The sequence below is a fragment of the Ranitomeya variabilis genome, chromosome 6 (genome assembly GCF_051348905.1).
Source record: "Ranitomeya variabilis isolate aRanVar5 chromosome 6, aRanVar5.hap1, whole genome shotgun sequence".
NCBI classification, from domain to species: Eukaryota; Metazoa; Chordata; class Amphibia; order Anura; family Dendrobatidae; genus Ranitomeya; species Ranitomeya variabilis.
Window position 1 is genome coordinate 378,173,179 of NC_135237.1, and position 273,319 is coordinate 378,446,497.

At 42.7% G+C, this 273,319-nt stretch overlaps 2 protein-coding genes across 3 annotated transcripts; one reads left to right on the forward strand and one right to left on the reverse strand.

The window, feature by feature from the left end:
* Positions 1–20,198: 20,198 nt before the first annotated feature.
* Positions 20,199–233,335, forward strand: MBP (myelin basic protein). 2 transcript variants are annotated; one of them, XM_077270068.1, is made up of 9 exons: positions 20,199–20,421; positions 74,018–74,093; positions 130,938–131,025; positions 193,665–194,092; positions 216,793–216,930; positions 217,150–217,185; positions 219,453–219,482; positions 223,159–223,287; positions 231,925–233,335. In XM_077270068.1, the coding sequence occupies exons 2-9, from the start codon at positions 74,043–74,045 to the stop codon at positions 231,970–231,972; spliced, it is 948 nt and encodes a 315-aa protein (XP_077126183.1). In that variant the 5' UTR covers positions 20,199–20,421; positions 74,018–74,042; the 3' UTR covers positions 231,973–233,335. The 2 variants fall into 2 exon arrangements, with proteins under 2 accessions (XP_077126183.1, XP_077126184.1); XM_077270069.1 differs by having other exon boundaries at positions 193,668–194,092.
* LOC143782536 (uncharacterized) lies at positions 31,218–34,213 on the reverse strand. The gene is made up of 3 exons (XM_077270067.1): positions 33,380–34,213; positions 32,615–32,754; positions 31,218–31,996 (listed from the first exon to the last, which is right to left on the reverse strand). Exons 1-3 carry the CDS (start codon positions 34,060–34,062, stop codon positions 31,545–31,547), a joined length of 1,275 nt encoding a protein of 424 aa, XP_077126182.1. The 5' UTR covers positions 34,063–34,213; the 3' UTR covers positions 31,218–31,544.
* Positions 233,336–273,319: the final 39,984 nt, after the last annotated feature.

Sequence of the window (273,319 nt, forward strand, 5' to 3'; positions counted from 1 at the left end):
ATTAGCAGACGTCACCCTGTGGATGGGATATGTATGCCCCATTATTAGCAGACGTCACCCTGTGGCTGGGATATGTATGCCCCAGTATTAGCAGACGTCACCCTGTGGCTGGGATATGTATGCCCCATTATTAGCAGACGTCACCCTGTGGATGGGATATGTATGCCCCATTATTAGCAGACATCACCCTGTGGATGGGATATGTATGCCCCATTATTAGCAGACATCACCCTGTGGTTGGGATATGTATGCCCCATTATTAGCAGACATCACCCTGTGGTTGGGATATGTATGCCCCATTATTAGCAGACATCACCCTGTGGTTGGGATATGTATGCCCCATTATTAGCAGACATCACCCTGTGGTTGGGATATGTATGCCCCATTATTAGCAGACATCACCCTCTGGATGGGATATGGATGCCCCATTATTAGCAGACATCACCCTGTGGCTGGGATATGGATGCCCCATTATTAGCAGACGTCACCCTGTGGTTGGAATATGGATGCCCCATTATTAGCAGACGTCACCCTGTGGTTGGGATATGTATGCCCCATTATTAGCAGACGTCACCCTGTGGCTGGGATATGTATGCCCCATTATTAGCAGACGTCACCCTGTGGTTGGAATATGGATGCCCCATTATTAGCAGACGTCACCCTTTGGTTGGGATATGTATGCCCCATTATTAGCAGACGTCACCCTGTGGCTGGGATATGTATGCTCCATTATTAGCAGACGTCACCCTGTGGCTGGGATATGTGTGCCCCATTATTAGCAGACGTCACCCTGTGGATGGGATATGTATGCCCCATTATTAGCAGACGTCACCCTGTGGCTGGGATATGTATGCCCCAGTATTAGCAGACGTCACCCTGTGGCTGGGATATGTATGCCCCATTATTAGCAGACGTCACCCTGTGGATGGGATATGTATGCCCCATTATTAGCAGACATCACCCTGTAGATGGGATATGTATGCCCCATTATTAGCAGACATCACCCTGTGGTTGGGATATGTATGCCCCATTATTAGCAGACATCACCCTGTGGTTGGGATATGTATGCCCCATTATTAGCAGACATCACCCTGTGGTTGGGATATGTATGCCCCATTATTAGCAGACATCACCCTGTGGTTGGGATATGTATGCCCCATTATTAGCAGACATCACCCTGTGGTTGGGATATGGATGCCCCATTATTAGCAGACGTCACCCTGTGGTTGGGATATGTATGCCCCATTATTAGCAGACATCACACTGTGGCTGGGATATGTATGCCCCATTATTAGCAGACGTCACCCTGTGGATGGGATATGGATGCCCCATTATTAGCAGACATCACCCTGTGGATGGGATATGGATGCCCCATTATTAGCAGACATCACCCTGTGGCTGGGATATGTATGCCCCATTATTAGCAGACGTAACCCTGTGGTTGGGATATGGATGCCCCATTATTAGCAGACGTCACCCTGTGGTTGGGATATGTATGCCCCATTATTAGCAGACATCACCCTGTGGCTGAGATATGTATGCCCCATTATTAGCAGACGTCACCCTGTGGTTGGGATATGTATGCCCCATTATTAGCAGACGTCACCCTGTATTTGGGATATGTATGCCCCATTATTAGCAGACGTCACCCTGTGGTTGGGATATGTATGCCCCATTATTAGCAGACGTCACCCTGTGGTTGGGATATGTATGCCCCATTATTAGCAGACATCACACTGTGGCTGGGATATGGATGCCCCATTATGAGCAGACATCACCCTGTGGTTGGGATATGTATGCCCCTTTATTAGCAGACATCACCCTGTGGCTGAGATATATATGCCCCATTATTAGCAGACGTCACCCTGTGGTTGGGATATGTATGCCCCATTATTAGCAGACATCACACTGTGGCTGGGATATGTATGCCCCATTATGAGCAGACAGCACCCTGTGGCTGGGATATGGATGCCCCATTATTAGCAGATATCACACTGTGGCTGGGATATGTATGCCCCATTATTAGCAGACATCACCCTGTGGCTGGGATATGTATGCCCCATTATTAGCAGACGTCACCCTGTGGCTGGGATATGTATGCCCCATTATTAGCAGACGTCACCCTGTGGTTGGGATATGTATGCCCCATTATTAGCAGACGTCACCCTGTGGCTGGGATATGTATGCCCCATTATTAGCAGACGTCACCCTGTGGTTGGGATATGTATGCCCCATTATTAGCAGACGTCACCCTGTGGTTGGGATATGGATGCCCCATTATTAGCAGACGTCACCCTGTGGTTGGGATATGTATGCCCCATTATTAGCAGACGTCACCCTGTGGTTGGGATATGTATGCCCCATTATTAGCAGACGTCACCCTGTGGTTGGGATATGTATGCCCCATTATTAGCAGACATCACACTGTGGCTGGGATATGGATGCCCCATTATGAGCAGACATCACCCTGTGGTTGGGATATGTATGCCCCTTTATTAGCAGACATCACCCTGTGGCTGAGATATGTATGCCCCATTATTACCAGACGTCACCCTGTGGTTGGGATATGTATGCCCCATTATTAGCAGACATCACCCTGTGGCTGAGATATGTATGCCCCATTATTACCAGACGTCACACTGTGGCTGTGATATGTATGCCCCATTATGAGCAGACAGCACCCTGTGGCTGGGATATGGATGCCCCATTATTAGCAGACATCACACTGTGGCTGGGATATGTATGCCCCATTATGAGCAGACAGCACCCTGTGGCTGGGATATGGATGCCCCATTATTAGCAGACGTCACCCTGTGGTTGGGATATGTATGCTGTTGTGAATTTGCTTTTTGCTCCCTCTAGTGGTTACTAGTTTTTTGACTCTGGTTTTTCTGTCATTCCTTTTATCCGCACCTGGGTCGTTAGTTAGGGGTGTTGCTATATAAGCTCCCTAGACCTTCAGTTCAATGCCTGGCAACGTAGTTATCAGAGCTAGTCTGCTGTGCTCTTGTCTACTGATCCTGGTTCCAGTTATATCAGCTAAGTCTGCCTTTTGCTTTTTGCTATTTGTTTTGGTTTTGTATTTTTGTCCAGCTTGTTCCAAATCTATATCCTGACCTTTGCTGGAAGCTCTAGGGGGCTGGTGTTCTCCCCCCGGACCGTTAGACGGTTCGGGGGTTCTTGAATTTCCAGTGTGGATTTTGATAGGGTTTTTGTTGACCATATAAGTTACCTTTCTTTATTCTGCTATCAGTAAGCGGGCCTCTCTGTGCTAAACCTGGTTCATTTCTGTGTTTGTCATTTCCTCTTACCTCACCGTTATTATTTGTGGGGGGCTTCTATCCAGCTTTGGGGTCCCCTTCTCTGGAGGCAAGAAAGGTCTTTTGTTTTCCTCTACTAGGGGTAGCTAGATTCTCCGGCTGGAGCGTGTCATCTAGAATCAACGTAGGAATGATCCCCGGCTACTTCTAGTGTTGGCGTTAGGAGTAGATATATGGTCAACCCAGTTACCACTGCCCTATGAGCTGGATTTTTGTATTCTGCAGACTTCCACGTACCTCTGAGACCCTCGCCATTGGGGTCATAACAGTTTGCCAGGCCAGTATTAAATGTTTAATGCGTTGCAGAAGAGGGATTATAAGAAAGAAGATTCTGAGTTTTTTTTTTTTTTTTCTTTCTTCTTCCCCTTTACCTCAGAGTGGCTATGCTTGCTGCAGACATGAATGTCCAGACCTTGATTACAAGTGTGGACCAGCTGGCTACTCGTGTGCAGGGCATACAAGACTATGTTATCAGAAATCCTAGTTCAGAACCTAAAATACCGATTCCTGAACTGTTTTCCGGAGACAGGTTTAAGTTTAGGAATTTTGTGAATAATTGTAAATTGTTTTTGTCCCTGAGACCCTGTTCATCTGGAGACTCTGCTCAGCAAGTAAAAATAGTTATTTCGTTCTTACGGGGCGACCCTCAGGATTGGGCTTTTTCGCTGGCGCCAGGAGATCCGGCATTGGCTGATATTGATGCGTTTTTTCTGGCGCTCGGTTTACTTTATGAGGAACCCAATCTTGAGATTCAGGCAGAAAAGGCCTTGCTGGCTATGTCTCAGGGGCAGGACGAGGCTGAAGTGTATTGCCAAAAATTTCGGAAATGGTCCGTGCTGACACATTGGAACGAGTGTGCACTGGCCGCTAATTTTAGAAATGGCCTATCTGAAGCCATTAAGAATGTTATGGTGGGTTTTCCCATTCCCACAGGTCTCAATGATACTATGGCACTGGCTATTCAAATTGACCGGCGGTTGCGGGAGCGCAAAACCGCAAATTCCCTCATGGTGTTGTCTGAACAGACACCTAATTCGGTGCAATGTGATAGAAAAACCGCAAATTCCCTCATGGTGTTGTCTGAACAGACACCTGATTTAATGCAATGTGATAGAATCCTGACTAGAAATGAGCGGAAAATTCATAGACGCCGGAATGGCTTGTGCTACTACTGTGGTGATTCTACACATGTTATCTCAGCATGCTCTAAACGTATAGCTAAGGTTGTTAGTCCTGTCACCGTTGGTAATTTGCAACCTAAATTTATTCTGTCTGTAACTTTGATTTGCTCACTGTCGTCTTATCCTGTCATGGCGTTTGTAGATTCAGGTGCTGCCCTGAGTCTTATGGATCTGTCATTTGCTAAGCACTGTGGTTTTACTCTTGAACCATTAGAAAATCCTATTCCTCTTAGGGGTATTGATGCTACGCCATTGGCAGCAAATAAACCGCAGTATTGGACACAGGTTATCATGTGCATGACTCCTGAACACCGCGAGGTGATACGTTTCCTGGTTTTACATAAAATGCATGATTTGGTTGTTTTAGGGCTGCCATGGTTACAGACCCATAATCCAGTCCTGGACTGGAAGGCTATGTCAGTCTCAAGTTGGGGCTGTCGTGGTATTCATGGGGATTCCCTGCCTGTGTCTATTGCTTCTTCTACGCCTTCGGAAGTTCCGGAGTATTTGTCTGATTATCAGGATGTCTTCAGTGAGTCTGAGTCCAGTGCACTGCCTCCTCATAGGGACTGTGACTGTGCTATAGATTTGATCCCAGGCAGTAAGTTTCCTAAGGGAAGACTGTTTAATCTGTCGGTACCTGAACATACCGCTATGCGTTCATATATCAAGGAGTCTCTGGAGAAAGGACATATTCGTCCGTCTTCTTCCCCCCTTGGTGCGGGATTCTTTTTTGTGGCAAAAAAGGACGGATCTTTGAGACCTTGTATTGATTATCGGCTTTTAAATAAGATCACTGTCAAATTTCAGTATCCTTTACCGCTGTTGTCTGACTTGTTTGCCCGGATTAAAGGTGCCAAGTGGTTCACCAAGATAGACCTTCGTGGTGCGTACAACCTTGTGCGCATTAAGCAAGGTGATGAATGGAAAACCGCATTCAATACGCCCGAAGGTCATTTTGAGTACTTGGTGATGCCTTTTGGGCTCTCCAATGCGCCTTCAGTTTTTCAGTCCTTTATGCATGACATTTTCCGGAAGTATCTGGATAAATTTTTGATTGTTTATCTGGATGATATTTTGGTTTTTTCTGATGATTGGGATTCGCATGTGGAGCAGGTCAGGTTGGTCTTTAAAATTTTGCGTGAAAATTCTTTGTTTGTCAAGGGCTCAAAGTGTCTCTTTGGTGTACAGAAGGTTCCCTTTTTGGGGTTCATTTTTTCCCCTTCTGCTGTGGAGATGGACCCAGTCAAGGTCCGAGCTATTCTTGATTGGACTCAGCCCTCGTCGGTTAAGAGTCTTCAGAAGTTCTTGGGTTTCGCTAACTTCTACCGTCGTTTTATCGCTAATTTTTCTAGCATTGTGAAACCGTTGACGGATATGACCAAGAAGGGCTCCGATGTAGCTAACTGGGCTCCTGCTGCCGTGGAGGCTTTCCAGGAGTTGAAGCGCCGGTTTACTTCGGCGCCTGTTTTGTGCCAGCCCGATGTCTCACTTCCCTTTCAGGTTGAGGTGGATGCTTCAGAGATTGGAGCAGGGGCCGTTTTGTCGCAGAGAGGCCCTGGTTGCTCTGTTATGAAACCTTGTGCCTTTTTCTCCAGGAAGTTTTCGCCTGCCGAGCGAAATTATGATGTGGGCAATCGGGAGTTGTTGGCCATGAAATGGGCATTTGAGGAGTGGCGTCATTGGCTCGAGGGTGCTAAGCATCGTGTGGTGGTCTTGACTGATCACAAAAATCTGATGTATCTCGAGTCTGCTAAACGCCTTAATCCGAGACAGGCCCGCTGGTCATTGTTTTTCTCCCGCTTTGATTTTGTTGTCTCGTATTTACCAGGTTCAAAGAATGTGAAGGCCGATGCTCTTTCTAGGAGCTTTGTGCCTGATGCTCCTGGAGTCGCTGATCCTGTTGGTATTCTTAAAGATGCAGTTATCTTGTCAGCTATTTCTCCGGATCTGCGACGTGTGTTGCAGAGATTTCAGGCTGATAGGCCTGAGTCTTGTCCACCTGACAGACTGTTTGTCCCGGATAAATGGACCAGCAGAGTCATTTCCGAGGTTCATTCCTCGGTGTTGGCAGGTCACCCGGGAATTTTTGGCACCAGAGATCTGGTGGCCAGGTCCTTTTGGTGGCCTTCCTTGTCAAGGGATGTGCGGTCATTTGTGCAGTCCTGTGGGACTTGTGCTCGAGCTAAGCCTTGCTGTTCTCGTGCCAGCGGTTTGCTCTTGCCCTTGCCTGTCCCGAAGAGACCTTGGACACATATCTCCATGGATTTCATTTCTGATCTTCCGCTATCTCAGGGCATGTCCGTTATCTGGGTGATATGTGATCGCTTCTCCAAGATGGTCCATTTGGTTCCTTTGCCTAAGCTGCCTTCCTCTTCCGATCTGGTTCCTGTGTTTTTCCAGAACGTGGTTCGTTTGCACGGCATCCCTGAGAATATTGTGTCAGACAGAGGATCCCAGTTCGTTTCTAGGTTCTGGCGATCCTTTTGTAGTAGGATGGGCATTGATTTGTCGTTTTCGTCTGCTTTCCATCCTCAGACTAATGGACAGACGGAGCGAACCAATCAGACTTTGGAGGCTTATTTGAGGTGTTTTGTCTCTGCTGATCAGGACGATTGGGTGACATTCTTGCCGTTGGCTGAGTTTGCCCTTAATAATCGGGCTAGTTCCGCCACCTTGGTTTCGCCTTTTTTCTGCAACTCTGGTTTCCATCCTCGCTTTTCTTCGGGTCATGTGGAGCCTTCTGACTGTCCTGGGGTGGATTCTGTGGTAGATAGGTTGCAGCGGATCTGGAATCATGTGGTGGACAACTTGAAGTTGTCACAGGAGAGGGCTCAGCGCTTTGCCAACCGCCGCCGCGGTGTGGGTCCCCGACTACGCGTTGGGGATTTGGTATGGCTTTCTTCCCGCTTTGTTCCTATGAAGGTCTCCTCTCCCAAATTTAAACCTCGTTTTATTGGGCCTTACAAGATATTGGAAATCCTTAATCCTGTATCTTTTCGTCTGGATCTTCCTGTGTCGTTTGCTATTCACAATGTATTTCATAGGTCCTTGTTGCGGCGGTACATTGTGCCTGTAGTTCCTTCTGCTGAGCCTCCTGCTCCGGTGTTGGTTGAGGGCGAGTTGGAGTACGTGGTGGAGAAGATCTTGGATTCTCGCCTCTCCAGGCGGAGGCTTCAGTACCTGGTCAAGTGGAAGGGCTATGGTCAGGAGGATAATTCCTGGGTGGTCGCCTCTGATGTTCATGCGGCCGATTTAGTTCGTGCCTTTCATGCCGCTCATCCTGATCGCCCTGGTGGTCGTGGTGAGGGTTCGGTGACCCCTCACTAAGGGGGGGGTACTGTTGTGAATTTGCTTTTTGCTCCCTCTAGTGGTTACTAGTTTTTTGACTCTGGTTTTTCTGTCATTCCTTTTATCCGCACCTGGGTCGTTAGTTAGGGGTGTTGCTATATAAGCTCCCTAGACCTTCAGTTCAATGCCTGGCAACGTAGTTATCAGAGCTAGTCTGCTGTGCTCTTGTCTACTGATCCTGGTTCCAGTTATATCAGCTAAGTCTGCCTTTTGCTTTTTGCTATTTGTTTTGGTTTTGTATTTTTGTCCAGCTTGTTCCAAATCTATATCCTGACCTTTGCTGGAAGCTCTAGGGGGCTGGTGTTCTCCCCCCGGACCGTTAGACGGTTCGGGGGTTCTTGAATTTCCAGTGTGGATTTTGATAGGGTTTTTGTTGACCATATAAGTTACCTTTCTTTATTCTGCTATCAGTAAGCGGGCCTCTCTGTGCTAAACCTGGTTCATTTCTGTGTTTGTCATTTCCTCTTACCTCACCGTTATTATTTGTGGGGGGCTTCTATCCAGCTTTGGGGTCCCCTTCTCTGGAGGCAAGAAAGGTCTTTTGTTTTCCTCTACTAGGGGTAGCTAGATTCTCCGGCTGGAGCGTGTCATCTAGAATCAACGTAGGAATGATCCCCGGCTACTTCTAGTGTTGGCGTTAGGAGTAGATATATGGTCAACCCAGTTACCACTGCCCTATGAGCTGGATTTTTGTATTCTGCAGACTTCCACGTACCTCTGAGACCCTCGCCATTGGGGTCATAACAGTTTGCCAGGCCAGTATTAAATGTTTAATGCGTTGCAGAAGAGGGATTATAAGAAAGAAGATTCTGAGTTTTTTTTTTTTTTTTCTTTCTTCTTCCCCTTTACCTCAGAGTGGCTATGCTTGCTGCAGACATGAATGTCCAGACCTTGATTACAAGTGTGGACCAGCTGGCTACTCGTGTGCAGGGCATACAAGACTATGTTATCAGAAATCCTAGTTCAGAACCTAAAATACCGATTCCTGAACTGTTTTCCGGAGACAGGTTTAAGTTTAGGAATTTTGTGAATAATTGTAAATTGTTTTTGTCCCTGAGACCCTGTTCATCTGGAGACTCTGCTCAGCAAGTAAAAATAGTTATTTCGTTCTTACGGGGCGACCCTCAGGATTGGGCTTTTTCGCTGGCGCCAGGAGATCCGGCATTGGCTGATATTGATGCGTTTTTTCTGGCGCTCGGTTTACTTTATGAGGAACCCAATCTTGAGATTCAGGCAGAAAAGGCCTTGCTGGCTATGTCTCAGGGGCAGGACGAGGCTGAAGTGTATTGCCAAAAATTTCGGAAATGGTCCGTGCTGACACATTGGAACGAGTGTGCACTGGCCGCTAATTTTAGAAATGGCCTATCTGAAGCCATTAAGAATGTTATGGTGGGTTTTCCCATTCCCACAGGTCTCAATGATACTATGGCACTGGCTATTCAAATTGACCGGCGGTTGCGGGAGCGCAAAACCGCAAATTCCCTCATGGTGTTGTCTGAACAGACACCTAATTCGGTGCAATGTGATAGAAAAACCGCAAATTCCCTCATGGTGTTGTCTGAACAGACACCTGATTTAATGCAATGTGATAGAATCCTGACTAGAAATGAGCGGAAAATTCATAGACGCCGGAATGGCTTGTGCTACTACTGTGGTGATTCTACACATGTTATCTCAGCATGCTCTAAACGTATAGCTAAGGTTGTTAGTCCTGTCACCGTTGGTAATTTGCAACCTAAATTTATTCTGTCTGTAACTTTGATTTGCTCACTGTCGTCTTATCCTGTCATGGCGTTTGTAGATTCAGGTGCTGCCCTGAGTCTTATGGATCTGTCATTTGCTAAGCACTGTGGTTTTACTCTTGAACCATTAGAAAATCCTATTCCTCTTAGGGGTATTGATGCTACGCCATTGGCAGCAAATAAACCGCAGTATTGGACACAGGTTATCATGTGCATGACTCCTGAACACCGCGAGGTGATACGTTTCCTGGTTTTACATAAAATGCATGATTTGGTTGTTTTAGGGCTGCCATGGTTACAGACCCATAATCCAGTCCTGGACTGGAAGGCTATGTCAGTCTCAAGTTGGGGCTGTCGTGGTATTCATGGGGATTCCCTGCCTGTGTCTATTGCTTCTTCTACGCCTTCGGAAGTTCCGGAGTATTTGTCTGATTATCAGGATGTCTTCAGTGAGTCTGAGTCCAGTGCACTGCCTCCTCATAGGGACTGTGACTGTGCTATAGATTTGATCCCAGGCAGTAAGTTTCCTAAGGGAAGACTGTTTAATCTGTCGGTACCTGAACATACCGCTATGCGTTCATATATCAAGGAGTCTCTGGAGAAAGGACATATTCGTCCGTCTTCTTCCCCCCTTGGTGCGGGATTCTTTTTTGTGGCAAAAAAGGACGGATCTTTGAGACCTTGTATTGATTATCGGCTTTTAAATAAGATCACTGTCAAATTTCAGTATCCTTTACCGCTGTTGTCTGACTTGTTTGCCCGGATTAAAGGTGCCAAGTGGTTCACCAAGATAGACCTTCGTGGTGCGTACAACCTTGTGCGCATTAAGCAAGGTGATGAATGGAAAACCGCATTCAATACGCCCGAAGGTCATTTTGAGTACTTGGTGATGCCTTTTGGGCTCTCCAATGCGCCTTCAGTTTTTCAGTCCTTTATGCATGACATTTTCCGGAAGTATCTGGATAAATTTTTGATTGTTTATCTGGATGATATTTTGGTTTTTTCTGATGATTGGGATTCGCATGTGGAGCAGGTCAGGTTGGTCTTTAAAATTTTGCGTGAAAATTCTTTGTTTGTCAAGGGCTCAAAGTGTCTCTTTGGTGTACAGAAGGTTCCCTTTTTGGGGTTCATTTTTTCCCCTTCTGCTGTGGAGATGGACCCAGTCAAGGTCCGAGCTATTCTTGATTGGACTCAGCCCTCGTCGGTTAAGAGTCTTCAGAAGTTCTTGGGTTTCGCTAACTTCTACCGTCGTTTTATCGCTAATTTTTCTAGCATTGTGAAACCGTTGACGGATATGACCAAGAAGGGCTCCGATGTAGCTAACTGGGCTCCTGCTGCCGTGGAGGCTTTCCAGGAGTTGAAGCGCCGGTTTACTTCGGCGCCTGTTTTGTGCCAGCCCGATGTCTCACTTCCCTTTCAGGTTGAGGTGGATGCTTCAGAGATTGGAGCAGGGGCCGTTTTGTCGCAGAGAGGCCCTGGTTGCTCTGTTATGAAACCTTGTGCCTTTTTCTCCAGGAAGTTTTCGCCTGCCGAGCGAAATTATGATGTGGGCAATCGGGAGTTGTTGGCCATGAAATGGGCATTTGAGGAGTGGCGTCATTGGCTCGAGGGTGCTAAGCATCGTGTGGTGGTCTTGACTGATCACAAAAATCTGATGTATCTCGAGTCTGCTAAACGCCTTAATCCGAGACAGGCCCGCTGGTCATTGTTTTTCTCCCGCTTTGATTTTGTTGTCTCGTATTTACCAGGTTCAAAGAATGTGAAGGCCGATGCTCTTTCTAGGAGCTTTGTGCCTGATGCTCCTGGAGTCGCTGATCCTGTTGGTATTCTTAAAGATGGAGTTATCTTGTCAGCTATTTCTCCGGATCTGCGACGTGTGTTGCAGAGATTTCAGGCTGATAGGCCTGAGTCTTGTCCACCTGACAGACTGTTTGTCCCGGATAAATGGACCAGCAGAGTCATTTCCGAGGTTCATTCCTCGGTGTTGGCAGGTCACCCGGGAATTTTTGGCACCAGAGATCTGGTGGCCAGGTCCTTTTGGTGGCCTTCCTTGTCAAGGGATGTGCGGTCATTTGTGCAGTCCTGTGGGACTTGTGCTCGAGCTAAGCCTTGCTGTTCTCGTGCCAGCGGTTTGCTCTTGCCCTTGCCTGTCCCGAAGAGACCTTGGACACATATCTCCATGGATTTCATTTCTGATCTTCCGCTATCTCAGGGCATGTCCGTTATCTGGGTGATATGTGATCGCTTCTCCAAGATGGTCCATTTGGTTCCTTTGCCTAAGCTGCCTTCCTCTTCCGATCTGGTTCCTGTGTTTTTCCAGAACGTGGTTCGTTTGCACGGCATCCCTGAGAATATTGTGTCAGACAGAGGATCCCAGTTCGTTTCTAGGTTCTGGCGATCCTTTTGTAGTAGGATGGGCATTGATTTGTCGTTTTCGTCTGCTTTCCATCCTCAGACTAATGGACAGACGGAGCGAACCAATCAGACTTTGGAGGCTTATTTGAGGTGTTTTGTCTCTGCTGATCAGGACGATTGGGTGACATTCTTGCCGTTGGCTGAGTTTGCCCTTAATAATCGGGCTAGTTCCGCCACCTTGGTTTCGCCTTTTTTCTGCAACTCTGGTTTCCATCCTCGCTTTTCTTCGGGTCATGTGGAGCCTTCTGACTGTCCTGGGGTGGATTCTGTGGTAGATAGGTTGCAGCGGATCTGGAATCATGTGGTGGACAACTTGAAGTTGTCACAGGAGAGGGCTCAGCGCTTTGCCAACCGCCGCCGCGGTGTGGGTCCCCGACTACGCGTTGGGGATTTGGTATGGCTTTCTTCCCGCTTTGTTCCTATGAAGGTCTCCTCTCCCAAATTTAAACCTCGTTTTATTGGGCCTTACAAGATATTGGAAATCCTTAATCCTGTATCTTTTCGTCTGGATCTTCCTGTGTCGTTTGCTATTCACAATGTATTTCATAGGTCCTTGTTGCGGCGGTACATTGTGCCTGTAGTTCCTTCTGCTGAGCCTCCTGCTCCGGTGTTGGTTGAGGGCGAGTTGGAGTACGTGGTGGAGAAGATCTTGGATTCTCGCCTCTCCAGGCGGAGGCTTCAGTACCTGGTCAAGTGGAAGGGCTATGGTCAGGAGGATAATTCCTGGGTGGTCGCCTCTGATGTTCATGCGGCCGATTTAGTTCGTGCCTTTCATGCCGCTCATCCTGATCGCCCTGGTGGTCGTGGTGAGGGTTCGGTGACCCCTCACTAAGGGGGGGGTACTGTTGTGAATTTGCTTTTTGCTCCCTCTAGTGGTTACTAGTTTTTTGACTCTGGTTTTTCTGTCATTCCTTTTATCCGCACCTGGGTCGTTAGTTAGGGGTGTTGCTATATAAGCTCCCTAGACCTTCAGTTCAATGCCTGGCAACGTAGTTATCAGAGCTAGTCTGCTGTGCTCTTGTCTACTGATCCTGGTTCCAGTTATATCAGCTAAGTCTGCCTTTTGCTTTTTGCTATTTGTTTTGGTTTTGTATTTTTGTCCAGCTTGTTCCAAATCTATATCCTGACCTTTGCTGGAAGCTCTAGGGGGCTGGTGTTCTCCCCCCGGACCGTTAGACGGTTCGGGGGTTCTTGAATTTCCAGTGTGGATTTTGATAGGGTTTTTGTTGACCATATAAGTTACCTTTCTTTATTCTGCTATCAGTAAGCGGGCCTCTCTGTGCTAAACCTGGTTCATTTCTGTGTTTGTCATTTCCTCTTACCTCACCGTTATTATTTGTGGGGGGCTTCTATCCAGCTTTGGGGTCCCCTTCTCTGGAGGCAAGAAAGGTCTTTTGTTTTCCTCTACTAGGGGTAGCTAGATTCTCCGGCTGGAGCGTGTCATCTAGAATCAACGTAGGAATGATCCCCGGCTACTTCTAGTGTTGGCGTTAGGAGTAGATATATGGTCAACCCAGTTACCACTGCCCTATGAGCTGGATTTTTGTATTCTGCAGACTTCCACGTACCTCTGAGACCCTCGCCATTGGGGTCATAACAGTATGCCCCATTATTAGCAGACATCACCCTGTGGCTGAGATATGTATGCCCCATTATTAGCAGACGTCACCCTGTGGTTGGGATATGTATGCCCCATTATTAGCAGACGTCACCCTGTGGTTGGGATATGTATGCCCCATTATTAGCAGACATCACCCTGTGGTTGGAATATGTATGCCCCATTATTAGCAGACATCACACTGTGGCTGGGATATGTATGCCCCATTATGAGCAGACAGCACCCTGTGGCTGGGATATGGATGCCCCATTATTAGCAGACGTCACCCTGTGGTTGGAATATGTATGCCCCATTATTAGCAGACATCACACTGTGGCTGGGATACGTATGCCCCATTATTAGCAGACAGCACCCTGTGGCTGGTAAATGGATGCCCCATTATTAGCAGACGTCACCCTGTGGTTGGGATATGTATGCCCCATTATGAGCAGACAGCACCCTGTGGCTGGGATATGGATGCCCCATTATTAGCAGACGTCACCCTGTGGCTGGGATATGGATGCCCCATTATTAGCAGACATCACCCTGTGGTTGGGATATGTATGCCCCATTATTAGCAGATATCACTCTGTGGCTGGGATATGTATGCCCCATTATTAGCAGACATCACCCTGTGGCTGGGATATGTATGTCCCATTATTAGCAGATGTCACCCTGTGGTTGGGATATGTATGCCCCATTATTAGCAGACAGCACCCTGTGGCTGGGATATGGATGCCCCATTAGCAGACGTCACCTTGTGGTTGGGATATGTATGCCCCATTATTAGCAGACATCACACTGTGGCTGGGATATGTATGCCCCATTATTAGCAGACAGCACCCTGTGGCTGGGATATGGATGCCCCATTATTAGCAGACGTCACCCTGTGGCTGGGATATGTATGCCCCATTATTAGCAGACATCACCCTGTGGATGGGATATGGATGCCCCATTATTAGCAGACATCACCCTGTGGCTGGGATATGTATGCCCCATTATTAGCAGACATCACCCTGTGGCTGGGATATGTATGCCCCATTATTAGCAGACATCACCCTGTGGCTGAGATATGTATGCCCCATTATTAGCAGACATCACCCTGTGGCTGAGATATGTATGCCCCATTATTAGCAGACGTCACCCTGTGGTTGGGATATGTATGCCCCATTATTAGCAGACGTCACCCTGTGGATGGGATATGTATGCCCCATTATTAGCAGACATCACCCTGTGGATGGGATATGTATGCCCCATTATTAGCAGACATCACCCTGTGGTTGGGATATGTATGCCCCATTATTAGCAGACATCACCCTGTGGTTGGGATATGTATGCCCCATTATTAGCAGACATCACCCTGTGGTTGGGATATGTATGCCCCATTATTAGCAGACATCACCCTGTGGTTGGGATATGGATGCCCCATTATTAGCAGATGTCACCCTGTGGTTGGGATATGTATGCCCCATTATTAGCAGACATCACACTGTGGCTGGGATATGTATGCCCCATTATTAGCAGACGTCACCCTGTGGATGGGATATGGATGCCCCATTATTAGCAGACATCACCCTGTGGATGGGATATGGATGCCCCATTATTAGCAGACATCACCCTGTGGTTGGGATATGTATGCCCCATTATTAGCAGACATCACCCTGTGGCTGGGATATGTATGCCCCATTATTAGCAGACATCACCCTGTGGCTGGGATATGTATGCCCCATTATTAGCAGACATCACCCTGTGGCTGGGATATGTATGCCCCATTATTAGCAGACATCACCCTGTGGCTGAGATATGTATGCCCCATTATTACCAGACGTCACACTGTGGCTGGGATATGTATGCCCCATTATGAGCAGACAGCACCCTGTGGCTGGGATATGGATGCCCCATTATTAGCAGACGTCACCCTGTGGTTGGGATATGTATTCCCCATTATTAGCAGACGTCACCCTGTGGCTGGGATATGTATGCCCCATTATTAGCAGACATCACCATGTGGCTGGGATATGTATGCCCCATTATGAGCAGACAGCACCCTGTGGCTGGGATATGGATGCCCCATTATTAGCAGACATCACCCTGTGGCTGGGATATGGATGCCCCATTATTAGCAGACATCACCCTGTGGTTGGGATATGTATGCCCCATTATTAGCAGACATCACCCTGTGGCTGGGATATGGATGCCCCATTATTAGCAGACGTCACCCTGTGGTTGGGATATGTATGCCCCATTATTAGCAGACGTCACCCTGTGGTTGGTATATGTATGCCCCATTATTAGCAGACGTCACCCTGTGGTTGGGATATGTATGCCCCATTATTAGCAGACATCACCCTGTGGTTGGAATATGTATGCCCCATTATTAGCAGACATCACACTGTGGCTGGGATATGTATGCCCCATTATTAGCAGACAGCACCCTGTGGCTGGGATATGGATGCCCCATTATTAGCAGACGTCACCCTGTGGTTGGAATATGTATGCCCCATTATTAGCAGACATCACACTGTGGCTGGGATACGTATGCCCCATTATTAGCAGACAGCACCCTGTGGCTGGTATATGGATGCCCCATTATTAGCAGACGTCACCCTGTGGTTGGGATATGTATGCCCCATTATGAGCAGACGTCACCCTGTGGCTGGGATATGGATGCCCCATTATTAGCAGACGTCACCCTGTGGCTGGGATATGTATGCCCCATTATTAGCAGACATCACCCTGTGGCTGGGATATGTATGTCCCATTATTAGCAGACGTCACCCTGTGGTTGGGATATGTATGCCCCATTATTAGCAGACAGCACCCTGTGGCTGGGATATGGATGCCCCATTAGCAGACGTCACCCTGTGGTTGGGATATGTATGCTGCCCCATTATTAGCAGACATCACACTGTGGCTGGGATATGTATGCCCCATTATTAGCAGACAGCACCCTGTGGCTGGGATATGTATGCCCCATTATTAGCAGACATCACCCTGTGGATGGGATATGGATGCCCCATTATTAGCAGACATCACCCTGTGGCTGGGATATGTATGCCCCATTATTAGCAGACAGCACCCTGTGGCTGGGATATGTATGCCCCATTATTAGCAGACATCACCCTGTGGATGGGATATGGATGCCCCATTATTAGCAGACATCACCCTGTGGCTGGGATATGTATGCCCCATTATTAGCAGACATCACCCTGTGGCTGGGATATGTATGCCCCATTATTAGCAGACATCACCCTGTGGCTGAGATATGTATGCCCCATTATTAGCAGACGTCACCCTGTGGTTGGGATGTGTATGCCCCATTATTAGCAGACATCACCCTGTGGTTGGGATATGGATGCCCCATTATTAGCAGACATCACTCTGTGGCTGGGATATGTATGCCCCATTATTAGCAGATATCACTCTGTGACTGGGATATGGATGCCCCATTATTAGCAGACGTCACTCTGTGGTTGGGATATGTATGCCCCATTATTAGCAGACATCACCCTGTGGCTGGGATATGGATGCCCCATTATTAGCAGACATCACCCTGTGGCTGGGATATGGATGCCCCATTATTAGCAGACGTCACCCTGTGGTTGGAATATGGATGCCCCATTATTAGCAGACGTCACCCTGTGGTTGGGATATGTATGCCCCATTATTAGCAGATATCACTCTGTGGCTGGGATATGGATGCCCCATTATTAGCAGACGTCACTCTGTGGTTGGGATATGTATGCCCCATTATTAGCAGACATCACCCTGTGGCTGGGATATGGATGCCCCATTATTAGCAGACATCACCCTGTGGATGGGATATGGATGCCCCATTATTAGCAGACATCACCCTGTGGCTGGGATATGGATGCCCCATTATTAGCAGACGTCACCCTGTGGTTGGAATATGGATGCCCCATTATTAGCAGACGTCACCCTGTGGTTGGGATATGTATGCCCCATTATTAGCAGACCTCACCCTGTGGCTGGGATATGTATGCCCCATTATTAGCAGACGTCACCCTGTGGTTGGAATATGGATGCCCCATTATTAGCAGACGTCACCCTGTGGTTGGGATATGTATGCCCCATTATTAGCAGACGTCACCCTGTGGCTGGGATATGTATGCCCCATTATTAGCAGACATCACCCTGTGGATGGGATATGTATGCCCCATTATTAGCAGACGTCACCCTGTGGCTGGGATATGTATGCCCCAGTATTAGCAGACGTCACCCTGTGGCTGGGATATGTATGCCCCATTATTAGCAGACGTCACCCTGTGGCTGGGATATGTATGCCCCAGTATTAGCAGACGTCACCCTGTGGCTGGGATATGTATGCCCCATTATTAGCAGACATCACCCTGTGGATGGGATATGTATGCCCCAGTATTAGCAGACGTCACCCTGTGGCTGGGATATGTATGCCCCATTATTAGCAGACCTCACCCTGTGGCTGGGATATGTATGCCCCATTATTAGCAGACGTCACCCTGTGGTTGGAATATGGATGCCCCATTATTAGCAGACGTCACCCTGTGGTTGGGATATGTATGCCCCATTATTAGCAGACGTCACCCTGTGGCTGGGATATGTATGCCCCATTATTAGCAGACATCACCCTGTGGATGGGATATGTATGCCCCATTATTAGCAGACGTCACCCTGTGGCTGGGATATGTATGCCCCAGTATTAGCAGACGTCACCCTGTGGCTGGGATATGTATGCCCCATTATTAGCAGACGTCACCCTGTGGCTGGGATATGTATGCCCCAGTATTAGCAGACGTCACCCTGTGGCTGGGATATGTATGCCCCATTATTAGCAGACATCACCCTGTGGATGGGATATGTATGCCCCAGTATTAGCAGACATCACCCTGTGGCTGGGATATGTATGCCCCATTATTAGCAGACGTCACCCTGTGGCTGGGATATGTATGCCCCAGTATTAGCAGACGTCACCCTGTGGCTGGGATATGTATGCCCCATTATTAGCAGACATCACACTGTGGCTGGGATATGGATGCCCCATTATTAGCAGACGTCACCCTGTGGCTGGGATATGGATGCCCCATTATTAGCAGACGTCACCCTGTGGCTGGGATATGGATGCCCCATTATTAGCAGACGTCACCCTGTGGCTGGGATATGGATGCCCCATTATTAGCAGACATCACCCTGTGGCTGGGATATGTATGCCCCATTATTAGCAGACATCACACTGTGGCTGGGATATGTATGGCCCATTATTAGCAGACATCACCCTGTGGCTGGGATATGGATGCCCCAGTATTAGCAGACGTCACCCTGTGGCTGGGATATGTATGCCCCATTATTAGCAGACATCACCCTGTGGTTGGGATATGTATGCCCCATTATTAGCAGACGTCACCCTGTGGCTGGGATATGTATGCCCCATTATTAGCAGACATCACCCTGTGGTTGGGATATGTATGCCCCATTATTAGCAGACATCACCCTGTGGTTGGGATATGTATGCCCCATTATTAGCAGACATCACCCTGTGGTTGGGATATGTATGCCCCATTATTAGCAGACGTCACCCTGTGGCTGGGATATGGATGCCCCATTATTAGCAGACATCACCCTGTGGTTGGGATATGGATGCCCCATTATTAGCAGACGTCACCCTGTGGCTGGGATATGGATGCCCCATTATTAGCAGACGTCACCCTGTGGATGGGATATGTATGCCCCATTATTAGCAGACATCACCCTGTGGTTGGGATATGTATGCCCCATTATTAGCAGACATCACCCTGTGGTTGGGATATGGATGCCCCATTATTAGCAGACATCACCCTGTGGTTGGGATATGGATGCCCCATTATTAGCAGACGTCACCCTGTGGCTGGGATATGGATGCCCCATTATTAGCAGACGTCACCCTGTGGATGGGATATGTATGCCCCATTATTAGCAGACATCACCCTGTGGTTGGGATATGTATGCCCCATTATTAGCAGACATCACCCTGTGGTTGGGATATGGATGCCCCATTATTAGCAGACATCACCCTGTGGTTGGGATATGGATGCCCCATTATTAGCAGACATCACCCTGTGGTTGGGATATGTATGCCCCATTATTAGCAGACATCACCCTGTGGCTGGGATATGGATGCCCCATTATTAGCAGACATCACCCTGTGGCTGGGATATGTATGCCCCATTATGAGCAGACATCACCCTGTGGCTGGGATATGGATGCCCCATTATTAGCAGATATCACCCTGTGGTTGGGATATGTATGCCCCATTATTAGCAGACATCACCCTGTGGTTGGGATATGGATGCCCCATTATTAGCAGACATCACCCTGTGGTTGGGATATGTATGCCCCATTATTAGCAGACATCACCCTGTGGCTGGGATATGGATGCCCCATTATTAGCAGACATCACCCTGTGGCTGGCACAGTAACTCTCTGACCGATCACCTCAGGGAGGGCGAGGATGTGACTTATGTAACCCTATTGATGGAAATTGCTGTGCGCAGACTTTCCCTGCAGGACAGCGCCAGTTCCGAGCAGCTCCAGCAGATGGCGCTTCTAATCCCCAGACGCTGAGACGGAAGGAAAGCTGCACCTCTCCTGTGCAGGAAGGAGCCTGCTCTAACCTGGGCGCACATCTGGAGGAGGAGCAGCCGGTGCTGGGGGCGGAGGCGGATCCGGGCAGGAACATTTGATCACCTGGCAGCTGGAGAATTTCCTTAACCTGTTATCTGCTGTGACCTCTACCCCTCCCTGCAGAGCTGGACCCCAGGAGGCGCCTATATGTACACACGGTGGGTGCATCTGTATGTGTGGGGGTGGTGGCTGTCAGGTGGGCACGTCAGGCTGGCTGCACTATGTACCTGGACCCCACAGTGCAGGGATAGGTGGGCGGCATATGGTATGGAGACAGCCGTGCTCATCCTGTGCGTTATATGGCTAGAGCCCTCCAGTCCTATGTCGCTGACGCAGGCAGCATGGAGCCCTATGACATGGTGCATGCGCTGCAGTCAGCAGTGGCATTAACCCCCGCCGTGCTGGGAGCTGGCTCTGTGCAGTCAGCAGTGGCATTAACCCCCGCCGTGCTGGGAGCTGGCTCTGTGCAGTCAGCAGTGGCGTTAACCCCCGCAGTGCTGGCTCTGTGCAGGCAGCATCTGCTCGCAGGGTGTCACTTGCTGCTGTACCCCGTGTGTCGGGCATGTGGGGCCAGGCTGTTGCTGAGGCTTCCGCCTTGACATTCTGGCGTGGTTACTGGTTAGTGCTACTGGGTTAAAAAAAAAAAAAAAAGCAGAATTAAACAACCAAGTTATGTGTTTCCTCCGCCCAGGAAGCTGCAGCCAAGTCTTCTGCTTCTGTGTCTTCTTTTTCCACATTAACATCTGCTGTGGAATGGAAGGTGTTAAGCGACACGCTGCGTGGGGCCGGGTCTGCACGTTATATGGCATTAGCCGGAGGCACGGCGCTGTCACATCAGACGTTTGCTGGCATGCGCCATGTCACCCAGTGGAGAAGGCGCAGCTACCAAACTCACCCGGTGTAAGTCCTCCGCCACTCTGCAGAGTGATAAAGTGGTGCAAAGTCTGTGTAATTCGTCGCCCCGCCGACATATTGTGTAACACATAGAATAACTATATTTCTGGAAACCTGGCAGGAGCTTGATACATGAGGCAGGCAGTACAAATGCCATTCACTGTAGTTCCACCTGATAGTGATAAGCGAACGTCCCAAGCCACTCGGTGGGCACAGGAGCTCGCTCGCTCATCACTACGCCTGATCAGTGAGCCTAGCTCCCTGCCTTGGTCGGTGGATGGTGTTGGCGGGCTTGGGTTAGGCTGACATTAGATTAGGCTGAGGCCGGGGTCACAAGCCATGTACAAATAATTTCTAAGAAAACAGCAGAAAAGCCTTGTATGTTTATAAAGTGGCGACTCCACAGACAGCCCCACAATGCTGGCTGCTAGATGAGACCCCAGCCTAAAAGCTTGGTTCCATCTCTTAGGGGTATAGCAATATTTCTGTATATCTCACCCCTTGCATTTAGAAGTGTTTATTCTGCTGTTCCATAAATGAGATGCTGTGGATATGAAATCTACAGTGTCGATCAATTTACGCAGTTCTAGGAGATTTCAGTAAATTTCATTCACAATGCAGCAGATTTTTCCATATTGCCGCTGCTTATGCGTCACGTGGAGCATTCCCTTAGTAAGCCATACACATTAAGGCAAAGACAGCAAAGCATACTGATTTCAGGGGGACCATCCTACTCTTTGTGGTGGCACCCTGACTCTCCACCTGCAGATAATGCTAAAATCCACCACACATTAGATGGGCGTCAACCAAATAATTTTCTATCTTTGCTGTTCCACACACAGGAGCATCTCGGCCCGCTCTCCCACACGCGGGGCAGCTTCGTCTCGTCCCGCTCTCCCACACACAGGAGCATCTCGGCCCGCTCTCCCACACGCGGGGCAGCTTCGTCTCGGCCCACTCTCCCACACATGGGGGAGCGCCGTCTCGTCCCGCTCTCCCACACGTGGTGGAGCGCCGTCTCGTCCCGCTCTCCCACACGTGGTGGAGCGCCGTCTCGTCCCGCTCTCCCACACGTGGGGGAGCGCCGTCTCGTCCCGCTCTCCCACACGTGGGGGAGCGCCATCTCGTCCCGCTCTCCCACACGCGGGGGAGCGCCGTCTCGTCCCGCTCTCCCACACGCGGGGGAGCGCCGTCTCGTCCCGCTCTCCCACACGCGGGGGAGTTCCGTCTCGTCCCGCTCTCCCACACGCGGGGGAGTTCCGTCTCGTCCCGCTCTCCCACACGCGGGGGAGTTCCGTCTCGTCCCGCTCTCCCACACGCGGGGGAGCGCCGTCTCGTCCCGCTCTCCCACACGCGGGGGAGCGCCGTCTCGTCCCGCTCTCCCACACGCGGGGGAGCGCCGTCTCGTCCCGCTCTCCCACACGCGGGGGAGCGCCGTCTCGCTAATCAGTACTCTACAGCTACATATTTTTACCCATTTCCAAGTGTAAAATCTGGTGCTAAAACAACATTTTTGTGATGATAAATGTAATTATTTTTTCTTCACTGCAAAATGGTATACAATTTTGTGACACACCTGTGGTTTCAATATGACCACTGTACACCTAGATTAATTCATTGAGAGTTTTAGATCGTAAAATGGGGTCACTTATGGGGGTCTGCTGTTCTGGCACCTCAGGGACTCTCCCAGTGGGTCATGGCACCAGAAAACCATAACAGTATAATCGCACAAAGTAGTTTATTGCATAAGCTTTCTCACATGTCTACTTTACATCAGCATATTTTTTGAAACATAATTTTTTTTGTTAGGAAGTTATAAGGGTTAAAAGTTAAGTCTAATTTTTTTTTCAACAAAATTTACAAAACCATTTTTTTTTAGGGACCACATTCCATCTGGAGTGACTTTGAGGGGTCAATATGGCAGAAGATAAACAAAAGTGATGCAATTCTAAAAACTGCACCTCTCTAGTTGTTCAAAACCATATTAAAGAAGTGCTACACGGGAATTTATGGAATGGGAAACGAAAAAATATACATTTTCACAAAAATGTTGCTTTCGACACAATTTTTTTATTTTCACAAGGGTAACAGGAAAAAATGGACCCCAAAATTTGTTGTGCAATTTCTTCTGAGCATGTCAATACCCCCATATGTTGGGGAAAACCTCTGTTTGGTTGCATGGTAGGGATCGGAAGGGAAGGAGTGCCATTTGACTTTTTGAATGCAAAATTTGCTGGAATAATTAGCGGACACAAAGTTGCATTTAGAGAGCCCCTGATATGCCTAAACAGTGGAAACCCCTCACAAGTGACACCACTTTGGAAACTAGAGCTCTCAGGGAACTCGTGTAGATGTGTGGTGAGCATCTTGAACCCCTAGGTGCTTCTCAGAAGTTGATAAAATTGAACCGTGAAAAAAAAAAAAAATCAAATTTTTCCCCCACACATTTTAATTTAGTCCCCAATTTTTTATTTTTACAAGGTAACATGAGATAATAGACTTCAAAATTTGTTTTGTGATTTCTCCTGAATACGCAGATACCCCATATGTGGTTGAAAACTACTTTTGAGGCACAGTGCAAAGCTCAGAAGGGAAGAAGCGCCATATTGGATTTTAGATTTTGCTGGACTGGTTAGAAGGTGCCATGTCACATTGACAGAGCCCTTGAGGTGCTAGAACAGCAGACCCCCCCCCTTCATTAGAGGCCCCATTTTACAAATTACACCTCTCAATGAATTGATCTAGGTATGCAGTGATCATATTGACACCACAGGTGGGTCACAGAATTGTATTCACTTGGGCTGTGAAGAAAAAATTAATTAGATTTTTACCACCAAAATTTAGTTTTATCCCCAGATCTTACATTTTCACGCTGGGAAATGGGTAAAAATGGCACCAAAATCTGTCCCACAATTTCTGCTGAATGTAGAAATAACCCCATATGTGGCTGATTTTTCTGGTTCTAGTTTGCGGACTCCATATACAGAGCCCCTAAGTACTAGAAGAGCAGAATTCCTTTTCAAGTGACCCGGTTTTGGAAATTCTACCCCTTTGGGAATTTATCTACAGATGTAGTGACTATTTTGACTTCATGTGTGTTTTCCAGAAACAAGCAAGCAGTAGTGGATGTTGCTGGGTGAAAATTGCAAACTGCTGTTGTAGTGACTAGTACATTGTAGTGACCGGTACGTTATGCCCAGCTCGTGCTTCTCGAGACATGCAACAGTAAATTAGGTGGGCTCTTATCACTACAGAAATGGCAAACATGTTCACTTTAAAAGTGGTTTAGGCACACTGTGAGGCTCAGAAGGAAGGGGGACATTTTAGATTTGGGAGCCCGGAATTTGCTGCATTTCTTTTAGGGGACGAGGAGCCATTTTGCTTTTCCAGATCCTTAGTACTGCCAGTAACTTGGAAGTCCCCTATATTACCATTGACAGATGACGGATCTAAGAGGGGACTTACTTTTTTGTGGATTAATTTGAAGCTTTTTTAGGAATATTTTAGATAATGTTTGGGATCACTTTTATCTGGCGCTCTATGCTGAGCACTTACGTTGGGGCTTCAATCTAATCTAAAGCTATAACTTTATTTTTCCAGTGATTGAGCTGCCTTTTTTTTCTCTTTTTAACATCCCTCTATGGGGCTTTCACTATGTGCATTCTGATCGTAGTTCTTATGCATTCTAATGCACCAGCATTTCAATGCATTAGAACTGTCAGCGCTGCATGCAGAAGTTAGGCCTGAGTCACACTACCGTATAAAACGGCCGAGTGCTATGTGATAAAACATAGCATAGCACTTGGCCCAATGTTATACTATGGAGCATCTTGGATCTACGATTATTTTCTCATGCTATACGCTAGTGTCACTCCGGCCTTAGTTAAATCATGCACAGTGCCTGGTGACCTGGATGTTGTCATCGGGGGCGCCGATCGGAGTGCAGATGGGGCTCCCTCCCTCTGCATGCCTGCTAAATGCTGCAATCGCTAGTGATAGCAGTATTTAGGGGCTTGAAGTGCTGGGAGCATTGTAGTGCCGGGTGTCAGCTGTCAGAATCAGCTCACATGCAGTGACGATCGTGCTCGCACAGTCTCTGTGTGCGCAAAATCTCCATGATATATCCATACATCCAAGTTCGGTAAGTACCAGGTGACCTGGACGTATGAATGTCCAATGGTCCGGAATGGGCTAAAGAAGCACTCCTCCCTTTAGCATTAGTTTTTATCCTCTTAATATATTGCAATCATATTATATGACAGTGTACTTACAATTGCTCATTTTGCCTTTCTACACAGCTAATTCATTTCTCTGCTGTATGTAGAAACATGATTTACCGTATTTTGCGGATTATAAGATGCACCATATTATAAGACGCACCCCAAATTTTGAGGAGAAAAATGGGGAAAAAACTTGTTTTTAATAAAATGGTGGTGTTTCTTATAATCTATGTGTCTTATTGCTTATCGGAGGTGGTGGCTGCGGTGAAGCGGAGTCCCAGAGTCGCTGCTGGAGGAGGCAAGAGTGGATCGTTGCTGCAGACTGGGATGAGGGGGGGTTCAGATGTGCGCCGGTGGTGCGGGGGATCAGCTGACATTTTGTGAAAGCCCACAAAGTGCGGGGGCACTTACATGGTTTACTATGCGGTGGACTCCGTGAAAATGGCTCCCGGGGGCGGCGCATGCGCAGATGTTGATCTCTGCACCAAGATCTCGGGAGATGCCTCCCCCAGCAGTGACCCTGGGACCCTGCTCCACTGTGGCTGGTAGGGTACTGTATATCCACGTTATAAGACTCCTCCCCATTTTCCCCCCAAATTTGAGTGAAAAAAAAAAGTGCTTCTTATAATCGGAAAAATATGGTATCTTGTGCCTGCATTTATCTTTCCCCTCTTCAACTACTGACCCAGCTGCTGCCTCCCAGGACCAGTATTAGAAAAAGTGGGGCCCTGGGCAAAAGTTTAAAGTGGGGCCCCAAATGCTAACATTGCACCATCACACAGAAGCATTTAGGTTACATTACATGAGCAGGATGCGGATACAGCTGGCGGAGGGGCCTGGAGCCAGTGCTGGCACTGTGGCCCCTGTATTGAGGGGCCTCATAATGGCCAAGTGGTCTGCCACTATTAGCAATACGCAGGGGTGTTGCTAGGGTCAGAAAAGATTGGGGGCACAAGCCCCAAGACAAAAAGGTGCCCCCCAACCCCCTTCTATTTTTTTTTTTTTTTTTAATACTGCAGATAACACAGTCATAACTGAGTACAGATAATGTAGTAGATGTCACCTGCAGTTCTATGTAACGCTACAGATAACCCTTTGATAACTGTATACAGATAATGCAGTAGATGTAACCTGCAGTCCTATGTAACACAATGGACACCATCATCAATGTCACATGTCTAGACAACTTCTCTTAGCATTTATAAAGGGAACCTGACATGAGATTCCTGCTATCCACATCACAGGCTCCATGGATCAGACACTGGCTGCGTTATTGCAGTCATATAGTTATAGGGAGACACCTGTCAGTCTAGGTGAGCAGATTTCGGGACAGCCTGCCTCGAACTGGCCTTGGACTAATCAGCAAGACACAGACACATTGATGACTTAGGGACTGTGCCTTGATTCTGATGTAAAACACTTTTAATAAGTTACAACATTTTTGCATACTTTGCAATTTACATTAAAATTGTGCAACTTTTGGTGTTTTCACACAAGGTCTGCCCACCTCTGCCAAAATGGGCTGAGTCATGAAAAGTTACTCCAGTTTTTACTTCAGTCCCTGACTGGAGTAACGTTTCTGGAAGCATAGCCCTCATTAAAGGGAACCTGTAATGTCCTAAAAGACTATGAACCAACAGGGTTAATCTGCAGGTTTATAGCGATCTAAAGCCATGCAGCTTCCATACTTAAAAGTGTGGTTAATGTGAGGAAATTAACTTTATTCCTTCTGGCAGCCTCCAGCTTTCAGTCCTATAGGAACAGTTGTAGTCACTGCTCAGTACATAGTGAGTGGTGTCTTTAACCGTACCTCGGTGCTGACTGACAGCCAGCGCTGCACGGATATGCTGCAGGCACAACTATCAGTCACTCACTGTATAAAATTGCTTTTAAGACTGGCATGTACAATGCCAGTCATAATGAATTGCCCCCTTAGTTCCTGGTCAGTTTTTTATACTATGTTTTCTCTGAAAAGCCAGTGAGAGTATGTTCTCATGCAGCGTTTTTTTCAGTAGACAAAACCTGTTCTATTGTCAGTAAAAATATTGCATTCAAAACGCCCATCTTTCAGCTTTTTTTGTGGTGTTCTTTACACTTTTTCGCAGCTTTTTTTTATGTATTTTTTTCTTGGAGTGCGGATGTTTGCTTTGTCTAAAGTATGTTTAAGGCCACGTTCACATGTTCAGTATTTGGTCAGTATTTTACCTCTGTATTTGTAAGTGAAAACCAGGAGTGGGTGTTAAACACAGAAGTGGTGACATGTTTCTATTATACTTTTCCTCTGATTGTTCCACTGCTGTTTCTGCATTACAAATACTGATTTGAAATACTGACCAAATACTGAACGTGTGAACGAGACCTGCGGAGACTGACATGCGACTCATCTTTCCAGACCACAGCATGCCTATCTTGCATATACGCTCAGTCTCCACAAGATAAATCTCACCCATAGAATGTATTAGACGCGGTGAATCAGCACGGGTCAATGAGCACATGCGGATTCACCTGCATTTAATAGCAGGCAGCGCTTTGGATGCAGCGGACATGTGCTGCGTCCAAAGCGCTGTCACTTCTGGATGCACATACCCTAAAAAACGGGTGTTTTGAAAGCAGTGCTTTTACTGCCAAGAGAGCAGGTTTTGGCTGCAGAAAAAAAAGAATGCACCAATAAAGCTGATTCATATGCAGACTTTTATTACGTATGCAGACTTTTATTACGTATGTGTATAGTCTATCCTTATTATTTCACATGGGAATTCATTTATTTCTCCATAATGAATAACCCTGGTCAGCAGACAATATTCCTTCTTGTGTCATCCAGGCAGTAGTGACAGGTGGTCGCCCTGTCAGCAATTACAAGCAGTGATTTAGTGACTGTGGTCAGAGCCGATGCTGATCGCTGCTGTATGTGGCTGTGAATCCTGCCCTGCAGCGATCAGCACGGAGCTCCGGGACCACAGTGAGTAAATCATTACTCTCTGACCTGATACTGCTGGTCTGGGAAATAAAACAATTTCTGGCCGGGGCTCACCTGCTCTTGGGAGTGCGGAGTCAGGGAGAAGCTGCAGGAGGCTGACAGATGGTGGAACTCAGGCACTAGCGTGTGCTGACCTCCATCTGCAAGGGTTGAAAACGGGCAGAGAGTGGGAAGCTGTCCTGGCCGGGAGGAGGAGCTAAGCAGACAGGAAGTGTGTACATATGGACACTGGAGGGGAGATATGGGGCAGTGCACTTTGATCCGGGCCTCGGTCCCGAATCAAATGATGCCCCTGGCAGTACACCACTGGATGGGGTCCCTTGAGGGAGTGGGGACCCTAGGCATTTGACTAGTTTGCCTACCCTTACATCGGCCCTGCTGCCTCCTCTTAACAAACAGGCTCTCCATGCATATGTCGTGACTGTCACACAGCAGCGACACATGCAGCTGCGGAGCCAAACAGCTGATCAGCCGGCTCGATCCAGGAAACCTGAACAAATTCGCTCAACACTAGAGATGAGCAGTGTTTGAGTCGAACTGTTCGCCAATTTCAAATTCGAGCTGTTTTGGGCGGTGTTCGAGTCGTTCGACGAACCCGAACAATTTGCTTAAAATTCGGCTGTTCGAGTTTCTGTTCGATAACTGTTCGTTCACCAAAAGCCTAGCTTGATTTGCACATTAAAACTGTTTATCATTGTTAATGGACTGTTTCAGTGTATAGTGGGCGGGGGATAGATCTGTGCTGAAATAACGCCGATCTCCATTTTTTTTTCTTTCCTGCATTTACAGAGGGGCGGTGCAGTCTCTCAGCCTATCAGCAGTGCGCACACACACAGCAATGTGCATGTGATGCAGACAAGCAAGGGCATGTGTCATTGGCTGTGTATGTCACATGTCACTCCTTGCCCAATGAGAACCAGCCATTTGCCCCGTCGTGACCATTTCCTCACTGCTGCAGCTTAGTGTTAGACGGCACCGCTGCTGCTGTGGGCGCTATACAGACTAAGAGCTCGATTCTATAAAGTTCGAAAATGGGAAACTCGCCTGTTTTTAGCGTTAAAATGTAATTCTCGCTCTGAAAACAATGTAGGTGCGATCCTATACAGTCATTCTCGATTTTGCCGAGTTTTTGCGAAAAAAACTCGCAAGTGCGAGTGCAAACTCGCAAAAAAACTCGCATGCGAGAAAAACTCACAATGGCTATGCGAATTCGAGAAATTCTAGTGCGATCCTATAACCAAACTCCCCTCTCTCTGGCGAGCAAATCTCGACAGTTATGTGGGAGAAAATTACAGTTGGTTGTTTGTGGAGAGAACTAGTTACCTCAGGAGCATCATGGAGCCTTTTCTAGCTGTTTGTGTGGATTTTGAGCGCATTCTGGCTGAAAATGCCAGAACACGGCCGGTACCCCGACCCAGAATATATCGGGATAGGTTGGACATCGCTAATTTATCGGAGAGGAGCATATATGAGCTGACCCGACTCAACCGCAGTGCCCTCACCTACCTATATGGCCTTCTCCAACAGGACCTGGAGCCAATCACCGCTCGTAATCATGCCTTACCTGGGATGCTTAAGATGGTGGCAAGCATTCAGTTTTTGGCCAATGGGTCGTTCCAGCGGCTGGGAGCATTGTGCATGGGCATGTCACAGCCGGCAATGTGTCGGGCATTGGACGACTTTCTGAAGGGGATGCGACGCATTCTGCCCACAGTTGTGTACTTCCCCACATCTGAGCAAGAGGTTAGCCACATGAAAACTAAGTGGTATAAAATCGCACAAATGCCCAATGTCCTCGGGGCAATAGACTGTACGCACGTCAATTTTATTCCACCAGTGGAGGAGGAACACATCTACCGTAACAGGAAGATGGGCCATTCGATGAACATTCAAATGGTCGCTGGGCCTGATCTGCAGATCATGAGCCTAGTGGCAGGGTTCCCAGGATCCTGTCACGACAGCCACATTCTGCGGAACTCTGGCCTATATACCAAGTTTGAGGATGGCAATCTCCCTGAAGGATGGCTGCTTGGTAAGTTATTCATGTGGTGTTCTCCGATTGTGCTAAACAATGTTGCTAACAACCTGATATGTTTCTAGGTGATTCTGGTTATCCCTGCTTACCGTGGCTGATGACGCCAATGCTGCGTGAGGACACGGCAGCGCAAACCACATATAACAGGGCCCACAAGAAGACCAGAGCAGTGGTGGAACGGGCTTTTGGACTACTAAAAATACGGTTCCGGTGCCTTGATAAGTCCGGTGGCTATTTACAATACAGACCTCCCAAGGTAGTTGACATTGTAGGAGCCTGTGTGGTGCTGCACAATCTGGCAATTAAGCACAGGGTTCAGGACTACATTGCTGAGGAAGAGGGCATGGTGGAGAACATCCATGCCTTGCAGTATGATGGACCAGCCAATGACCAGGGAAATTCTGTAAGAGCACAACTGATCAATCGGTTCTTTGCTTATTAAGTATCTTTTTTTTGTATAAAAACGGCCCCAAAAATTAATTCTTATGCCTTGTTTATCCCTGAGCAAAGTATCCGATCACATTGGCCAATGGTGATCCACTTCTAAACATGTACATGTGTCAGTTAAAGATAAATAACAGTGTTAATGCTCTGCACATCAGAATTACAGCCCACCTTCCAAACGTTTATGTGCTGCAGCAGTGTTTTTTTTTTTTGTTTTTTCAAAAATAAGCAACTGCAGTTGAAAAAAAAAAGTGTAATGTCTGTTTAACAACTTCCTAGTGTTTAATCTTGGTCAGCAATTTAGGAACAATGTGGATGTCAGATGTGTGGACAGAGTTACTGCCCACACTATTTGCACGTTACCATTTGTAATTTGAAGTATGACCAGGGGTGCACCGGGCCATGCTGCTGCCTGAGTTGGGGATTAGAAAGACCAGACCATTACAGGATTTAATATGGACCTCACAGAGATACTTTAATGTTTTAAGGCATAACTACCCCAAGTTGAGGTTCACAACATTGTGAAATGGCATTTTGTGCGCAAACAATTACTTGAAAAAAATGCATGTTTTAAACACAAAACAGAGACATGCATGAATCATAACACAAACAATTAAACAAGACGTCCAAGACACCAAAAGCACAGTATGCAGCAGCAGTTAACATAATTATCTTTAGAAAAAAGTAGGGGTAACCAGTTCCAAGCTGCACTTACTGCTGGCCAGAACGGCTTGCTTGATCGGCCAAAAAAAGGCCAATCAAACTGTTCAAGGTTCCAAAATGCTCGTTCAATTGGGTTAGCTGCAGGTTCGTAGCGATCTGTTGTTGCCGGATACCGTTAAGCTGCCGCTGCAACATTTTGCGGTGCTGCTGTTGCATCCTGTAGAAACGACAGCTCGACTGCATTTGCAAACTAGGTGGGGGGCCAGCACTACGGTCAGCTCGGTTTCTGCCAACCGCACCCCTACGTGTGTTACTTACAGGGGTGGATGTGGTGGGTGCAGCAATAGGTTCTTCATTCAGACGCTGCACCTCACATTGGTCCCCATCTATGAACTCCACGGGCAGAATAATTTCCCGTTCGTCCTGCTGGGACGACAGTTCTGGTGGAATGTCCAACTCTGAAGGCGTGTTACTGTCCTGTACATGTTCCTGCACCGGACCTATGCAAAAAAAACGACAACGGTTAAAAAGAATGCTGTCATCCAGCACCAGCAGCATACAGGGCAGTAGAGGCAGCGTCTGTGGCAGTGCCCCAACTTTCTCGCCCTGCCGCCATGGCTGCAAGCACAGAGACCACTTTCCCGCCGCCAGAGTATGCGCTGGGCGGCGCCTCTGCCAGTGGGTTCCTCTAACGTAATACAATGACATCTGAGTAGAGGGACAGCCTAGGAGGTATTCCCCCACCCAGGCCCTCCCTCTAGTCTGTCGTGCGCATGGTACGCCACGGGAAAACACTTGTGATGTTGCCAAGCGGCGTAGACTCGCTCACCAGGTAAGTGGTGCATTGTCTGCTGTGCTTGCATCTGCTGCGGACTTGAGAATATTTGCAAGTGCCTCTACTGCAGGGGCAGGTTATGGGTGTCAAGGTTGCGCCCATGTGGAACGAACAGTCCACTGTGTGAAAGGAGAGCTAAAGTGGCCAAGCGCCATGGTAAAAAAGCCATACTCTGGCCGAGTAGCAGCCTGTCTTACATCATCAGAAATGTATCATGTTCCTGCATATGGATAACTGCAATGGCATAATTGATTAAAAGGATGATCAGTGGGGCACAGCATACCTGCAACTGCAACATCAGGACCATCGGTGTCTATGGTGTGCGGAAGACCAATCAAGGTCGCCGGATTTATTAGGCCCTCAATGAGCTTCTCTGCGTCGGTCAAAAGCAACCGCCGAGGGCAACCTCCACCAGTGCCGGTGCTGTAATGCAAAGGTAAGAATATAGAACAGCATGTACGCTCGCATTTAGAACGTGGAGCAGCCAGCACCAGTTATGACAGTTGGTGACAGATATATCTGCACGTGTGTGTGTGTGCCATGGTCGCAGGCAGGGCTGCCATTAGGAATTATGGGGCCCATGACAGCCTCTAAGCCTGGGCTTCCCCCCCCGGAAAAAAAATTGGACACCTTCCTTTTCCTTGCCACTGGCATCTGCAAGGCACGGTGCACCCCTGCAGCCAGCATTTTTAGTGCAACAACTGTGGTAGCGTAAAAATTTAGAAAAATGAATAACCAAACAGCAGGAAGGAATAACCATGATCATTGCAGCGGAAGATCCACCCAAAAATCCAAAATAAAAAACCCACCCCTGCCGCAGGGTATCCCCTTTTGGGATGCCCCACGGCCCTAAGCCCCCGGGGCCTATGCTCCAAGTGCAGCATCCCCTGGTGACGTCACCTCACAGGAGTCTATGGACGTTCTGCGTCCATATACTCCTGCACAATGACCCCTTAAGGGGATGCCCCGCAGCTGGGGGAGGGGAACCGAGTATTTGGTTTGTTGGCCGGAACATCCGCATTAAGCAACTGAAGTGAACTTTGCTCACCTGTACTTCCGTAGATCTGAGACCTTTTTACGGACCTGTGTTTTTAGATCTTGGTATCTCTTTTTACATTTCGCAACACTCCTTCTTTGCCTCCCAACGGAATTTACGGCATCGACAACATCACCCCAGAGGTTTGCTTTCACGGACATTTCAGTCCGGTTTGACAGCCTTCCCATTAATTTATCGAAATGCTCCGTAATTTTTTGTGCCAAAACAAGATTCTCGATCTGAGAAAAACGGGTGTATTTTTGAATAGAACCACTTCGCTCTTCAGCTGAACGAACCTCCATGCTTTCCTCTGGGGAATTGGAACCTAGCTCCTCAGACTGATGGCTTGCAGGTGATGAGTGGCTCAAAGGAGTGGAAGCGCAGGATTCTGGCCTCATGACAGGTCTGTCAGTATGCAGTGTTTGATCTCCAGCAGCCTGCACTTCACCACTGGCCTGACTAGAGGAATGCTGTACCCTGCTGGTGCTTGCCCTGCTTGTGGAGGGCCTAGGACTGTGGCTCCGTGAGCTTGAGTTGCTAGGCAAACTGACATGTGACTCCTGTCTCCTGCTACTTCCACTGTGTCTTATATGCCTGGAGATACTACGGCGGCGTGAACTGCCGTGCCCATGCTGAGTCTGTCTCCCTGCAGCATGTGAGCGCTCTCTGTGTGTATTATGTCTGTGGGAAGACATGCCAAAAGGTGACTGATTGCTGCAGCTAATACACAGGCAACAGCTGCGGGCAGGAGCACTATAAACCTAACCTCACTCCCCTATCTCTCTCCTATCACTCCTACCTATCTCTATCTCTATCTCCTACCTATCTCTCTCTCTCTCCTATCAAACCAGATGTGTGATGCGCATGCACAAGTGTAAAGCTGTTCCCGCAGGGGCGCACTTCCTGTCCACACACGAGACTCCAGCAGCTTCCTGCACAGAAAAATACGCAAGTTTGTGACGTAAATCCGCATCGGAACTCGCAAACTCGCATGAAAAGCACCGATTTCCGCAAGCGAGTTTCAAAATCTCGCAACGACTTCCGCAACCATTCGAACAAGGGAATTAAACTCGCAAGCTTCTAAGAATCACGCGAGCAAGCGAGAACAGCTCGCATGCGAGATGAAACTCGCATGCGGAAAAAAAAGAAACGAACTTTATAGAATCGAGCCCTAAGAGTCTTTTTTTGCCAGCAAATTTTCTGAGAGATAGGTTTAGGGAGTCGTGAGTTGGGACTAGTTGTAATATCAGCCCTTTTCAGGGTAGGTTACAGCAGTTCATAGCACTGTTTGCCAGGCAGGTCTGAGCCAGTGCTGTGCAAGTGTTAGTCACAGCATTTGGTGTAATCTAGCTCAGCCAATCCTTTTGGGCTAGTAGCATTGTCTGATAGTCATCTGAGTAGCCCGCCTGTGAAGCTAGCTACACCGCCTGTGTATCTCAATTTTTACGGCATCTAACCCAGTAAATCGTTTTGGGGTTTTGGGCTTAGTAGCAGTGTCTGCACTTCAGCAGAGTAGCCCTCCTGTGAAACTAACTACACCGCCTGGGTATCTCTATTTTCACTGCATCTAATCCAGTTGATAGTTTTGGGCCTAGTAGCATTGTCTGCACGTCAGCAGAGTAGCCCGCCTGTGAAGCTAGCTACACCGCCTGTGTATCTCAATTTTTACGGCATCTAACCCAGTAAATCATTTTGGGCTTAGTAGCAGTGTCTGCACGTCAGCAGAGTAGCCCGCCTGTGAAACAAACTATACCGCCTGTGTATCTCTATTTTCACTGCATCTAATCCAGTTGATAGTTTTGGGCCTAGTACCACAGTTTGGCCACTCAGTTCTGCTCGGTTTTGATCCATCCATTGTTGTGCCAACAACTTCAGATACAGAGTTGCCAATTAACCACTAAAATGAGTGGCAAAAGGCCTGCTGCTGGTGGAAAGGGGAATAGGCGTGTTGGAAAGGGAAAAAAAGGTTGTGTACGTGGGGTAGGTGGTAAAGCAACAGTAACATCTGCAGAAGAAAGACAATCTTCCAGCCAAAGTAAGATGTCTACTTCTTTTCGTGGACAATCTGATATGATCCCTTTCTTACGACCATCGCTACAAGCATCGCCAAAAATTCCAGATGAGGCACAAAAACAGCAGGTGCTTGAACGGATATCAAGTGCTCGTTCAAGTGGGCTCTCCTCCATGTCAACTTCAACATCACAACTACTCCAGTCCTCAGAGTTGTCACCCCAAACGCACTTGCTTCCTCACAGCTCCCAAGTCTCCAGCTGCCCGTCTGAGCATGGGGTAGCACACATGGTTGAGTCTGTAGAGCTGTTTACGCATACTATAGCCTTGGAATCAGAGGTCTGCTCCAGAGCTTCTGTGAATCCAGACGAGGAAATGATCTGCACTGATGCCCAGAATCTTTGTGAGTCGGATCCAGGCCCAGATGAAGAAGGTTCTGAGTATAATGTAGATCCTCGTTCCCAAACTGTAACTCCAGTTGGTGGAGACAATAAGGAAGATGATGATGAGACTGAGATACCTGATTGGAACGAAAACTTGACTTTTCGGTCGGGGCAGGAAGAGGTTGGCTCTGAGGACGATGGGTGTGAGAACACACAGGATGATGATGATGACGAGGTTGTAGACCCCACTTACTGTCAACCCCCAGTCCGCCAGTCCATGAGGTCAGCAGAGGAGGTGGAGGAGGATGCTAGTGACGAGTCTGACGACGAGGTAACGGTGCGCCTTTCTGGACAGAGAAGGAGTACTGGAAGCACGTCAACAACTGCATCCTCAACCCCAATTGTGCCTCAGATCAGAAGTCGTGGTGGCTCTTCAGGTCGCACGGGCTCTCAGCCTTGCATAGCCTGGGCATTTTTTGACATCGCAAAGGATGACCCAACTCATGTTGTCTGTAAGATTTGTCAACAAAATCTCAGTAGAGGCCAAAAAATCACTAGCTTGAGTACTTCATGCATGAACCGTCACATGGATATGAGGCATAAGTTGCCGTGGGAAGCTCACTGTGCTACAATGCGGCCTAGTGGGCCGGGTCAACCACCGTCTGCCCCATCAAGTGCATCCGTGTCCTCTTCATCCTCTGTGACTGTGGGGACAGCAGTCCCACATGGTTTTGGAAGCAGACCTTCCACCGCTTTACCCGCAACAGCCAGTGTGATTGGCAGGTCGTCAGGACATTTGCAAGTGGAAATACCTGCTGGTGTTGAGCGCCCTCTGACATCGACACCACATTTTGATCAAGGCAACATAACATCTCCGCCTGCACCTTCCTCACAGACCAGCAGTTTGCCGGGGACACCCTACTCAACTCCGTCTAAGCACGGCAGCCAGCCCTCAGATGTGGACAAGTAAAAGACCATTTCCTCCTAGCCATGACAAAGCTAAGAGGTTGAATTTCTCCATCTGCAAGCTGTTGGCTACAGAAATGCTGCCTTTCCGCCTGGTGGACACAGAGGATTTTCGAGACCTTATGTCCGTCACAGTGCCCCAGTACCAGATGCCCAGTCGCCACTACTTCTCAAAGAAAGCTGTGCCTGCGCTACACCAGCATGTTGCACACAACATCACCGCTTCCTTGAGAAACTCTGTGTGTGACAGGGTACATTTCACCACAGACACTTGGACGAGTAGACCTGGACAGGGGCGTTACATGTCGGTGACTGGGTAACTACGGCGACATCAGGAGAAGGGGCTGCTGTCCAAGTCTTGCCGTCCCCACGAGTTGCTCGTTGATCCTCTGAATCTAGAAGTTCCTCCACTGCTTCTGCCTCCTCAACCTCCTCTCGGTCCTGCACCCATAGCCTGTCTGGTAATGCCATGTAACTGCGCAGAAGGAATCCTGCACACCTCCTCACTATGCTGTCACCAGGGCTCAAGGGCATCAGGCAGTGTTTACATTGAAATGTCTGGGAAATGTGAGTCACACAGCTGAGGAGTTGTGGTCAGCTCTGGAGACCGAGTTCTATCAATGGTTGTCTCCACTCAACCTGCAGCCAGGGAAGGCCGTGTGCGACAATGCTGCAAACCTGGGTGCGGCCCTTCGCCGGGGCAATGTCACACACGTGCCTTGTATGGCTCACTTTTTGAACCTGGTTGTCCAGCAATTTTTATCCCACTATCTATATGGGCTTCTGCAGAGGGCACGGTCGCTGTGTGCTCACTTCCGCCGTTTGCATCCCGCAGCTCGACGACTTGCATCTCTACAGAAATCGTTGGGCCTGCCAGTTCACCGGCTGAAATGCGATGTGCCCACATGGTGGAATTCAACTCTGCAAATGTTGCAGCGACTGTGGCAGCACCGACGAGCCCTGGTGCAATACGTTATGACGTATAGCCTGGGCCAACGAGATCAAGAGGTGGGGCAAATCACGCTGCAGGAGTGGTCTCAGATCAGGGATCTATGCACCCTTCTGCACAGTTTTGAAATAGCAACGAAGATGTTTAGTGCTGACGATGCCATTATCAGCATGACCATTCCGGTGATTTACATGCTGGAGCACACCTTACACAGTGTTCGGAGTCAGGTGGTGGAACAAGAGGAGGAGGAGGAACAGGAGTCGTCGTATGCGGAGGGGATCATATCTCCAAGGTCAAGAAGGTTGGCAGCACCAAGGCGGCTGGCATTGGAGGCTGGGGGAAAGGGATTACCGAGGGCGCATGGTAGCAGCCAAACCGTTGAGGAAGGTGCAGGAGGCAAGGAAGAAGTGGAGGACGAACTGGCGCTGGGCATGGAAGACTCATCAGATGAGGGAGACCTTGATCAAATTTCTGTTGTGCGAGGTGGGGGGAGAGGGTAGACGATGGAAGCATGATTCTCACCTCGCCACCACCAAGACAACAAAGACTTGGTCCTCCTGGATGCGCAAGACACATGAGTGCCTTCTTGCTGCACTACCTGCAACATCACCCTCGGATTGTCAGAATCCGAAGTAATGCCGACTACTGGGTTGCCACACTCTTAGATCCCCGGTACAAAAGCAAATTTGGCGAAATAATTCCTGCCATAGAAAGGGATTCACGCATGCAGGAGTATCGGCAGAGACTGTTACAGAATCTAACATCTCTTTTTCCACAAAACACCAGTGGTGCACGTAGTCAATCTGAGTTTTAACGGACTATCGAGTCATCACTCTAACCGTAACAGTAACATCGTATCTGGTGGTAACAGCAATTTTTTCCAATCGTTTCAAGATTTTTTTTAGACCATCCTTTGCAAGGCCACAGGAGACAAGAACTCTAACGCACAGCCAATGCCTAGAGAGGATGGTACAAGAGTGTCTCCAAGTTAACATCGATGCCATGACTGTGGAACTGGACCCTTGCTCATTTTGGGCTTCCAATCTTGAAAAATGGCCTGAGCTCGCCACTCACGCCTTGGAGATCTTGTCGTGCCCCGCAGCCAGCGTTCTCTCTGAACGTGTGTTCAGCGCTGCTGGTGGTGTGCTGACAGATAAGCGCACGCGGCTGTCCAGTGACAATGTAGACAGACTAACGTTCATCAAGATGAACAAATCCTGGATCCGCAAGGACTTTTCTACCCCTGTGTCATCTTGGGGAGACTAAAAGCTTGATGATTTTTGAAAATCACCTCACCAACTGTTTTAAAAAAACTCTGGCGAAATTGATGCCACTTAAGTGGTGTCTGTGGCTGAATTTTTGGAAAAAATGGAGACTCTCTGATTTAGTCTCCTTGCTGAGTTTTACATGACGTTGCCATCGTCAATTCCAGGTGGGTGGGGTCGTCTGCAGAGTTGTTTACTCATACTATGGCCTGGGATTCAGAGGTCTGCTCCAAAGCTTCAGTGTCTGCTAGTCAGCAGAGTAGCCCAGCCACCCACCGCCTGTTTACCTAAGTACTATTTTTAACAGCATCTGGCCCAGGAAATCCTTTGGGGCCTAGTAGAATTTGGTGCTACTCAGCAGCGTACCCCACCCATGAAGCAAGGTACACCGCCTGTTTACCTAACTACTATTTTGTAACGGCATCTAGCCCAGGAAATCCTTTTGGGCCTAGTAGAATTTAGTGCTACTCAGCAGCGTACCCCACCCATGAAGCAAGCTACATCGCCTGTTGATCTAATTACTAATTTTTAACTGATCTAGCCCAGGAAATCATTTTGTACCTAATAGCATTTTGTGCTACTCAGCAGAGTACCCCACCTATGAAGCAAGCTACACCCCCTGTTTACCTAACTACTATTTTTTAATGGCATTTGGCCAAGGAAATCCTTTTGGGCCTAGTAGCAATTTCTGCTACTCAGCAGAGTACCCCACCCATGAAGCAAGCTACACCGCCTTCTTTCTTTCTCAATCTAACCCCTCGGCTCTGGAGTGTCCACTCTCCCTCCAGCTCTCTCCTTCTCACAGGTGGACTACCGCATGTTTTCACACTGTGGTGAATCTTTGGGGCCCAGGCATTAGAAGTCGTTGAGGTAATGGATAATATGTGCCGCCTTAAAAACGTCCATGACGACACATTCGAGGAAGCAACTGAACGCCTCAAATAGTGAGCAGGATATGGAGCACCCCTTGGGCAAACAGCGATCTATGTAGTATGCTCCTTCACAGAAGCAGCCCAATGGGAGGACACTATTCGGAGGCACAGGTAGTAACCGGAACGCCCCCTCAATGTCTGTTTTGGCCATTAGGGTGCCCCTTCCCAACTTCTTGACCCACCTGATTGCCTCGTCAAAGGAGGTTCCACGTCGATGTTGTCGTTTACTGACCTGCCCCTTGGATATGACAAATGGTGGATTAGTCTGAATGTATTGAGTTCACTTTTTGGCACAACTCCCAACGGGGGTACCACTACGTCTTCTAAGGAAAGTGTTCTGTATGGACCCGCCGCCATTCTACCTAAAGATATTATTTATTTTTATTTTTTTTTGTCAAGACGTCTGGGTGTTGGTACAGTGAGTTTAGATTTTTACTCCAGCCTTTCTTAACTTTAGAAGGGCATGACATGCCTATATCTGTGTCTCCTCCTCCTTTTACTCCTCCACCTCTTTTCTTTTCGCATGACTATATGTAGTTTTGACTTTTCCATGTGTTTGTTGTGTCTTCCAGGGCCGGACTGGCCATTTGGCAATTCTGGCAAATGCCAGAAGGGCCTGTCTGGTCATGGGCTGCCTTGTCTGCTGCATTGTTAACAGAATCGGTGTTCTCAAGACACCCATACTGTTAAGAGTTGTGACTGAGTACAAAGTTGCTGACTCTGTCACTTACCCCAGCAGGCCACAGATATCATTAGAAATATTGGTCTTGTATAAAATCTTCCTTTCCTCCATCCAGGGTAATATTAGTAATATATCCCCTCTGGTTCATGGGGATGGGGACAACATGGGCCTGTGTGATTTTAAATGCCAGGGCTGAATTTCAGCCCCAGTCCGTACCTGGTGTCTTCTGAGCAGTTTGTCAGCTTTTGGACACCTTTTAAAGTGTTTTCTATGTGTTTTCCATGTGTTTATATGTGTTTGTGTTTGCCTGCCATTGGTTTCAATGGGGTTCGACGGTGTTCGACGAACAGTTCGGCGAACATCTCCCTATTCGACGAACCGAACACTAGGGAGGTGGCTCATCTCTACTTAACTCTATTAGAGAACACACAAACACACAGCCAAGCCTATGTATGGGGGAAATGGTAGAGGTAATGGTCAGCCATTCGATCGTTTAGCCATCAGCTATCTAATGTGTATGGAGGCCTTTAGTGTGTACATATATGTGGAAAGCACAGAGAGACTTATCCAAAGCGACTTGCAGCTGTAATTGCCACAAAAGGAGGCTCTGCAAAGTACTGACTTTAGGGGAGTGAATAGTTATGCACACTGAAGTTTTCATTTATTTTTCCTAATTGTTGTTTGCTTCACAAAAAAAAAGAAAATTAACATTTTCAAAATTGTAGGAATGTTCTTAACATGAGCTGATGCAAACCTTCACAAAAACCTGTGAAATTTCCGTTTGGGGGTAACAAAACACGAAAAAATTCTAAGGGGGTGAATAGTTTTGCAAGCTGCTATGTATGTAGGTTTAGCCAGATGATCTAATCAGAACCTGTAGAGCTAGGATGTAACCCTAGCCTACCTGGCTTTGCAAGCACCTTTTCCTGGGTAAAAGTGTAGCAAAAGCTGTAGCAAAGTTATTACTGTTGTTTTCTATTGATGTAAGGCTGGGTTCACATTGCGTTATGGCAGTACGTTAGACAGACTGTGTTACACAGCGGCATAACGTCTGTTAACACTGCCATTAATCCCTATTATCAGGCGCATCGCCAATGCATGCCATAATCGGCATGAGCTAGCGATGTGCCGTCATTCAGTGACGGAGCCTCGGACGCGGGCTGCAGCTTCTGAGGCTCCGTCACGGCTAGCACAGATTAATTCTCTGCGCTAGCGGTATAGCATAACGCGATGACGTGTATGCTGTAGCGTTAACGCAGCCCGTCAATGCTACGCGTTGAACGGGCTGCTTTAACGCAATGTGAACCTGGCCTTAGTGGAAATACTTATAGCTTGGTACTAAAGTAATCAAAATGCCTGACCCCTCACCGAGTTTGTTTTCCAGTCTACATTAAAAGGGTACTCTGTTGTAAAGCTACAAGTCTGCAGTCTCTCTATGTGACTGCAGACTAGTGAATTTTCACATTGTTCTGTGCAGTGTAAGGATTCTAATGTGTGCAGGGGGGCGGAAGACGTGACTGAAAGTATGGGATATGCATACTCCCGGCCAAATTCTGATTAGATGGGCGCGACCTACCTCAATGCAAGTGTATTGAGCAAGGCTGCAAACAGTCTAGTTGGAATGTGGTCGGGACTATGCATCAGAGATTCCTCACAGCTCATAGTTGACTTTCGACCGGACACCACCTTTAACGTATCCACCTCTCAGTTGATTGGATGATGTCCTTTTGCTTTGAAAGTATTGCTAGTAAGCTATGTGGGCTAAAGTCATCCAGTTTCTGTATCCAGTAGTAAACCATCCGATACGGCCTTTAGTTTCTGAGCATTGAATTCTGTTTTTACTACACTGCACTATATGCTAATATTATGGTACTAGCTGTTTCCAGCCAGCTAACGCTCGGCACGCTCATTGCTATCTAATTAATGCTGCTGGTGATTAAACTAAAGTAAATAATGACAACATTCAATAGCACTTACACAGGTGGTAATGTAACTAAAAATGAAGTTAATAACAATAATAATAATTAAAAATCTGAATAATACTAAAAATTTCATTCACAGTGTAAAATCAAAAACAAACTGGATTCAGTAAGATGTGCGTTTTTTATTCATTCCATCATCTAAACAAATTTCATAACGAAACATAAATTAAGCAAAAATTTCTCTGTTAACACAATTAAATGTATAGTCATTTTCGTCATTTTCAAAGATCTTTCCTTGACTTCTACCAGGTACAATTTAATGTGTGGGGACGGGATTGTGTGTCATAATGTGGTGGGGGGGTGGGATTATGTGTGGTAATGTGGGGGGGCGGGATTGTGTGCGGTAATGTGGGGGGGCGGGATTGTGTGCGGTAATGTGGTGGGGCGGGATTATGTGCGGTAATGTGGGAGGCGGGATTATGTGGTAATGTGGTGGGAGGCGGGATTATGTGGTAATGTGGTGGGAGGGTGGGATTATGTGCGGTAATGTGGGGGGCGGGATTATGTGTGGTAATGTGAGGGGCGAGATTGTGTGGTAATGTGGTGGGGGGTGGGATTATCTGTGGTGGTGGGGGGTGGGATTATCTGTGGTGATGTGGTGGGGGGCGGGATTATATGTGGTGGGGGGCGGGGTTATGTGTGGTGATGTGGTGGGGGCGGGATTATGTGTGGTGATGTGGTGGGGGGCGGGATTATGTGTGGTGATGTGGTGGGGGGGCGGGATTATGTGTGGTGATGTGGTGGGGGGGCGGGATTATGTGCGGTGATGTGGGGGGTGGGATTGTGTGCGGTAATGGGTTGGGGGGGCGGGATTGTGTGGTAATGTGGTGGGGGCAAGATTGTGTGCGGTGATGTGTTGGGGTTCGGGATTGTGTGCGGTGATGGGTTGGGGGGCGTGATTGTGTGCGGTGATGGGTTGGGGGGCGAGATTGTGTGCGGTGATGTGTTGGGGGGCGGGATTGTGTGCTGTGATGTGGGGGGCGGGATTGTGTGCGGTAATGAGGTGGGAGGCGGAGCTACTGTGCAGGGGGCGGGATTAGCGAGTAATCACGATGCCTCTTTTATATAGATAGATAGATAGATATTTGTAATGGATCCTTGGATGAAATTTCCAGGTGTCACAATGTCACTGATTTGCAGTATGACATTGCCTCCATCTTCCTTTTAAGAAAAGTATCCAGGGCTCTAAAATAAAGAGATTGATATCAGCTCCCAATTCCACACACTTGACTCTACTAAAGTGTGACTTATGGTGACATGATACAGATTATTAAGCCACTCATTGTTGGATGTTCTTGTTAACTTGTATTGATGGAGCGTCAGAAGAAGCCTGCTGTTTTAGTCTTCTAAGTTAATGGAGAATTACGATGACATGCTGCATGATTCACAAAATCCAGAGCCCGGTGTTAGCAATGCACTTGTAACATTTCAGGCTGATTTATTCCTCATAAATATGGAAGCTGGTGGAAATGTGGCAGATTTCAGAGTCTATGTACTGGTATCTGTTTTTCATAGCAATTACTATTTATAAAACTTTCTAAATTATCAGCCAAATTGTGAAATAATTCAATGGAATATGACGTTGGTAAGGGCTCCTTGTCAGGTGTCGCCTGTACAGAATATTGTTTGGCTGCTTATACAGCCGGGCCCTGTGATCATAGATAAGGATTTCAATGGGAGCTTTGTCCTACAGTCATTATACCGTAAGGGCTCCTGTATAGAAAAAGATACTTTGTGTACGAAAGTGAAGTCAGACTGCTAATATTAAGGCAAGACGATAATTACTAACTTAGTTTCATGGGGTAAATAATATTATGGAGCCTTTGGTTTGTTAGAACTGGTGTAAGAGCAGAATTTATCATACAGATGTTTAGTAAACCAGAGGAAATGGTAATAACGGGAACTGAAATGGGTTTGGGAACATTTTATTTTTCCATTTCTCACACCACAAGCTCAGTACGGGACTTCAGGTATACTTTGGACACACAGACATTTTCCTTATTGTATGCATGAATGATGTCCGTTTCAGACTGGGTCTATATTTAGGATTTTATCTTTGAATGGATTTGTCTCAAGTGCATAGATTGGTAAAACAAAGCAAAGAGTTTGTCAAAAAAACAACAAACAAGCAACTTTGAAATATACCACTAATCGACAACCCTTTTTTAAATCTCTTTGTTTTCTTCTTGCAAAATAATAAGGGTATGCGCCCGTGATCCAGAGTTGCTGCAGGTTTGACGCCGCGTATTTATGCATCCACAGACTCCCGCAGATCCCCCGCAGAGACTGACCTGCAGTGCCTCTTTCCAGACTGCAGCATGTCAATCTCTATCGAAGAGACATTGATCTCTGCAAGATAAATTTCACCAATAGAATGTATAGGACACTGTGAATCCACACGGTCAGTGAACACATGTGGATTCACCTGTGTTCAATAGAAGGCAGCGCTTTGAACGCAGTGAATATGCACTGCGTCCAGAGCGGTGCTGGTTCCGGATCATGGGCACCCGGCCTAACACTTATACTCCCCTTCAATGATGGCGCTGTTCCAGTGATTCCTGCACTGGATCTGCTGGGGATCTCGTGACATTATGTGGCTGTCCCTGTGGCTACTCATCACTGGCTTCACTCTCCCCACTGGACAAATCGCATACATCCGGAGGAAGTGAGAGTACCAGTGTATTCAGTCACCTAGGTAAGGCGTTCACAGTTCAAACTGGCCCTATTCTTTATAGCAGGAATACCACTGTGCTTCTCCCATACGGCAGGGGCCTGGAAAAACTCTATTCTTGCTAGCAGCGCGACTATGCTACAAGTCCAAACTGTTATTCTTCAAGAGGGCACAGTCCTCGGTGAGGCAGTTTAGGAGCGGTGCGCTCCTGAGGATTCCACTTGAGAAACCCCTTTAAAAGATATTCCAGTTAATATTTGGGGAAAATTGGGGTCCAACAGTTTAGAGACTCCCATTTGCTAAAACGGGACCAGTTTTTTCTATATTTCCTGCTAGCATAAGTAGGATTGTATATTGTGGCAGTCAAGCAGCGTCCAATCCGCAGTGGCTAGATGTTACAGCATAGTGGAGGGGATTTTCTGAAGTCCCATCTCCACTATGCATTCAAAGACGCAGGTGGCAGACCTGCGTATACACACATGCGGCTCATCTGTATAGACCACAGCATGTCTATTTATATTGTGTAGATGCTCGGTCTCTGCAAGATAAATAGCATCGTCATATGTATAGGATGAGGTGATTCCGCCTGTGTTCAATGAACACAGGTGGAATCGCCACGTGTACAAAAGCCGGCAGTCCTTTGGACGGTGCGGGTATCTGCTGCCTTTACGGAATGTGGAAACATACCCTAATAATGCTACTCAGCCCAAGGAGAAGAGTGCTGCGGACTGCCAAATGTATTGGTGTCTTGAAACGTTGATATAATGATTGTCAGCCAATGTATCATTTAATGCCAGGTATGTTCTCTCTAAAGTATATTCACAAACTAATGATCTTCAGCCTAAGTTGAGCCGAGTGTTGAAATTATTGAACTAGTCATGTCCGCGAATTCTCTCGTGGAATACTGAAAAGCTGTAGCTGATTAGTGGAGGGACAAAGTGCCAATGTTGAGGGAATCATACCGGTCTAGGAGGTAAGTTTGAAGTGGTTTTGTTTGAAGATGGGGCAGTAAAGTAGTTAAGAAGTAGTGGACACCACCTTACAGTGGCCCTGATTAATCTTGCAGGAGTCAGATGCTCCTCCTGATTCTTTAAGAGGCTCACACCTGTAAATGAATTGGGAACATCTTAAAACTGGAGCAGGATTTGTAATGTGAGGAACGCTGGCGCTTGTCATGAAGGGTTGCCAAACCCCCGTCCCGCCCCAGCTCTGCTTTGTTGGAGGTAGGCAAGGATGACGTGAGAACACGAAACGTTGAAAAATTTTAGTGGAGGCTTGTGTTGCACCAAAATGTAGCGACTTTTCAAAGATTTTCATGCTATAATTGTGGTGCAAAAACTTTGATGAATTGGACCCTCTGATTTTTTTTTTTTTTTTTTTTTTAATAATGTTTTTGTCACTGATTCCTTTCCCAAATCTGCATTAAAAAAATCATATTAATGAGAATATGAACCTTTAGTGCATATATGCACGCTTTTGTCATAGCGTTTCATGCTTTATGGTAAGGTTTCTGTTGTTATATGCATTTCTATAACATATCTATTGCTACACATCATTTTATAATTAAAAATGTATAAAAAAATGACTCTGATTTTGATACTGCTTATGCTGTGTTTTTTTTTTTTTTAAGAAGCTTTTAGATGTGGATTTTTCAGCCATAAAAATCCATGTCAATATTTCCATGTGAACATACCAGACGATCCGAAGGACATATTTTGTGGTCCGTATGTAGACTTGTCATGGTCTCTTGACTCGAACTTACAGCTTCATAAACACATATGAGGCTGAAAGTTTGGGGTGCGGAGACTCTAGGCCCAGGCATTGCAGTTTGTATACGGCAGGGGTGGGGAAGCTCAGGCGCGCAGGCTGTAAACCTCAATGACCTTTTATCTGGCCCTCAGGGCAGATTGCCGGGGACCGTAGTGCTTGTGATAACTCGCTAACGCGGCTACATTTTTCAAGTAGCCTGATTTTAGACATTCGTCTTAAAATTTTTAGACTTTTCAGGGAAAAAAAAATTAAATCTTAGACATCGTGGCGTAATTCTGTGAGAAAGTCAAATACATGAGTTCTTAAAATATCTGTAAGAAAAAGGAAGTTTGTGTGCACAATCAAATTTAATATATTACAGGTTGGAAGGAAGAGGTATAAAAGTCTGTAAAGCGGGGAAATTCCCTATAGATTTTTACAGTCACAATTGAGTCATATATTGAGCAGACAGAGTGTGGGCGACTGCTTGCGGATTCTGATATTATGGTCACTTTTCATGTTTGACTTTTCACTCTTATATATCTGAAAACCCCCCAACATGTGAAGATCAAACGATGTGACATTTTATATTTAAAGTTATAGGGCTATAATTTTTTTTTACATTGTTTTGCTTTTGACTTTTTTTTTTTCTTACAATTTTTGATCATTTTTTTTTTTCTTAACACCACAGTAAAATATTTTACTGTACATCTTACTGCTATATCACCGATTTTTATGAAGCAACATACAGAAATATCTGTATTTACTGTCAATAAATGCTGGATGTCCTATAGTCAAAGCTTTTTTTTTTTTTTTCTTCCCAGAAGCATAGCAGACCTCATGACTTTATAGTATTGATCGCTGAGTACTCTTAATGTCATTTTACAGTTTGACGGGATATGGATCACTTTTCGATCACTGGAGGTCCAACCACCGTGGCCCCAGCGGATCCTGAGAACCATGGTTCTAAAGAACCCCAATTGAATGGAGTGGAGGTTGCTCATGCACACTACCGCTCTATTCATTCTTATTGGGCGGGCGGGAGATTGCAGAATGCAGAGCTCGGCTGATCTTCGGCGCACCTGTTGAAATGAATGCAGTGTGCATGATCGCCCTCCTCTTCATCCTGCTCTTTGCTCTTCAGAACCACAGTTTCCAGGATCATCGGAAGCCACGGCAGTAAGACCCCCAGATATTGGAAAGATGTCCCCAATCCTTTGAATAAGTGATAACTTTCAATCTTGAGAACCTTTAATTGTACAGTCAGGCAGAACGGCAATGGTTCGGGATAGAGCTCCATTATTATCTCGGCATTACAAAACCGCATGTCCGTATTCACTATTTTGCATTAGTTTTTGTGTAAATATCCCCGAAGAAGGTAGATGCCTACTTCAGTGCATACTGGCATACATTAGTGCCTTGCTGTTGCAGTCCAGGTGTGTCACAGAAATTAAGGTGTGATCCTTGAGTCAGGAAATGATGGAAATCAAGTCCCATTATTTGCTTTTCTTTATTTACTTAGCAGTTCACACTGTCTTTATATGGAAAAGTTAAGCCAGATCCACAAGTCCCACATTCATTAGATGTGTGAAACTGGTGTAAACCTGCAACACTGATGGGTCTTTATTGTACTTGAGAACATTGAGTTTTCGGCAGTATCCTGATACTCTATCGGATTACTCTTGGAAGGAGCAAGTTGGATAAGAATACAATCACATACTATCTTTATTGTGATTTGCTGTAAAGACTTAAGGTACCGTTACACTAAGCGACGCTCCAGCGATATAGACAACGATCCGACCTAAACTAGATCGCTGGAGCGTCGCTGTTAGGTCGCTGTAGAGACGTCAAACACAGCAGCTCCAGAACGATGCAGGAGCGATCCAGTGACGTAACGGCGACTCACTTATCGTTCACGCTCCATGTAAAAACATTGCTGACATCGTTGCTTTTGCTGTCAAACATGACGATACACGCCGATCTAGCGACCAAATAAAGTTCCAGACTTCTAGCTCCGACCAGCAATATAACAGCGGGATCCAGATCGCTGCTGCGTGTCAAACTCAATGAGATCGCTATCCAGGACGCTGCAACATCACGGATCGTTGTCGTTCTCGTTGGAAAGTTGTTTAGTGTGAAGGTACCTTTAGGTCAGCCATGGTAGTGGACAAGTAGTTTTAGCATTGTTTTGATAAAAAAAAATAATAATAATTCCAAGGGTGGAAAATGCAAGTATTAGCAATATATTATTATTGCTTCAGTACTGCTGCTTACTGCTATTCAAATACTGTGATATGTGATCATACAGAACCTAGGATAAAAACAAAATGAGCAAATACCCTGCAGTAAGTCAACAAATAAAGAGTACATGTAAGTAACATGGAGTTATTATTTCACACTATTTTGATCAAAAGGGCGTAGGTCATCTCACCATCATCTCACCAGGACAAGGTGTACCCAGTCGGGATGGACCCTAACTTTTGTAGTTCACCTCTCTGTCAGCAGACCTCAAAATAGTTAAAGGCAGAACAGGGCCCAGACCTGACTGTTAGACACCTGCTTAGGGAAATATACCATATATACTCGAGTATAAGTCGACCTGAGTATAAGCCGAGACCCCTAATTTTGCCACAAAAACTGTGAAAACGTAATGACTCGAGTATAAGCCTAGGGTGGGAAATGCAGCAGCTACCGGTAAATTTCAAAAGTAAAAATAGATACCAATAAAAGTAAAATGAATTGAGACATCAGTAGGTTAAGTGTTTTTGAATATCCATATTGAATCAGGAGCCCCAAGATGCTCCATACAAAATGCGCCCCATATAATGCTGCACAAAGGTAAGATGGCCCCATAAGATGCCCCATATAATGCTGCACAAAGGTTAATAATGGCCCCATAAGATGCTCCATAGAATAATATGCCCCATAAAGGTTGATGGTCCCATAAGATGCTCCATAGAATAATATGCCCCATAAAGGTTGATAGCCCCATAAGATGCTCCATAGAACAATATGCCCCATATGCTGCTGCTGCGATTTAAAAAAAAAAAAATGACATACTCGCCTTTCGTCGCTGGGCGCCAGGTGCAGGAGTCGCCCCTGGCACATGCGATATTCACCTGTCCCCGTTCCACCGCTGAGCGCTGCTAACCACGTCATCGCGCCCTCTGACCTGAACATCACAGCCAGAGGACGTGGAAGACGGAGCACGGGGGTGGAAAGGGGACAGGTGAATATCGCATGGCTCACCCTCCCCTGTCATACTCACCCTCCTGGTGTGGTCTGCAAGTCCCTGCTTCGCCTATGGTCTCTGGCGCACGCCGGCAGCTTGTTCCTGTGTTCAGCGGTTACATGGTACCGCTCATTAAAGTAATGAATATGCGCTCTGCCTATGGGAGTGGAGGCGCATCCATATTCATTACTGTAATGAGCGGTACCACGTGACCGCTGAACACAGGAAGAGCTGCGGGCGCTAGAGACCATCGGAGAAGCAAGTGCAGAGACCGTGCAGGGAGCAGGCAAGTATGATGTGACAGTCGCCACTCCGCCGACCGCCTGGGACAATGACTCGAGTATAAGCCAAGAGGGGCACTTTCAACCTAAAAAAATGGTTGAAAATTTCAGCTTATACTCGAGTATATACAATTAGATCCAGAAATATTTGGACAGGGACACAGGTTGTGGGATTTTAGCTACGGTATTTACCAAAACATATTAAATATACAGTTATATAATCAATGTGGGCTTTAAAGTGCATACTCTCGGCTTTATTTTGAGGATATTCACATCCTAATTGGAGTAAAGGTTTAGGAATTACAGCTCTTTCAAATGTAGCTCTTTTTCAATCGCTCAATAATTGGAAATTATCTCAAAAGCTCTTTATTGGTCTGCATGGGCTATTCCCTCATTAATTCATCATCAATTAAGCAGGTAAAAGGTCTGCAACTGATTCCAGATGTGGCATTTGCGTTTAGAAACTGTTCCTGTGAACCTACGACATGCAGTCAATGGGAAAGTAACAGACCATCATTAGGTTGAAAAAAAAAGAAAAAATCCATCAGAGAAAGAGAGCAGAAATGTTATGAGTGGCCAAATCAACAGTTTGGTACATTCTGCAAAACAAAACGTGTTGAGCCTAGGAACTCAGAAAGGCCCGGATGTCCACGGAAGACAACAGTGGTGGAGGACTGTAGAATGCTTTTCATGGTGAAGAAATCCCCGTTCACAACATCCACCCAAGGGAAGATCACCCTATAGGAAGTAGGTGTTTCCATGTCTAAGTCTACCATAAAAAAGCAAATACAGAGGGTTCACCACAAAGTGCAAACCATTAATCAGCCTTAAAAATAGGCCAGATTTGCAAAAATAAAAAACCTAAAGATGCCAGTCCAGTTTTGGAAAAGCATTCGTTGGACAGATAAAACTAAGATCAACCTGTACTAGAATGATGGGAAGAAGAAAGTATGGGGAATGATTGGAACAGCTCATGATCCAAAGTGCAATACAGCCTCTGTAAAACATGGTGGAGGCATTGTGATGGCATGCATGGCTTCCAATGGTGCTGGCTCACTAGTGTTTATTGACAATGTGACTGAAAAGAGAAGCAGTCAAATGAATTCTGAAATGTGCAGAGAAATACTTTTTGCTGAGATTGAACCAAATGGAGCAAAATTGATTGGACAGCGCTTCACAGTACAGCTGCACAATGAGCCAAAAAATACTGCAAACCAACCCAGGAGTTTTTTTTAAAGGGAATCTCTTATCCCCTGGGATATTTTAAAATATTAATGTGGGCATACAGGTGATAGAATTGTTTAAACAGTCATACCTTATGCCTCCTTAGCTGCGGTCTTGTTGTTGAGAAATAATTTTTAATCCTTTTTGTTAATGAGTTCTTCCAGGCTCTGGGGCGTGCTGTGCCTGGAAGAAAACTTCTGCCTCTGGTGTTCATTTGCCTACCAACCCCCACCCATCAGCATCCCAGTGCCTGTGACGTGTACTGGTGGCCCTGAAATCCCGCACCTGCGCCCTGCAATAACATGATTAGACCTTTTCCGCCCTTCTATGGGCACTGGCTTCATTGTTCTTCTGCGCAGGAGCTGCTGAGTCACTGCTGCTTCAGAACCTGAATATCCAGGGGAGCAGAAGGAATAAAATAAGATTGTCGGTAGGATCAACCCTCCTAATCAACCTATATGGGCATGCAGGTCCTAGGAAGTTGAATAAAATGATCTTGCGGTCTGATGTCTTATTACAGAGATATTTGTTTTTCTAGTATGTAAATGAGGTGTTAAGTACTATTGGGGGCACACTGATCTGCATAAGAATCTGCCTGCAGAGCTTATTTTAAATAAAATGGGGTGGTACCAGTGTGATATGTAATGGCCATTCCCTGATCTCCCTGCAGAGCTGTGTGTGATTATACCTGACACATCTGCAGGTTCTTATCAGCTTCCATCTCACAGGCAGACAGGGTTGTAATATTGTTGCAATGCAGCAGAGCTGTGAGAGCTGCAGCTGCTAACATGCTTGTTATGAATGATACAAAGTTCAGTTCTACTGTTCTGTGATCGTTACATGTCTCACACTGGTAACGCCTGGTAAAACAAGGTCTGGTGGCTGATTCTTTTTCAGATCAATGTCCGGCTCATAGTCCTGAACAGTTTACATATAGGAATAACATGGATTACTCTGGAATAAGGTAATTGGATCGCAGATATCAAGGTATCATTTTGTTCTGCTTCCTATGACCTACATGCCCATGTAGATAGCTTAGGAAAGGTGGTCTTACTGACAGATTCCCTTTAAGGGTTACTTGCATGTCATCTTATTTATGGCTGATATGAGAATATCTGTTTCTCTGCCATCGGAGGCCAGGGTTATGAAAGCAGTCTTTTCTGTAGTCCCTATAGAAGTGAATGGGAGTTAAAGAAACCACATATCACAGCAATCTACGCTCTTTTTGTAATTCTTGTTACTTCCCTAACTCTCCTAAAACTATTGCTTTGTACTATGGCATGTGATGGAACATGCTATTTTTTTAACAATGTGTTTTATCTTTGTACAAAAACAAAGGTCATATCCCTCATTATGATGAGGGGTATAAGGAAGTATAGTAAGTAGTGATGAGTGTGCTCGGATAAGGTGTCCTATTCGCTATTGCATGTCTCTCGGCTGATCAACGGGCTATCCCTTCGTGTGTTGCGGCTGTTGAACAGCTGCAAGACATGCAGTCGCGGAGACTTAGGGTATGTACACACGTCGAATGGTCCTCTGTGGATTTTTCCGAAGCGGATTTGATAAATCCGCAGGGCAAAAACGCAGAGTTTTTCCTGCGGATTTAGGGTATGTGCACACGTTGCGGATTCTCTGCGGATCCGCAGCATTTTTTGCGGTGCAGAAACGCTACAGATCCGCAATTGATTTACAGTACAATGTAAATCAATGAGGAAAAAAAAAAAATGCTGTGCACACTTTGCGGAAAATCCGCTGCGGTTTAAAAGAAATAGCATGTCACTTCTTTTTTGTGAATCTGCAGCGGTTTTGTACCCATTACATTATAGAAAACCGCAGGGGTAAAAAACGCAGCAAATCTGCAAGAAAACCGCAGCAAAAACACACGAAAAACGCTGCGGAACCGCACAAAAAGCGCGACAAATCCGCAGGTGCGTTTTCTGCCAGGAGAGGCAGAATCCGCACCAGAAATTCCTAAGCCTAATCCGCAACGTGTGCACATAGCCTTATAGCGGATTTACCGCGGTTTTTGTGCGGATTCCTCTGCGGTTTTCCATTATGGAGCAGGTGTAAAACTGCTGCGGATTCCGCACAAAGAATTGACATGGTGCGGAATGTAAATCGCTGCGTTTCCGCACGTTTTTTTTCCGCAGCATGGGCACAGTGTTTTCGGTTTCCCATAGGTTTACATTGTACTGTAAACTCATGGGAAACTGCTGCGGACCCGCATCAAAATCTGCATCGTGTGCACAGAGCCTTTAAACATTTTTTCAAGCATGCCGAAGCTGCTTGATTAGGATACGATTGTGATCAGATAACACCTCATCCAAGCACGCTCTCTCATCACTAATAGTAAGGCACCATGCTTCTCTATGGATGCCCTATTATGACTTGGTAAAGGTTGAGAAGTTGAAGTATATGTCTGTATTTGTTAGGCCGATAATATTCATTCTTTTATTAAAACAGCATATACTTTCTGCCATAAAGCAGTTTGTTTGAAAATAAAATCTCTGATTGTTGTGTATGGCTTTGGTGTAACCAGTAGTAGCCTTCGAGGCAGGCAGAAGTTGAAAACCCAGTAGAGTCATTTCTGTTTATGACCTTACAGCAAAGATTCTCCAAAACGTGAATTATAAAAATGTACTTTTGACTCAAAGCAATCTGAAATGAAAGATGAGCATGGAGTTAGAAAATAGAATTTTTGGTTACAACACAGAAATGCGGGGCCATAGAGAACCATTGAAATTCAAGCAACCACTGCGGGCGAAACTAACATTTTTGTCATGTTGATTTTGTGCAAAAGAAGAGCCTTGTGGCTAATTTATAATGAATGTAAAAAGCAAACTGAAAAGAACTCCGAGATATAGCTATAAATTTCCAAAATTCTAAGGTGGCGTGGACATCGTGTACCTGATTCATCATTTGCTGTTTTTTTTTGGTTTGTTTTTTAAAGTCACTTTTCATTTTATATAGTTGCGTCAAATTAATCAAAATGGCACATACAAGCCATTAATTTTATAAACGTAGGAAACTATATGTGATCATGTACATTTTTTTTTTTTTTTTTTTTTAGTGTAGATATATGAAAACTGATCGCACTCGGACATAAAAAACGGACACACAGATGAAAACCTGATGAAAATTAGCAAAAAATCTTCCAGGTTTTCTGGATGAAACTCGGACAATTCCTCATACGCTTGTCTGTAGGGGCCCTAGAAAAACTAAAAGCCACATTGACGTAAACTGGAAAAAGGTGCAACTAATTGGATTTTTCGCTTATCAATGAGTCACTACTTGAGAGATATTCACGCCCAAAAACTGGCGGAAATGCAATGATGAATTGAGCCCTGTACAGAATATCTTTTGAAACAGGCAGAAGGCCATTGAAATAAACCTGATAAAGGTGGAGAACTATGACACATTTAGGGTACGCTTAGGGTAAGGCCTGGCATGACATTTGCATCGGGGCTGTGATGTGGGTACAACACGGCCCGTGAACCGCTTGGGTTTTCAAAATGCCTAATTCTTTTATTTCGCAGAAAAACATTGTTTTTTTTTATAACCAGGCAGTTTTGGGTGAAACTGCTGATCCCCCTTCAAAATCAACGAATTGTTTAATAGATAATATAAAAACCCCAATAAAACCTGTGTGCTGCGGTTCTCAACCGTGATGTGAGAACAGCCTCCCCTTTAGTCATGCGCCATGACTGAGCGTTTCAAACTAGGTGACATTTCTCTTTTATGTGAAAATATCACTTTACTCGTTGTAATACAAATTAAGAAGCACTCCCATGATTTTTTTTTTTTAAATTAAATCTGTGTATATGTGCATGTACTGCAGCGTGAGTTTATTAACCCCTTCATTAGTTTTTCCTTTTTTCCTCCCACTTCTTCCTAGAACCATAACTTTTTTCTATTTTTCAGCCCACATAACTATGAGTGCTTGTTTTTTGATGGACATGTTGTACTTTTGAATTACCACATTTATTTTATCATATGATGCACTGGAAAGCCAGGGAAAAAATTCCAACTGCGTTGAAATTGGGGAAAAAAAATTCCACAATTTGTTTTTTGGGTGTTGCATTTACCATATTCATTATACAGTAATACTGACCAGGAGATAGGATTCTCCAGGTCAGTGCGATTACACAGATACCAAACATGTATAGTCTTTATTTAAATGGTGAAGAAAAATTCTGAAAATTTTTATTCTTTCAAATATATGGATTTTGTAACCATTTTCCGAGACACGTAAGGTTTTCAACTTTCGGGATATGGGACTGTGAGGGCTTATTTTCTGTGCCTTTTGAGTTGATGTTTTTATTGTCGGGTAGATACGATGTTTTGATTGCCTCTGCATTTTATTGCATTGTTACAGTGAGTAAAAAAGCGTAATTTTGGAGTTTCTATTTTTTTTTTCTCATAATGATATTTACAGATTGGGTTAATCTATTTTATCTTTTTGATAAATCAGCTTTTTTCGAACTCAACGATACCAAATGCGTTTTTTTTTTGTTTTTTTTTTATAGGGGACAAAGAGGGTGATTTGAACTTTTGTTTTTTTTTTTCCATATTTTTAAAAACCTTTTTTTTTTTTTTTTTACTTACTGTATTTAATTGAAGCTTTGATTGTCTAATCGCTTGTGCTATACGTAGCGGGGCCTCAGCATTGCTATGTATAGCTAAAATTACGATATCCTATGAATGCTAGCTGAACGCTGACTTTCCCAGGAGTATCGTAATAAGTCATGGGGGTCTTCGGCAGATCAGCAGACCCCTGCCGTCATGGCAACCAATTGGTGCCCCACACCTCACAGGTGCTCCAATGGGCACCTGAAGTAACTACTCAACCCCCACCCCCACCCCACCCCATCCTGCGTGTTAAATGCCGCTGTCAAAGAATATGCCCACGGCTTTCAAGTTGACAGCAGGGAAGGGAAGCAACATATGATGTAAGTGAACATGAAGAGGAAGGGATCCCTAGCAGCCCAGACTTCCTCTTCGTGTTTGTTTGGTTTTTTTTTTTCTGAAGGCAGGGACAGTAATGACAGCGCTGATTGGGCACCGGAGTCATGTGTCACAAACCACACGAGAGCCCCGGAGAGAGCAAGTGCCAACACATAGAACGGTGCCGACACAGGAGGGGAATATAGGCTTTATTTTAATGGGTATGAGAAGACGTTGTCCAAGAAAATTTGACACAATGGTCATAAAAAATCCTTTTCAGATTTCATCCACACTGCAGAAATACCGTAATCCGCAGCTGAATCAGTCATGGACAGATGTCAATTTAAGTTTCTGATTTTTAGAGGACTTTTCCCATTTATGTCAATCATGAAGACCTCATTCACAGCAAGTTTCATTTTTTGCTGTGGATGAATGGCCTAACTAGTTCTAATGACCTGAACCAACAACTATTGGGATGCATGATGTGGATGTTATCAAGTTAATAGACCCACAGTGAGGCAAGGGCTCGTGGCCTTAATATGGCCATAAAAGTGTGCGTGTAATACACTTGTATAAAACAGACCTCCTATCCTCTCACCGGTCTTCTATTTAGTTGGCTGTAGCGATGATATCATGTATACCCAGTGCGCTGTTTTGTCCTGTGTACTACTGTGGTAAATGACACAAAACATCTGTGGCCTGTGTTTGTCACATTGCAGTAAAGACCTCCTGCATCCACAGTCAGCTAAACAGGAGATCAGCCAGCCTCCCATCTTCTTGTGATATTTTATTGGCTTTGCACATTTCTTTTTGGTTTTCATAACTTGGAAAATTATTTTACAATATGATCTGATCATCAGACTTTGGACTATATATTTCATGACTTTTTTTCCCACTGTATCACCTTTATGTTAAAGCGGTTGTGCACTACTATCCTTAGGATATCATCAATGTCTGGTCAGTCATGGTCCGACACCCCCTGTGATCAGCTGTCATCAGTGGCTGTTGGATGGATGTACTCACTTGCTGAGCTGCTCCATCTACTCTTAGTGGCCACCACAGGGTACTACACATCTGCCTCCTATTGATTTGAATAGGAGATGGATGTGCAGCATTCAACCTGGCCACTACAAGTAGATGGAGCAAGTGACTACTTCCCGCAGGTGGCACACCAATAACAGCTGATCGATGGGGGCGCCGAGTCTGAACCATGGCTGATCAGACATTGATGATATCCTAAGGATAGGTCATCAATGTAAAAGTAGTGGACAACCTCTTTAGTATGTAAAAGGTCCCAATCAGCAAATGCATTGACATGGCTTCTTTCCATGATCTTCACAAAGGCAGAATGATCGGATTTCACAGCAACTTTCCAACAATCAGATTTTAGCTTTTCTAGTACTTGTGGAAACCTTCGGAGCGTTTCACACGCCGTGATTTTACTTCGCTCAAGTAAACAGCTGTTGGTTTTTTTCTCGGGACACAAATACGTATTTTTACTTGTCAACCTTCAGCTCTCCCCAAATCTCTCTGGCTCTGTGTCAGGGTAACTGCCCACATGGTCTCTCTGAGGAGCGTCTGAAAGATCTGCTTGTTACTGGAGCATGGGCAAATCGGGACTGACAAACCATTTGTGGTGCAAAGTGGTTTCTGCAGCTTGCCCACCGGGGATGTAACCTCAATGCAGTGTCCATAGCAACAGTCGATATAGATTGATCTGACCATGCTTCTATGGAAACGGCCTGCTTTGTCCTGAGACCCCAGGGACGTGTGTCACTTGTGCTTTGTGAACGGACCTTTGATTTTCCCGTATTGTCATGGAGCAGTGTTCTGATGATTCCGGACTTGTTTACTGAGCACTTTACTCTTGTCCCAGTTGTGCTTCGTAGACTGTCTTTTTTATTTGGCAGGGTACATGGATAATGGATCTATTTAGCTGTGGGCTTTGCATAGTGTATTGACAACTTCATCTAAGCGATGAAGCGTGATAAAAGCCACCGTAGGTTCGCTTCGATGCTTGGTGCGACAGTACAGGCGCCGCACTCCGCTGTGAGTTCGTGCTGCATCTTTTTCTGCAGCATCTTTTCGCCGGCAAAAATCGCAGCGTACAGTTTCAGCAAAGTATGTGGAATATCTATAAGTCTCAGGCCCGCTGCCTTTTGTTTGTTTTTATACAGCATAAACTAACCTGCAATGCGTTTTTGAAATCTACAATGTTAAATTTCTCTTGCTGTAAATATGGCTTTTATATGTGGATTTTCAGTAAAAGACTCGAATGAGAGAAGGAAAATCCACAGATAAAAATGTCATATGCTATATTATTTCATTTTTGCAACCGAAACACAATAAGTTATATCACAGCTAAGTAACGGGAAGCTTCCAATACAAAGAGGTTTTATTTAAACCATGATATACCTAAGAGACAAAAGCCGCAGCTGTAAAAAAAAAGTTTAATAAAACCGCCAGAGACATAATGTGGCAAATGCTCATGTAACCTTAAATACCTTTTAAAGGGGTTTTCCACTACTATAACAACCCCTTCTTATACTTCACGCTTGGCCCTATAATTAGAGATCCTAAGCTCCCCTCCCATGTCGGCCTCGCTCTCCCCGGGGGTCTTGTATAGTTGCTATGACACGTGACTCTGGTGCCCAATCAGCTCTGGCGTCGCTGTCCCTGTCTTCAGACAAATTGAACATGAAGAGGATATTCAAATAATTTTTTAATCTTTTTTTGTGTGTTAAATGGGGCTTCATTTTTCTCTCTTTTGACATTTTTGTTTTTTTCTTCCCCCATTCCTTTGCTGATGTCAAGTGATATCCATGAGTAAATAGAGGAAACACTTTTTATGTCTGTTTTTCCCATTTTTTTGTCGGGGGCCAAAAAGACCACCAAAATATGTAACATTTGTTGTTATAGACAACTGGAATATACATCACCAGGGCCGGACTGGCCGTCGGGCATTTCTGGCAAATGCCAGAAGGGCCGGTGGCAGTAGTGGGCCGCTCGCCAGCGCCGACTCTCCCCCAGTGCCTTCTCACCCCCCGCCAGCGCCGCCGCATTCCACTATACCGGCGTCTGACGCCGGTACAGTTGAATGCAATGATGGAGGAGAGAGTGTCTGCTGTCGCTCCCTCTCCCATCATTCCCCGCTCTGCCTCTGACACTGCGGGTGCGCGATGACGTTATATCATCGCGCACCTGCTGTGTGTCGGGCGGGCAGACTGCGGCCGCTGAGACTGGAGCCGGGAGCAGCGCGGGCACGAGGAGAGTGTTGTTTGTTTTTTTTAAATATATCAATGAGTGATAACTGGATTGTGGGGCTATTGGGGGGGCTGTATTACATTCTATGGGGGGGATTTATTACATTCTATGGGGGCTGGCTGCATTACATTCTATGGGGGGCTGTATTACATTCTATGGGGGCTACATTATAATCTATGGGGGCTGTATTACATTCTATGGGGGGCTGTATTATATTCTATGGGGGGCTGCATTATGCTCTATGAGGGGGCTACCATATATTATATATGCAGGGTCTGCATTATACTATATGAGGGGGCTGCATTATATTCTCTGGGGAGTTACATTATACTCGGGGCTGCAATATACTATATGTGGGCTGCATTATACTGTATCGAGGACTATGGGGAATACATTATACTATATGAAGAACTATGGGGTGCATTATACTATAGGAAGTGAATTGTACTACATGGATGACAGTGGCGGGGCATTATACTATATGGAGCACTATGAGGAATGTATTATACTATTTGGAGGACTGAGGAGTGTATTATACTATATGGAGGACTGTGGCAGTACATTATACTGAATGGAGGACTGAGGAATGTATTATACTACACTATGTTCCAAATTATTATGCAAATGACGTTTTTCTCAGATTTTCCTAAATGGTCGGTGTAAATGACAGTCAGTCTAATAAAAGTCATCACCCGTTAGATTATACATCGAATTTTATTGAAGAAACCTCCCAATTATAACCGTATAATCTCCAAAATGAATAAAAACTCAAAATGCACTGTTCCAAATTATTAGGCACAGTAGAATTTCTAAACATTTGATATGTTTTAAAGAAATTAAAATGCTCATTTGTTGAATTTGCAGCATTAGGCGGTCACATTCACTGAACAAAAAAGCTATTTAACTCCAAAACATCCTAACAGGCCAAGTCACATGTTACCATAGGAACCCTTCTTTGATATCACCTTCACAATTCTCGCCTCCATTGGACTTGTGAGTTTTTGGAGAGTTTCTGCTTGTATTTCTTTGCATGAAGTCAGAATAGCCTCCCAGAGCTGCTGTTTTGATGTGAACTGCCGCCCACCCTCATAGATCTTTTGCTTGATGATCCTCCAAAGGTTCTCTATAGGGTTGAGGTCAGGGGAAGATGGTAGCCACACCATGAGTTTATCTCCTTTTATGTCCATAGCAGCCAATGACTCAGAGGTTTTCTTCGCCGCATGAGATGGTGCATTGTCATGCATGAAGATGATTTTGCTCCTGAAGGCACGCTTCTGCTTTTTATACCATGGAAGAAAGTTGTCAGTCAGAAGCTATATACTTTGCAGAGGTCATTTTCACACTTTCAGGAACCTTAAAAGGCCCTACCAGCTGTTTCCCCATGATTCTGGCCCAAGACATGACTCCTCCACCTCCTTGCTGACGTCGCAGCCTTGTTAGGACATGGTGGCCATCCACCAACCATCCACGACTCCATCCATCTGGACCATCCAGGGTTGCTCGACACTCATCAGTAAACAAGACTGTTTGAAAATTAGTCTTCATGTATGTCTGGGCCCACTGCAACCGTTTCTGCTTGTGGACACTGTTTAGGGGTGGCCAAATAGTAGGTTTATGCACCACAGCAAGCCTTTGAAGGATCCTACACCTTGAGATTTGAGGGACTCCAGAGGCACCAGCAGCTTCAAATAACTGTTTGCTGCTTTGTAATGGTATTTTGGCAGCTGCTGTCTTAATCCAATTAATTTGTCTGGCAGAAAACTTCCTCATTATGCCTTTATCTGCATAAACTCTGTCTTCGCTCTGTTTCAGTCACAAATCTCTTCACAGTATGATGATCACTCTTAAGTTTTTGTGAAATAGCTAATGTTTTCATGCCTTGTCCAAGACCTTGCACTATTGAACACTTTTCAGCAGCAGAAAGATTATTTTTATTTTCCATATTGCTTGAAACCTGTGACCTGCTTAATAATGTGGAACATCATTTTTAAGTAGTTTTCCTTTAATTTGAATAACCTGGAAAAATAATTATCACATGTGTTTAAAATTGATTTCAGTGATCCATTGAGCCCTGAGACACAATACCATCCACAAGTTTATTTGAAAAGCGAAACAATTAAATTGTGATTGTTCTGTTCCCTGTTCCATTCATTCTTTCTCAGTTGGTGTAAAGAGGCCGGGAAACAAACGAATGACTTCAGTATTGTCGATCTCACTCGATTAGTGGCCTAAGATCAGCGCATGTAAATACAGCAGAAATGCTTCGCAGGGAGACCAGGCAAGGATGATGACAGTTGTAGTTAGCACCCGGCGCCTTGGAATAGCGCTAACTCTACTGCTTTTCCCAGCCGCCAGAGCATTTAATTCTGGTATGTGTAATGATTTTTAGGGTTGATGTCAGCTGCGTAATGTTAGCTGCTATCAATCCCTGGTGTAAGTAATGGAGAGGTGTCTATCAGACACTCCCACTACTAGCCCAGACCTGGCGAGACCCAGCGACTCTGAAGAGCGGTGACGGTAGTAACAATACCGCTCTTCACAGTCGCCGAGCTCAGCGCAAGACCCGGAATATCTGAAGAGCGGTGACGTTACTGAAATACTGATGTCACCGCTCTTCAGAGTCACTGGGTCTCGTTCGTGCTGCGCAGCAGAACCAAAAGTGGCTGTAGGCAACGTTTATAGAGCATCAGAATGAGGTTCAATAGCTTTTGGTCGTCTCATCCCTTCATTATCTACGAGATCCAGTTATGTAGGTAAAGTAGCGGTTTTTCTTGGTACTGCAACTAAAAGCAATAAATAGGACTGAGCTGTAATGCTGGATACAGCTGTGATTATATGTTATATAGTCGTGTTACACTCCCCTCACTTCTTGTAACCTACAAGTGTACAAAGATATTATACAGTCACCATGTGACAAGTGGGCCTGTGTAACTTCAAATGCCAGGGCTGAATTTTAGTCCCAGTCTGGCCCTGTACATCACTCTATATGAAGATCTGGTGCCTGGATAGGATACCATTCCATGAATCAAAATAAGTAAAGAATCCGGCAATCTTGAAGTTGCAAGAAATTTTATTTTTAATGCGAGTCGCAATTAAAAACACAAAATTAGTGACATTTCAGTCAGCAAGGCCTTCAGACTGATTGCAGTCCATGTCCTGGTTAACCTGGGCATCACATCCCTTCACCATATGGCGCTATTCCATACAGTATTCTGACTGAAATGCTTGTTAGGCCACGTTCAGTATTTGGGCAGTATTTTACTTCAGTATGTGTAAGCCAAAATCAGGAGTGGGTGATAAATACAGAAGTGGTGCATATGTTTCTATTATACGTTTCCACTGATTGTTAGGCTACTTTCACACTAGCGTAGTTTTGAATACGTCGCAATGCGTCGTTTAGGTGAAAAAACGCATCCAGCAAAGTTGTCTGCAGGATGCGTTTTTTCCCCATAGACTTACATTAGCAACGCATTGCGACGTATTGCCACACGTCGCAACCGTCGTGCGACGGTTGCGTCGTGTTTTGGCGGACCGTCGGCACAAAAAAATGTTACATGTAACGGTTTTTTTGCGCGTCGTGTCTGCCATTTTCGACCGTGCATGCGCGGCCGAAACTCCACCCCCTCCTCCACGTACATTACAATGGGGCAGCGGAAGCGTCGTAAGACTGCTTCCGCTGCCCACGTCGGGCATCACTTTCACAACACACGTCGGGCCGACGCATAGCAACGGCCCCGTGTCGACGCTAGTGTGAAAGAAGCCTTACACTTCTGATTTTGGCTTATAAATACTGATTTAAAATACTGACCAAATACTGAATGTGTGAATGTGGCCTTATAGATTGAAGAACAAATTTTAAAATATATCGGATATGATTTTTATGGGGCGGGACTGGTAACAACTAATAGGATTGGTAGCAGGTTTTTTTTTCTATCTGATTTTACTTATTTTCTATGCATTTTATCTTTCATGTATTTCGCATTGTGCTCCCATAAGGTTTTTCAACATTAAAATAATTTTATTTCTTAATTAACGGATCCTGTTCTCTTCCTAGATCCATAGATCACATGACTGCTCTATAAGGAGGAGTTAGCACCATTAGCACTTCCCATATACTGTCTATACAGCAGTCGGGAAGGCAGAAACGGTAATAAACCATCCCTGCCTATTCTGTGGGGAGCTCTACTGTGTTTTGCCGCTGGCTCACTGCTCCCACAGCTGCTCTACAATCCAGGGACATTACACAACGTGGCCCACCCAGATGTTTGCAGACTGGAAGTGGTTAATCGCACAAAGTCACAGGTGCATGCTGTACTGTTGTCAGTAGTGACCTGAAAGGTTACTAATCAAAAGCTGATTTGCCTACTGAAAATCATTACCCTCAATACTATAATTTTCAAAAAATTCTTCATGTGTGATAGGGAAAATCAGGAACCAAAAATGACTGCTTTACTCCTTAGAAGCTTGATTTTGACACTCTTCAACAGAGAATGTAACCTGTAAGTAACCTTTATTAGGTTCCTGTTTTTCAAAATCCATGTGACATGAATCCCACATATGGCCTTGTTCATCAAGCTTTAGGGGTTCTGCACAAAATTCCAGAAGTGCTTACAGCATAATATCTTAGGACAGGGTTGTTGAAGGCCACGTGTAGAGGAAATGATGAAAGCAGAATCCAGCGCATACTGGGAAACTGTCATATCACCAGCGTGCTCAATATGTTGTGATGATGCAGCTTTCAAAATAAAGGATGATTTTGAAGGTAAATCTATTGCAAAATCCGCATGTTAGGATATGGTTCAATAAAGGAAGTTGAGAAGTGCCTCCTAGCAAAATGAAATAAATGACGTGTGCAGCTTGCTGTGACTGGATTTCTATACCATACTTAAAGGGGTTTTCCACCTTCACGAAACTGGACCCCAAATGTTGGAAAATGCCTAGAATAACAAACACTGCAGGTAATCATCCTCCCTGGATCCAGCGATGCTCCTCGCTGCTGTTTAAGTCTCAGTGTTTTGGCTGAAGTAGTGATGTGACTTTGCGCATGCATCACGGCTGTAACAGTTGACTAATCTCAGTGGCTCTGCTGAGGTAGATGTCATGACCTGCTGAGCTCAGTGATTGCCTGCAGCGGTGACTAGCACAGGATGTCACCACTGCAGCGAAAACATGCAGAACATAGCAGCAGGGAGCAGCGTTGGACCCAGTGAGGGGCAAATGCTGACTGTGATTACGGTACTTTAGTTTTTTGTTTCAGTATCTTCAAGAGATCCATCCTGTGTTTGTTACGTGCTCTAGACCAGCCATGATTAATAACTCGATTGGAATAACCTCTCTGTAGAAAGCGTTGCTCCAATTCAGAGGATTGTGTACAAAAGGAGGATTCACTAGTGCAGATTCTCAGGAACTGGCCATATGGGATGCTGTTTTTTAAGGGTTTTAGCTGAGAAGAGGTTGCATGTAAAATTGAGTTGACCGCTGTTTGTTTTCTGAAAACCTCAGCGTGTAGGAAACCATCCTCGCCTGTATAGATTCTGGTATCCAAAAAATCACTACTAGTTTGGTGGTATTTACACGTAAGTTTGATATTCAAAATGTTGTCATTTATGTGTTGAGTAAAGGTCACCAGATCCGTCTCAGAGCCCTGCCAAATAACTAGGATGTTGTCTATGAAGCACATCCATGCAGAGACCCCACCAATCAGCGGGGCGGCATTAGTCAAAAATATGGTTCACTTGATTATTTATCATATGGTTGCTCGAACGTCACTCTGCTTTAGGTTCTCTGCCCCTGGTGTATTATCATTTCTCTTCAAGAACTTTGTTTTTATTTGATTTATATCAATAAAATTTTCACATTTTACCTTGGGTTTTGTATATACATGTAGCATGCAAATGGACAACTGCAACCACAATCTGAGCTCCGTAAGATATTTGCAAACCTATATGAATTTAAGAAGGCATTCCTGCTATATAACCTATACTAAAAAAAAATATGAGGGACTTGGCACAGCTTGATCAAATTGTTTGAGCCCATCTGCCAGTGGCAGACAACCTCCTCAGACGGGAACCTACACTATCACACTGATCACTCCTGTTAGGACTGTGTTAATTTATACGATTATGTTAACATTTTTTTTTTTTTTTTTATTTCAAACATTGTGATTGGTATATATGACAACATAGATTTGTGTTCCATGAATTGCCAAAAATCATTGCAAAATAAAAAACACACTTGAAAAACAATCCCCATTGTAACCAGTAGAAATCTATCATGCCATTCATATGAATTGTCATCTACTAAAGCAGATTACAGCCCCAAGAACCTACTTCAGGTATCATGTGGATTAGCTCCATTGAATGCGATGAATCCTGTGCAGAGCATCAGTTCAAGTTGTAAATCCACTTCTAAAACCCAAGGTTCTGCCTCAGATATCATTGCAAATACAAAGCAGTCATTTTTATATGGAGTTGACACTTTAATTTTGTGCAAAATGTTCAGTAAAATATCTCCTATGTCTGGTCTCGGGTTCAAGATACAATCACTTTTTTTGTGTGTTTTATGCAGTATGTTGTGTTTTGGGACCCAAAACTGCCAAGTTCTGTAGGTATCGTAATAGCGTATGGTTTCAGGTTTTCAATCGGTTTAGAGGAGTTTCAGATAAAGACAAAAGCATAATGCAAAAAGTGTGAATCAGTGATGATTAAGCAAAAGGTAAAGAAGAGCAGCTCATCTATAAAAACAATACCTTGACAATGTAGGGTGTGAAATTGTATGGATGGATGGTAGCCCTGATTCAAAACGGTCTTTCTGAGTCGACCATGCCAAGCCATCAAATACAATCTTATATGTTCCAACCCTATGGATAGGGATGAACACCTTGGTCACCTCAGAAAGACCTTTTTGAATCAGGGCTACCATCCAAGAACAATTCAAAACCAAATTACAAGAGCAACTAGAATTTCAAGGAATCACCTGCTACATTACAAAGCTAAAGAAGAAAATAATCGGGTCCCTGTAGTAGTCACCTACAATCCAAATCTGGAGGTGCTAAGGGGAGCTGCACGGAAATTACAACCTTTACTACAAAAAGATGCCCGCTTACAATCCATTTTTCCAGACCCCCCACTACTGTGTTTTAGGCAGCCCCCAAATCTAAGAACCATAATTGTCAGAAGCTCCCTGTCCTCTCCAACAGCTGCAGGAACCTTTCCTTGCAACCAGAAAAAATGTAAAACCTGTCCATTTATAATGACCACGGACAAGATAAAGATCCCCAACTCACATCAGGACTACAAGATCCCAGGAACTTTCAGCTGCATCACATCTAATGTGGTGTACTAAATGTCCAACTGGGGATCTGTATGTAGGGGAGACAGGGCACAAACTGAGAACAAGGATGAACTCTCATCACCATACAATGAGAGAAAAAAGAATGGATGTACCTGTGGCAATACATTTTTGTCTCCCTGATCATAGCATTATGGATATGAAATTACTTGTATTTAAAGGTAACTTCAAATCTCCGAGAGACAGAAGAGTCTGGGAATATAAGCTCATGATGATCTTTGACACACTCAGTGCAGGAATGAATGTGTCGCATGGATTTACGTCTTTTTACATCAATTAAGGAATTTGCTCCTCAGACCGTGTGGGGTCATCATAACATAGAACCAGACCCCAATCAGAGGAAAATAAAACATTCACACTCCTTATCTATGAACTGTTCCAATATTTATGGACATATCTGTTTATCGCTCACATAATGGTAATTCTGCCTCACGTCACCGGTCTTATCTATGGGATTTTTCTGTGCTGTGTTGTGCATAAATATGTAATTCTTCAGAATTTCTGTTAGTCTATGCCTGATGAAGGGATCGGAGTAGTCTCGAAAGCTTGTAATTTGTTACTATCTCTTCAGTTAGCCATTAAAAGGTATCACCACTGAGGACTCTCCATTCTAAATATTATTCTAGTCAAAAGAGGGCATGGTTTTTGCAGCGTCACAAATTAAAATTACCCATACATGTCTATGTGATTAACAGTACAATGAATAGGAAACACTTTTCAAGTTTATTTATTTTTTTATTGATGGGAAAAACTGAAACTCTTAAGTTTCATGGGCGTTTTTCACGCAATTGCCATCAGACTGTTTTTTGCATTTTTTTTAAAATCACTGGCATCTGAATGAGGCCTAAGCTAGATCCGTAGCAGGGTCATTCCATGGTAACTTACGTACAGTGGCGTAACTACAAAGTTATGGGCCCCGGTGCGAACTTCCAAATGGGGCCCCCCCCGCAGCCCTGCCATACAACTCAAGGTAACCCCCATAGAATACAACGCAGCCCCCCTCATAGTGCTCCATACCGTTGATTATTGCCCCATAGATGCTCCATATAAAGCTGCCCCATATATAATGCTCTGCACCGTTCATTATGGCCCCATAGATGCTCCATAGAAAGCTGTGCCATATATAATGCTCTGCACCGTTCATTATGGCCCCATAGATGCTCCATAGAAAGCTGTGCCATATATAATGCTCTGCACCGTTCATTATGGCCCCATAGATGCTCCATAGAAAGCTGTGCCATATATAATGCTCTGCACCGTTCATTATGGCCCCATAGATGCTCCATAGAAAGCTGTGCCATATATAATGCTCTGCACCGTTCATTATGGCCCCATAGATGCTCCATAGAAAGCTGTGCCATATATAATGCTCAGCACCGTTCATTATGGCCCCATAAGATGCTCCGCACAGCCACTTGCCCCTTATAGTGCTGCACAAGCGTTATGGCCCCATAAGAAGCTCCGCACAGCCACTGCCCCTTATAGTGCTGCACAAGTGTTATGGCCCCATAAGATGCTCCGCACAGTCACTGCCCCTTATAGTGCTGCACAAGTGTTATGGCCCCATAAGATGCTCCGTCCAGCCACTGCCCCTTATAGTGCTGCACAAGAGTTATGGCCCCATAAGAAGCTCCGCACAGCCACTGCCCCTTATAGTGCTGCACAAGTGTTATGGCCCCATAAGATGCTCCACACAGCCACTGCCGACTGCCCCTTATAGTGCTGCACAAGAGTTATGGCCCCATAAGATGCTCCGTACAGCCACTGTCCCTTATAGTGCTGCACAAGAGTTATGGCCCCATAAGATGCTCCGCACAGCCACTGCCCCTTATAGTGCTGCACAAGAGTTATGGCCCCATAAGATGCTCCGCACAGCCACTGCCCCTTATAATGCTGCACAAGAGTTATGGCCCCATAAGATGCTCCGTACAGTCACTGCCCCATATAGTGCTGCACAAGAGTTATGGCCCCATAAGATGCTCCGCACAGCCACTGCCCCTTATAGTGCTGGCGCTGCACAAGCGTTATGGCCCCACAAGTTGCTCCGTATAGCCACTTGCCCCTTATGCTTTTGCTGCCATAAAAAAAAAAAAAAAATCACATACTCACCTCACCTCTCTCTCTTCGCTCAGGACCCGGGCACTATCAATATTTACCTGGCTGCTCCTCGTGCGGCTCCGTCTTCGGCACTGACGTTCAGCAGATGAACGTCACTGCCAGAGGACGCTGATGACAGAGCCGCACCGGAACGAGGAGAGGTAAATATCGCCCAGCGCTGTATACTCACCACCAGTCACCTGCAGGCTGCTCCTGGCGCTGCGTCCCTGCTTCTTCCACCGCTGCATCTTCTTCCTGTATTGAGCGGTCACATGACCCGGTCATTACAGAAATGAATATGAGGCTCCGCCTCTATGGGAGGTGGAGCCGCCTATTCATTTCTGTAATGAGCGGGACCATGTGACCGCTCAGTGCAGGAAGAATCTGCAGCGCTGGAAGAATCAGGGACTTCCAGGGACCGCGCCGGGAGTAGGTAAGTATAATTAGAGAGCGGTGACGGCTCCCTGCTGCGGGTCACTCACAAATGGTGCAATCATGGGTCATTTCATTCTCCGGCTTACTGTCCATGGGGCCCCCTAAGTAGTCTGGGCCCCGTCGCAACTGCGACCGCTGCGACCGCGGTAGTTACGCCCCTGCTTACGTAACATTCACAAGGCAAAAACTGGCTACAGACTGTTCTTTGAAGTCAAGCGCAAAAAGGAGTGAATGTATATTGTACATTAAACTATTCTCAATAGATTTCAACACAGTTTGATTTTTCAACAATAAAATTAAATACAAAATACAGTGTTATTAATTGGTAACTTACGATACAAAAAAAGGAAAGGCAATTGTCCTTCACGAGTCTGCCAAAGTTTCTGTTCTGGTAAACAGGGGAGAAGCACGATTCTTATTGTATTAAAACACCATAGTCCCAGCAAGTTTAAAAAATTTATTTTAACCTCTCAAGTTAAAAGCAGCAGTTTTTATTACAAGAAATATAGATAACTTGCGTCACCGCACAGTATAGTAACTTTCGTTACTAAGCTGATGGTAACTTACGTTACAATATGTTACCACACTCTGGATTAAACTTATTGTAAGGTAAGTTACCATTATCTTTGTAAGGCTACGTTCACATTTGCGGTCCTCGCCGCAGCGTCGGGCGCCGCAGCGGCGCCGCATGCGTCATGCGCCCCTATATTTAACATGGGGGCGCATGGACATGCGGCGCACTTGCGTTTTGCGCCGCATGCGTCGCTGCGGCGCCCGCGTCCGGGCGCAGAGGACGCAGCAAGTTGCATTTTTGCTGCGTCCAAATTCAATGAAAAAAACGACGCATGCGGCGCAAAACGCAGCGTTGTGCATGCGTTTTGCTGCGTTTTTATTTGCGTTGTGCGTTGCGGCGCCGACGCTGCGGCGCACAACGCAAATGTGAACGTAGCCTAACGTAAGTTACTATATTGTGTTGTAACATAAGCTACCATGGAATGACCCAGCAGTATGTGCCTAAGTATTGGTGTTTAATAATGGGGTGAATGTAAACCATCAAGCAGCCAACATCTGCTGTAGTTAGAACCAAAAAAATGTTATTACTTCAGACATGGGAAAGCTGCTGACATCAATTGAAACTCATACGGAGAGCTTAGGAAACACAATCCCAAAGTAGAATCATGTGAAGAATTACTGAAGCCAACCAGCATTTGACCTTGAACGAGTTATCATGCCCCGAGCATCTAGAGTACAGCCCAAAAGCTCCTTAAGGCAACGGCTTGCTTGTAATGTCTTATACTGTTCTACTGCAGTGAAACTTTAGTTTAAGTGTTGATTGTCACTAAATCCACGATTTACAGGCAGGGCTCAATTTCTTAAGATAATAAATCTGAGGTTTCATGGGGTCTTGAAATATCTCATTATTTTCTTCGATGAAGGTAGTAAATTTGACTTCAAGTTTAACTGAGAAGAGTCTCATAATCTGCCCTAAAGTATAAAATGTCTATGAGCTCCGAAATTTAATCCGATTTCCATGGAAATATTACAGCAGAACTAAGACATCCCAATTGTTTAAAGGCAACCAGGGCTCTCCTAGGTTAATGATCATTCTTAATATCTCACCAATTGAAGTTGGCCAATAACTGTTAGTCATAGCCCCCAATTCATCAAGACTGGAGTTTTTAAAGGAGCATGCTGGAGTCAGACGCTCCTGATTCATTGAGAGGAGCATTCTTCTAAAAGAAGCACTCCTCCCTTCAAAGTTTTTATCCTCTTAATATATTGCAATCATCATGTTTTATAGCACTATATAGCTACAAATGCTCAATTTGCCTTACTACCCAATAAATTATTTGCTTTTCTCTGCTCTGTGTCGAAACAGGAAGTCTCTTCTCCGTGCATGAGTCATCCTTAAACGCCTGACCCAGCTGCACCACTCTTCCCACTCCCTGTCAGTGACTTTTGCATTGATGACTTATGCAGGGAAGATAGACTTCCTGTTTCTACATAGAGCTTAGAAGGATTCATCTAGTCTAGTATAATCACATGATGTCATAGACCTAATAGAAAAGAAAATAATTTAACTGGGTAGAAAGGCAAAATGAGGAATTGTGATACATAATACACAGTGATATGTAATGTGATTAGTGATGAGCGAATATACTTGTTACTCAAGATTTCTCGAGCATGCTTGCGTGACCTCCGAGTATTTGTTAGTGTTCGGAGATTTAGTTTTCATTGCCGCAGCTGAGTGATTTACATCTGTTAGCCAGCATAAGTACATGTGGGGGTTGCCTGGTTGCTAGAGAATCCCCACATGTAATCAAGCTGGCTAAGAGATGTAAATCATTCAGCTGAGGTGAGGAAAACCTAATCACCGAGCACTAAAAAATACTCGGAGGTCACCCGAGCGTGCTCGGGAAATCTCGAGTAACGAGTATATTCGCTCATCACTAAATGTGATGACTGCAAAATATTAATAGTACAAAAATTTTGATGAGAGTGCTCCTTTAATGAATCGGCAACATCTGAAAAATGGCACACACCAGATATCTAACTCAAATCTGGGATTGACATAAGATTTGTTTAATAAGGAACGCTGACGCTTATCTTGAATTTGAGCTGGGGTTGCCACATCCCGACCCAGCTTACCCCATTTTGTCGGATAAGGACAAAAGTAGTGTGAGGATGACAGAAGTTGCTAAATTTTAGTGCAGCCTCGAGTTGCTCCAAAATTTTGCAACTTTTCAAAGTTACACTGCACCATCCTGGAGTACATTGCTTTACTCAGCCCCACCATATGCAGCTCTGTCCTGCAGTACATTGTTCTTCTCAGCTTCTCTATGTAGAGCTCCATCCTGCACAGTACATTGTTCGTTTCAGTCTCTCTATATTGAGCCCAATCCTTCAGTACATCACTTCTTTCAGCCAGACAATATACAGCTCCATCCAGCAGTACATCGTTTCAACCTTGCTATATACGAGTACAGCTCCATCCTGCAGTACAAGTGTCCTCTCAGCTCCTCTATATACAGCTCCATCCTGCAGTACATTGTTCCTCTCAGCTCCTATACATTTAGCCCCTCCTGCAGTACATTGTTCCTCTCAGCTCCTATACATTTAGCCCCCCTGCTGTTCCTCTTAGTTCCCATATAATTAGCCCCTTCTGGGGTACATTGTTCCTCTTAGTTCCCATATAATTAGCCCCTTCTGGGGTACATTGTTCCTCTTAGTTGCCATACATTTAGCCTCCTCCTGCAGTAGATTACTTCTCTCAGCCCTCTCTATATACATCCTCCTCCTGCAGTACATTGCTTCTCTCAGCCCCTCCTGTAGTACATTGTTCCTCTCAGTTCCTATACATTTAGCCCCTTCTGGGGTACATTGTTCCTCTTAGTTCCCATGCATTTAGCCCCTCCTGGGGTATATTGCTTCTCTCGTTGCCCTCTACATACAGCCTCCTTCTGCAGTATATTGCTTCAATCAGACTCTGCACCATATCACCTCCAATCTGATTCTGGGATGTAAAGCCCCATGCTGCAGCACATCTCATCCCTTCAGAGTGTGAAGGGCGATCATCACTCTCTCTCCTCGGCACTCTTGATAAGCAGAAATAATCAGGAGTCCTGAGGGCAGCAACAGAGGGTGTGGGGATTTTGCTGCTCATTCATCACATGCGCAATTATAGTTTTTCAACACTGCCCATTTACTAACGACATAATGTATACTGGAAAGCTTAGGCTCAAAACCACAAGGGCTTGTATTCATAACGTCACTGGAGTGACCTCACAGCCCACTGAAGAAGCACATGCTGCATTAGACAGGGACAGAAGTTTTATAGGTGTATTACAAGTCTGTTTTACATTGCTTATGAGCAAATAATCAAATATCTGGGACAATCCCTTTAAGGCAGCAACTGAAGCTTGGGCTGGCCACAGTAATCATTATGAAATGTTACAGGACACTTAAAAGTCAAAAAGTCAGTCAGAAGTCAGAGTAAATCATACGCAAACTAAAAGCTTACCAATTGTCCTTATTAGTTGTTATATAGCTTTGGGTAGCCCAGGCTTCAGATGTGGCCTGTGGTGAATGACTGTTTTGATTTGGTCAGATTCATGAAGGAATCCTAAAATGTAGTTACACTCCATGCGGAAACTGAGAAAGCATACATATCTGGAGGAGTGAAAGACTAATGATGCACTTCTTACTAATAATACAATATTTCTTTTTAATTTAGGATTTGGAGTGCTTGGTACTGAACCATGGGAAACCATGTTGGAAGAAGAGACCACACTGGTGATCATTCAGAGAAGGTACATTTTAAGATCAAGTTGTTTTCAAACGTTATTGTTTTCTTCTTGAAGGTGTTATATCTAGGGATGAGCGAACGTGCTCGATAATATCCAGATATCACTCGAGTATCTGGGTGTTCGGATGCGCTCGTTACTTGGTGAGTAATGGGCGGTGCTCAATGTAAAACTCGAATCCCTGCCCCACATGTTTGCCGCCTGTTACACAGCTAATAAGCGTGTGGGGATTGCCTGTAATGCCGTAGCCATCTTGGTTGTGGCATTACTGTTATTGGTTGACCGTGTGACCTAATCAGGGGTTATAAAAGAACATGCGCCATCCGGCTCGGCACACTGACCAATTTGTACAGCTATGTGGCACTTCGTATTGGAGGGAGAGAGTACCTGTTTAGGCCAGAGTGTGCACAGTATAATGAACGCCCTCCCTTTAACGAATGTAAAGGGGGTCGCATGATAACACAGCCTCGCCTTCCCCATCTTTTTTCTGGGCATTTCTATTTAATAATTGAGATTCAGTGAAACCATATGTTTTTAAAGGGTTAATCTATGGTAAGCTGTGCTATTATTAGTACGAGCAGGTTCTGTCTGGTTTGATCTGGTTTGACTTCCCGCACTTTTCGGTTATTGTGATTGGTTCAAATAATAAGTGCGGGAAGAATTCTCGCTATAAAATCAGCTGTTTTCAACGGACTGTCACCAGTCAGCTGATGAAGATCGAAGATAACAGATGGACCCTCTACTGCAGCAGCTGATTCAGCGGGCGGAGTCGGAGGGCGGCGCGGAGTGGTTGAGGAGTTGCCTTTCTATGGGACCGGCTATAAAACCTACTTCCATTAGTGAGGTCCCGGCTTCTCCTCCTCCTCAGTCGCCGCTTTCCCCTCAACCTCCGGCGGCATCTCCAGCACCTGCGAGATCAAGCCGCAGTTCCAGGCGTAATAGAACAGCGAGAGCAGTGTACTCGCCGGCGCTTCCATCTTCCCGGGTCTCAGAGCGCTCTCAAGATCAGCGCGTCATGAAGCGGAAGTCGACGAGCCGGAAGTCACGGACCTCATCGCGGGAACTCCATCAAGAACAGCTGTTCCCTCAGCTGTTACTGCCGGATGCCGCCGAAGAACCCAGAACGTCAAGGATAGAAGACCCGGAAGCAGTTTCCTCGCCGACCGGGAATTTTGAAGCTCCATCTAACCGCGGCAGCCGTACAAGCGCTGCAGCGGTCATGGGAGCATGGGACGCACCAGCGCTCATCAACGCCAGCACGGCTATCCCTAGCGCTGCATCGGCATCTACGGCAGCCTCCAGATCTTGGATCTCCGCACCTGTGCCTCTCGCCCTGGAGGAGAGGCTCTCGATCAACCGCCCGCATTCGCCTGCTAGATCAGGCTTGAGTGCCTTCAAGCCAGTCGCCGAGGACCCAGGACGTCAAGGATCCGGTGAGACTTTACATGTCCCATTGTCTGTCCACTCACTTTATATTAAGGATCTAGTTAAGGAAGCTTTAGCAGATTTTTTAGGCACAGGGATTTTTCCTGCTGTGCCTAGATCTGCCCCTAGTGATGTTATATCTGGCTGCTCAGGCCCAATTTTAAAACCCGGTTTGCCAGAAGTACTTTTAAAAGAGTCTCTTACATGCGAAATTTCTCCTTTGGGTTTTCATTTGAGCCCAAGTGTTAAGGAACAGATTTGGAGTAGATCTTTTGTTGATATCTTTTCTTTATTACCTTCTGGTAGGGAGCAGCATAGTAGGTATGAGAAAAAAGATGACCCAGATGATAAGAAGAAATCTAATACAGTAAAATCTTTTAATAACTGGGTACAAGCTTTCTCTATCTATTCTGCTGTTCTCGGCGAGAAGTATCCTAATCTCTGCTCTGGACTGTTCCAGCATTTGGATTCTATCTTAGAGGCATACCGTAGTTTTGGGGGTATGGCCTGGTTACTTTACGACGAGGCATTCCGCCAAAAGCTGTCAATGTTTCCCAATCTGTCATGGGGAACGAAGGACGTGGGGTTATGGGTTAACCTAATGCTACCTCAGAGGTTCCCATCATCCCGTCATAACACCGCTCCTTTAGTTAAAAAAGGTGTATGCTTTGCATTCAATGAATCTAATTGTAAATGGGCTAACAATTGTCGTTTTAGGCATGAATGCTCATTTTGTGGGGGCGTTCACCCTATGCACAAATGCTTCAAGAAACAAATGCAAGTTAGCCAACACGGAAACGGTAAAGACACATTTTCAAAAAGCGTTGACTCCAGTGAGCCTGGTAAACATGGCCCCATGGTTAAAAATTTATCCAGATCAGGTGACTAGTTTTCTTCTATTCAGTGGTTTTAGGGATGGATTTTTTGTTCCTCCTTTTTCTGGTGTTGGTTGTCGGTTAGTTGCTAACCTCCCATCCGCTCTTGAATTTCCTGAGATTGTCAATGAGAAAATCATTAAAGAGCTGGAAGCTGGTAGAGTGTCGGGTCCTTTTGATACCCCTCCGTTTGAGAATTTTAGAATCTCTCCTTTAGGTATAGTTCCTAAAAAGGAAGTTGGGTCATATAGACTTATCCATCACCTGTCTTATCCTAGGGGAGCTTCTTTAAATGATGAGGTAGTTGGTTTTAATTGTTCAGTTCAGTACACTTCTTTTGATGTAGCGTTAGATTTGTTGCGTAAATTTGGTCATAATGCCCTTATGGCAAAGTCTGACATAAAATCGGCGTTTAGGCTTTTGCCAGTCAATCCTAATGGATTCAGTTCTCTCGGTTTTTCATTTCAAGGTAAATTTTTCTTTGATAGATGCCTCCCGATGGGTTTCTCTCTTTCATGTTTCTACTTTGAATGTTTTTCTACTTTTCTTCAGTGGGTTGTTGAGCTAGATTTTGTAGGCGGTGGTTTATTGCATTATTTAGACGATTTTTTATTTATTGGTCCGGTAGATTCAGCTGTTTGTTTTTCTTTGCTTAATAAATTTTTGTTAATTTGTGATCATTTTGGCGTTCCCATTGCTAAAGAAAAAACAGTTTTACCTTGTACATCTCTTGAATTTTTAGGTATTTTGATAGATTCTGAAAATATGTCTTGCTGCCTGCCAGAGGATAAATTATTAAAGTTAAAGGTGTCTATTTCCCGTTGTTTGTCTAGGGAGAAAATAACTTTGAAGGAACTTCAGTCTTTACTAGGTCTTTTAAACTTTGCTTTAAGGATTATTCCTATTGGCAGGGTTTTCTCTAGGAGGTTGTATGAAGCCACTGCGGGCTATTCATCTGCTCATTGTCACATACGGCTTGGTAGGGATTTAAAGGATGATTTGAGAGTTTGGTTAAAATTTTTGTCCAGTTTTAATGGGAGAAGTGTTTGGCAGTCATCATTTGTTTCATCAGACGATTTGGCATTATCATTTTGCGCTAATAGTCGGTTTGGTTTTTGCGTAGCTTTTTCTTCCCTTTGGGCTTTTGAGGAATGGCCTTCGTCTTGGCATGAAATTGGAGTCGTGCGTAATCAGACGGTTTTGGAATTATTTTCTTTATTTTTATGCTTTCAATTGTGGGGTAATTTCCTTAGGAACAAGAGGATTCATTTTCTTTCTAGCAATCAAGGTTTAGTGTTTGCGGTAAATACCCTGTCTTCAAAAAACATATGGGCTGCGAAGATCATTAGACATATGGTTTTTATCTGTCTGGATTATAACATCTGGATAAAAGCGTCCTTCTGTTCTAATGAGAGCATTAATAATGCTGCCATTATTTGTCATCGCCAGCTTTCAAGGCATCAGAAAGGATCCCCAGTGGAGGACGGAAACAGGGCATTATGCCCACATTGGATATGGAATATAATTCAGGATTGATTTCGCATTTCATAACTAAGTCTCTAGCTGATAGAACATGGGCTGAATACTCAGCCGCATGGAAGTTATGGTCTAATTTTTGTATAGCTAAGAACCATCCTCATACCAGTTGTAATGTAGGAATGGCGCTGAGTTTCTTGGAACATTTAGCGTTAAAGGGTTTGTCTCATTCAGCAATGTCTAAACATGTTGCGGGTGTTTCCTTTTTTCTTAAATTTTCAGGTGCTACGCCGATGTCGGAGATATTTCACGTCAAGCAATTTTTAAAAGGTTTTAAAAAGACGCATTTTAAGCACGATGAAAGGCGACCTATTTCTTTCCAGCTACTTAAAGATCTTTGTTCATGCCTTCCAGCAGTGTGTGCCAATGACTATGAAGCTTGTCTTTTCTCCACAGCGTTTTCTCTTGCCTTTTTTGCAGCATTAAGAGTCGGCGAGCTTGTATCTCAAAAGAAGGCCGTTCCTTCTGGCCTGTTTTTTCGCTACGTGAAGCTTTTTGATTCTCACGTTATATTATTTATAAAAAGATCAAAAACAGACCAGTTAGGAAGGGGCTCTTCTTTAAAATTAAATGCTATCTCTGATGGCGTTATCTGCCCTGTTTCCAATACGAGGAAATGGTTGTTGTTACGGCCTGAATCTGATAGCTCGTTGTTTATTCACTTGAACGGTGATCCGGCTACGGTCTACCAGTTTAATTTTATTCTCAAAAAATGTTTGCATAAATTGAACTTGCATGATTTAAAAATTTCTTCCCATTCGTTCCGTATTGGAGCTGCAACTGAGGCTGCTAGGTTAGGCCTCCAGGATAATAAGATAAAAAGTATCGGCAGATGGGAATCCAATAGATTCAAGTTATATATTCGACCTGAGTTATACCCATCTTAACTCTTGATTCATTTTACAGGTATTTTATCGATCTGGATCATCGGACATTCTTTTGTGTTTTGGGCCGAAAAACGAGCCAGAATGAGATCGTATACTGAAAATCTTTCATTTAATTCTTCTTTCCTTCAAATATTTTGGTTTAGCAGGCGTGGAATGCAGTGGAAAAATTTGGTTGGTGATTTAAGACGCCTGAAGAAAATATGGCCGAATCCAGATTTAATTATTTTGCATTTAGGTGGTAACGACTTAGGAAAAGTTAGTACTCTCAACTTACTATCCTTTATGAGACGGGATATATCCATTTTGAAAACAGAATTTTTTAATACAGTTTTTGTATTTTCTGAAATTATTCCTAGGTTGTTATGGTTTGGTAATAACATGCTATTTTTGGAGAAGATCCGTAAACGAGTCAATAGGAGTATGGAGAAATTTATGGCATTAACCGAGTGCTTTTCTTTTAGGCATTCAGATTTGGAGGAAGTTATTCCAGGCATGTATAAAAGGGATTTGGTTCATCTATCTGATGTTGGTCTGGATATCCTAAACTTGGATTTCCAGACTATCATTGAAGAGTGGCTCTGGCGTTTTGGGGGGGGGCCTCGCCTTTGAGAGGCCAGGCGTTTGGGAAAATCGCCCGTTGATTTCGGGTGGATTGGTTATCTGATTGGAGTTAAATATGGGAATTTACTATTTGATGGTTTATTATCTACATTTGGTTTAAAAATACATTTATGGTAACTCAAAATAAACGCCACGGCCATTTTTTCCAACCAAAATCCTGTGTCATGTGTTTTTATTGGGGCAATTTTTGGGGGCTTGTGTTACCATGAACGCCCTCCCTTTAACGAATGTAAAGGGGGTCGCATGATAACACAGCCTCGCCTTCCCCATCTTTTTTCTGGGCATTTCTATTTAATAATTGAGATTCAGTGAAACCATATGTTTTTAAAGGGTTAATCTATGGTAAGCTGTGCTATTATTAGTACGAGCAGGTTCTGTCTGGTTTGATCTGGTTTGCCTTCCCGCACTTTTCGGTTATTGTGATTGGTTCAAATAATAAGTGCGGGAAGAATTCTCGCTATAAAATCAGCTGTTTTCAACGGACTGTCACCAGTCAGCTGATGAAGATCGAAGATCCCTCCCTCCCTCCCTGAATTTATGTCTTGTTCATAGCCGTCGTGACGTTTATTTGTGGGAAAATCGCCCGTTGATTTCGGGTGGATTGGTTATCTGATTGGAGTTAAATATGGGAATTTACTATTTGATGGTTTATTATCTACATTTGGTTTAAAAATACATTTATGGTAACTCAAAATAAACGCCACGGCCATTTTTTCCAACCAAAATCCTGTGTCATGTGTTTTTATTGGGGCAATTTTTGGGGGCTTGTGTTACCATGAAGCAGAGGCCTGTAGTGTTGGGGTATGTGCACATGGTCAGGAATGGCTCAGTGGTTGTTCAGGATTTGACACAGGTGAAATCTGCCCCAAATCTGCATTTGAGGTCACTTGCGTTATTGATGTGTTTTATACATGCGTTTTTGATGCATTTTTTTCCGCATGCGTTTTTGGTGCTTTTTTTCATTGCATGAATGTTTGTTTTTTTTTGTTACCTGAAATAAAGCTAATTGAAAGTTGGCTTCTGGGAAGGGAAAAAAAGTGATTTCCTGTTTGTAGATATATTGGGGTATTTTCCCACAGTCAGTAAACACTGGGGGTTGGACGCTGCGTACATCTGCAGCGTCCAACCTGCAGCGTCCAGCTGTTACAGCATAGTGGATGGGATTTCAAGATATCCCATGCCCACTATGCGTCCAGAGATAGCCGCGGCTCACCCGCAGAGACAGACATGCGGTGTGTTTTTCCAGACTGCAGCATGTCAATTTATGTAGCGGAGACGCTCAGTCTCCGCTGCGTAAATTACCTATATACTTTCATTAGATGCGGTAAAACCGCATTATCTTCCTAATCACATGCGTATTAAGTGCAGGAACGCAGCTTATTACCCATGTGTACTAATTTAAATAATGGTGAATCTTGTGACACAGCCAGAAGTACATGACACAGAGAGAGGTGCCCTCCTTTTTTAGTAAATAATTATTTAAAAAAATAGTGTGGGGTCTCCCTATATTTGTTTACCAGCCAGAGTAAAGCAGACTACTGAGACTTGTATTTCAGGCTGGTAAGGATCAAATATCCATGAACCTTACCAGCCTGATAATACCAGGCCACAGCAGTCAGCTTACCTTGGATGGTTAGCAAAATCAGTGGGATCCCCTCCAAAAAAAATAGCGTGGAGCCCCCCTATTTTTGTTAAACAGCCAAGGAAAAAGAAGACAGCTGCAGCCTCATATTCTCAGGCTGGCGAGGCCCATGGATTTTGGCCCTCACCAGCCTAAAAATAGCAGCCTGCAGCCACCCCATAATTGACACATCCAAAGATGCGCCATTTGTGGCACTTTACCCGACTCTTCCCACTTGCCCTGTAGCGGTGTAAGTGGGGTTCATATTTGTGGGGTTGATGTCACCTTTGTATTGTCAGGTGACATCAAGCCCACGGCTTAGTAATGAAATGGCGTCTAGAAGACATCTATCCATTACTAATCCTATAGTTATAGTGGTAAATAAACAGACACCCAGAATAAAGTATTTTAATTGAAATAATGACACAGACACCTTTAATAGATCTTAATTAAACCGTACTTACTGCATCGCCTATTCCACTGATGCCCTTGTCTCCTGGAAGAGAATTAAAATAAAAAAGCAATATTTTTACCTGTCCCCCGAGAAGATATACAGTGCCTACAAGTAGTATTCAACCCCCTGCAGATTTAGCCGGTTTACACATTTGGAATTAACTTGGCATTGTGACATTTGGACTGTAGATCCGCCTGGAAGTGTGAAATGCACTGCAGCAAAAAAGAATGTTATATCTTTGTTTATTTTTATTTTTTTTAATTGTGAAAAGTCTTTTCAGAGGGTCATTTATTATTCAACCCCTCAACCCACCAGAATTCTGTTTGGTTCCCCTAAAGTATTAAGAAGTAGTTCAGGCACAAAGAACAATGAGCTTCACATGTTTGGATTAATTATCTCTTTTTCCAGCCTTTTCTGAATATTTAAGACCCTCCCCAAACTTGTGAACAGCACTCAAACATGGTCAACATGGGAAAGACAAAGGAGCATTCCAAGGCCATCAGAGACAAGATCGTGGAGGGTCACAAGGCTGGCAAGGGGTACAAAACCCTTTCCAAGGAGTTGGGCCTACCTGTCTCCACTGTTGGGAGCATCATCCGGAAGTGGAAGGCTTATGGAACTACTGTTGGCCTTCCACGGCCTGGACAGCCTTTGAAAGTTTCCTCCCGTGCCGAGGCCAGGCTTGTCCGAAGAGTCAAGGCTAACCCAAGGACAACAAAGAGGGAGCTCCGGGAAGATCTCATGGCAGTGGGGACATTGGTTTCAGTCAATACCATAAGTAACATACTCCACCGCAATGGTCTCCGTTCCAGACGAGCCCGTAAGGTACCTTTACTTTCAAAGCGTCATGTCAAGGCTCGTCTACAGTTTGCTCATGATCACTTGGAGGACTCTGAGACTGACTGGTTCAAGGTTCTCTGGTCTGATGAGACCAAGATCGAGATCTTTGGTGCCAACCACACACGTGACGTTTGGAGACTGGATGGCACTGCATACGACCCCAAGAATACCATCCCTACAGTCAAGCATGGTGGTGGCAGCATCATGCTGTGGGGCTGTTTCTCAGCCAAGGGGCCTGGCCATCTGGTCCGCATCCATGGGAAGATGGATAGCACGGCCTACCTGGAGATTTTGGCCAAGAACCTCCGCTCCTCCATCAAGGATCTTAAGATGGGTCGTCATTTCATCTTCCAACAAGACAACGACCCAAAGCACACAGCCAAGAAAACCAAGGCCTGGTTCAAGAGGCAAAAAATCAAGGTGTTGCAGTGGCCTAGTCAGTCTCCTGACATTAACACAATTGAAAACTTGTGGAAGGAGCTCAAGATTAAAGTCCACATGAGACACCCAAAGAACCTAGATAACTTGGAGATCTGCATGGAGGAGTGGGCCAAGATAACTCCAGAGACCTGTGCCGGCCTGATCAGGTCTTATAAAAGACGATTATTAGCTGTAATTGCAAACAAAGGTTATTCCACAAAATATTAAACCTAGGGGTTGAATAATAATTGACCCACACTTTTATGTTAAAAATTTATAAAAATTTAACTGAGCAACAAAACTTTTTGGTTTGTAAGATTTATGCATCTGTTAATAAATCCTGCTCTTGTTTGAAGTTTGAAGGCTCTAACTTATTTGCATCTTATTAAACCTGCTAAATCTGCAGGGGGTTGAATACTACTTTTAGGCACTGTACATGCAGTCCCACGACAAGTCCAGCTCTGCTACATCTGGATGCCTTTAGCTGAACGGTGGTATTATGCCACCATTCAGCCTGATATCCAGAGCACAGCTGAGCTTGATGATGATGATGACCAGAGATAACTTGGTCTCCGGATGGTCACGTGCACTGCAGCTGATCCCGAGAACTGCAGTGTATGTGTACTTCCGGCTAAAACAAGGTACACCTTTATTTAAATTAGTATACATGCATAGTAAGCTGCGTTCCCGCACTTAATACGCATGTGACTAGGAAGATAATGTGGTTTTACCGCATCTAATGAAAGTGTATGGGTAATTTGTGCAGTGGAGACATCTCCGCTACATAAATTGACCTTGTCTGGAAACACTCGCCGCATATCCGTCTCCGCAGGTAAGCCAGAGGCGTCTCAGCACGCATAGTGAAGATGGGATTTCAAGAAATCCCATGCACTATGCTGTAACATCTGGCCACTGTGTGTTGGATGCTGCAGATGTACTCAGCGTCCAACCCACAGCGTTTACTGACCGTGGGAACATACACTTGATGCTGCTGCTGAAGGTGAGTCATCATACTAACAGCCATTTTAATTCTAATTGTTTGCTTTGCTGTTAATATCGCATACATTCTGCATTTAGAATGGCAGAATACAGCCTGTAGACTTAGGGTTGTGCAGTTCCTTGCAAAATATATAGTTGCTGCTTTTTATTTATTTATTTTTTTTGTGAAAAAAATGTAACATATCGTGTGATTAATCAAGTATTACATGCTTTGTGGTACATTTTGGTGTTATATAACACTCTGAAAAAAGTTTTCAATTATTTTTTTCCTGATTAAATTACTCAGCCATTCCTTTGTCTGGGGTACACTTTTGTGGTATATAACACTCCAAAGAAGAAAATTTTTGCTGGGTTAAATTTCTCGGCCATACACTATTCCATGAACTGTGGTAAATTTCTGTGATATCTAACCCTCCAAAAAAAATTCAAAAATGTATCTGTATTATATTGCTCATCCATAGAGTATTACATGTTCTTAGGTACACTTCAGTAGTATATAACCCTCAAAACAAGTTGTCAAATTTTTTTGGTATTATAGTGCTTACCCTTACAGTATTACGTGCTTTCTGTTACATTTTGGTGTTATATAAGAATTTAAAAAAACCTTCCAAAACTTTTTATGGATTCAGTGATTTATCCACACACTGTAACGCAGCTCTTTTTACATTTTGCTGGTATATTAAACTCGCAAAAACCTTTCCAAAACTTTTTACGGATTCAATTAGTCATCCATACACTGTAATGCGGTTCTTGTTATGTAATAGTACGCCGATGTCGGACTCCCTCCCTTTGATGTGAGCTCCTGCGCTGGCACGTCAGCTGTTTAAATCCTGCCCATCGGTGACCTCGTCACGTGATCGTGGGTCACCGATGGGTTGGCATGACAACCAGAGGTCTCCAGCAGATCTCTATGGTTGTCACTGCCGGATAGCAAATGAGCATTTCTGCTATAATCATGTGATCTGATCATCACCTGTATATAGCAGAGCCGATCGGATTATGGCAGCTTCTAGTCTCCCATGGAGACTATTGAAGCATGCCAAAAGTAAAAAAAAAAAAGTTTTTCAAAATATGAAGAAAAAAATTTAGAAATATAAAAGTTCAAATCACCCCCCTTTCACCCCATTCATAATAAAGCAATGAAAAAAAATCAAACATACACATATTTGGTATCGCTGCTTTCAGAATCGCTCGATCTATCAATATAAAAAAATAATTAACTCTATCGCTAAACGGTGTAACGGGAAAAAAAGTCAATACGCGGTAATTAAGGTATTTTTTTCGCCACAACCTTGCATTATAAATCAAAAGCACCAAAATCATTAAAAATATCAGCTCGGCATGCAAAAGATAAGCCCTCACCCAACCTGAGATCACGAAAAATTAAGACGTTACGGGTGTCGGAAAATGGCGCAGTTTTTATTTATTGTTTTCAACAGACTGTGGACATTTTTTTTCACCATTTAAATAAAAAGCAACCTAGACATGTTTGATATCTATGAACTCGGAATGACATGGAGGATCATAGTGGCAGGTCAATTTTAGCATTTAGTGAACATGGTAAAAAAAAAAAAAAAAACAACTGTGGGTTTCCACTTTTGCAATTTCACAGCACTTGGAATTTTTTTCTTGTTTTCGAGTACACAACATGGTAAAACCAATGGTATAGTTCGAAAGTACAACTCGTCCCGCAAAGAATAAGCCCGCACATGGCCATTTTGGCAATAAAAGTTATGGCTCTGGGAAGAAGGGGAGCAAGAAATGAAAATGCAAATACAAAAATACCTCTGGTCGTTAAGGGAACCTGTCAGCAGTTTTGGCCGCTATAAGATGCGGCCACTGCCTTTCAGGGCTTATCTACAGCTTTCTATAATAAGAAAAATAAGTTTTATTATACTGATCCGGAGGGGCGGTCCGGATGGATGGGTGTCGCAGGTCCGGCGGCTCCGATCTTCTTGCGACAACGCTCTCCTGCTTCTTCATCGCTCCCCGAGATCGTGCTCCTGCCCAGGCGTACTTATCTGCCCTGTTGAGGGCAGAGTAAACTACTGCAGTGCACAGGCTCCGGGAAAGGTCAGAGAGGCCCAGCGCTTGCCACAGTGTTGCAGTATTTGTCCCTGTTATGTGATATAATTCGGTCACTCTGTGGTGGTTAAATGTGATCTGGTCATGGTGTGGCAGTGTTTGTCTGCTGTATGTGATATTCGGCCAGTATATGGTGGTAACATCTGGTTTAGTCATGGTGTGGTGGTATTTGCCCCGTTTGTGATATTATTCGGTCACTATGTGGTGGTAATTTGTGGTCTGGTCACCGTGTGGCGGTATTTTTTTCTTTTATTTGGTATTATTTGTCATATATATAGGGGACTGTGTTGTGTATTGAAGTCACTTGTTCTCGCTGATATCAAAAAGGGAAAGATTCTTGATTTCCAATACAGCCAAAATACTTTGAAGTTTTACCCCTCCCTGTCCTGTGACTATTACACAGTAGAAAAGATGCACTTACATTTGTTCTCCTGTGAAAACAAGTAATAACCTATCCTAAAGCCTCGTTCATACGTTCAGTATTGGTCAGTATTATACATTAGGATTTGTAAGCCAAAACCAGGAGGTATGATGAATGCAGAAGTGGTTGTGTTTCTATTATACTTCTCCTCCTCTGATGGATCCACTCCTGACTTTGTCAAATCAAAAACTACTGTCTATCTATGTGATCTGGTGTTTGATGGGAACTGTTAATGTGTGATTGGTGAGGATGTGGAGCAGAATTGGAGTTTTTCCAAGAGTGGGCGATGGGACTGTGGAAGGTTCGAGGGGTGGAGGCGGATCTGGGGTAGAGCCGGGGTGGAGTCTCAAGGGGGCCTGAAAATTTTGACAGTATGGAACCCTCAAATTCCTAGTTGCAGCCCTAGGTGGAGAGGGCAATGATGGGGGTGATGAGGCAGAAGGCAATGATTGGGTTGACGGAGAGGGCAATGATGAGGTGATGGGGCAGAAGGCAATGATTAGGTTGACGGAAAGGGCAGTGATGGGGCAGAAGGCAATGATTGGGTTGACGGAGAGGGCAATGATGGGGGTGATGGGGCAGAAGGCAATGATTGGGTTGACGGAGAGGGCAATGATGGGGGTGATGGGGCAGAAGGCAATGATTGGGTTGACAGAGAGGGCAATGATAGGGGTGGTGGGGGAGAAAGCAATGATGGAGTGGTGGAAAGGGCAATAATGGTGGTGGTGGGGGAGGAGGAAATGATGGAGGTGGTGGAATGGGTAATGATGGGGTGGTGGAGGAGAAGGCAATGATGGTGGCAGTGGAAAAGGACAATGATGGGGGTTGTGGGGAGGAGGCAATGATGGAGGTGGTGGAAGGGCCAATAATGGGGTTGTGGGGAGAAAGCAATGATGGAGGTGGTGAAGAGGGCAATCAAAGGGGTGGGGGAGAGGGCAATAGTTGGATGCGGGGAGGGAGCAGGGCAACGAGGAGTGTGGGGGATTGGGATGGGAGGTTGGTGAATTGAGATAGGAGGAGGGGGATTTATGATGGATTTAGGAGCAGGGGGAGGTGGAGGAAGACATTATCGATTATTATGTCTAAAACAGTCCCTTAGTATAAAATGTACTCACTTATTATGTATAGCACAGTCCCTTAGTATATAATGTACTCGCTTATGTATAGCACAGTCCCTTAGTGTATAGTGTACTCACTTATTATGTATAATACCATCCTTAGTTATAGTTTCCTCTTTTATGTATAACACCGTCCCTTATAACGTACCATCCTCTCTAGTTATATATGATGCCATCCTTTATTATATAGCTTCCTCTGCTGTTATGTGCAGTGCTGTCTTTTACATGGTGTATTCTTGATATTTTTGTTATTCACAGCGACCTCTTTTATTACATAGTCCCCTCTCTTGTTAGATATAAAATGACTACTGATGGAGGAGCCGGTGACCAGACTACCAGTCCATCAGTTCCTACTTTAGAAAAGAAGCTTTCCCATGCTCCATCCGTCATCATTGCATTATACAGCTAACAAGACAGGACGATATGTAATAAAAAAGAGGGCTCTATAAAATCCAATATGTAGGGGACGGTATAATAAGGGACGGCAATATACATAATAAAGGAGACTGTGTGGCTATATATATATATATATATATATATATATATATATATATATATATATATATATATATATATATATATATATATATATGTATATATATATATATGTGTGTGTGTGAGGCAGTGACCCCTGTTACAGCTAGGGGGCGCTGTATGTGCTCTGCAGAATGTGCATGGAAGCGTAGTGAGGCCATGGGGGCGTACTACAGACACAGGTGTGGCTGTAATTAGAATGGTGAAGCAGTGACTGTTTAAAAAGCACTGTAGTAGTGGGGGAGGTGTGTCAGTGTGTTCTTGGAAGCAGACAGAGCAGTTGTCTGCAGAGCTCTCTGTGTGGAGCAGCACAGAGACTAAAGGAACCAGAGAGACTGACACCCTGCGTCTTGGGCTGTCTTACGTGTACCCGGCTGCACTCCAGAGGATAAAGAGTGCAGTGCGCTGAGTATGTACAGAGACTTGTTACCGGCGTGCGGTCACCCAGGGAAACTGGACAGAGGGAAGTTCGGCCTGTGTATTGACTGCGTCATATAGCCATATACATACATACATACATACACACACACACACACACACACACACACACACACACACACACACACACACTCACACACGTTTCCAAAAAAGCAGGCAGCACTCCATTTTCTTAAAGATAGTATGTATGATTTTAATGAACACACATGTCTCTGCGACGTTTCGGCTCTGAATGAGCCTTTCTCAAGCCTGGCTTGAGAAAGGCTCATTCAGAGCCGAAACGTCGCAGAGACGTGGGTTCATTAAAATCCTACATACTATCTTTAAGAAAATGGAGTGCTGCCTGCTTTTTTGGAAACGTATTGACTAGAGACGACCGGGGGACAGGTGGTCTGGGGGCTTTGCACCCGAAGATAAGTAAAGAAGTTGTGCTGTTCCAATTTTTTGCTAATATATATATACGTGTGTGTGTATATGTATATATATAGATATAGATAGATGGATATATATATATATATCAGGACACATTTCCTGCACCGGGGCCACAAGCGGTCTGTGTCTGCCCCTGGTGTGACCACTCATTTATTACCAACGGATTTTTCTGTCATAGAAACCCATGAGTAGCCATGTAATTGGTATTCATATTTCTTCCTAAGGCAGTTAATGATCTTTGTAATTGAGGACTCTTTTTACAAGCTTCAGCATTGAAATGATGAAACCTAATAATTAGAGCAGCACAGCTAATGAAGGAAAACCTCTTTTAAAATTATTTTATTGACTTGGTTTGCAAGTATTCCAAGTTATCATGGATGAAACGCCAAGTAATTACCAATTAAACTTTAAGTATGTTGCATTTTATTTTAATTTTCCAATTTGTTTTATTTATTTTCCTTGTTTTATATAGACATTTATTCCACAGCGTTTTACAGACCTGATCATTGCTGTCCCCATTGGGGCTCACAATATAATTTCCCTATCAGTATGTCTTTGGAGTGTGGGAGAAAAACGGAGAACTCCGTGGAAACCCACGCAAACATGGGGAGAACATACAAACTCCTTGCAGATGTTGTCCTTGGTAGGATAGGCTCGGTGGTGCTTTGTCCAAATTTCAGACAAACTCCGTACGCGAGACTCTGCTCACGTCCTACCTTATTTATTGCTCATGTTGATGGGAGTTTTGCAGGCCGTTTTTAGGCTTGTATGTGGAATTTTATGAAATGGATCCCAAGGCCCTACCACCTTAGCCTGTACAGAAGACATCCAGGTGACTGACTTTTACCGGGTGGATGTTTTTATTTTCCAACCTGTAAGCTATTATTTAACATTTTTCTTTTTTTTTTTTCTTTTTTCACCTGGACTGGATGCTGTTCCTTTTTGCTCTTTTGACTATTTGTTTTTCAGTTGGGTTAATTGGATCTGGAGCGTGCATCCCCATATTGGTGCTGTCGGCTGTTTTCTTTCTTTGCTACACTTGTGATATCACGTCAGGCCAGCTAATCAGAAGAGAAGCCGCGTATATCAGGGAAGCTCTCAGGCTTTCTGTTCAGTGACCACAGTTTAGCAATATGGCCACAGGACCTGTTCTGTCAGATGGATTTGCACCAACTCTAAGCACCATTTCATCCAAGTGTTGCCAGAAGCATGTCTTATAGACCTAATTTTAATATTTGTTTTTTTTCTCTTTTGAGTGATTTTTATATTTCCATTCATATAAGTATTTTATTTCTGCATTCTGTACTGAAGAATAAGTGATAAAGTGTATATTTCATTAGTCCTGTTTTTATATGTAGTGTATGTGCTCGTCTTTCTTGTGCGCTAACCACAATGTGCTCTTTACTTGACTGTGCTTATAAATACAATGTAGGTTGAGCAATGCTAGAACCTGCTGCAGCTCGCTTGTGGTTCACTTCTGCTTTTTATGTGGTGATCCTCCTCTTGTTACACCTTTGTTTACTGAACATGTGACATTTACACTTCCTGAATTACTAATTGCTGAGTTAATCTATCTACTTACTGTATGCTTGTTGGCAGACATTAATACTCAATTATCATGGAAAGAAGCCTATGTGTATCCGGTAGAAAAAAAGCAACAAGCATTGCAGGCCACATAATTGAAGGGGTGTTCTATTCTAAACCAATTATCTGTCTGCTACATAGGTTGTAAGCTTGCGATCAGGGCCCTCATTCCTAATGTAACTGTTTAAACTGTCCTACCTGAATTTATTGTCTGTATATGTCTCTGCTTAATTGTAAAGTGCTGTGGAATATGTTGGCGCTATATCAAATAAAATTCGTGTTAGGTAATAACTAGAGATGAGTAAATGTATTAAAATTCAAGTTCTACAGTTTAATCAAAATTTCCCCAAAAAAATGTGATACAGGAAAAATATTTGTAAAATCTTCAATTACCTTGAAAAGACGTCTATAAACAACTGATTTCTCCTAGGACTGTAACCAAATAACTTTGAACTTTTTAACGCAAGCACAGCTGTGACTCTAGTCACTACTCACAGACAGACATCGAAGCAGAGAAGTCAGATGGTCCTGGGTCAGTACCAAGACAGCATATAGAAAACCAAGGGTAAAGACAAAAAGCGGAAGTCTGGTTTCGGTCCGGGGTCAAAATACCAGGAGATAGTGGATCAAAGCAAAAGGACAAGACAAAGGGATAGACACATCATGGTCCAAGGGTCAGGCAGCGGAAGATCCGAACTACAGAATCAGGCAAACACTCGCCAGAAAGCACAAAACTATGTCTAGCAAGGACCAGAGGCAAACAGCTCAGTAAAATAGTTTGGGCAATCTCCAGAACGGAGAACACCTGGAGGAAGTCCCGTACCTCCCAGTCCCAGATTGGTAGCTCGGCAATCCAATCAAAGCACTGACAGCTCAGTATGCCCACAAGATTGGACAGCAGAGCTGTCAATCAAAACAATGACAACTCGGCATGACCTAGTTTCCGTAAGACATCAAAACAATCACTTACTGAGCATAGAAATTGTGACAACAGCCTTAAACATCCCATGCACTTGCTTGGGCAAGCAACTCTATTAGAGAGCCACTGCCAGACATCTCTGGCTGCAGGATTGGCCGTCCTACATCAGACTTGCCAGATCCTTAACTCTCCTAACAATTATCTGTATGGTCCCACATACACATTAAATTTTCAGCCCAATACATCAATATCTGCGGGTTCGGTCTACGTTGGACTAACATTTATGAGAGGGGCTTTAGAAATACCAAAGTATCCTGAATATATAGGTGCTTCTCACAAAATTACAATATCATCATATAGTTATTTTATTTCAGTTCTTCAATACAAAAAGTCAATCTCAAATATTATATAGAGTCATTACAAACAGAGTGATCTATTTCAAGTGTTTATTTCTGTTAATGTTGATGATTCTGGCTTACAGCCGATAAAAGCCCAAAAGTAATTATCTCAGTAAATTAGAATAGTTAACAAAAAAACACCTGCAAAGGCTTCCTAAGCGATTAAAATGTCCCTTCATCTGTTTCAGTAGGCTCCATAATCATGGGGAACACTGCTGACTTGACAGATGTCCAGAAGGCAGTCATTGACACACTTCACAAGGAGGGTAAGCCACAAAAGGTCATTACTAAAGAAGCTGGCTGTTCAGAGTGCTGTATCCAAGCATATTAATAGAAAGTTGAGTGGAAGGAAAAAGTGTGGTAGAAAAATATGCTCAAGCAACCGGGATAACCGCATCCTTGAAAAAATTAAGAAAAAAGCATTCAAACATTTGGAGGAGATTCACGAGGAGTGGACTTCTGCTGGAGTCATTGCTTCAAGCGCCACCACACACAGACATATCCAGGACAAGTGTCACATTCCTTGTGTCAAGCCACTCATGACCAGTAGACAACGCCAGAAACATCTTGCCTGGGCCAAGGAGAAAAAGAACTGGACTGTTGCTCAGTGGTCCAAGGTGTTGTTTTCAGATAAAAGTAAATTTTGCATTTCATTTGGAAATCGAGGTCCTAGAATCTGGAGGAAGAGTGGAGAGGCACACAATCCAAGCTGCTTGAGGTCTAGTGTGAAGTTTCCACAATCAGTGTTGGTTTGGGGAGCCATGTCATCTGCTGGTGTAGGTCCACTGTGTTTTACCAAGACCAAAGTCAGCACAGCCGTCTATAAGGAAATGTTAGAGCACCTCATGCTTCCCTCTGCCGACAAGCTTTTTGGAGATGGAAATATAATTCTCCAGCAGGAGATGGCACCTACCTGACCACACTGCCAAAACTACCAATACCTGGTTTAAAAACAACAGTATCACTGTGCTTGATTGGCCAGCAAACTCGCCTGCCCTTAACCCCATAGATTCTCTGTTAAGAGGAAGATGAGACACCAGACCCAACAATGCAGAAGTTGAAGGCTGCTATCAAAGGAACCTGGGTTTCCATAACACCTCAGCAGTGCCACAGGCTGATCACCTCCATGCCACGCCGCATTGATGCACTAATTGATGCAAAAGGAGCCCCGACCAAGTATTGAGTGCATTTGCTGAACATACATTTCAGTAGGCCAACATTTCGGATTTTAAAATCACTTTTTCAAGCTGGTGTTTTAAAGTATTCTAATTTACTGAGATAATGACTTTTGGGTTTTCATTGACTGTAAGCCATAATAATCAACACTAATAGAAATAAACACTTGAAATAGATCACTCTGTAACGACTCTATATAGTATATGGGTTTCACTATTTGTATTGAAGAACTGAAATAAATTAACTGTTTGATATTCTAATTTTGTGAGAAGCACCTGTATATGGCCATGGGGAAATGGATGGTAACTGTTCTTTACTGCTGTCTTGTCCTTTTTACTATTGAGTTTTGCCACAAAGTGGCTGTGTTATGTCCTGCCTGGGTTTTTATTCATGCTGTGACAGTCCCACATAATTGGCTGTTCTACACCACATGATGTGACAGCTGCAAGACATCATGTGGAAGCCCACCTTGTCACACCTAAGGTCATGTGAGCCATCTTTTGTCTGATGCAGTATTCATCAAAATGGTAAAATAATGGTGACCATTTTCAACAACTCATATGAATCAAATCGCAAATTGTTTGAATTCGCCAGCTTCAGCAAATTCCTAAAACTTAAAGGGATTCTGTCACCCCCTGGAAGGAATTTATTGCTATGGGCATACAGATAATAGAATGGTTAGACCAGTCTTACCTGTATGCCTATTAGCAGTGGTGTAGATGCTGATAAAAGCAGTTTTATTGTTATACTGTATATTACTGATATCTTCCAGGCTCCGGGCGTGCCTGGAAGAAATCCCTGCCTCCTCTCTTCATTATAATGGTACCACGCTCCCATGCCTGTCACACTGACCTGTAAAGTGCAGTTTTGTCACTGTAATCCAGCCTATGCGCCATGCACTTTTGCGATTATGTGAGCCTTTTCAGCCCTTCTATGGGCAGAATCTTCATCGATCTTCTGCACAGGCGCCGGCGAGTTTCAACAGGGTCCCTGTCTTGCCATGCTTTGATGGGTAGCGACACGAGGGGATTTCAGAAAGGAGAGATGGGAGAGGATAACTGGCAGGTGGGACTGGACTTGCAATACCTTAGGATTTCCCGGTGACATCTGGGGGCAATACAACCTCCGCATGACCCATTCCTGGGTTTTGTCAACACCCAGATGGCCACCCAAGACATGTGAATGGGCCATGTACAAGTCCCTCTTTCTATAGGGTCCTGGTACCAACAATTGCTCCACGATTTCCTCTATGACTTTAGTAACTCAGTACAATAAGTCCCCATTCATCATAAAATAAGGAAAACTGGTCTCCACCCCTGTTACCTGTGCTATGCCATTTATAGCAGTTACCTTTTATTGAATGCTTCTTTTAAAGGTAGGTCCCCAAGTTGGGCACACCTAAAATTTTCTTCCGTCATCTCGATCTCCGGAATGTTGGCCTCGAGATATTACCACCTCCTCTCCCACCATTACGCACAAGGGAAACCCGTCAGGCTCTGGGTTGGTGAGACTTCTTCAGGGCCATCCCCATCTCTTACCCGATCAGTTGAGGTCTCCGTCCCTCCCCCCACAAAGTCCTGCCCTATGATAATTGGGTGCAATAAATCCTGGACCACACCGATCTCCTCGAACTCAGTATCACGGGTTGTCTCAATGAATACTCTGGCCCTCACACTGCTTGGGGCCACTCGCCGACATCCCATGCTGCAGTCAAATTGCTCCGTAGTCAGGGAATTAGAGCATCTATATGACCTGTGCAATAACATTTCCAGCAAATTGCATCCGTTAATGAGATCCTCTGCATGACCTCCCCCGCCTCCTCTGGTGCCCCATCCCCTTTTTAGTGTCCGCCCCTGATGGAACCCCCAGTATGGAGTGAGTTGCCTCCCCAAGGAACCCTCAACCTCCCTTCCCCCTGATACCTTTTGACCAGTCCCACCAAGGAATTCCAGGGATCTCCCTGGGAAATCCAAGTCTGCATCAGGCTTGGAAGTGAGTGCGCAAACCAGTCCATTACAACTCGCTCTACAATCTGTGCTGAAGTAGATGGCTCCGACTGCAAGCACTTTTGAATGAGGTGCAGCAGATCAAACATTTGTGAGTGAGGGGGTTTGTCACAGTGATATGCCCAACGGTGGACCTGTTATGCCCTGACAGACAGCACACCAAAATTTCAATTTGAAATTTCGCATATTCTTTGGCATCCTGTAAGGCTAAATCATAGTAGGCCTTATGTGGCTCTCCCGTTAAAGGGAACTTGTCACCCCAAAATTGAAGATGAGCTAAGCCCACCGGCATCAGGGGCTTATCTACAGCATTCTGTAATGCTGTAGATAAGCCCCCAATGTATCCTGAAAGATGAGAAAAAGAAGTTAGATTATACTCACCCAGGGGCGGTCCCGCTGCGGTCCAGTCCGATGGGCGTCACGGTCCGGTCTGGGGCTCCCCATCTTCTTACGATGATGTCCTCCTCTTGTCTGCAGTGCGCAGGTGCCGGGCCTCTCTGACCTTTCCCTCAACAGGGCAGACAAAGGTACGCCTGCGTCGGAGCCGCAGCATGAAGACAAGAAGAGGACGTCATCCTATGAAGATGGGAGGCCCCGGACCGGACCGCGACGTCCATCGGATCTGACTGCCTGCCCAGGTGAGTATAATCTAACCTCTTTTTCTCATCTTTCAGGATACATCGGGGGCTTATCTACAGCATTACAGAATGCTGTAGATAAGCCCCTGATGCCGGTGGGCTTAGCTCACCTTCGATTTTGGGGGTGACAGGTTCCCTTTAACGATTGCACCAGGACTTCCGCCCACTGGTGTGGCAGAAGTTTCTCCCTTTTCGGTGACCCTTTCAAAAACTGTAAAAAAAAAAATAATAAAAAAATAGAAAGGCTAGTCATCTCCTGGGATAATTTTTTGCAGGGCCCCCCTCACTGCCTTCCAGACAGAAATATCATCAGCTGATCCCAGAGTCGGAACTTCGGAACTGTCGCCGTGCCACGAACCGCCTCTGTAATTTAAGCTGCTGCTGTTGTTGTCGCTGGTGAACTTGTTGCTTGATCTGTTACTAGAGTTCTTGCATAAAAGGCTTATTTGACTCCGGTGGGAAAGCTATTGTTGTTGCTGCAGCAGCTGTTGCTTATGCTGTTGTATAAGCAGCTTACTTGCCCCCTGTTGAACTTGCACGTTGCTCCCTGGCTTATAATTGCCTTCACCCACGAAATGGAGTATTTCTGCAGCAGTCGCACATGTTCCCTGAGAACATTACCCTCACTTGTACCACCAAATGGAGTAATAATACTCACTTTGGAGCAATATGATGTCTCACAGGAACCATTTCTATTTAAAAGTCCAGCTTATTTATTTCAGTTCTCATAATCCACATTAAAGGATACTCAAATACAGCCCTTGTTCTGCACAAAGTAAAACATACAGCAAAAGGTCCATACAATAGTTCTGGTTAGTCTGCCTGGGTTAGAGTCCAGCTTCTTAGTCCTTTAGCAAATGCACTCTATACAGGAGATCTGCACACCTCCATACACACAGACATGTGTAAGACAAACAGGCCTCGTTTTACAAAGTGGCCCATGCCCAGGGGTGGAGATATGGTGAACATCCGTCTAACCCAACTCTTCAGCTGCTCACAATCAACCTGTCATGGCCGATTAACCCCTTTTTAATCTTATGTACTCAAGCATTACTCCTGGTTAATCTCCCATCCACTATGTGTCCAACAGCCACCTTACAACACATTCTAGTTTCACATTTTCGTTACTTCTTTTTTGCATGTGTCCATTTGTGATTTTGTTGCCTCCAATCTGAATGAAGAATGTGCACAATCCAATAAGGAACAAGGAAAACCATTAAATGAATAGTAATGTCTAAACTTAGGACTACTAATGTTCACCATTTGCTTGCTATTTATGTGTTTTGTTTGTTACCAGAGCCAACACAAGGTCCGATAAGAAGAGTCACCATGTGTGTTATTTGCAGTGTATTGTTTTTTTAAAAGCAATTTAATGTTGTCAGTTTTGCGGTCTGCTGATCTATAGTACCCCTAATACTGGAGATCTCTATAAAATCTTATTCACATTCTGTGTTTGCGGGGATTTTTTTTTTTTTGATCCAAGCTTGCACCATTTGTTGATTCTTTATTACCCTTGAACATTAATGGGATTAATATGATATAATAATGATTAATGGCCTGACCAAGAGTGTAGCTGAAGCCCTGGTTCCTGTGATGGTCTTCCTTCCACACCAGTAGTTATAGATGTTACATTGGGACTACAAGTTACGTCTTTACATTTGACCATGTGTGATATTTGTTAAAGGGGAATCCTGATAACAGACCACCTTTGATATCATAGAGAAATATTAGCTGAAACAGTGATTAGGAGGACAAAGGTTTATTATTAGAAGGCGAAGTGGAAAATGATCTAATAAAGCCGTGAATTTGAAGTTACTGTGGATGTGTCATTTCCTGCTGTGTGATAACCAATCATTTTTTTTATAAGCTATTGAGCTGACAATTAAATGTGTGGAAGCATGACTTGATGAGTCTATAATATTCATATGTTCACTGCGTGAGTTAAAGCTGATCTCATTGTGGGGTCAACCCTCTTTCTGAAGGCAAACAGCAGTTTATACATCCACTAGACCTAGCATAGATTGAAATTGAGTATTGAAGCACCACTCCAACGTTTTTTTTTCTTTTTACCATTGGAGTGGAGCCATTAATCTAAGTTCCTTGCCCTTAGTCTCATATTTAGCAGATGCTGTCTTCAGCTCTTCCCAGCATCGCTCCGATCGGTCTCTGGCAATTAATGACCTACAGGATGGCTCCAGTGTTTGCTGGGCAATATTGAAATCAAAACTCCAATGTAAATCTATGAAGGAGTGAATAAGGTGCTCATAGACTTACATTGAGAACCTGTGACTGTCATCTCTGGCTTCCGGTCAGTCAGAAGTTGCAGCACAACATGGTGGTGCGTGACTGGAGCGGAAGAGCTGAAGACATCAGCTGGTAACTAATAGTGCTAGGGTTAGGGACTTACATTAATGGCACCACTCCACCTCTGGAATAAAAACAAAACACTGCAGTGATGCTTTAAGGATACCAGTCACATTGATTTTACAGGAGGAGCAGCAGAGAATAATATCTATATACAATTTTCACTTTACTCATTTGAATCTCTGCCACTGATTAGGACCGCCTACTTGTCTGAAAAGCCTAGAATTTAAAGTGCCAGTTATACTGAATCATATTCCAATAACCTATGTAATGTAATATATCCATCTCCTCAGCTCCTCCTTATTTATAACATGGTGCCTGCACGAGGGACTTCACAATCAATGTGCTAGGTTCGTTTTAAATGGTAGTTCTCAATTTTTCCAGCAGCTCAAAATCATGTTCCATTGTGTATGAACTCTGATTTAAATAGTTACTAACAAGCTGCAGAAAATGTAAAAAAAGAAAAATGAGATGTTACGTGATACATAGATAGGCCGTTCAATTTTTGAGACTGATCCAATGAGCGCTGCCTGGCCTAGATAAACAGCAGGAGTGCTGGTGCTGTATTAATTAAAGGGAACCTGTCACCCCGTTTTTTCAGTATGAGATAAAAATACTGTTAAATAGGGCCTGAGCTGTGCATTACAACAGTGTATTTTGTGGACCCCGATTCCCCACCTATGCTGCCAAAATACAGTTAGGTCCATATATATTTGGACAGAGACAACATTTTTCTCATTTTGGTTATAGACATTACCACAATGAATTTTAAACAAAACAATTCAGATTCAGTTGAAGTTCAGACTTTCAGCTTTCATTTGAGGGTATCCACATTAAAATTGGATAAAGGGTTTAGGAGTTTCAGCTCCTTAACATGTGCCACCCTGTTTTTAAAGGGACCAAAAGTAATTGGACAGATTCAATAATTTTAAATAAAATGTTCATTTCTAGTACTTGGTTGAAAACCCTTTGTTGGCAATGACTGCCTGAAGTCTTGAACTCATGGACATCACCAGACGCTGTGTTTCCTCCTTTTTGATGCTCTGCCAGGCCTTCACTGTGGTGGTTTTCAGTTGCTGTTTGTTTGTGGGCCTTTCTGTCTGAAGTTTAGTCTTTAACAAGTGAAATACATGCTTAATTGGGTTGAGATCAGGTGACTGACTTGGCCATTCAAGAATATTCCACTTCTTTGCTTTAATAGACTCCTGGGTTGCTTTGGCTTCATGTTTTGGGTCATTGTCCATCTGTAGTATGAAACGACGACCAATCAATTTTGCTGCATTTGGCTGGATCTGAGCACACAGTATGTCTCTGAATACCTCAGAATTCATTCGGCTGCTTCTGTCCTGTGTCACATCATCAATAAACACTAGTGACCCAGTGCCACTGGCAGCCATGCATGCCCAAGCCATCACACTGCCTCCGCCGTGTTTTACAGATGATGTGGTATGCTTTGGATCATGAGCTGTACCAAGCCTTCGCCATACTTTTCTCTTTCCATCATTCTGGTAGAGGTTGATCTTGGTTTCATCTGTCCAAAGAATGTTCTTCCTGAACTGTGCTGGCTTTTTTAGATGTTTTTTAGCAAAGTCCAGTCTAGCCTTTTTATTCTTGATGCTTATGAGTGGCTTGCACCGTGCAGTGAACCCTCTGTATTTACTTTCATGCAGTCTTCTCTTTATGGTAGATTTGGATATTGATACGCCGACCTCCTGGAGAGTGTTGGTCACTTGGTTGGCTGTTGTGAAGGGGTTTCTCTTCACCATGGAGATTATTCTGCGATCACCCACCACTGTTGTCTTCCGTGGGCGCCCAGGTCTTTTTGCATTGATGAGATCACCAGTGCTTTCTTTCCTTCTCAGGATGTACCAAACTGTACATTTTGCCACTCCTAATATTGTAGCAATTTCTCGGATGGGTTTTTTCTCTGTTTTCACAGCTTAAGAGCTTAAGAATGGCTTGTTTCACCTTCATGGAGAGCACTTTTGACCGCATGTTTACTTCATAGGAAAACCTTCCAAATGCAAGCACCACACCTCAAATCAACTCCAGGCCTTTTATCTGCTTAGTTGAGAATGACATAATGAAGGGATTGCCCACACCTGTCCATGAAATAGCCTTGGAGTCAATTGTCCAATTACTTTTGGTCCCTTTAAAAAACAGGGTGGCACAGGTTAAGGAGCTGAAACTCCTAAACTCTTCATCCAATTTTAATATGGATACCCTCAAATGAAAGCTAAAAGTCTGAACTTCAACTGCATCTGAATTGTTTTGTTTAAAATTAAATTGTGGTAATGTCTATAACCAAAATGAGAAAAATGTTGACTCTGTCCAAATATATATGGACCTAACTGTACGTTACCAAAGTAGCCGTTTTCGCCTGTCAATCAGGCTGGTCTGGTCAAAAGGGCGTGGTGTCTTCCCCCAGATCTTGCTTAGTTTTCCGTTGGTGGCGTAGTGGTTTGCGCATGCCCAAGGTCCCGAATCCACTGCACAGGGGAGTTAAAAGAGCGCGATGTGCACTATTTCATTGGTGTTCGGTGGGGGCGGCCATCTTCCTTTGGCCGCGCGTGCGCAGAAGCGGCGCTCTGCTGGCCGCGGCTTCAGGAAAATGGCTGCGGGATGCCGCGCGTGCGCAGATGGAGATCGCGGCGGCCATTTTCCTGAAGCAGAGATGCGAACTCTGCTTCAGGAAAATGGCCGCCACGATCTCCATCTGCGCACGCGCAGCTTCCCGCGGCCATTTTCCTGAAGCCGCGGCCAGCAGAGCGCCGCTTTTGCGCACGCGCGGCCAAAGGAAGATGGCCGCCCCCACCGAACACCAATGAAATAGTGCACATCGCACTCTTTTAACTCCCCTGTGCAGTGGATTCGGGACCTTGGGCATGCGCAAACCACTACGCCACCAACGGAAAACTAAGCAAGATCTGGGGGAAGACACCACGCCCTTTTGACCAGACCAGCCTGATTGACAGGCGAAAACGGCTACTTTGGTAACGTATTTTGGCAGCATAGGTGGGGAATCGGGGTCCACAAAATACACTGTTGTAATGCACAGCTCAGGCCCTATTCAACAGTATTTTTATCTCATACGGAAAAAACGGGGTGACAGGTTCCCTTTAAGATATCCTTGCTCCGGCCACAGCTGCGGGAACTGGAGAAAGCTCTGATTTATGGCTGGGGTCAGACTACTATATAAAAAAAATCGATCTGATATTCATCTAGAAAAGTGGGATGATTTTTTTTTCCTCACTTGTCATCTGTGTGCAAATCATGCATGCTTTGATTTTCTAACGTGGAGGTGAATACTTTTCTGCCCAATGATGACAAAAGTATTCTAGGAGTGATACCTTTATTGGCTAATCAGAAAACAATATGTTTGCAAGCATTCAGAGCACAGTGGCTCCTTCTTCAGGCAAGATTACAAATAGATATCACCATCGCATCTCGAACACAGTATTTGAGCTCGCCGAGGATACTTTTATTAGCACGTGAGCATGCTCAGATAACACCTTAACTAAGCATGCTCACTCATCACCAAGTACTAAAATATGGTCACAATTCATATTCTAAAATTAATTTAATTTCCCATTGAAGTGAATAGGAGCTGAGCTGCAATATGCGAGAATGGCCTCCACACAGTGTACAGAGCTTTGCCTCTCTAACTCCGTACACTGCTTTCTTTCAGGCCCCTATTCAATTGTTTAGGTGCACCGCTACACATTGAAAGGAGCCTTCCTGTTTCAGCTCTGTGCATTGTCTGCTTCCAACAGGCATCGAAATTGAAAACAGCAGATTATTGGGGGTGTCAAGCGTCCGGACCCCCATGATCTGATATAGCTGACCTATTCCCTGGAACGTCCTTGTGTGAGCTGCACACATTATCATTCACATTTAATATATTTGTACTGTGGCTGAAGTAATTGTGTTCGATCTATCTGCTTCAGACGGATTCCTGCCTAGAATGGTGACATTTGGTACAGTTTGCTAAGAAACGTAGTGTTCTTCACAGGCAGCTTACTTTGTTTTGATGGCTGGGCAGGTCAACAAGTGTCAAAATACATGGAGCTAATGATTTCATCTTTGCAAAACAATAATATGACATTGTGTTCTTCTTGGAAGTGTCCAGGCAATAAGGTTGTGTTTCCCATACTAAGTGTAAATGATAATTTGTAAAAATATTTGTAAAAGCAGACGCCAGTTTCAAGGATACCTGGCATGTTCTGCAATGTTACGATTCTAATTGTATATTCCGATGGAGTTTAAGCAAAGTACAACGCGTTTCAGTACAGCCTGAGGTCATATCATGGACAATCAAAGTTAGGAGTCTGTATGCTATCAGTCATAATTAAACAGATTGCATTTGTAGTATCTCAGAAGCCAGATATTTCTAATTAAAGGGCTTGTCCTCTTTCAGCAAACTTTTAGCTTTAGAAAAATAAGCTTAGCTTTATTGATTTAAAGGTGGTGTCCATCCCTGAGGAAATTTGTCAAGCCATGCAGCTTCTAATGGTGTGTAATGTGCACATCACTAGGATTCTGTTCTGTGTATTGGATCTAGCGGTCTTCGGAAGACCACAAGTATGCGATTTGCATGTGGTCACATGCTGACTACAGTCACAGGCGCCTCTCTGTAGAATCAATTAAATGAAGCCACCAAGACTCTAGTTGGAATGTTGTAGGAACGTCACAAATCAAACATACTGACAGCCACTGTAACGGTCAAGGAGAGCAGAATCCTAGTGGTGTATACATTACACATCGTTTGTATACGCCAAGTTGCAAGGCTTGTAAAAAAAAAAAAGTTGATGTTCCATAAACTACACTGCAGCTAGCTAATCACGGTGCTCAGAAAGTAATCTTTAAAACGTAAAAACTGGTATAGATAATATATGGTGGAATAACAATACTATTGCAAGAAATCTGATCAGTATAAGGGGCCCTCCTTTGGACAGGATTCAATACGTCATATTTATCTAAACTCTTTAACTGGACCCTTCCTTCAGCTATTTCTTGTCGTTTGAGATTGCATTCCTGACGTCAATGGATATGAGACAAACTCTAAGTAATAGACTTGTATTAGCTTTATTATTTTTACAATAATTTATACTGGGGAGCGGGCACTTAAACGCTCGGATACTTATTACTCGAGTTGAGCAAATCGTAATGCTCGGGCACCCAGAAGTCTGTAGGGGGTCTAAAAAGTTCTGAAAATGATGGAAAACGCACGAAAAGGCATGGGAACCGCATGGGAAAGACCCCTGGAAGCATATCTGAATCCAAGGTTGCTGCTGGGAACAAAGTTGTGAGAGATGTATGCCACTTTTACGAACTGACAATAAAACATACAAAACGCACTTAAAATGGATTTGACTGGAAAAAATGTTAAGAAATATTCTTTCCAGGATAATGAATTGTATATAAGGCAAAATAACGAAGTGAAAAAGAAATGTTCATCCACACCTTGGGCTAATTTCACATGCAGGGTTTTAATACATTGTGGATTATAGCTAGATTACTGATGAAATGTACAGTTGGGGGAGAAAGGTTGAACTTTGATGGACCTAAGTCTTTAATCAACCTACATAACTATATAACTATCTGTGGTGTGTGTGACATGATCAGACACCTTGTTGGAGGGCCAGCATGTGTCTTGTGGACAGAGAGCGCTTTTTGGTGAAGCACATAATTCTACTTTTTACTGAAAATGGAATGAGGTCTACAAATAAAAGAACAGTAGTTACAATCAATTAGTGTGGATGTTCAAAGATAGTTTGGGGTTGTTATGGTGCCTCTAGCCCTGGGTGCCTTGACTGTGCGCAAGGCATCGTGAAATGTGAAGATGCCCAAAGGATTTTGGGTCGCAATGTAGTTCTCGGGATCCAAAAGCTGGGTTTGCATCCTAGGTCATGAATCTTCCAGCAGGATGTGACCCCAAACATACTTCAAGAAATACTCAGAAATAGATGGAAACTCCGGAGAAACTGTGAATATACACGTTAAATCATTTAATTTTGACACATTAAATCACTCCCTATGTGACGACCACCTGACAGCCCACAACAAGACACTGGATCATATACTAATAGAACCCATTTTTTTGGTTTCAAAACATTTTCCCTCAACTAGAAAGTGGATCCACAGAAAAGCATTTTTCCCATTACAAAAGAGTGGGTCTCCTACACTGGCAAAGCGTATCCACTAAGTGCAAGGGATGCCTAAATGACGTAGCAGAGGGCATCAGAAAACATTTTTTTTCCCACTATTAAGAAGTGGGTATCCTAGACTGGCAGTGCCCATACACCTGGGTGTGTGTATGTATGTACTATGAAAATTGTACATTCACACTGAAGGCATCAAAACTATGAACTAACACATGTGGAATTATATACCATATATACTCGAGTATAAGCCGACCCCCCTAATTTTGCCACAAAAAAAACTGGGAAAACTTAATGACTCGAGTATAAGCCTAGGGTGGAAAATGCAGCAGCTACCGGTAAATTTCAAAAGTAAAAATAGATACCAATAAAAGTAAAATTAATTGAGACATCAGTAGGTTGTGTTTTTGAATCCATATTGAATCAGGAGCCCCATATAATGCTCCATAAAGTTTGATGGGCCCCATTAGATGCTCCATATTAAAATATGCCCCATATAATCCTGCATAAAGGGTAATAAGGGCCTCATAAGATGCTCCATAGAGATATTTGCCCTATATAGTGCTGCACAAACGTTATGGCCCCATAAGATGCTCCATAGAGACATTTGCCCTATATAGTGCTGCACAAACGTTATGGCCCCATAAGATCATCCATACAGTCACTTGCCCCATATAGTGCTGCACAATCGTTATGGCCCCATAAGATGCTCCGTACAGACACTGCCCCTTATAATGCTGCACATGTGTTATGGCCCCATAAGATGCTCCGTACAGTCACTTGCCCCATATAATGCTGCACAAGCGTTATGGCCCCATAAGATGCTCCGTACAGTCACTGCCCCTTATAATGCTGCACAAGCGTTATGGCCCCATAAGATCATCCATACAGTCACTTGCCCCATATAGTGCTGCACAAGCATTATGGCCCCATAAGATGCTCCGTACAGTCACTTGCCCCATATAGTGCTGCACAATCGTTATGGCCCCATAAGATGCTCCGTACAGACACTGCCCCTTATAATGCTGCACATGTGTTATGGCCCCATAAGATGCTCCGTACAGTCACTGCCCCTTATAATGCTGCACAAGCGTTATGGCCCCATAAGATGCTCCGTACAGTCACTGCCCCTTATAATGCTGCACAAGCGTTATGGCCCCATAAGATGCTCCGTACAGTCACTGCCCCTTATAATGCTGCACAAGCGTTATGGCCCCATAAGATGCTCCGTACAGTCACTTGCCCCATATAATGCTGCACAAGCGTTATGGCCCCATAAGATGCTCCGTACAGTCACTTGCCCCATATAATGCTGCACAAGCGTTATGGCCCCATAAGATGCTCCGTACAGTCACTGCCCCTTATAATGCTGCACAAGCGTTATGGCCCCATAAGATGCTCCGTACAGTCACTTGCCCCATATAATGCTGCACATGTGTTATGGCCCCATAAGATGCTCCGTACAGTCACTTGCCCCATATAATGCTGCACAAGCGTTATGGCCCCATAAGATGCTCCGTACAGTCACTGCCCCTTATAATGCTGCACAAGCGTTATGGCCCCATAAGATGCTCTGTACAGTCACTGCCCCTTATAATGCTGCACAAGCGTTATGGCCCCATAAGATGCTCCGTACAGTCACTTGCCCCATATAATGCTGCACATGTGTTATGGCCCCATAAGATGCTCTGTACAGTCACTGCCCCTTATAATGCTGCACAAGCGTTATGGCCCCATAAGATGCTCCGTACAGTCACTTGCCCCATATAATGCTGCACATGTGTTATGGCCCCATAAGATGCTCTGTACAGTCACTGCCCCTTATAATGCTGCACAAGCGTTATGGCCCCATAAGATGCTCCGTACAGTCACTTGCCCCATATAATGCTGCACATGTGTTATGGCCCCATAAGATGCTCCGTACAGTCACTTGCCCCATATAATGCTGCACAAGCGTTATGGCCCCATAAGATGCTCCGTACAGTCACTGCCCCTTATAATGCTGCACAAGCGTTATGGCCCCATAAGATGCTCTGTACAGTCACTGCCCCTTATAATGCTGCACAAGCGTTATGGCCCCATAAGATGCTCCGTACAGTCACTTGCCCCATATAATGCTGCACAAGCGTTATGGCCCCATAAGATGCTCCGTACAGTCACTTGCCCCATATAATGCTGCACAAGCGTTATGGCCCCATAAGATGCTCCGTACAGTCACTGCCCCTTATAATGCTGCACAAGCGTTATGGCCCCATAAGATGCTCCGTACAGTCACTGCCCCTTATAATGCTGCACAAGCGTTATGGCCCCATAAGATGCTCCGTACAGTCACTGCCCCTTATAATGCTGCACAAGCGTTATGGCCCCATAAGATGCTCTGTACAGTCACTGCCCCTTATAATGCTGCACAAGCGTTATGGCCCCATAAGATGCTCCGTACAGTCACTTGCCCCATATGCTGCACAAGCGTTATGGCCCCATAAGATGCTCCGTACAGTCACTTGCCCCATATAATGCTGCACAAGCGTTATGGCCCCATAAGATGCTCCGTACAGTCACTGCCCCTTATAATGCTGCACAAGCGTTATGGCCCCATAAGATGCTCCGTACAGTCACTTGCCCCATATAATGCTGCACATGTGTTATGGCCCCATAAGATGCTCCGTACAGTCACTTGCCCCATATAATGCTGCACAAGCGTTATGGCCCCATAAGATGCTCCGTACAGTCACTGCCCCTTATAATGCTGCACAAGCGTTATGGCCCCATAAGATGCTCTGTACAGTCACTGCCCCTTATAATGCTGCACAAGCGTTATGGCCCCATAAGATGCTCCGTACAGTCACTGCCCCTTATAATGCTGCACAAGCGTTATGGCCCCATAAGATGCTCTGTACAGTCACTTGCCCCTTATAATGCTGCACAAGCGTTATGGCCCCATAAGATGCTCCGTACAGTCACTTGCCCCATATAATGCTGCACAAGCGTTATGGCCCCATAAGATGCTCCGTACAGTCACTTGCCCCATATAATGCTGCACAAGCGTTATGGCCCCATAAGATGCTCCGTACAGTCACTGCCCATTATAGTGCTGCACAATCGTTATGGCCCCATAAGATGCTCCGTACAGTCACTGCCCCTTATAGTGCTGCACAAACGTTATGGCCCCATACAGATGCTCCGTACAGTCACTGCCCCTTATAATGCTGCACAATCGTTATGGCCCCATACAGATGATCCGTACAGTCACTGCCCCTTATAATGCTGCACAATCGTTATGGCCCCATACAGATGATCCGTACAGTCACTGCCCCATATGCTTTTGCTGCGATAAAAAAAAAAAAAAAATCACATACTCACCTCTCTTCGCTCAGGACCCCCGGCACTTTCAATATTTACCTGCTCCTCGTTCGGCTCCGTCTCTCTTCAGCACTGACGTTCAGCAGAGGGCGCGCACTGACTACGTCACCGCGCCCTCTGACCTGAGTGTCACAGCCAGAGGACGCTGATGACGGAGCCGCACCGGAACGAGATGCGGTAAATATCACGCAGCACTGCGCAGCGCTGTATACTCACCTACTGCTGGTGCTGTGCAGTCCTTGCTTCCAGCGCTGCATCTTCTTCCTGTATTGAGCGGTCAGTTACCGCTCATTACCAAAATGAATATGCGGCTCCACCTCTATGGGAGGTGGAGGTGCATATTCATTACTGTAATGAGCGGGACCATGTGACCGCTCAGTACAGGAAGAATATGCAGCGCTGGAAGAAGCAGCGACGTGCAGGGACCGCGCCAGCAGTAGGTGAGTATAATTAGATAGCCCCCGCCCCCCTCCCCTGCCGACCCCCGGGTATGACTCGAGTATAAGCTGAGAGGGGGACTTTCAGCCCCAAAAAATGGGCTGAAAATCTCGGCTTATACTCGAGTATATACGGTACTTAACAAATTAACAAAAAAGTGTGAAACAACTGAATTATGTCTTATATTCTAGGTTCTTCAAAGTAGCCACCTTTTGCTTTGATGACTGCTTTGCACACTCTTGGCATTCTCTTGATGAGCTCAAGAGGTAGTCACCGGGAATGGTTTTCACTTCACAGGTGTGCCCTGTCAGGTTTAATAAGTGGGATTTATTGCATTACAAATGGGGTTGGGACCATCAGTTGTGTTGAGCAGAAGTCTGGTGGATACACAGTTGATAGTCCTACTGAATAGACTGTTAGAATTTGTATTATGGCAAGAAAAAAAGCAGCTAAGTAAAAAAAAACGAATGGCCATCATTACTTTAAGAAATGAAGGTCAGTCAGTCCGAAAAATTGGGAAAACTTTGAAAGTGTCCCCAAGTGCAGTGGCAAAAACCATCAAGCGTTACAAAGAAACTGGCTCACATGAGGACCGCCCCAAGAAAGGAAGACCAAGAGTCACCTCTGCTTCTGAGGATAAGTTTATCCGAGTCACCAGCCTCAGAAATCGCAGGTTAACAGCAGCTCAGATTAGAGACCAGGTCAATGCCACACAGAATTCTAGCAGCAGACACATCTCTACATCAACTGTTAAGAGGAGACTTTGTGCAGCAGGCCTTCATGGTAAAATAGCTGCTAGGAAACCCCTACTAAGGACAGGCAACAAGCAGAAGAGACGTGTTGGGCTAAAGAACACAAGGAATGGACATCAGACCAGTGGAAATCTGTGCTTTGGTCTGATGAGTCCAAATTTGAGATCTTTAGTTCCAACCAGCGTGTCTTTGTGCAACGCAGAAAAGGTGAACGGATGGACTCTACATGCCTGGTTCCCACCGTGAAGCATGGAGGAGGAGGTGTGGGGGTGCTTTGCTAGTGACACTGTTGGGGATTTATTTAAAATTGAAGGCATACTGAACCAGCATGGCTACCACAGCATCTTGCAGCGGCATGCTATTCCATCCGGTTTGCGTTTAGTTGGACCATCATTTATTTTTCAACAGGACAATGACCCCAAATACACCTCCAGGCTATGTAAGGGCTATTTGACCAAGAAGGAGAGTGATGGGGTGCTACGCCAGATGATCTGGCCTCCACAGTCACCAGACCTGAATCCAATCGAGATAGTTTGAGGTGAGCTGGACCGCAGAGTGAAAGCAAAAGGGCCAACAAGTGCTAAGCATCTCTGGGAACTCCTTCAAGATTGTTGGAAGACCATTCCTGGTGACTACCTCTTGAAGCTCATCAAGAGAATGCCAAGAGTGTGCAAAGCAGTCATCAAAGCACTGGTCTGCACTATATATATATATATATATATATATATATATATATATATATATATATATATATATATATATATATATATATATATATATATATATATATATATATATGTGAGGCATCGTGATTACTCGCTAATCCCGCCCCCTGCATAGTAGCTCCGCCCCCCACATCACCACACACAAACCCGCCCCCACCCCATTATTACACACAATCCCGCCCCCCACCACATTACCACACATAATCCCGCCCGCCCACCACATTACCACACATAATCCCCCCCACCACATTACCACACACAATCCCGCCCCCACCACATTACAACACATAATGCCGCCCCCCACCATATTACCACACATAATCCCGGCCCCCACCACATTATCACACGTAATCCCGCCCCCCCACCACATTACCACACATAATCCCGCCCCCCACCACATTACCACACAATCCCGCCCCCACCACATTACCACACACAATCCCGCCCCCCACCACATTACCACACATAATCCTGCCCCCTACCATATTACCACACATAATCCCGCCCCCCCACATTACCACACGAGGCTCCGTCCCCCCACATTACCACACGAGGCTCTGTCCCCACACATTACCATACGAGGCTCCGTCCTCACACATTACCACACGAGGCTCCGTCCCCACACATTACCACACGAGGCTCCATCCCCACACATTACCACATGAGGCTCCGTCCTTACACATTACCACACGAGGCTCTGTCCCCACACATTACCACACGAGGCTCCGTCCCCACACATTACCACATGAGGCTCCGTCCCTCCACATTACCACACGAGGCTCCGTCCTCACACATTACCACACGAGGCTCCGTCCTCACACATTACCACACGAGGCTCCGTCCTCACACATTACCACACGAGGCTCCGTCCTCACACATTACCACACGAGGCTCCGTCCTCACACATTACCACACGAGGCTCCGTCCTCACACATTACCACACGAGGCTCCGTCCTCACACATTACCACACGAGGCTCCATCCTCACACATTACCATACGAGACTCCGTCCTCACACATTACCACACGAGGCTCCGTCCCTCCACATTACCACACGAGGCTCCGTCCCTCCACATTACCACACAAGGCTGCGTCCCCACACTTTACCACACGAGGCTGCGTCCCCACACTTTACCACACGAGGCTCTATCCCCACACATTACCACATGAATCCAGTTTGCTTTTGATTTTACACTGTGAATAAAATGTATTAGTATTATTCTGATTTTTAATTATTATTAACTTCTTTTTAAGTTAATTTACCACCTGCGTAAAGGTACCTTCACACGAAACTACATCGCTAGCGATCCGTGACGTTGCAGCGTCCTCGCTAGCGATATCGTTTAGTTTGACACGCAGCAGCGATCAGGATCCTGCTGTGATGTCGCTGGTCGCTGAATAAAGTCCAGATCTTTATTTGGTCGTCCGATCGCTGTGTATCGTTGTGTTTGAAAGCAAAAGCAACGATACCAGCGATGTTTTACACTGGTAACCAGGGTAAACATCGGGTTACCAAGCGCAGGGCCGCGCTTAGTAACCCGATGTTTACCCTGGTTACCAGCGTAAAAGTAAAAAAAACAAACAGTACATGCTCACCTACGCGTCCCCCAGCGTCTGCTTCCTGACCCTTACTGAGCGCCGGCCCTAAAGTGAAAGTGAAAGCACAGCGGTGACGTCACCGCTCTGCTGTTAGGGCCGGAGCTCAGTCAGTGTCAGGAAGCAGACGCTGGGGGACGCGCAGGTGAGCATGTACTGTTTGTTTTTTTTACTTTTACGCTGGTAACCAGGGTAAACATCGGGTTACTAAGCGCGGCCCTGCGCTTAGCAACCCGATGTTTACCCTGGTTACCCGGGGACCTCGGCATCGTTGATCGCTGGAGAGCGGTCTGTGTGACAGCTCCCCAGCGATCAAACAGCGACGCTGCAGCGATCAGCATCGTTGTCGCTATCGCTGCAGCGTCGCTTCGTGTGAAGGTACCTTTAGTGCTATTGAATGTTGTCATTATTTACTTTAGTTTAATCACTAGCAGAGTTAATTAGATAGCAATGAGCATGCCGAGCGTTAGCTGGCTGGAAACAGCTAGTGTGTGTATGTATATATATGTATATATATATATATATATATGTGTGTGTGTGTGTATATATATATATATATATATATATATATATATATATATATATATATATATATATATATATATATATATATATATATATATATCTAAAAAAAATAAAGGGATCACTAAAATCCCACATCCTAGGTATCACTGAATTAAATATTCCAGTTGCAAATTTTTATTCATTACATAGTGGAATGTGTTGAGAAGAATAAAACCTAAAAATGGTCAATGTAAATCAAGATTAATATCCCATGGAGGTCTGACTTTGTAATGATACTCAAAATCAAAGTGGAAAATCAAATTACAGGCTGATCCAACTTCAGTGGAAATGCCTCAAGACAAGGAAATAATGCTCAGTATGGTGTGTGGCCACCAAGTGCCTGTATGACCTCCCTACAACGCCTGGGCATTCTCCTGATGAGGCGGCGGATGGTCTGCTGAGGGATCTCCTCCCAGACCTGGACTAAAGCGTCCGGTGGATGGTGCGAGACATGATGTCCCAGATGTGTTCAATCGGATTCAGGTCTGGGGAACAAGCAGGTCAGTCCATAGCTTCAATGCCTTCATCTTGCAGGAGCTGCTGAGACACTCCAGCCACATCAGGTCTGGCATTGTCCTGCATTAGGAGGAACCCAGGGCCAAACGCACCGGCATATGGTCTCACAAGGGGTCTGAGGATCTCATCTCGGTACCTAATGGCAGTCAGGCTAGATATGGCGAGCACATGGACGGCTGTGCGGCCCTCCAAAGAAATGCCACCCCACACCATTACTGACCCACTGCCAAACCAGTCATGCTGAAGGATGTTGCAGGTAGCAGATCGCTCTCGTCTCCAGACTCTGTCACGTCTGTCACATGTGCTCAGTGTGAACCTTTCATCTGCAAAGAGAACAGGGAGCCAGTGGTGAATTTGCCAATCCTGGTGTTCTGTGGCAAATGCCAAGCGTCCTGCATGGTGTTGGGCTGTGAGCACAACCCCCATCTGTGGACTTTGGGCACTCAGACCATCCTCATGGAGTTGGTTTCTAACCGTTTGTGCAGATCCATGCACATTTGTGGCCTGCTGGAGGTCCTTTTTCAGGGCTCTGGCAGTGCTCATCCTGTTTCTCCTTGCACAAAGGCTGAGGTGGCGATCCTGCTGCTGGGTTGTTGCCTTCCTGCGGCCCCCCTCCACATCTCCTGGTGTACTGGCCTGTCTCCTGGTAGCACCTCTGGACACTACGCTGACACACAGCAAACCTTCTTTTCCACAGCTCGCATTGATGTGCCATCCTGGATGAGCTGCACTACCTGAGCCACTTGTGTGGGTTGTAGAGTCTGTCTCATGCTACCACGAGTGTGAAAGCACAACCAACATTCAAAAGTGACCAAAACATCAGCCAGAAAGCATTGGTATTGAGATGTGGTCTGTGGTCCCCACCTGCAGAACCACTCCTTTATTGAGTGTGTCTTGATAATTGCCAATAATTTCCATCTGCTGTCTATTCCATTTGCACAACAGCATGTGAAATGGATTGTCAAACAGTGTTACTTACTAAGTGGACAGTTTGATTTCACAGAAGTTTGATTTACTTGGAGTTATATTCTGTTGATTTTGTTCCCTTTATTTTTTTTGAGCAGTGTGTATGTATGTGTATGTAAAATCTATGGCGACGGTAGCGTGATCACTCTGTTGATATGGTGGTAGAGTAGGCAGGATGACAAAATCCTGAAGCATATACCCATGTTTGAGTGGGAAGAGGTGCATGAAAATTGACCAGAAAAAAAGCAAAAAACCCCACTAAATTTAAGTTTGTCCCACTGCTGTCATCGAGTGGTGTACAGAAGTCTGTCCCAATCCAGCCCTTGTTCATTTTGATAAATAGTTGTAAGGCAAAGAGGAATATACAGTCGACAAGGTACTCCTTCAGCATCTTCCAAAACTTTTCTTTTCTTGTCAGAATACCCCATACCCCACGCACCAGGGCCTTGATGCTGGGAGGGTCTGAGAAAACTGTCCCAGACCTTTGATAGTGTTCCTCTGCTGCATCTGGTGTGTGTCTCCCTAGTCTCCACTCCTTTGTTGTCCAACGAACTGTGACCTCTTCCCCCAGCGTTGTCAGATGGAAATTTTTTTAATAATTCTTCAACTAGGGCTTTAGCATTTTATTAGACTTCTCCTCCACGGGAAGGAGAGATGTAAAGTTCTCCTTTGTAGCGTGGATCCAGAAGAGTGACCAACCAGTAATTAGTGTTGGCCAAAATGCATACAACGCAAGGGTCACAGGAAAGGCAGCAAAACTTAAATTTGACCATGTGTGTCAGACTACCAACAGCCAAGACTTCCCTGTCACCACAAACAGAGCGACTGTCCATGTTGTCCTCCTCCTCCTCGTCCTCCTTCTCACTCTCTTCCTCGTTTTCAGGCCATCAATACTGAACAGAGAAGATGAAGGTGATGTGGTTCTACCATCTGTAGCGCAGGCAACCAGCTCCTGTTTCGCATTATTATCACTCAATACCCATTGAGAAGGTGAGATGAGGCTGAGCTGTGTAGAATCACCCAGTATAGTTTCTTGCTCCTTCTCAATTTGCTCCGTCTGCAAAACCTCTTTGCAGCGAGCATTTCAATAGGCAGAGAAGGGGGATGATTATGCTGATTATGACATTATTGCCACACCATCTTGGTCGAGTCCTTAAAGTTTTGAAGCACCGAGCAGATGTTAGACATCCATGCCCACTCATCAGCTCTTACTGTATGTGTAGAGGCTGACCGGAATACCGACGTGCACGGTGTAGGTGGTAATTAAACTACTGCCCTCTACTGCTCACAAAGCCTTGCCAACATATGTAACGTTGAGTTCCAAGGTGTGGTGATGTCACACACCAGTCAGTGAGCTGGAAGTTGCAAACGCTGCTGCAGCACTGCCAGGGCGGTGGTAGTTGTAGCCAACTTGCGGAAATGGGGATACATGTAGTGTACTTTCACAAGTAGCTCATGCAGATCTCGGTCAGTTTTGAGAAACCGCTGAACCACAAAGTTGAGCCCATGAGCCAGGCATGGCACATGTGCGAGGTTACCAAGCTTCAAAGTTGCCACCCGGATACGGCCATTGTCACATGCTCTTGAGATACAACCAAGTCTGGCTGTATGCTTTTGATGCACAGGTGCCACAGCAAAAATGATGTATAATAATTCCCTGCTCAGAACAATTTGCAGGATTAAGAGCAAAAAGAATATTCTTAGCCCTGAGAAAGGGTTTTTGTATGAGTTGCAGCATAAAGTATATACAGTTCACCCTATCCAGTCCTACACGATCTCTTCAGCACAATCTCTCCTTAAGTGCTGTTAACAGAACAGATGTTTATAGCCTGGGAAGGGGGTAACACCCATTGAGCTTCCCAGGCTATTAATATCAGCTCACAGCTGTATACTTAGCCTTTACTGGCTATTAAAATGGGGGAGCCACATGTAGCCAAGATGAAATTAAACAACCGGCTAAACAAAGAGAACCAAAATGTCGAATTCAAATTTAAAGTTTATTAATAAATAATTAAAATAAAGGTCACAAGAAATGAATACAGAAATACCCAGAAGGGGAACCACTTAACAAACCTACCCAAAGGTAAGGTGCAAATGCATGTAAATAACCCCAAATCGGGCAAAAATAATTACCATTGGAAAACAGAGCAGAAACTGTACTAATTTAGAGACATTGCTCTTGTAATGAAATAAATAGCTTTGACTTTGGTACAGATAATTAATACTGTGACCAGTGGCATAGGAAGGGGGGGGCGGGCCGCCCCGGGCGGCACAATGCCGGGGGCGGCACAATGCCCGAAGCGGGTCCGACCCAGAGAGGAGGAGGAGGAAGAAAAAAAAAAAAAAGAGAGAGACGCGGGCCCTTTAAATCTTAGGGCGGCGCCGACCGCCTCCACGACCAGGGCCCCCCGACCAGCGCTGGCATTGGGCCCCCATTCTAATACTCACCTCTCCTGGTTCCTGCGGCAGCTGCAGCATCTTCGGCGCCCTCTGACTCTGCGACGTCTCAGGGCAGAGGGTGCGATGACATCATCACTGCGCGCTCAGCCTCTCTGTCCTGAGCGTTGCAGAGCCGGAGAAACGCTGAGTGCACCGGACCTGCGCTGGGAACGGGAGAGGTGAGGATTTTACTTTTTTTTTTGTTTTCTTTATGTCTGACTCAGACACACTGGGGGCAATGCTGGACACACTGGGGCAGATTGCTGGACACACTGGGGGCAATGCTGGACACTGGGGCAGATTGCCGGACACACTGGGGCAATGCTGAACACTGGGGCAGATTGCCGGACACACTGGGGCAATGCTGAACACTGGGGCCGATTGCTGGACACACTGGGGGCAATGCTGGACACTGGGGCAGATTGCTGGACACACTGGGGCAATGCTGGACACTGGGGCAGATTGCTGGACACACTGGGGGTAATGCTGGACACTGGGGCAGATTGCTGGACACACTGGGGGCAATGCTGGACACTGGGGCAGATTGCTGGACACACTTGGGGTAATGCTGGACACTGGGGCAAATTGCTGGACACACTGGGGGCAATGCTGGAGACTGGGGCAGATTGCTGGACACACTTGGGGTAATGCTGGACACTGGGGCAGATTGCTGGACACACTGGGGGCAATGCTGGACACACTGGGGCAATGCTGAACACTGGGGCAGATTGCTGGACACACTGGGGCAATGCTGAACACTGGGGCCGATTGCTGGACACACTGGGGGCAATACTGGACACTGGGGCAGATTGCTGGACACACTGGGGCAATGCTGGACACTGGGGCAGATTGCTGGACACACTGGGGGCAATGCTGGACACTGGGGCAGATTGCTGGACACACTGGGGGTAATTCTGGACACTGGGGCAGATTGCTGGACACACTGGGGGCAATGCTGGACACACTGGGGCAGATTGCTGGACACACTGGGGGCAATGCTGGACACTGCGCCTGTGCGGCCGCCCTGCTTGTGAATCCCAGCCCCGCACTCTGCATAATGCATAACACACTACGGGGCTGGGATTACCAAGGTGGGTGGCCGCACTCGCCGCACAGGCACAGTCTGCAAGCCTGGCTGTGACGTCAGACGGCCAGAGCTCTCTGCGCCTGCACCAAACAGCGATACACAGCGCAGGCGCCGGATTTCATGGGTAAACAGCGCTGAGGGGGCGGTGCCCGGCATTGAGTGACGGCAATGGGGGGGGGCGCCAAACTCGGGAACAGCCCCGGGCGGCAAAAGCTCTAGCTACGCCAGTGACTGTGACAGAGTGCCTAAGGCATCTTCTATAAATACACCCAAATGAAAGCTCAAGATTACACAGAGGTAAGCAGAACTCAATGCAATGTTAAGTATGGTGTAAAAACATATTACCTGAATTATGGAGCTGTAACAGTAAGCACTGCAGAGTAACAGACAATGCGGGTGGTAAAATGATTCCCCTGCACCCCGACGCTCGTTTCGCCCATAGCTTCATTGGTTCCCCTTCTGGGTATTTCTGTATTCATGTCTTGTGACCTTTGTTTTAATTATTTATTAATAAACTTTAGATTTTAATTCGATATTTTGGTTCTCTTCGTTTAGCCGGTTGTTTAATTACATCTTGGCTATATGTGGTTCTACTGTTCTGGAGTGCCATTTTTATAATATGTGTGACCATGTTTTTTATATAATATTAAAGTGGAGGACCATAAAAATGACGTAGGCCCCCCATAATTAATTACCAGCAAAGGCTAGGCAGACAGCTGCGGGCTGATATTAATAGCCTTGTAAGGGGCCATGGATACTGGACCTCCCCTAGGCTAAAAACATTAGCTCTCAGCCGCCCCATAAAAGGTGCATCTATAAGATAAGCCAATTCTGGCCCTTAGCCTCACTGTTCCCACTTGCCATGTAGCAAGTGGGGTGATAGTTGAGGGGGTTGATGTCATCTTTATAATGTCAGGTGACACCAAGCCCTAGGTTAGTAATGGATAGGTGTCAATAAGATGCCCCATTACTAACCCCATAGTCATATTGTATGAAAACACGCACACAGAAAAAAGTACTTTAATTGAAAGAATGACACAGACTCCTTTAATAAATCTTAATTGAACCATACATCAAGACATCACCCATTCCACAGACACCATTGTCTCCTCCAAGAGAATTAAAATAAAAAACAACAGTATTCCGCACTAGTATTCATCAGCTGGCTCCTGTGCATAAATAAATGAAAAAAAAGGCGTGAGTTCCCCTGTATTTTTGATAACCAGCAAGGCAAAACTCACAGCTGAGGGCTGCAACCCTCAGCTGTCAGCTTCAGCAAGGCTGGTTATCAAGAATAGAGGGGTCCCCACGCCATATTTTTTATTTAAATAAATAATTTAAATAACGTTGTGGGTTCCCCCTCTCATTTTTTAAAACAAGCCTTGCTAAAGCTGACAGCTGGAGGCTGATATTCTCAGACTTGTAAGGGGCCTTTGATATTGACCCCCCCAGCCTAAAAATAGCAACCCGCAGCTGCTCAGAAAAGGCACATATATTAGATATGCCAATTCCGGCACTTTGTCAGGCTCTACCCACTTACCCTGTAGCAGTTGCAAGTGATGTTCATGTTTGTGGGGTTGATGTCACCTTTGTATTGTCAGGTGACATCAAGCCCACGGATTAGTAATGGAGCGGCGTCTAAAAGACACCTGTCCATTACTAATCCTATAGTTATTTTTTAAGTAAAGACACAGCCAGAATAAAGTCCTTTAATAGAAATAAAACACCTCTGCCACATCGCAGCAACCCTCATTTTGGAAAAGCTGGGAGAAATTGGCATGGAAATGGCAAAAGTCACAAAATTTAGGCTCCACACCGAATTGCACCTAAATTTTACAACTTTTCAAAGCTTTTGCTCTAAAATTCTGGTGCAAGAGCTTTGACGAATCTGGCCCTCTGTATATGAGTTTTGAAGATGTCAATCTAATGCTCATGACACTACCTGTTTAAATGAATGGGCATCCTTGTAAGTCATGGTTAATGTGATTATTCTACATGCATAGAATGTAATTGAACTTGGTATCACATGTCCAGTTGAAGATGATGATTTTTAAGTTTAAAATCAACTTCACCCAAAGACCAAGTGTTCTCCTGGGAATGCTTGTTGCTGGTTATTGGCCACGTTTCATCTGAATTGTATAGCAGCATACGCACAACCTGAAATAGTCATCCAATGCTTTTTATATCTCTGTGGTTGCTCGTTCCAATTATTCATGCTGCTGTGTAACTGGATCCATACATTGACAATTCAGAATGAGTACTGAATATGAGGTAGAGCATCCTCGGAAATAATTAGAGAGAGAACCGCCTTGTCTGTGCTAGTCATGTTGCGTGGATCTCTTTTGGATTCTGCTCATGTCTTACAGAAACCTGATGGAATGAAAATGCTTTTACAATCCAAACAGAGGGGTCATAATCACGTCTTTTTTGTGACTAAAATACTGATTTGGCATAACGGTCATCATCTGTGCAATTCATTGTATGACTGTCTGTGTAATAAAGAAAGGACGATTACCTTAAAGATGGTGGTATAACACACTTGGGCTACAACATTAGTTACAGGTCTCCAGATCATTCACAATGATCTGCCTGGTCACCTAATAACCACCTCTCTCTCAAACTCCCTTTTGTGCGCCCTTCTACGACACTTTTCTGGTTAACCCCGTGATCCCAATCACCCGGAGATACATGCTTGTTAGTACACACGTTGACAGCTGCTAAACAAGAGTTCAGGTGACTTCTCAGTGGGTACATTACAACAATAGACATATGGCGGATGTCGTGAAGGGGTTAAGCTAAGGCATTTCTTAAAAATCTTACTGATCTGTAGCAAATCTTCTTTAGGCTAGGTTCACATTGCGTTAATGGGTGTCCGCTAGCGGACTCCGTTACATGGGGCAATTGTCGCAATTAACGCTATGTAACGGGTCCGTTGGCGCACCCATTGACCGCAATGTGCTAACTGGTCGCTGACGCATGCCATTTTTGGCATGCGCTAGCGATGTCCCGTTCTTTTCGAACGGACCTCGAACGCTGCTTGCAGCGTCCGAGGTCCGTTCCTCGCTAGCGCAGATCGGGCATAGCGATCCCTTTTGGGACATTGCGTTAGCGCAATCCGCTAGCGTATGCGCTAAATGGATTGCCCTAACGCAATGTGAACCTAGCCTATGGCAGAGTGCTAGATTTATGATACTACCAGTATCATGATAAAAGAGGAAAGATAATAGACAGCTGACAGAGCAGAGTGGACGGACTGGGTTGTCTATGGACATCTGGTGACTCCACCAGCTACAGACTGCTGTTACCAAATATTTGTTGGAAATATGGCACCTTCCAGAGTCCTCTAAAGGGGTCATCTGGGCTAGCTACAGTGTTAAGTGAGGAATTTGATTCTTGATTCTTTCACAATCTGCCATACTCTCCTGCTGTCACCCCAGTGGGTCAAGCACAGGCTGCTCTCTGGTCTGAGCCAGCACGGAAAGTGACACAGACCCTATGATTGGCTGCAGCCAGGTGACATGACCAATGTGTCACTGGATGTTTTTCCAATGATGGGCATGTTCAGGTCAACTAACCTCTTCAGTCAATCACAAGCTGTGATGGGAATGTTGACGCCATAACTTCTGGGCATCTGTGAAGACCAAAGCCCAGCCTCTGCTGGATCCACAGGCATTGCAACCGGTGAGTATGGCTCATGAAGGACGCCGACCGCACCGGACAGTGTCCGTCATGTAATGGATTCATAGAATGGTAGGGTTGGTAGGGACCTCCGGGGTCATCGTGTTCAACCCGCTGCTCAATGCAGGATTCACTAAACCATGTCAGACCGATGTCTGCCTCTGTGTGAAGACTTCCATTGAAGGAGAACTCGCCACCTCTCGTGGCAGCCTGTTGCACTCATTGAAGGAGGCATACTGACCACCACAGTGTCTGACATTTTACAGGAAGAAAAGAATGCAACTTATTGCACTAAATCTGAGATAGACAAGTCTTGAGCACAGTCCAAGTTCTTTTATATCCGGCAAAACATTTTTAACAATGATGTGAATTTTGAACGGAGTTTGTCGCCAACTGACATAATGTTCCCTCTGATGGATCATCCTGTCGGCAAGAAGTACAAGAAGCAAGGGAATGAGAGCTGAGGATGCTTATTGGCTAATCAGTCTTGGTATGCTGTGTAGCCCTCCATGTAGTGCCTTTCATCAGCTACCTCCCATACACTTTCCTTACAAGAACAATCAAATGTCCTTCCAACTGTGTTCTCCCGAAAGAAATCACCGCTGCACGCATCTCAGGCCCATCTTGTCTGACTGTTTTACATTATTCAGCATTCCTGCATTGAAGTTGTGCAGTAATTCAGTAGTAAGCTATTTAACCCCTGCTCCAGATTCCTCTGCAGCGCCTGTCTTGCTGTCATGTCTACATATCTAGGACTAAGCTGGCATCAATAGCATGCAATAATGATGTATTTTATTACATGGTTACATAGTTAAAGGGAATCTTTCACCCCATCAGATAGCCGCACAATATATAGGCGGAGACCCTGAATCCAGTGATGCCACTTACTAAGCTGCTTGCTGTTATTTTGATAACATCACTGTTTTTATCTGCTGAAGATCAGATCTGTCATTCACCTGAATGTTGAGCTCTGTATAACCTCACACACATCACTGATCGGCAGCCTTCTACCCATGTACACAGAAAGCTGTTAATCAGTGATGGGGACAGGGCTATACACAGCTTGTGAAGATGGTTGACTACCTGGGAGCAGGTTTACTTGTCCTCCAATGTTAAAATCACTGTTTTATCAGCAGGAGATTATCAATGGTACATTTCACTGGAATCAGGGTCTCTGTCTCTGTATTATGCTCACAGATTAGGTGTCAAAAATCTGGTGACAGATTCCCTTTAAAATGGTTGAAAAAAAGTTCAACCGAGGGATGGGATATATGTACAACCATGACCCATGTCTAACCCAAAGAGCTAATCTTTCCCTCCTGATCCCAATTGTCGATCCACTGGACCAAACATTCAGAATTAAACACAATTTATTTTATGTTCACTTTAATTTCTATTTTAACCTTTTGAATTAACAGATTGGATTTTTTTTTCCATCTTTTATGTTCTGAAGTGTATTTTTTCATATAGAAACAGGAGTTGAACATTTTTATTGTACAGATATGAGACTGTCCTAGTCATTGTCTTTTCTTTACATATACAAACAACTCTTTTTGAGGATTTCCTAAGCTGGAAAATATGGTAAAAAAAACAATTTTGGTATGTAAATTAGGAAAAACAATATTGCAACCACTTTTTATACAGTAGGTGTAAGACTGCAGCTGATCACATAGATGTAGTATAGCGAATTTTTCTTTTTTTTTTTTTTTTAAGCATACTGACTGTTTACTTGTCCTCTAATCCTGCAAAATATCACAAAAAAACTTGACTGCTTCATTGCTAAACTTCCCTGATGTACCCATATCCCCACTAAGTGCTTTAACACAGACTGCTTCTATATTGTATTATCGCATAGTTTTCGCTCCTGCTCAGGTTGTTGGCTTGTTCAGCTCAGAGGGAGCCTATGTCGATATTAAGGTTGTGTAAGGCTAATCCTTAACACACAGTTGTTCCATTTGTCATTAAATGTATACCAATTACGGTAACCATTAAGCAGCTCGGGAAAAAGGGACAGCGCCTCCTAGTGGTAGCTTTTTCCTAACTATCAAACATTTTTCTTGTGTAGAAAACCAATATAAATATTACTAGATGGTGGCCCGTTTCTAACGTATCGGGTATTCTAGAATATGCATGTCCACGTAGTATATTGCCCAGCCACATAGTATATTGCCCAGTTACATAGTATATTGCCCAGTGACGTAGTATATTGCCCAGCCACGTAGTATATTGCCCAGTTACATAGTATATTGCCCAGTGACGTAGTATACAGCACAGAGCTACGTAGTATATTGCCCAGCCATGTAAAGGGGTAGGACAAAATAATGGAAACACCTGGAAACATCAACAAAAGTTAGTTTACTATGGTGTAGGTCCACCTTTTGCAGAGATTACAGCCTCAACTCTCCGAGGTATGAATTCATACAAGGTGTGAATTGTTTCCAAAGGAATTTTAGCCCATTCTGCAGTTAAAACATCCTCCAGTTCTTTGAGCGACGATGGGGGGCGGAAATCAACGTCTAACTTGAATCTCTAAAATCGACCATAAATGCTCAATAATGTTGAGGTCTGGGGTTTGTGGGGGCCAGATGAGATGCTCAACTTCATTAGAATGTTCCTCGTGCTATGCTTTAACTATTCTAGCTGTATGAATTGGTGCATTATCATCCTGAAAGATGGTGTTCCCCTCCGGGAACAGTGCTTAAACCATTGGATGCACTTAGTCGCCCAAAATGCCTATAAAATATCGGCTGTTAATTCGTCCATGAAGGGATATCATTGGCCCAGCAGATCTCCACGAAATAGCACCCCAGATCATCATCACAGAACCTCCACCATGTTTTACGGTTGGGAGAAGGCAGTCTGGATGGAATGCTTCTTTCGGCTGTCTCCAAACGTACACTCGGCAGGAGGTCAGAAATAGGGTAAACGATGATTAGTCTGAGAATATCACATGTTTCCACTGCTCGAGGGACCAATTCTGGAGCTTTCTACATCACTCTAAACGCTTGGAAGCATTTGTCATTGAGATCAGCGGTTTTCTAATTGCAGCTCTTCCATGGAATCCAGATTTGTGCAGCTCCCGATGAACAGTTTTCATGGAAACTGGGTTCTGTAGATGTTCATTGAGCTCAGCAGTGATTTTCGGAGCCGTGGTCTTGCGATCCTCTCTCACAATTCGCTTTAGAGTCTGACGGTCTCTCTCAGTCAACTTTGACTTTCGGCCGGACCTGTGCTTTGCTGCGGACGTTTTTCCTTCTCTTTCAAACACAGTCATTACTTTGGAGACAGTACCTCTTGACACGCCAAGCATTCAGGCGCTTATTGTTACACTAGCGCCTGCCATACGAGCACCAACAATTTGGCCTCTTTGAAAATCCGAGAAGTCTGCCATTGGTATCAGGTTCTCATCAATGATCTTACAATTATGCAAAACAAACAGTTAATTTACATACACATCATCGAAGATTATGATGGCAAAACGTTAGGTGTTTCCATTATTTTGTCCAACCCCTGTATGTCACAGGTTAAAAAATAAAAAAGAAACATATACTCACCATCCGAGGGCCCTTGTAGTTCTGTCGCCTCCTCGCGCAGGACCTGTGATGACGTTGTGGTCACATGACCGTGATGTCATGGCAGGTCCTTCTCGCAGACCATCCTTGCCACGGAACCTGCCGCTTGCATGGACCGGTCACCGGAGCGTCGCGAGGAGTGGGAAAGGCGGCGGAAGGTGAGTGTATAATGATTTTTTATTTTTTTTATTATTTTTAACATTAGATGTTTTTACTATTGACGCTGCATAGGCAGCCTCAATAGTAAAAACTTGGTCACACAGGGTTAATGGCGGCGGTAACGGAGTGAGTTACCCGCGGCATAACGCGGTCCGTTACCGCTGCCATTAACCCTGTGTGAGCGGTGACTGCAGGGAGTATAGAGCGGGCGCTGGGCAGTGACTGCAGGGGAGTAGGGAGGGACTAATCGGACTGTGGCCGTTGCTGATTGGTCACGGCAGCCATGACAGGCAGCTCGCGAGACCAATCAGTGACTTGGATTCCATGTCAGACAGAAGCCGCGACCAATGAATATCCGTGACAGACAGAAAGACAGACAGACAAATGGAAGTGACCCTTAGACAATTCTATAGTAGATATATAATTAGTGTAACTCAAACGAAAAAAACAAAAACATTCTTATATCCATAATTAGTGTAACCCAAATTAATGGGCATCTTAACGTGTGTATGTGTGTATACGTGTGTGTGTGTGTGTGTGATATATATATATATATATATATATATATATATATATATATATATATAATGTAATATTTTGATTCTACATCCTAATTTTATGAAAATGTGTAGTTTGTGACTTTTTGCAAATCCCGGCCTTACTTGTGTAATCAGATTCAACCATGATCTATTCCTCTGTAATCTCATCCATGTAGTTTGACATGTTGCTGCATTTTACGATCACTCTTCTTCATTCCCGCGTTTACTAAATGCATGTCTTTCTTTGGCATCCATTGATTTCTCGAGATCCTCCTTGGCAGGTTCTCTGGGGCCTCGTAAAGAGTGTTAGGAGAGAATCCGCTCCGGTCAGTGACTTCAGATTGCTCATCTGAAAAGCCTACAGAATACAAAAAAGGCATCGCATGCTCCCAAAAAAATAACAATTGCTGGCAAATAGTATTTAGACTGTTTTCAGCTACTGACCGAGAAGCCGTCGGCTATTCTCTGTATTTTAATCTAGCAATATTTGGCTTTATGTAATCAGTTAACGCACATATTAAGTGTAGGAAATAATGCAGTGATGTCTGTACTCAACACCTGCATAGTAAAAATAACTAATTTATTGGGTTATCGACAGCTACAATGCTAAGGTAACATGGAGGGCGCTCCAATTTAAAGCCCCTGTCCGGTCCGGCACCGTGCTCTCCGTATGATGTTATTGGAGTTTGGGGGCCTGAGCTTGTTGTTTTCTATGATTACCGTCAGTAATCCCATGTACAAATACTGCCAGAAATCCTCCTGCTCCCACAGACACACAGTGTTGATTGATTGCTCTGAATGTATACAAACTCATAGAGAAAAGCTGTCGATTTAGTGTGCGTGGGCGGGAAGCGGGACCCACAACATGTAAACAGCTTTTTAAATGAAATGTTAAGAAAAAGAAGTAGCATAAAGAAAGGAAGAAAACACTGGCCAAACTAATTTGATAGTTCAATGTCAATATTTAAATAAAAAAAATGATTTAAAAACATATTTAAAGTAACTGACTTTAAATAATATTAAAAAAAACATGAGTGTGAGGTGTGAGTGCCCATCAGGGCCGGACTGGCAATTCTGGCAAATGCCTGAAGGGCCTGTTTGCTCGTGGGCTGCCTTGTCTGCTACATTGTTAACAGAATCAGTGTTCTCAAGATACCCATACTGTTAAGAGTTATGACGTTGCGGACTCCATCACTTACTCCAGCAGGCCACAGGTATCATTAGAAATAGTGGTCTTTTAGTAAATGTTGCTTTCCTCCATCCAGGGTAATATATCCCCTCTGGTTAATGGGGATGGGGACAGCATGGGCCTGTGTGATTGTAAATGCCAGGGCTGAATTTCAGCCCCAGTCTGTACCTGGTGCCCATCCCTACAAAAAGTATGACAATGGAAACTGGAATGTCGGAATGATCCACAATGTCAAACATCCGATCCAAGCAGTATAGTATCCTATGCCTCCTTAGTAAGTAACTTAAAATGTGCTTGGTTACCCAATAGATGCCTAAAGTTCTAGTTCACAGGCAACCTATCTTTCAATCATGCTGATACAAGACAAAAACAATCATATGAAGAATGCATTAAAGAGAACCTGTCAATTGCGCAAAAGAATGGAGTTAGAAACCTTTTAAAAATTCCTAAGCTCCCCTGATTCTGCCGCTGTTTTCCCTTTTGCGCTAAGGCACTACATTGCAGAGATATTTGTTTCTTTTGAAGCACATTATGTGAAATCTTTTATAGCAGCCCGACAAGTCAATACGTCAGTCTTCTCTGGGGGTGCGCGTTTTTACATCTCCCTCTCAGACGCTGTCATTTGCAGCTCAGCATCTTAGAGTGCTAGATCAGCCACGTCTGGGAGGGACAGGTGAAAGCGCGCACCCCAAAGAAAAGGCTCAAAAGAAATGCCCTGTTGGGCTTCAAGCAGATATTTCACATGTGAATATCTCTGCAATGGAACAAGCTCAGGGATGTTTACATGGTATAGAAGTACATTTTTTTTGAGAAATTAACTGGACCTCTTCAAATAATGAAGTAGTATTTGCACACCAGTATGAAAAAATGATACCAATAAAATTATAAAGTGTTGAAATGGGAAGGGATGATGTAAGGTACACCAATCTGGGCCATCAGCCAGTGTGCGTAAGTCTGGTGGGTAGGGTGAAAGGACTTATCCCTGTATTGCTTATCTTAGTTGGTGATATGAAAATATTGAATCAACTCATAGAAAACTACAGTATATACAGTCCTGTGCAAAATAAGGCAGTTGTGAAAAATATGCAACAAATTAGTAATACTTTAAAAAATCGAAACAAACTAAAGTGAATGTGCAAAAGCAAAATCCAATCAATATTTAGTGTGAGCGCCCTTTTACCTTCAAAACTGCATCAAACTATCAAACTATCAATTCTTCTAGGTGTGTCTATCTATCTATCTATCTATCTATCTATCTGTCTATCTATCTAATAGTCTAAGGGTCATTTCCGTCTGTTTGTCTGTCACGGAAATCCCTCATCGCTGATTGGTTGCGGCCGGCCGGCACAGTCCCGCCGCAAATTCACCCCTCCCTACTCCCCTCCAGTCAGTGCCCCCTCCCTACTGCCCTCCAGTCAGTGCCCCATAGCGGTTTAGCAGTCCGTTAAACGGACTGCGTTACACCACGGTGTAACGCAGTCCTTTAACGCTGCTATTAACCCTGTGTGACCAACTTTTTACTATTGATGCTGCCTATGCAGCATCAATAGTAAAAAGATCTAATGTTACAAATAATAAAAAAATAAAAAATCATTATATTCTCATCTTCCGGCACCTTTCCCGCTCCTCGTGACACTCCGGTCCCAAGAATGCATTGCAGCAATGACCGGAGATGACGTAGCGGTCTCGCTAGACCACTACATCATCACGTGTTATTGCTGCAATGCATTCTTGGGACCGGAGTGTCACGAGGAGCGGGAAAGGCGCCGGAAGGTGAGAATATAACTATTTTATATTTTAATTCTTTTTTTTTTTTTTAACAGGGATATGGTGCCCACATTGCTATATACTACGTGGGCTGTGTTTATATACTGCGTTGCCTGTGTTATATACTGCATGGCCTGTGTTATATACTACGTCTCTGAGCTATATACTACGTGGGCTGTGCTATATACTACGTGGCTGTGCAATATACTATGTGGGCTGTGTAATATACTGCGTGGGCTGTGTTATATACTGCATGGGCTGTGTTATATACTGTGTGGCCTGTGTTATATACTACGTCTCTGTGCTATATACTACGTGGGCTGTGCAATATACTACGTGGCAGATCCTGGAGGAAGACACATGTGGTGTCGAAACATGTCGTCCATAAGGGATTGAATGTATTCAATATTGTAACTGAAGAAAACTGGAAATTGTTAAGGGAAAAATAAAAGGTATATTTTACTCTACCATTGGACTGATCGCTGGAGAAACAAAAGTTTTTTATATATAATATACATATATATATATATATATATATATATATATATATATATATATATATATATATATATATATATATACATATATATATATATACACTCACCGGCCACTTTATTAGGTACACCATGCTAGTAACGGGTTGGACCCCCTTTTGCCTTCAGAACTGCCTCAATTCTTCGTGGCATAGATTCAACAAGGTGCTGGAAGCATTCCTCAGAGATTTTGGTCCATATTGACATGATGGCATCACACAGTTGCCGCAGATTTGTCGGCTGCACATCCCAAAGATGCTCCATACAAGGCAGGATGGATCCATGCTTTCATGTTGTTTACGCCAAATTCTGACCCTACCATCCGAATGTCGCAGCAGAAATCGAGACTCATCAGACCAAGCAACGTTTTTCCAATCTTCTACTGTCCAATTTCGATGAGCTTGTACAAATTGTAGCCTCAGTTTCCTGTTCTTAGCTGAAAGGAGTGGTACCCGGTGTGGTCTTCTGCTGCTGTAGCCCATCTGCCTCAAAGTTCGACGCACTGTGCATTCAGAGATGCTCTTAGGCCTACCTTGGTTGTAACGGGTGGCGATTTGAGTCACTGTTGCCTTTCTATCAGCTCGAACCAGTCTGCCCATTCTCCTCTGACCTCTGGCATCAACAAGGCATTTCCGCCCACAGAACTGCCGCTCACTGGATTTTTTTTCTTTTTCGGACCATTCTCTGTAAACCCTAGAGATGGTTGTGCGTGAAAATCCCAGTAGATCAGCAGTTTCTGAAATACTCAGACCAGCCCTTCTGGCACCAACAACCATGCCACGTTCAAAGGCACTCAAATCACCTTTCTTCCCCATACTGATGCTCGGTTTGAACTGCAGGAGATTGTCTTGACCATGTCTACATGCCTAAATGCACTGAGTTGCCGCCATGTGATTGGCTGATTAGAAATTAAGTGTTAACAAGAAGTTGGACAGGTGTACCTAATAAAGTGGCCGGTGAGTGTATATGTGTATATATATATATGTATATATATATATATATATATATATATATATATATATAATCTATCAAGTTTTGAAGGAACTCAGCAGGGAGGTTTTTCCAAACATCTTGGAGAACTAAACACATATATTCTGTTAATGTAGGGTTGTGCAAATTTCAGAGCTCTGTGGGTGTTAGAGCATCACTTTCAGGACTCCTTGTTCTTCTTTTACACTGAAGATATTTTTATTGGCATTAACTGTATAATTGTGGTCACTGTTCTGCTTCAAAATAAATATTGAGCCAACCAGATGCCTCCCTGATGGTATTGGGCAATGTTGAAGACCATAGGAAACTTAATGTAGTAGATAAGATGCATCACACATTCACTTAAAAATCGGAAGGTGTCCAGCAGTTCCATCAGTCCAGTTCTGGCAGCAACCAGCGGAACCCAGCTACACCCATTTTCTGTTCAGAGAAGTCTGGACAGAAGTGGTCTTAATGTAAGAATTATGGCCATAAAAAACATCAAAACTGAAGTGCAGAAAAATGGCAGCAGGTGCTATGAGCTGAAGAGTCACAATGTAAAATATTTGGCCGTAACAGAGAAGTCTGTTCACCAAAGGCTGGAGAGCGTTACAATGATTGTCTGCAGACAACCGTAAAGCATGGTGGAGGTCTTTGCAAGTTTGGGGCTGCATTTCAGCATATAGAGTTGTGAATTTGATCAATTTGTATGATTTCCTCAAAGCTGAGAAATACAGATAGATACTTATCCATCAGGCAATATCATCAGGGAGGTGTCTGATTAGCAAAGGGCGGTCACTCCAAGTACTGATTTAAATTACTCTTTTGTTCATTCATTTAGCATTTTATTTATTCTGCAGCAGGAAAAACACCCACATGCTCCAGCATTCCCACAAAATCTTCTCATTTCAATCGGCCAAGGTGTCCTTAAAGTGATGGTCTGATACCCAAAATGTCCTTTCTAAATATCTATTTTTACACATTATGCACCTTTGTATTTAGCTTTATTATTCCGGTAAATGCTCTACACTTCTCCCTATCCTGAGAAACCCTAAATGTGGTTTCTTTACTTCACTTCTTGTGACGTTTTGGTTGAGGGTTAGAGCGAAGATCTTGGTCCTCTTATTATTGGAAAGTAAAGTTCTGGACTTCAGTATAATGTCCTGCTCAATATTCCAGATGCAACAACCCTTAGAAGTCAACGAACAGCATAAAAAGTTTGTTTCCTGGTCCTGTGTGTATATAAGTGGGATGTGGAAGAGGGGAAAGAGCAAGTGACATTCGTAAGACAGGCCACAGCCTGCCACGTTATACTCCCCACTTCACAGACGGGGATACAGGAACTTCTCTTATGATCACCTAATCAATAAAAATAAATAACTAGAAGACGCTACATATTTCAGATGTCACTTGGTCCTTACGAATGATGTATTTCTAAATAGGAGTTTCCATTGATTAGCCGGTTGTAGCTTCTTCTGCTCCTGGATCCTCTGTCAAACATTTTGAAGCATTATTTGCCATCCCACCCAGTGTTGCATATAATAAAGCCACTTTCGAGCTCTGTGTCCCATGATGAATTTTTGACTAAGAAAATTGGAAGTTTTGGATTCCTCTGTGTGCTGTTGTATGGTGGGATTTCTGGGGATTTCGGTTTATCTGACATTGTGTTGGTGATCAATACATACATGTTTTGATGATTGACATTCCTTAAATTAAATTAGAGGTGCACAACCTTTTTTGGTCCAAGTACCAAATTTTGTGATTGTACCACTCCCAAGAGCCGCATAAAAAATTTGAAGGGGTTTTCTGATTTTTAGTATATATTGATAGTACTGTGTATGCCATAATCTAATAAGTGGGGGTTTAATATCTGGGACATTCACTACTGTAGACAATGAGGGTCCTCTGATCCCCTATTTAGCACTCCAGAAAAAAGGAGTTGCGATGACCACCGCAGGCCGCACGTGGCCCCCGGGCCTCAGATTGTTCATCCCTGGTGTAAAGAACCATTTTCTAGTATTTACAAAGTGTTTATATCTGTCTATTTCAGGATGCAGAAGACCGAGTAGTAGAAGAACAGAAGTCTATGAGTGACGTGGCGGAGTCAGTCCAGGAATGTGAAGATAATGACGTGTTTGGTATGTATCTCCCAGAAACAAGAAGGAACTTGTACATTTAGTAGAAGTGTGGCAGTGATGTAAACCTCTGTGGTACTGTGTGAGTCTAGCAAGAGGCATTTTTGTCTAGTGCTCGGGGATTTCCTTATGACTGTATTAAATGTATTACCTGGAAACTTGCGTTTGCATATACAGAGAATGTATGCATTGTGTATGCTTGTGTTTGTTTCCAGAGGATAAATACCTGTCCTCCTCATGTAATGAAGTGTCAGATGCATTGTTCATTACTTTTAGTGGTTGTCCAGTCTAAAAGGAGAAGTCTGCAGTTATACTCTGTGACTGCAGACTTGTGAATCCTCACAGTGCACACACTACGCACTGTGAGGATTCTCCCGGGTCATCACTAGGATCGTCGGTTATGTGACTGCAACTATGCAATACGCATGCTTCCGGACAGAATCCAACTAGACTGTTTCCAGCACGCTCAATGCAAGGCCGGAAACAGGCTGGTCATATTCTGACATACAGTACGCAGTGAGGATTCACAAGTCTGCAGTCACATAGAGTGAATGCAGACTTGTCACTTTTGACCATACAAACCCTTTAAGCTCCCCACACACAATAGATAGCTGTCGAATGTTCAGCCAGTTGTATAATCAACAGTTGTTTCCTCGACTCCTCCACACACAGGAGCATTCATTTCGGCTGACTCCCCCATTCTCTATCAGAGAGCTGCTCACAGACTCCTCTGGAGACATCTTATCGCCCGCACAACAAAGGAATCAGAAATGGGACATGCCAGATCCTTCTCTCCTCCAGCTTCATCTATAGAGGGAGAGTTGGGAGGTTCTCATACACAGGAGACTGATAGCCGACACGGCAGGTTCAGCCGGCATTAGTCTCATGCGTATTTAGGTCATGTTCACACTCTGGAAATTCTGTTGAATTTCCTTTTGAATTGTTAGAATATTACGGTAACAGTAAAGTGACAATTGAGCAAGTCTCATCCAAAGCTGCAGAGAAGGAGCTGCCCATAAATTGGCATCGGGGTGGAGTTTAAATCTGCATTATGTTAACTTTCTGCTGAATTTCACTGCAAATTGGCCCCTTGATATCCGCTGATAGTTTTTACAGGTTTTGTTAAGGATTATCCGATATTGCCAATGATTTGTCATGGAGTTGGAGATGAGATCCACTAGTGACTTTTTTCCTTCCCCTGTGGACATTACTACCTACCCAGTAAATAGCCTAGCTTCTGGTTATCCATCACATGACCAGGACGGATGTTTGTCTCCTGAAATAAAGATTGCTGTTAAACTACAGAAACACGACTGAATTTGCAATGTAAATGTGTAGAACCTTAAAAAGAAAAAAATCTTGTAAACCTGAAAAAATGCTGAAAGTAGTGACTTGCTGCAGTTTTCAAAAACACAAAAGTTTTCCAAATCAGTCAGGAATAAAAACAATGCGTGCGTGAGATTTCTGAAATCTCATGGCTTTTGCTGGTAAAACGTAGCCTTAATTAGCATTAAAAAAATGCAGCGAAAACACAACGTGTGAACATAGCCTTAGGAATGCATAAGGACCTTACTTACCATCAATTTTCATACTTAAATTTTTTTTTTCTCTATGGAATTTGGCAAGCAAAAACACTTTCCGCTCTCCTCAGCACAGAGTCCTACTGTCTAACATGTTTGGGAAACTCTAAACTTTTTCCTGATCACACATGTGGAGATGTGAAGGAAAGGGAATGTTGGATTTCTTTTTACCCAACCCTTGTTTGTTCCTTCTGGAGAGGAGTCTGGCAACGACTTGGTTCCCTCTCAACATACAAAACAGGCGCACATGCAGCCATACACGTTTGTGGAGCAGGTAGGATTAATATATTGGCCATCACTGGATGTCTTTAGCTTCATACCTCCTGGCCAATACTTAGGAACTAAAGGTACCGTCACATTAAGCGACGCTGCAGCGATATAGACAACGATGCTCATCGCTGTTTCGTCGTTGTGTGGTCGCTGGAGAGCTGTCACACAGACAGCTCTCCAGCGACCAACGATGCCGAAGTCCTCCGGTAACCAGGGTAAACATCGGGTTACTAAGCGCAGGGCCGCGCTTAGTAACCCAATGTTTACCCTGGTTACCAGTGTAAATGTAAAAAAAAACAAACACTACATACTTACATTCCGGTGTCTGTCGCGGACGCCGGGGGACGCGACAGACACCGGAATGTAAGTATGTAGTGTTTGTTATTTTTTACATTTACAATGGTAACCAGGGTAAACATTGGGTTACTAAGCGCGGCCCTGCGCTTAGTAGCCCGATGTTTACCCTGGTTACCAGTGAAGACATCGCTGATTCAGCGATGTCAGCGGGTGAGCCAGCGACGAAATAAGGTGCTGGCCTTCTAGCTCCGACCAACGATATCACAGCGGGATCCTGATCGCTGCTGCGTGTCAAACACAACGATATCGCTATCCAGGACGCTGCGACGTCACGGATCGCAATCGTTATCGTTGTTAAGTTGTTCAGTGTGAAGGTACCTTAACAGTGCAACAATTGTTATCTAAAGGTATTGTGTCACCAGAAAATGTTGTGTTATTTGCATAAACTTTTTATGTTTAAACAGGATTTTTTTTTTTTTACTTTTTCATATCTGTATTATAGAAAAATTAAATCCTAATTCTAGCCATTTTCACTTTGGCCGTCTAATATTAGGCTGTTATTCCCAGTTCTGTACAGAACACATTGTGCCGTCATCACATTATCCGCTCTGGCAGCCAAACAATGACCGATAACGCACCCTTCACAGTACCTGATGTTCTAGTTCTTCTCCCATTCCTTATACACAGGGCATGCTTAGACATTTCTCCTATAGAAGTGAGTGAGTCATAACCAGTCTATTGCTGTGTATAGTCTGTGTCTAACGTAAAGCATATCTCAAAGTCATGTTAACAAAGTCTGAGGCAAAATGACAGTGTACTGAATACGAAAGAACCTACAATCATAGAATAAAAACAGAAAGAGTCCAATATCTGGCTTCAATTATTGCAAAATGGTTACATTGATACATTCACTTCAAAGGAAACCTTTCTGGTCCCCAAACCACCACTAAGACTCCATCAGGATGCTTTTCTAGGCATACATAACACTGTAGTTGTGGTTTACTACATTTAGGGATTAGACTGGTTCCCTGTAAGATTCTTCGCTGCTCATCAGAGCCACATTCCTGTCTGTTTATGAATTGTGCATGATTTCCTGTGTCCTTCTTTTACTACTTGACTCCTTTACCATCACACAGCATTTTTGCTTATTTTGACCCCCTTCTCTATATAGGTATCCTATTTTGTTTGCAGGAATGCGTCCTGGGATGTGCAGTCTTGTCCACTTTCTCTGTTTCCTTGTTAGCTGGTGACCTTGAAGCTCGTGCTCGGTTTGGTCAGCGGGTAACTGCTATTGTGACGCTCCCCGATGCCACATGGAGCGGAGCGCAGCGTTTTATGTCCGGGCATATTGCTGGCAGATGTTTGCAGTGTATCCTCCATTCTGCAGTAATCATTTGCTAGTGTGTCATTAAGCCGTATTGGGAAGAGAGGAGAATTCGAGCAACAAATGGTTGTCAGCCATGTGGATGAGGTCTGGTGTGAGCAAATCAGGCAGATTGATTGCGCAGAGCTCTTATTTTTAGCTGTAATGCGGCAGCTGGAATAAGCACTAGCTCCATGTGATCTAAGGATTTGTGAGCCCCCCCGAGCCCCCTTTTATGTATAATGTTTGTTGCTGAGGGGAGAAGGTAATTCATGCAGCGATAAGGTGATGTCATTTATCCTGTCGCCTCGACGTGCGGCCTGTTCTTGGCTTAATGTGTTCGGATTACCCCTTTTTCCTACTTAATTGCACTTCACTTAGCAATCTGCAGACTATTTTAACATACTGACATAAATGATGCCGTCAAAGTAATTTATGCCTTATCCTCCTGTTTCTTCGATACCCACTCTGCTTCTCTGTGGGATTTCTACACAGATAAACTAACTGTACCGTCTCCAAAATGGCCTCCAAATATGAGCCCCAACAAAACGGGTTAATAATGAGTTTTTTTCTCTCCAGGCTTTTGTAATGTTACACTTGGTAAGAGTCTGGCAGTTTTTCTAGCCTTCAGTAGGGGGAGTGCCAGTCTAAAGCTGAGCCCCTGTGACTGAAGGGCCGCGACTTGGCACTGGGGAGACCGACACTCGTGTTTTACAAAGATTCACAACTGCTCATGTTTGTTTCTTAGTTGGCAAAAGAACAGACTTTAATAATATTAAAAAAAAAAAAAAAAAAAGCATTTAAAATGAGGATGGCAATATGGATCAATATAAAATTGGCACCTTTTACACAAAATGATCATTAAATGTTTTTCATCAATGACTATGAATGTGAAGCTCGCCTCCTGTTGCCAAATGCAAGGTATCTGACAGACTAGGAGACTTACCCTAGCCACTCGAATTTGGGAGGAAAGAAAGTGACAGCTTCTTTTATTCATGGAATATGGCGTGTTAATAGTCACATAAGTGCCATGGTCTCAGACTGGTGATGAGTGGACGTGCTCGGATAAGGTGTTATACGAGGACTCTTGGGTGCTAATAGAGTATCTTGAATACTATGTTTGAGTCCTCGGCTGCATGTATTAGGGCTGTTTGTTAGGCAGTCCCGTCATGTGTTGCGGGGTCGAGCGGCCAAAAGACATGCAGCAGCGGGGACTCGAACATAGTATTTAAGCACGCTGAAGATACTCTGTTGGCACTTGTGTGCTCGGATAACACCCCTTTCCGAGAATGCTTCCTCGTTCTGATAAAGCATCAGACTCGCACTCAGACAAATGTTACAGGGCTGTGCATATGTCCGATTTTGTTCATCGTAAAGAATCTGTCTAAAGAAAAAAAAACCTACATTCCCAAGTGAAATCTGATACCCGAATCACATTTTGCCATGCAAGTCATTGAGTTAGTCTAAACCATCAAACTGCACTCGGATGACATCTGAGTGCAGTCCAATTTCCAGGGACCGACAAAATGGAGAACATGGAGACATTTTTCTCTCCATTTTCTCATCCGAGAGTATCAGATCACACTATGCTCTCACTCTGATCAGAGTGTGACTTGCATAATTGGCCTGATTCTCTTGGATGAGAGAACCTACACTCATCTGCACCTGTCCTAAATCTGAGCACTGCAGATATGATTAAAGTTTCTTTTTTGTACTTTATTCTTTCAAAAGCACTGTTTAAAAGCGATAACCTTTATTTAGATATGAAGCCAGGGCCAAAAAAAGCTTATTGTAGCCATCAAATTACATTGTCAACAGCGCATATGCCTAAAGGGGTAGGTCACTTTAGTCTGCTCTTTTTTTCTTGGAAAATAGTAGGATTGTATAAGAAATCTCCGGCTGATTCAACCATTTATGTATAGCAATGGGAAAGTACCAAACCGTGCTTGGTTTGAAGACTTCCATTGGCGTTGCCTCAGGGACTTTATTTTTCTCTTTCGTAAGCAACAGGAAAATGTTATTGTGTGTTAATGAGTATTTATTATTGGAAAAAGTAAGGCTTCATTCCTCCTTTAGAAGGCCACGTTGCAGTTTCCGTCATATTACCAGGAGAAACAGCTCAGCATCATGTAAAATTATAGCCACCATGAAGGATACTCTACAGGCCCCATTCTATTCAGTGGCATCTGTCATATTCCTGGTCTTATCACAGAACCAATAAATGAAATTCCAAACATAGATGTGTAGTCTTGGCTTAGTCTACACTTTGGGACATGTTCCCGGGTTTCCAGAACCACTCCTGCCTTCTTCTGGTCTTTGTAATATCAAAACAGAAAAGCAGGATCACACAGAGGTTTTTGTGTGGACCAGAAGTCGCTTTCTCCATGTAAATCTATGGAGCCTCATTTGAGTCTCATAGACATATACTGTGAAAGTGGCTACCGCTCCACTCGGTAAATGTGTGAAGTGGCGGAACGGTCACATGATGCCGGAGCAGCTATCACACACCATTACAGAGATACTTAGGAAAGGTAACACAATAAAAATGCTGCTGAAACGTTGTCTTTAAGAGAGTTGTCTCATGTTCTTTAATGGGTAAAATTGTAAAGTGCAAGTGACTTCTTTACTGGTCGTACTCGACCAACATTACATTCACGCAGCGTTGGCTACACATGCTCACTGCTTACTAGCGTTTTCCTATAGAGCTTGGTCAGAGCGCATGGTTTGTTCCCACCGGCAAGGTTTCCGCTGCTTAAAGCATTGTAGAACGCACAGTATTGATTAAGATGGTCCAAATTATCCTGCAGGAGCACACTACCCCCCCCCCCCCCCAGCAAGCAGAAAGGTAGTAAACAGGGGAGAAGTTCGTTCATGACAAAGAAAATGATCATGAGAGCAGCCCTTTAAGCGGTGTAAATATTATTTGGAAGTAAACCTCTTCAAAATTGTATGTTTATCCATGCAAAATATATTTTTGAGGGCGGAAAGTGGTAGTGACGGAGATGAAAACGTTTGCAATGATATTAAAGTATAATATTATATACCGTAATTGTCCTTTTCACAAAAAAAGTCCCAAGGTTTGGACCCTCGATTAATCTGTGCCCTGTATAGTATTGTACTCTGAATCGATTACAGGGTTACATTTGACTGCTAGGTTTCTAAGAGCTCTGCCTTGATGTGCACCAGACTTCCCCATTGTTGCCTCTCGTCGCCCATTATTAGATCTCTTGCCCCGCGGGCACACCTTGTTCTCTTTTCTGTGGTTACGATGAATTTTAACGCCACTCAATGCCACCGCTCATCACTTAACGTTTTCAGAATGTCATCTGTGTTCTCTCATATTCTCTTCTGTCATCAGCTCCGGAAAATGGTCAGCTTTTATCACTGATTTTAAAACAGCAAGAAGCAGATAACGGACAATTTGCTGAATTCGTAAGTGATTTCACATCTCCGCTCTTCTTTGGTACGAATTGTTATCTCGGCCATTGGATTGTGGTTGTAAAAGCAGCAATTAAGGAGATGACTGCTCCTGACTGGTAACGCCTCTACCCGTCCGCCATCTCAGACGTGCAGCTGGAGAATGACAATCCAGCCGCAGATATTCCTTGGCTGTATATAAACTACATGGCCCCCAGACCATTTTTTTTCAAGTGACTGTCTTTCCGATTATTTTGACTCTTCACATCGCCAATAAGGGATTGTGTTAGGTAGAGTTCATTGAATGCCTAATTTTAAAGAACCACTGATGGGTTTTCTTTTTGACAGTTCAGTAACCTTGATTCTTGATTATTTTCTTTTATCTTATAATGTAAGGAGGGGAGATTAATATAAAATACAATTTCATCACTTGCGCACAGGAAATAGAAAAATAAAAGTGAGCTGAAGCATTATGTAAAAATCAATACCGTTACATTAGGTATAAATATGAGTCTCCATTCCTCCTGAAATTGGATCAGACTACACCGCTCCTCTCCAAACACATGGGCCACAAGGAGATTAGGACATGTAAAGGCCTCTTATTCTTCTAAAATAAGGATAGTAATGCTGGGTGGAAAACTCTTTACCAAGACCCATGCTGCTTAGGTTCTTTCCATAATTCTCTTTTGTGGTGTCTCCCACGAACATTCTTGGCCCCCTCCATTATCTTGTTTATGCTATTTTCTAAATAGGTTCTTTATGTAAAAATGTATACTTTTTTGTGTCTTCTTTCATACTGTTTGCCCCGTTGTTTTGAACGTTTCATTGCCGTCCTTCTCATTTTCTGCCTCGCACAATAAGGCCAAAGATCCTTGTACGAGGGACTGAAACACGGAACACTGGGTCTAACTTAAGAATCCTATACAATATACGCATTGTATATTCAATCATATACATTTGGTGACCACCTAAGTGTGAATTCACAAGAGGCAGAGTTAACACTTACCCATATTTAACATTAGCACATTGAAGCCCAGTGCTATGAACACCATGAAAACACTCAGCAATGGCCTTCAAAAATCATACTTTGTGGCTGTTTATACAATCAAGAATGTTGGCAAGTATAGAGATTCTTTCAAGCAATGTTTGGCAATTTCCCACCTAAAGTGGCTGTAACCACATGCTCAACTCTGACTGACAGCCGGCTCACTATGTACTAGCAGTGACTGATGTCACGCCGGCCCACCCCTATGACTGAAAGCCCAAGGCTGCTGGGAGGAAAAAAAGTGAATTTACTCCAGACAGCGGGGGTCTCTGGCAGCTTCAGAATTCTATTAACTTGCAGTGTATAACCCCATATCTACAGGTTAATAGCATTTTTTTTTCATATGACCGGTTCCTTTTTATTCATGTTCAACCATGTTAGACAACAGAATTGTAAACTGTAGCACAGTGGTTCTACTAGGAGCGCTTGTATTTTCGTATCTTATTTTCCTACTGAAACCTAACTCCTCTGTCTTCGACTCATGTTTATATGACGATCAGTCTAGACAGATGAAGGAACCATCTCCAAGTCACATCTCCAAGTCATTTTCTATTACCTTCTCTCCCCGTATTTCTTTATTTTGTTGTTAGTTGCACAGAACAGGTTGTTATGTTCTCACCAAGATTCTTTGCCAGGCACTTATGGATTCTTATTCAGGTTCTCTCCATTCTAAATAGGCTTTATAAATAACCCACCGTTGTGAACATTATTCTGAGATTGTAGAACACTCACAAGATGGTTTTTATTTTACTCATTTATATAGCTCTAATAATTCCACAGACCTTATCATCACTGTCCCCGTCGGGGCTCACAATCTAAATTCCTGATCAGTATGTCTTCAGAGTTTGGGAGGAAACCACAGTACCCCACAGAAACCCATACAAGTACAGGGAGAACATACACATTCCTTGCAGATGTTGTCCTTGGTGGGATTTGAAGTCAGGACCCCAGCTCTGCAGTGCTAACCACTGAGCCACCATGCCCACCTTGTTGTCTGTATTATCTATCGCTTCGTTAATTATAATTGTGTGCTTGCATTTTGCTCTCTATACTTTGATGAGAGTTGAAAAAAATAACTTAATTTGTTGCAACTTTTAATTAATAACTGATTTTATAAAAAATAAAAATGTGATTTATGGAAAAGATCATTTTCTAGAGACATATTCCAGTGACTTCTTGTTCAGCACCAATAATCAGGTTACAAAATTCCAAATACTAATTTGTTATGAAGGGATCTAATGAGTGTCAGAATATAATTCTTCATATTACTCCACCAACCTACATCACCCCTTCAGGGCAAGGAGGACTCATGGGTTGATGCGGTTCACCAAATTGTGATCGTGCCATCTGCATGGAGCAGAAAAAATGTTTCAGACAAATCATCCGTCCAGCTTTGATTAGTGACAATGTCATGAGATAATCTGTTTCTGGTGCCCACATTCACGCCGTTGACAAACCATCAAAAGGAAAAAACCGAAGATAAAAACAAAATAAGCATATGCCCCATAGTAAGTAAGTAAACCGTAATAGTCCACGAAAATAGCATAGGGTTCTTAGTTGACACTATTTTGATCGAAAAGGCATAAAAGTCATCCCACCGCGAAAACGTTTTCCCCAATCGGGACAATATCATCCTCTAGAATTAAAAGCTCAACTTGTGTGAGCCAAGGTGCGTGCAGAGAAAGACTGGGGCCCGACTGTGCAAACACCTAGTCATGTGAAGCTATGTAGATGAAATGCCTAGCCATGCCCTTGTTTATACAAAGTACAAGAAGTTACAGCAAAACTAAAGAAATGAGCATAAGTTGGTATACGTGCAGTGTGTAAGAGCACGTTCACACTATGGCCTTTTAACAGATAAATCCTAAGAAATAGATAAACTGTAACTAGAAACCTCGACAATGGAATCTTACGTTGAAATGAAATTCTAGAAATCAACTTTTCAATGATTGTAGGCTGTAATATTAATGGCCTTGTGTCACTTGTTTGGGTAGTCAAATCCAATTTTAGCCCTATGGAATATTTCAGTACTTTGTTTTCTTATCTTGGAAATAGTCAAAAAGGCTAGATACAAGCAGTAGATTTTTAAACACCATGGCAACAAATCCACATACTGCTCCAATCTTCTATCCCCAGCTGTCTGCCTTTTTCTGCTAATATAATCTGAATATTTTCCCGGTACTCATGATGGACGTTTTCTGTGTGAGAGGGAGACAGGAGGCTGCTTCTAAGCTGGAGATACTCTTCTGAAATGACACTGATTAAGGCTCTGTTCTTTAGGTTGCATGACCTATACATGAAAAAGCCTTGGTGTAGTTCAAAGGAATGACACAGCAAGGACCTCATTTATCGGTTATACATGGGTTAGTGCCATCCAGCCTCCTGGTACACGCAGTCATATATGCAGTCGAGGCACATGGACGTATCCCCCTTAGTGCAAATAGGGGATCTGTTTAAGGTATTGTGACTTTGTGACATGAAAAAGCATGTGCTTGGCTTTCTTTTTCCTACATTGAAGAAGCGCTGGAGTGCATTGATTTGCCTTCTATATCCCTTGCTCTTAGGATTCATTTCCAGTGGGAAATATAACAGAAGAATCTGAACATGTTCTTAAAAATCATTTTTTCCGATAGAACCATAAACCCTACATCAGGTTCATTAGAGGCTGCTCTTGTGCTCTAAAAGCATTCTTTTCATGTTTGATTCTAGCGTATACATACTATAAAGCAGCTAATTTTTCCAGTTAAGGACGTGGTATCTTGCTTTTTTCCATGCACTTATAGCCTGGACTGCCACTTATGTGGGATTCTATTAAAACCCAAGACTGAGAAGAGAGAAGTTGTTGCTGCTCTAACATGACCATGCTTCTTCACTTTCCAGCACACAACTGAGGAGATGTACGAAGTTCATTGTGCCACAATTTTTGCCTCCGATTGCACCAAGAAACACCGTACTTGGACTTGCAACACATTTGCACTGTATTTATTATGTGCTTGAAGCACTGTTTGTGCTTCATTCAACAAGTGGGCATGGATTAGTGGGAAAGCACTGTGACTGAAAGTGGCAGCGTGCTCCAAAATTGTCACTAAAATTGATCTAAAACTAACCCAACTAATAGGTGGCGAACAGTTAATCATAAGTTGAGCTAAATTTATAACCCAGCATGGACCATTGTGATAAATTTGGAGCTTTTTTTAGACTATGCAGGCTAAAGGTGGGGTTATCCCACCCTTTTTGTGGTAATGACTACCATTCATCTGATTTGTGTCATTTAATAGCCTGATTAGGCAAGCAGACCTCATTTCATTTGTGCACCAAACAATCAATAATCACAGCTCTACAAAAAAAAAAAATTAAAGTGCCAAGGTTTTCTGAATGCATTTAGGGTATTTTGAGGGTGCTGAATTGATTCTAGTTTTTAAGATACCGTACTTTAAAAAAATAAAAAAAAAAATTTGGAAGGAAAATGGGGGTGCGTCTTTATGGTCTGAATGTACCTTACAGGGGATGGGGGAGTGGGCGGTAGAGCAGGCTCACAGGAAGAAGTGTCAGTGCTGCAAGAAGCCTGTGCCAGCAGCAAGAGTGGGGCGATGCTGCAGGCCCCAGGCTGGGAGAAAGCGTTGTCCTGGTGGTGTGAGACTGCAGGCCCTGGGCTTCAACAAGATGTCAGTGGTGAGGCAGGAGCGGAGTCCCCACTCTGCCCATTGTTTTCACGGCAGTGAGCTTCAGGAAAATGGCCTCTGAAGGCAGCACATGCACAGACTTAGATCTCTACTCTCGTGTATGTGCGTTGCTCATTTCGGCAACGTCATTACACCTCTGTAGTCGGGTGTATGCCTCCTGGCTTCAGAGGCGCACTGCGCATGACCAGAAGTTCAGAAAACTATACAGATTTCCCTGAGTGAGACATGTGATGGCTGAAAAGTCTGTACAGTTGTGTGTGATAACAACTTGTGCAGCACAGAATTGCAAACAACTGTACGGTTCTTCAGTTTCCATCTCATAGCCAGCCAGTGTGAGGGCAAGAGCAGTACAGCAGGGCTGACAGCATTGTGAGAAGAGAACTAAAGCAGCAAATGTGTCTGTAGTTGGAGTTCAACTCTGCTTTACTGTGCAAGTTGTAATCAGACATTTATGCAGCAAAGCTGACATTTCTAAATGAGACAAAGCTCAGCTCTGCTGTGCTGTGTTAGTTATAATCACACACAGCTCTACAGTGAGATCAGGAGAGCAGACTGTCAGCCATTACATATTTCAAAAAACTGACCATCACAGCCAAACATAAACTAGGTCTGAACAGGTGCTTACCTAGTCACCAACTCATATACAATCAAACAAATAAAGCAGCACTCTGTAGTGCCATAACATGCAAATATGAAATATGAAAATTGAATTTCATTACTGCACTAGAAATCTTGAAAAATTGAGAATGCTAGGCACATAAATTGGCCAATTCATGTGTACCTGGAAGCCACGTTAAGGCAATACTCGATTCCAGGGCCTAACTTAATGCCAATCCTCTCTTAGAATAAAGTCTTCATCTGTATGGGAACTTAATGTGAATCCTCTCTTAGACTGAAATCTATATCTCTGTGGAGGGGTAGGGTCCTGCTGTGATTAAAACCGCCTGAGGCTAAAGGGCGGAGTGCTCAGTCAGAAGGCTAATGAACACAAATTTTAAAAAACTGACCGTCACATCCAAACATAAACTAGGTCTGAACAGGTTCTTACCTAGAGTCATCAACTCTTATACAATCAAATAAAGCAGCATTCTGTAGCACCATAGCATGCAAATATGAAATATGAAAATTGAATTGCATTACTGCACTAGAAATATTAAAAATTGAGAATTTAGCGCATAAATTGGCCTATTCATGTGTAACTAGAAGCCACGTTAAGGCGATTCTCGTTTCCAGGACCTAACTTAATGCCAATCCTCTCTTAGAATAAAGTCTTCATCTGTATGGGAACTTAAGGCCGGGATCACACTTGCGAGAAACTTGCATGAGTCTTGCATCTCATTACCCGGCACTGCCGCCGGCACTCGGACAGGAGCACTCAGCTGCATAGAAATACATGCAGCCGCACGCTCCGGTCCTGAGTGCCGGCCGCAGTGCCGCGTATTGAGATGCAAGACTCGTGTGAGTTTCTTGCAAGTGTGATTCCGGCCTGATGTGAATCCTCTATTAGACTGAAATCTATATCTGTGGAGGGGACTCTAGGTAAGCACCTGTTCAGGCCTAGTTTGTTTGGATGTGACTGTCAGTTTTTTGAAATTTGTATTCATTAGCCTTCTGACTGAGCTCTCCGCCCTTTAGCCTCAGGCATTTTTAATCAGAGCAGGACCCTACCCCTCCACAGACATATAGATTTCAGGCTAAGGCTACGGTCACACTATCAGTATTTGGTCAGTATTTTACATCAATATTTGTAAGCCAGAACCAGGTGAGGAACAATCCGAGAAGAAGTATAATAGAATCATATCCAACACTTCTGATTTTTTTCTCCCACTCCTTGTTTTGGCTTTCAAATACTGATGTGAAGTACTGGCCAAATACTGATAGTGTGACTGTAGCCTAAGAGAGGGATTCACATTAAGTTCCCATACAGATGAAGACTTTATTCTAAGAGAGGACTGGCATTAAGTCCTGGAAATGAGAATTGCCTTAATGTGGTTTCCAGGTACACATGAATTGGCCAATTTATGCGCCTAGCATTCTCAATTTTTCATATTTTTAGTGCAGTAATGCAATTCAATTTTCATATCTGATATTTGCATGCTATGGAGCTTCTTTATTTGTTTGATTGTCAGCCATTACATGTCTCACACTAATAATGACTAGAGATGAGCCACCTCCCTAGTGTTCGGGTTCGGTTCGACGAACAGAGACGTGTTCGACGAACTGTTCGACGAACACCGTCGAACCCCATTGAAACCAATGGCAGGCAAAGACAAACACATGGAAAACACATAGAAAACTCCTTAAAAGGTGTCCAAAAGCTGACAAACTGCTCAGAAGACACAACAAACACATGGAAAAGTCACAACTACATATAGTCATGGGAAAAGAAAAGAGGTGGAGGAGTAAAAGGAGGAGGAGACACAGATATAGGCATGTCATGCCCTTCTAAAATCAAGAAAGGCTGGAGTAAAAATCTAAACTCACTCTACCAACACCCAGACGTCTTGACAAAAAAAATAAAAAAATAAATATCTTTAGGTTGAATGGCAGTGGGTCCATTCAGAACACTTTCCTTAGATGATGTAGTGGGTACCCCCGTTGGGAGTTGTGCCAAAAAATGAACCCAATACATTCAGACTAATCCACCATTTGTCATATCCAAGGGGCAGGTCAGTAAACGACAACATCGACGCGGAACCTCCTTTGACGAGGCAATCAGGCGGGTCAAGAAGTTGGTAAGGGGCACCCTAATGGCCAAAACAGACATTGAGGGGGCGTTCCGGTTACTACCTGTGCCTCCGAATAGTGTCCTCCCATTGGGCTGCTTCTGTGAAGGAGCATACTACATAGATCGCTGTTTGGCCATGGGGTGCTCCATATCCTGCTCACTATTTGAGGCGTTTAGTTGCTTCCTCGAATGTGTCGTAATGGACGTTTGTAAGGCGGCACATATTATCGATTACCTCGACGACTTCTTATGCCTGGGCCCAAAAGATTCGCCACAGTGTGAAAACACGCGGTAGTCCACCTGTGAAAAGGAGAGAGCTGGAGGGAGAGTGGACACCCCAGAGCCGAGGGGTTAGATTGAGAAAGAAAGAAAGAAGGCGGTGTAGCTTGCTTCATGAGTGGGGTACTCTGCTGAGTAGCAGAAATTGCTACTAGGCCCAAAAGGATATCCTGGGCCAGATGCCGTTACAAAATAGTAGTTCGGTAAACAGGCGGTGTAGCTTGCTTCATGTGTGGGGTACGCTGCTGAGTAGCACCAAATTCTACTAGGCCCAAAAGGATTTCCTGATCCAGATGCCGTTAAAAATAGTACTTAGGTAAACAGGCGGTGGGTGGCTGGGCTACTCTGCTGACTAGCAGACACTGAAGCTTTGGAGCAGACCTCTGAATCCCAGGCCATAGAATGAGTAAACAACTCTGCAGACGACCCCACCCACCTGGAATTGACGATGGCAACGTCATGTAAAACTCAGCAAGGGGACTAAATAAAAGTCTCCATTTTTTCCCAAAATTCGGCCACAGACACCACTTAAGTGGCATCAATTTCGCCAGAGTTTTTTAAAACGGTTGGTGAGGTGATTTTCAAAAATCATCAAGCTTTTAGTCTCCCCAAGATGACACAGGGGTAGAAAAGTCCTTGCAGATCCAGGATTTGTTCAACTTGATGAACGTTAGTCTGTCTACATTGTCACTGGACAGCCGCGTGCGCTTATCTGTCAGCACACCACCAGCAGCGCTGAACACACGTTCAGAGAGAACGCTGGCTGCGGGGCACGACAAGATCTCCAAGGCGTGAGTGGCGAGCTCAGGCCATTTTTCAAGATTGGAAGCCCAAAATGAGCAAGGGTCCAGTTCCACAGTCATGGCATCGATGTTAACTTGGAGATACTCTTGTACCATCCTCTTTAGGCGTTGGCTGTGCGTCAGACTTCTTGTCTCCTGTGGCCTTGTAAAGGATGGTCTAAGAAAATCTTGAAACGATTGGAAAAAATTGCTGTTACCACCAGATAGGATGTTACTGTTACGGTTAGAGTGATGACTCGATAGTCCCACGGTTGGCAAGTTAGAACTCAGAGATTGACTACGTGCACCACTGGTGTTTTGTGGAAAAGGAGATGTTAGATTCTGTAACAGTCTCTGCTGATACTCCTGCATGCGTGAATCCCTTTCTATGGCAGGAATTATTTCGCCAAATTTGCTTTTGTCCCGTGGGTCTAAGAGTGTGGCAACCCAGTAGTCGGCATTACTTCGGATTCTGACAATCCGAGGGTCATGTTGCAGGTAGTGCAGCAAGAAGGCACTCATGTGTCTTGCGCATCCAGGAGGACCAAGTCCTTGTTGTCTTGGTGGTGGCGAGGTGAGAATCATGCTTCCTTCGTCTGCCCTCTCCCCCCAACCACGCACAACAGAAATTTGATCAAGGTCTCCCTCATCTGATGAGTTTTCCATGCCCAGTTCCAGTTCGTCCTCCACTTCTTCCTCACCTCCTGCACCTTCCTCAACAGTTTGGCTGCTACCATGCGCCCTCTGTAATCCCTTTCCCACAGCCTCCAATGCCAGCTGCCTTGGTGCTGCCAACCTTCTTGACCTTGGAGATATGATCCCTTCCGCATACGACTCCTCCTGTTCCTCCTCCTCTTTTTCCACCACCTGACTCCGAACACTGTGTAAGGTGTGCTCCAGCATGTAAATCACCGGAATGGTCATGCTGATAATGGCATCGTCAGCACTAAACATCTTCGTTGCTATTTCAAAACTGTGCAGAAGGGTGCATTAGGTCCCTGATCTGAGACCACTCCTGCAGCGTGATTTGCCCCACATCTTGAGCTCGTTGGCCCAGGCTATACGTCATAACGTATTGCACCAGGGCTCGTCGGACAGTGCAGACACTGCTCCTAGGCCCAAAACTATTAACTGGATTAGATGCAGCGAAAATTGAGATACACAGGCGGTATGGTTAGTTTCACAGGCGGGCTGCTCTGCTGACGTGCAAACACTGCTACTAAGCCCAAAACCCCAAAACGAGTTACTGGGTTAGATGCAGTAAAAATTGAGATACACAGGCGGTGTAGCTAGCTTCACAGGCGGGCTACTCAGATGACTATCAGGCAATGCTACTAGCCAAAAGGATTGGCTGAGCTAGATTATACCAAATGCTGTGACTAAGGGTACCGTCTCACATAACGATTTACCAACGATCACGACCAGCGATACGACCTGGCCGTGATCGTTGGTAAGTGGTTGTGTGGTCGCTGGGGAGCTGTCACACAGTCAGCTCTCCAGCGACCAACGATGCCGAAGTCCCCGGGTAACCAGGGTAAACATCGGGTTACTAAGCGCAGGGCCGCGCTTAGTAACCCGATGTTTACCGTGGTTACAAGCGAACGCATCGCTGGATCGCTGTCACACACAACGATCCAGCGATGACAGCGGGAGATCCAGCGACGAAAGAAAGTTCCAAACGATCTGCTTAGTAACCCGATGTTTACCGTGGTTACCAGCGTAAAAGTAAAAAAAACCAAACAGTACATACTTACATTCCGGTGTCTGTCCCCCGGCGTTCTGCGTCTCTGCACTGTGTAAGCACAGCGGCCGGAAAGCAGAGCGGTGACGGTGACCGCTGTGCTCGCTTTCCGGCTGGCCGGCGCTCACAGTGCAGAGACGCAGAACGCCGGGGGACAGACACCGGAATGTAAGTATGTACTGTTTGTTTTTTTTTACTTTTACGCTGGTAACCACGGTAAACATCGGGTTACTAAGCGCGGCCCTGCGCTTAGTAACCCGATGTTTACCCTGGTTACAAGCGAACGCATCGCTGGATCGCTGTCACACACAACGATCCAGCGATGACAGCGGGAGATCCAGCGACGAAAGAAAGTTCCAAACGATCTGCTACGACGTACGATTCTCAGCAGGGTCCCTGATCGCTGCTGCGTGTTAGACACAGCGATATCGTATGGATATCGCTGGAACGTCACGGATCGTACCGTCGTAGCGACAAAAGTGCCACTGTGAGACGGTACCCTTACACTTGCACAGCACTGGCTCAGACCTGCCTGGCAAACAGTGCTATGAACTGCTGTAACCTACCTTGAAAAGGGCTGATATTACAACTAGTCCCGACTCCTCCCGACTCCCTAAACCTATCTCTCTGACAATTCGCTCCAAAAAAACACTCTTAGTCTGTATAGCGCCCACAGCAGCAGCGGTGCCGTCTAACACTAAGCTGCAGCAGTGAGGAAATGGTGGCGACGGGGCAAATAGCTGGTTCTTATAGGGCAAGGAGTGACATGTGACATACACAGCCAATGACACATGCCCTTGCTTGTCTGCATCACATGCACATTGCTGTGTGTGTGCACTGCTGATAGGCTGAGAGACTGCACCGCCCCTCTGTAAATGCGGGAAAGAAAGAAAAAATGGAGATCGGCGTTATTTCAGCACAGATCTATCCCCCGCCCACTATACACTGAAACAGTCCATTAACAATGATAAACAGTTTTAATGTGCAAATCAAGCTAGGCTTTTGGTGAACGAACAGTTATCGAACAGAAACTCGAACAGCCGAATTTTAAGCAAATTGTTCGGGTTCGTCGAACGACACTGCTCATCTCTAATAATGACCCCTTTCATTTAAAGTATTCTCTGGAGACAGATTCTCATGCGGATCTGTGTCTGGCCCATAAATCTTAATATCTCATTTATAGATTTAGAAAAACACGAATTTACCCTAAAAATAAGACATCAGATCACAGATATCAAGGTATCATTTTATTCAACTTTCTTTGACCTGTATATAGACGATTAGCAGGATTGATTCTACTGACAGATTCCCTTTAAAACTAATTTCACCTTACAAAGTTCTTTTGTTCTTCATTGGATGCTCATCAGCCTGTTTTAACTACCTGGTTATAGGGAAATAAGCGTTCCTAGCAATCCTCGTTTGTTAACCCACCACAATAAATCCAGATTAAGTTTACACTTGTTAAATATTAATCAACATTAATGTGTCCCAAGATTATTTATTGTACCCATTTATGCCTTGTTGAAGGCTGTAGTTTATCAGGCCAGGCCCTGATGAACCGTTGCTCACTGAAATACCGATTAAACAATTCTACCATTGTATGGTACAAAATACGGTAGTTTTTTAAAAATCTTTTTGACAAGGCTCTTGCATCGATCACCAGAGGGAATTGCTTTAAAGGAAAGAAACCATTTTTTTTACATTTGTATAAAGTTCTTTTTCTAAAAGTTAGGTGAAAGCTGTTGTGTTAGCAATGATTCACTCATTCCCCTAATCCCTAAATACACGTACTCACGGTAATGACCACTATTTTAGTTTTCATCTAACTTCTGAAACAACTTGACAGTTTAGGATATAAACTATTGTAGTTGTGGAAATGGATATTAAACGGATTTTCGTTCCTTAGGTCCAGGATTCGACTCTCCGCACTCCCACCAATCAGCTGATTGAAGGGGTCCGGGGCACAGCTCTGTACATTGTGTAGTGGCCGTGAGTGGTACTGCAATCTCGCATACAACCGAATGGAAGGAAGCTTTCGGTTCCACTCACGGCCACTCCACAATGTACAGAGCTGTGCCATATAAGTTACAGTAATAAGTGCTCAGATCTTAGTGCCACCTCGAGGTTTCGGCTTACAAAATGACAGTGTAAGGAAGCTGTTTTGCCTTTCAAAAATGCTGGTTAACTTTTCAGATTCCAAATGCAAAGACGGCTAGTATTTTCTGCTTCATACTTGCGTCCTGGTAGTGACAAGACTGCTGTTCTTGCAGTCCTTTAAGCAGAGGCTTAAACAATACAAGCCATTATACGAGGAGGCTGGTTAAGCAAGATGAATCCAGCACACTCTCTTTCTTGATTACATGCCCACCTACATTTCATCAGTCTCAAGGGCATTACAATGCCATGTCAGAAATTGTTAGCACAGAACAATTCTCTTACTAGCTTCTCCTATTTTAGTGTCCCACACAAGTGTACATTCAGGAATTCAACTTTTCATTTAGAAAGTTGGAAATCTGTAGTCTATAAGGATTCGAAAGTATTTTTTTGATTTATATTTTTTTGTACAAGTTTGTATTGGAAAATTGATCTTCTTTTCTTTATCTAAATTTTTAATGCTTTAAAAGTACGATAATTCTATAACCTGAAGGTCTCTTTTGGGGTAAATGTAACAATGGGGAAACACATTGCATATTACTAGACTGAGTGACTGCTCACCAATGGTTTGGTCACGTTCTATAAAAGGCTTATCTTCCTGTAGAAGCCTCAGGTTAGTAGTGATTACATATGATCTATTTCCTTTCCGTACCCCAAAGGAATATGTATTAATTTACTTAAGTATTTAATTATATAGTCAGCTACTCTATCAAAGGGAATCTGTGACTAGGTTCTTGCATTCCCATGTGAGCGCAGCATGATCTATAGCAGTGTTTCCCAAGCTCCAGTCCTTACGGGCCCCAAACGCGTCATGTTTTCTTCAGGAATTCTTCGTATTACAGAGGTGAGAGAACCTTGGGCAATCTCTGATGCCTTGATAATAATTCCATCACCTGTGCAGTACTAAGGAAATCCTGAATACATGATGTGTTTGGGACCCGTGAGGACTGCAGTTTGGGAAACGCTTATCTAGAGGCAGAGACCCTGATTCAAGCCATGTATCACTTACTGAGCGGCATACTGTAGCTTTTGTTAAAATCAGTTTGATCTGATGCAGGGCTAGATGTTTTCTGAATACTGAGCTCTCTAACCCTCCCACACCACTGATTGCCAGCGTTATGTGCATAGGCAGACAGTGGTGGGGGGTTACAATAGTAATTAGTATGGAGGACGACATTTCAGGATTGCCAGTTCTCGAGTGATCTCCTGCTACTCAAAAATTGATTTTATCAAAACTACAGCAAGCAGCCCAGTAAGTGACACATCGCTGTAATCTGAGTTTCTTTCACTACATTATGCTGCTCTCAGATTTTTGGCAAAAACCTGGCAACAGATTCTCTTTAAGAGTCAGATAAAGAAAAACACACTTTCCAAACATTTTTTTTTCAACAATTTTCAACAATAAAACCATAGTTGCACACACTGTATATATTTGGACATAAATATACAGTATATCACTAAAGTGAGTACACCCCTCATGTTTTTGTAAGTATTTTATATCTTTTCACGGGACAACACGGAACTTGACACTTTGATACAATGTAAAGTAGTAAGTGTACACCTTGTATAACTGTGCAACTTTGGTGTGCCTTCTAAATAACTCAAAACGCAGCCATTAAGTGACTACATCCCTAAGTGAAAATGCCCAAATTGCACCTAGAGTGTCAATATTTGTGTGGCCACCATTATTTTCAAGCTGTGCCTTAAAGGGAACCTGTCAACCCCAAAATTGACCGTGAGCTAAGCCCCCGATGTAACCTAAAAGATGAGAAAAAGAGGTTAGATTATACTCACCCAGGGGCGGTCCCGCTGCGGTCCGATCCGATGGGCGTCTTGGTCCGGTCCGGGGCCTCCCATCTTCATAAGATGATGTCCCCTTCTTGTCTTCACGCTGCAGCTCCGGTGCATGCGTACTTTGTCTGCCCTGTTGCGGGCAGAGCAAAGTACTGCAGTGCGCAGGCGCCGGAAAAGGTCAGAGAGGCCCAGCGCCTGCGCACTGCAGTACTTTGCTCTGCCCTCAACAGGGCAGACAAAGTACGCCTGCGCCGGAGCCGCAGCGTGAAGACCAGAAGAGGACATCATCTGATGAAGATAAGAGGTGCCGGACCGTGATGCCGACCGGACCGGGAACCGCCCATGGGTGAGTATGATATAACCTCTCTTTCTCATCTTTTAGGATACATCGGGGGCTTATCTACAGCATTCCAGAATGCTGTAGATAAGCCCCTGATGCTGGTGGGCTTACCTTGCCCTCGATTTTGGGGGTGACAGGTTCCCTTTAACTCTCTCGGGCATGAAGTTCAGTAGAGCTTCACAGGATGCCACTGGAATCCTCTTCCACTCCTCCATGTTGACATCACTGGTGGATGTGGCTCCTCCACCTTCCGTTTGCGGATGCCCTAGATGATCAATAGGGTTTAGGTCTGGAGACATGCTTGGCCAGTCCAGCACCTTTATCCTTCATTTTTTTGCAAGTCTTGGAGGTGTGATTGAGGTCATTATCATGTTGGAATACTGCTCAGTGGCCCAGTTTTTGAAGGGAGGGGATCATGCTCTGCTTCAATATGTCAGAACATGTTGGTATTCATAGTTCCCTCAATGAACTGTAGCTCCCCACAGCCAGCAGCACTCATGCAGTCCCAAACCATGACTATCCACCACCTTGCTTGGCTGGAAGCAAGACACACTTGTCTTTGTACTCCTCACATTGTTGCCACCACACACGCTTAACACCATCTGAACCAAATAAGTTTATCTTGGTATCATCAGGGACATAGTTCCAGCAATCCATGTCTTTAGTCTGCTTGACGTCCGCAAACTGTTTGTGGGCTTTCTTGTGCGTCATTTTTAGAAGAGGCCTCCTTCTGGGACGAGAGCCATATAGACCAATTTAATGCTGTGTGCGGCAGTACTCACTTTTGTTGCCAGCGGTTTAGACGTTAACGGTTGTGTTATTTAGAGCAGTGTTCCCCAACTCCAGTCCTCAAGGCCCACCAACAGATCATGTTTTCAGGTTTTCCTTTGTTTTGCACAGGTAATGCAATTATCACCTGGGCAATACTAAGGAAATCCTGAAAACATGACCTGTTGGTGGGCCTTGAGGACTGGAGTTGGGGACCCCTGATTTAGAGGGCACATCACTTTTACACTGTTATACAAGCTGTACACTGACTATTTTACATTGTATCAAAGTATGTATCCGATAGTTTTGGGCATAAAATACTAATTCTCCTAAATCAACGATTAAATAATCCTATCAAAAAAGCTTTGTATGAATAAATTGTGGAGATTTGTGACTGCAATTCTTGAGAAGGTTATGGTGAATATAGTTCCATAGTCCAATATAATGAGGACGGTGTTTTTGTGAGAATAATCATGTATTTTTAAAGAACTATCTAATATTTGTACCACTTCTTACGTGAAGGTATCATGTGTTGTCTAATCATGTACTACTTACAATCTATGTGCTTTATTAATTATTGTGTTTAATAAAGAATTGTTGATTTTATTAATAAGTTCTCCAAGCTTTTTTGATAGGACACTTTGATACAATATTCCTATCATCAGTGTCGTCCCATGAAAAGATATAATAAAATAGTTACACAAACGTGAGGGGTGTATTCCCTTCTGTGAGGTACTGCATTCTGGGATTATCAATAATAATTTTTCAGGATTCAGTTTTAGAACAAACGCACCAGCACTCCCACAATATCATGGCATTGCTTCTGTTTACTCAAAGAACCTGTAATCTGTAATCAGTTTTATATCATCTTGGTTGAAGAACAGCACGCAGCCAGCCACAATTTCCACAATGCTTTGCCAAGCATCATAAAAGGAGGTCTGGGAAAATCATATCTAACCGCTACAGTTTTGTAGATCATTCCAGAATTCTGGAGAGCAAATAAAAGGATGAAACAAAGGATTTGCTTTCAGAGGCTGCAAAGTTGGTCAAATAGTCATTGCTGTTCAGCAGTAGGCTTACATCACCTACAAGAAATGGGAAGGAATGTGGATGGTATTCGGCAACAACAGCGGAATGCAAGAGGGTATTCAGATTTACATTTTGTCCTCCAGTTCATTCTTTATCTGTTACCACCTAATAACCCTGGCATATTCTGATGATTCCTTTTATTTTACAGAAATCTATCAAACTGTGGCAACAATACCTCATCATGGCAAACTCCTGTTTTGATGCTGGATTACTTTTTAGGCAGTGCGGTATTTAATTTCTTACCGACATCTGCCTTACATGTATGCCACACGTTGGTAGCGGTTGTACAGAGGCAGGTAATGGTTGAGTCTTACAGCCAGGACCTGCCTCTATCATTTGCTATCCTGCTAAATGGCGCATTAAAACTCTGACAGCGTCATTAACAGCGTGCTGGCATGGGGGCGCATCATTCTCTGTGCCCACTGTGGTATCGTTGTATATAGTACAATCGATCAGATAATCGCAGTTTCAAGTCCCCTAAGGAAACTAATAAATACAGTTAAAGTTAAAAAACAAACAAACCCTAAAGAGTTCAAATCACCCACTTTTTCTCACATTGCAAATAATAATAAAAAATGCAGATGTTGCATTACTGCAATCAGAAAAATCCAATCTATCAAAATATTAAAATAACCCGAATAGTAAACACCTTGAACAGAAACAAAAAAAAGTCAAAATTGCATTATTGTTGTAGCAACAATACCACAAAAATCTTCTCACAAAAAAAGCCCTCACACGGATCCATCGACTGAAAAAGGAAAACGTTACGGGTCTCGGAAAATGGCAACACAATCCCTAAAAATGTTTTGTTAACTTCTGATTTTTTTCCACACCTAAAATAGTAATAAAACTGGCCATGTTTGGTATTGCCGTAAATGTACTGATAGGGAGAATCCTATAGCGAGATCATTTGTACCATACAGTGTACGCTGCAAAAACAATTTCCAAAGAACAATGTTAGAATTGCAGTGGTTCTCAAATTCACCATACTTTTTTCTGTTCTGCTCTGAGAAGAAGGGGAGCACAAAACGAAATTGCAAAAATGAAAACTGGCCACGTTGGGAAGGAGTTTAAAAAAAAAAAAAAGCAAAAAAGCAAAATACACGAATTTAAAAAAATATGCCTATAATTTTTCCCTTAATTTCCTCCTTCTATTTAACCCCTTCAAGAACCTGTGGCATACCCATAAGCCATATGTAATGGTCAGATAGGGGTCCCTGACCTTTGACGTATGTGATCGCCGTTGGGAGCTCGGCTTAAGTTAAAGCCATGACCTGGTGATCAGTGCCAGGAGCAGTGCACCACCCGGGGCCATTTAACTCCCTAAATTCTGCTATTGATATTGATCGCAGCATTTAGAAGGCTAGGAGAAAGAGTGGGCTCCCTCTCCCTTCTGATTGGCGCCTCATTGAGAGGGTCCGAAACAGTCATTGTAACCTACGGTCATTTTTATAAAAAAAAAAATCACAAAATAACAAGCAAAGAAAATGGCAAAATATTATATAAATAAATACACATTTATGTCAAAAAAAGAAAAATACATATATTTGGTATCGACCTTGTCTGAAATGGCCCAACCTATAAAACTGACACACTACTTTGCTCCTTCAGTGAACATCATAAAAAAGTTTATAAAAACGTGGCTAACAACTATGCTTTTTCATCAATCAAAAAGTTGAATGGTAATAAAAGTATTGCTAATACCATCATCTTGTCCCGCAAAAAGCAAGCTGCATTACAGCTCCGTCAGCAGAGAAATAAAAAAGTTATATCTCTCAGAATATTGCAATGGAGAAACAATTATTATTCCTATAAAACAGTTTCTATTGTGTAAAAGCGGCAAAACATTAAAAAGTAATAATATAAATGTGCTATTGCTGTAATTCTACTGACCTGAAGAATAAAGCCGCCTTATCACTTTAACCACACAGTGAATGGCATGAAAAAAAAAAAATTCTTGAATTGCTGGATTTTGTTCATTGGGCCTCTCAAAAATCGGAGTAGAAAGCAATCAAAAAAATATTATCTGCCCAAAAATGGTAACAATAAAAATGTCATTTTGTCCCGCAAAAAACAAGCCCTCGCATGTTTGTCAACAGATATATATATAAAAAAATTATAGCTATCAAAATATGGCCATGCAATAAAAAGCGTCTTTTAATGTGTGACCGCAGCCAAGCATAAAAAAATTAATAAATCTGGTATCGCTATAATCACACCGACCCAAATAATCATCTAATCACTTATGCCACATGAGGAATGGCATAAAAAATAAATTAAAACTATTCTTGACCCCTGCTATTGATTTGTTCATTCTTCCTCCCAAAGATCACACTGAGGTTCTGCACACGTTTATCCTTCTCTGAGCGCTTACACTGGAGATTTCATGGAAATCTGTGAAATATGTGATTTAGACAGTCCATGATGGAAGACTCGCTAATGAGGGAAATGGAGGCACTGTGGATGCAGTCTGTCCTATGATCCGACGGTGTCTGTCTTTTTAATCGTGCATAAAAGCGTGATCGACCAGTTTTGTGCCCCACTGAAAAGGACACCACTGAACAGAAGCCAGATGGAGTACAAAGTAACTCTGATGCCTCATTATAGTGAATGGATTTCGCAGGGGTTTCATCTGAATCGTGTAAGTTGGAGATTTCGGTGGAAACCCCTATTTAACTGCTCAGTGTAGAGTGCAGGATAAATGTGATCCAAAATTATATGTAAATGTGATCCAAAATTATATGTAAAATGTAAAAAGCTTCAATTCAATCCATAAATAAGCAAGTTTCCACTTAGTTCCGTCTGTCATCTGGTAACAGAAATGGGGAAGCTTCCACGTTACTGGTAGCACAAAGTCTCTGGAAAAGTGAACTCCTCATCCCCCAAAAGAAATCCAGCAAATTCTTCACTCCCAAATCTAATTGCCCTCCTCCCTTCTGAGCTCCATAGTGTGCCTAGACCATATTGAGCTTCAGTATGTTTTTCATTTTTGTAGCGATGAGAGCCTGCATAGCTTATGGGGTCCATGTCTCCGGAGGCACAAGTGGGGCACAATGTATGGGCACTACAACATACTGGGTACTGCAATGTACAGGCACTACAATGGTAGGTGTCTAATTTTCTCTCAGCAATATCCACTACTGCTTGTTTCTAGAAAAACACGCATTGAATTAAAAAATTGTCACTACACCTGTAAATAAATTTCTAGAGGAGTGTAATTTCCAAAATGTGGTGACTTGGAGGGGGTTGGGGGACTCTGCTCTTCTGGCCCTTAGGAGCTCTCTATGTGGAGTCTGCAAACTACTTTAGGAAAACCTGTGCTCCAGGAGGGAAATGGCTCTTCATCCCTCCCGAGTCTCTCCATATGGCAAAGCAGTACTGTGCAACCACATATGAGGTATTTCTACTTTAAGCAGAAATTGTGGGACAGATGTTGGTGCCATATTTACCTATTGTCTCATTTTCACAGATCAACTTTGTAAAATTCTGTAAAGCACTTGGGGGGTTCAAGATTCTCACCATTTCCTAGATAAATTTTGAGTGGTCTAATTTCCAAAAAGGGGTCACTTGTTTTTTTTTTCATGGTTTAGGCACACCAGGGGCTCTCCAAGCACATGACACCCGCACACAATCCCATCAAAGTCTGCGTTCCAAAACATCACTCCTTCCTTTCTGAGCCCTGCCATGCACCCAAACAGTAGCTTTCCCCCACATATGGGGTATTGATGTACTCGAGAGAAATAGCACAACAATTCGTATAGTGTAATTTCTCCTGTTACCCTTGTGAAAAATAAAAAATTGGGGTCAAAATGTAATTTTCTGTGGAAAAAATTTGATTTTTCATTTTTCAGCGTTATAAACTTCTGTAAGGGTATGTGTCCACGTTCAGGTTTGCTTCAGGCTTTGGTCAGGATTTTAAAATCCTGACCAAAAATGCACCTGAGGTCACTGGCAGGTCACCTGCGGTGTTCCTGCGTGTTTTGCTCATTGTAGCAGCATGCTGCGTTCTTAAAAAACGCACTGCATGTGCGTTTTCGCGGGAAAAAAACGCATTTGTTTTTTCCTGCACAGTGGAGACGGGATTTCATTAAATCCCCTCCACTATGCTGTAACATCTGGACGCTGTGTTTTTGACGCTGCGGCTCAGCGCTGCGTCAAAAACGCAGCGTTTCCTGAACATGGACACATACCCTAAAGCATCTGGGAGTTTGAGGTGCTCACCACACGTCTAGATACATTCTTTGAGGGGTTTAATTTCCAAAATGAGTTCAGTTGTGGTGTTTTCTACTTTTTATTCATATCTGGGGCTCTCCATATGGGACAAGCCGTTCACTAATGATTCCAGCAAACTTTGCATCCAAAAAGTCAGGAAAAAATTGCACAACAATTTCTATGGTGCAATTTCTCTGGTTACCCTTGTGAAAATGCAAAATTTGGGGCTAAAAACATTTTCGTGGGAAAAATTTGATTTTTTTTTTTTTTAATTTTTGCAGCTCAATCTTATAAACTTCTGTGAAGCACCAGGTGATTCAATGTGCTCACCACACATCTAGATAAGTTCCCTCAGGGTCTAGTTTCCACAATGCTGTCAGTTGTGGGTGGTTTCCACTGTTTAGGCACATCAGGAGCTCTTCAAATGTGACATGGCGTCCACTAATTATTCTAGCACATTTTGCAGTCAAAAAGTCAAATGGTGCTCCTTCCCTTCCAAGCCCTACCATGTGACCAAACAGTATGGGGTATCGGTATGCTCAGTAAAAATTGCGCAACAAATTCTGTGGTCCATTTTCTCCTGTTACCCTTGTAAAAATAAAAAGAAATTGGGTCTAAAGTGAAATTTTTGTTAAAAAAAAAATGTAAATGTTAATTTTTTCCCTCCCAATTCCAAAAATTCCTGTGAAGCACCTGATGGATTAATCAAGTTTTTGAATGTGGTTTTGGGTTTTTAGAATGTTGTCACTTTTGCGTATTCTCTCTCTCGCTCTTTCTTTCTTTCTCTTTTCTTTCTCTCTTTCTCCTGTCCAGTGCGTACCCCAAATAGCTACAATAAACCTATCCCTTGCTTTAGAGGTTTTTGAATGTCTGTACTTATGTAGGCGGTATGTCCACTCACAAGGTCACCATCTAATGCCTGAGATTCCCGCTCATGACTAAGGACTGGCTTTATCTCTTCATTGATTTTGAAAAACGTAAAATTTCAGTTTAGTAATAGCATTCACTTTAGGCTTAGTGCCCAATTCTCAGTCAAATCTGATGAGTATGTCCACCACGGAATTCCAATCAGATTTCTGCAGATGTGCTGCTGTGTGTGCACCAGACATAACGAGGGTTAGCTCCATTATCTTTCAGGGAGGCTAATCTTCGCCATTTTTGATGTAAATAAGTAGCACAATAATTAATTTCACTGCAGAAACTTTTTTTTCTGCTGTGAAAATTAACGTCTATGTGCAACTTTGCACAGAACTTTTTTAATTTTGTTCATTTGATTCTTGGTTAAATTAAAGATGTTACTTAACTTTGCAATCTTCATTAAAAGTTTTCTGTCATTTTGTTGTTTGAGCGTGCCTGTCAGTCTTTTATCTGGCTGAAGGGTTTGCAAACATACAAATTCATCAGCGTTACTCAGTTTCTGATGCTTCCCTCTGTCCTCATTTTTTCTTAGTGTTAGGGTATGTGTACATGTTCAGTATTTGCTGCAGAAAAATCTGCGGCAAATGCTGAAGTGTTGGCAGGAAAAATGCTGAAACACAAAAACAATTGATGAGCTGCAGTTGAAACTGCTTCAAATCTGCAAGGAAAAAGTAAGTAGCAAGAGATTTAAGAAATCTAATTGCCTTGCTTGTGCTATAAAACACTGGAGGTTTTTTTTTTCACGGCAAAAAATGTGCCGAAAAATGTGCGCAACGTGTTAACATAGTCGTAGGCCTCACTCTGCCATATATGATTTTTCCAATACACAAAAAATAGTTCCGAGATTCATCAGTGGTTTGGTTTTGAGTTTCACCAGTGTGTTAGTTTTTACCGTCAGTGTGTTATAAGTGATGTTTCACTAATGAAAAAATAGGTACCGTAAATTGCAAACATCTCCTGTACATTAATCATGGACAGCATAGTGAAACCATCCATGTGCTGTCTGTGATTTTTACAGACCCATAACTTGCATGAATAATTTCTATCCATGACATAAATGAACATGTCACCTTGATTTTCCTTTTTTGTGTCCACAAAGCAACAAAGACTTGTAAATCTCACCATAGACTTCATGTTCTATCTGTGAAAATCACAAAACATGGTCGTCTGAATTAGCCCTCAGAGATAACGGAAATGAGGGAATGTACACCAAATTTCACAGTGTGGACAGGGAAGAAGTCATCTAAAATCTCAGGTAGGGTAGCGAAAACGGGCTATAGGAAAGCATACGAAAAGAAAATGAATGTAACCTAGAAGGTCTCTTGGTTTGTGAGCTACTGAAGACTTCAGTATCTTAGATACATAGACACAACAACTTAATCTAGCCTATATTGTTTGGTGGTTACAAAAAAAAAGACTTACCAGCAGAGCAAAGCAAGTGTGAACAGGTGCTAGCTGCTATGGCCACAATATATAGAAAGTAAAGAATTTAGCAGCACACTATGTGCTGACACATATGCAAACATTAAAGATGTGAAATTTAAACTACATGACTACTATATATACTTATGAAATGAAGGTGCTTAGTGCATAAATTGGACGATTTGTGTGTGGCCACCAGCCACGACAAGGTGACCTTTTTCTGATGGGACCCAGAACTGATATTACCTCTCCTGGTCTAAAAGCCTACAAATATATATCATAGAGAAAAGACACCGTATTTTTAGAACGTTGAGCCATAATGCTAATGTGCTAACAAAGTCAATTGGTCTTCGAAGAGTAGCATAATGATCAGACTGTATGAAGCCCGCTGCCTCATCATGGCAAACCTCATAGTGGGTCTCTACCGACTTAACGGAGTGGAGCCGCATGCTGACCACCGCCACAGCTTCAATGCACAGGCAGGGCAGAGAGGCCCGGTGTCTTCATACCGCGCCGGGCCACCAGCACAAAACCACAGCAACAATGGCCGCCACACAGCACCAACTGTGCTGTGTGATGAGTATGTAATATTAAGAATATGTTTCTCAGCCAATAGAAAGAAGTTGAATATATATATATATATATATATATATATATATATATATATATATATATATATATATATATATATACCCGTATTTTCCGGCATATAAGACGACTGGGCGTATAAGACGACCCCCCAACTTTTCCAGTTAAAATATAAAATCTTCTTAAAAGTCGGGGGTCTTCTTATACGCCGTATGTCGTCTTATAGGGCCGGTGACTAATGTGCCTTTTGGGGGGGAGTGGTCCTGATGACGAAGAGGGGGCATCTCACAGGAAAGTGTGAGTGGAGTATCCCCCATTACCTCATTGTAGCTGCAGTGTGGGGTGCTGGGGAGCGGCGGCGGCCACCGCCCCACAGCACAGCACCCATGCGGCACAAAGAGGAGCAGCAGCTGCCGCCTCTCCCCAGCACAGAGACCCCATGCTGCAGCTACAATGAGGTAATGGGGGATGACCTCTTTGTCATCGGGACCACTCCCCCCCACCCACCATATACACATTGGTGTCTGCACTCGGCGTACAAGACGGCACCCGGCGTATAAGACGACCCCCGACTTTTAAGAAGATTTTCAGGGGTTAAAAAGTAGTCTTATACGCCAGAAAATACAGTATATATAATTAGTTTTCTCAGAAATTGCTACAATACTTTTACTAAAAAATCCTATTCTGTTCCTGTGGGGGGTTAGCTCGACTGCAGTGCAGCTTTTCTGGCCCTGAGTAACTTTGTAACGTCGTGAACGTAGTGTGATCATTTTTTGTCTACTGCTGTAGCAAACACTGCCTGGTACAACGACTGGGGCTGCTCAGAAGAATAGCTTTTTCTGAAAAGCAGATATTGTGTGGAAAGACATCGATCACTGCTGCTTTTATATACAGTTTGTCACCATTGTTCTTCGTGTAGGATTAGACCACATTCACAGCTAAACATTGCATGTATTCATGGAAAACACAACAGCTTAAAATAAAGCATTGTTCAATAAGAATGTACTTATATACTATGCTGATATCACTTTGCATTGAGTTTTGTTCTCTGCAGTATAGGACAATGCATGGGCTGAAGGTCTCAAGGGTACATTGCTGCAGTTTGACAGTTAGAATCCAGTAGTCCTTTATTTCATTATGAAAAGGTAATCTGCCTATATTCCAATGTCATTACATAAAATCGGACTATAGACGAAGAGGAAAAACTGTCCTCCCACTGGTTACATAGAACATCTCATACATCAACATCTCAAATGTCACAATGGGTTTGTTAAATGCCAAGCGAGCCTATAATAATATCTAAACTGACCATTAAATGATCTGTAGGTTTTTCTGATATGTGGTTCAGTAAGATAGAGCTCAACATTTAATAGCTTCCATCATTGGTAGCCTTCTTGAGCTGGAAGATCTCCCAAGTGCCGTTGATCCCACTAGTATTTAAATATGTCATTGGTGGATAACTTGCGATAGTCCCACAGTTCTTACTGGTAATGGTGCATGTAAACACTCCTACAATTCCTCAACCATGCCTTACATCAAACATTTCTGTTAATTTTCTTCGTAGTTCTCTGATTTGTAGCCGCTTTAGCAATAACTAACCTTGCTCGTTATACAGGAAAGCAGTCATTAAGATAATAAAATATCCATCTCGGTACAAAATTCACACTATGCCTTGCTTACTTGAAGTGTAATCTGTTTAGGGAGTTTTTGAAAATAAAATATATCCTGTAACATTTTGTTCTTTGTATTTAAAACTTGGACAATCTTTGAAAGGTCAACCAAAAATTGTTCACAGGCTCACCTGTTGCCAGATCCCTCAGAAACTAGTTCTTTGGTGGAACCCAGTAGCAAGTGTTCAGTTTCCTCAGCATCACCACCGCTTGGCAAATGAAGCATTACCTGGAGCTTATTAATAACTAGCTATAGAGCCCGGCGTTGCCCGGGCATAGTAACTAACTGTGGTTAGTTATAACAAATTATAATGATTATCCTTCATCCCATAGTCCTTTGCCCATATACCCATCATACATATCCTCCATCCCATAGTCCCATAACCATATACCCATCATACATAACCTTCATCCCATAGTCCCATGCCCATATACACATCATACACATCCTCCATTTCATAGTCCCGTGCCCATATAGTCATCATACACATCCTCCATCCCATAGTCCCATGCCCATATACCCATCATACACATCCTCCATCCCATAGTCCTGTGCCCATATACCCATCATACACATTCTCAATCTCATAGTCCCGTGCCCATATACCCATCATACATATCCTCCATCCCATAGTCCCGTGCCCATATACCCATCATTGAGAAAGAAAACATTTTTTTTTCAGCTCACCCTTGTAGAAAATTTCCTGTAATCCATGGGAAATCCGAGCACGGAAGGGCGTCTCTGCCTGACGCTGAAACTTGTGTATGAAGACAAAAGGGGATCCAGCTCCGGAAATCATATCATACTGAGGACTAAGAGCACTACACGTGTTCGAAACGTATTCAGTGGTTCATGGCTGTTCTTCAACAGTAACTGCCAGTCATTTGTAAGCAGCTTTCCATTTTAAATATGTTGAAATAAAGGCTTTTAATCTTATTTCCGAAGCTGCAGCCCGTTTTGTCTTCATACACATATACCCATCATACATGTCCTCCATCCCATAGTCCCATGCCCATATACCCATCACACATCCTCTTCATCTTCGCCATGGCAACCATTGACATCGTCGCCATGGCAACTTATGACCTCATCGTCACCATGGCAACCATTGACATCGTCGCCATGGCAACTTATGACCTCATCATCACCATTGCAACCTATTATAACATCGTCACCATGGCAACCATTATGACATCATCTTTGCCATGGCAACCTTTATGATATTGTCACCATGGCAACCATTATGACATCATCGTCGATACACACACACACATGCACTCGTTTTTATATATAGATAGTAGACTGTCCACCTAATGCCTGGACCAGAGTATTTGTAGGGTTCTGATAGGGGCTATTTATCTATTAACTACAGTTTTGGTCAACCTTATTGGCATAATTGATTGAAAAACCATTATCTTCAGAAATAAGTGGATATGGGCCAAATGTGTAACATTAGAATTTAATTTTTTTTTAATTCTTAATTACCGTATTCACAAGTTAGTCTGATTTTGTCCTTTGTTTCAAACTGAACATCAAGTGCCATTAATTGTGTCTTGACATTGACTTTAGTTTTGTATCGTTTTTTCTACAGTATTTATTTTGACGTATTTGTTGTCTCACATTTCTTGTATATCCAAGCAGTTCCCTTTAAGACCTTATTTCAGGGGATCTTTTACATGGTGTACTTAAGATTCAAGGTTGTCAATAATGTTGACCAACTATCTTCCAACTATCTTCTTTTTTTTCACAGCAGACAACTTCATTAAAGGGAACCTTAAGGAAGGTCCAATAATGCTATCAACCTGCAAGTACATAGCATTCTAAAGCTGGCCGATTCTTACACTAAATTTTCTCCCGGTAGCTGTGCTTTATTTTTATGCCTCCGGCTTTCTGTCAGTGGCACAACCAGCAGGGCTTCAGGCATAGTGAGTGGTGGATGTAACCACTCCCCGGCACTGATTGACAGCAAGCTCTACACTGATGCACTATTGAGTTGGCTGTCAGTCAGTGCTGGGACATGGTTACATCCACCACTCACTGGGTACTGAGCAGTAACTAAGGCCACGCCTCTATGACTGAAAGCCAGAGGCTGCTGGGAGGAATAAAGATCATCTCCCAGGATCCAGGCTTTCAGTGCGTCTGCCGCATGGCTTTTATTAACCTGCAGATTAATAGCATTGGGGGACACGACAGATTCTCTTTAATGATTTGAAAGATTTTCAATCACCAGTGGTAATTAGTGCATCTACGGTACTAAAAGGCATCAGTTCTAAAAGCTTGTACTTAGCTCTGTTAGCTCTTGTCATCATGTGTGATTATAAGAATATAACTGGCATACACATTTGACAGCTCACCCTATAAGAAGGTGAAGAACAGAATTAAAAAATATTCAAAATTCTTGCTTCCACTCTGAGGCTTCTCCCCTAGTAGAACTCTTCAGAATTAGACTGGTACCTCTTGCTGACCGCCAAGAAGCTGTCTGAATTTGTTTGGATGATGCTGTATTTATTAGGATGTGATTACATGCTGCGGTTGTATCGTGGTTTTGGAAACTTACACATTTTTGGCAGCTTTCTTGTAGTTCTCTATTACATAATTGCTAAAATGATGAGTCAGAGAGTTTAATATCATTTTATTGCCTGTAAATACAGGGAACATATTTCTGTAACTATTAATGGGTTTCTATTAACTTTTTATTATCTTTACATATGTGTAGTTTCTATTATTTTGTCCTGATACAGATGGATAACAACAAAAATGACTGCGCTGCCAGAACTGTCACTTGGCAGGCACCTGGTGATCCTGACTAACCCCATCGACTATGATCTGGTCTTTCTGGTTTCTGATATTTTACTCGATAAAATAATGCAGCATGCTTAGCTGTCTCTTTTCTACAATTTTGTGCGCACAACAGATCTGTGATAGAAAAACATAACATAGAAAGCTCACAAATTTTACATTGGAAGCAAAGGCCAGACCCAGGAATAAAACAGTCATTAGTGCCTTATTCAAAGCTATTTTTCTAAATCTAGACTGACTAATGTGCTTCAACTAATAATATATTTAGGTAGAACTTGCTCACGTACAATGTTGGCCAGTGATCCTAACATGAATGGGATCATTTTTCTTTCTTTTTTTTTTTCTTGCATCTTTTTCTATTAATTTGCATTTTCAGAATCGGTGTTACTGATGTATAAAGCGTCTTTTGATGAATAAAAAAACAGGACTTTTTTCGGCGCTTGGGAAAAAAATGTGCATCTGCCATAGGATGTTTTTGCTGATGTTTCTTTTATGATTACTTTGTGAAATCAAATAAAAGTTGTAATTTAAGGATGACAAATGTTTGTAACTCGGAGTATTTTATCTAAGAGTCTTTTATCTGTCTCATAACACTAGTCTATTGTATAATATTTCACATATTAGCTGATTGACAGATATTTGATTAATTATGATCAATTCCGAATCTTCCTCCCCCTCTCTTCGATCATGCCAAAGGGCGAAGGGAGTTGCTTCTAGAGATGTCTTTATCCCCTGAAGGAACAAGTGGTTCAGGCTGTATTTTTTTGCACATTAGATAACACAAATCCTTCGGATGAATGCTCCTGGATTTTCTATGAAAAATCTGCCGACTCGTATGTTGGCCAACAGCTTATTTCAAGAAGAACAATGCGATCAGCAGTCCAAAATTGGATATCAGTCGGCTGGCACCGCCATATGCATTAGACTGTCGGACAACCCTGTCGATTTCAGTGGGTTAAGCCTACATTAATCTAATGGGTATGACCCTGCAGATAACCCTAGTACATTGTTCTGTGATGTATATCTGTGCATAAACAGTAGATTGCCAGGAAGTTAAGGACATTGGACATTGGAATTGGAATTGGAATCCAATGAGGAAATTTCAGATGGTGGCTCTGAAAGATAAGCGATGGGAGTCAAATGTTCCTCTTAGATGTCATAAGTTATTTTAATGCAGCATAGGTATTATTTATCCTTCATTTTAACTTAAACTAATTAGCGCTTGTAGAAAACTGCCACGTACCACCTCCGTAAATGCAGCATGCTGAATTGAATCCCATAGTTCTAGTGCAGGGTTGCCCATTCAGTTTTACAGGCATAGTGGATCGCTGGCCCAGTTTTTTTGGCCGTTGGCCCATAAATTTTTTTCGAGAGAACTTTGTGTACTCGCGTAGCATTCTGTACTGAATGACACTGTGAACAGAAGACTTGGTCAAGTGCAAGAATCAGTGCCAGCATCAAGACCTTCTTTGTGGGCAGAGTTAGGGTGCACCATCCTCCTGTCCAGCTCCCACCATCGTAGCTCCAGAGCTTTGTATGTCTAGGGTCTGGGTACATATGTACCTCAGTCTCAGTGTTTCCTATGATGTATATACAACACTCTGTGTCTCTTATGTAATATGTATACAGCAGTTTTGTTTCTCCTATGAAATGTATATACGGCAGTCTCATCTCTCCTATATGATGCATATATAGCAGTCTCAGTGTTATCCTATGTTGTGTGTATGCTACTGAGTCTGTATCTCCTATATAATGTATATACATTAATCTCATTCTCTTTTGTGATGTATATACAGCAGTCTCAGTGTATCTTATGTGATGTTTATACAGCAGAGTCTGTGTATGCTACGTGATATATACAGTACAGTCTGTGTATCCTATGTGATTCCTATGTGATTTCTCATTGTTACCTCAGTATTAGTCTGTTTATTATTTTTTATGTCTGCAAGCCAATGAGCTTGTTGTCTGACCACTTGGATCCCCAGAGCACCATGGGCAACATGGGTAACTGGAGCAGTGTTGGAGCCTGTTCACATGCACACACGATCAGGATGTTATCTCATATTGCATGGATATGGGGGATAACTTCCAACCTTGAGAGAACTCCCACCAAGAAGTTTTTTTATATATTTTCTTTTTAAAAGATAAAATGAAAGAGGACAACATAAAATGTGTTCCTAGTTTTATGTTGCCCTCTTTTCTTTTACTTTTATAATAAAAAATATAAAAACATCAATATCTATATTTTATGTTAATGATCAGAAATGTGGGACCTACTTGATGATATTGAAAGGTGAAGTGAAAAGGCCACTGCAAAATTAGGATTATTATGTGAGGATTTTTTTTCTCATCTGTGGTGGCAGATATCACAAAAATTATGCACGAACCCTTTTTTTTCTCATCAGCTTTTGTTGGTGTTTATGTTTTTAATGTGCATCCCAAGACACCTTTTTTTTTTCCTTCCAATGCGGCCCATAGCCGACATAAGGTTGGACACCCCGGTTCTAGTGAAAAGAACAATACCGAACTCTGTGGAGCTACTCCATGCACAGCACAAAGAGAAATTTCTGTTCTTTCTAGCCCCAGAAAGGCAACATGTTCCCTTTCTCCAGCCTGCGACTGGGCATCAGTATGCATTTATTAACTCTTATGGATCACACTCACAGTTTGTGCTCACAGCTACTGCTGGCTTCCAAATATAAATTGCCCTGAAAGACACACACAGAGTTGTCTATATTCTTTCTCCTTCTCTTCGTAGCGTCCATACGGCTAGAGTGTGATGAAGCATGGTGTAAAGCTTATTTGCAAACCTCAGACGCTTTCTCTTTATTTGCACACATGTAGTGATGTAGCATACTAAATACTATGTCGCCTCAATAAGTTTTTATATTTTCAATAGATGCTGTAGAACGTGAAAAGCAATCAGTTCCGGATAGATTTGTTATTGTACGTGGAGCACTGACATTTACTACTGGCCTCAAATAAATACTCGATGACTACTGAATGTTTTTAGTTTACATTTCAACTTTTGTTATAGTGACTTTACATAATATCACTGAAGTTGAACTTCGAAGCCATTTTCCGAGACTATTTTATTTTTATTTACTAATTTATTTATGTAGTCACAAACCGCTGCTGCCGTCATGTCGCTGGCACAATTGCTTCTCTTCTGCTCTGCTCTGTTGATGGGGCATGATTGCTGGTCTTTCTGATTGACAGCCGGATCCCTGCTGTCTAACTGTGGCTGTCAATCAGCAGGGATTGACAGAATCTTGAAGAGGAAGAGCTGCTCTGTTGACAAGGAGCAGCAGGAGTTGTCCTAGAGAGCTATGAACCAGCGTTACGTAGAACAGTCAGGTAGTTAGAAACTACCTGCCTGTTAGTTCTTAGGGCAATAGTAAAAAAAACACTAGTCCCAGAAAAACCCTTTTAAGGGGCCAGTTTTTCAATTCTTTTACACGACAAAATTTGTGATCAATGAGTTACACAAAAATGTTGCAGCTTTTGATGCTTTTACAACGTTTAAAGCAGCTCTGCCAAACTAGGTAAAGAGCTTGGGTAGAACAAAGAAAACATGCCCCAAATTCCTAAAAGGTGTTGCCCTCGGTCAACCCCTTCTCAATCATTGTGTTCCCTCTTGTAAAATAGCCGCTATGCTCCTGTGCAGGCGCCGTTGCAGCACCCTCTCTATCGGGCTCATGTGACAATCAGTGGCTGGTTCACTGAACCCTCCTTCAGAGAAACCAGACACTTGTAGGAGGTGAGAAAACAACCGCAGGCCAGTGCCATCACCGCTGGTATAGCGCCGTCCCGGGGGTATTATTATTTTACTTGGGGGAAATAATGATTGAGAAGGGGACTTCACCATATCTTCTCTGTGGAGTGCAGAGACTGGAGTAGCATTTCTGGTACTAAGAAATGCCGGCACCTTTATTGAATTCAACAGGCAGGAGAATCCACTCCCTGCACTCCTCACCACTAAGGCTGTTTTGGCAGAATTGCTTCAAAATATGTTGAAGTGAAAATGTCAAAAAAATTTGCAACTCTGTGTTGCGTAAAATATTTGCGACTTACAAGGTCCCATAGTCTTTTGGATGAAGCATTAAAGCTCAAAAAGAGCAATGTGGCCTATAAACCCTTTGTTTAGCCTTTCCCGGTATACTAGTAAATGTTTAATGGTTCTGATGTATATAGAGCGAACATGGAGAGTATAAATGGAGTTCTAGAATTACACATTTCCTAAACAATGTTTTTCTGATTCACACATACCATTAACTTATTTATTCAAGTAAGACTTTTAGTATTTGACATAGGAATGCTAAAAAAAATACTGTTGTAAGCAAAACCAGCAGTGTTACAGCAGTATACTCTGAAATGACAAATATAGCCCCACTACATCTATGTCTGGTTACAAGCTTTAAAGGGAATCTGTAACCTCGGAAAATGCTATTTACCTGCAAATGTAGGGTTTATCTGCAGTTAAATATTGTAATGCTGGCCTTACTGAAATTGTGGCTACCGGGAGAAAATGTGCTCATTTCCTTCTGGGAGCCGCCGGCTTTCAGTCATGTGAGCGATCCCAGAGCAGTTACACTCACCGCTCACAGCACTGCTCTCTATACTGTGAATGGCGACTGTAAGCATATCCTGGCACTATAATTGTCAGCTCGCTCTGCACAGATGTGCCGCAGAGTCAGCTGTCAATCAGACTGCTTTAGCTTACACAGTATTGTGAGCGGTGCTGTAGCCGCTCCATGCAGGCCCCCATCACTGACAGTCTGAGGTTTACAGTAAAAAACTAAGCTTATTTTTTTCCCAGTAGCTGCACTTTCAGTAAGGCAGGTAGTCAGCATTGAAACCCTTTTTACCTGCAGATTAACCCTACATCTGCAGATAAATAGCGTTTTATGAGGTGACAGAGTTCCCTTTAAGTTTTTCACATAAAACACTAAATGAAGACCCAAAAAACTAGTTTCCAGTCAACAATACCTAGTGAAAAAGACAACAAGAAAAATAAGCATGAACATCACAAAATTTAATGAATATACACTAAATAGAAGAAAGTATTAAGACACCCCTATTATTCAGTAAATTCAGGTTTTTATACTATGGGATAGTTTTTCAGGGGTTGGCCTAGGAATATATATATATATACACCGTATTTTTGGACAATAAGACGCACCAGACCATAAGACGCACCTAAGTTTTAGAGGAGGAAATCAGAGAAAAAAAAATTGAAGCAAAAAAATGTGGTCAATTCTATACTTAATATACCCCATCCTGATATGCATGGCCCCCTCATCCCCATCCTGGTATGCATGGCTTCATCCTTATCCTGGTATGATTGGCCCCAATCCCCATCATGGTATGCAGGGCCCCTATCTCTGTCCTTGTATGCATGGCCCCATTCTCTATCCTGGTATGCATGGCCCCAAACCCTATCCTGGTATGCAGGGGCCCCATCTCCATCCTGGTATGCATGGCCCCATCCTTCTCCTGGTATGATTGTCCCCAATCCCTATCCTGGTATGGAGGGACCCCATCTCCATCCTGGTATGCAGGGCCCCCATCTCTGTCCTAGTATGCATGGCACCGTCCTTATCCCGGTATGATTGGCCCCCTTCCCCATCCTGGTATGCATGGCCCCCATCAGAAAAAAAAACATTCTACTTACCATCCCTGCACGCCCTCACAGCATTCTGCTCCGGTTCCAGCAGCTGCTTTATGCTTGTAAGCAGCGCATGGCAGTGACATCATGCACTTCTTACAAGCTGCCAAGGACAGCTGCCAGAATACTCAATGTTCTCCATGCTGGGACTATGTGCATGGAGCACAGCGAGTATTCATTACTCCTTAGCGAGAACAGTATTGGCAGCAGCCGCCGGGTTCCTGCAGCTGCCGGCCTTTCACGTGTGCCGCTACTAAAGGGAAGGAATATTCATTGGATTCCATGCCTATGAGAGCGGAATGCAGTGAATATTCATTGCCTTAAGTAGCCGGCATACTAAGAATGCCCGGCAGCTGCAGTAAACCGGCAGCTGCTGCTAACACTGTGCTCACTAAAGAGCAATGAATACTCCCCACACCCATGGGAGTGGAATAGAGTGAATATTCATCTCTGTTTGGCAGCGGGCACAGGAGTTGGCCTCAGCAGCCGGCTCCAGCCTCCTGTGACCCGCTGCTTTGCCGCTGCCGCTCCCCACCACATTCAGAGCAGAGACATCCGGACATTAGTCCAAAAAATACGGTAAATAGTAGTTACAGTGAAGAGAAATTTTAATGCTACAGGATAAAAGACATTTTAGACAATTGTTTGCTTGGAACGTTGAGAAAATAGTTTAAGGAAGTTTCTTTCTATTCCAGCGTGATTGTGCGCTAATGCACAAAGCAAGGTCCATAGGGGCATGGTTATGAGAGTTTGGTGTAGAGGACTTGACTGGTTCACACAGACTCCTGACCTCAACCCCTTCAAGCACCTTTGGAATTTACTAGAATGGCAATTGTGAACCAGGTACTTTATTCCAACATCTGAGTCTAACCTGACAAATTCTCTTCTGGATGAATGGGGAGAAAAAGCACACATACAGACTCCAACCTCTTGTTGAAAGCATGCCTATGAATTTAGAATGGGATGTCATAAAAGCTCCTGTGGGTGTAATATGTAGCAGTCTCAATATCTTTGTCCATGTAATGTATTTGGAGACCTGGGAATCCCAGGTTTTTATTCCTCTAAACTGTTACTCCAACTCCTGATCAATTATATGAGCGCTGCACTCCATCTTCATCAGTCCCTTAGGTTTTAGGGGGGTCCCACCGCTTCTGCACTATTATGTGCTCTATGTTGAACGCTTGTGAATAAGTGACCAGTTTTGACAATTAGAAAACTCCTTTACACATTTCCATTTCAAAAAGTAAAATTCACATTTGCTTTTTGTATTGTGTCCTAAATAATGAACATAATTATTTGCATTCACATATCAAAAGGAGAGGACAAAACAAGTTACACTCCAGTAGCTTTTTTATCCAAGCCAAAGAAATAAACTGTAAATGTCAGTTTACATGGTCCGACCACTGGTCTTTTAAACATGTTTAATAGGTTGCCAAAGTAAATTATGTGCACTGAGTGATCTACACAGTGCTTGTAGGCTGCCAAAGTTCTCAGCAGTGTGAGTCCTGTTTACAGAGGACAATACATCACCGAAAACGATGATCTGTTCTGCTGCACAAAAAATAATTTTGCCCGATATTCGACAGTTTTGCCAATTCGTTGGATGATCGGCAGCCTGTTTACATGGTAGGAAGGATGATCGGCAGCCTGTTTACATGGTAGGAAGGATGATCGGCTGCCTGTTTACATGGTAGGAAGGGTGATCGGCTGCCTGTGTACATGGTAGGAAGGGTGATCAGCTGCCTGGTTACATGGTAGGAAGGATGATCAGCTGCCTGTTTACATGGTAGGAAGGGTGATCAGCTGCCTGTTTACATGGTAGGAAAGATGATTGGCTGCCTGTTTACATGGTAGGAAGGATGATCGGCTGCCTGTTTACATGGTAGGAAGGATGATCGGCTGCCTGTTTACATGGTAGGAAGGATGATCGGCTGCCTGTTTACATGGTAGGAAGGATGATCAATTGCCTGGTTACATGGTAGGAGGGATGATCGGCTGCCTGTTTACATGGTAGGAAGGGTGATCGGCTGCCTGTGTACATGGTAGGAAGGGTGATCAGCTGCCTGGTTACATGGTAGGAAGGATGATCAGCTGCCTGTTTACATGGTAGGAAGGGTGATCAGCTGCCTGTTTACATGGTAGGAAAGCTGATTGGCTGCCTGTTTACATGGTAGGAAGGATGATCGGCTGCCTGTTTACATGGTAGGAAGGATGATCGGCTGCCTGTTTACATGGTAGGAAGGATGATCGGCTGCCTGTTTACATGGTAGGAAGGATGATCAATTGCCTGGTTACATGGTAGGAGGGATGATCGGCTGCCTGTTTACATGGTAGGAAGGATGATTTGATGCCTGTTTACATGGTAGGAAGGATGATCGGCTGCCTGTTTACATGGTAGGAAGGATGATCGGCTGCCTGTTTACATGGTAGGAAGGATGATCGGCTGCCTGTTTACATGGTAGGAAGAATAATCAGCTGCCTGTTTACATGATAGAAAGGATGATCGGCTGCCTGTTTACATGGTAGGAAAGATGATTGGCTGCCTGTTTACATGGTAGGAAGGATGATTGGCTGCCTGTTTACATGGTAGGAGGGATGATCGGCTGCCGGTTTACATGGTAGGAACGATGATCGGCTGCCTGTTTACATAGTAAGAAGGATGATCAATTGCCTGGTTACATTCTAGGAAGGATGATCAGCTGTCTATTTACATGGTAGGAAGGATGATCGGCTGCCTGTTTACATTGTAGGAAGGATGATTGGATGCCTGTTTACATAATAGGAAGGATGATCGGCTGCCTGTTTACATGGTAGGAAGGATGATCAGCTGCCTGTTTGCATGGTAGGAAGGATGATCAATTGCCTGGTTACATGGTAGGAAGGATGATTGGCTGCCTGTTTACATGGTAGGAAGGATGATCGGTTGCCTTTTTACATGGTAGGAAGGATGATTGGCTGCCTGTTTACATGGTAGGAAGGATGATCGGCTGCCTGTTTACATGGTAGGAAGGATGATCGGCTGCCTGTTTACATGGTAGGAAGGATGATCGGCTGCCTGTTTACATGGTAGGAAGGATGATCGGCTGCCTGTTTACATGGTAGGAAGGATGATCGGCTGCCTGTTTACATGGTAGGAAGGATGATCGGCTGCCTGTTTACATGGTAGAAAGGATGATCGGCTGCCTGTTTACATGGTAGGAAGGATGATTGGCTGCCTGTTTACATGGTAGGAAGGATGATCGGCTGCCTGTTTACATGGTAGGAAGGATGATCGGTTGCCAGTTTACATGGTAGGAAGGATGATCAGCTGCCTGTTTGCATGGTAGGAAGGATGATCAATTGCCTGGTAACATGGTAGGAAGGATGATTGGCTGCCTGTTTACATGGTAGGAGGGATGATCGGCTGCCTGTTTACATGGTAGGAAGGATGATCAATTGCCTGTTTACATGGTAGGAAGGATGATCGGCTGCCTGTTTACATGGTAGGAAGGATGATCGGTTGCCTTTTTACATGGTAGAAAGGATGATCGGCTGCCTGTTTACATGGTAGGAAGGATGATCGGCTGCCTGTTTACATGGTAGGAAGGATGATCGGTTGCCTTTTTACATGGTAGGAAGGATGATCGGCTGCCTGTTTACACAGCTTGATAATCGTGAAAAAATCATTTTTAACAACGTTCGTATAGTTATCTTGCAGTGTAAATGTCCCTTAAGAAAGAATAAAGGTTGAAAATAAATCCCCATATGTTAGCAAATAGCAGCACAAAATGCTGTACCTTAAAAAATTATTTTCAAAGAAGTTACTACTCAATTCACCAATACTTGCTATTATTTGCTAATGGTAAGTAAATATCTACCTAATGACTGCTGTAGTTGAGTGTTTAGTGTAATGTTAAAATTGCCATGTTGGTTTGCCTACAAAAGACTAGTGAAAATGGCCGTTACTAGTTTATCCAAAATGATGGCAATTACAACACTTTTGACGCACAACTTGATAGTAGTTGAACATCTCATGATATGGTACAGCCGATAAATGTCTGCCCTACTAATACAGGGAACCATATAAAATCAAAATAATATATTGCAATCATCATATTATATACCACTGTGTACTTACAATTGCTCATTTTGCCCTTTACCAAGTTAATTCTTCTCTTTTCCATTATTTCCAAACAGTACTGAGACGTAGTCAGTATCAACATGTAAACATTTACGTCCAGGTACCTTATGGGTGACCTCTTCTCTGATTGAGTCTTTTACTTCTTTTTGTCTCCATCTGGTTCAGACGCCTTGATGACTTGTCGCATCCCCACCTCCTCTCTCCTTCACATCCACATCTCTTCTCTCAATATGGCCTCTTCTCCGGTCTTCTGCAGCACATCCTGACACCGTGCCCTTTAAAAATAAGTGTTATTAAAATGCCCTCTGCATAAAAACTATCTCTCCATATTAAGACCTAAATGAGCCTCCTTTGGTATATGGACTCCACACTGTCCACCTTAATGAGCTATACCCACAATAATGTCCACCTTAATGAGATATTACCGCTACACCATTCCGCCCTTATGAATCACATCCTATACCATGCCTGTACCTTCTCTAGTTTTAACAGGAAAGAAGAGAAATCCAGCTCCGGTGATTACCGGGCTCATGTCCAGCAATCGTTTTTCCTTTTTTGTTTTTAAAATTTTAAATTAAAGAATTTTTGATTTTACTTTCGGAGCTGGATTTCTCTTCTTTCCTGTTATGGCATTCAGCATGTAGCAGAGACGCTTGTCCGTGCTCGGATCTCTTTCAAGGACTATGAAAGCATCAAAAGGGGTGAGCAGAATTTTCCTTTCTTCTCTAGTTTTACCTTTCACAAGCTATATCTACACACTGTCCCCTTCCATGCTTACCTAACTTCATACTGTGCCCACATATCAAGCTGCGCCCTCTCCATATCCATTCTGTGCCCTCTCCATATCCATTCTGTGCCCTCATACTGCCCACCACATTGTCCTCCCCAAACTGTATCAACCCTCACACTGTTCCCCTACATGGAATGATGGTGACCACCACTGTGCATACAGGGTGATATCCACCACAGCCCCTAATATATACTATGATGTCCACCACAGACCCAATATACAGTATAATGTTCTCCACAGCCCCTATAAAATGATACCCCCACATATCCTATATAGTATGATGTCCACACTGCTCCCAACATAATGTCCCCCACAGCCCCCAGTATAATGTTCCCCACAGTTTCTGATATAATGATGTCCCCACAGCCCCTCTTGTGATAGTTCCGGAAGCCAGTCCAACTTGGGTCCCCCACAGCCAGCCTGTATTTTGTTCCCCACAGCCAGCCCCTCTTGTGTCGGCCACAGCCAGCCCCTCTTGTGTCGGCCACAGCCAGCCCCTCTTGTGTCGGCCACAGCCAGCCCCTCTTGTGTCGGCCACAGCCAGCCCCTCTTGTGTCGGCCACAGCCAGCCCCTCTTGTGTCGGCCACAGCCAGCCCCTCTTGTGTCGGCCACAGCCAGCCCCTCTTGTGTCGGCCACATAAAATAATTGTACTAATTGGCGAACTGGTTATGTTAAATTTCAATATGTTTGATCCTTTTTTTCTCAAGAGACATTGGCCACTTCCAGAAATGTCTGGCAATGATTTATTCACCTCTTCTCCTCTCCTAAACCAAGCCCACCCATGTTTGGAGAGCTCTAGAAGTAGAGCAATCAGCTTAATGAGCTGACAACTATTGAAGGTGTATGGCCACACTATTCTTCAGGCCAAAATAGTACCAATTTGAGCCTCAAACTAACAGAAAACCCATCCTTCTTGCCCATAGCAATTTGTCTCCGATCCCAGTGAATTGACTCGATCAATGGAAATTCTTGCGATCTGACTGAACAGCATAGTCGAAATCATGTGTCCATGCAGCAAATTTTGATGCCAACTAAAGTGTAGCATAATGTAGCCGATTTGGCTTGTCAAAACTCCAGGCAGCGGTTACCTTTTTACAAAACCAAAGTATTTTTTTATATGTCTAGTTTTTATGTGATAGTAGCTCACAAACAAAATTAACTATTAGCAAAAAAAAAAGTTAAAGTATGATAAAAAAAATTAGCTTGTTTCCGTAGTATACTAATACTAGAGGCGAAAGAGGCAAAGCTTAAAACAGAAGAGTTTGCGTGTTCTCCAGTCTTCCTTTTTATTCATACCCCAGAAAATATGTATGGTTTAGGAAAACAAAGAAACATTTTGATTTTGTATGGGTGGGCTGACAGAATCCATTTATTTAACAATTGGAAAAAGAAAATCTGCAGGCTGGTTGGAGTGCAGCCACATTCCTCTCATAGCTTTGGAATTTCTCTCATAGCAAATCCCACCACTAGTAAACCATGGACCTTTTTGTTTTCTACTAGCTCCGCTCTCGTTCTAGGCATCGCCAGGCATAGCCAGGACTCTTTATAACAATACGGAGGGTATGCTTTAGGGTTTGGCCCACACTGTTTGAAATCTGTGGGCGGCACCCTGGTACATTAACTTAGACAGCTGATCCATTCATTGCAGCGACAAAGCCATTTGCAACCTTTTGTGCAGGGACCATGGACTTACTAAAACTGATGATCGCATATGTGCAAAAGAATTGCAGCTTATGCAACACTAACTTTAATGTAGACGAAAATGATTAAATCCACATACGGTAGGATGTAAAAGTTTGTGCACCCCTGGTCAAAATTATTCTTATTGTGAACAATTAAGCAAGTTAAAGATAAAATGATCTCTAAAAGGACTAAAGTAAAAGAGGACACATTTCCTTTATATATACTTTCATCTTATACATCTTAAAAAAAAAAAAAATTACTAAATGGAAAATGGGCTGGTGCAAAAGTTTACCCACCCTTGGAGATTTGTGTGCTCAGAAGATTTTGACTAAGGTTTTAGATTTGAATTAGCCTGTAAGGGTACCGTCACACAGTGCAATTTTGATCGCTACAACGGCACGATCCGTGACGTCGCAGCGATCGTATGATTATCGCTCCAGCGTCGTAGACTGCGGTCACACGTTGCAATCACGGCGCTGGAGCGATGCCGAAGTCCCCGGGTAACCAGGGTAAACATCGGGTTACTAAGCGCAGGGCCGCGCTTAGTAACCCGATGTTTACCGTGGTTACCAGCGTAAAAGTAAAAAAAAACAAACCGTACATGCTCACCATCTGATGTCCGTCCGGTCCCTTGCCGTCCGCTTCCTGCTCTGACAGATCCGGCCGTACAGTGAGAGCAGAGTGCAGCGGTGACGTCACCGCTGTGATCTGCTCTCACTTTCCGGCCTGCAGACAGTCAGAGCGGGAAGCGGACGGCAGGGGACCGGACGGACATCAGATGGTGAGCATGTACGGTTTGTTTTTTTTTACTTTTATGCTGGTAACCACGGTAAACATCGGGTTACTAAGCGCGGCCCTGCGCTTAGTTACCCGATGTTTACCCTGGTTACCAGCGAACGCATCGCTGGATCGCTGTCACACACAACGATCTAGCGATGTCAGCGGGTGATCAAGCGACGAAAGAAAGTTCCAAACGATCTGCTACGACGTACGATTCTCAGCAGGATCCCTGATCGCTGCTGCGTGTCAGACACTGCGATATCGTAACGATATCGTTAGAACGTCACGGATCGTACCGTCGTAGCGATCAAAATTGCACTGTGTGACGGTACCCTAAGGGCTTGTGCACACATTGCAGATTTGGTGCATTTTTCCCTTGTGGATTTTCTAAAAAACCTGAATCAATTCTTATGCCAGTAAAGCGAATGAGTGACTTCACTCAAATTAGTCAAAAATATAGGGCAAACATGTAGAAAGAGAAAAGAGTAGACTAAAAAATGGTATGCACAACCCTCAAAAAATATATATATATATAGACAATAATAAATTTCAATAAGCAAAAGCACCTTTATTCAACACCTCAAAAGACACATTTAAAAACATTTAAAAACAAATATACAAATACCTATGCCCACCATACCCCATGATGAATAACAATCCCATAAATGGGGAAACAATGGTATCCTACCCTGGGTCCACCTAGTGGTATGTGCTATCCTGGTAAAGATGTGCCTGTACAGGCCACAAGAAACTGAGCCACCCTATGCCAATATAAGCTGCTATTCACCATAAAATGATGAAAAAGTAAAAACATGTAGGCAATGCATGATCCTAAAATAAGGATATACCATGCAGTGTGACTGCTGTAGATACAACCTGTCCTGCATCGATTCTGGTCTGTGAAAATGCAGCGATATCCCAAGGCACAGGGCACCACAGGAATTAGGTCCACATGGAGTAAGGAGGCGGGATAGTCCCAAGGATGGCACTAAGGTAGGAAAGGGGAATAGGGTGGGAGCGCACCCCACGCGTATCGCTGCCTCTGCAGCTTCGTCAGGGGAAGTGATGCTAAGGGCACTGTAATCCATGCTTAAATAATACATCAAATAAAGTAAATTGCATACCGGTGTAGAGAAGCGGGAGACGGGGAGGTGGACACCGGAAACGCCAGCCGCGCCATGATGCCGAGGACACAGTGAGGATAGACAGCAATACAAGAGCGTCCAGATAGGTCGCATGCGCATGCGCAAACCGCGGTATCCAATAGGACCGTGTTGCGCACGCGCCGTACCAGCCGGCTGAATGGACACATAATAGGGCATAAAGCCCTGGATAAAATCAGGGTGGAACGCCGGGATGAAGCGGCAGGACCCGCCGGATGGGTACACAAGAAGGCACAGAATAGAAAAATGCTGCAAGATGAGGACAAGCAAAGAGAAATAAGGATAATACCAGAAGCAAAGTAAAATATAAGGAAAAATAAATAAATAAATAGATAAACCTAGAAAAGAAAGGGGTAAATTAAGCATTGTGGCAAAAGAATGACAACACAGGGTTTCAACCCATAAAATAACAGAAGGTATCATAAATATAAAGACATGTATTGATGATTAGAGGCAAAAACGTCAGAGAGTATATAAACGGGTCAGGCAAATGTGGCCTCATAGCAAATCTAGAATACGTGAACAAGAATACACAAATACACGTAAGTATCCATATAATATGTAACAATATCAAAAAAGCACCACACATATACAGAAATATATATATATATTTATATTTATTTATATTAACCACCCCATATCCCCTATATATATATAGACCTATAGAGGTATTCTCATAGTGCCACTGTATAGCGAGTTCTGGTCACTAGCCAATAGTCCCATATTCATGAAACAAACGCCGTCCCAGTCTATGCATAGGGAGGTATTCCTCATCAAAAGCCTCTTCCAGCTTGCCAATCTCAGACGTGTGGGTCCATAGATCATCATAAAAATAGAGTCCACATTATGGCGATGAGAACAGAAATCCCCTCTGTATAAGGTGTCCTTCCATATATCATGATGGCATGCCACACATCCACCCTCCAGGATCCACTTTATTATCCATTATATCAATGGTATCCACATCCACATTAGTCCCCGGGATAACCTTGTAAATTCCATATCCCAATGTCACGGGATGGTCCTCGTTCTCATGGGTGCATCCTCAGCCTTCCTAAACGGAGATAAATGCAAGATTAGATATCGATGCCAAGTCCATGGGCTGACAGTACCTCCGTAAGTCCACACACCAGCTAACCTAAGAACCCTGTAAAGAGCAATTCCTCATTTAGGCCCATGGGTGTAACCGCCTGGAGGTCGAAGATCCACCTGGACTCAGTGCGTAAAAGATGGTTGGAAATGTTACCACCCCTTTCACCACAGGAAACCTTCTGTAACCCCACCACTTGCAGACCCGTGGGTGAACCCCTGTGTTTCAGCAGAAAATGTGCCGCCACAGGAGTCAAGATTTTACCTTTGCCTTGGTCCGTAGCCGCCAAGCGTATTGTTGATACGTGTTTTTGAAACCTCTTACGTAGCTCCTGTGATGTTTGCCCTACATAGATCAGATTACAAGGGCAAATTAGTACATAAATAACATTTCTGCTCCTGCAGTTGATGTAAGCCTTTAACCCATGTCTGCTAAAGTTCGTGGGGTGTATGAATATGTCCCGGGTGGGCGTCATGAAGGGGCAGACATTACATTCCCCACAAGGAAATGATCCCTTAAGGACAATGCCTCTATTGTCTGACCGTGGGCCTAGAAAAATGGCTCCTGGTCAGCAGTTGTCTCAAATTCGGGGCCTTTCTAGATGTCAATAGCGGCCTATTGCTGATAACATGTGTCGTTTGCATGTCTGTTTGCAAAATCGGCCAATGTCTGGTGAGAATATGTCTTACCTGCCCCCAGCTGTCGTTGTAATCTGTTATGAACCTCGTCTGCGATTCTCGGGAACGGCCCACCGGAATAAGAAGGGAAGCCTGATCATGTCGTCTTGCTCGCTGAAAGGCTGTAGAAACCACTCGTTTAGGATAATTTCTCTGTTTGAAACGATCCGTCAGATCCTGAGCTCGTCTCAGAAAGTCTTCATCACGGGTGCAATTACGTCTAATACGTAAAAATTGTCCCGTCGGGACACCCACCTTCGTATGCCAGGGGTGAAAACTGGTAAACTCCAAAAGAGCGTTAGTGGCAGTAGGCTTCCGGAAGAGGTCCGTGGCCAGCTTGTTCCCTTGTACGAATATTCTCAAATCCAGAAAGCTGATCGCACTATTAGAAATAGAGTGGGTTAAAAAGATATTATGGGGGTTGGAATTGAGATTATGGATGAAATCAGTGCAACCCTCTATACTGCCCGACCAGATGAAAAATAAGTCGTCAATATAACGATGCCAATACCTAACATGATGTTGATATGTCGGGGATGGGTATACAAACATCTCCTCCCACCAACCTAAGAAGATGTTTGCATAAGTTGGTGCACATTTTGCCCCCATGGCCACTCCAGCTGTCTGTAAATAAAATGTTCTGTCAAACAAAAAATAATTATGATGAAGAACAAATTTTAACAGATCCAACAAAAAAGAATCATGCCCCCGATCCGAGTGTGGAAGTTTGTCTAGAAAAAAAGTAACCGCATGTAGACCATCACTATGCCTGATGTTGGAGTACAAAGACTCCACATCACAGGTTACCAAATAGAATTCTCCCGACAGTTCTATCCGTCCACAGACTTCAATAAAATGGGCAGAGTCCCTTATGAAAGAGGGTAAGGCCGTGACTATTGGCTGGAAGAAAAAGTCCAAATACTCACTTGCCCGTTCACAGATACTCCCAATGCTAGAAACTATCGGCCTCCCTGGTGGTATCTTCTCGTTTTTGTGTATCTTCGGCAACATATAAAATGTTGCCGTGACCGGATGTTCCACCCATAGATATCTTTTCTCTTGGGGTGAGATAATACCAAAATTAAACGTCCTGCAGAGTAAAGAGTCAAATTTAGATGCAAACACTGCCGTGGGATCTGAGGGTAATTTCTGATAGCATCTGGGGTTAGTGAGTTGTCTATTGGCCTCTTCTAGGTATGCTTCACTGGACCACAGCACCACATTACCCCCCTTGTCCGCCTCTTTAATCACAAATTCCTTGTTGCTTTGTAAGTCCCGCAGAGCTCGTTTTTCAGCGAGATTTAGGTTAGAAGATCTACCCACCTGTATTGGCATTGCCAAAATGTCTCGTTTCACCAACTCAAAAAAGATCTTAATGGCGGGTACCAGGGAAAAGGAAGGCGTTTTAAGGGATCTGTTCCTGCCCGGAAACTTTCTTCTAGTACACCCTGATTCATTCTCCTCTAGTAAAGCTAGTAGATCTTGAAAGGCTTGGCGTTCATCCTCAGGTATTGATTGTAGGATATCCGGTTTTTTGTATATAACCTGAAATGTAAGGTTCCTACAAAACAAATAGAGATCCTTAACCAGAGTGAATTTGTCAGCTGTGTGTGTAGGGGCAAAGGTTAGACCCCTCTTCAGAACGGCAAGTTCCACCATAGTGAGTTCATGTGTGGAAAGTATATGAAAATATAGGGCAAAAGCGCACCAAAAACAAGGCAAAAAATCTTATTTTTGCAGCTGCGTTTTCCTGCCAAGGGATGCTTAAGAAATTGCAGTTAACAGGAACAGTAGAGGTCAAGATAAGGTTTGGAAGATGAAGCAAAATGTCAGTGAGAGCTTCTCATAGGATTGCTAGAGAGGCATATCAGGAACCCCACTTGAATACAAAGACCTTAAGAAAGATTTGACAGACTCTGGGGTTGTGGTACATTGTTCTACTGTTCAGAGACACCTGCACAAGTATGGCTTTCATGGAAGAGTCTTCAGAAGAAAACTCCTGAGTACTCATCATAAAGTTCAGCATCAGAAGTATGCAAAAGAACATATATACAAGCCTAGTGGATTTTGAAAACAAGTCATGTGGACCGATGAGGTTAAAATAGAACTCTTTGGCCACAATGATCAGGTATGTGTGGAGAAAAAAGGGCACAGAAGTTCAGGAAAAGAACTTCATGCTAACCATCAATAATGGGGTGGATCAATCATACTTTGCAGTTATGTTGCAGCCAATGGAACGGGGAACATTTACCGGGTAGAGGGAAAAATGGATTCAATAAAATTTCAACAAATTCTTGATGCAAACTTAACACCATCTGTAAAAAGCTGAAGTTGAAAAGAGGATGGCTTCTACAAATGGCTAATGATCCTAAATGCATCAAAATCCACAATAGACTACCTCAAAAGGCGCAAGCTGAAGGTTTTACGATGGCCCTCACAGTCCATTGATCTGAACATCATTGAAAATCTGTGGCTGGACCTCAACATAGTAGTGTATGCAAGACGACCCAGGAATCTCACAGAACTGGAAAATTTTTCCCAGGAATAATGGAAGAGAATCCCTCAAACAATAAATGAAAGACTCTTGGCTGGGCTACAAAAAGTGTTTACAAGCTTGGAAACTTTCAGAATGGGGTGGTACTAGGTTCTAACCATGGAGGGTGCCCAAACTTTTGTATCGGCCCATTTTTCTTTTTGTAATTTTTAAAATGTAGAAGATGAAAATGTACTTTTTTGTTTGCCTAAAATGCAAATGAAACGTTTCATCTTTAACTTTAGCCCATCTTCAACTTGCTTAGCTGTTCACAATAACAGTAATTTTAATCAGGGGTGCCCAAAGTTTTACATCCCACTGTAGTAGATATTTGGTTCTGTTGCATTTTGGTTTTTCTCTCTAATATATTTCAGAACTTCTTTGTAACTTGTTTAAAGGGTTATGCTCATCTTCATGAATGGGTATTGTCAGATACTTTGGCAATTTTCTTATTATTATAATTTGAAGTCGTTCTTGAGATATTATCACTTTTATCTTTTGTTTGCAAAAGGTACATTTTAGAACTATTTTATTGAGGCAGAGAAAAAGCTAAACCCTTCCAGATCCAAAGTGACGATCAATCTGGTTAAACATCCGTACAAATTGTCTGTACATGTACATAAATCTTGATATCCATTCTGCATTTAGCACATACTGTATATAGTGTTTGGCATCACCATTGTTCTGCTGATGTGCATGACCGTCATCAGTAAAAGGGTTGCTAACTGCCCAGATACTCCAGTACAGTCCATAAAAATAAAGCGTTTTTTTGACCGGCCCATGAAAAAATTGACGGTGTCCAGGATTTTTTGAAGCTGAAGAAGTTTATACAGATTATGAGGAATGCTTTAGGCCTGGAATACATGGCACATTCGCAGGATTTTAGTACAGTAATGTCTTGCAGTGCTGCAACCATCAATCAAGTCCAATGGGGAGGTAGAAGGTGGGGTTCAGTTAGTAGAGCTTAAGCACTGACTGGGACTATTTAGGAGACTTAGACCAGTAGAACACCTCTGAATCTAAATGCTATATGAGTCTGTGATCCCATAGATATGTTTGAACCTGTCTTAAACTCCCCTATCCTGCACTTAAGCTGAGTACCTACTCCAATTGATGTGCGCCACAGATTCAGGAACAGTTTTTCTTTTTCTTCTGTGCTCCTCCGTTCCCAAGTTATGCTCTTCACCCCTTTTAAAATAGGTGCAAATGTTCCTTTCAACCAGCTGAATGTATACCACATAACTTCTCTGTGGGCATTTGCTTTTTCTCTTCTGATGTTGGACAATCAAAACCTGGCTATGACCATAGACTTTTATGGTATACGCCCAGTTGGTTGAAGAGCAATTTTACATCTTTATTACCCGGGGGCATAACTTTGGAACAAAGGGGCACAGAAAAAAAAGAAAACCTGTTCCAGAATCAGTGGAACAGCAGAAATTGGAGGTGGCTCCATTTAAAATAAATAAAAAAAAATCCTCTTTAAGTCTATGTTCTAGATATTGGCCAATGACTTTTATTCTTCATTTTCTTTTGGTCCAAAGTTTTGATCTTGTTTGTCCTTTATGGAAAGTCTAGTTGCTAGTTGGATCTGTAGGTGTTTAGAGACCTAATGTGAAAACCTAAAAAGCTGTAATGTGCGAGGTGGCAAAAGCACTTATACTTGAATTCTTCATCAGTTTCCAAGATGCGTGCATTAAAATATGGCAACCTTTTAGCAATGACTTTGACATTTTATGTGTGGTAACCTTCCTATTCTGCTTGTGGAGAAGGAAAGATCTGGACAGTTAACATGCTTTAACCTTTCCCATCCATTATTCATAATGTTTTTATATTCAGATTGTGTTTTTCAAGGCCGTGAAAGCTTGTTGCTGCTGTAGTTTTAGTTTTCATTGTTTCGGTCCCTTGAATGTTTTACTTGAATAACAATATTTTACATTGAATTACTTTTTTAGTATTTTCTTTAGCTTTTAGTAAATATTTCAAAACATTTGACATGTACTGGATTTATGGTAATGTTGCAAGCACTTTTTTGTCCATGGTAGAGATCTATCTGTATAATGGTATTTTACGGAGAGATTTTGTGGCTAACAGGGTTTTTTTTGCTTGCTTTAGAATGGAGGCGGCCAAAAAGTGAATTGTGACATCATAGAGGAGACTAGTAGACTAGCAGAAAATTAGGAAACCTGGCAGTTCAGCTCCTGGCTTCACCATGAAAGTTGGAAAACTGTCTGTAAAGGTTAATTTCTTTTTCGTGTCTTCTAGAAAACTTTTGGTAGAGAATTATTCTTTGGAGAATCCTGTATTGACTTACATCTTGTCTTGTACTCTTAAATGGGTTCGGATGGGTTAGGTTTACTTAGGCTACAAGTGTGCAGTCACTCTGTGACTACAGACTTGTGATTCATCACACTGCACACTGTGAGGATTCTCTGGTGCTGGCGCACTGGGAGCAAGTGGTCATGTGTCCGGTCACATTCCAAATAGTCTGTGTCAGGCCTCTCTCAATGCGCTTGCATTAAGCGAGGCTCCCTTCACCTAATCGGCATGCAACCACTTGTAGGCAAATCATATATTTTTGGTCACGCGCCTGCTAGTCCTGGTGCCGGCAGTGGAGAATCCTCGCAGTGCACTCGATGTGAGGTTGTACAAGTCTACAGTCACGCTTGACCAGTGCTCATCTCTGGTCCTCAGTAAGATCACCTAACCCAGGCTAAAATACTGTAGATCTCATATTGAAAAGCTTTCTGTTATCGAATATGCTAAAGAATATGTCACAAAGATGGACGGGACATCTAATATTTGACTTAGGAACAGGTTCACGTTAGTGTTTGCCTTTCTGGTTTTTCTGCCTCATAAGAGGAACTGGTACTGAAAAACTACAATCTCTGCAGTGCCGGAAATGTCAGAAGGCCTAGATCAAAGGGGTCGGCGGTCCCATCGACGTCGGGTTTTCGTCATGGTGTCCATCTATTTAGCAGTAGAAATACTGCTGAACATATGGAAGAATTTACAATGGAGACTAAGAGCAGAATATAATGTGTAGAAGGCAAGAGAAAAAGCCTCAGTGCAGAGTTAGTGCCGGCTCTCATTCCCTAATTTAATGCATATATTTACACGAATACTTCTGCACCATAGCGTGACCTTATGTACGTAAATTACATACCTGCCTGTGCTAAACCATCATGTTCCTTCAGTTAATTGAAAGCTAAAGGGTAAGATATTACATCTTGGCATCTCTAAAGCGATTACTTTTAGATTGCTTTGCAATTAATAAGATCATTGCCCATCGGCCCCAACGTATTACATGAAGTCTAGTATAATTTTACATTTCAGAATTGCGGCTATTTATACCTGCTCAGTATTTCCTCTACGCTGATTTCATTACTTCTGATGAATATGTTTCTCGTTACATTCAATTTTTGTAATTAAAATGGCGTGCAGTTAAATCTATACCACCGAGAGAAATGCAGTATACACATACCAGTCATTACCCTTGAATCCAGTCTACTGGGGAAATGCATTTCCCTGGTTCAGTGGTCAAGTGTCTCCTCTGCTTGATATCAGAGTCCTCTTTTCTCCATTAATCTGTAAGTATGGCTTGCAGAATGAATGACCCATTACCGCGCTCACCAGCTGCTTATCGTCATGTTGCTTATTAGAACTGTCACTGGTAACAACGTAGCAAAAGGGCACGGTATGATGGAGAAATCCTGTAGAATATCTTTGTACTTTGTGAACCATGGGGAGCTGCTCCATCCTCCAAAGGGTAGTGAAAGATCAATGACCTTAATGTGAAAGCACCCCACACGGCACTGGCTCCAACCGTGCGACAGATCTCCATTAACTGCTCATTGCTTAAAGGGTTCTTACCTTTTTTATATGAATAAACTCATTTAGCCAAGAAGTGAAGCAAGTGGACACTTTGTATCCTAAACTTTTATTCCATAGCTTTCAATTCTCCAAATGAATGCAAGGAGTACCAAGGTGCACGTTCCCATTCTAGTTGTCATATGTCCCATGACCTGTACAATGAAACCCCTCTAGGAGACCGTGTCTCTGATAAGACCACCCTTATGTCTCGACTAGATTTCCAGCTCCACCATAATGCATAGTGGACATCTTCTTCTTTGAGATGATCACCTTCTTAGAAGACCACTATTCAATGCAACTTTGGGTGGTCATCTAGGATGTTTTACTGTATTGTATATGCCTACATAGCTTGCATATTTTCTGAACTATTAATTTATTTATCTTTTCTCTACCTTGGGACCATTGTATATCGAGCGAAGTTATACAATGTGACCGATACAATGGGGGCAAGCGGTTTTTAGGGCTTTAGCTTCGATCACAGGAGAATTGATATGATGTGATGGTGTTTTTTTGCCTGTTGCTTCCTTTTCTACATGATATTTTTAGGTATATTAGCCCTTCTCCAGAAGGAAATTATATAAAAAAAACTTATATAGTTGGATAATTCTTTTCAAGTATTGTATTGAAAAATATAGTTATTTGATACTTCCTTATTCTTAAGTGTTGATATGAGTCACTCCAAGACCCACAGGAAAGTCCATGTTGCTGGTCTAAATTCCTTTTTCTTTTTTTTTTTTGGTCATGGTCCTTATCGTGGCACCATTAAGTCTATGGAGTAGTATGCTTTTGTCTTCTTTTTTTATTTTAAAGAATCTGTGAGCAAAACTCTGGTGTGAACAATTAGTGATCATGGCCTCGATTCATCAAAGCAATTAAGCTAGAAGTCATCAAACACTTGCAAAACTCTCACAGAGTTGTCATTTTTACTCCAGTTTTGGCCAAATCCGCCAAAACGGGCAGAGCTGGGATAGCATGTGGGCGTCACTCGCTCCTCAGACCTTAATTGGAGTAAGATTTGTGGCAAGGTGCACACCAATTTTCAGATGCACCTGATTCATTAATAGGCATCTTAATGAATCAGGTGCCTCTGGCTCTAGAAGTCCCTTGCGTGTGCTGGTCTTGGTGGATCAGGGCCTATGAGAAGAACAGATTGAACAAGTAATGATTCTGTTAGGTGAATTGCTGTGAATTTTTGGCACCGTTTCTTTTTTGAACTTTTATCTTTGCAATAATACACTTCTCTGTATAGTTCCTCTAATTGACTATGATGGTGGTCTGTTCATTTTTTCTGAATTGATCTTCTCAAGACACATAGCATAGTAAAATGTATATGACATCATTTAAGCCATACTATTATCTATTTCTGCACCACATGGGCTTATGTGCTTGTTTCGGTGTTGACAGTTTTTGCTGCTTAAAATCTTATTTTGGGAGCAGTTACAGCCGTCAAATGGTTTGTTTCTTGGAGAATAAAAATTCTCTTGTGGCTTAAATATTCTTTGTATTAACGCATGCAACTATTTTTAGCTGACAATGAGAGTCTGTTGGACGGTATTAATATGCAAGAGGCAGTGTTCCTTTATGTAATACTCTAGTTGTTTTTCAATATTGCTCCAAGGCATGGTATAGAATTAGACATGGACCCGCTTTGTCCCGAAACTTTCCACAGACTGGACTTTATGTTAAGCATTTCTGGTCTGACAGCACAATATTTTGCTAAGTGCTTCGTTTTTTTATGTGGAATATTTGTGATTTGTCTATAGTACATGTTTAATAAAGTTAGTTTTATTCACACAAAAAATGCGTGGTTTTTTTCAGCGTTTTTTGACTTTCATTGCTTTCTATGGGCAAAAAAATCGCTGAAGGAATTGACATGCGGCAGATTTCAAAAATGCAGTAGTTGTGAAAAACAAGCATGTACATGAGATTTCTGAAATCCCATAACTTATTCTGATACTGTAAAAAGCATAAGAAATGCTACATGTGAGCATACCATAAGCAGGGCTATGGTGTCTGAGTCTGTTGAAGTTGAAGTCAGTATAAAATGGACCAACTCAGATTCCTAAAATATATATTTGGGTACATTAGTAAAATGCAGGATGTGCCCGTAAAGTTCTTCATAAGAATTTTGTAAAGTTATGAAATGTCCTGTAAATGTCTGTTGTGTTCCTGGTCTAAGGATCTCAGCTTTTAGTTGAGGTGAATCTGTGCTGCACTTTATGTACATGCTCAGTAGTGACCAGTGCTGTGGGGTCGGAGTCAGGGAAATCGAGGAGACGGAGTTAGTCGGTGGTTTGGCCTACCGACTCCACAGCCCTGCAGATGCACTAAAGTACTAAACTTTTCTGTCCGATTATGGCTGCAAACTGCAGAAGTAACTGGGCCCATGTACAGTTCCATGTGTTTGTCTACATAGCGGATGGGTGCAACGTGGACTTGAGTTGTGTGTGGAAAATAGCCCATGTGCAGTACTACATCGGCAGTCATTGACCTGTGTGCTTTTCACTTATGGTCAATGCTGTACGTGGATCAAAAATATCTTCATGAGAACTTTGCTAAGAAGAGGAACTGGGTGGAGAGTTACCTTCCAAGGTTGTCAAGTCATGGTTGAGTCAGTAGTAAAGGGCGTCATTCACACTTTTTTGCCATTTTTTTACATTTTGTACAAGCTTTTTTTTTGTTGTTGCATTTTTGATGTGAATGATAATTACATAATTTATTATGGGCTCCAATGGAACATTTGTAACAGCTCTTCACTCCACCTACTATTGGCCTAACACACAGATCCGGCTCTCTACCCCTACATTCTTGTGCTGACTGATCATAAACATGTATTCTGCAGATGCCCATAGGGAAGCAGAGATGATCTGAAACACTGGAAAAGCAGTTCCAAGCTATTGGAAGAATGTGCAAACAAGCAGAATTAACTTGAAAAATGAAATATCTGTTGCATTTAATATACTTTATTAATGCTGTATGAATTGTTTAGAAAGCGCCACTGATCCTCCATATCTTAATGCTGCATGTTGCGCAAATTCTTTAGAGTATCCTGTCCGCCTCCATGTTTTAATTATTTGCAGTCCCATCTTCTTGTCACAGGAAGTCAGCGAGACGTGTAAGATGCGTCGAAAACCATAAGGATCCACATCTGTATCGGAACAGTTGAACGTAAAACATTACATAAGTGCCAGCATGCTGAAGTGTAGCATATCGGAGAAGGATAAGGCTTTTACAGGAGTTTAGGTTTGGTTAGTACGTGTAGCACCACCGATAGGTGCCATCTAAGTGGAAAATCTATATATGGCTTAAATTAATCCCAGTATGATATTGCTGTAAATACGTAGGATAGGTCATCAGTATCAGATCGGTGGGGTCAAACGCATTGAAAATTGTTGGTGTGAAGAAACAGCACCAAAAAAAATTCTTGGGGGAAATAATCAAGAGTACTACATCTTAAGCCAAACTTTATTAAAAGCCCATTGGCAAAAACCTCACCAAATTTATTAAGTCTCACATCTCTTAATAAATTGTGGGCATTTTTGGGCTATTTACGTGCCAGACATTGAAAAATTTATGCTAGCTCATTTCCACTTTGATTTGTGCCAATTTCTGGTGTAAATTTTAAATTACAGGTCACGGTTGGCCATGCCCCACTCCTGCTAATTCCTGCCCACTTTTTGTAACTGGGGTTTGACATGGAAACTTCAGTTAGATTTGGGGATGAAGTAGTTACATGGTACCAAAGTCCCACTCTGTATCCTGCTGGTGTGACAAATGCCCATTGTATTAATCGAAGTTATTTCTTGCCTGGAAACAATGCTGATACTGATAACAAAGCATGCCCTTACAAGCAAGGGTGTAGCTGCAATAAATTAATAGAATGTGCCTGCTGTGATTCTGACTTACCCTATACACCCTGGTCATCTACTGTGTAATATAGATGCAGGACAGTGAAATTAATCTGTGTTTAGCCTTCCCACAATCGTTAGGCTAAGTTTACACTAGGCGTTTTTGCAACATGTTTTTTATGCATTTTTATTGCAAATTTTTAGCTGCGTATTACAATACCAGCTATGTCTGAGACTTCAGAAATCTTAGGCACACACATTGTTTTTATTGTCATCAGGATTTTGTGCTTTGCATGGTTTTTTTGCACAATAGAACATGTCACTTCTTTCAGCGTTTTTCACCAATTGAAATGAATGGGTGGTGAAAAAACGCTTCAAACTCACCAAGAACGCAGGTATCCGGTTTTGCAGCGTTTTTTGAGCTAAAACCTGATTCTATAGAATAGGACTTTATTTTTCAACACTGAAACAAATTTTCACAAGACAAATTTAGCATTCCAAAAACGCAGCAAAAAACGCAAGACGAACCAAGGGAACATGCTTCTTTCCTGCCAAGAGATCAAGTTTTGCTGTAAAAAAGAAAAATACCTAGTGTGAACTTACCTTTAAAGGAAAGAACGTTTTACATATGGAAGAAGTGTTATGGCTGTACTTGTCCCCTAATAAAAATAAGTTTTTTGCAGAGATCCAATGTGCCAGTCATGAGAAATCTAGTGTCAAAGACGTATCCAAATCTATATCAATTCTCAGTGTGTAGAAAAATGATGATTTGAAAACGTATTCCAGTCATCTCATACTGACATATCGCATGTCCTACCGAGTCATGTCCCACTGACGCAGGTGCTCTGCTTGTAGAAGGGTCTCTAAATGGAAGAATATCAAATCGTTCCTAAACTTCATCCACTTCAGGTCCACCAACTTTTCTTTCTATGGCAAATTGATTTAGGAGAATCTTCAGTTTAGCAAAGTAATTAAAGGACATCTATCTTAAGTAGTCCCAGATATCACTTGTTAATATACTTGAAAATCTTTGCACAGTTTTTAGGCATCAGTGTCCTGTTATACATGAACATGGTTAATCATTGTTTTCCTGTAAGATGTGACAATCTTCATTACTACTGACTCTTCTGGATCCCAAGAGTGATGCGGTACTATATTTTATCAGTAGGGAACAGTATGTAGGAGCGTCCCTTGGAAACACTTATAAGACAGAGTGTTTCGCTTACATTAGGAATATAATGATTTCTAATTAAAGTTATTATGTATACATTACATCTAATGATGTGCTGGGAAAGTTGAGACATACTTTTTAATGTAGCTTTACATCTTGAGGTATTCTCCCTGTAGTTACTTGTAATTCTTCCCTGTGCAAGTTCTTAGAGCTTTGCGTGAAATGGCTAAATCAGGAGAGTGAGAAGAAGGAATCATTGTTTTCTCGTCACAGCCCTGCATTCACATCTCCCTCTTATTATTTGCAGCAGATGTGAACCAGAACAATGGCACCTCATCCAAGGGCACGGCGGTGACTGACTCCACGAGCACAGAAGACCCCAAGAATGATTGGAAGAGTGCCAACCCAGCTGACGCTGCCTCTCGCCCACATTTGGTCCGCCTCTTTTCCCGAGATGCTCCTGGAAGGGAGGACAACACCTTCAAAGATCGGCCCTCTGAGTCAGATGAGCTTCAAACCATCCCAGAGGACAGTGGACCAACTTCATCAGAAACGGATTTGATGGCATCACAGAAACTGTCTCGTGGTCACGGATCAAAACACATGGCATCGGCAAGCACTTCTGACCACTCTAGACATGGGCATGGAGCCCACGGCCGGTACAGGGACTCGGGTCTTCTTGACTCACTGGGCAGGCTCTTTGGAGGTGACAGGCATGTTCCTAGGAAGGGAAAGGTGAGCACTGAGGAATAGAGCAAATTGTTAGCAAGAGTCATATGAACTGGGGGAACAGTGGGGTATCTTGTTTTATGTAAAACCTGGGATGATGTCCCGAAAAAATGAGTGAATCATTAGAGCCTCATTCACTAAACACCGCAGCCACATTTTGTTATTTCAGTTGGTACTAACCAGTATTGGATAAGGTGCAAGCTACAGGATGTTGCATTGGTAATTGATTTCCCAAGTGTAACTAGACACCGCTATACTTGCAATCATCCTGAAATTGACCCAGTGGGAATGTGATTTACTGCCAATATGCTTTTCTGTATATTCCCTAAATTGTAGAAATTATTGATTCTAACTTTTAATAAGTGGAGTACCTTAGAAAATATTGATTTTAATCATCCAGTTTGGTGTAGTGCCTTATACCATGAGAGAGATGTCTAAACTCTTTTCCCATAATGCTTATAACCATAACAGTAATTGTAAAAATGTATATGTTTCTCAGCCCCAGTGCTGTAAAAACAACAGTATTTTTTCACTGTTTGCTGAACACCAAATAATTGTGGCTAGTGACCTTACTGGAAATTTACGCAAGCTGCCTGAGAACTCACTTGATATATGACAACGTGCTATAAGGTCCATGCATTTTATGTATTCGTGTAGATCTGCTAATACTGAATACAATACAAGTCTGTTATGAGAAATCTTGAAATTGTATGTGCTTTTACAGTTAATTACCACATTTTTTGCCATTATTCCTCCACTGTCGTATTACGTTCTTTGGTAACATTTCACAAGTTTTACAGATAGAGGTGTAAGTTACATACAGTGTAGCTATCGCTGTTAACGGTCAATCATGGACCGATTATTTCACCAGTTAAATATATTACAGCTAATTTTCAGCATTTTAATGTTTTCAGTCATGTACAGAAGCAATTTTGTAAATCTTTCTAAAGAGCCTGATGGGCAATCTGTATGCTACCCAATTCTTCAATATTTAATACCATTGCTGATTTTATATAGTGTGAAAATCAATTGCTGCAATTTCTACAGTTACAAGTTAGCTCCTTAAATAGAATACGGTAATCATTTTTTGTAGACTAGCAGCGTATGAATCTCTAGTCAAAAACTGCATACTAACATTACGGATTATAAGCCTTTGATATTTTTATGTTAAGCCTAATATTAAAGCTCCTTAAATGCATATTTGCATAATTTGACCATAATTTAACTTTATAATAAAGGCATGTAAAATGCTGATCCTGCACATGATTTAGCAAACACAATAGTATCATTACTATTTAAAATGTATATAATAAAAAAATGTGATCGCTTTCCTGAGACTAGGAATAAAGCAGTGAATGCCATCACCCAAGGAAAATGACCTTTAACTGACTAAGATGATTTTCTTTGAGCCTTTCCTGAATATCAAGTATTTGTGAAAGAGCAATTTCCTATTTTTTTTATATAGAAGCAAATGACATCTGTGTAGTGTCAGACATGGCAAAGACAAGATGTGCAAGGACAATGGGGCTGTGATACAAGATGACACAAGCAATTGTGTACAGAGGAAGGTGCAGGTTACAATGTGATCATTAGGCTTGGAATAAAATGCTGTTCGATGTACAGAGCCAAAGTCACCACAAGGACATGGACCTGCTACACAGGCTGAGTCTGTAACACTGCCTTATAGTGTCAAGACTTCAAAGTGAAGAAGATGTAGAATTGTAGGGAATGACTATAAGAGCAGGAGCAGACGGCCGTGAAGTCTCTCATCCGAGACAATTGGGACGATCATGCAAATTACACTGAGCAGAGTATCAGCATAGTGTGATCCGATTTTCACTGATGAGGAGCAGAAGGAGAAAAAAGTCTTCATCTTCTCCGTTCTATCTGTCCATGGAGCCAGTCAGCGAGTGGAGTCTGATGGTTTCCACGGACTCAATAACTTGCAGGACTGAGGGCTATCCGAATATCGGATCAAATTTTTGCCTAAGACAGACTCTGCCTCAGGAATAAATAGGGCATGTGCACAGACCCATGAACTAACATTGGTCCGAGTGTGATCCAATGTTCCGTCAGATCGCACTCCGAAAATAGTCATCTGCACGAGACCTGAGACCGCAAAATGATACATGTTTAAGTTTGCAATTTAATGGTTGAGTTAAATGATAAAACCCTGTGAGCCTGTAATCATCAAAAAAGGGAAACAGAGTTCACTAGAAATTGAGTTTAATGTATTAATGGTAACTTGTCTCTTGAGACATACTGCACAAACCACAGTCAGCATGAATCAGAGCCTGGATGCGTGCTTGTAGCCAACTGCGTTGTTATCTGAAATGCTGGAGCGTTCAGAGAACATAGCTTGAAGAGCCACTTGGAAACTACAGAGAGACGACTAATCCAGAGTTTTCCCCGGTGGCTTCTTCTCCCGCTGCTCTAGTTATCAATCGATCGGTCTTTCCCCATGTACATGCATGTTATAGAGCTCTCAATCATCTAGATCAGAGTGGGATATACTGGCCAGGGGCAAGGCTGGACTCATCTCCTCTCTCCCTCTAGTCCCAAACCGGCTCTTCAAACACTGTTTTCTCTTAAATGTTGAAGCATTTCATAGAAGTGCAAAATTGGCTGCTATCGCGCATCTAGGCTCTGATTCTCAATCCCTATGGTTTGGGCAGCCTGAATCCAAGAGACAATATTGCTTTAACAGTTTTCAGTGAGGACCTGAAGGTACACATCATTTTAAAATTTGAGTTCTAACTGTGCAGTGGATTTGGAGCTTTGTATCAGAAAATCATTTCTGGCCACTAGTTGAGATATACCAGAAAATTAGTATAGAATAGTAGGAAATTACTCAGCACAAATGGTGGGACATTGTCAATAAAGACACCAGTAGAAGACAGCCTAAAAGTTTAAGCTCAACTAGCAATTTTTGTAGATATATAATTTACCTGGAATTAGGAATCAAGTCCGTGTTCCACCTAACTAGTATTATTAACATTACATTACTGTCCAGGCAATCATTCCCATGATATGGTATGTTATTGATCGGGATAGACAAATGTTCATTTGCCAACCTTGTATATATAGTTAATTTGGTACAGAGTAGGTTATTAGTGACCGATTGCTTTGCACGGTTCGGAGGATTAAGTAGGTTCCAGTGTGTAGGGCGTCTATACGGGTACATGCATTTACAAGCTGCCTATGTGTCATATACTTAAGTGTTGGGCTACAGATGGTGCGGTGTTCTCCATTATCGCCCTGGAGTTAGCTGTACCTTATTCCACAATCCTCCTTAGAGCTGTTGACGCTAGAGCTAGTGATTAGTGTATAGGAATATGACCTTGTGTATGACGAAGATGTGCTCCTTTTCATGTATGTGAATCGTTTCTGCCATATCTACATTTCTTATATGAGCGGTATGTGTTATTTCTTTCTGGACGATGTTCTATGCCAATGTGTCCTACAGCCAAGATCAAATTAATGAAAAACTGGAAATGATATTCTGGCTTTTGTTTTATGCTTTTAGTGTCTCCAGTCCAGCAGTAAGTGATAGGGGAAAAGCAGTGCATTAACGCGGTGTAATTAGAACTTGTTTGTAGAGGAGACGACTAACAATATTGGCGGACATGCATGAGACAAGCTGCTGACTTGTTTACACAAGTGGTCGATCTTGCTTGGACGCACTGACGGCTAATAAGATGTGCTTTCTTTTAAAAGCTCTAATTTGTAGTTCCAAGCTTCTGAAAAGCCAATCCGCAGGTACGCGCACGTGTCCTATGCTGTGCCCGAGTGTGCTAATCAAGTTATACATATACATTATGTATTAGAATACTTTCATGCTGTTCTGTTTGAAAAGTAGGAATCATTCAACAAGATTGTTGCCAAATGATGGAAAAATTTCCATTTATTTTCTTGTGTACTCTTCCACATTCAATTGTATCTAGACAATGACCGCTATATTGTAGGATATTACCCATCAATTCACCAGACACTGCAATGGCTCCTTACATGCCCGTGACGATGCTTGGATTGGGTTAGTACTCAGGTAGTTTTATTCCACTTTGGGATCTAAATATCTTCTTATGTATAAACTCAGGGCACAATGCAAAGTTAGCTAATCAATTCTAAGTACATGTAAGCTTACATAAGTGCCTGGCTGGGATAATAACCCTAAGTCTGTCTCAAGCCTTTACTAGCATCTTTATGGTCTGAAGTGATGGGCCACGGAGACTTGGTAGTGTTTACTATGATGCAATGAAAGTTGGCTGAAATGTGAATTTTTCTCACTACCGCTCTAGTATGTACAGAGCCAGATCCTGTTGAGAGTATTGATGAGGAGGTAGATTCTGCATGAAAAACTACTAGACAGATGGAAACAGTTGAATGGTGATTCCCTTTTTTTTAGATGATTGAAGTTCTGCTACGCGACCAGCTATGCCGTAATTCTTAATATATTGCTAGAGTTTTTTATATTGTTTTATTGTCGGGGGTTGCTATGTAATTGATACACCCATTAATGCTGACCCAGCCAATTCTGACCTCAATTAAAGTGCTGGTTCTCGTTTTGAACCGTAGTGAAATATTAAACCTTGTAAGAAGTCATTTGATTATTAAGGAGTCCCTGGAGCTACAAAAAAATAATTGTCCAACTTTTTGTCATGTCCTCCAAAATAAGAAGTAGTTACTGCTGTGCTTGTGAAGCAGCTATTCGGTGGGACACACTAACTTACTTTGTGTTACATCTATTACTATGCTTATGTACATTATATTAAAGGGGTTTTCCGATCTTTAAAAAAAAATGCTGTGTAGATACTCTAACCACAGTAAGTTGGATCACTTACGAATGTAGTGTCTGTAGCTGAAACGCCTCTGTAAGTCACTCCCACATACAATTACATGAGTCGGTCTCCCTGTCCTCCTCCTTCCCCTTGTCTCAGGAAGGATTGTGTTTCACATGCTGGACAGCAGGTAGTGCCGTATCAAGTAATTGTTGAAACAGCAGAGTAATGTGTCACTAATTCATATTCGTAATCCACCCGTAGTTATAAAGAATGTAAATGATCATGAAAACCATCATCTGGTGAGCATTCCGAAAGATTAAGGTACTTTTATGTATTTTATATAAGCTCGGAAAACCCCTTATGATTTTTTTTTTATGTTATCTAAAACTGGTAAAGTGATTTATTCTTAGACAGTGTTTTAAAAAATGCAGATCAATATATATAATCCGTATAGAGTATAACTGACGTATTTGTATGTATCTACATTGCTAATGTACAGTAAGATGAGTAGATCTGAATAGGGAAATTATACTATTCTCCGACTCTAAATCAGCATTGTGTACTGAATTCTGTGTTTTATGATTCCTTATAATTATGTCTTGGCTTTGAATGTTAAACTATAATAAACATTTATTAGAAAATAATTTTTACTAATTGCCTCTTCATTTTGGCTCATTAATGTATTAATATATATATTTTTATCATTATTGGACTAATATCTGTAACTTGAATTTGTTTCCACATATTCGATTTGGAAGAAGGATGGAGAACACTTCACGTCATGTCTCTAAAATAGTTGAAGTCTTTTTTTTCAACAATATTTTAGATGTACAACCATCGAAAATGAACACTCACTTTAGTTATTGTGATGCAGTGTTGATTTTAACAGCGGCTTTCACTTAAGGTGACGTCAGTCTTCCTTTGTCACATTTGACTTTAAAAGAAAATGCATTACCGGTAATTGATTTTCTATTTTAAATCAAGTTTCACGATGAACATATTAAGAGTTTTTGGTATTTTTTCTTTCTATATTACAAAAAGAAATCCTAAAATGTTGCAGTTTTCACTCTGGCTGCTGAACCTCGTAGGCTGACACCTCCTGCTCTATCAGTAGTTATCAATGTTATACAATGAAGATTAACTTCAATATATAAATGGCACTGAACCACACTATTCCACTCCTCTCCTGCACATTGACCCCTGCACAGGTCACAGAGCATGCCAAGGAAATTCTTCCATAGAAGCTAATGTCTCCAGACTCTGATGCGTGGCTGCTGTAAAGCATATCTCTGAATGCTGTTAAAAGGAATCTTTAACCAGGTTATTCCTTCCTCATCTGACAGCAGCATAATGTAGAAAAAGAGACCCTGATTCCAATGATGTATCACTTCATGTACGGAGTTCAGCAGTTAGAGGACTTAAATGTAGCATGAAGCAGCTAACCCCACCCACACCACAGCTCTCTATGTCCATTGTCTATTGACAGTGAGCTGCTTATCAGAGGAGGGGGCGTGGTCGGTCTAGCAGGTGTGTGAGCTGTAGTGCAGGCAGTAATAATGTATTGGTGATAAAGCCTTCATTTTATGGAAACATTACACAGCCTTATAAGTAACATATCCCTGACACAAGTGTTTGAACCCCTGCATCTTGCTCTCCTCAGACTACATAACTTCTGACAGATTCCCTTAAATTGCAGTTCAAGCAAGATGGTTGTCCACATAATCCTATATAGAAAATATCATATAAAAATCTACCATCAGAAAATTAAAACAGATTACAAAAAAGAATATTAGTATGTGGTTTTAATAATAAATATGGCTGATAAATTTCCACTAAGCTGACTCTATATGTCAGATGCTCTTGTTTGGCTAACTATATAAGCACTGGCATGCATAGATTACAGTGTGGTCAATCTAGGAAAATAAATGGTGGTGTCGGTGCTCATCTTCTCTCCATTCATAGAAACCCATCCAATCCATAGAGTACGATGAACTCCGGGTGAATGACATTTGGCAGGCAGTTCTCTAACCTTATCTAATGGAATCTGCTTCACATTTGAGATTAGCGTGGATTATGTCATTTTTATATTGAAATTCCAATCACTCGATATGATTCTAGAGAACCAAGTAAATAAACAGATAAACAATCAAATAATCCACACAATTATTATATATATATATATATATATATATATATATATATATATATATATATATATATATATATATATATATATATATATATATATATATATATATATATATTAGCCACAAGTCCGCATGTATACTAATACTCATCCAATACCTGCCTTTTTTTCTGGTTTTACGTTCCACTCTTTTTTCCACTTCTGACATCATCTCACAAAACTAAAACTTCTACGTATCTCATCCTAACCGTGTGTTTTCGGCATTGATAATAGACCGAGGTAAGTATCGGCTGACGTACTGCTACCATGCTACCAGGTACAAAATATGCCTTGGAGAAAAAATAAGGTTTTATTATACTGTTGCCGGTTTGGAAAAGCTGACAATCGGGTTTGCTGATGTTTTCATTTGTCTTGGAATGAATGAATATGTACAAAATGTATTTCTTTTTTAAGCTTGAGAACAAAATGTATATGTATGGCCAATAAACGTGAGATTCAATGCAGAAGTATGGTGAAGGAGTCATTCAGGTATTTATGGAGTTGTCTCATATATGCAGCCCCACAGACATGCAGAATTGACTTACAGTGAAGCTATCACCATAATATTGTTTAAAGCAGACTTTTGTGCTTGAATTTATTTTTTTAGAATTGTTTTATATATTACAATCAGTATTAAAGATAAAAACAATCTTACAATTTTTACACTGGCCACTAAGGGTATTTTAGACTCTAACTTCTGGTTGTTTCGGGGTACATATGGACATTAGCCATGGTGGTTGCACCCTGACCCGCTTTTTAGATTGAAGCATTTGTCCGTAGGTCATAATGAAAGGAGGAGGAGCAGAGTCAGCTGTAACATCGCCTATTGTGGTTGGTGGATGCTCTATCAGCGGTGTATAGACCTGTTACTGTCACCCTGCCTCTGGTGATAAATAGCCTGCTGAAAACTTTTCCTGAAAGGACAGGAAGTATGGGTCTAAAACAAGCCCCAGTGGCTAGTGTGAAAATTGCAATATTGCTAATTTTGTTTTTTGTTTTTTTTTAGTAAAGATTGGGATGATAAAAAAAATTGCCAATTTTAAAAAAATACTTGTAACACAAAAATCTGATTTAAACAAAAGGCCATTTTCTGATGATAGTTTCCCTTTAATTTAACCATAAAACAGTCACAGCTATACAGAAGTGAAGTTCCACTACCATTTTTGTGTGACCTCTCCCTATTTCTGGGATGGCAGAACTGAGGTCATACTAAATTAAATAATTGTTATATGTGAATTATTGTACCAGTTAATTTTTAATTATCAAACCTCGTAAATCCATGACTTTATGTAGATCTTAAAATGACTGATCAACAATCCAGAAGTATGGTCGGAGCCAGCAATCAACTGAAGACCATGATGTTAGTTCGATGGATCTAGAGGCAGAAACCCAATAATAATTAGCAATGCTCAATGCCAGTAATCCTGTACTGTTGCTGCTGCCAATTTTGTCTTGCAGGTTGCTATCAAGTACCAGGTACACCTTGTTAAACATAATGTCACATCACATTTAGAGCGTCCTAAATGAAAGGCCAAGCGTACAGTTCTGACCAATTCCAAAATGTTGTCTTGACCCTGGTGCCAAATGTTAGTAATCCTATGAGCTTAGGTCTTCAAAGGAAGGGGCGTTGATAGGGGGTCCAGTTCCAAGTGGCACAAGTGTGGATGCTATAGGCAGCAGAAGTGAGAATTACTACAGTTTCAAGAATAAGGAGGGTACGTTATGTTAAAATCACTTTGGTGGGTAGCACAGGGCCACCAATCACATTTAGTGACATTAGAGGACAGCTATTCACTGGATCATTGAATAACGCATCATACAGAAACTAGTATGTATTACATTTATGCAAGTAAGTCAACGTATAGACTTTGTGCTTACCCTACTACCCAATCGTTTGTTCAACCCCCGAAGCCAATGAAAAGAGGTTAAACGCCACATTTTTGTAATACGGCGCTTCTTTTAAACATCATTACCTAAATAATATCCAGTCTGTATGTGTTTTTCTGATAAGTGTTGTACATTTAAGAAGCATTTATCCTCAATAAAGTACTGGGATGAGAGCCCTCTCTAATAATGCATTGCATTTTCTAGATCGAAGGGCAGAATCCAATGATATCTTACAAAGGCCTGATGTCAGGAATTCTACTCTGCCGGGATTTAACAGTTGATGACCTATCCATAAAATAGATTTCTGTAGCTCCAGTAACCAGTCACCCTAATATTCCCACTGGTCAGCGTAAATCCGATCTTGTAGAGGATGGATATAAGCAATGTAGTGTGCTGAAGACTGCAGCCCCATATATTGCTTAGTTGCCACTGCTGACTATTGCACTTGATATCCCATCTAATAAAGGGAGATAAACAGCGGTACTCACCAGGATAGGTGATCAATTCTTAAGTCCTGGACAATCCCACAAGTATAATATATGTATGGAAAGATATTTTATACTCCTATCCCCATTTAATGTGGTCTAAAATGCTACATAATAATACTGCCAGTAGATCACAAAAATTTAACACAAATTGGATATGCCCTTTTTTTACTAGCATACATTGCCATGCCACTCAAAATTTAGCAAAGCTCTTTGTTTAGTGTCCAAAAAATATGCTTCTTTCACTTCTTAGAAGACACTTCTCCTTCCCCCTGCCTTTTCATCTCATAATTTCCTTTAAAAAGTGGTAAAATCCATCTTAATCGTAACAGGAAAGTTACCGTACATTAAATTGCTGCCTATTAAAGTCTAGGGATGCAAAGTAGAGATTAGCAGAGTAAGAAACACACAAATGGAGCTATGCCTCTGAATTGTATTCTAGTGTGAACTCGGGTGTTATCTCATGCCAGAGTTTGATTCACAGCTACACTGCTAAGTACTGCGGTATACTGTCCTATTTGATGTTACTACAACTGTGTGCTACACATGGAAAGAACAAGAATCTAATTTTCTGTGTGTGCTGTGTATGGGAGACATCACAGCAGCTAGTCTCCATTCACTAGCTCAGAGTCAACTGAAAATTAGAGAACCTGCAGAAATGAAATATATTATAGTGGTATTCCTCAAATACATGCATATGAAAGATTGTTCTGAAAAAATGACAAGTAAGCTTTCTTTTTAAGTTTTCTCTAAGATTTTAAATAGCAAGCTAAAAATGAGGGTACATTTGCGTAAAACCAGCGTTCGAAGGCAGATCCTAATACATTTCCCACATCTTACACACTTGCTTAAAAGGTGCACAATTCTTAACAGATTACGAGCATCTTTGGGCATTAATAGCACCCAAGTCCAATTTCTTGTATAAATTTTAGTAAATTCTTGGGGCCAATGGTGGCCCTGCCTCACCTGTATGGCTTTCGCAAAATTATACAAATGCTTAAATCCAGAAAACTGGTGCAGCTGCCCCATTGTATTTTCTTTAATAAGTTCCATGTGTCGTCCTTTCGATTAACTACATTAATGCCTAGAATCGGCTTCTTTCCGAGTGCCCTTGTCACTGTTGCAGTAACACGATGCAATTAAACTGTGAGCCTGTTAACCTCGATTAAATGACGTGACAAAGTGTAATTACCTTATCATTCTTGATAAAGGTTAAATAACTCCTACTAAAGCAGAATTATCCTCTCTATGTAGTACTTATCTCGAAATGAAGCATTGTTGTGCTTAATTAGAAGGCTTTCACATGCTCAGTGCGAGTTATACGTGAATCACTAATTATGTATCTAGAAATATGTTTTACCCTACGTGGCATGAGATGAAAAAGGGTAAATAGTATTTTTTTAAAACTTTTATCAACTGTGGCAGGAGATAATTAGATAGGTGGCTGCTATACCCATCATGGCCACAAACACCCCTTCTCAGTTTCTCAATCCAATGCTCTAAGATTTGTACTTCAGTGGTCTTAGTATGTCTTCTATTATAATCCTAATTTCAAGGGAGCATCACAAGGTAAAGATATAATAATGAAATTTTAAAAAATCTTATAGGGTGCGACCTCACAGCATATATGACTGCAGAAAATGTCACCTTGGTATAACGTATGAAAAAAAAATATTTAACATGTCATGGGGTCGGAGAACATGTGGAAAATTAAAAAGCCTAAGGCTTGTGATATGCAGAATACAATATACAAATAGACATACAATAGCTTAAAATGACCATCACCTATCTGGTTTATGTGTAGAAAAATAATAGGACCAATGTCACCGTGTGATCAGGTGGTGTCTTATAGAGGTAGATCCAGGTCAGATCCCTGATGCTGGATAGATCAAATTCTATAAATCAGATATAAGAGAAGAGGCATTGTCATAAAAAAAGCCACACATTACACTCAATAGGTCTCCAGGGGATCAATAATAAGAATGCCCCATAATTCCTCCAACATGTTTCGCCATTGACTTCATCAGGGGGGAAATGGAGTTTGATATAACAGCAGTATTGGCTGGGTCTAAAAATTCACACTTAAAAGTGTTGGGAAGGAGATACCTGACCAGGTACAATTTATAGAATTTGGTATGTCCGCATAACGGATCTGACCTGGATCTACCACTTTAGGATACCACCTGATCACACGGTGAGATTGTTTCTATTATTTTTCTACACAGAATTAAACATCACCTAGATGGGTATCACATTGCTAGTAAGTCCATTCTAATGTAAGACAGATATGTGAAGCTTGTTTTTAGCCTATCGTGTGTCTATTTGTATATTGTAGTTTGCATATCACAAGCTGTAAGCTTTTTAATATTTTACAGTAAATTAAAACTTCATTTTTATCAATACTCGCTACGTTGCTGACCCTGCAATTGTAAATTTCTTTGGAAGTCCACTTACCTAGATTACTTATCTACAGATGGAGAATTAGAAAAATATACATCCACAGTTCACTGTAACTAGCCCACTATGTTTTGTGTTGTGTATATTTTTCATTTTCATTTTTTTCACCAAAATGGGTCCATAGGAAAGAACAAAAAAGTTGCACAACAAAAAAGTGTTATATACTTCCTATTTTCTCTCCTAGACTGTGTTTTGATTTTTTTAATCCATTAGAAATACAAAATTCATTACAAAATGTGCTATTTATACTTTTTTTCAGTACATATTTTAGCTGCATAGTAAAAATGGCAGCCACTTTATTCCCTTACTAAATATGTAAAATATGCTATAAAACCGGAAAGTGACTACTTTTTCGACATGCAAATTGCTTCTTAAGAGAAAAAGAGGACTTGAACTCTATAGCGCCACCTGTTGGAAGTAGCGATCCTACAAGTCACAATCAACCCTTTAACGAATCGTGCAATATGACTTAGGATAAAAGCCAAATCAGTATCTCAATTCGCAGACACGGTGTTTCGGGCTGTTGGCCCTCGTCAGTGCGAAGCATGAGAACTGATTTGGCTAGGTGAGAGGCTCTGGACTGAGGTCTAAGGGGTAACGTTTCTCCTTGTGGAGAGTGACATACCATCTCTGGCTTGTCAAGGTAAGGTGGCTTATTCACTGTGCAATGCTCCTCTGGGAAATTTAATATGCAAATTGCCTCTGTGACTTGTAGGATCGCTACTTTCAACAGGTGGTGCTATAGAGTTCAAGTCCTCTTTTTCTCTGAAGAGGCAATTTGCATACTAAATTTCCCAGAGGAGCATTGCACGGCAAATAAGTCTCCTTACCTTGACGAGCCAGAGCCGGTATGTCACTCCACGAGGAGAAACCTTATTACTTTTTCGACACTGTTTGGAAACTCCTGTGATGGCAGACAACCTCCAGAAGAGTAGTAACAATGTAAAGTGTTTTATTGAGATGATGGTGGAATGCATTTCAATCCTGCTCTATGGGATAGTTATAACGCGTTGTACTAACTATTTGGTAAGTGCTTTATTAGATGTCTGGTAATTTGAGGGGACTCCAAGCACTTGGCAATCTTAATGTTTTGGAGCACATCTTGACAAGGGAAGATGGAGAACTGTCTGGATGGATCACCGTTGCGAACAAGGTGGCTAGAAGCTTGACGTTCCTCTGCAATAGACTTTATGGTAGCTCCACGTCTCACTTACTTTTCTTCCCTTTCTCTTCTTGAGTTCTGGGCATAGTTTTTCTCTAAATATGAAAGGTTTCCTGCCTGTATCTTATTCCTTAGACTTCAAAGATGTAATCAAATTAGTAAAAGGCTCATAATCCCCATTACTCAAAGTAAGAAACAGCGTCTTGAATAAATAAAAAGTGTTCATGGCCACATGTGTAACGTTCTCTTCCTACTGTTTCCAGGTATTAGCACACAGTTCAGTAATTATTTCTCAGCCTTCTGTTTTTCACCTTCTTTGAAGGGAGGGGAATGTGCAATGGGATGTGCATTAGTTCCCAAGAAGCAGAACAAGATCTGAACTACCGTAACTTGAAAGTGCTGATCTCTGAATAAGAAAATGAGACGGTGCAATCAGTTAGACATTTGGGCTTAAAGGATAAAGCATATCTGATTCTGAATATTACTTGATACAAATTCTTGCAGGGCTGTTTTTGCTTTTTACCATTCTGGATCCCTGCCCCATTGGCCGCCTCTTATAGCTGGGCACGGAACAATTTGTGAAAGTGGACTCATCATCTGCTAATGACACTCCAGAGAGATTTCACTGCCAGTTTGATATTCAATACATCTCTCTCTGATATTTATTCAGTTTTCTTGGGTAAAAATACATAAGTGGAAATGAAATGATCAAATGTAAGCACCAATTTTCTATAATCTAATGGCAAAATTGTTCCTTGCACAATTCTAGATGTCATTAATAATTGATTTTGGAACATAGGTAATAATGATATTAGTAATAATAATAATAGAAAAAATGAAAGCAACATAAATGCTCTGATTTTGGTACTGTATCATTTCTAATGTTTGATATTTTCATACATGCATACAAAGTGACATCTGACCCATCATCAGGTAAGTGACATGGACTGTATAGCTTAATATGGTTTTACTTTACAAAAAAGGCCACCACAAAGAAGCACTGACAATATCTCTGCAGGTAATGATGGACGATTGAAACGTATTGGCTATTGCTCTCATTTGTGATGTTGGTGCTAAGGACACAGAAAGAGCTAGATCCATGGAGCTCCACAGTATGGAACCATAGCTACATGTATGCCACCAGATGGTGCTTCCATATGGCCTAGATCCATGGAGCTCCACAGTATGGAACCATAGCTACATGTATGCCACCAGATGGTGCTTCCATATGGCCTAGATCCATGGAGCTCCACAGTATGGAACCATAGCTACATGTATGCCACCAGATGGTGCTTCCATATGGCCTAGATCCATGGAGCTCCACAGTATGGAACCATAGCTACATGTATGCCACCAGATGGTGCTTCCATATGGCCTAGATCCATGGAGCTCCATAGTATGGAACCATAGCTACATGTATGCCACCAGGTGGTACTTCCATATGGCCTAGATCCATAGAGCTCCACAGTATGGAACCATTGCTACATGTATGCCACCAGATGGTACTTCCATATGGCCTAGATCCATAGAGCTCCACAGTATGGAACCATTGCTACATGTATGCCACCAGATGGTACTTCCATATGGCCTAGATCCATAGAGCTCCACAGTATGGAACCATTGCTACATGTATGCCACCAGATGGTACTTCCATATGGCCTAGATCCATAGAGCTCCACAGTATGGAACCATTGCTACATGTATGCCACCAGATGGTACTTCCATATGGCCTAGATCCATAGAGCTCCACAGTATGGAACCATAGCTACATGTATGCCACCAGATGGTACTTCCATATGGCCTAGATCCATAGAGCTCCACAGTATGGAACCATAGCTACATGTATGCCACCAGATGGTACTTCCATATGGCCTAGATCCATAGAGCTCCACAGTATGGAACCATTGCTACATGTATGCCACCAGATGGTACTTCCATATGGCCTAGATCCATAGAGCTCCACAGTATGGAACCATTGCTACATGTATGCCACCAGATGGTACTTCCATATGGCCTAGATCCATAGAGCTCCACAGTATGGAACCATTGCTACATGTATGCCACCAGATGGTACTTCCATATGGCCTAGATCCATAGAGCTCCACAGTATGGAACCATTGCTACATGTATGCCACCAGATGGTACTTCCATATGGCCTAGATCCATAGAGCTCCACAGTATGGAACCATTGCTACATGTATGCCACCAGATGGTACTTCCATATGGCATTGATCCATGGAGCTCCACAGTATGGAACCATTGCTACATGTATGCAACCAAATGGTACTTCCATATAGCCTAGATCCATAGAGCTCCACAGTATGGAACCATTGCTACATGTATGCCACCAGATGGTACTTCCATATGACCTAGATCCATAGAGCTCCACAGTATGGAACTATTGCTACATGTATGCCACCAGATGGTACTTCCATATGGCCTAGATCCATAGAGCTCCACAGTATGGAACCATAGCTACATGTATGCCACCAGATGGTACTTCCATATGGCCTAGATCCATAGAGCTCCACAGTATGGAACCATTGCTACATGTATGCCACCAGATGGTACTTCCATATGGCCTAGATCCATAGAGCTCCACAGTATGGAACCATTGCTACATGTATGCCACCAGATGGTACTTCCATATGGCCTAGATCCATAGAGCTCCACAGTATGGAACCATTGCTACATGTATGCCACCAGATGGTACTTCCATATGGCCTAGATCCATAGAGCTCCACAGTATGGAACCATTGCTACATGTATGCCACCAGATGGTACTTCCATATGGCATTGATCCATGGAGCTCCACAGTATGGAACCATTGCTACATGTATGCAACCAAATGGTACTTCCATATAGCCTAGATCCATAGAGCTCCACAGTATGGAACCATTGCTACATGTATGCCACCAGATGGTACTTCCATATGACCTAGATCCATAGAGCTCCACAGTATGGAACTATTGCTACATGTATGCCACCAGATGGTACTTCCATATGGCCTAGATCCATAGAGCTCCACAGTATGGAACCAATGCTACATGTATGCCACCAGATGGTACTTCCATATGGCCTAGATCCATAGAGCTCCACAGTATGGAACCAATGCTACATGTATGCCACCAGATGGTACTTCCATATGGCCTAGATCCATAGAGCTCCACAGTATGGAACCAATGCTACATGTATGCCACCAGATGGTACTTCCATATGGCCTAGATCCATAGAGCTCCACAGTATGGAACCAATGCTACATGTATGTCACCAGCTGGTACTTCCATATGGCCTAGATCCATAGAGCTCCACAGTATGGAACCATTGCTACATGTATGCCACCATATGGTACTTCCATATGTCTCCTTCCTACAGAGACGGTGTCCATTTCAATACTGTCACCAGTAAAGAATACCTCCATTGTATAATATCTAGATATGGCACTTTTTTCATTTGTATTTCCATAAAATCCCTCAGAAAAAAAGTGCTTTATGCCTCGTATAAAATAACAAATGGAAGAAATAATTTGCATCAGCCCAATTTGTTTTATGCCAGGACTGGACATAACTGATGACAAAGTAGAGGTACGGAATCCAGATTTAATTTAATAGTCCAACTGCCGGATGTCTGAGACACAGAAACCTATAGGTTCAACTCGGGCACCATGACTGGTCCATACAACAAGCCATGGTAGGATTTTGAGCATTAGCCCTTACTGCCATGCAAATGAACTTCATCAAAAGTGTGAGCAGGTAGTAAGCTCTAGACAGCCCAACAGCATTTTCCTGCAGGATCAGCTTATCTAAGCTGTCTATATAATAGGAATGTAGACTATAGAGAATTGAATAAAATGATACCTTGATATCAGTGATCTCGTGTCTTGTTTCAGAGATATCCATGTTTCTCTTATATGTAAATGAGCTGTTAAGATCTCTGGGCTGGACATAGATCTCTATGAGAATCTGCCTCCAGAGCTTAGTTTATATGAAAGGAGGCATTACCAGTGTGAGACATGCAATGACTGACAGTCCGCTTTCCTGACCTACATGTTTCACACTGGGAACGCCTCCTTTCATATAAAATAATCTCTGGAGGCAGATTCTCAGGGAGATCAGTGTCCCGACCATATTCCTTAACATCTGATTTCCATATGAGAAAATCATGGATATCTCTGGAGTAAGACATCAGATTACAGATCTCAAGGTGTTATTTTATTCAACTTTCTATGACCTGCATGCCCATATAAATAGCCTAGGACAGTTGATCCTACTGATGCCATTTAAAGCCTCTGACGGCACTCTTAAAGGGGTTGCCTTAGATTAGGAACACATGGCTGCTTTCTTTCAGAAACTGCGCCACCCATGATCATTGGTTATTCATGGTATTGCAGCTTCGCTCCATTCACTTTTTATGTTACTGAATTGCAGTACCAGACATTACCCTTGTCAAGAGTGGCACTGTATCTAAAAGATGCTGTGTTTTTCTAATCTTTGAAAAACCCTTTAATGGCTTTATTGTAAAAAATAATTAAATCTACTAGATGTGCCAGTATCTTGAACAGAGTAGATAACGTAATTTATTTTTTCTTTAATAGATAGTTCTGTATTTTTACAATTTTTGGTTTTAGGCTGTAAGTAACGGAATGATGCTAATTTTCCAATATACTGTGGTAACATTATATTACGTTCACACAGTACATACCGGCCTGCTTCTAGAGAATCTCCCACGAGTGGAAAGCACATATAGCAGGCATACGGGTGTGTGAGAGAACTGATAATGGACGGCACACATTGGATCTACTATTGATATATCAATGACATTTTATAGCCATAGATATTGTTCCCAATTGCTCTGCACAAATGGATTTGTCAGAATGGCCGGTAATGTTGCTGCACACGGTGACGATCTTGTCAGAGAAATTGCATTTCAGCTATCACAACTTTAATTAATTGCACATTCCAGATAGATACCTCCTGAGGAAGTTCAACCTTCGGGTCACCCTTCTAAGTAGATAATGGCGCTTATTAACACCGGTCCCGTTCTCTTTGAAACGCTTCTTGCTTTTAATCTCTGTAACCCACATCTCGGTGACAAAAGGTGACATTATAACAGCACCGAAAAAGGACAGATCTGTCACTGGCGTGTAATTCTCCCTCCGTGGCTGTAATATATGACAGTTGTGCAAATGTCAATAAGCGACACCATTAATTCATAAGATAAAATAAAGCAAATGCGCCGTCTATCATTCAATTTACAGTCATTTACTGCAAAAGGTCCCAGCAATATTGGCACCGATACATCAGGCTGGAGCTACGCAAGTAAGGCACCAATGTCACCTCAACGTTCCTAACACCAAGGGGGGGGTAATGAAGCCGATTTCTCAGTTCAAAAACATTACAGTTTTCTAGATAGCAATAAGCTTGTCAATCTGCTAAAATGTGCTCACATGCAGCTTACGAGTGAATGCATGTCTCTACTATCAGTGATTAATAGCTAACGACTTTAGTTCAGCTTTAGTAAGATAGAAATGCTTTATTTGTCCCTTATGCCTTACACTGCAGCTCGGATATTCAGGTTCCCCAAGAAACCATTGGATAGATTAACTGCAATGTTAATGACCGCTATTAGTTTTTAATTACTAGATCTATTAACTTCCAGGTTTAAGGGAGTCTGTCAGCTGAAAATAACTGTTCGAACCAAGCGAATGCTCACAGTGCACCCTTGGTGTGGCTGAGCGCTCCAGTGCACCTTCCCATCTACTTTTTTCTTCCTATCTGTCTCTGCCCTTCTTTTGCTCCTGGAAAGCCTCAGATATCAATCAAGTAAGTGAAGAGCAGAGATAAATGGAAAACTAGTAGGCGGGAAGGTGCACTGAGCTGCTCAGCCACACCAAGGGTGCACCAAGAGACTTTTGCTTGGTTTGAACAGTCGTTTTCTGCTGACAGACTGCAATGAAATATACATTTTTTTTTTTAAGGTTAGTACAATGTAAACCCCATTTATAAAATGATCCTTAGGCAGATTGGGGGGTTTTACTAGGAACTTCAATCACTTTAGTGGGTGAAATGTGCCGCTGAATATGACGTATCGTGTTAGAGATTTCAGTATGGATTTTCCGATGGTGCCTATGAGGAACTGGCAGATCTAAGTGACATATTGTGTCATTTATTGACTGCATGAAAGCTTTCTGGCAGGAAAAAAGTTACAAATTGTGGCCCATGCCATTTTTTTTTTTTTTACTTTTTATGACATTCTTGTCACTTTTCTAGACGGTTGTCAGGACTTGCCAGAAGTGAGCAGGGCTTCCAGCAGCAGCCAGGTAGATGTGTTATTATTTACTGCAGAAATTTGCATAATTTATAACACAGATTTACATTTCTGCTACCAGAAATGTATCACACTACTTAAGAGGAGCATATAATGGTTCTTGTATGCTCCATTTGCTTAAAAACATACATTATTCAGGGTTGTCACAGAGAAACGTGTTGTTTGCACTGTTGCATAGAGCTTTTCTATATATGTTAGACCAGAACTATGTGTTTTTTCACCTGGGACAAAACTACTGTTTGTTGCCCTAGACTTGTATCCAAAACTCCTGCTGGCTTGTTGCCACCCCTCTGCCTTGCTGCCTTTCCCCTACCTAGTTACAACCAACTACTGAAAACCTCAATAAACCCCTAAAGAGTAACTAAACTTTCTCATTGACTTTTCAGATTTAGCAGTCGTTGCGGATTGGTGGGGTCCAAGTCTTAAGACCTCTACCGATAGCGTACTAGACCTCCACCGATAGCGTACTAGACCTCCGAAAAGAGAGCCCCTCCACAGAGCAGATATGGCATCACAGCTCCTATCTGAGCGTGTACATGGCCTGGAGGAAAGATTAAAGTCTATCCATACTCTGGGCTGATCAGATACAAGCTGTGTGTTTTCAGAGGTCTAGTGCGTGAACGGTGGGGTCTCAGGACCCAGGTCTGGTGTGATGGCTGTTGCTGGTCTGTACTTGGAGCCTCCTCTGTCCCCGCAATAGCCAGCCCTCTTGCCTTGATTGATGTGACTGATGTCTCATGTCATCCACTGATTGTTGCGCCTACGCTGCTCCTGTTCTCAACTGTGCAGGCGCGAGAGTTGATCAGACTGTCGTTGAGGTGGAGTCATCAGCCATATCTTTCAAGGCAAGAGGACTGGAGGTTGTGGGTATAAAAATGGCTCCAAGCACAGACCAGCGACTCCCATCAGACTGGACTGCTTCAATCAGCAAACCATGCGGTAAGACTGTATAAAGTATATTCTTAGATATGTGGGGAACTGGACACTTATGAACAGATTGCTGGAGGACTTTCCAAGATTACATAAAGTTGGTGTATTTGGTTTATATAGGAGAACTCTGGTGACAGGTTAAAAGCCAATCATACCCGTCCATTGCCATATTTACATCTTACATGATAGTGTTATTGGAAGACGCGAGAACATCTGACGGCTGTATAATATAGAACACGCAGTCTGAATACAATTAGACTGAAAAGTATAATTATATATATTTTCTTATCATTTGGGGAAGGCTTTCATCTGTAGACACGAGCTGTACAGTCCTTTTAAATTCTCCTGGTTTACAGTATTGAAGACTGTGAATATGTCATTACCCGGTATAATACTACAAATCCTTTAGCCCTCAGTTACATTTTAAAGAATGGTACTGACAAACTATTAAAAGAAGGCATAATTGCATACAAACATCCATTGTTCAGTATTTCCAAGTAATCATGTCAGAGTGTGGAACACCCAGTGAACACAAGGTACATCGTCATGCGGTTACTTTGTGAATGTTTTAGGGCACTCTGTTTTTTTACATATATTTGTAATTCTTTAGGAATGGATCAAACATTATTCTATTTGACATCCAACTGCCAAAGGAGAAGCTGCTGCCCACTCCATGCCCTCTCAGTAGCATACATAGTGACGGGCTCACTGACTTTAATGCTTTATTACATATGAATAAACGAAGTTTGCACAGGAGTCCTTCGTATTCATGAACAGTAACCTGCCCGCCTGCGCCATCCTACTGTGAATCCACAGTTTCTTCCTAACAATGTGTATAGCGGGAAATCCACCTATGTGCAGCAAGGTGGGTGGTGCCACAGCTCATGAATACACCGGACTCTTGGCCCACAGAGCCCCCAGTACACTGGAATGAATTAGCGCTAATTTTGGCCAAACCTGTTTGTTGGGTTCTCCATGCATGAATGTCACACAGCTGCGACACATGCAGCTGCGGAGCCGAACAGCTGATCAGCGGGAGCGCCCAATATATCCCGATTCAGAATCTGCGGAACAGTGGAAATTGGAGGAGGTACTCAGTTTAAATTTTAAAAAAATTTGTGTCTTTGAAAAAAGACACATTGATTGAGGTCAACCTATGAGATAAAATGTACTTGCTCATGGTCGGACCTGTTGACATCTCCTCCAGTCGCACAGGATATATGACACCGGGTTCCAGTAATACCAGTTTTATTGGTGTTTGCTGGCTTCACTCTTTTTCCTGGGGGCATTAAGATATATTTACATACTGTCCTTTTTCTCAACTATTTTTTTTTTGCATTTCTTGATGTGTGGTTTAAAAGCTATGATGACATAAGGATTACACAAGAGCTAAAACTACTTGTTCTTTTTATAAAAACAATATAATACACATAGAGCTACGTAAACAAGTAATTAACATTATATATATGTACAGTACAAATATCAAGTGCAATAAACTACAAGATGTGACGGATACTGGATGAAGGCATCAGGTTCTAAGGAATAACATAGAAGCAGTTGTCTGGGACTTTCATAACGACAGGTGATTGATATGAGATCAGAGGGGGGTCGATACCTAGTACCTCCACCAATTGACTGTGATTGGGAGATAAGCTGTAGTGTTTTATAGTGGCCTCTAGACAATGTATGGAGATGCAGGGTTCCACTACATACATTGCTTACTACCTGCCTCTGCCAGAGCAAATATCAGTTGATCAGTGGGGGTTCTGAGAATTTGAAACAAATTGATCTCATATTGATTACTCACAGTATTTTGAATGGTCATCGAAATGTAAATCCCAAATAACCCACTCAAGGCCGCGGATGTAGGGAACTGATGATATTGAATGTGGTAGAGCAAAAAATCATCTTGGAGATGGGAGTGGGAAATTCCATTTATGGAGGATGTAAGCATAAGATCATTGAAAGAATGAAGAGCATCGGTAAGATGGTAGAGATGAGGGAGGAGATGTAGGACTGTGCAGAACCATGGATAACTTTGGGGGAGAGAATGATCATTTTTAATTGCATTCTAAAATAACTGGGCAACCTGGCACAAGGTGGAAGCATCAGTGTAGTGGTTGGACAAAAAAGTGAGTAAAGATATTGTATTCAAGATAGATTATTGGGGGGAAGGAGAGCTTAGTGAGGGGAAAATCGATTAGTAGAGACTTGCATTACTCATGACGAGAATAAATCTGAGGAAGAATAGGAGTTTTGGCTGTTACCACATTAAGGAGGGATTCTAGGGATGTAGTGGTACAGGTGACATGGGTATGTGGTTGATAAATGAGTACAATATCTTGTTCCTTTTGAAAACAAGCTATATTAAAGTCTGTTTATATCAATTTCTAAAGTATTTTTTATTATTTTTCGAATAGACTAAACTATGTGAATTACTGTACACTGATAAATATCTGATTACTTTGTGTATGTCTTGCTCTTTCCTTCAGGATTACCACCTGTCCAGATCAAGCTACCACTCTTCCTCCCCTCAGAGATCTTACTTCTCTTCCTCCCCTCAGAGATCTTACTATGCCCATGGCAGACATGTTGACGACAACCCCGTTGTCCACTTCTTCAGGAACATTGTAAGTTCTTACATGAAAACAAGCTGTTAACAAACAGCACATTTAATGACATTTGATAAAATACTAAGAACCTATGGAGAAGTTCTCAAGATGGGAGAAACATGCTAGAAATGTGATGGTTACTATTTACTAATGAAAACTTTGAAAACTTCAAGCTTATGTCAAATGTATATGTAGATTTTTCTGCTGGTAGATTTATCAATCTCTACTTTCCTCCAGGTGACTCCCAGGACACCACCCCCTTCTCAACCAAAGGTAACTATGAAAATAACCTATTAGTATCATCATGATAAAATATTAAAAAGTGGTAAGAGGTTATACAGTAGTTTTGTCTGTTATACAAGTCATCTACCTTAGCTTCTGGGGCAGTGACAATCAGAAACTTGCCTGTTTTTTTAAATCAGATTTTCGTGTATTTTTTTCCAAAAAGGCATCTGTATTAAAAATAAAACTGTATGATAAAATAAAAAAAAATTATATTTTGACAGATCGGACATTACTGAATGCCGTAATACCAAATATGAGATTTTTCTATCTATCTATCTATTTTTTTTATTATTTTATTTTTAATAGTGCAAAAGGGGGTGATTTGAACTTTTGTGCTTTTTTTACTTTTTTTTTTTTTTTTTACTTTTTATTGTATTTAATAGTCCCCTTAGGAGACATGAAGCTGCGATCATCCGATCGCCTGTGCTACACATAGCAGTGCTTCTGCACTGCTATGCATAGCAAAAATCCCGATCTCCTATGAATGCCAGCCACAGGCTGGTGTTCACAGGAAGAATTAATGATGTCCTTCTTGCCTGCACATGTTAAATGCCGCTATCGAGACTGACAGCAGCAAATAATTGGCAGTTGTTAGAGGCACTTGATGGCTGATTAAGTTAGCCTTATATATGGGGAAAGGCGAGGACATGGCCGATGATGTACTTGTAGGAAGTTTTCATAACAATCGTGATATGAAATATAAAATGTCAATTTGTGTTTTGTTTTTTTTTTTAACTGATGTAACACAAAAACCTGATTTAAACAACCAGTCATTTTTTGATGAGTTTCCCCTTCAACAATTAGGGTACCGTCACACAGTACCATTTTAATCGCTACGACGGCACGATCCGTGACGTCGCAGCGATCGTATGAATATCGCTCCAGCGTCGTAGACTGCGGTCACACGTTGCAATCACGGCGCTGGAGCGATGCCGAAGTCCCCGGTAACCAGGGTAAACATCGGGTAACTAAGCGCAGGGCCGCGCTTAGTAACTCGATGTTTACCCTGGTTACCAGCGTAAACGTAAAAAAAACAAACAGTACATACTTACATTCTGGTGTCTGTCCCCGGCGTTCTGCTTCTCTCCACTGTGTAAGCGCCATAGCCGGAAAGCACAGCGGTGACGTCAGACGTCACCGCTGTGCTCGCTTTCCGGCCGGCGCTCACAGTGCAGAGAAGCTGAGACGCCGGAGGACAGACACCGGAATGTGAGTATGTACTGTTTGTTTTTTTTACGTTTACGCTGGTAACCACGGTAAACATCGGGTTACTAAGCGCGGCCCTGCGCTTAGTTACCCGATGTTTACCCTGGTTGCAAGCGAACACATCGCTGGATCGCTGTCACACACAACGATCCAGCGATGTCAGCGGGTGATCAAGCGACGAAAGAAAGTTCCATACGATCTGCTACGACGTACGATTCTCAGCAGGATCCCTGATCGCTGCTGCGTGTCAGACACTGCGATATCGTAACGATATCGCTAGAACGTCACGAATCGTACCGTCGTAGCGATCAAAATGGTACTGTGTGACGGTATGTGTGACGGTACCCTTAGAAAAGGATGAAGATAACATATAACCATCATACACCTGTGAAATAACAATCAGGGTCATGTAACAGTCTGACACCTCAGCTAAGTGTTCATCTTATCATACCCCAGTGACTCTCCTTACAAGAGGCTGTCCTGACTGTCTCCTCCTTCGAGGGTTTAAGTGCGTTTGACATTTTTCAGCCTTAACAACAGCAGATTACCATTCTGATGGTCACTGACCTTTCTAAACTTCCAGTTTACGGTGTATCCTTTACGTTGCATTGTATTTCTTTCCTGTTTAAGAGTGCAAGATTTCCATGGAAATGGTCAGAATATGTTCTCTCGTAACTTTTATTTGTGTCCCTTCACATTTTCTTAACAAAATTCCAATCATTTATTGTTTTAGGTGGCATTAATTCCGAGGCATAGCACTTATGTGTGCCTTACTATAATCTTTAGTCCAGATACTAGATTTTTATTTGACAAGTAGCAAAATAAATGAAAAACAGAAATGAAGAGAACTGAAAAGAAAAATATGTAAAAACATTGAAAAAAAAAACCCTTAAATCAATGGAACTGATGGTGGCCACGATGGCTTCTCTTTCATTGTTTTTGGCTTTTTGTACCTTGAATAGAGTGAAGAGATGGAATATAATATTTGATTGATTGCCGAGGTTGAATCTTAGTGATCATGTTACCATTTCTGTTTCTTCCATGTGCAGAGAGGATTGTTCCCCGCCAGATTTAGCTGGGTAGGTGATCAATATATTTTCCATCTTCAGCTTTTTTTGGTCACTTGGGCCAATATTCTTCCGCACAAAGCTCCTCTTATTTTCCTTATTCTTCCAGAATTCTTTTCGTCCTCACAGCAGTTTTACTTTCTGCTTGCTGTTCTCTCACACTGTTGCTTTCAAGCTTTGCTTTCTTTAAAAAATGTAGCTTTTAGCCCCTTGCATCTTCATTAACTGGATGACAGAAGAAGTGTCCTCAGATGTAAGAAAACACTTGTGTCAGATGCATGTCTGGCAAAGCCGGCTTTTCTTTTGGTTGCTCTTCTCCTGCTTTTCATGCTTTACATTTTTTTTTTTTTTGCATATGGTGAAAGAAAATTGACTTTTCTTTATTCATTTAGGTCTTTCTCTTTTCTAGGATGTGGGTGGAGTGGGGGGTTAATTAATCACCATGATTTACAGGTTCAGTAATTTATCTCTCAGTAGGATGTACACTGGGTGGATTTCTCACATTGGAAAATTGCTTTTACACGAGAATATTATATCAGTGGTCTTACGCTGTAATTTCTAATTACAATTTGGTACCTTAAAAAATAGAGAATGATAACAATGGCTTTTCAGCTAATTATCCGATATTCAAAGGGTCTTTAGAACACAGAATCAGCTAACCTCAAAGCACCTTTAAAGAGATACTGTCCATATCTGGCCAGATACTCTACGGATGGTTACAGGTAGCAGTTTACATCAGTACTCTGTTAACAAAATCATTTTTTTCTTCACCAGTCATCTGGAGGCATCCACATTTTGGTGTAAAAAATAATGGAAATTGGGCTTATAAGATTCCAACTTTGATTATGGCGACACAAAGATTTCCTACAGAGCCATAGATGCTTTGTGTACCACCATAGTATTGTGCTCTATACTATGGTGCACAATGGAACATGCCACAAGCTCTGTATGAATCCATATAATATTGGAGGCATAGAAAGATGCAGTATTGGCCCAAAGATCCCATTGGGGGCTGTATTAGGAAACGTATCTGCTACATGACCTTGTACATGAGCTCAGATTCTCTTGACTTTGGTTGAACAGGAGGCTAGGACTCATTTTAGCCTGGTGATTTGTATTCCAAAGTAATAACCACAATCATAGTCCATCAGGCTCTATGATATAATCTAAACTTCATGTGCAAGTACCGTCACATGACATACTGATATTGAAAATGCAGAGATGCTATAAATCGGAAAATGTAATATCAACTAAGTGCTAGGAAGCGTTCCATTTCCATGCTTTTGTAAAAGTCAATGCACAAACTATTCCGATTCATTAAAATCAAGGACTTGTCTACGTTGGATTTGCTCCTGTGCATTTGCCATTTCTACGCTGACTCTGTACATTTATACTTATGTCTTTAGTCTTTCTGTTCCTATCAAGGTGATTTAAAAATAAAATTACACATGAGATGAGAATGTCACGTATCTGTTCTTATGCACAAAGAGCCTGAATATCCACAGAGTTCTGAAGGCCCATTTCTCAGTGGTAAACTAATCAGAACACCTTGACATTTCTGGATAAATGACACACTTCTAAATGCCAAATGCATAGAGAAAAGCACGCACACACTACAACAGATGACAGATCTGAATCATGTCCACACACATGTAATGTTTCATAGATTGGAGAGCGGAAAGTGAAAAACTCTTGTCTGGTAAATGTACAATGAAGATGCTTCCACATAGGGCACATTCACACATCAGTTTTTCCTCATCTGTGTGCTGTTTGTTTTTAAAAGGGTCAGCATGCGGACCCATAGTGTTTAATGGAACCATTTTTATTTTAATGGATCCATGTAACCATTCCGTTAAACTCAGTGCATGTCTGAGGCAACATTCACACATTCAGTATTTGGTCACTATTTTACATTACTATTTGTAAGCCAAAATCAGGAGTGGATAAAAAATATAAAAGTGGTGTCGTGTTTCTATTATACTTTTCCTCTGATTGTTCCAATCCTTATTTTGGTTTGCAAATACTGATGTAAAATACTGAACATGTGAACTTGGCCTTAGCCTCATTTTTGCGGATTAGAATTACCGTAGCTATTCAAGTTTATACAAACCCGTAAAAAAGTAACGATTAATGTTTCTCCTTGTGAAAAGTGACATGCCAGGTTTGGCATGTCAGAGTGAGGAGGCTTATAACCCATGCATGCTCCTCTGGGAAATTAAATATGTAAATTGACTCTTAAGAGATGAAGAGGACTAGAACTGTAGTGCCAGCTATTAGACGCAGCAATCCTACAAGTCAATATCGACCCCTTATAACGAGCCTGGCAATATGACTTAGGATGAAAGCCAAACCAGAATCTCAATTTGCAGACACGGTGTTCTGGGGTATTGCCCCTCTTTAGTGCAGAGTGTGAGATCTGATTTGGCTACGTGAGACGCTTAAGACTGGGATCTAGGGGGTAATGTTTTTCCTTGTGGAGAGTGACATGGAACCATGTGGAAAAATGGTAATGTCAAGTAGTAATTTACACTGCTCTGAGCACTTCTGCCTGACAAGATGAATGTTACAGAGCATTTTAGAGCTATTCGTGGAAGGGTGTCTCAGATCCAGGACTATAAATATAAACAGGAAAACAGATTGATATGAAAGATGCACTTAAATACATGCAAAGATGCAATATCCAATATACATCTTTTTAGCATCCACAATTTAAAAAAATTCAGTTTCTTATGTAATTTTTGCAATGTATGCCGTATGGTGTCACTATGGCATGTGCTTTTCTTTTTAATGGACTCATTGAATTTAATAGACAACCAAAGTAGCTCCTAGTATAGATGTAGAAAATCCAGTTCAAACACTTTCTTCTTAGCACAATCTGAATTAACTGGCGGTCCCCCCCCCCCCCAACCCGTTAGTTCATAATGGCCTTCCACTGACTAAGAGCAGGTTTCAAGAGTATTGTGTTCTTTGGATGACCAAATATGTGTTACATAGACAACTTGTTAATGGGCGTTGTGTAATGCCAGATTTCACCTACAGTGGTGCAGCAGGGAGAATACACATTCTTGCTTGGGTTGGATCAAGACGTTGGGAGATACTATAATAAAATGAGGATGCTGCCCTCTGTATTCTCTTGTGTTTCTATAAATTGTCAGGCTTTATCCCTTACCAGACTGGAGCTTTCTAGCAAATTTAAAACTGTTAGATGAAAGGCTACAAATCAAAGATGAAAAAGACAGAGAAAGTCCATTCTCCTGGATGCTGAAGGCCTCCTTCATACACAATAGATTATCTTTTGATGTCTGTTGTTTGACTCATGAGCATATATTTAATTCAGTTACCATCTAATTTACTTTGATCACAATAAAATTCTTTCTTGAAGAAAGCTTGTCATGGTCTATTTAGCAGATGCATCTATTTAAAAGAATCACTATTCTGCATGATGATATTCCTATTAAATATGGAAGGCATTTCCATGAGTGCCAACATTTCAGTGACGCTTCACGGGGTACGTAGATGATGTTGTTTTTGATTATTTTTCTTTTAGGGGATGAAGTACATAAGCTCAGCTCGCCTTCATTATTCCATTCTGTCATGTGCACAGTACGGTCTACTTGTCTCATAAGAATGATCTAGTTATGGATTTCTTTGTATCAAGATTATGTTGTAACCATTTATTTTCCTGTAGGGAGGTGAGGGGCACAAGAGCTGCTATGGAGGATCCAGTCCTAGGTTCTTCGAGCACCACAAATCCTACAAGGGATACAAGGATGCACACAGAGATGGCCAAGGAACTCTGTCAAGGATCTTTAACCTGGTAATATAAATATTCTGCGTTTCTTAAAATACATTGTATATAAAATTAAGTCTTTAATTTAGTCAATGTAGTCAATGTAGGGGTAGACTTATCAAGACAACTAGTGATGAGCGAACGTGCTCGGATAAGGTGTTATCCGCGCATGCTCGGGTGCTAATAGGGTATCTTCGGCGAGCTCGAATAATATGTTTGTGTCCCCGTGGCTGTATGTCTTGTGGCTGTTTGACAGCCTCAATACATGCAGGGATTGCTGTTTAATTCAACCCTTGGCCATACTTTTCTCCTGCAGGGTTCAGTAGTATTACATACCAGCCATTTAGATTAAAAAACAACCATGAAATACGTAGATGGGTAGATCTACCAGTGAGAGAGACAATTTCCTCTAGACTGGCAGGATTCAAAATGTCTACTTACCAAATAGGTGTAGAATGGTTTAGTTTACAAAGACCTTGTAAAATCAACTCATTCAGTATGAAGTAAATGTGTTTGTGAGGGCTTTGGATAGTGTGCGGCTGACAGCTGTTGAAGGTTTTTGGCCACTTTTACTCTTGACTACTTTGTGAATGGTTCATTTGCATGTCTAAGGCTGGTTTCAGACTTGCATTACGAAGGGCTGTGGATGGCAGCGTACTTCCTCCTTTCATCCTCCCTGAAACCCCACCTACGCTCCACCTACTTCTCCTTGCATCCTGTGTTGCCCTGCATACCTATCTTTAACACTGGGTACGCAGGGATGTGCATAATATGCGGATGCCTCCACATGCGCGGTTTTGACACTGTGCCGCACGCAACATGTTGCATTTTGTTGCGGTCAGTGCAGCGTCAAAACTGTGCATGCGGAGGCATCCGCATACCACACAAGTCCCTGCGTACCCAATGTTAAAAATAGGTATGCAGGGCAATGCATGACGCAAGGAGAAGTAGGCAGAGCATAGGCGGGGTTTCAGGGAGGAAGAAGGGAGGAAGTACGCTGCCATCCACAGCCCTCCCGTATGCAAGTCTGAAACCAGCCTTAGACAAATGACCATAATTTTTCCCCAAAGTTTAACTCATTGAAGGGCAACATTTTTGAATAATATGCAAGCTCTAATATCAAAGGGGATTTCAGGAACCTACTAGACACTAAACACCTGATTGAAGGGGCTGCAATGGCACATACATTTAATAGTGACAAACTCACTCCAGTTCACATGTACCCCTAAGGAGAGGTTGTTGCTGTTGGCCCTTATGTTCCTAGCAAATTATTTTCTTCCTGCTTGTAATGTCCTTAAACAAGATATTTTTACTGCTGTAAATACTGTGATGAGAGTGATGGCTTTTCTATTTTTTATCTTGTTATTCGGCACCTGGACAGGTTGATATTTATACCTGGGGACATTCTGCGACACTGTTACTTTATCTTAGTGTACCTGTTGGAGAACAATAGTGGCACTGGTATTTTAGAACCAAACTACCATAAATGAAGAACACTGCCTTCTTAGCGGCTTTAAATTTGCAGACAAAAAACGTATAAAATGCTTTAAACTTTCTTAATTACAATATGTTCAAATAATATATAGATATAAAACTCATATATTGTATAATAATAATAATCTTTATTTTTATATAGCGCCAACATATTCTGCAGCACTTTACAGTTTTGCACACATTATGTGATCTATTTCAAGTGTTTCTGTTAATGTTGATGATTCTGGCTTACAGCCAATGAAAACCCAAAAGTCATTATCTCAGTAAATTAGAATAATTAACAAAAACCACCTGCAAAGGCTTCTTAAGCATGTAAAAAGGTCCCTTAGTCTGTTTCAGTAGGCTCCACAATCATGGGGAAGACTGCTGACTTGACAGATGTCCAGAAGGCAGTCATTGACACACTCCACAAGGAGGGTAAGCCACAAAAGGTCATTGCTAAAGAAGCTGGCTGTTCACAGAGTTCTGTATCCAAGCATATTAATGGAAGGTTGAGTGGAAGGAAAAAGTGTGGTACAAAAAGGTGCACAAGCAACCGGGATAACCACAGACTTGAAAGGATTGTTAAGAAAAGACCATTCAGAAATTTGCTCTAGATTCACAAGTAGTGGACTGCTGCTGGAGTCATTGCTTCAAGAGCCACTACACACAGACCTATACATGACAGGCTACAAGTGTCGCATTCCTTGTGTCAAGCCACTCATGACCAATAGACAATGCCAGAAGCGTCTTACTTGGGCCAAGGAGAAAAAGAACTGGACTTTTGCTCAGTGGTCCAAGGTGTTGTTTTCAGATGTAAGTACATTTTGCATTTCATTTGGAAGTCAAGGTCCCAGAGTCTGGAGGAAGAGTGGGAGAGGCCACAATAAAAGCTGCTTGAGGTCTAATGTGAAGTTTCCATAATCCGTGATGGTTTAGGGAGCCATGTCATCTGCTGGTGTAGGTCCACTATGTTTTATCAAGACCCAAGTCAGCACAGCCATCTGTCAGGAAATTTTAGAGCACTTCATGCTTCCTTCTGCCGACAAGCTTTTTGGAGATGGAAATGTCATTCTCCAGCAGGACTTGGCACCTGTCCACACTGCCAAAAGTACCAATACCTGGTTTACAAACAACAGCATAACTTTGCTTGATTGGCCAGCAAACTTGCCTGACCTTAACCCCTTAGAGAATCTATGGGGTATTGTCAAGAAGAAAATCACAGTTATCTGCTGCAGATCTAGCAGTTCTCTGATTGATGAGCTGTGTGTAACCCCACCCACATCACCGATTGGCAGCTTCTTGTACACACTGTATATTAACTGAAAACTGCCAATCAGTGATGGGGCTGGGTTATATAGAGCAGGAGGACTACATGGCACTAGACAACTAGTCCTCTAGAGATAATCTCCTGCTGATAAAACAGTGATTTTATCAAAACTACAGCAAACAGCCTAGTAAGTGACACATCCCTGGAATTAGCACCTATGCCTCTACATGAGGTTGCTCTCAGATTAGTTGACAACTACCTGGCAATCGATTCCCTTTAAACATTGATGTGTGAAGTGCTCTAGTAAACAGCCATAATGGCAGTCTTTCATAATTTTCTCATCAGCCACCATATGTTGCCCATACCTTTTTTGATCCAAGTTTCATATTGACAACTTGATTGCTATTAAATTGCTAAATACTGCCTTTGTGTTCTTCACTGTATCTATATAAAAGGATTCTGTTTTAAATAGAAATGTGTACAGATGGTATACAATTATCATTCAGGACTGCCAAGATCGATTTGGCTGAGTGTTGAAAGTGTTCTTTGCCAATGTAATCTGTTGTCCCTAAGTCCTTTTTTATGGCTTGGCTCCAGCACACAGTTCCTACCCTCTGGGAATTTATATTCTCAAAAAATAATATATGGAGAGCAAATTCAGGGAATATTTTCCTCTGTATAATCGAAATGGAGTTTCAAAACAAAAATGCAAACTTTCTATAAATACGGTGAACATCCAAATGTGAAGGTGTCATTTTGTTATGCAAACCTCCCAACATGTGCATCCATATTCACTTCTGAGTACCAACCCTGATCCACCTGGGAACACTCATAAAACATCCACGGAATGACCTCCTTCTTGCACATTTATGTGAGCCCATCCACTTTGTATCCTGTTTTGCAGGACGATCCTGCTCAGTGTGGAACAGTTGGGAGACATGGTATGCCTCTATATGTGTTTACATGGACCATGATACGACCGTCGACCAGTAAAGTTTTACCGATCAGTGGTCTACGTAGGCCGACCAAAGCAAACTTTCCGCACCTATACTAGATCACTCAGTGTGCCTAGGCTGCCATGATTCTGGGCAGTACGAGTCCTCTTTACACAGGATAGCACACTGAGGAGAACAATGATTTTTTTTGTGCGTTTTGCAAAAGATCATTTCACCCGATGAGCGAGTGTTTTGCTCTTTCATTGGTGGATATTCAGCCTGTCCACACGTCAAGATAATAGTGAAATTAGCATTTTTAACAATTCTCGTTCACAATTATCTTACAATGTGAATGTGTGAATGTCCCTTTACACTGAATGATTTCACAGTTTTCCATCTTTCTTGACATTAGACATAGGGTTAGGACAATATGATCTTAAGTAATTCAATCATTAAATTGTCCCAAACCTCTATTAGGGCTCGATTGGACCGAGATTGGAACGCAGTGTTCGGACTGGCTGGCAGCTCTCCTTAACTGGCATGTAAATATATGAAGCGGTTACTCTCAGGTCGGGAAAGTCACCGAACAGTCTGAGCATTGCAGTCCAATTTATAAGGCTGTCTGACTGCAACCTTAGTCTAAGAAAATAGTCACTGGTACTGAGTCTGACTGGTCCTATAGTGATTTAGGGATTAATAGTAAAATTATATATATTTTGCCAGATATTTTACCAAAGTAGATGAATAGGGATTAATAGTAAAATTACATATTTTGCCTAATATTTTACCCAAAGTAGATGAATATGGCAGATTTTATTGTAGATATTTCTGCGATTGAAACTTTATTTGGGTATATTCACATGTTGCATTTTTGCTGCTTTTTTCTGCACTTTTTTGCCACAAAAATGCATCATATTGTCCCATTAAACTAATTTGTAAAAGTAATATTACTTGTAGTAAAGTAATTTCTGAAATCTCATGAACATGTTAGCCACGTTTTTCCTTGCAGATTTGAAGCAGTTTTCATATTTGCAGCATGTCAATTCTTCCAGCATATTTGGAGCTTTTTTCACCCATTTTAATGAATGCGAAAAAACGCATCAGAAACACGGCAAAACACCCATGCTTTTATGCAGTATTTTCCTGCCAATAGACACTTTTTTGCTGCAGAAATGTATGCAACAAATACTTCATGTGCACATACCTTTTTATTTGTCTGGATGCGGGTTGTTTTGGAGACAAGCACATGGATGGGACAGGATAGTCACAGAATCGTCTGCAACAAATTCCGCCATCATAAGGGGTTTATTAGTTCCTGTACATTATATTTTGTAACATTATTCTCTACCATAGAATGGGAAACAACCTCCTCTATATATGCTGCTCAGGAAATTACACTTTACATTTAGTAAAAATAAATGTTCTGATGCCGTAAATACTGTAAGTAAAAATATCAGTCATTAGTATAAAGACAGAACATAAAAGCCTCATTATTCACACAGCATTCACACCACTTGGACAAATAGCGATACTATCTATGACCCAGTAGGAGTGCAGCAGACAAAAAGGAAATAAAGTTTTGTAGGGAAAAGATATTATGATTATTCATTAGAACGCCTAATTGAGTTTTCTCAGCATCGACGTGTAATGATGTATTCAATGCAAATTGAGCGAGTGCAACCTAAATGTGGCAAAATGGTCAATTTATCACATGAATATTCACAAACACCGAGCAACACAACATTATAATCAAAGAAAATTACATTAAAAAATTGCTTTTCTTTTTGTGTAAAGCTCAAACACACTTGACTATGAATCTTATTACGGTATATTAAACTATGTATAAACTGCAGATAATCCATAGTCAGTATGGAAATAACGGAAAATCATGACATGAATGTCACAGAACCACTGCTGAATTTTATTACAATTCTTGAACATTATTCCATGCATTAAATGTTTGGTGATGGCACCTGAGAGTGAAGAAAAGTGCAGGAATGGGGACTCTGTCAGCAAAGTATGACTGCTCAAACCCAGCATAGACGCTCGGTGCACCCTTGACGTGGCCAAACAATGAACTGCACCTTTCCATCTACTTGTTTTTCACCTATCTCCTCCCTACTCTCCCTCGATAAATTCAGAACTGTCAATCAAAGTAGGTGGGAAGGTGCAAGTTTGGCCGCTCCAAGGGTGCACCATGCGCCTCCCTTTTGGCTGTCAAAAATATCGAGTAAAATTGCAAACTGCTTGTGAAAACAAATAAATGTGCAATTTACCACTCATTAGAAATTCTCTCTGTTTTCAAGGGATTTTTAATCCTGTTGTTTATTGCTTATTCGATTGAGTGTCAGTGGTGGCCAGTCTCCTAAGCAGGGAGCACACTGTCTGTAAGCGCTGCTCTGAAGCTGGAGCGTGCCCAGCTGATCTGTCACCAGATTTCACAAAACAAACTGCCTACATCATTAAATGGATGTCGTAGCCCTGATGTACTTACTTTGAAATATCAGGCTGTGAATGCAATTCCGATATTAAATTAGGTATTTTATTAATCCAGTTAAAGAGTGAGAGAACTGATGAGTACAAGTGTATTCAGTCTCCACCCACCTGCAGCTTGTACTGAGCAGTGTGAAACTACAGCATGGAGGAGGGACATTGAGGATCTTATCAATCAGGATAGGTTCAGAGGGATCCTACAGCAATTCTGAGATGAACATTCCAAGTAAGTTAAATAGCCTCATCAGGGATAAGACATCTATTTACTTATGAATGCAGTTTGTATTATGAATGCTTTAGGCTGGGGCTACATGGCAACTTTAGCTGCACCAAAGGTTTCTGTGTGCCACTGCTACATTGCAGATTACTGCAGGTACCGTGATGAACATGCAGAAATTGAGAACCAGTTGGATCTTTGTGGCTTGTCACCGTACCTTGCCGGTTGCGATGTGACCCCATTACCTTTCACTATGCTGCAATGTACCAGTGGCACCGAGTGATCTTTGGTCGGGCCAACATCGTCATGTAGATCTCGCATTAAGCTGGTTGTCTCACCAGATTACCTTTACTATACATCATATGAGGTTAGATTGATGTCACGGAAGGGTGTTCCTCATTCAAAAGACACAATCCCCACTAGTCAGGGTGGAAACTTGCTAATAAAGAACACCTCTTACTTGGGGACCCCTACCCAATCCATGAATTACAGTATCAGCCATACATTTGAGAGACATATATGGCCACATATTCCCTAAATGCTGCTGCAGGTTCTTCAGACGACCAGGTGATTTCCAGGATCTTCTGTAGTAATTTGTGGTAATTAGCCGATCACTGGACTAGCTCCAATTTGAAGGGAGGTTTTGTGATTGGACAATTGCCTAAATTACTGCACTTTTTGGGGAGGTAAGAAAAGCGTTCTCCAGATCTGTTAATACGAGATCAGCAAACATGTCTTATGTGATGTTATAAAACCACTCCTATACTGGGAACAGTCACTACAAAATGTTTCCACCATTACTCCCATGCTCAGTGCAAGGCATTGCATTTACAGGCCTTTGATGAAGCCTCATTTCATGCAATATCCTATTGTGTTCTGTGGACAGATAATGTCCCAAGGAGAAAGCTTTCCACCGAGCATAATAAGCATGAAATAAAAAGGCAGCACAAAACGCTGAATATTGTCATTCAACATCGTGTGGCTAAAATTGCTACAGCAGATATGAGCTTTGACCTAAAAACATTTGGAGACATAAAAGTTCTTTTTTTTAGCTATTGCTGGTTTATACCTTTATCTTCTTTGTATATAGACTCCTTTCAAACTGGTACATGAGAACAGGAAAAATAGTTATTTCATATTATATATTTAACTATCAGTCCAGGACACGTTGGGGTCTAATAGATGTATTAACCCAGCACAAGAAAGGTTAACTTTACTCCAGTAGACCCCATAAATGGAAGACAAGGGCTCCTCAAATACTCCAAACAGGAATTGTCACCATTTTTGTCTATTTCTGTGTTTCTGAATTGTTTCAAGCCAAGTACGCTCATTACAAGAAGTGCTAACCAAGTTTCTCCCTCAATTTGGAGCCTCCACCACAGACGCTGTCCGATATCATAGGAAGAATCGCACAGAAGGTTCTAAAAGCCAGGCCAAACCCCCCTTTAAAAATGTAAAGAGACCCTAACCTATTCTCTTATGGATCACAGATGAGTGCTCCTTGTATATATGGCTCCCTTATATATTCAGACCAGTAAAAATGACAGACCCCTCATAAGCAATACCACTTTGGCTAACAGAGCCACGTCACAATGTGTTAGCTAGATACCTACTCATACAATTAACTTGCCTACCATGCCCTCTTTCTATGGGGAAGATGAGTATAAGAGCAGGAGGATCAAGATGATTGTGATGGCACGGTGGCAGGACAGACACTATGCGGGACCAATGAAAGAAATCAGGCTTCCTAATCTGGACCTGCTAAATGAGCTCATGTGCTGATTACTCTAAAAGCATGTTAGCCCATAATGGCACTACCTGGGCTATCGGCACTGCCCTAGCAATCAACACTGCTGGATAGCAAGGCAGTCTTAGAATTACTACCATTCAAAGGCAGAGGGTACCTCTCCACAGGATATGCTCAGATCAGGAGTTGAGAGCAGTTCAGGATCTCTACAGAAAATTATTTTTAAAATACCATTACACAATGTACATGGGATGACAATAGGTTTTTTCCTAAATGTACTCCTTATTAGCAGTGATTTGACAGTATATTTCATGATAAGCATCTATCCTGTAGATTTAGTTCAGTCACCGCTGTGGGACAGGTAGGGAAAAGGAGCAACTGTCCATGTGCCAGATCTTTCATGTGCCACATATGCAATGTACCTTCTGTACTAACACTATAAAAAAATATTTGCCTCTCGGAAAACTGTCTCGTTAGTGCCGCCAACATGTTTTGTTCTCATCAAGTGTTATGGCTTTCTTTCTTGCAGGGAGGAAGAGACATCCGATCCCGATCAGCTTCCCCCATGAGACGCTGAAGTCTCCGAGATGCCTACTCCAAGTGATACACCCGCCTCTGTAACCTGAAGTGCCATTACCAATAACCTTACTACTTTGTATAACGTTCATAGGAATATAAACAATCTGTCAGGTAGAGACCGAGAGCGGAGACTGCGGATAATTTGTGTTGCCAGTACCTAATTACACATATAGTTGATTAATAGGATGATGGAAACACAGTGATGGACTCTGCTGTCTGTTCTAACCAAACATTAATACAGTCACAAGGCCAATTATGGCTTCGAAGACCCCAGATTTATTTTTCTTAGCATTCCTATAAAATTGCAACCCTCGACGAGATGCAATGTGTTGCCTGGCCAGACAACATGGGAGATAAATAAGAAGTTAACAACCCAAACTTATATTTTATGAGGATTTGTTCTGCTCCTTGATGCTTTTGGGTTATATAGTGGTGCTTTTTATGATTTTTCTTTCGATAACATCCATTCTCTCTCACATGCATGTTTTTCTTTCATACTAGGTAGAGACAGCAGTTCTTGAGGGTAGTTGGGTGAAGGGCAATTTTAGCATGTGAGAAGGGTGCAAGGTATAGCTCATTGACTTGAGGGTAGAGGACAATGGATACACCAAAACACAGTAGGGGGTCTAGCTCTGTCCTTGCCATATTATGGGAGGCGAGAAATAGTGGGAGAGATTGGGTATTTCAGAAAGTCTAGAAATATCCTAGGTACTGTGCACACATTCAGGTTAATCTGCTTCCTCTTGTCACAATTCTGACTTATATAATCCTCTATAGTCTAGGAAACCTTATGCAAGCATGGCAAAAAAAAGAGCAATTGACTCGTAACCTTCTGCAAATGTCACCTTGGTGTATTAGTGCTGCCTTGCAGAATTATATTTAGACTACTGTACTTAAAATTAGAGAGTTAACAGAAAGTTAACATTAATGACCTTCTTATATTAGGGGCCTGGAAACCACAGGCGCCCAAATAGCTCTTCTGAATTGCACTGTTTTATTTTTCTCTTAATTAAGTAAAATGTACATTATATTTACCTTTATTTAATGGACCTTCCTTTATTTTCCAGCATGCATTTAATGGGGGAAATTCTACTATACCCATGTTGCTATTTAAATGTATCTTGTTCATTAGTGTCACAACTTAATATGTTTCGGTACCATGTACTAATATACTGCTCTGGGTTATGGCTTTCAGTATGCCAAAATCTCTCTGGCAGACTCTATACATCATGCCAAGATCATAGCCAGGACTTTATTCTTTTTTTATAGGTTTACACAGCAAAAAACAAACAGAAAGTGAACATTATCCTTTTATGGTGTCATTAAAGATATTGAAATAAAATAATCATATTAGAAATGAATGGGTTTGTATGGTCGTTATTGAAAGTAAGGGTGCAATTTATAAGACAGTACATGGGTGTGCCAAAAAATACATATGCTGATCCGGGTGTAAAAATTCAGTTTAAATTGCTCCATGTGTTGAACATTATGGGAGATTCAGCAAAGTAATTTCGCCAGAAATCTGGCATAAATTCCCATGATAACTTGTACAATTTTTACACAACTCAGAATTGAACAAAATTTTTTGCGTCTTTTGGCATTTTCATACGAGTTTGCTCCGGCAGAATGAGCAGAGCTAAGGGGACGGGGCATGGTGAGGGCATTGTGCCTGGTTTAATCCATGACAAGCGAAGGCGTTCCTTACACCAGAAATTTTACCCCAGGCAGAGACTGGAGTAATATTCGGCACATGAAGGCTAATGTCATTTGTCAAACACCCCTGATTTATTAAGAGACTTATGTCTCTTAATGAATCAGAAATCTCTGACTCCAACATGATCCCTCATCAAGACCAGCGAGGAAATCACCTGTCTTGTAGAATTAGGGCTTAAGGGTTTTTTTTAATTATCTTTATATAATGTCTAAAACACTGTTAGAAGATTTACAAAGAGTTTACATAACTATAAATGCATGACTACATTCTTCCAAACACAGTGCCTCACCGGTCCACAGGTTTTGAGTGGCTGAATTCACATTAACCCCTTTACCCCCAAGGGTGGTTTGCACGTTAATGACCGGGCCAATTTTTACAATTCTGACCACTGTCCCTTTATGAGGTTATAACTCTGGAACACTTCAACGGATCCTGATGATTCTGACATTGTTTTCTCGTGACATATTTTACTTCATGATAGTTTTAAAATTTTGTTGATATTACCTGCGTTTATTTGTGAAAAAAATGGAAATTTGGTGAAAATTGTGAAAATTTCGCAATTTTTCCAACTTTTAATTTTTATGCCCTTAAATCACAGAGATATGTCACACAAAATACTTAAAAAGTTACATTTTCCACATGTCTACTTTACATCAGCAAATTTTTGGAAGCAAAATGTTTTTTTGTTAGGAAGTTATAAGGGTTAAAAGTTGACCAGCAATTTCTCATTTTTCCAGCACCATTTTTTTTAGGGACCACATCACATTTGAAGTCACTTTGAGGGGTTTATATGATAGAAAATACCCAAGTGTGACACCATTCTAAAAACGGCACATCTCAAGGTGCTCAAAACCGCATTCAAGTAGTTTATTAACCATTCAGGTGTTTCACAGGAATTTTTGGAATGTTTTAAAAAAAAATGAACATTTACCTTTTTTTCACAAAAAATTTACTTAAGCTCCAATTTGTTTTATTTTACCAAGGGTAACAGGAGAAATTAGACCCCAAAAGTTGTTGTACAATTTGTCCTGAGTACGCTGATACCCCAAATGTGGGGGTAAACCACTGTTTGGGCGCATGGCAGAGCTCGGAAGGGAAGGAGCACCATTTGACTTTTCAATGCAAAATTGACAGGAATTGAGATGGGACGCCATGTTGCATTTGGAGAGCCCCTGATGTGCCTAAACATTGAAACCCCCAACAAGTGATACCATTTTGGAAAGTAGACCCCCTAAGGAACTTATCTAGATGTGTGGTGAGCACTTTGACCGACCAAATGCTTCACAGAAGTTTATGATGTAGAGCCGTAAAAATAAAAAAATCATATTTTTTCACAAAAATGATCTTTTCGCCCCACAATTTTTTATTTTCCTAAGGGTTACAGAAGAAATTGGACCCCAAAAGTTGTTGTGCAATTTGTCCTGAGTACGCTGATACCCCATATGTGGGGGGGAACCACTGTTTGGGCGCATGGCAGAGCTCAGGAGCATCGTTTGGAATGCAGACTTAGATGGAATGGTCTGCAGGCGTCACATTGCATTTGCAGAGCCCCTGATGTACCTAAACAGTAGAAACCCCCCACAAGTGACCCCATATTGGAAACTAGACCCCCCAAGGAACTTACCTAGATGTGTTGTGAGAACTTTGAACCCCCAAGTGTTTCACTACAGTTTGTAACGCAGAGCCGTGAAAATAAAAAATATTTTTTTTCCATAGAAATTACTTTTCAGCCCCCAGTTTTGCATTTTCCCAAGGGTAACAGGAGAAATTGGACCCCAAAAGTTGTTGACCAATGTGTCCTGAGTACGCTGATACCCCATATGTTGGGGTAAACCCCTGTTTGGGCGCACAGGAGAGCTCGGAAGGGAAGGAGCACTGTTTTACTTTTTCAACGCAGAATTGGCTGGAATTGAGATCGGATGCCATGTCGCGTTTGGAGAGCCCCTGATGTGCCTAAACAGTGGAAACCCCCAATTCTAACTAAAACCCTAACCCAAACACACCCCTAACCCTAATCCCTATCCTAACCATAGCCCTAAGCACACCCCTAACCTGAACATGCCCCTAACCCCAACACACCCCTAACCCTAATCCCAACCCTAACCACACCCCTAACTCCAACACACCCCTAACCCTAATCTCAACCATAACCCTAACCACACCCCTAACCCTAATCCCAACCGTAAATGTAATCCAAACCCTAACTTTAGCACGAACCCTAACTTTAGCCCCAACCCTAACTGTAGCGCTAACCCTAGCCCTAACCTTAATGGGAAAATGGAAATACTTTTTTTAATTTTATTATTTTTCCCTAACTAAGGGGGTGATGAAAGGGGGTTTGATTTACTTTTATAGCAGGTTTTTTTAGCGGATTTTTATGATTGGCAGCTATCAAACACTAAAAGACGCTTTTTATTGCAAAAAATAGTTTTTGCATCTCCACATTTTGAGAGCTATAATTTTTCCATATTTTGGCCCACAGAGTCATGTGAGGTTTTGTTTTTGCGGGAAAAGTTTACGTTTTTATTGGTAACATTTTCGGGCACATGACATTTTTTGATCACTTTTTATTCCGATTTTTGTGAGGCAGAATGACCAAAGACCAGCTGATTCATGAATTTCCTTTTTTTGGGGGGCGTTTATACCGTTCCACGTTTGGTAAAATTGATAAAGCTGTTTTATTCTTCGGGTCAGTACGATTACAGCGATACCTCATTTATATCATTTTTTAAATATTTTGGCGCTTTTATACGATAAAAACTATTCTATATAAAAAATAATTATTTAGACATCGCTTTATTCTGAGGGCTATAACTTTTTTATTTTTTTGCTGATGATGCTGTGTCACAGCTCGTTTTTTGCGGGACAAGATGACGTTTTCAGCGGTATCATGATTATTTATATCCGTCTTTTTGTTCGCGTGTTATTCCACTTTTTGTTCGGCGGTATGATAATAAAGCATTGTTTTTTGCCTCATTTTAAAAATTTTTTTTTACAGTGTTCATTGAAGGGTTAACTGGTGGAACAGTTTTATGGGTCGGGTCGTTACGGAAGCGGTCATACCAAATATGTGTACTTTTATTGTTTTTTTTATTTAGATAAAGAAATGTATTTATTGGAACAATATATTTTTTTTCTTTATTTAGGATTTTTTTTTTCTTTTTTTTTACATATGTAAATATTTTTTATTTTACTTTATAGCATTTCCCCAGGGGGGGGACATCACAGTATAGGGTCAGATCGCTGATCTGACACTTTGCAGTGCACTGTGTCAGATCAGCGATCACACAGGCACTGAAGGAGGCTTGCAGGCGCCTGCTCTGAGCAGGCGCTGGTAAGCCACCTCCCTGCAGGACCCGGAAGGAGCCCCGCGGCCATTTTGGATCCGGGGCCTGCAGGGAGGAGGAGGTAGGAGACCCTCAGAGCAATGCGATCACATCGTGTTGCTCCGAGGGTCTCAGGGAAGCACGCAGGGAGCCCCCTCCCTGCGCGATGCTTCCCTATGCCGCCAGAATGCTGCGATCATGTTTGTTCCGGGGGTTAATGTGCCAGGAGCGGTCTGGGACCGCTCCTGGCACATAGTGCCGGATGTCAGCTGACACCTGGCCGCGATCTGCTGTACTCCCCCCGTGAGCGCGGCTCATCACGTTAGACGTACTATCCCATCGGTGGTCATACGGGTCCATACCACCTCGACGGGATAGTACGTCAGAAAGGGGTTAAACGAACTGTAATGCAATTTCAGGCAAAATCCGTTGACATACACAAAAAATCTCTTTAAAGGGCATTTGTCAGTAAGATCATCCCTCTATATAGCTGTCTATATAACTATGAATTTAGAATTAAATGATGCCTTGAATACTGTGATGTTTTCTTATTCCAGAGAAATCCATGTTTTTCTTATATGCATAAGAATTTGCTTCCAGGGAATATTTTTAATAAAAGTAGGAGGGAGTTACCAATGTGAGACAAATAACTAACACAGAACAGGAGAAGTAAACTTTGTCTTATACCAAAAGGTTAGCAACAGTAGCTCTCCCAGCTCTGCTGCAACAATATTACAACCCTGTCTGCCTGTGAGACGGAAGCTGAAGCTGATGTGTTGGTATAATCACACATAGCTCTGCAGTGAGATCAGGCGAGCAGAGAGCGGAGATTACACATCACACCGGTAACCATTACATATCACACTGGTAACTCCCCCTTTCATATAAAATAATCTCTGGAGGCAGATTCTTCTACAGATCAGTATCCGACCCATAGTCCTGAACAGCACATTTACAGTATTGCTCAAAAGTGTACATACCCCGACAGAATTTTTGCTTTCTTTGCCTTTTCCCAGAGAATATGAATAACACCAAAACTTTATCTCCACTCATGGTTAGTTGTTGGGTGAAGCCATTTATTGTCAAACTACTGTGTTTTCTCTTTTTAAACCATAATGACAACCCAAAACATCTAAATGACCCTGATCAAAAGGTCACATACCCTTGTCATTTTGGCCTGATAACATGAACAGAAGTTGACACAAATGGGTTTGAATGGCTACTAAAGGTAACATCCTAACCTGTGACCTGTTTGCTTGTAATCAGTGTGTGTGGATAAAAGCTGAGTGAGTTTCTGGGATCCAGACAGACTCTTGCATCTTTCATCCAGCCACTGATGTTTCTGGATTGTGAGTCATTTGGAAAGCAAAAGAATTGTCAACGGATCTACAGGAAAAGGTAATTGAACTGTATAAGACAAGAAAGGGATACAAAAAGATATCCAAGGAATTGATAATGCCAGTCAGCAGCGTTCAAACTGTGATTAACAAATGAAAAATCAGGGGCTCTGTAAAAAAAAAAAAACACGGTTAGGTAGACCAACAAAAATGTTGCCCACAACTGCCAGGAAAATTGTTTGGGATGCAAAGAAAGACCCACAAATATCATCAGCTGAAATACAAGAGTCTCTGAAAACTAGCGGTGTGGCTGTTTCAAGATGCACAATAAGGAGGCACTTGAAGAAAAATGGACTGCATGGTCGAGTCGCCAGAAGAAAGCCATTACTGCGCAAATGCCTACAATACTCAAACCAGCACAGACACAAGCCTCAAAACTTCTGGAACAAGGTAATTTGCAGTGATGAGACCAAAATTTAAATTTTTGGCTACAACCATAAACGTTACATTTGGAGAGAGGTCAACAAAGCCTATAATGAAAGGAACACCATTCCTACTGTAAAGCATGGAGGTGGATCGCTGATGTTTTGGGGATGTGTGAGCTACAAAGGCACAGGAGACTTGGTCAAAGTTGAAGGAAAGATGAATGCAGCACGCTATAGGCAAATTTGCAATCATCAACCCGGAAGCTGCGCATGAGACGTACTTGGATGTTCCAACATGACAATGATCCAAGACACAAGGCCAAGTCGACCTGTCATTGGCTGCAGCAGAACAAAGTGAAGGTTCTGCAGTGGCCATCTCAGTCTCCTGACCGCAATGTCATTGAGCCACTCTGGGGAGATCTCAAGTGCTCAGTTCATGCTAGACAGCCCAGGAATTTACAGGAACTGAAGGCTTTTTGTCAAGAAGAGTGGGCAGCTTTACCATCTGAGAAAATAAAGAACCTCATCCACAACTACCACAAAATACTTCAAGCTATTATTGATGTTAGAGGGGGCAATACACGGTATTAAGAAATGGGGTATGTGAACTTTTGATCAGGGTCATTTGGATGTTTTGGGTTGTCATTATGATTTGAAAAGTGAAAACTCAGTAGTTTGACAATAAATGGCTTCACCCAACCACTAACCATGAGTGGAGAAAAAGTTTTGATGTTATCATTAATATTCTCTGAAGAAAAGGCCAAAAAAACTGCACACAACTGCTGCTCTTCTCACCTGGGCTGCTGCTCCCATCATTGCTATATGCAGAGGGCCTAATTTATAAACACAGATTATAATCAGCTTATTCCCCCAGTAAGGCTACGTTCACATTTGCGTTGTGCGCCGCAGCGTCGGCACCGCAGCGCACAACACAAACAAAAACGCGGCAAAACGCACGCTAAAAAGCTGCGTTTTGCGCCGCATGCGTCCTTTTTGGCCGAAAGTTGGACGCAGCAAAAATGCAACTTGCTGCGTCCTCTGCGGCCGGACGCGGGCGCCGCAGCGACGCATGCGGCGCAAAACGCAAGTGCGACGCATGTCCATGCGCCCCCATGTTAAATATAGGGGCGCATGAGGCATGCGGCGCCTGCCGCTAATGTGAACGTAGGGAAATTCATCAATGTGAATATATTGATGTGGCCACCAAAGACATAATGCATCTACCATATAGAAAGCCCATATGTGAAGAGGGATCATAGTGTAGGCCATTGACAAGGAGCTATGCCACAAAGTTGCTGACTTGTGGCTCATACACAATACCCATTTGAAGCCAAGGAGGGTACAGCGAATTACCATCGTCTACAGTGGAAAGGACCATGTGCGTGATGTCAGCAGAGAATTCAGGAGACTGAGAAGAGCAAAACATAGAGGTAAGAGCATGAAAGGGCAGGGACACCATGACGTGTTGGACTTCCTGCACCACCCAGATTACTCATAGTACAAATCATAGAAAAGGATAGTGAACAAATGCAATCCAGAAATTGAAAATGTGATAAAAAGTTATAGTGTGCTTTTTTTATATTTAGTTATGGACATTAAAATTGGGCATTAAATTAGAACATCGAAAAATGTCAATTTGCATAAAAGGTCTACATACGACTAGAAAAACATGTCTGCTTTTGGTCACATTGCTTACAAAAACTCTGCCCCTGGTGTTCACAGGTAATTTGTGGTACTACACCCCAGCCATATTCACTTCAAAGGAGCTGAGCTGCCATCCCAGACACAAAACGTGAAGAAAATCATCTGTTCGGAATCCATCTCTTTTTGTTCAAAATAACTTCAAAATTCAAATACAAATTTAGGATACAAAAATAAAAGAGCGAAAAATAAGGACATCAAAATAGCAAATTGTCAACAATGAGAACTGAAAAGGTGGTTGGAAATAAACCAGCTACATACAGAATGTACCTGCGGGAAATAAACAGGGGGACCGGTAACACCTGACGTAATCGATACTGAATCCGCACATGTAGGAGCACACACGTTAATAGTCCGGCAGGGAACAAATGAATCATTGCTACAAACAGACAGAGGCAATGAAATAAGCAGTCACTAGTGGCAAAACAGATCATGCGGAGCACAGCAAATGAGAGCCGACAGCACTATACGCAGCACGCACAGGTACGGAGAATCAGGAGCATAATGGCACATCCCATGCAAATACAACACAATTAGTCAATGAACGTAGTCTATCATATTAAGAGACTGCATAAACCCGACAGATCACAGCACCGATGATTGTCTACAAATAGAAAATGAATATAAAATCCTAAACATCAAGGAACGGGAATAAAGCGTAAATAAAAATAGACATAATAGTCAGAAAGCTTTTAACAACTGATAATGAAAACTGCTGTAATGTACTGAGTATTCCATACTGAGACTGTACGCTGAACGTGTGATGCCAACACATGCAGATGTACTGTATGTTATACTGATACATAGGCTGCACGTAGATTTATAAAAAAAAAACCCATAAATTATACCATGTGTTTCCAGATGCTTCTGTATTAAAACATGTCATCCGCTATGTATTTAATACAGTTGGTATCATGGTTATGCTTGATTTTTAGCTGCAATCTAATGCCGAAATGGCTAAAGCAAATACAATATACTATTTTTCACTTACGTGTATAGCACCATCATATTCCATAACCCAGCATGCCAGTGCTGAAAGGATACAGTGCTAACCACTGAGCCACTGTGCTGTCACAAAAAGTGAATCTGTCACCAGGTTTTTCTAATATAAACCTTTAACACTTGTTTTACTGCAGTCTAGAAATCTATATATTAGCCCCCAAGCATCTCTGCATATAAAAAGAACCCTTTTATAATCCTTCCATACTGCGTGGTCCGGTCCGATGGTCATTGCCGGTCTTGCTTGGCGCCTCCTCCATCCCTGCAATCACCGTCGTCCTGCCTTTCCTTGATATGGATGACACGTTTTACATCATCCACACAGCGCCCCCAATCTCGCTCCTGCACAGGCGTGATACACTCCACCCTGCTGAGGGCAAGGCAAACCACTGTAATGTACTTGGATAAGTACCCCTCTGCATTTCTCAGCATTGATGCCATCATTAATCCTGACAAATCCCCAACTCCATTTGATGAAATGCAGGTAAAATAACCTCCACCATGCTTCACTGTTATGGTACCTGCAGACACTCATTATCGTACCTCTCTCCAGCCATTAGGTGAACAAATAACTTTCTATTACAGTGAAATATCTCACATTTTGACGTCTCTGCATCGGTTCCCAAAGCTGCTGCCAGAGGTAATACAACTATAGTGATGCCCATTGGAAAAAGATGCCGGTATATAGAGATGTTTATACACAACGTGCGCAAAATTATCCTGCTGAAAAATATTGTCTACTACTCTGGGGCAATATCATGTGCTGAAGTGATGAAAGAGAAGGTATCTAATAATAACTGACAGGATTAGGGGCAAAATCAAACACACAGTACCAAAAAAGTAGGAAGCCTCAAATGGACGGTATCCAGTTTGCCTTTTTAAATGGTAATATTCCGTAAAACCATCTTATAATTCAAGGAAGTCTTTTCCAAGCTCACTGTGCCAACAGCTTTCTTCTTACAAGCGTGCTTTGATTTTTTTTTTTTGATAATTATTCTGCTAAACTCTTGGAGCTAGACCAAAATAATACCAAAGGTTTACAATGGCCACAATGAAATATTTTGGAGCTGTCATTCTATCCGTGTGACAAAGCCTTCAGATACAGTACATGCGAAGCCCTGGCTCTCTTCCACTTCCTGTGTTTGTAGGGGTTTTTTACAACATAAAAAACAAATATTTTAGTCCAGTATTTTTAAGGCATAAAGTGTAGATAACTTATTTCCTGTTATGCTACATGTCATATGTCATTATTTTCAGATTGTATGTGCTTTCCGATGACACAGGTGATTTTCAGTAATAAATGGATTCCACAGTACCACAGTACATTTTTTGTTGTGTTTTTTTCTCTTTTTAGATTTTATTTGCTATTGTAACTATTAGAGATGAGCAGATCTGGTAAAATTTAAATTTCCCAAATTGTGCATTATTTTCCAGGAAATTTGATTTGCAGCTAAGTTATTTACTGCTAATTGAATCTTCCATATTAACCTAAGGGTTCTCTAAAGCATAATAAACGTAACATGTAAAAGACAAACCCCAAAACTTTTACTCTCCTCACCGCTCAACTATCCGGGCCCACCGCTGCTCTCTGCTTGGCTCTCCAAGCCTCCGTCGCACTGCATTTCTGGCCCTGTGTTCATTCTAGGCTGGCACTTCTGGCTGTGAGCAGGCCTCAGTCTTGCGCAGTAACCTTGTGAATGGCCTTGACAAAGGCACAGGAGGTCACTACATATGTATAGTGTACTCCAGGGCCTGCTCATGGCAGCAAATCCCGGCTCAGAGTGAACACTGGATCGGAGATGTGAAGAAGTGTACACTATGTTCCAAATTATTATGCAGATGACACTTTTCTCGGATTTTCCTAAATGGTCGGTGCAAATGACAGTCAGTCTAATAAAAGTCATCACCCGTTAGAGTATACATCGAATTTTATTGAAGAAACCTCCCAATGATAACAGTATAATCTCCAAAATGAATAAAAACTCAAAATGCACTGTTCCAAATTATTAGGCACAGTAGTATTTCTAAACATTTGATATGTTTTAAAGAACTGAAAATGCTCATTTGTGGAATTTGCAGCATTAGGAGGTCACATTCACTGAACAAAAAAGCTATTTAACTCCAAAACATCCTAACAGGCCAAGTTACATGTTAACATAGGAACCCTTCTTTGATATCACCTTCACAATTCTTACATCCATTGATCTTGTGAGTTTATGGAGAGTTTCTGTTTGTATTTCTTTGCATGAAGTCAGAATAGCCTCCCAGAGCTGCTGTTTTGATGTGAACTGCCTCCCACCCTCATAGATCTTTTGTTTGATGATACTCCAAAGTTTCTCTATAGGGTTGAGGTCAGGGGAAGATGGTGGCCGTACCATGAGTTTATCTCCTTTTATGCCCATAGCAGCCAATTACTCAGAGGTATTCATTGTCATGCATGAAGATGATTTTGTTCCTGAAGGCACGTTTCTGCTTTTTATACCATGGAAGAAAGTTGTCAGTCAGAAACTCTATATACTTTGCAGAGGTCATTTTCACACCTTCAGGAACCTTAAAGGGCCCTACCAGCTGGTTCCCCATGATTCCAGCACAAAACATGCCTCCTCCACCTCCTTGCTGATGTCGCAGCCTTGTTGGGACATGGTGGCCATCCACTAACCATCCACTACTCCATCCATCTGGACCGTCCAGGGTTGCTCGACACTCATCAGTAAACAAGACTGTTTGAAAATTAGTCTTCATGTAATGTCTGGGCCCACTGCAACCGTTTCTGCTTGTGAACACTGTTTAGGAGTGGCTGAATAGTAGGTTTATGCACCACAACAAGCCTTTGAAGGATCCTACACCTTGAGGTTCGAGGGACTCCAGACGCACCAGCAGCTTCAAATAACTGTTTGCTGCTTTGTAATGGTATTTTGGCAGCTGCTCTCTTAATCCAATGAATTTGTCTGGCAGAAACCTTCCTCATTATGCCTTTATGTGCATGAACTCTGTCTGGGCTCTGTTTCAGTCACAAATCTCATCAGAGTATGATGATCACTCTTAAGTTTTCATGAAATATCTAATTTTTTCATACCTTGTTCAAGGCATTGCACTATTTAACGCTTTTCAGCAGCAGAGAGATCCTTTTTATTTCCCATATTGCTTGAAACCTGTGACCTGCATAATAATGTGGAACATCATTTTTGAGTAGTTTTCCTTTAATTAGAATCACCTGGAAAACTAATTATCACATGTGTTTAAGATTGATTTCAGTGATTCATTGAGCCCTGAGACACAATACCATCCACAAGTTTATTTGAAAAACAAAACAATTACATCTTTATGACACTTAAATCCAATTTGCATAATAATTTGGAACACAGTGTAGAGGGAGCAGTTGGGGCTGCCAATTAGGGAAGCGGTGAGGTTTTACTTCTTTTTAGCTTAAAAAAATAAATTATACACACTGCAGCACACTCCGGGTGCCCTCCCTGCTCCCAGTCAGGTTCTCTGTGCCTTTGGCATACCACATCTCCAGTCTTGTGTTAATTCTAGGCTGGAACTTTTGGATATGAGCAGGCCTCAGAGGTCATTGCATATGCACATTGACATCAATAAGGATTGCTCGCAGCCAGAAGTCCGGGAGTTCATTGGCCCAGAGTGAACACCAGGTAGGAGATGCAGCGAGATGGAGGTGTGGAGAAGCGGACAGGAAGCAGCAAGGGACACGGCCAGAGAGGTGAGCAGTGAGTTGAGTATTTTTTAATCTTTTGCCAGCTTTCTACTGTTCAGCAATATGGGGGCCGGCAGCCAGCGTCTATTTTGCTGAATCTGCTCACAAAAAACCTGTATTCTCCAGAATGTGGATTTTTGTAATATTTAAGTGGAATTACATTTCACTCAAAAAAATATGCTCATCTCAGGTAACTATGAACAAAAATAACTTTTCTTCAAAAATTCCATTGGATTTTTAGACTGATAGTATGGCTCCTCTTAGCACACTGTCCCTACCTGTGCTTACTTTGATATGGATTTTGGAACTGACAGACTCCCTATAGGTGGAGTGGAGGTCGAGCATGTTCCTGTCTCTCCACTCAGTGTCTAGGTGGCTGATGGAAACAGGTCAGTTTCATTTAATTGAGATTTATGGATGAATTTAAACTTAATAGAAGTCAATATAAACAAATTCTCATTCATTTCACCTCTGCGTTTTAAAGTTATAAAGTAAATATCCAAAGCGAGGAAGCTGATGTTGTTGTTCCTGAAGTGCTACTGAAATATAGGACATCACTTTATGATATAAGGGGATTTCAAGGAGACTGTACAAAGATTACTGGAGATTTATCATTGTTGAGCATGGTGACGACATCCATTGAAAGCACATAGTCAGCTATGTGGTTTACTATTTTCGGACCAACACCAGTAGAACCAACACAAACAAAGGAAATAACTATTCTGATTCACTGGTCAAAGTCCAGTCCCACTTCTGCTATGGTTGATTCTGCTTTATTTTAACAATAGTCATGACCTTCATTCCATTTTTGCTCACCTAGAATGAAACACCTCATACTTTGGGGACCTGTAACCAGCCTGCGGCACCATTCTAGCGGACACATAACAATACACATTGGTATAGTTGGCTTGTTGAAGTCAATAGAAAATGAAGAAAGGAGATGAAAAATACAGTTGAATTAAACAGAAAACATCACAAACTAATTGTACACTTGCCGTAAGAAGTTGCAATAAATAACAAAAAGGAAATCTAAGGTTGTAGATTAACCATGAGCTCACAGCAGTTCTCTTGGAATCTCAGCGTAGAAAATAATCGTCCTGGGATCAGAAAAACAAATAATCTCTGGTGTGCCACATATAATAATTCTTATTTCCCAAGAACGCAGCAAAGATATTGAAAGATTCAGCCAAATCCTCTAAGGAGCCAAGGTAAAAGACAAAGAAATATTACTTATCTTGCACCTTAACCACTTAGAAACTTCTCAGCACTGTCTTGGTGCTCGCGGTGCTATATAGTGTATAAGTTACCAAATCACCTAGGACAGAGGTGTCAAACTGCATTCCTCGAGGGCCGCCAACAGGTCATGTTTTCAGGATTTCCTTAGCATTCCACAAGGTGCTGGAATCATTCTGTGCAGGTGATTAAATTATCACCTGTGCAATACAAGGAAGTCCTGAAAACATGACCTGTTGGTGGCCCTCGAGGAATGCAGTTTGACACCTCTGACCTAGGATATCTTTTTTTTACAGTTTATACAAGTTGCAGCATAAAGAAATGTCAGAGCAATTTTTATAATTCAATTCCTAAATACACTGCTCAAAAAAATAAAGGGAACACTTAAACAACAGAATATATCTCCAAGTAAATCAAACTTCTGTGATATCAAACTGTCCACTTAGCAAGCAACACTGTTTGACAATCAATTTCACATGCTGTTGTGCAAATGGAATAGACAACAGATGGAAATTATTGGCAATTAACAAGATTCACTCAATAAGGGAGACGTTCTGCAGGTGGGGACCACAGACCACATCTCAGTACCAATGCTTTCTGGCTGATGTTTTGGTCACTTTTGAATGTTGGTTGTGCTTTCACACTCATGGTAGCATGAGACTCTACAACCCACACAAGTGGCTCAGGTAGTGCAGCTCACCCAGGATGGCACATCAATGCGAGCTGTGGCAAGAAGGTTTGCTGTGTCTGTCAGCGTAGCGTCCAGAGGCTGGAGGCGCTACCAGGAGACAGGCCAGTACACCAGGATGCGTGGAACGGGCAGTAGGAAGGCAATAATGCAGCAGCAGGACCTCTACCTCAGCCTTTGTGCAAGGAGGAACAGGAGGAGCACTGCCAAAGCCCTGCAAAATGACCTCCAACAGGCCACAAATGTGCATGTGTCTGCACAAATGGTTAGAAATTGATTCCATGAGGATGGTCTGAGTGCACGATGTCCACAGATGTGGTTTGTGCTCACAGTCCAAAACCGTGCAGGATGCTTGGCATTTGCCACAGAACACCAGGATTGGCAAATTCTCCACTGGCGCCCTGTGCTCTTTGCAGATGAAAGCAGGTTCACACTGAGCACATGTGACAGACGTGACAGAGTCTGGAGACGCCATGGAACGTGATCTGCTGCCTGCACCATCCTTCAACATGACCGGTTTTGCAGTGGGTCAGTAATGATGTGCGGTGGCATTTCTTTGGAGGGCTGCACAGCCCTCCATGTGCTCACCAGAGGTAGCCTGACTGCCATTAGGTATCGAGATGAGATTCTCAGACCCCTTGTGAGACCATATTCTGGTGCGGTTGGCCCTGGGCTCCTCCTAATGCAAGACAATGCCAGACCTCATGTGGCTAGAGTTTGTCAGCAGTTCCTGCAAGATGAAGGCATTGAAGCTATGGACTGGCCCGCCCGTTCCCCAGACCTGAATCCGGTTGAACACATCTGGGACATCATGTCTCGCACTATCCACCAACGTCACATTGCACCACAGACTGTCCAGGAGTTGGCGGATGCTTTAGTTTAGGTCTGGGAGGAGATCCCTTAGGAGACCATCCACCGCCTCATCAGGAGCATGCCCAGGCTTTGTATTAAGGTCATACAGGCACGTGGAGGCCACACACACTACTGATCATCATTTCCTTGTCTTGAGGCATTTCCACTGAAGTTGGGTCAGCCTGTAACTTGATTTTTTACTTTGATTTTGAGCATCATTCCAACTCCAGACCTCTGTGGGATATTAGCTGTGATTCACGTTGATCATTTTTAGGTTTTATTGTTCTCAACACATTCCACTATGTAATGAATAAAGATTTAGAACTGGAATATTTCATTTAGTGATATCTAGGATGTGGGATTTTAGTGTTCCCTTTATTTTTTGGAGCAGTGTATAATATCCCATATGGCAAGTTTCCTTGAAACTCCAATGCCTGATCATTAGGCAGGGCTCAAAGAGCAAATGCACCAAAAATGGTTTTGAATTTAAGGCATAGTCAAAAACATATTGAAGCGTATTAAAATGCACCATGTGTGTTTTGAAAAAAAAAAAATGTTGTGCCAGCATCAGGACATTCTTTGGTAGCAAAGTTAGCATGCTTTCCACTACTGTCCTGACAATGAAGGCAGCAGTCGCAGAACAATGTTCCCATGTATGCTCTGACCCCAGTGTCTCCTATTTGATGTATATGCACCAGCCCTAGTGTCTCCTTTGTGATGTATACACACCTTCCTCAGTATCTCCTATGTGCTGTATATGCTCCAGCCTCAGTGTCTCCTATGTGATGTACCACCAGTCCCAGTGTCTCCTATACTGCAGACCTCCCACTTATTAAATTCTATAAATGTAATGTGGGCAGTGATGAATTTCCCACTGTGAGGAGACCTGCAGTGTAATATATATTTGTGTTGGAACAACTTACTGCTGAGTTCTTTACAAAACATATCATCACAAAGAGTCAACTGGATTTCAGACCACCACAAATCTGGAAAATTAGCAGTGATAGCAACATCATTAATACCACCTAACATCACAAACACACCAAAAAAAGCCGTTCCAGACATCACACAAGGGTGAGTTAATTGTTTGACCAAATATAGCGGGCTAATTTTCAAGTTGATCATTTTGTGTGGCCCGCGAATGATGGTATAAATATCCAAATGGCGCTTGGCAGAAAAAAGCTTCCACACCCCTGGTCTAGATTATCAACAAGTCAAAGAATCCATGATGATGTGGGATAATAACTGTGAATAATGAAACCTCAATTTATGATAATTTTTTATTATGAGTATAATCTAGAAGGGAAAAAATCCAGTGTTTAAGAACTTCTGGACTTTACCGCTAATCTTTTTCAATGACATACTTTAATACGAGTGTACGACCTTAGACTCAGAAACTCTGAGAATCATAAGAAAAAAAAGTGCTTCATTGCCACAATTAACTGAGCTGTTTTTCAAACCACAGGACTTAAGTCCCAATTATTTCACATGATAATCTTCCAATCTAGTGAAATGTCAAAGCCTCAAAGCACAGCTATGTAGAAATGCGCTGTCCAACTGGCATGTCATGAAGAAGCTTCAATGATTATAGTGACAGTTGTGTCCAAATCTGTGATGTTTGTTCTAGTCCCAACAACATTTGACAGAATATTATTGTTAAAAAAAACCTCATCTGCCCATCAGACTACATTAATACTCAAATCATTAGTCTAACTAGGAAATGTATGCAATTAATAGAATTGTGAAAACAGAGAGTCTATAGTAGGACCTTTGTGAAAAGAAACCAAGTATCAACCAAGTGAGCCAGGTGTTAGTTTCCTCTCCCAACACCAGCGCTAAGCTCTACTCCCTTCTCCCTTCTCCTATGGCCACCCAGCTTTGATGTATTCAATACAAGTTTTTAAAGTAATCCAGAATACTCCTTTGACAACATCACCCAAGGCCTTTAAGGATGACTCAGACAGCTATAAGCTTTATTTGTTAAGCCTTGCAATCAGTGACTACATGTATTTTGCCTCACTATCAATTTCACCCAGCTAGCTTTTTTTTATAATAAATCATCATTCACTTCACGGCTCAGACCTGCGGTTAATAAACTGTTCTCTGTTAATACTGGTACTGTTTACACTGCAACACTACTGCAATAGTATATATCTTGTCTGCAAGTAAGAATTTAATTACTTCCTGCTCTACTCATCAACCTGCCATCCTTCATAACCTTAAATCCTGGTCTACACTGATCCACATGGTCACACTGACCTGGGACTAAGAGAATCCCCTCCCCAGGTGAGCCTAGAGCTTAGTACCGTATATACTCGAGTAAAAGCCGAGATTTTCAGCCCATTTTTTTAGGCTGAAAGTGCCCCTCTCGGCTTATACTCAAGTCATTGTGCCAGGGTGTCGCGGGGGAGGGGGAGCGGCAGCTATCCATCATACTCACCTGCTCCCGGCGCATCTCTGCATGTCCCTGCTTCTCTGATGATCTTTCTGGGTGCCGGCAGCTCTTCCTGTGTTCAGCAGTCACTGGTACCGCTCATTAAAGTAATGAATATTATGGACGTGACTCCACTCCCATAGGGGTGGGATTGCATATTTATTACTTTAATGAGCGGTACCAGTGACCGCTGAACACTGGAACAAGCTGCCGGCATCAGTGACCATTGCGGAGAAGCTGCCAGGGACCGCCCCGGGAGCAAGTGAGTTTAATGGGGGTGGGTGAGCATTCCGATATTCACCTGTCCCCGTTCCACTGTGGCGCGCCGCTCCGTCTTCCGCGTCCTCTGTCTGTGACGTTCAGGTCAGAGGGCACGATGATGTGTTTAGTGTGCCACCCTCTGCCGGAACAGTCACAGCCAGAGGACCCGGAAGATGGAGCGGCGCGCAGCGGTGGAACGGGGACAGGTGAATATCGCAAGTGCTGGTGTCCCTGCCTGCTCAGGACAAGAGGTGAGTGTGTCATTTTTTTTTAATCGCAGCAGCATATGGGGCAAATGTTTCCATGGAGCATCTTATGGGCCACAATCAACCTTAATGCAGCATTATATGGGGCAATTGTTTATATGGGGCCATAATCAACCTTTATGCAGCATCATATGGGGCAAATGTTTCTATGGGGCCATAATCAATCTTTATGCAGAATCATATGGGGCACATTTTCTATGGAGCATCTTATGGGGCCATAATCAACCTTTATGCAGCATTATATGAGTCACATTTTCTATGGAGCATCTTGTGGGGCCATAATCAACCTTAATGCAGCATCATATGAGGCAAATGTTTCTATGGGGCCATAATCAACCTTTATGCAGCATCATATGGAGCAAATGTTTCTATGGGGCCATAATCAACCTTTATGCAGAACCAATGGGGCACATTTTCTATGGATCATGTTATGGGGCCATAATCAACCTTTATGCAGCATTATATGGGGCACATTTTCTATGGAGCATCTTATGGGGCCATAATCAACCTTAATGCAGCATCATATGGGGCAAATCTTTCTATGGAACATCTTATGGGGCCATATTCAAACTTTGTGTAGCATTATATGGGGCATATTTTTGCATGAAGCATCTTATGGGGTCCATCATAAACTTTATGGAGCATTATATGGGGCATATTTTATTATGGAGCATCTTATGGGGCCCATCATGAACTTTATGGAGCATTATATGGGGCTCCTGATTCAATATGGATATTCAAAAACACTTAACCTACTGATGTCTCAATTAATTTTACTTTTTTTGGTATCTATTTTTATTTTTGAAATTTTCCAGTAGCTGCTGTGCAGCACCCCAGAGTCCTGGTCGTTGCAGTAATGTCGCTCTGCCACTAAGGGGAGTGATGTTACGTCTGATTGCACTAAAGGAGTTCACCTGACCAGGTACCACAGACACACACTACACTCCACACTCCGGCCACCAGGGGGGGGGGGGGGGGGGAGTTCTATCTATTAGGCCACTCCTCACACTCTGGTAAAACTGGGGGTTGGACAGGAAGTTAGGGAGAAAGTTGCTAGGGAGAGCTCGAGAGAGGACCTGTCAGGGGTGGGATCCTGACAGCAGCCTAGGACAGACAGAACATTACGGAGCCGTGCTTGAGTGTTACAGTGGCAGACTCCTAAGAAAGGACACGAAAGCGGAGTATATTGCGGAGAAGTGAGAAGCGAGATCACAGCACAGAGGAGATAGAACCAGAAGGAGTCGTGCCCTTAAGACCGTGGCAACATCCTTCTGAGGCGCGTAGCCGGTGGCCGGAGCACCGAGGAAGTAAGAGACTCTACGTATTACTTCAAACAGTGGCAGGACAGTTAGCTATAGGTTGGCTGTCTCACCTAAATCACCTAACGAAGACAAAGGAGGCAATTGTGGGAGAGGGGCGTCTCTAAGGTCCCAGAATAACTCCAGGCCTACCCCGTCATAAGGGTGCGTCCTAGCCATATCATCTGGGGGACGGAGAGAAAGAACATCAGAAACAGACACAACAGTTGTGAGGACTATCCCTGCTCAGCAGGGAAGTACTACAACACCCAGGCGCTAGAAGGTAGGCACTGATTTCCACCTGCAAAGGGAACTCTGGATGTGCCTTTGGACCGGCCGGTCTCAGCCAGCCCTGTTAACAGTGCTCTGGATTGCGGATCCTGAAGCCTTCAGTAAAAAGGTAAAGAGACTGCAACCCTGTGTCCTCGTTATTCATCGCGCCTTGCACCACGCACTATCCCCTTTCATTGGACGCCCCTTAGCAGGGTCACGGACCGCGTCTAGCCACCGTGACCACCCCCCAGAACTGAGACAGAGAGGCCCGGTACCGAGTACTCCGCGGCCCTGCGTCTGGGGGCGCTCCAGCTGCATTTCCCATCCTAGGCTTATACTCGAGTCATTAACTTTTCCCAGTTTTTTGTGGCAAAATTAGAGGGGGTCGGCTTATACTCGGGTCGGCTTATACTTGAGTATATACGGTAATTGTATTCCAAGCGAGATGTGGCAACTCAGATATTGACTCAATAGATATCCTATGTGAATGCCCTTAATTACAATTCTTTGGTTAAGGTCTCATGGCTTGTTGCCAATAAAATACCGGTATACTCTTCCACAGAAAATTAGCCTTTCCCCTCTATGTTAGTTAATTAGGCAACTCCACCAGAAGTCATAGTCCCGTTGAAGCATTTTGATTTTAACTCCCAGATATTAAAAATTGTGAGGTGCCTAAGGTTCTGTCAAATGCCGAAGTACTGTTATATGGGCATATTTACTAATTCCATCCGATGTTTAGACAGCGTAAACTTGAAATAGGCAGTCTGCAAAATAACCAAATGTATCACTTTGGCTCATACTGGATGACAGATTTGGCATATTTTTATATTTTTGTCTACCTTTACACCACCCATTGTTGGATTACATTACATATTTGTGCACCAAACTTTTGGCTCAGTTTGTTACATGGTCTACATTTTTGCCATGTCCATTTTACCTCTAAACCTCAGACCATTTCCTACCAGCAAAGCTCTTTGTTACATAAGCAGCACATCTAATCTGCTCCACTTTTCCTTCTTTTCAACTCTCATGTTATTTTTGCTTTCCCTAGAATATCACATAAGTCACAGATTTATAACTTGATATTGGATGATATATACGGTAAATATAACCTGGAAAATATAGATTTTCTTTAGCAGCAATAGATCACGGTAAAATGAAAGTGCGGAACAACTTGTTTTCACCTTTGCAGTTTAATACTTTGTTTTCATAATTTACGTATTTTTTCATCCTGGTAACAGCGCCCACCCATTTGGTCCTAGAGTTTTTTTCAATAAGCAGAAGCCCAGGGTTGAATGAAGGTTAAAGGGAAGTCCCTGACCACAAATATTAACATGTCTCTTCTCAGTAGCAGTTACATCATGTATAGGTAATAGTGACGAGAGAGTATACTCGTTGCTCGCGTGTTTCCGAGCATGCTTGGGTGGTCTCTGAGAATTTGTGAGTGCTCGGAGATTTAGTTTTTGTCGCCACAGCTGCATGATTTGCGGCTGCTAGACAGGCTGAATACATGTGGGAATTCCCTAACAAACAGGCAACCCCCATACTAGATCTCCGAGCACGCCAAAATACTCGGAGACCACCTCAGCATGCTCGGGAACACCCAAGCAACGAGTATACTCGCTCATCACTAATAGGTAACTTACGCTGGCCACACAGTGCATCTTAAATAATTGTCTTTAATACCTGACACCACTCTGATGTGTATTAGGGAAGTGCACCGTGTCATTTGAATCACATTTAGATTGTAATATGCATCTTGCTTATTCCTTCTGTATGTGGCAATATACATGCATGCTTAAAGGGGTTGTCCAAGAATGAGATGGCGTCCATGATGTAATTTAAACTGCAGCCGTCCTAGTCAAGTATCAGTACAAGCGACAGACTGAAGACATACAGCTCCCGAGACCTCTGTTGGAGCTAACAAGAGCTGTATCACACATACCTCCGTTGGCGGCCAGGATCACGATGGTGATGTGTGTAGAAATTTGTCTTATTCCACGTTGTGCTCCATGAGAAGGTCGCCAGCTTTATCCTCCTCCTTCATCAGCTTTTAACAGGGAGAAGGAGGATGAAGCTGGAGAAAACCCCATTGTGCGCAGCAAGGAATAGATACATTTCTTCACAAATCACAGCTCTTGTCAATTAAGACACATGTTTCAGGAGCTCTGTGTCTTCAGTCTGCAGCTCGCACTGACGTGTGACAAGGAGGGACTGCAGTTTGAAATATACCAGGGACCTCATTCTAAGTCATTCTTAGAGAACCCCATTACCAAAACATTTCTTCTAGCTACAAGTACAGGCTGGAAAATAGACGTTCATCCATTAAAGAGTAACAGTTGTTTTAATTTTTATTTCATAAATCAAGTGAACACATGAAAATAAAGAACTTTGTAATTTATCTCTAAAAACAACACCCAAGAGAAAAACAAAATATACCCTACAACAAGTAAGTTAACAGTAATATCACATTGTAAATTATATAGGGTACGTAGTTAACACTATCTTGATTAAAAAAACGTAAAAGCCATCCCACCGCAACAAGGTGACCCAATCGGGACCTGCCTGTACTATCTCTAGTATTTAAAACCCGATTGGGTCACCTTGTCGCGGTGGGATGGCTTTTATGCTTTTTTGATTGAAATAGTGTCAACTAAGGACTCTTATGTTATTTACCTAAACTATTACTATTTGCTTACTACAGAATACATACTCATTTTTATTTTTATTTTTTTGGGGGGGATACTGTCTGTGAAATGGCCAGTGTGAACGTGTTCCTACACATCTGTGAAGAAGATAATGGCTTAGTACATGACTAATAACTGTCTAGTAATTTATATCTTTAATTGGAAATGTAAAATATGCTTTTCTCTATGTTAACTTGAACATTAGTATGCAGGTATTAGATCTCGAACACCCTTGTGGTCGGTATTTAAATTGTTCAAAATGCACCATAATTGCAAAGAAATTGTAAAATAAGTCAAAATGATACTCACACATTCACTTTTATTGTATTGCCTCTGAGAGGTAAAACGCCTCCATTTTACAGATTTAGATAAAATAGTCTTTTGTGCTTCCAACGGAGGCCTGGCAATCACCGCTCCATTGTTAGATTGATTAAAATAATATGAAGAGATTGCTCCATTTTTCCTAAGGTATATTGAAACAAATAAGTGAATAATATGGATTCAGTAAAAGACTGCCAAGTATGATTTAGTCAGACTCTCACAATTTTACCATGAACCTGTCTTTAACAATCAGACTTATTTACCTGATCGTTAAGCATTATCACTTAGATCCGAAATACACTTTTGTCTTCAATGGAAGTTATGGGCCTGTAACACAACCACCAATATGGTACCAGCCAAAGGAATAGGTCCAGGAGTTTGTGTGTCCTAAAGGCTACACATTACCCATTCCAAAAGGAAGATATGTTCCCCGAAAGACTTAAAGGGAACCTGTCACCCCGTTTTTTCGGTATGAGATAAAAATACTGTTAAATAGGGCCTGAGCTGTGCATTACAATAGTGTAGTTTGTGGACCCTGATTCCCCACCTATGCTGCTGAAATACGTTACCAAAGTAGTTGTTTTCGCCTGTCAATCAGGCTGGTCAGGTCAGATGGGCGTGGTGTCTTCCCCCAGATCTTGTGTAGTTTTCCGTTGGTGGCGTAGTGGTGTGCGCATGTCCAAGGTCCCGAATCCTGCACAGGGGTGTGAAAATAGCAGCGATGTCCGTTATTCCATTGGTGGTCGGTGGGCGCGGCCATCTTGCTTTGGCCGCGCGTGCGCAGAAGCGGCGCTCTGCTGGCCGCGGCGCTCTGCTGGCCGCGGCTTCAGGAAAATGGCCGCGGGCATCCGCACGTGCGCAGATGGCTATCGCGGCGGCCATTTTCCTGAAGCCGCGGCCAGCAGAGCGCCGCGGCCAGCAGAGCGCTGCTTCTGCGCACGCGCGGCCAAAGCAAGATGGCCGCGCCCACCGACCACCAATGGAATAACGGACATCGCTGCTATTTTCACACCCCTGTGCAGGATTCGGGACCTTGGACATGCGCACACCACTACGCCACCAACGGAAAACTACGCAAGATCTGGGGGAAGACACCACGCCCATCTGACCTGACCAGCCTGATTGACAGGCGAAAACAACTACTTTGGTAACGTATTTCAGCAGCATAGGTGGGGAATCAGGGTCCACAAACTACACTATTGTAATGCACAGCTCAGGCCCTATTTAACAGTATTTTTATCTCATACCGAAAAAACGGGGTGACAGGTTCCCTTTAAAGAGAATCTATCAATAGGTTTTATCTACCCCATCTGAGAGCAGCATGAAGAAGGAACAGAGACCCCGATTTCTCCAATGTTTTACTTACTACTTGCTGCAGTTTTGATAAAATCACTGTTTTATCTGTTGTAGATTTACTAGTTCTCTGAATGCTGTGCTCTGCATAATCCCACCCATTGGGATTATGGAAGCTTTCTGTGCACACTGTGGATAGGCAGAAAGTAGCCAATCAGTATTGGGGGTGGGATCGTACAGAGATCTTGAATATGGAGGACTACATGGCAGCAGGTTTAATAGTTCTCTAATGATAATCTCCTGTAGATAAAACTCTGATTTTACCAAAACTGCAGCTCAATATGTGATACATTACTAGACTCAGGGGCACTTCCCCTTACGTCATGGTGCTCTTTGTGACAGAATTCCTTTAAGTACGATACAATTTTTGGAATCACACATTTCTTACACTGCCAACTCACGGAGGCTAGTGACATACATTAAAAAAAACAAAAACAAAATGCAACTTTCTCTTTTAGTGCCTGTTAGAAGTTTTAAGGAAAAACGTGGTCCAATACATGGCACTTCAAATAGAACCATATAGGTTGTAATACATTTATGTTTTGAACATTATACTAAAATGAACCAATTCACTCTACTTAAATGCCTGATTATTAAATACCATGTTAGCCAGTATATCATAAAACTTTCACACTCCTTATCTATGACCTGCTCCAATAATTACTTGCACAACTGTTTTCTCTCCTTCACGTCACTGGTCTGATTTACTGCACTATTCTATGTCCTGCTGTGTATAAATATGTGACACTTCCGATTATGTGTTATTCTATGCCTGATGAATTGACCTGAGTAGTCATGATGAATAGAGATGAGAAAACTTGTTCGGAAAACATTTGCCATTCTCAAAATCGGAATGAACATTGCACATTCGGATTCGTGTTCGGTTTCCAGAGAATTTATCCTCAACTTCGGCAAAATTCGATCACAGATCGGTAAATGATCACATTTCCACTAATGCTTTGATTTTGGCTAGGATAGTGGTTCTGTATGATCAGTGGAGGGACATGTTTTCTGAGGGTAGGGGTTGTGTATAGGTCAGAGGAGCAGCGGAGTGTAATTTTTTTACATTAATAACTTAATGTGTGTGCATTCCGGCAGCCAATCAGGGTGCAGAAACCATCCACAATGTCATGACACAAGGGGTTCTGTGATTGGCTGCCGAAGTCACATGTTCCTCTCCATATAAAAAGTGGACATGCCATTTTCTCAGTGTAAAAGCGCTAAGCGGCCGCTCCTGCTTCTGCAAGTTAACTTTTCATTTAGTTAAAAGGGATCCTGTCATGTGTGAAATCGACCTGCCAGCATCTAACTAGTTTGTGCTAATAGTGTTGTGCAGGCAGGAGTCCACATTTCCTACTGAAAATCATTTGGACTAATACTGTGTTGCAGTTAGGACTTCAGGAGGCCCCATTTGTTAATGAAAAATCATTAGTGAGCCTGAACAACGTTAGCCCTATCTTAGAAAATAAATACTGATTGTTCATTTAGTGACAAGTGACTGGGCATATAGTTGTGAAACAGCTGGTTAAAAGAAGGGAAGGGTATATACAACATGAGTGGGAAAAAGTGAGGTCATGGTGGAATGGGGAATAGGCTTTGTGTTCAACGTGTATGTGGGTTAGGTGATAATGTTAAACAAAAGCTCTACAGAACAAACACCTCTCGTTCTATCGATAGACAACTGACATCTGTTACTGGACGGGCGACTCGACTCTTTCTATGGTTGCCGCACAGAGATATGTCTTGTATATGCGGCTCAGAAAGAGCATATGCTCCAGTGGATGGCAAGCACTGCATCAAGTGGACTCTCCTCCACTTCCTTAACATCTCGTACAGTACGATCCTCAGAGGTGGCACCCCAATCACCTTTGTTTCCCCCCGTGTCTCAACTTTCAAGCGGCCCAACTGACTGTGGGGAACAACAGATGTGCCAGTCTGCAGAGCTGTTCACACATTCTACTCCATGGGTATCAGAGGTCTGCTCCAAAGCTTCACAGAATCCAGAGGAGGAAAGAATCTCCACCGAGGCCCACATTTTGTTATTGTTGGATCAGGGGCAGGACGAAGTATGGTCCAAACAGAATCCAGGCCATCGTCACCAGACGTGAACATGCCAGAGGCACACAGGAACTGTACTGTGCTGTCAGGGCAGGAAGACGAGAAGGCAAAGAACAGTTAAAACCTAGAAAAATAATCCACAGGCTGACATTTTAGAGATGTACAGCATAATGAAAACTACATGTGGAAAGAATACAGGCAACCTCGTGAATAACTGCTCTCATACATACAAAGATAGTAATATACACAGTTTACAAATCTGACCATAGACTGAATGTTTTTATGATTTAAAAAAACACAAACTAAAAACTGGCAACAATTATTCAGAAGAGATTAAAATGCTAATTCTTGCTGGCTTATGATGGAAACCACAAACAAATACAGCTGGTAAAATATGCAAAAAAGGTCTGAATTGTAAAGCAAAATGTAAAATGATCATATGACGTTCTACAGTTTTCGTTCGTATTCTGCTTTAAATGCTCTGTAATACACCCCCTAAATTTCTCTATTAAGGTTTTGTACCCATGTTAAGCATTTGTTGCAGACGTTTCTGCATCAAAAATATGTCTCTTGGCAATATCACTGCATTTTTTATCGTTTCTTTCCTAGTCATTAGAATGAGTGAAAAAACGCTGCAAAAATGCAGAAAGAATTGACATGCTGCAGATCAGAAAATGCTTCAAATCTGCACATAAAAATAAGTACCGGTAACATGATTTCAGAAATCTCAATCACTTTTCTGGGATCAGTAAAATGTGGTGGTTTTTGAGGCAAAAATGCAAGGAATAAATGAGTAAAAAATGCAAGAAAAATGCAATCCCATTGGGATGACTAATTGTAGTTGCAATCAAAAATATTCAATCCCCATTGTAAATTAGCTTTATTAATATAATTTACCAATTTTCTGGTGTTTGCAATAAATCAATCAAAAAAGAACAATTCAAGTAGCTCAACACAACTGATATAAACAAGTGTTTTCTTACAATTTAACACAAAATGCCTCTTGTAATAACTACTGAAGTCTCAGAATTATACAGCACCTTCATGACAATCTTCTTTAGTGCTTAGTAGAGCACTTCTGACTTCTGGCTGTTAAGACTTCCTGCAAATGTGATGAATAGACAAAAGAATCTTAGCCATTCATCATAGGCAATGGCCTCCAGTTCGGTAATATTCTGGGGCTGTCAAGGGAGTGGTCCAAATTAAAAGAAGATATTATTGCATTACACAAACAAGAAAAAGAATATAAAACGATAGCAAAGATATTACAAGTCTCTAGAGATACAGTTGGAAGCTAAGAGCACAAATTCAATGTTACAGGAACACTGGCAACACTACTTGGAGAAGGCATAAAAAGGTTGCCATCAGTGACTGCCACTAAATTCCTGAAGAGGCAGGCTGTCAGAATCCCTTGGGTGACTGCAAAAGACGCCGAGGTATCACTCTGCACTGTAAGGCACATAGTAAATGCTGAACGTCTCCATTTCGGAACCTCATGAAGTATACCTCTAGTGACCCAAAAGCACAAGAACAGTCGGCTCCAATATGCTCACAGCCATATAGACAAGCCACAGAAGTATTGGGATTCTGTTCTGTTTAGTGATTAAACAAAAGAGGAACTTTCAAACTTGGCGATTATTGATAAATCTGGAGAAAAAAGAATGAAGCTTATCCTAAAAAGGACACCCAGTCGACCGTGTTGCAAGGCAGTGGCTTAGTGATGCTCTGGGTCTGATACAGGTCTGGCAAGAATTAAGAGACCACTGCAAAATGTTCAGTTTGTCTGAACATTTGTCAACATGTCTCCGAATTTCCAAGCAATCATTTTTGTATATTTTTTCTGACAAAGAAAAATGGTCAAAATGAAAAAAACCCCAGTGCTTTCAGACCTCAAATAATGCAAAGAAAACAAGTTCATAAACATTTAGAAACAACAATACTAATGTTTTAACTCAGGAAGAGTTCAGAAATCATTTTTTTGTGGAATAACAATGATTTTTAATCACAGCCTTCATGCGTCTTGGCATGCTTTCCACCAGTCTTTCGCACTGCTTCTGGAGCAAAAATGTAAGCAGTTCTTGTTTGTTTGATGGCTTGTGACTATCCATCATCCTCTTGATTACATTCCAGAGGTTTTCAGTGGGGTTCAGGTCTGGAGATTGGGCTGCCCATGATAGGGTTTTGGTGTGGTGGTCTCTTAATTTTTGCCAGACGCATATATGTTTCATGCAACAAGTGGAGGGTAAGATGGATTGAATCAAGTATCAGAAAATCCTTGGAGAAAATATGCCTTCTTGGGTGTCATTGGACCTTCCAGCAGGTCACTGTCCTTTAGCATACATCAAAGTCAAGTTGTGTTGAGTTATTTAAATTATTCTTGATTGATAGGCTAATTATCAAAATTTATAAACTTTCTGCTGTTTGCAACACATTAAATTTGCAATGGGGAATGAATAATTTTGATTTCAACTGCATCTATCATAGATACATTCTTAAATGCGCTACTTAATATAGTAATGAAGAACACATCACTTAAAAAAGATCTTGCTTACCAATAACATGGACAAGCCCTAATGGTAATTCTGAAAGAACAGTGTGGGTTGCATACTTTACCTGAAAAATAAGTGTCCAAGAGTGTGCCGTTTTCCTTGGAGTGGACCGCTATTTTCCCTTATTCATCTATATTGAAAAGTTATTTAGAGATAGAGAAACTACACACCAATAGGCACAGATCTGCTCAAGTGATAGGTTCATTTTCATATTCAATTTTCACACCATCATAGTTGTTTGACATAAGGTGACAATAAGCATAGCAATGTTTAGGGTTTTCTTAATACTCCTCATCAGGCCTAAGAAAATTAACAAGTTGATTTAGGAAACTGTATAAAGGAGTTTGCAGTCCAGGGCAGTATGACCCAATAGTAGATCCTGAGCAAGTCCCTCGGTAGACAAATGGAGGGGAAAGATGTGACCACACCATATTTTTCACCACATAAGGATGCATGACACTGCAGGTCTACCATTACTGAATACTCCACAAGGGTAGTGTTTTATTGCCTACATTCGACTACTCAGGGAATTGCTGAGGATCTCTAAATGACATTACAATATAGCCCCAATGGTAAATGATGGAGGTAAAACATGAAAAATACAGATGAACAACTAGATTAGCATTCTACACTTAACACTTTAGAAGGGTGGAAATCATGTTGTTCACACCATGAAAGTAGGATCACCAGGTGCAATGGTAGTTTTCTTAACCAACTGAGACTTAGAGATCAGGAGCATGGTGTGGGTTTTAGGATCTATGAATTAACAGCCACCCCATTAAATGCAAGTAAGGTGAAGTGTAGATAAAATCCAACAGTCACCAGTGGAAGTCTTTGTAGACCTGTAAGGGAAAGTGGAAGGTAGTTCACCAATTTATCAGTCAAGATAGGATGGCCCATTGAAGGATAGGTTTATTTTTGATGCTGTTCCCTATACAAAATTCTACAGACACAATCATGCCCAGAGCCTTCATGCATAACTGAAAGAAAGGAACATGGGAACCTCATTCAAAGCTAGGATACTCCAAACTGAATGCAAGCAAACTTCTCCAATTGTAGAAATATTTAGTCTACCTGAGCGCAGAACGTTGATTACAGAAAGTCCTTGCACTGAGATGGAACGAGACCCAAGTTCAGGATCCAACTGAAGAGCTTTAGAGATTGTGAGATTATGCTTAGACAGGAGAAATCATCGTGCTGCTTGGAGAGGGCCTGTGAGAGCTTTTCTTTAGGTGAACTATAAAGTGGTAACAATGACTTGTTGGAGCTAGAGGGTGACGGTAGAGGGAAAAAAATTGTTAGCGGACAGTGAGAATTTATTTTTTACTACTTTGAAACCACTTCTCGGGAATCATCTTTTTGGGCAAATACAGTAACGCTAAAGATGGGGGTGGTGTGGAGACCACATAGGCAGAGAAACCTTTAAGTTAAGGGACCCTTGGAGGGGTATGCATTCTTAGACAGAGCATGCCAAGATGGCCTAGGTTTGAAGTTGATTTTCTTCAGTCAGAATCCATGGAGTGTTTCAAGTCTCCATTGGAACAAAAATCGTGAATGGGTAACACGTCAGGTGGAAGCAAAGTGGTGACCTCAGAGAGGTGGAAGTCCTGCTGGTTAACAAAGTGAGACGTGTCACTGGTAGTATACCCACACCTGGAAAAAAAAGCAGACTTATCCTTGACATGGAGAATGTTTCTACTATCTGGATCAAGTATTGCGTGGATGAGGCCAATTTGGCATTTTGCTCAGACTCAGGAATTTGAGTTTGAAGTGTCATCTGAGAGTACAGACTGGATGGACCTTTGTCCTTTTCGGAGACTGTCTGAAAGGAACCAATAGGGATATGCTTACAGTAGATTCTGAGATGGATGATCCCATATAGTCAGAAATCTAGGATAGTAAACATTCCAGAATGGATCCCTCCTGCCATTTAACCCCTTAGTGATGGGGCCAATTTTTTAAATTCTGACCAGTGTCACTTTAAGTGGTGATAACTCTGGAATGCTCCAACAAATCCCATTGATTTTGAGAACGTTTTTTTGTGGCACATTATAATTTATCCAAAAAAGGTCAAAAGTGGCGCACTCAACAAATGAATGGTGCTCAAAGGAAAAAGGTAATATATCAAAAAAAGATAACCTTTAGCACTCAAATAGTTCACGATAAGTTCACTTTGCATCGGTGATTTTTATTAACATTCAGCCGGTATTATTAGAACAATAGATATCATAATATTCCGACATTTCGGCAATTTCTGCCTTTTTCAAGGAAGTCTATAACATTAGAAAAAAACAAATAATAATAATAATAATAATAATAATAATAATAATAATAATTTTATTTATATAGCGCCAACATATTCCGCAGCGCTTTACAACTTATAGAGGGGACTTATACAGACAACAGACATTACAGCATAACAGAAATCACAGTTCAAAACAGATACCAGGAGGAATGAGGGCCCTGCTCGCAAGCTTACAATCTATGAGGAAAAGGGGAGACCCGAGAGGTGGATGGTAACAATTGCTTTAGTTATTTGGACCAGCCATAGTGTAAGGCTCGGGTGTTCATGTAAAGCTGCATGAACAAATGAACAATATCATCATAAACAAAATTCAACATCAAGCAATGAAGTGAAAAGCCCAAACCAGGACCTAAGGCTGAATGGAAACACTAAGAAAGAACATAGTCAGTGCACTAGTAATAAGACAAGTATGAGAAAAACCAACGAACCAGTGTAGCACATAAGGACGGACAGCTAACAGAAAAGAGGGACAACAATGTCCTAGAAGCCAAATCTGTCATAGGGAGGTGTATGAAAAATAAAAAGAAAGAAAATGAAAAAAAGATCCCACATAGGGTGTACCAGTATATCTATATTACCCCGACATTAACGTGCAAGACCAGAAAAAAGAGAGGGGACGGAAAAAATAAAGACCACTCAAAAAAAGTAAACAGAAGTTACCTGTATGAAATGACAACAATGCAAAATATATCAAGTGCCTGTAGGCAGGTGAGAAAAAGCCGCACTAAAGCAAGAAAACAGGAATAGACCACCGTAAGTATATGCCAGAGTGAAATCGCCAGCTAGGATAAATAATCAAATATATACCTGCAGCAGTGTGAGAGACCGGTGTGATAGAAATATATATATCATGTAGATCTCACTTGCATGTATACTCCTCTATAATCATATATACTCATATATCCACAGCTAATATATTACTCAGCTAGTTTATAATCAACTAGCTGAAGAGCCCGGCGTTGCCTGGGCATAGTAAATATCTGTGGTTAGTTATAGCAGCTCACTTCTCTTATTTTCCCATCACGCCTCTCATTTTCCCCATCACATCTTTCATTTTCCCCCTCACATCTCTCATTTTCCCCCTCACTCCTCTCATTCCCCCCTAACACTTGTCATTTCGACCTCACATCTGTCATTTTCCGATCACTCCACTATTTTCCCTCACTCCTCTCATTTTGCACTCACACCTTTTCATTTTCACCTCACACCTCTCATTTTCACCTCAGTATATACATGTTTGTCATCTCCCTTATATATAGTATACACCTGTATGTCATCTCCTGTATATAGTATATACCTGTATGTCATCTCCCCTGTATATAGTATATACCTGATGTGTGTCATCTCCCCTGTATATAGTATTTACCTGTATGTCATCTCCTCCTATATATAGTATATACCTGTATGTAATCTCCTCCTGTATATAGTATATACCTGTGTGTCATCTCACCTATATATAGTATATATCTGTGTGTCATCTCCTCCTGTATATAGTATATACCTGTATGTCATCTCCTCCTATACATAGCATATACCTGTATGTCATCTCCTCCTGTATATACTATATACCTGTAGGTAATCTGCTCCTGTATATAGTATATACCTGTATGTCATCTCCTCCTGTATGTAGTATGTACCTGTATGTCATCTCCTCCTGTATATAGTATATACCTGTGTGTCATCTCCCCTGTAAATAGTATATACCTGTGTGTCATCTCCTCCTGTATATAGTATATATCTGTATGTCATCTCATCCTGTATTAGACCTCGTTCACACGTTATTTGGTCAGTATTTTTACCTCAGTATTTGTAAGCTAAATTGGCAGCCTGATAAATCCCCAGCCAACAGTAAGCCCACCCACTGGCAGTATATATTAGCTCACACATACACATAATAGACTGGTCATGTGACTGAGCTGCCGGATTCCTATATGGTACATTTGTTGCTCTTGTAGTTTGTCTGCTTATTATTCAGATTTTTATTTTTGAAGGATACCAGACTTGTGTGTGCTTTAGGGCGAGTTTCGTGTGTCAAGTTGTGTGTGTTGAGTTGCGTGTGGCGACATGCATGTAGCGACTTTTGTGAGATGAGTTTTGTGTGGCGACATGCGTGTAGCAACTTTTTGTGTCGAGTTGCATGTGACAGTTTAGTGTAGTAAGTTGTGTGCAGCAAGTTTTGCGCATGGCGAGTTTTGCGTGTGGGGAGTTTTATGTGTGGTGCCTTTTGAGTATGTGCAAGTTTTGTGTGAGGCAACTTTTGCATGTGTTGCAACTTTTGTGCATGTGGCAATTTTTCCGCGTGTGCAAGTTTTGCGTGTGGCGAGTTTTCCATGAGGTGAGTTTTGCACGTGTGGCAAGTTTTGCATGTGTTGAGTTTTGCGCGTTTTTGAGCGGCGACTTTTGTGTTTCGACTTTTATGTGGCGAGGTTGGTGTATGTGTGGTGAAATGTGCGCTGAGGGTGGTATATGTGTTCGAGCACGTGGTAGTGTGTGGCGCATTTTGTGTGTGTGTTCATATCCCCGTGGTGGTGTGGTGATTATCCCATGTCGGGGCCCCACCTTAGCAACTGTACAGTATATACTCTTTGGCGCCATCGCTCTCATTCTTTAAGTCCCCCTTGTTCACATCTGGCAGCTGTTAATTTGCCTCCAACACTTTTCCTTTCATTTTTTCCGCATTATGTAGATAGGGGCAAAATTGTTTGGTGAATTGGAAAGCGTGGGGTTAAAATTTCACCTCACAACATAGCTTTGACGCTCTCGGGGTCCAGACGTGTGACTGCAAAATTTTGTGCCTGTAGCTGCGACGCCTCCAACACTTTTCCTTTCACTCTTTCCCCATTATGTAGATAGGGGCAAAATTGTTTGGTGAATTGGAAAGCGCGGTTAAAATTTAACCTCACAACATAGCCTATGACGCTCTCGGGGTCCAGACGTGTGACTGTGCAAAATTTTGTGGCTGTAGCTGCGACGGTTCAGATGCCAATCCCGGACATACAAACACACATTCAGCTTTATATATTAGATGGCTTAAAATGGCTGACATAAACTGATATAAGCCAGACTGACTGTATGGGGGTTTTCCATCCAAAAGCGGAACAACGGCAGATGTATTAAGTGCTGATCAGATGTCTCAACTCTGTCCTAGATGCAGAAAGATGCAGAGCACTCAATTTTAGTTGCTTAATCAGCATTCATATGTTCATTAATCACAATATTCCATATACATTTAGAAAGCCAATAACAGAGGAGCTAGACAATATGGTAATTAACTAACCACCCCTAACAGCCTTAGGTCCTGGTTTGGGCTTTTCACTTCATTGCTTGATGTTGAATTTTGTTTATGATGATATTGTTCATTTGTTTTTTTTCTAATGTTATAGACTTCCTTGAAAAAGGCAGAAATTGCCGAAACGTCGGAATATTATGATGTCTATTGTTCTAATAATACCGGCTATATGTTAATAAAAATCACAGTTGCAAAGTGAACTTATCGTGAACTATTTGAGTGCTAAATGTTATCTTTTTTTGATACATTATAATTTATGATAATGGTAAATTTAGTTTGATATGTTTTATGTTTATTTATAAAAAGTATCAGAAAATTGACAAAAATGTAAAAAAAATTGCAATTTTCAAACTTTGAATGATTATCTCTTTAATCCAGAGTCATACCACACAAAAACAGTAATAAATAACTTTTTCCATATGTCTGCCTTACATCAGCACCATTTTTTAAAACACTAATTTATTTTGTTAGCCTTTTAGGAGGTTTAAAAACGTAGCAGCAATTTTTCATTTTTTCAAGGAAATTTACAAAATTTATATTTTTGTGGGATTTATCCATGTTTGAAGTGACTTTGGGGGTGCTATATATTGTAAAACCCCAAACATGATACCATTTTAAAAAACCGCACCCCCTGACATATTGAAAATTTCTGTCAGAAGGTTTATTAACCCTTCAAGTGATTTTCAAGAATTAATGCAAATTGGTATAACAGAAATGAAAAAGTGTTTATTTACCACCTAAGTGTCGCTAACTTCTGAACAGGCCACTGTAGCTGGCAGACTCTAAGGCCGCTATTTGGCCATGAACTGCTATGGGAAACATCAGGACCACACAATCATGATCTCTGTGTCAATTAGATTATTAACCATTTATTTAATGTAGTCTCTTTTGACAGCAGCAACTAAGGGGATATGGACGGTGCCAACACTGATCGTCTATGATGCAGCAAGTTGTCAGCTATAGTATATAGTTGACAGCTGCTGGATTGTCCCCTGTACGGGGATGATATTCTCTTATATCTCACCTCAGTAAAAAGACATATTGGTTGTCATTAAGAGGTTAATTTTTTATGCTTTTGGCCCAGGAGAGGTCTATCTGATAGGTTAAGGTCCCTCTTTAGGAAGGTATGTCTTGACTTGAGTGGTGGAAACATACAAATTAGTCAATTTGTTAACTAAATACCTGGATTTCAATGTAAGTATAATCTATATAGCAGTAATGCAGTTCAAATTTCATGTATTTTATATATTATGTATATAAAAGTTATAGTGCGGCAATGAGGCAGTGACCCAGTAAAGTTCAAAGCAAAATATCTTTAATGTCCAAAACTTACAAAAGAAAAGCAAGCGGTATCCTCCGGATCACAGAAGGGGCGTCAAAACAGTTTGTATCCGAGACCTGTTGCCGTGGGCGACTGCACCACCTTGTCATGATGAGGGGACGCCAGGCGTTCGCTTCCCTTGGCTCTGTGTTGACTTCATACAAGCAGGATGTTGCAGAACCACCTGCTCTTCAGTTAGAAAACAAACACTGACACACCCAAACCATTCCTGCAGGGTTTTTAAATGAAATCTGTGGCCATGGGCCACTTGTAAGACCCGGCTGATGAGAGTGAAATGCCCCACTACCATCATGTAGTTCAGACCAAAAATAACAGTCCTTAACAAGTTTTCCTCAACATTGGGCATTCAGTGGGCTTCTGCAATCTTTGGCTTATGCTAAGCATTCTAGAGACCGGACTATAATTTTTGTGAGCTTGGAGAGGTTACCTATAGCCCGGTTATGAAATTGTCCCGCTCAAGAATGTATGATACTTGAGGTGGAAGTGAAGTTCTGGATGGGCTTCAGATTATGGTAGAACAGAGGGAATCTGGTTGGCCACAATAAGAGCATTTTTTGTAAGTGTGAGCTATAACATCGGGAGGTAGCCATGCTGGGGAAAGAATAAGTGGCATAGTGGAGATAAGGAGAGCCCATTAAAGAAGCACTCCCAAAGTTATTATCCTCTTAATATATTGCAGTCATCATAATATTGGTGCTGTGTACTTACAATTGCTTATTTTGCCTTACTACCCAGTCAATTCTTCTGTTTTTCATTAGGTCTATGACATATTGTGATTAAAAACTGACTAGTGGAATCCTTCTAAATTCCATGTAGAAATGGGAAGTCTCTTTTCAAAGACCTTTGATGGGGGTGCTTCTTAAAGACCCCCAACTGCTAGGAAGGATCCCAAAGGAGTTGTATAACAGAGAATTAGAAGACTCATAGAAGTAGGAATTGAAGAAAAAAAAAAGCATCAGAAAAATAAAAGGAGGGATACGACTCACCATAACATTGCACCACCCAGTAGCCAGTAGGACAGGCATTAGAGAAGGGAGTGGTGGGACAATACATAATTTTAAGGTACTTACCCGCACTTTGTACTTTGGCACCTTGGCTTGTGTCTGCCTCCTTAGGACTGTAAACTAAATCTGACTTATCAGGTGACTGTATAGAGGCTGAAGATCACAGGGTGGATCGAACACTTTCATACATGTTACTATCCTCCGAGTGACAGAGTCTATACCTATAGTACTATGAGAATGGGAAATTATCATCTTAATATATACTTACCTTGTAATGTTTTCACATCCTGTTCCGTCCAGATGTGTCCGGATTCCAGAATTCCAAGCGGTGGAAGTTCACCGACCGCCATATTGGGACACCCAAGTGATGGGTGTCTCAATATGGAAACAGCTGGTGGTACCAGCCTCTTGCGCGGTACACCGTCGCACCACACACACACTGTATACGCCGTACGCACCACACACACACAAACACACTGTATATGCCGTACACATCACACACACACTATACGCCACACGCACCACAAATACACTGTATACACCGTACGCAGCCTCTTGCGCGGTACCACCAGTGGAACACCATCGCTCCACCCACACACTGTATATGCCGTACGCACCACACACACACACCGTATATGCCGTACGCACCACACACACGCCGTATGCAGCTTCTTGCGCAGTACCACCAGCAGAACACCGTCGCGAACACGCTGCCACCGCCGGGATCAACCAAATGATTCACTGACTGCCGCCATCTTTGTACAGGAGGAGCGCATGCACAGGTTTAATGTGACCGCCGCTATCTGTCTGCACAAAGATGGCGGCGGTCTTATTTACTGCGCCTGCGCGAATTCCGCGCAGGCGCAGTGAATCATTCGGCTGATTCCGGCGGCAGATGCGCGACGTGTCTACAGGCAGAGGAAGCCGGTCACATTAAAGGGGCTTTCCCACGAACGAAAGTTCATTTTAAAAATTATATGTGTCTGACCGTGTACAGAACATTTATAAACACAGTCTAATAATAATGTAATAAAGGAATATATCCTCAACTATACAGTATCTACACTTCCCCAAAACAATTAATCAGGAAAAAAAGGGCATCCATTTAAATTAAATAATTTAAAATAAACAGTATTCATTTCCAATATTTAAAACAGTAATTAAAAATTCAAGCAGGACTAACGAAAAAAGTGACAAGTGCAATTCAGTACATCTGATGAAGAAATAAATCCAAATGGATATAAGCTCATAGGTATAGTAAGGTATATATATATATATATATATATATATATATATATATATATATATATATATATATATATATCCCACTAATAATCCATTTTTTAATATATATATAGATACAGCAAATGATCCCCATATAAAGTGCATGTGCCAAACAATACCAGGGCCTAAAGCTATACTAAAGCAGAGAGATTGCGCTCCCTTAATAGGATAGAAGTGAAAATAAATGCCTTTGTAAATACTTACATAAAGTGCCTATGAGTTTAGATAGAGTGGACTTGCCCAAATGTCACCACCCCGACGACACCGTTTCGCCATATGCTTCTTCAAATAGGGGTAATTTGAAGTGGGTATGGTGCCCACACTGCTATATACTACGTGGGCTGTGTTATATACTGTGTGGCCTGTGTTATATACTACGTGGGCTGTGCTATATACTACGTAGGCTGTGCTATATATTACATGGGCTGTGTTATATACTGCATGGCCTGTGTTATATACTACGTGGGCTGTTATATACTGCGTGGCCTGTGCTATATACTACATGGGCTGTGTTATATACTGCATGGCCTGTTATATAATATGTGGGCTGTGTTATATACTGCGTGGCCTGTGTTATATACTACGTGGGCTGTGCTATATACTACGTAGGCTGTGCTATATACTACATGGGCTGTGTTATATACTACATGGGCTGTGCTATATATTACGTGGGCTGTGTTATATACTGCCTGGCTGCTATATACTAAGTGGGAAGTGTTATATACTGCGTGGGCTGTGTTATATACTGCGTGGGCTGTGCTATATACTATGTCGCTGCTATATACTATGTGGCTGCTATATACTACATGGTTGTGCTATATACTACGTGGCTGTCTGTGTTACGTGGGCTGTGCAAAATACTATGTGGCTGCTACATACTACGTGGCTGTTTTATATACAACATGGCTCTTTAATATACTATGTGGCTGTGCTATATACTACGTGGCTGTGCTATGCTCAACGTACATACATACTCTAGAATACCCGACGCGTGTTATATGCTACGTGGGCTGTGCTACATATTAGGTGGGCTGTGTTATATACTTCCTGGCTGCTATATACTATGTGGGCAGTGTTATATACTGCGTGGGCTGTTATATACTACATGGCCTGTGTTATATACTGCGTGGGCTGTGCTATATACTACGTGGGCTGTACTATATATTATGTGGGCTGTGTTATATACTACCTGGCTGCTATATACTATGTGGGCAGTGTTATATACTGCGTAGGCTGTGTTATATACTACGTGGTCTGTGTGATATACTGCGTGGGCTGTGCTATATATTACGTGGGCTGTGCTATATACTACGTGGCTGCTATATACTATGTGGCTGCTATATACTACGTGGCTGTCTGTGTTACGTGGGCTGTGCTATATACTATGTGGCTGCTATATACTATGCAGCTGATATATACTATGTGGCTGTTATATACTACGTGGCTGTGCTATATACTACGTGGCTGTGCTATATACTATGTGGCTGTGGTATATACTACGTGGCTGTCTGTGGTATATACTACGTGGCTGTGCTATATACTACGTGGCTGTGCTATGCACGACGTACATGACGTACATACAAACATACATACATATTCTAGAATACCCGATGCGTGTTATATACTACGTGGGCTGTGCTATATATTACGTGGGCTGTGTTTTATACTGCCTGGCTGCTATATACTATGTGGGCAGTGTTATATACAGCGTGGGTTGTGTTATATACTACGTGGCCTGTGTTATATACTGTGTGGGCTGTGCTATATATTACGTGGGCTGTGCTATATACTACATGGCTGCTATATACTATGTGGCTGTGCTATATACTATGTGGCTGTCTGTGTTACGTGGGCTGTGCTATATACTATGTGGCTGCTATATACTACGTGACTGTGCTATATACTACGTGGCTGTGCTATATACTACGTGGCTGTCTGTGCTATATACTACGTGGCTGTGCTATATACTACGTGGCTGTGCTAAGCGCGACGTACATACATACATAATCTAGAATACCCGATGCGTGTTATATACTACGTGGGCTATGCTATATATAACATGGGCTGTGTTATATACTGCCTGGCTGCTATATACTACGTGGGCAGTGTTATATACTGCGTGGGCTGTGTAATATACTATGTGGTCTGTGCTATATATTACGTGGGCTGTGCTATATACTACGTGGCTGCTATATACTATGTGGCTATGTTATATACTGCATGGCCTGTCTTATATACTACGTGGGCTGTTATATATTACGTGGGCTGTGCTATATATTACGTGGGCTGTGTTATATACTGCCTGGCTGCTATATTCTAAATGGGCAGTGTTATATACTGCGTGGGCTGTGTTATATACTACGTGGCCTGTGCTATATATTACGTGGGCTGTGCTATATAGTACGTGGCTGCTATATACTATGCGGCTGCTATATACTATGTGGCTGCTATATACTACGTGGCTGTCAGTGTTACGTGAGCTGTACTATATACTATGTGGCTGCTATAGACTACGTGGCTGTTCTATATACTACGTGGCTGTGCTATATACTACGTGGCTGTGCTATATACTACGTGGCTGTGCTAAGTGCGACGTACATACATACATACATACATATTCTAGAATACCCG

Coding starts and splice junctions, on each gene's coding strand:
- LOC143782536 (XM_077270067.1), bottom strand. CDS start 34,062: ATGTCTTCCCACAGACATAATACACACAGAGAGCGCTCACATGCTGCA. Junction 32,755..33,379: donor TCAGATCTACGGAAGTACAG/GTGAGCAAAGTT, acceptor TTTGCATTACAG/CACCGGCACTGGTGGAGGTT. Junction 31,997..32,614: donor TCCTGATGTTGCAGTTGCAG/GTATGCTGTGCC, acceptor TTTTTTGCATAG/GTCCGGTGCAGGAACATGTA.
- MBP (XM_077270068.1), top strand. CDS start 74,043: ATGGGAAACCATGTTGGAAGAAGAGACCACACTGGTGATCATTCAGAG. Junction 216,931..217,149: donor TCCACTTCTTCAGGAACATT/GTAAGTTCTTAC, acceptor ACTTTCCTCCAG/GTGACTCCCAGGACACCACC. Junction 219,483..223,158: donor TCCCCGCCAGATTTAGCTGG/GTAGGTGATCAA, acceptor ATTTTCCTGTAG/GGAGGTGAGGGGCACAAGAG.